This window comes from Tympanuchus pallidicinctus, unplaced genomic scaffold (genome assembly GCF_026119805.1).
Source record: "Tympanuchus pallidicinctus isolate F22 unplaced genomic scaffold, pur_lepc_1.0 scaffold37, whole genome shotgun sequence".
NCBI classification, from domain to species: Eukaryota; Metazoa; Chordata; class Aves; order Galliformes; family Phasianidae; genus Tympanuchus; species Tympanuchus pallidicinctus.
Genome location: NW_026294755.1, coordinates 476 through 273,031, shown reverse-complemented (window position 1 = coordinate 273,031; position 272,556 = coordinate 476). Strand labels below are relative to the sequence as shown.

The window sequence follows — 272,556 nt, the reverse complement described above, 5'->3', positions numbered from 1 at the left end:
GAGAAGCGTGGCGTTACCCATAGCAGGACAAGGGGAAATGGTTTGAAGTTGAGGGAGGGAAGATTGAGGTTGGATGTCAGGGGGAAGTTCTTTGCTATGAGAGTGGTGAGGTGCTGGAACAGCTGCCAGAGAGGCTGTGATGCCCCGTCCATCCATGGAGGTGTTCAAGGCCAGGTTGGATGGGGCCCTGGGCAGCCTGGGCTGGTGTGAAATGGGGAGGTTGGTGGCCCTACGTGTGGCAGGGGGTTGGAGCTTCAGATCCTTGATGTTTCTTCCAACCCTGGTCGTTCTGTGATATCCTTTCTGCAAGAGCCAACCTGATGCTGCATAACTCACAACAGAGCTTCCATGGAAGTTCTTTCTGGGGCTGTTGGATGCCTCTTTGTAAGCACGTCAGCTCAGTGTGAAGAAGAATATTTCCACAAAGTGCTGCAGCGTAGTGTTGCAACTGCAGTTCTGATTGATGTGAAAGGAGAGATCGAAACTCGTTAGGCTGTTGTGAGCAGATCTTTTACAGACTGTTTTGCAATGTGCCGTATGACTCTGAGTTTTTTCCCACCTTGTTTCTCATGAGATTCTCTGACAGATGAATGCTGCTGATGAGAGGTCAGTGCTGCAAGGTTGCAACCACAACTGGCTGGTGGAGGATCTCAGGCACTTCACAGCGAGGGCTACAGCAAACCTGTGCTTTCCAAAAACTGGAGCTCCTCGGCAGCAATAGGGGCACTTGCTTCTGAGACAGAGAAATGTGCATGTGTGTGGGAAGCAAAGGGGAGAGCAGCACTCAGGCCCAGAGTGAAGTGCTCCTTGCAGGCCTGCTGCTGCCGAGGCTCTCCCCGGCCTGCTCTGCTTTCCTGCCTGTGTCACTTCCTTCCCTTGGCTCTCATGGCCCGGCGCTGCAGTGACAGCCCCCACGGCCTGGGGAGGGAGGGGGCTGAGCCCAGGGCCGGTCAGTGCCAGCTGAAATCCACACATCTGGGGGGAATTTCTCAGTGAGAAGAGGAACCTCAAATACGTATCCCAGGTTTCATAGGGATGCTCTGATTTTGCTTCTAAATCTGCAGAGCAAGTCACTTGAGATTTGCTTAAAACAGAACAGCCTTTTGTTACCTTTAACGCTCTGTCATAAAACAGCTCAGTGGCACGTTGTGAAGGGCTCAGAGCTCAGCTTTTCCAAAAATCTGCTTTCCGAACATTAAAACAGATTCTCTTTTGAAAAATCTGACTTGTCGCCCTGGTTCTGCTGGTGGAATAGCAAGCAGCATGGCTGTTGCCGGCAGCAGATGCCAAACACAAAGGTGTTTGCTCTTCTCAAACAACTGCAGCATCGCGCCTTCTATTATCATGCTATATAAAATAGCATCCTGCTTTATAGAGGTTTATAGACTTCCTGTTTTTACCACTCTGCAGATACTTTTACTTCGGGGCTTTTTTTTTTCTTAACCCTATTCCTATTTTGTGCCACTGCAAACACACCGACCTGCTGTGCCCTACAGCAAACCCTGTGTTGGTTGAAATAAACGCGTTGTGCGGATGAAGGTTTTCTCTGTGAGCAGCAGCTCCCCTTTATCGATGGCCTAAAACCCGTAAGTGTAGTTTTTAAAACATGAGAAGCATTTCCTGGACAACATCTTTGCGCACAAAGCAGAGCTGTGTTTCCCAGACCTACTGGAGACGGAGCAGCACAGGGTCCTTCAGTGAGCTTCCAAAATTGCTTATTTTTTATTTGTGGTAACTTTTGCATTGTGTGATTAATGTGATGTTGCTGCAGATACTTCCTCAGAACCAATCTGTGGAAATCCTCTCTTTTGATGGATAGAAAGAAGTATTCGTGCTTGGCAACATTAAATCCATCACAGCATTGTCCTGAATGGAAGCATTTCTTCCTTAGGCAAATCCATATTTTACATTATTTCTTGTTTTTTAACACAAAATCACTCAGTTTCCTACCAAACCAACACAGGGATCAGTTCTGTTGTATATATTGTTAGATGAGGGAGCTGATAGCCCAGTGTGTGGTTACTACCATCACATAAGCTCCACCTGCTGCTGCGTGGCATTGTGTACTGCGTGGTGTAAGATCACAGCCTTTAGCACTTGCCTGCAGGTGAATGGAGCTCCCAGCACTGATGCAGCCCTTGCTGCTCACCAGAGCGTTCTGCTGCTTCCCAGGTGCTGCCACGAAGAGTTTCACATCTCAGAGTTGTGTCAATCCACAAGTGAGCTAGTAAGTAATTCTCTGCACAGCTGAACTACAGCCTGCATCAGGAGGCTGTGGATGCCCCATCCCTGCAGGCATTCAAAGCCAGGCTGGATGTGGCTCTGGGCAGCCTGGGCTGCTGGTTGGTGACCCTGCACATAGCAGGGGGTTGGAACCAGATGAGCACTGTGCTCCTTTTCAACCCAGGCCATTCCATGATGTGATTCTGTGGCATGATTCTATGATAGGATGCAGATAGCTGGTCAGATTCGTGTCCTCTCTACCTGCTTCCTCCAGCAAATGAGAGACTTTGAAAATCAGCCACCAGGAGCACAGCTGGGCTTTGGCACCAAGCACCGACAGCCTGTGAGTGCATCTTAACTGCTGCTCCTTGTTTTGCAGTGAGGTGCCGTGGTGTTTAGATGCAGTTTCTCATTCATAGACTTATTATTTGATTGACTTGATTTCGTGTCATGAGCGTTCAGTTAGAAGCTGTTTTCATAGCTGTTTTGCCTGCCCAAAGGAACACTGACCATCTGCCAAGACAAGCTCTTCTTCATCCTCCTGGTAGCCAGCCAAACCCAAACTGTGCTGTAGTGGAAAACTTGCATCCCTGCTCCTTGCATCCCTGCTCCTTGCATCCCTGCTCCTTGCATCCCTGCTCCTTGCATCCCTGCTCCTTGCATCCCTGCTCTTTGCATCCCTGCTCCTTGCCGTGTGCCTTGGGTGCTGCAGCTCAGCAATTCACCTCTCCATCGGCGTCACAGTTTGTTGTGCGGCCTCTATTGGCTGCCTTGCTCAAAGATTATGCTTAATATCAAACAAGAGGAAGGAATGAGAGTAAACTGGAGATGCTCCAGCGAGGTAAAAGGGGAAACGTTCAGATGTAAGGTTGGAAACAATTTTATATAAAAAAAAAAAGAGCAAACTGTTCTGAGAAGAAAAGGCTGCAGGGAGACCTCATTGCAGCTTCCAGTGCTTGAAGGGAGAGTATAAACAGGAGGGGAATGGCTGTTTGTGGGGGTGGGTAGTGATAGGACAAGGGGGAATGGTTTTAAAGTGAGACAGGGGAGGTTGAGGTTGGATATGAGGAGGAAGTTTTTCCCCCAGAGGGTGGTGAGGCACTGGCACAGGTTGCCCAAGGAGGCTGTGGATGCCCCATCCCTGCAGGCATTCAAGGCCAGGCTGGATGTGGCTCTGGGCAGCCTGGGCTGCTGGTTGGTGACCTGCACACAGCAGGGGGTTGGAACCAGAAGAGCACTGTGCTCCTTTTCAACCCAGGCCATTCTGTGATTCTTTCACAATCTTTTTTTCACGTTTTTCTCCCACAAAGGGTTACTGAGTGCTGAGATGGATCCTAGCAATTATTTCCTTTGGCTGCAGTGCTCTTCAAAAGCAATCTCTTGCCTTGGTTGTGTTACTTACACCCCTGGTATAAGAGACAGTGTAGTTATTGTCCCATCTGGCTTGTCTTGGAAAGCAGAGATTTGGGGGGTAGGGAGGGGTTGGTTTTGTTTTTCCAAGGAACTTCATTGTGCTCTACTTTCCTTTTTTTTAAGAGTTTTATTCTCACTTAACACCTCCTGCGAGTGGGGTGGGAGTTCTTTCCATCCCCATCTCCAGCCAGCCTGCCTGATGCTGCTGTTTTGATGGCGGTGCTCAGTTGTGCTCACGTCAGCATATCTTTGAATTTCCATAACCTGATCGGTTTTGTCTCTTAATAAATGATAGAATGCCTTGTTGAAATCCATAGTAGTCCATAATAGTCTTTTTCTCAGTGATGCTGAGAGCAAATGTGGTGAATGCAAGATCCCAGAATGTGGACTCCAAACCTGCCCCCAAGTGAGCTTCAGCTCTGAGAAGCACAGTGTTGCATTTATTAATTCCTGATACGATCAGAATCTTTGAAACAATGAGTTTGTTTGTTCGTGGTCCCTCGAAGCCCCAGAGCTGAGTAACCCTGGTGTTGAGCTGCTCTGTGTGGAGAGGTTCCAGTGGATGAGCTCACACGCATTGCTTGGATACTGAATGCCTCCAGTTGTTCACCTGGTGTCCCTTCAGTGTGTCAAAGCACTACCAAGCTCTAATGCTATCAAGAAGGCCGGGTTTAAATTAACTAGAAGAGTTTTAATGGGAGTGCAGTCCTGTTTTTTTAATGGTTAAACAATAGCTCTTGCTTTTGGGGGAGGAATAAAGCTGCCTTTCAGGAAAAGCAAAGCAGAGGAGGGTTTGCACTGCCTGGCAGCACGAGGTGAAGGCGCAGTGGAAGTACTTCTGCTCCCTGCAGAGCACTGAGAGGCCTTCTGGGCAGGAGCTGGAGAGAAAATCAGCGTGGTTCTGTTCAGGCTGGAACGGGTTTAGATGTTACCCCCATACACACAGGCCTGTTTTCTTCTTTCTTGCTTTCAAATGTTGGTAGCATTCATTCCTGCGTGCTTTAGAAGCTGCGTACATCCCACATCTGGCACCTTTAAGCGTTGCAAAGATCTAATTTGCTATTCAGACATTGTTTAATTCTGAATCCAGTCTTCTGCATAAAACATAAGCTGCCTTTATGGAGAGACACCCATGAACAAATGCATGAGGTGAAACTGAAGGAACAATTACTGCCGATGAGTCTCCTTACAGAGGAATGCAGGTGCAGGCTGGTCTGCCACTGCTTTTTCCAGTGCCCCACTTTCCAGTGAACGCCTTTCCCCATCCCAGTCAGAGTCCTGAATTGTGAATAAATGTGTAGCCTCAAAATGCTCATTTCAATTCAGACCAGTCAAATTGATGTATGTAAGGACCTCAGAAAGAAAGGAGGAATCTAATGTCTCAAAAATGCCTGCTGTACAAGCGGAGTGACTGGTCCTGTCCCATTAGAACCAGACTTTGCGTGCCAAATTTGATTTATTTCCCTTCTATGCAGCATCGAGTAATACAGGAGGATTGTTTTCAGTAGCTGTTAGAATCATAGAATCATCAAGGTTAAAAAGACTGCTAAGATCACCAAGACCAACCATGGCCCCTCACCACCACACCGCCAACCACGTCCCTCAGTGCCACCTCTACCCTGGCACCCCAAGTGACAAAAAGTGGAATCCCACACACTTCCCATTTGGAAGCTCAACCCAAATGGTGCCACCTCCATTCTCATCTATGCCAAACGGTATTTTTTAGTCATGTAAAACAGATCTGGATTGAATTGCATCACTGAACCCCATTTTTTGTGCCAGAGGTTCAATCCGAGCATCAGAGTCATTTTGCAGCTATTAGCAAGTCTTCCTTTCCCGGGCCTTCATATGCTTTCTGAACAGGCAGTGGCTAATTAAACAAGGTCATCTGTCCAACCTCAGGTGGCAGAGCTGGTGGCATCTCCTGGTTGTGCAGGTTGAATGCTATGTGTCATCCCATGTTGTGCAAGCTTTTATTCTAAAAGCCAAGTCACCCATGTAACGAGCCAGCCTGAAGCAAGAGTCAGGGATGTTTCATGAGCTCAAAGTCACCCCATGCAGCTCTACCCAGGAGACTCAAAGACCTCCCAGTGCCAGCACCTTCAGTTAGAAGACCTCTATGTTGGCATCCACCACAGCTCTGGTGCATTTTGCAATGGAAGAACTCATTGCATTGGTTACATCAGGAATCTTTAGCATCCAAAGTTAATTTTCAGACTGTTGTACACCCTGAAATATCTCTGTGCACGTTTTTTATTTTCCTGCATTTGCAGGGGCCTTGAATTCAGCTTGCTGCATCACGCTCTGGCAGCGTTCTTGGTGATGCGCAGTTTGAATCTGTTCAGTAGACCTTGGAGTTTCATAAGAAGCTTTGAACTTTGGCCCATCAGCTTCTTCTGGGGAAGGACAGAACCATTTCGAGGATATCAGTGCAGAGTTGAACTGAGATATTCTGTTTGTCCAAATTTTCATTTTCTTTCTACTGGCCGTAGTCAGTCACAATGGCAAGCAGGAGTTTGAAGGTAATGGGCTGCACAGTTGGAGGGAAGAGATTCTTACTGGGTTTTCCTTGGCAGAAGCACATCAGACAGCTCTTCCTAAATGACCTGTGATGATGTAGCAAAGCTGTCCAAGTGGAACTGTTTGTTCTGAAGGCATCTTAACAGAACCAGGGTCCTTGGGATGTTTGATTCTGTGATTTGTTCTGATCCTCACCACGTCAGATCGTCTCGTGACATTGGACAAGCGACTTAAAATTGGTCTATTTACTACTTCAGGATCTTTGGTTGTTTGTTTTTTGTATGACTAAATGAAATCGCAGTGTGTTCGCAGAGATCTCTAAAAAAAGAGTTGTCTTTCTGTGAGCCAGCAGAAAACAGGCACAGAAGCATTACAGTTGATGCTCACACAAGCTGCTCACTATTAATATTCCTGTGCCCCACAGACGAACAAGAGGCCTTGAACTCCATCATGAAGGACCTGGTAGCACTCCAGATGAGTCGGCGTCACAGACTGACTGGATTTGATACCATGAAGAATAAAGACACCTCTCACTCCAACAAACAGGTAATAGGATGTTTGATGGGTGCTTGGAATCGGTACCTGGAGGCAGAAGGGACAGAGCAGGCTGACTGGGCCTGCTGACTGCATGCTGCCGTGTGCTTTTAGCATTACAAGTGAACAATCCCTACTCTTGCTCAGGTGTTGCCAGCATGGTAGCTTTGTTCATTTATTTACCTTTGTGGCCTAAGGAAGGTGCAGTTTGGGTGTTTTGCAATGTCTCAGTGTTCCATCTTCCTCCCACGTGCGTTTCTGATGGGTTTTGGTCTGTGTAGATTAGCTAAGAAGTTTAACAAGTGGTTTTCTGGTCTGTGCTGCCTTTTTAATGAAGAGGCTTTTTCTTCTTATTCTTAAAGAAAAAGCACAATGCCAGCAGTCCACCCCTCTTGGGCAGCCCTGCAATAACAAACCAGTGTGCCTCTGCAGTGGAAGAAAAAAAAATTCCGGTAAGAAAGTTTGCTTCTTATTCAATATTAGTGATTGTAAATTAGGAACATGTTCTAAAATTGTGTGTGGCAACCTTTACAGGATTCACTTCAGTAGATGTGAGGGCCAGGAGAGCTTTTCTTTACTGACTGTCGTGATACAGTAGTAGCATGTGGTTCTCCCTGGAGTGAAAATAATGCTTAAACTCAGAGGGAAGCAGAGAACTGAGAGGCAGTAATGATGAAAAGGAAACAAGTATTTCAACTTGTGATTCAACAGAGGGTCACTGCAGGTTAAAGCTGCATAAAGCAATCTGTTGGATAATGAACTAATGTCTCATCTTCACATGAGTCAGACTGCGTACGAATACAGAATGAGGAGCCTGATAAAAGTGAGTCAGACTGAAGTTGATTCAAGAACAGCGAAGGGGATTCTCTGGGAAGCCTGGCTTTAGTTAAGGTGTAATAAATCTTGCCTCTGAAAAAGGAAGCAGCTCTTTACAGGTGTCTGAATAGAGACAGCATCCTCCTCAAAGCTGAGGATTGGCTGGAGTTACCAGATATGTGTCACGTGAAGAGAGAAATGAAAGTAGCCCTTATGTGAGTATGGGGATGCAAAATCTATTTTCCAAATGAAATACTTGTCCCAAGGTAATCCCAAGGCAGCATCAATACTTCAAAGCTTATTTGGATTTATTTTACGTTTCTCTACAAAAAAATGTCTGTTGTAAACTATTACATTTTCTTTCTGGTAGAAAGACAAGGCAGACTAGTCCAGCTCTGGCACTATATGCTGCATATTGTTTGAACGAAATACTTCAATTTCAAATCAACAGCTTCAGTCAGGAAGTGTTTGTCCAGTAGTGTCTTAAAGAATTAAGTTAGCTGCAGTTGGATTCAGGTTAACACGAGAAGCTGACTGTGTCAGTAGACTTACTGTTTCCAGTTACGTACTTATTACAGGCTTAAACTTGCTGGAGCAGGCTGTAAAGTACGTGTCTGTCTCTTCCTTGTGCTTTGTCTGCTCGTAATCTTTTTGTTCAGCTGAGATCTGGGATTTCCTCGAGTGTGCTGGACAAATCCACAGACACAGCAGTACGGAGCCCTTTCCAAGTCATGTTGAAATGTAAATTCAGGGAAGTCTTAAATCAAAATCTGTAATCAGTCCTAATGATGGCACACCACAGAACTGGAATACTAAAACCCCAAACTTGGATTTGTTTTCTTGCTCATCTCTTAGGATAGGTTATGGGAGTCGCTTCAAAGAGCAGTTTGTATGGGGGATAGGTTCCCCATGCTTCCAAAGGAAACACACAGTGCTGGACATTTAACTATTCCAGGTTCTCTCTGAAGTGTAAACACTAAGATCACTTCACATTCCTCTCCTTAGGTCTTAGGAAAGTGAACACGAATGGCCGGTGTGTGATGCTTCTGGAAAGCAAGATCAGGAGATAGATGCCAAATTTTGTCAGTCCCCATGATCACTTTTGTCCCCTTTATTACAGATGACAGGTTTGAAAGGATGCAGTGAGGTGAGGAAGATATTTTAGTTTGTTCAGATAGCAGCAAGTAGAGGAACGGTTTCTGTAGAGCCCTGAAGAGCTTTTAGTGCTGCCTAATCTTGACTAGCAAGAATTTTGTCACTTAGCTGTTTCATAACCTAAAACTCCTCTTGAGGTCAGAAATTTAATCTATAAAATGACTGTCATTTAATTTCATCCAAACAGATCCATTTAGTTCACTTAGACCAGACTACTTCAAATAGTACAGAGGAAGATAATTGAGAGCCTTCCTTCCCAGATAATCCTATTACAGGGGGATCATTCCTCCCTCCAGAAAAGAATGTTTCATCAGTAGTTGACTGGTGGGCATCATTTGCAGCTTTTCATTCCTACGCTGCTGCGGTTTTCCTTTACTGTTCAATTAAAACGACCTGTCTAAAATTTGCTTCATTTTGCTGTCTTTCTTCCCACACCTGAAAAAATGTCCTTGGTAGAGTTGATGTGCAAATTAGGCACCTGCAGGTTCTTGTTGCTCTGAGTGGGGAGCTCGTTTGTCACCATCAGTTACGTACCTGTGGTGCTGCAGGAATGCTGTGTGCTGGCACTAATTGCATAGGTCCCTTTGAACTGCATTCTTGACCACCGGGCCTGCCAGATATTTCCTCTCACTGAAGAGCATTTCCTGGCCACGTTTGTTTTGAAGTTCCTAGATGTGTGATTGCCTATTGTCTGAGGCTTTCACAGATGGCTTCATCCACCCCGATCACACAAATCGTGCAGCAGAAATTATGGAGTCTTACCAGAGCAGATTTTTCCCTTTTATTTTGATCTTTGCGGCCTAAATTGGGATCTGAACGTTGAGCTCCAGAGTTGAAAGTTCAGCAGGTTGACCCTTCCGTGTCATGCAGCATCTTCTGAGTTTGCAGGGAAATGCCCAAGTCGTGCAGTTGTTTTTAACCATCTGCCAGAGAGGAGTGACGTCCCCTTTGCACTCTCAAAGTGACTCTCGGAGGTTTGCTTATTTGTAACATCGCTGAGCCAGGAGCTGAGTTTTAGCAAAAGCAGAGACTGACTGCAGAGTGAAGAATGTCATCTATTCCCTGCATGTGTCTCCTTTCTGCCATGACAAAAAACAACCCACATCTTGAGACTTCACAAAGAAAATGAGCTTCAGTTCAGCTGAATGTGCAGCTGGATGGTATTGCAGGCTTTTGTCACACAGTGTTTGAGATTAATTTTCCTTATCACTAAAATACATCTGTGTCTTCCATAGGACAATGATAAAATTACAATTTAGTTTTTACCCCTTTCCTTCTCTTTCTCCCTTAGCAATTTCTCCATTCCTCATGGTGCTGTGTTCACATCTCATCCTCTTAAGTGTCCGCCATCTACTTCAGCTTCCATGCAGAAAGTGGCCACATTTGCTGTGTTCTGGTTCACCTTCTGAGGAGTCCCTGCCTGCTGCTATCACCTGCTTTGTGTTTGGGCCTTAAAACCATCCTGTGGGCCATTCATTTGCTTTACTTTTTGTTGGTCAGTTTCATTGTGAACTAACCTCTCGTTCTTTCTTTTGTACAGAATGATGTAAGGATAAAGTTTGAATATAATGGGGAAAGACGGTAAGTCTGTCTTCACTTCTTTCCTTGTTTCCTTGTTATTTCCTTTGATATTTGGTTTTGAGATACCTTCTGTTGTCAAAAAAAAAAAAAAATCAGCTAAATTAGCACTTTCTGTGTTTACAATATTGTTTCTAGGGAGTAAAATTCAGCTCTCTGTGGTTGTTCATGAGGTTTTCGTAGTGAAGTACGAAGGGATGTTCCTGATTTAGTGCATCATGTGAAACCTTGGCTGCTAGAAAACGTTTGGAAATGAAACAAAGCAATCAACAGTGTTAATAAGCACTTAAAGCTTTCCCCTCTTGTTCATAGTTTGTTGTTCATGGTCAGCCTTCAGTGTGAAGCATTCTCCTTGATGAGTGCAGTTTGGAGCACGATGCCAGAGCTTGTTAAAGCTCACTGCATTGGAGCAAGCGATGGGGTGCAAATATTATATCAGTGGGAAGATTTAATGATCACCTGGAAATTTCAGAGGTTGGCCTCAAAAAGCCACTGACTTTTTCTCTATTGGAGGAGAGCTTTATCAAATGTGGGTATTTTTCTTGAAACAGGAGAGCAGAGGCGTTTCTCTGTGGGTAAAGCAGACAATAAAGAACAATTTGTAAACTTCTCCTTAAATAATGGAGCATAATGAATTCTGTGGCTTACAGAAAAGAGAAAACAAATCGATGCTCAAGAGGAGAATTTTAAAAGTGCCTCTGCCAGCCCATTGCTCAGCACTGCAGTGATGGAGGCACTGTGTGGCTGCACAGCTCCCCATGCTGCTGTGTTGTGACAAGGCAACTTGGAAACTCGTCACCACTGTCCTGTCATCTTCTGACATCTTCTGTGTCTTCTGCCAGGGCACGTTTAAGATGGCTTAGAGCTCAGGGGAGAAGAAAGCTTTTTCTTCGAGTGATGTTAAAATGAAAAGGTTGATTGTGCATTAGTCTAATTATGCAGCTACGCTTCCCCGAATTCCCCATTCCCAAAGTGGTATGCAGTTACAGACAGCAAGCTTGCACCGAGAATGTAAGTGTGTGTGCTTGGTTTCAGAGGAGCTGCCAGATCTGACCACAAATATTTAAGGTGGTCAGGCAGGAATGGGCTCCTTAAACCCTGCAGTCCAGGATTTTGTGTTAGAAGAGCGCATAGAGTTTTTTAAACTAATAGAATTTGTGGCACCTGAGAACAGCTCTGCTTTTTAATGCCTTGAGTGTAGAATGGAAGCCTTTATAAGGGACTTCAGTCCAGCTGAGAGCTAAATTACGGTGCCAGAGTACTGTAATTTCATGGATGGGTTTCTTACTAATATGTAGAAAATGTTATTGTGGGCTGCTTTTTTAGCAGGGACAATTATTTCTAGATTGCTGGATGTTGTAGGTCTGGTGGCAAGATGAACCCTTCCTGGGCAGGGAAAATCAACTAACACTACAGCTATTTAGAACAAAAGCTGCATGCAGTGCAAGGCTACTGAGTGCTGACAAAGCATGCTGGGCAAATGGAATGCTTAATTTTGGAAATTAAGCATTTTGGAAGGAGATGGCGAGGCAGAAGAGCTTGTAGGCAGAAGAGCTCCAAGGCAGAAGCGCTGACCATCTGGATGTGGTGCATGGACTGATTAATAATAAGGTCCTGAGCATTGGACATCACTGGTTGGCTGAAATGAAGTCTAATGGGTTGTAAGCTGGAGTTACCATTGAATCCTCCAGTTCTTGACCCAGCGTATTTTATTTACTGGGTATTCTTCTAGGAGAGAGAAAATAATCTTTTTCTATGACTGTCAAGGTAGCAACTTTCAGAGCACTTGGCAACTTCCTACAGCAGGACGTTCCAGCAAAATAAGCAGTTTTAGAAGCTTTCCTGGTACTTCATTTTACTACTTAGCCTAAAGCATTATAGTTTTTATTCCTATGTAGGCAAAACAGTAATAAATACCTGGCAAAGAAAGCTCTGCTGCCGTTTTCTGGAAAGCATGCCTGTGCCATGGTGTTCATCAGGGTTTCCTAGGGCAGCTGTGCCTGTTGCCATTGTGGGTTCCTTGAGGCCATTGTAGGTTAGGACACGGAGCCATTCAGCTGGCTAGGAAATGGCTGAGTGTTAGGACTGGGATGTGAGTGGGCTGCGAGGTCTGGGCTGAGAGCAAGCAATCAGAGAATCAGGGAATGAGGGCATTCAGAGGCCTCTGTGTCCTCCTCCCGATGCCTGCTGTCAGGAGCTCAGCGCTGACTTGCTGTGGGAAAGTTTGTTGAAACCTTTCAGTTGGAACACGTTTTGGAAAATACAAGGAAGTGTTTTTAGTTCAGGTATCAGAGTATTTAAATCAAAACATTCCTTTGTTTTTTTGGGCCTTCTGCTGCTTTTATTGCAACTCTCACTAAATTTATTTGCTTGTGTTTACTGCTTGAGGCGGTGTGCTTTAAGCCAACATGCATAGCACGTTTGTATCCTCTTCCATGGAAGAAATGGATTCAGTAAAGGATATTTTTCTCTCCAGGAACAAAGGCATTCTATTACGAAGTTGAATAAATCTGAGATTGAATTCTGTGTTCTGACAAACCAACTGCAAATGCACCTCAGATCGAGAATCAGCGGGATTGGTTTGAATGATTCGGCCATCTAATTTGATTTCATTGTCAGATGCATGTCTGATCTGAGTGGTTTTTTTCTGTTCTTGTTTCAGAATTATCCCTTTTGTCCGTCCCGTGCGCTATGAAGATGTGCAACAGAAAGTGAAAACAGCCTTTGGGCAGCCTCTGGACCTCCACTACCTGAACAATGAGGTACAGAGCATCCTTGTCAGCGTTCAGAACATGCAGCAGGCTCTCTGGGTGATACCTCCTCTTTCCATCCCAGATTCTGTGCTCTTGAGGAAGACGTGCTGGTGCTGACAGAGCATCACATTGGTGTCAGTGTTGTACAGGCATCGTCTCCCTTCTTCCTGCTGGGGTTATTTGGGAGATGCTAATGGGGAGTTTGCATTTGTCTCTGAGGAGCTGGGTAGTTTGTGCAAAGAAGAGGAAGTATTTTAGGATTTCTCACTCATTTCCCTATTTTTTTGTTGTGGTTTTGCCCTTGCATTGTTAGAGACTGCATCCCTAACGAAGGAGATGCCAAACCTTATTCACCAGTAGAAGCTCAACAAAAATAAAAGTGGTTCCTCATTTTTAACAACATCCAAATTTTGGGTCATGAGTGGGGTAAGAACAGAGGGTATCTGAGGAAAATTTCATGGCATTTTCCTGGCAAGTTTTAAATTCACAGAATCACAAGGTTGGAAACGACCTGCAAGATCATCTAGTCCAACCACCCTCCCATTCCTATTAGTACCAGAAGCTACTAAACCATAAATTCCTCTTTAATTCCCCTCTTTCAAAGTCTGAATCTTCCCTACATCAGTCTCTTAGGTGAAACCTAGCTTTCAGTTGATCGTTAGATCTGGATTCATGCATATTCTGAGACTGCTGTCATCAGGGAGGCTGGGGCCTGACTCTGACTTGTTCTTGGATAGCTGCCTAAGGGAAATTTGCACAGGGTCAACCACAGCTCTGATGGTGTGGAAGGAAAGCCCTGAACAAAAAGACATTGGGAGAGTATTGTGATGAAAGCTCAGTCAGAATCCTAGCTTATATTGTGGTTTTATTTTCATTTTTTTATAGTTTCTTTACATTCCTCTTGTGGAAATAGATTCATTTTTGCTGTCCTTTCTAATGTTTCTTTGTTTGTTTGTTTTGCAGCTTTCTATTCCTTTGAAAAACCAAGATGACCTGGATAAAGCAGTAGATCTCTTAGACCGAAGCTCTAATGTGAAAAGCCTTAGAATATTACTGCTTTCTCAGGACAGAAACCATGTAGGTAACACTTCTATGACTGCAACAAAATGAAGGGCTTTACCCTCAAGTCTCTGACAAGCCTTAGCCTTAGCCAACAGGAATTAGTAAGACTGCTTTGCTTCCCAGATATACACATGAATATATTTATTCTCTTTGTTTGTTACCTTTAGGGTTTGTTCTGTGAGTTTTTTTGGGTTGTTGGGTTTTTTTTTTGCTACTTACAGAAGGTGTTTAGGGACTGAAACACTAAAAGGAGATTTTCAAGCTGTAATTATGAAAGACGTTTTATGCAGAGAACCCAATGACTCTATGCAGAAAACTTATAATGAGTCTGGATCATAGAGAGGAGTTGTTTTTTTTTTAGTTTTGATTGATGACACAGTGTCAAAACTGCACATAATTAGCTTGTCTTTAAGAAAGCACAAGTTGTTCTTGATGACAAGCCATTAGCACTTCTATTCTGGATGGGAAGTCTCCTGATGACTTTTTTAGCTCTGTAGCTTACTGCTTTGGATCCAGTCTTACTGTTAGAAACTGAGTTGCTTTTAAGCTCAGGATGGCACATAAGCACCTAAGATGGATTTGGTTGTGTCTTGATTCACTGTCCTGGCTCACAAGGGGCTGTGGCAGTGAGTTTCAATGTGGTTTGCACTTTTCAGCAGCAAAGACCATAACATGAGAAGTAGAGGAGTGAAAGTGTTTAGGTTTATTTGTTTTTTTCTTTTTGGAGTTAATGTCACACAGCATAATGCCAAAGGCTCTGATAACTGAGGTATTTTATTTGCAAATTATTAAATCCTTCTGCACAGTGTGACACAAAACACCACTCTGCCTTGAAAGCTCTGCTGATCGTGGCTTGTTGATCTGGAATGTACAGCTCTGTTCAGGATTGCAGGCTGTCAGCTCAGGCTCTTGGAATCATCACACCTGTAATTCTTAGAGCTGTCAGAAGAATGATTTTTTTTTCATTTTCAACTTTTGAAATTGATAATCCGTGTTGATAGACAAATAAATGTCTCCAGGTGTATTAATAGCAGTTTCCCAAGTGTCTGGGTGCCAGAATCTGGAAGGGGCTGGAGGGGGTGATGCAGTTCTTTGTCCTGTGCCCTTTCCCTGAGCATTTGTAACTGGCTGCTCCAAGGACAATGCTTGGCAAGAAGACCTTTGGTGTGACCTGATGCAGTCAGACTGCTCTGTGTTGTCAGGAAACGCTCTGCAAAAGGTGGCCTCTCCTTTTGGTATTACACAGCACAACAGTTCTTTTACAACCCTCTAAATTTCAGTATCTTAAGGCTGCTAACCAGATTTTACATGATACTGTCTAAACTTTACGTAAGCCACCAAAACTTTCCTACAATAAATGCTCAGCAAGTCTCATCCCTATACCAGCCAGTAGCCTGTGCTGTGCTCATGTCCTTTCATTAGCTGTTTTTTCCCCTTTGGCTCACAGCAGAAACAAACAGTGAAGTCTTCACTAAGTGCCACTGTTTCCCCCTCTCCTCCGACTTCCTTTTCGTCTCTTAGTTGTCTGACAGGAGAGTCCTCCATGTGATAAAGCAAAAGCCCACAAGTCTGAAGGAGGATTCTTGGCTGCATGATCTCATCCCACTGAGAGAGCGGGAAGCATTATTTTTCCTGAAGTACAGGATGCAGATTTTGTTTTGGTTGTGCTTTTTCTTTTTCTGGGGATGGAAAGGTAATGCCCTGACTTTGGCACTAATACGTGTATAAACCATCTTAACTTTACAGCAGTAGCTGTGTGATTTGTACTGAGAGCCTGTGTTTGTGAACATTGTTTATATTAATTTCCTTGTGCCTCTTGCTGTGGCTCACGTGTGCTCTTCCTTTTCTCAAGAAACTCAATCCTTTGTCCTTTCTCTCTGTTTGGAAACTAATGGGAAGAACTGGCTGAGTTGAACACCCAGAGCACTAAAGCCAGACTGTCCACATAAGCAGTGTGACCTGTGCACCATATTCAGCTCCTATGTACTCCTGTACAATGTGCTCACGACAAGAGTTTTTGCAATTTCAATCTGACTCCCTCCTCACTGAGTGCAAAAGGTTTTGCTTTTTGAATGAGCAGCAGTTCAGTGCTTTTTTGATGCGTGGTCTCACATCTCATTTGCCAGTCCTGTTCAAATGACGTGTCTCCTTTCACTGCTCTGTTTTGAATGAAATGAAGGCACCACAGAGAAAGGACCTTTAATTACATGATGTCTGTGTAGGTTCAGGAAAGGACGAAGAAAGCATTCACCTTGGTATCTTCAAACTCTTAAATTGTAGTATTTTTGCTTAGGTCTCTGAGTAGTCACTGCACTTTTAACAATTGTAGGGTACCACGTTGGTGGGTAACTGCTTCTGAAAGTGCAGGATTCCCAATTTATCTATGCTGGCTGAAGAGGCTGGTAGAAATTGTAGGTTCTTCCATGATCTGAGCCCCTTCCCCATTGCTTTGACAGGTAGCTGCTAATGGGAGACAGCACTGAGACTTGTAAGTCCTGTGTTTGGTTTCAGGCTGGAGGATAGTATGCTCTAGCTGTTTGACTCCTGTTTCACAATGCAATTGCAAAGCTTCCTCTTTTGCTGCCTTTCTTGTTTGTGTCCTGTGAAATAATATGAAGTAATAAGCCATCAGGCTCTAGGACTGATTTTCAGCTGCTTTCTTGATACTAAACATAATGATGTTTTTAATCTGTGGCCGGACTGTTTCAGCTTCACGGTGTCGTTTTATTTTGTTTTCATTTTACCCAACAGACCAGTTCTTCTCCCCATTCTGGACTGCCCAAACAAGTCAGGATTAAAACCTCCCAATCTGTGGGGGATGTGAACACACCTTACCAGCAGGCAGAGCCCCGAAGCAGGCACCTTTCTGTCAGTGAGTATTTCTGTCACTTTTTGGGGGGTGAAAATGTTCTTTTGGACAGTAGTATTTACTGTGTAGAGTTGATGAAAACCATGAGAAAATGAAAGGTCATTCTAGGACAAAGCAGTTCATGTTCAAAAGCTCCTAATACATTTGTAATAGAAAGTTTCAGAGTTCCTTGCTAAGCTGTTGAACAGCTGAGGAGCTGTTAAAGGGGATGTGCTAAAGCCAGATTCATTGAGGTTAGGAATTTGGAAAGCTTACGTGAGCCCGTGAAGCTTTTGTATTTAGATTGGCAATTTCACTTCATGAAATCTACATTTGATTTTTCTTTTCTTTTCTTTTTTTTTTTTTTTTTGAACCTGTTCTTGTTCCTGGAATGAAGTGTTTTACTGGGAGCACAGGAATTGCCACTGCTACCCACTGCCAACTTCCTTACCTTCCACTTGTAATTACCACATCTGCAGCACACAGGGCAAATAGGACAGGTGACTGAGACAGCTGCACAGAAGAGAATGAAAAGAGTCAGTAGTATGTAATTCTGTCTCATTTCCTTTGTGCTTGTTAGCTTAGTGAGTTCACATTCAGTGGGAAGGTCCATGTAAGACTCCTGTAATGTAAATCTCACCCTGTAAGTTGACAGGCGTTGTCAGTTCTCTCCGACTGTGTGCATGATTTTGCAGGAAGAACTTTCTGACCATATGTGTGCACCTTGCAGAACACAGGGTGCAGCACGTAGTGCATTGGCTTAGAGCAGCCACGGGCATGCATTTTTATTTCCACTGTTTCTACCTGTGGTAGATTTGGCTGAGCTGCCTGATTTCTCTGTGGTATCTCACTGTGTAACTGTGAAGCACTGTTGAAATCCGTGGTTGAAAGATGCACAAAGCTGCGATGGTTTTCTATGAAAAACTAAAATGCCTGAAGCTCCTGCAACTTCACGGTTTAGAATCATGGTGTGAGACCTCAGTAAGGTGTGAAGGAGCAAAAAGGTGGAGGGCAATAACAGGGATCTGAAGGCTACAGCCTGAGGTGGTAGTGTGTGGAAATGACTTCTGCCTTGGAAGTGAGAAAAGCTGAAATTTGCTGGAAGCAGAAGCAGAGCGTGGTTGCATTTGTTAGAACAGCTATTTTAGGGCCTGTCAGACCCAGTGCTGCAGATGACAGGTGCTGCAAATCACGAGGGCAGTACTGGGAGCTGGGAATCTCAGAGCTGTTTTGTTTCCAAGTTCTACAGCAGCTCCCTCTATGGAGGAGGAGCACTTCAGTTTGATTAACTGTAACCTTCAGGCATGATCTTAACTGGATTTTGGATTGATGTTAGTGAAGCAGTCGTACTGTCAAATAACAAGTGCAGTTAAATTGGAGCCAGCAGGCTCTCTCCATGCTGGTGGCTCTAAATCCAAGTTGGATCCACGCTGCTGTGAGCAATGCGTACTTGAGTGGAAGCTCAGTAGAGAAGGGCTTAAGAACTAAACCAGTCGTTCTCTGTTCTAGACTTGTCTAGCAAGTCTGCTTGCATCTTGTCTAGAGTCTGCCGATCCCCTTTTACACAGTTTACTCTTAGCAAAGCAAATAGAGAAGTGCTGAAATGATCAGAAATACGTCTGAAACTGGTACAGAAAGGCTTTTCCCATCCATTGTAGTCTGATGTTAATCTGCGTTAAAAAGAGCAACATTCCTTGCTCCTATAAGGCAAGCAGTGGTATCCATGCTTGTCTGAACACCACATTTCTTTTTTCAGACAGATTCAGTGCCAGAAGCATTTCATTTTAAAAAATCTTGTTCTTTTGTTGGCATGCTGAGGTATCCAAATAGTGACGCCAAAGATAACAGACCGTACGGAGTGTCTGTCGTGGGTAAATGGTGTGGTAATAAGGGGCCTCTCCTGTGTCCCTGTTGCTCTCTCCTCTTATGCCAGCTAATGGACACTTTCTGATTAGCCTGTCATCAATTAAGAAGGCTTTGGTTTTATTTTCTCAACATTTCGTGGTTCCAGGCTGCTGCCTTAGTATAAAAGATCCAGAAGGGTTCCAGTTCTGTTGGAGGTCTGGTGGTAATTTGGCAGTAGCTCAGCCTTAAGTTAGTTCTTTCTTCCTCCTCTTTTCCTATCTTTAATTTTGGGGAAAGAATGTACTCCTGTTTTCTAGTGTTTCAAACAGAGATAATTCTCTATTCGTAACACATCATGAAATGAAAGCTGAGAGCAGCATTCAGCAGAAACTGTTCGCATGCAGAATATGTATCTGTGTAGTTCCTGTCTTCTCAAGTGGACGGGCCTCGAGCCTGCTGTCACCAATCCGGGGGAAGTAAAGATAAGTTTTATTATGGAAAAAAAAAAAAAGAGAGAGAGAGAGAAAAAATAGTTGCTAAGCATTCTGGCAGCACTTGTGTTTTTTCCACTCGCTTCCTTTGATATACATTGATTTAGTGCCGACTTCCTTTTCCTGCCCAGCAATGGGGGCCTTTCCACAATAGCAGCTGAGCTGCTGCCAGCAGGACGTGGGCTTCCTTCAGCCGTGGCACTGGGTCGGAAGGAGTGAAAGTATGCTCCCATGCCTCAGTGCAGCCACACAGCACACTCTCCTGTTTATCTCCCCCCCAGTTGGTTTGTGCTGCCACGTGAGCCCTGCAGAGCTACTCGGAAAATCAGGTGGCAGCTCGGAGCTGTAGATTGCCTTTTTGCATGCAAACCACCTCGTGCACCCACAGCCTTGGCAGCGTGTTTTTTTCCTTTCATTTTGCCCTCTGAAAGGTGTATGCAAGGTTTGCAGTTTGCTACTGCCAGTGTTTGCCTTCACTCTTTATTATAATAGTTTCTGTTGAAAATATTTTTCTTGGGAGAGTATTTGCTGATCCTTACCCATCTTTCACAGCACCTGAGTACACACACTTAATTAAAGACAGTGTTGTAAAGAGCACAGCTTGAGGGCTGATCTTCAAACTCTGCCTCTGACTTCACGGGTGACCTTGGGTAGGTTGGCTGGACCACAGAGTTTCTTGGAGCTCACATTTGAACTTGGTGGGAGCTGCAGGTGGATACGTTGCTGCAGAAGAGGATTTTATATTCCTTCCTGTTTCTAGTGTGTCATCTTTGAGATCCACAAGGGAAAAACAAGCCCCAGGTGTTACATTTCTCTCACAACAGAATCTCCTTAGGCAGCACCAAAACAGATGAGTAAAATGTTTTTCTCATCTTTGGGCCTCTAAACACACAAAGCGTCCATCTAGCTATCTCATCTGATCAAGGGAAATTGCAGAGTTGATCTCCGTGTGTTCTCACCCAAGTTAGTCATGCTACTTCAATTTCACAGAATAAAACCAATTTTAGGGTTGTTTGCAAAGTTGACAGTCCTCCCATGGGATATTTGAATTTATAGTATCAGTATGATTAGCTCAGCTGATGATGACTGTGAAAGAGAGTTCTGACACTCAAAGTAGATGATGAAGTTATAGCCAGGACAAAAGGCTTGTTGCTCTGACAAGTGATTTGTTTAGTGCATATGGGTGAAGTTCATGCCCCTGTTAGAAAGCCAGGAGTTTCTGAAGTCCTCTGCCTTCCCTGAGGTTCTGAGCTTACGCCTGGAGGGTTGAGCAGAAGAGGTTAGAGATGAGTAACTGCTCTGTTAGGAGCTTCACCAGCAGTTTTCTTGTAGTGTCTTAAATGGTAGCACAAGTGCTCATTCAGTATTTTGTTTTTTTGCATCACACCTCCTGGTTCCACTTCTATCCATACTATTATGCTCACTCCAGAGTTGTTGTAATCATAGCTGCTGTAAGGTGCTGCTCATAGAGGCCCAGCATCAGAGATGAATACTTGGATTTTGTGTACATGCATGCGGCGCCTCATTTCGGTAATCACCAAAGTCAGGCACATCCTTCTTTCTGGCCCAGGTTCCCAGAACACAGGCCGGAGTTCACCACCTCCTGGGTACGTTCCTGAGAGGCAGCAGCGCATCGCTCGGCAGGGTTCCTACACCAGCATCAACAGTGAAGGCGAATTCATCCCCGAAACCAACGAGCAGTGTGTGAGTATGAATGTCAGGGTAAAGAAAAGTAAATCCAGCTGTTGAAGAGTTTGCTGCTGCTCTCTGGTCTCTCTTTTTCACTCCTAGAACATGCAGTAGCTGTTAGCAGCTGCTGTTGTTTCCTTGTTCATTTATCAGTGGATAGTGGGATTGAGTGCATTCTAAGCAAGTTGCACAGAATGGCCAGGGTTGGAAGGGACCTCAAGGATCACGAAGCTCCAACCCCCTGCCACACGCAGGGCCACCAACCTCCCCATTTCATAGCAGCCCAGGCTGCCCAGGGCCCCATCCAACCTGGCCTTGAACACCTCCAGGGATGGACGGGGCATCCACAGCCTCTCTGGCAGCTGTTCCAGCACCTCACCACTCTCATAGCAAAGAACTTCCCCCTGACATCCAACCTCAATCTTCCCTCCCTCAACTTTAAACCATTTTCCCTTGCCCTGCTGTTATCAACCCTTTCACAGAGTTGATTCCCCTCCTGTTTGCAGGCTCCCTTTAGGCACTGCAGGCTGCAATGAGGTCACCCCACAGCCTTCTTTTCTCCAGGCTGAATGAGCCCAGCTCCCTCAGCCTGTCTTTGTATGGAGGTGCTCCAGTCCCCTGATCATCTTTGTGGCTCTTCTGGACCCTCTTCAACAGCTCCCTGTCTTTTTTGTGCTGGAGGCTCCAGACCTGGACACAGTGCTGCAGATGTGGCCTCGTAAGAGCAGAGTAGAGGGTGACAATCACCTCCCTGTCCCTGCTGGCCACCCCTCTGCTGATGGAAAGTTTGCTGGTGACACTAAACTGAGTAGTGCAGTCGATGTAGTAGAAGGAAGGGATGCCATCCAAGGGGACGTGGACAGACTTGAGCAGTTGGCCCACATGAGCCAAATGAATTTCAACAAAGCCAAGTGCAAGGTGTTCTACCTGAGGAAGGGAGGGCTCCAGGAGACCTCAGTGCAGCATTCCAGTACTTAAAGGGAGCTTATAAACAGGAGGGAGAATGACTTTTTACACAGGGAGATAGTGATTCTGCAAAAGGGAGTGGTTTTAAACCCAAAGAGGGAAGATTTAAGTTAGATGTTAGGAAGAATTTTTTTACCCAGAGTGTGAACAGGCACCAGAACAGTTGCTCCAGAAAAGTTGTGGATGTCCCATCCCTAGAGATGTTGATTGGATGGGGCTCTGGTAGTGGCAGCCAGCTCACTGCAGGAGGTTGGAACTAGGTGATTTTTAATGTCCCTCCCAAGCCAAGCCATTCTGTGATTTACCATACATCAGGCTTGTTTTTAGATGTGTGCATTCAGTGCCTTTGTTGAGCTGCCAGCAGCAGTTGTCATGCACATTGGTCATTGTCTCCCCACCTCTGAATGAACCCTGCAGTGTTGGTGGTGTTACACATGTATGCTCAGGTTTCCTATTATCAGGCTCATGTTGACCCTCTTGCATTTGAAACTGCAGTTTCCATTCAGAAAAGTAGGAAGTAAGGCCAAAGGGCAGCTTGCAGGTGGAGACAGCAATGCAGTAGCACCAGCTGAGGCCTTCTGTTCCTGAAGTCACTTGGGATGGAACCCAGCACACTAGTTGATTTACTTTCGTTTTCACAGCAGAGTTCTTTATCACCTAAAGCAAAGCAATGGCTCAAATTTGATACGTGCTTAACGGTTTATGTGGAAGATAGAGGAAAAATGTACATTCTAAATAGCTTCCCTCTTCGATTGGACATCCTCCAGGCAAGCAGTAGTAGACTCTAATCATCATGCACAGGCTCTTTTAGGCATCAGACTGATGTTGCCATGTGATTTTTTTTCTGTTGCAGATGCTTGACCCTTTAAGCAGCGCTGAGAACTCGGTGTCAGGAAGCTGTCAGTCCTTGGACAGGTCAGCAGACAGGTACAAATGTATGGGCTGGTAGGAATTCGTGGGCTTAAAGTCAATATGCCAGTTGTACTTATGCAAAAGTGTGTTTTCCATCTCAAATTTTCTTGGAGAGATCTAGGAAATTATTTCCTACCTACAGCCCAAAATATTTCTTAAAAAGAACTAACTGCATTTCAAGTTGGGTTTATTTTCTGGCAAAAACATAGCCCAGCAAACTGGTGCTTGATTAGCTCTGTGTTATAAATACAGAGTTCTGAAGCGTGCCGTTTGTGTGGAGCCTAGAGTCAGAGAACATCTGGCTTCAAGGTATTTAAATCATTCAGACAAGGCTCTACTTGTTCATTTAAAAAAAAAAAACAACAACCTGTTCTAAGGTTACACAAATATATCATTACATTAAATTCCAGTGTTCTGCAAGATACTGTATTAATTCCAAAGATAAATGGGGAGTCTCTTTGCTGCTGCTGATAGTCTGATGGTTTAGATTTTCTCTTCCTTTCCTTTGCTGTTGCTGCTGCCCATCTCATGCAGGTATTAGGAATAGTGCTGCCTTCGAATATTTAAAGTGTGCATGTGAAAGGATATGAATTTTTAAGTGCTTCACATGTAAAATTAACGATTTGAAATAACCTGAAATTCATAAACTGAAATGTTCTACTTAAGTTTATATATGGGCCCCCCCTAAGAGAAGTGTTCTTTGTCAAAGACCAGTCACTTTCTCAGTCTGGGGAATCTAAAATCCACAGAATTGAATTTCCCCTCCTGCAGTCTTTGATTCTGTGAGGGAAGGAAGGGCCCTCGCAACTGAAGCTGTTGGTGAACAGCCATAGGTCCCATTAGCTTGAATAGCAACTGTGGCTTTCCAGCACGTGTAATTTAGGACTTCTGCAAGTTTTTACGATTTCCCAAGCTGATTCCTGTAGGTAGTGTGTGCCTTTATGTTGAATGCCTGAGGTTTGGTTTTGTATCCATCCACATCCTCCACACAGTTTATCAAGTCACAGAGAAGCAGTTACAGTGTGTGAAGGAAAGAAAAATTCCAGATTGTTTCTTGTTGGGGTGGGTATCATCTGGGGAAGCTGCTGTTTTCCTTTGTGTAGTAGGAAAGGAATCTCGTGTGGGAGCCTAAAAGCTGTATAAGGCTCGCTCCATTTGCACTAGTTTACAAAAGATGCAGATAACGTGGCTCTGGCACAGACTGAGTTTGTGTCATCCCTTAAGAGATGCTAAAGGCCTGCTGCCAAACGAGCAGCCGTAATTAGGCTTGCCTTGAGGAGTCCTGCTAATCAAGGAGTAGCATGAGAGATCAGTATTATCAGCAACATTTGTGGTTATGTTCATCTGCTGCTGGTAGAGAGAAAAGTGAAGTGAAGTTTGCATGACAGGAACTCTTAGCCATCGTGTAAACTCATAGGACAACAGTCCTCATTCTCTGCTGCCCCATGAGCAATGTGCTACAGCCTGTATTCTGTTTCTCTCTTCCTCTTAGTTTTGGATTTAACCTTCCGTGTTGCATGGCTGCAGAAAAAAGCACTGGGTCTCAAACCACAGGCAGAGAACCACTGATAAAGTGGCACAGATTGAACAGAAAGGATGACTTCCCACATTGGGAAACAGTCAGGGGCTCAGCCTGATTTTGTTTTAACATGAAATTATTGCAAGGACTCTGATGTGAGAATCACTGCTACCGATGTGCAAATGTATTAGCTTGTGTTTTCAAGTCCTTGCAGGTTTCTCTGCAGTAGCTAGCAAAACTTACTCTTGCCTTCTTTCTTTAATAGTCCCTCATTTCGGAAGTCACGGATGTCAAGGGCACAAAGCTTTCCTGATAATAGACAGGAGTTCTCAGGTATGTCAGTGTCCAGTATGAAGAGCACTTGATCCAGACATGTTCTGCTGTCTGCTGGCTAGCCTCCAAGTTTGCTGCAATGATAAAAATGGAAGACCGGGGGCTGCGTTGATTAAAAAACTCCGAGCTTATTTGTTTCTTACACCTTCCTAAAAATTCTGCTGCCACAGGAAAATTCTGTCCTTAGAAAAACGGGTTCTTTTTGGAAGAGCCTCACTCCTCTTTTTGCATCGACTTTCAGACCGTGAGAATCAGATCTATGACAAAGCTGGGAAAGGTGGCACCTACCCGCGGCGCTACAACGTCTCCATGCAGCACAAGGACTACAATGACGGTGAGTTGTTTTCAGGCCTTCTGTTCCAGTCTTGAAAAAGAAACTGGAGCAATGGCAGCCTCCAGGGACAAGCACAACACCTAGCTGAAGAGCCTTGGAGTGCCCTGGGCCTTGCAGGTAGTGCTGGAGTTATTGCAACCATGCACGGTGCCACCTTTTCAAAGGGAAGATTTCTTTGTTTACTCTGGGCTTACTGCAGGCACCCAGGCTGATCAGTGAGTGGTGGGGTTGAGCAGTGCTCCAGTGTATTCCTACCTCAGGGATTCATCATGCTTCCTAGTTCACGATGCACATGTGCTTCTCAGTCTTTAAAATGAAGATACCAGCATTGTAGAGTCACATCTCTGCTAATTAGCTTTATGGAAATTAATTTCTCCAGGTTCTATAAGGAGCACAAGTTCTTACAGTCTTTGTCTGCATTTTTTATTTGCAAGTCCAGGCATCTTGTCTAGAAAGCCATTCTGTTTGTGTGGTTGTTAGCAAGCCTTGGTGTTTGTATGGTAGCTTGTAGACCAGATTTTTGCTGTGGAAGGCAAGTTCTGTTTAGGTTGACACGTAAGGCTGCTTGGAAGCAGTACTGCACTGAATGCATTACAAAACATCTCCCTTCTGCTTTGGGGGAGTGGTCCAAAGCAGTGCTGAACATCAGATCCATTAGATTTATGTGTGCTGTCTGATCAGCAGTAGATTCTACTTCATGGGAAAAGAACAAAACTTTTCTTTCTATTATTTCTCTTCGCTGCTTACCTTCTGGCCATTGCTATCCAGTTGTAAGGATGTCATTTAGAGATGTTACTGTTCTCCAGGTCGGCGGACGTTTCCCCGGATACGGCGTCACCAAGGGAATCTTTTCACTTTGGTACCTTCAAGTCGTTCCTTAAGCACCAATGGGGAAAACCTGGGCCTGGCATTGCAGTACCTGGACTCCCGGGGGCGCCTGCGGAGTGCTGACAGTGAAAATGCCCTTGCTGTGCAGGAGAGGAACATTCCCACTAAATGTAAGTGATCACCTTGATGCTGGAGGAAGGCTGCTGGGCCTACGGGCAAGAAAGTCTGCTAGAGATTAACTCCAGATCCAATTTGATCATAGCTGGATTTTTAAGAAGCCATTCCAAACCACACAGTCGTGTGGCTCTGTTTTAAGACCAGTCTGACTCACTTTTGAGAGGCCTTTTATTTTTTCCTCAGTTGAGTTCGTTTAGAAGCTGGTGGTAATCCTTGGTCTAGCAATGTCCAGGAAGGCAAGTACTGCTATTGAAGCTTGTCTAGATCTGCGTAACCAAGCTGTTTTCTGCTACTTCCTACTTTGGTTGTAAGATTTAACAAATCGTATTACAGCTCACAGTAATGTGAGTGTGTAAGAAAGATGTTGGGAGTTTATTGTGCTTGAAATAGTTGTCAGGTAAGAATATGTAGTCTTGCACTGGGAACTGGCCTCTCCTCTAGAAAACACTGGAAATTCAGCTTGGAGATAAAAAGGTGTAAGTTGATTGATCTAGATGGCATGTGGGATTCTTAAAACTGCCAGACAAACTTATTTTCTGAATACATTAACATTTATAGTCAAGCTTGCATATTGCAGTTACTTTACTAGTTAAGGACTGTATTTATTTCACTTGCTCCTTGGTAAAAAGATTTGCTTCTATGTTAATAACATGCCTAAGTTGCTGTCTGGGGATCTTTAAGTTATTAAAAAAAAATAATAGAAGAAAGAAATAGGGCATAAGTCATTACTAATGAACTTGAGCCATTCCGTACAGTAACTTAAAGATCAAAATAAAGACATAAAGCCAGCAGAATAAGCAACACACTAAAACACTGATTGGCAGTAAATCTGATTAAATTAGACATGGCAGAGCTAATCTCTGAGCTCTTCTGCGTTGCCTCACCGTCCAGATGGCTGGTTCCTGTTTTTAGTTTTTACAATTTCTTGTTATATACAAAATAATTGGATGCATTGCACTGCATGTGTCTGGTAGTGCCATTTTCAGTGTTAGTTACAGCAGTGGCCTTTGAATAATATGCTTTGTTATCAAGAGCAGTCTGGAAAACTGGGCTCAAGGCTTTCTGGGTCAGGAGACTGCCACCTGTACAATAAGCTGGGCAGCACAGCAGAGCAAGGCCTGATAATTCCCTGCTGACAGCCTCCTGCTGGGGGTGCTGGAGGTGGCTGCTTTAGGTGGTTCTCTTGTGTATTGTTTAGTCTTAATTGTTCAGCTGGTGATGAAGGTACCTGCACTGTCCTCACATTATGGTTCCTACCGTACCAGATTTTGTAGAGAATTATGACTTGTAATTTTTCTGCTCTAGAGATAGCCTTGCAATAAAATCCTTCATGCAGGAGAAGGGACCTCAGACTAAGCAATAATTGGCCAGGTGCTCATAAAGGATGTCCTTCAAGTTGTCCCAGAAGCTTAACAGCCGTTCTTAGCTGGATGGAATTGATGGGACAAGGCTGATCCAGTTCTTCTCATCTAATGCATGCAGTAACTACAGATCAGGTGTCCGAAGGTCGTGTTTAATTGCTGCTCCATCTCTTAAGATTGTGATGTTGTAGAATCCACCCTGCTGGTGGAATGAAATTTCATATTCGTGCCCATTTAGGGAATAACATAAAATGGTGTGTAGTGTGTTTCTATAAAATGTTTCACCATTTCTTTTTAATGGGACACGGAGGGCCTGGGGATCTGAGTTTGGAGTTCTGCCACTCTGATCCTGGGAGAGTCCCTTTTATGTCCACTTCTTCATCTGCAAAGTACTCACTTCAAGCTCTCTACAGTGGGAACTGATCTTTGAAAAGCTCACCGCTGTCTTCAAACAGCACAGCCAAAAAGAAGAATTGTTACTTCTGCTCCTTTTCAGCTCCAAGCGCTCCCATAAATTGGCGACGAGGAAAACTGCTGGGCCAGGGTGCCTTTGGTCGTGTGTATCTGTGCTACGATGTGGACACGGGCAGAGAGCTGGCAGCTAAGCAGGTCCAGTTTGACCCAGAGAGTCCTGAAACCAGCAAGGTAATTCTCTTTGCAGCTGCTAAACTTTGCTTGCAGACTTTGTAATGTGCCTGTATTTGTCTGTCCTCGAAAGCTGGCATCACCGTTCAGTTTGTGCAAGTGTTTCAAGTCATGTGGAGAGGAATAGGAGTCATTTAAAAATTACTTTTCCGTATTATTAACTTCAGCTTGCAACTAAAATCCATTTTCTGGCTTCGCTTTTGGCTCTCTGTTCACAGCTTTTTGGTTTGATGCCAGGTTACTTGAGGAATACTAGACTGCCCTATGTTCCTGGTTAGACATGGAGTGTGATTGAAAGTAAATCCAGAAAGAGCAGGATTTTTCTCTTTTTTAAATGACAAAGGTGTGTGTGCTTAGAAAACCCGTTTCCTAGCTTATATGCTAGTCCCTGCATCAGTTGTACTAATTACGAGCTGCCTGTTTCCACTACTGAGTTCTCCTTATCCTCAAAATAAACTGAACTGTAAGCTAATAGGAACATAATATGACAATGCAGTAGAAACAGTGGAGATGGGAAAGGGCACCTTGAAATTATACACTAGCAAACAGCTTTTGCACAGTGAATGCAAATGAGTTGGCTGTTGGGTTCTCCTGTAGTGTTTGAACAACATACCCTGTTTCCCTGTGTTAAACAAATCCACTCTGAGTCGAAAGAACTAATCCATGAAGATTTAATTATTCTGGTTTCGTGTGGAATATTGGTGCCAAGAGAAGGCCTCAGTTTGTGCACTGTAAGTTATACATGTCTCTGCTGTAAATCTGTCAGTAAATCTGAGCCAAGGGAGAACAGGCCGGGATATACTTTGAAGGCACTGAAACTCCAGACTTCAAACTATCAGTTGGTCCCATTAAGCTGCTTGCAGCCAGCTCCTTGCTCTTGAAGAGCTGTTTTCTCTCCTGAGGTGAGAGAAGCAATTCTGGCAGCTTTTAGTGACACAAGGCTGGAGAGAGTTAAGTGGGACTAATTTGGGGAAAGCCATCATTCCTTTTTCCATAAATCCTCCTTCTCCAGCACCTTTGATGTACAGCCTGCTCATTCCTTGGATTCAGCACGAACCTGATACTTTTCCTGGGCAACAAACATCTCTGATTCAGTCTGAAATTGTTGGATAGCCTTTTTGCCTTTGCACTATGATACCCTGTTGTCTGTGGCAAGAATAGAGCAGAGAATTAGTTTCATGTGCATGCCTGCAGATTCTTTGAAGTAAATAAGAGGGGAAGCAGTTTCTAAGGTTGATCCAAATAAAATCATCAGCACGAATCAGTGCAGGACAAGGTGAGAAAAGAAATTAGGAGCTCTTAGCAGCCATATTCTAGGTATCTCATGGGTTCAGGTTCATACAGAAAGATTCCTGTCCATTCTGTAATGATCTATTTAGACCTTTTTCATACCTGAAATCAGAGCTCGCTGCCATCAGCTTAGTGCTGAGGACTGAGGTTGTTTCTGTACTGTCCCTGAAGAATGCTTTCTGTCACCTTGCCTAAAGCCATTCAGTAAACAGCTGACAGATTCAAGACAACAAAGAAAGGTTTTTTTCTGGTAGTAAATTCAAAGATGATACTGCCTCTGTTCTATTTCTGCACCACTATTACCAGCTTATTATACAGCAAAGGTTAACATGAAGCACTGGTATTGGTTGCCTTTCCCATGAGCTAGGTGAGCCAATGTCATGCAATAGGCTGCATCACTGTAGCAGTGGTCTCATCCTGCCAGTGACGTGAATGGATTTATTGAGATGAAATATTTCCTGGGGCTGGAATCTTATTTTCTCCTCCAACGTCCGTAGGAAGTGAGTGCTCTGGAGTGTGAAATTCAGCTGCTGAAGAACCTCCAGCACGAACGTATTGTGCAGTATTATGGATGCCTGCGGGATCGAGCAGAGAAGACCTTGACCATCTTCATGGAGTACATGCCAGGGGTGAGAGCTGACACAAAGGCAGATGAGTGATTTTGTTGGTCAGGACGAAAGTTTTGCTTCAACTGTGTGATCCAGTGTGTCTTGTACTTGGAATACATTCTCTTTGTCAATCACTAAAGCCAGTTCTGTCCCTCCAGTGTAAATTCGTTCTGCCAAAGTAATTGAAAGAACTTGAGCCAACTTGTAAATTGGGCTAACTGAATTAGCAAAATCACTGCAGCAAACTAGCATAAAACTGACCCTGCAAAAGGGAAACCTTCAACCTGGATCTGTCTGCTGAACTGATTTGTTGCTTGTATCCACAGACATTTGTACCAACACAGCGAAGGGATGCAGAAAGCACACACACTCCTCAAGATATTTTTGCTGTAACGTCCTTGCTTTTCTCAAAAGGGGTTTCACAGAGCAAGAGGTTCTGAGAGCCTCACAAAAAAAGGCTTTAGAAGGGGCCAGAATTCCTTCATGTGCTGGTTGGGTAGATAACATGCTCTCAGCTCTGGGAATTGGATGGAGACTGCGAGATTTGTGGTATGTCTTTTCTTTACCAGTCTGTTCTGCTTGGTTTTGGCACAGGGGTCAGTGAAGGACCAGCTGAAGGCATATGGTGCTCTCACAGAAAATGTAACTCGGAAATACACTCGCCAGATTCTCGAGGGAGTCTCATACCTTCACAGCAACATGATTGTGCACAGGGACATAAAGGGTGAGATCAGCTGGTGATTTATGGATACGCCACGTGCTAAAGGAACTCAGAAAACGAAACCAAATGTTAAGGATTCGTTATCCTCGTTGGGGCTTCTGAACGTTGCTTTGTATCAGTGTCCATTTGTCTTGTGTCCTGACCAGGCCTTAGGGAAGGGGGTGTTGTGGGCTGGGTGAGGGAAGTTGGGATATTTCCTGCACAGAGCCTGAGAGCAGGGCAGTTGGTGTTTATAGTAAGGAAGACTGCGAGCCTTTAATTCGTTCTTAGGACTGCTCAGCTGCAACTCCTCCTCTTTCTCTGTCTCCTCAGCAAAATGAGGTTAAGTTGCCTCCTAACTTTCACTGCCCTCTTAACACGTTTGTTTCCTTGTGGATTCTCTTCTGATTTCCTTTCTGACCAAAGTACTGTTTCTCAGCTGATAAACATACAATTGCTGCAAGAGCCCTATGCCTTCCCTTGTCAGTCTTGCTTACCTCAGGCTCTTGTGACCTGCTCTGTCTAAGAGACCTCTGTAACCTTCCTTGTAGAGCTTGTGTGATTAGACTTTAGTCTTCCTCTTCCCAGTATAACCTGATGGAGCCAGGCAGTCTCCTTAAGAGTTAATGTCAACACTTGTGGCACACACCACACAATTTTTTTTCTGTGCTCTGGGGGGACAGAAGCATTGCTTGCTGCAAGAAAAATATCTCCTTGTTCCTGCCTATAAATCTTCATTGCCTTCCCTCTAGGGCTGGCAAAGGGAAATGAGCTGCTGATTCATGAATAACACCTTGTATACTGCTCACATGGTGTTCTATACCAAATGATTTTCTACCAATGGATTATTCACTAGTCTACACCTATCTTCTAAAGCAAACTGTTAATTTGTCTCCAGGGTGCAGGATGGAAAGTGTTGTTATTCTGAATTCAGCTCTCCCAGTGGGAAAGTAAAGTGGCAAAGCCATCTCAGAACACAAATTTTACTGGAGAGCAGACGAGTTCACATAGGCATATAGCAGATAATGGCAAAAAAAGAGTTCTTGATCCTATCGCAGCTTTGAAGGAAGGTTTGTTGTGTGTATGTCTCTAAGCCTTAGCTTGTATCCACACGTAAGGTATCCTCTTAGTTTGCTTTTTTTTCCCTCTGCGTTTCATGTTCAGGACCTCTGACCAAGTAAAGTGGAGATTGACTTGTTTATTGTAGGAGTTCAAAGTGGTTTAATTAGATACATCTGCTAAGCATTGCTTTCTGGTCAGCTGGGTATATTCATCAAAGCAGTATCCAAATAAAATCCTTTTCTACACAGCTATGTACTATCTAAGCCATTGGCCTAGGGGCCCTCTATAGTTTGTCTGAACTGTTTACAGGCAGTGTAACAATGACAGTGCTGACTCAGCTCTCGTTTCCCCTCCCCCTTCGCTTCCTTATGTTTTCCCCTGAAGTTTTTCCCATTTGCAGCCATTAACAGTTGGCTTGTCTACAGCCCGAAATAAAGAAATGATGTTTAGCAGGTCACCTGGGGCTTAACAGGGAGAAAGCCTTAGCATGAGCCTGGGTATTTCTGGGTTAGATATCAACTCTGTAGGCTGCAGATCCAACAGCTGGATTGCATGAAAACAGCTGTCTCTATTCTTTTTCTTTTTTTCCTTCTTGTCCAGGAGCCAATATTCTCCGTGACTCTGCTGGGAATGTGAAGCTTGGGGACTTTGGGGCCAGCAAACGGCTGCAGACAATCTGTATGTCTGGAACAGGCATCCGCTCTGTCACTGGCACTCCATATTGGATGAGCCCAGAGGTGATCAGCGGAGAGGGCTATGGAAGAAAAGCAGACGTATGGTGAGGGTTTAACTTTCTGCCCATGGATCCATTTACAACTTTTCTGGACGCTTGCATTCTGTTAACTGTATATCCAAATTCAGATTTTGTCTGGATCGAAAGGGAGAGCAGTTTAAGGTGAACTGGAGCAGTTGGCTTGAACTTAAGGCTAGACCCACTGCAGACTGTGCTTTGCCATGTCAATACACTACTGCTCATTTAATGTGCAGGTAAAATTTTCCATTCATTCCTCCCTCAAGCTGATAGCTAATTCTCTGACTTTCTGGCGTGAGGTTTCCACCCTTCTTATGTCCTTTATGTTGATAAGAGACTGAAGATTGTTTGGGGAGAGTCCATTCATTTTGTTGTAAAATGAGAGGTATGCTTATAACACTGGAAATGAAAGGAATAGAATTTGAGTATGTTGACAAAGCCTGAAAGGAAAGATGCCCAAACCTGGAATAACACACAAGATAGAGGCCAGATCAGAGGTGATCTAAAGTATGCGTGAATGGAAACTGTAGCCCTGCTATTATTGGCATAGCCAGGAAATATCCTCTACCGAAAGGAAAAAGCAAAATGGTCCTGTGTCAAAATGTTAGTTTTGGAGGCCTCAGGAAGGTAAGATTATAAAACCAAGCTAAACGACAGCAGCATAAAGTATGTTTGTGTCTCCACAGTCAAGCAAGGCCTGTCCTGTTTCCCATACAGTCAGTGAATGGAAGCATAGCTGGAAGTTAACTTGTATGCAAAGAGTTAAGCTCTTCAGAGTCTCCCAGTTGGGATTCTTTGGGAGAGAATGGAACACGTGCCCTTCCCCCTGGATTGAGGGAGTTGTGGGTTTCCTTTTGGTGCTGACAGTCCATTCCCATCAAAGAGATGCTGCCGTTGGCTGGGCTCCAGTTCCTACAATCCCAATAATTATTTGGGGGAGTGGGGGGAGGTCAGAATTTTCCAGCGCAGTTTTAGTCCCAGGCTGGAAGCGTACGGCCAGGAGGCTCAAAGACGTAACAAATCCAGCCACCTGGCTTCCCGCCACTGCTGCAGGCCCCTCTCCAATTTTCTTTTTCCTAAACAGCAGAATATGTGAGCTATTTGTTATTGCTGGAGTGACTTGACATGAAAAACATTCCTGCTGTTTGCTGAATATCTTAAAGAAACCGGATCTGCTTAAACGGTATAAATCAGTCTAAACAATAATATATCCCTGCCTGCTCTTGTGCAAACCCCCAGCACTTCAGCACACATGGTTTGCATTTTCTGTACTCTCTTCTAGTAAGTCTTAAATGGCTGGAAATCAGTGTAAAAATTTCACGTTGGATTTTAAATGTTGTCAAAAAGTCATTTCTTGCATATTCATTGGATTTAATTCCTTTCCTCTCTTGTCTTGGCAAGTGATGCAAGTCTGCCTCTGAAAATGTCTTTTCTTTGTATTTCACTTCAAAAGAGGGTTTAGTTTAAAGGCAGAAGCAGCAATCCTGCTTATTTAATGGAGCGATGTGAACAGAACACAGAAGTGGGTGTTCAAGTTCAAGTTGCTTAATCTGTGGCCTTGAGGAAGCAGTTAATCCTTTTTGAGCAAAATACAGTCACTGTTGTACTACAGAAACCCATCTTTCTTGTGAAAGCATTGGTGTCACACTTGCTGCAGAGAGGTGGCCCAGCCACATCCATCCTCACAGTCACATTTTTGCCTTGAGTTACCCTGCAGAGCCCCACTAACTGCACTAGGAGTTTTGCCTTCACACGGTGGTGCAGCTGCTCTGCTGACATTTTTAACCTGCTGCCTTCTGGGTTTACAGCAGTCAGTTTTTGCCTGTCTAGGATGCTTGATTCCTTGTGGAGATGGCAGCTTTCTCACCTGGATGTTCTGAGACAATGCAGTGGAAAGGGATTTTGCTGAAATGGCTCTGTGGGGTCAACCAGCACTGATTCATTCATAAAGGTGGACTTTATTTAGTTCAAAAGTACATTTTCTACCTTGCAACCCAGCAGCAGCATGAGCAGCTCCTGAAATACCATTGAGGTCCAGCAGCACCTTTAGGGGCCTCTCGTGTGCACCCTTACTGTTAGTACAACTGCTTACTGAGAGTGGAGTGAGAGCAAAGGAGAGCTGGACAGATGGCATTTCACAGAGAACCACAGTGGAAACCAGCCTCCCTGTCTCAGCACTTTATTGCTAGCTTGACAGTGGTAAAGGCAGCAAAGTTGGCAGATCTGGCTCAGAATCTATGCACACATGGCACTCTCTGAGCACAAAGCCATTTTATTTCAGAGCAGAGCTGTACCTTGATGTTGGCTGCCTGGAAGTCCTCTCTGAACACTGTGCTTTACTGTATGAGTCGGTTCTCACTTCTTTTTTCCCATCTGCTTTTCCAGGAGCCTCGGTTGTACTGTTGTGGAAATGCTGACAGAGAAACCACCCTGGGCAGAGTACGAAGCCATGGCAGCCATTTTCAAAATTGCCACCCAGCCAACCAACCCCCAGCTCCCTTCCCACATATCAGAACATTGCCGGGACTTCCTAAAGCGAATCTTTGTGGAAGCCAGGCACAGACCCTCTGCTGAAGAGCTGCTCAGACATCAGTTTGCACAGCTCCAGTACTGAATTACCTCCCTTGCTAGCGGCTCCTGCTGGGCTCTCAGTGCTCCATCTGGTGTAGTTGCAACTGCCCATTGTGGTGCTGCGTCTTCAAAATGCCAACTCAGCTGTCCTAGTCCTTTGGGGAAGTTATACCAAGGAACCTAGGGTCTGCCCTTGTGCCTGATACCTTTGTTTGCTGGACTAATGTTTATTCTACCGACAGCTGTCCAAACAGAGCTGCGTTTTGCCCTAGTTACCTTGATGTGAAATTGTAGCTGGCTGCGTGTTTTCTGCGGGCCCAAGAATGGGAATGTAAGAAGTGTCTCGCTGGTTGAACCTAGAAGAAATCTGAACCGGTGTGGGAACTGGAAGAGCTACCCTCTCCATAACAGAAACGTGCTACAGCTTTCAAGATCAGCTTTCTACAAGTGGTTACTCGTGTGGGTCACTGTTTTCCAGACTTCTAGGGCTTTAGAGATATCTGGAGTACATGAATCCAGCAAAAAGCCATGTGTCATTGAGCATGCGCTCGCTATATTATATATTTTTCTTCTTAAGTATTCAGCATCTGAAGGTGTTCAGAAAATATTGATTCAAAAGTATGTGAATAGTGTTATTTTATAATGAAACCATGGATTTGGGGGTGGGGGCGAGGGAGGTCTTTCTAGCTAAATGTCAGGATAATCAGAAATGTTGCAGCAGAATGCAATCACTCTAGAGCCTGAGAAAAGGGCTCTCCCACCGACGTTGGAAAATCCAGAGCTTGATTTCCAAGGCTTGATCTGTCCTAGCATTAAAGCAGTGTTGGTTCGTTTGTGCTCCTGGTTCATCTCCCTGAGGCTGCTGGGTCTGAAGAAAGCCCTGCTGGAAGGGAGTCGTGCAGAGCAGCTTTTTGTTGCACCAATCATTTTGGCTGGTAACATTTTTACTATCCCTTAAACCAAAGATAGTTAACCTGGTGCCTGGGAATTTACTTCAGGAAAAGCTTAGGTGTTCCTTTGGTGGCCCAGCCTAGTGGAAAATTAAGGAAATGGATTGCCTTTTTTCACGTGGAGAATTTGCTGGACAGCAATTTTACTTGTGCACATTAAGTCAGAGTCAAGCTCATCCCCTCACGGTGTGCATTGTGTTCTATATGCATGCAGGTGTTCATTTTAAGGTTCCCATAAAATGTTTTGACCCCATTTAAATAAGCTTTTGTTCAGATTAAGTCAGTGGAACAAAGAGAACGCTTGTAATGCTAGCAGATGTCTGAAACTATCTGACCAAGAGGAGAGTTACAGAGATCCCCATACAGGCATGTTACAAACGGATACATCCAAGCCATTCTGCATTTGTGTGTAGCACACCTCTGGTAACAGAGTTCCTGATGGCTTACTGCCCACAAATCCTGCATTGGGACACCAGTGGTCCTTATTTCACACAGGAGAGCAGCAGCTTTTAAGTGCTGGGGGTTCCTGAGTTAATTAAAAGTGTCCTGCATGAAATAAAACTAAGAGAAGCAAGCAAATTACTTGCTAAAGTATTGCTTCATAGAGCAACACTGAAGGTGTTCTCTTGTATTGGAAACCACTTTCCAAAGGGCCCACATGCTTTTCTCTTCCCCCAAAAAACCTGGAAAGTTGCTTCATGATGCAGCAAAATTAACAGGAATTCATGTTAAGCTCTTGACAGGATAAAGCAAGTTTTAATGTGAGCTTAGGATCCTTGAACACACCACGAATAATAGGATATTGAATTAGAAGAGGGGGAAAAAAAAAAGAAGAAAAAAAAAGCCTGGAAAAGATTTAACAATCTTGTTTTTTTTCTGTGCCAAACTCAGAGCAATATGTAATGGGTGGAAGCAAGTTAGTGTTGGTTTCACTTTCGGGCTCTCCTGCACTGCTACAAGGATGCACTGTTTCAGTTTCAGGCACTTAGGGGGATTTTATTCTCATGAAAGCCCTTGTTCTGTAATTTATTGAGTGAGAGCACTTCTATTGATCTCCTTAGAGCCTGGAACTTGACTCCAAATTGTCCAATGTGTGGCCTGACTTTCGGCCTGCGCTTCACTATTGCTTGCACCAGGGGGAAGTGAGGGCATGACGCTGCTGTTCTGTTCTGGGGAGCATCTGACACCACTTGGCTGCAGTGTAAATGGCTTCAGAGGGATGCCAAGGCCTTCCTGCAGCCTTGACAGGAGTGGTCAGCAGTCCTATGTGGCCCGGTAGCACTCTTCAAGCCTTGCAACTACAAATATACCAAAGATTGGAATCTTTAATTGCCCCCCTTGAACCTGCAGATGCACAGGAGCAATGTCGATCCTTTCCACATAGGCTTCTCTCTTCCCTTGGCTTGTCCTCATCAAACAGAGACCCCCTTCCGTGGTCTTTCCTTGCTGTCCCACACGTTGTGATTTGGGAGAATAGGGCATGAGGAAATGGTGTCACTTTTAATATTTCAAAGCAACGAAATCCTCAGGATCTGTTGTGGCTTTTACCTCATACGCATCATGGAAGGCTGTTCCAGAGCAAAGCAAAGAGCATCACGGACTGATGGGCTCAGTCCTTTCCCTGCCAGAGCTTCTGGTCCTTCCCACCACCTCTGCTGAAATGTGCCTACTCCGTGTATACACTTGTATTCCAGTCTGTATTAATGAAAGCCAATAGCAGTCGTACAGCGACAGAGAACATGGGGTGCCAGCTTGGACTTCTTGTATTCCAGTCCCTGACCCAATGCCACCCGTTCGGCACAGGAACAAGCCAAAGCATTACTTGTGTGTTTGGAGATGCACTTTTATGAATGTAGTTTATATCGCTCTTTTTTAGCTCTTTTTACATCATGTAAACGGTGATGCCTCATACTTTTTTTTTTTTTTTTTTTTAATTTATATCGTAAAAGATCATATTTGGTGATTTTTATATATATCGACTCGACTGTTATGGGGTTGGGGGGAGGATGGGAAATAAATTTGACGCCTTTATGAATTTAAAAAGGAAAAAAAAAGCAGCTGGTTTTGCAGAGAATTCACTGATGGTTTATAACGAGTAGAGCCAAGCCAAAATGCCTTCTTTGTTTCCTCACAGCCATCTTGATTATGGGGAGATCTGGATTCTGATGTCCACTGCTGCACTGAATAACCTTGAGGCTGGCATCTGTCCTGCAGTCTCTTTGTGCAGCCCTGACAGCAAGAAAAATGCAAGCGGACGTAAATGTAATGACAGCCCTGAACTGAGTTACATCTGGCCTCTTGATCCTGGCAGGATTGGGAGAAAATGGGAATAAACTTGTTCAGAGGAGGGTGGCCAGGCTAAAGCAAAATGCTGCGTCCATTCCAAATGTCGCTTTGTGTTTTCAGCTGTTCCTGCCTGGGAGGGAGATGGAGCGACTGCTTTGCATTGATGGGAGGTGCTGCACAAGTGGAGGAGATTCATATTTTTTTTAACCAAATGTATTTTATCAGAGTGCTGCTATCCTGGAACAGCCGAAACTTCGAGCAGGAAAATGTTGGAGGTTCCCATCAGAGAGGAGCTTTGGGAACAGAGGATTTGGCAAACTGTGAGCTTGTCAGGAAGCAAACTGTTGGCATTTTGGTCTTGGCGTGACGATTCTGTGCATTCCAGGTTACTGGCTTCTTCTCCAGTAAAATCTAATATTTGCCTATTCCGATTGCTGCACATTGCAGCAATTTTCACATTTTTGGAGTAATATTCCACAGGACTTGGAGATACTCCAAAGATTTCCCTTTGCCATTAATTACCAAAACAAATTGACCCAGAGGGACGTTGGTACCCACTCAGGTGAGTGGGTATTTCCAAGTGCCAAGAGAGCACAGATAATCTATGAAAGCTGGGCAAGTGTGGGCAAAGCTCAGATATTTAAAGCTCTACAGGGAAAGGACTGGATCAGATCCCCGTGACTGGTGCTCAGGTTAATACTGCTGGGTGGAAAGATTTTATGTATTTGAATATCTGCTGTCCTGTCACCTGTATGCCTGTGGAGCTGGGAGCATTCAATGTTCTGTGGGTTAATGATATTTGGGCTTCAGGTCTTTCAACACCAACCTTATTCAGGAGCAAATTGACCAGCAGCTCTGAATTCCCCAGCTAGGAAAGGCCTAAAGGTGGTTTTGACATGTGGAAAAGGACACAGTTGCCCATCAATGCCTGCCTGACATCAGCTGTGCAGAGCAGGCAGAAGTTGCTGTAACCTGGATTGTGCAGAAGACCTTGAACCAGTATCTATATGTACCGACCGGGGGCTTGCAGTGCAAAGCCAGGCCAATGTATCGTTTTATTTACAATAAAATTATCATTTATATGAAAGCCTTTTCGGTGGCTGTTTGCAGTGCAGCATCCGTTACTTCCTATGCAAGCAGTGCTTCTGGATAAGTAGGTGGGACAGCTAGTTTTAACCAAGGACCTTAACTGAAAGATGAATTCTGTGCTCTCAGGGATGCATTGTTTGGGACAGGTGGAGAAGTGTCCTATTTGGGAAGCGTTGCTCCTTGGGTCAGGTGAGTGTGTCCTCTACAACGCTGCCTCTGGGGAAGGTCACTTCCATCCATTCTCACTCTTCCAAGAGGTAGAATGGCTCTGTCTAGATATTTTTTTTTCACTGCTGTTGTTGTTAGAGTGTAAAAATAGCGGTGTCTTCATTTCACCTTGCAGGAGGGGAGCTGGGCTGCTCTGTTGGCTCTGCACGTGGAGAGTCTGCGGATGGAGAGCAGAAGCTGAGCTTTGGATCGTGCTTTGTGAGTGAGTTCTTCAGTCCAGACGTGGGTCTGTAAATGGTCCTCATTCACCAGTGCCTACAGAGTTGGATTGTCATCAGGCAAAAGGGCAGCAAGACCACGAGGAGATGTTTGCATGATGGTGTTTGCCCTGGCTGGGATGCTTTGCTTCAGTTGGGAGCTCGTGGGAACCCCAGAGAGGTTGCTAAGTGAATAACTGCAGCTCCAACTTGTGAAGCTCAGCCTGCTTGAAAGCATTTATTCCGAATATCTGGAAGCTGTTCCTGAATTGTTTCTCCCTTGGCTGTGTTGTTGGGTCATTTTATAAAGCAAGGACATGGGGAAGTGAGGCCGGTGGGCTTCAGGTAAATGTGAGACACCACGAGCTCTGCTGCCAGAATTGATGCCGTCCAGCAAAAGGGAGCTCTTGCATGGAGTGTGCTGAGGATTTGGGCAGGGTAAGCCTAGCTGTCCTGAAGTAGTGAGGGAATGGGTGCCCACACTTCCAAATATTTTCAGGCTTTATTTTTTTTCCAGCATACTATCTTAGGAAAGGACAGAAATAGCGTTCCTGTAAAGTCAGTCTGCAGTGCTTGCTCAGATACTCATTTTTTCCTGGTACTGTTCTGTGTTTATGAGCTTGGCATGAGTGCCATTGTCACTTGAGCAGTGGATTGAATGCCTTGAGTCCCCTGAGATGCTGGGCCAGAGCCACGACTTTCCCTGCAGTCTCCCTTTCCCAGGTCAGCACGTAGTTTGTTTCTATGTCCACCAAACACAGAAATATTTGTTAATGTTAAATGTGAACAACTAAGAATAAATGGGTTAACAGGCTGATGCAATAGGAACCCCTGCACGTGAAACAAGTACATGTGTGCCTCTTGTGTGCTCTTCCAAAACTGATGAGAAGCAGACAACTGAAGCTGCATCAGAGCCAAAATGTCCTGTGGGACCAGGCACCGCCGTCTGTGCTGATGCTGTGTTGAGGGACATGGTTTAGTGGCAGCTGTTGGCAATAGGTGAACGGTTGGACTGGATGAGCTTTTAGGTCTTTTCCAACCTTGGTGATTCTATGATTCTATGATTCTATCTCCTGCTGCTTCCTGACTTCTCTTTGTGTTACAACCTGAAATTCCCACTTGTGCCACAGGCCAAGTTGAGAAGCTCACGGGCTCTGAAAACTTGTTGCTTTGGGACGCCTTTCCCAAAGCTGAGGCTTTCCCTCTCCTAACTGCTCTGTTGATCAGTTGTGACGTTTACTATAAGGATGAACGTGAGATTTATGCATCAGGGCTGCAGGATGGCCTGTTCACTCCTGGGCTGCCCTCTCAGGAGCAACACGCTCCACAGAAATGCTGTGTTCCATGAGTGCAGTGTGTGGTCCTGCCTTGCATCTTCCCCACGCTGCTTCTTGGGTGGTTTGGAGCAGGGGGTGGGAGAGGAAAGTGCAAACTCGGGTTGGAGGTGGGAATGATCTGCCACAAGGAGTGACCAGTGCACAAAAGGAATGAGCCTAAAAACCTCAACTGCTTTCCCCACTCCCCCCCCCTCTCATCAATGGTGTTATATTTGTAATGTGGCTCAAGGGAAGGTGACTCAAGGTAAGTTTTCTCTTTAAATCCAATGCTGCACAGTTCTGAAGCAAATGTAATTTCAAATCCTCAAAGAGGCTGGTTATATTAGACTGCTGTGGCTATTTCTGTTAGCATTGTAAAGTCTTAACTAGGAACAACGTCTTCTGGATTTTATACCATGTGGGTGTATTGCACGAGATCCAAGAAATGCTGGCACAGTTTGCTGCCCCGTCCTCTGTTCTGCTGGTGTGGAGCTCTGCCTAGTGCTCGTTCTGCATCTTCAGTGCAGGCCCACATCTCTGCAGTGGAGGAGAGGAAATGCAGGTGGCACTGTGGCATCGTGCTACATCTAAGCACAACTTCCGAGCTCCGTGCAGCCTCCCCAGTAGCTGTGATGCTGCAGCCATCTCCCCAGCTCTTCCTCCCCACCCCAAAGGCTGCGGGCTGCCCTCTGAGCCCAGCAGTGCGGACGGTTTCCTCCCCAAATAGCTCCAAACACCCATCCCAACTGCGGGTGCCGCTGCGCGGTGCTGCCGAGCCGCACCAGGGGGAGCACGGAATGCTTCTCCAAGCTGGTGGCTGGCTCCTGGCCGCTCGGAAACTTCCAATAAAAGCTGGGACGGTGTTTGGCAGCTGTGTGTGCTGGGAACCTCCTGTGGTTCTCTTCTTCATGGGTACTTACGCTGTTAAGTCTTACTCCAGCCAGCTGTGGGTCTGAGCATCCCGAATCGCAGGAACTTGAGCATCCGGCACCAGCAGATCGCTGCTGGCAGCCAGAAGGATGGAGGATTCGAAAGGGAATGAGACTCATCCTAAAATCAGCTGGATCTTAGAGAAACATTAGGGGCAAGGAGTGCTTTTGGCCCTTTCTTAATCTTTGCCTTACAAAAACCTCACAGCTGGAGAAGTTTTAAGCTGGGGGTTCTGTTCTGCTTCAGCTTTTGGTATTCGCTGGGAAAGTGTGTGTAGTCACTTGTGCAGAACATCCTTCACACACACCAGGCAGATCAGATAAGCTCAGGGCATTGTTTAAGACATCTTCCCATGCACTCTACCACTAGGGCTTCCCTGTGCACGGAGCCTGGTAGGTTAATCTGGGAAGCAGAGTTTGCCATTAGCAGCTTTGTGTGCTGCGTCCATCCAGGGAGATGCAGCAGTGATAGAAGCATTTCTCCCTGTGTGTGAATTTGATGCTCATCAGGTTCACTTACGTGTCCCCCCCAGACCCCCCTCAAACTGTGGTGTCTGGGTCAGCTTTCTGTTCTCAGAATGAGAAAAGGGGGACTGCAGAAAGCAGCGGTAGAGAAGATACAGATAGACTCTGAAGACCTTGTGCCTCTTGGTATTTCGTGTTCCTTCCATTTCTGCTGCATCAACAACGCCCATATGAAAAGGGGGTATAGGAGAGTAGTAGAGAACAGGGATTGCTTCTGCCATCAGGCGAAATCCCAATTTTCAGTTTTCAGAATGGAAAATTATCTAGGCTAGTTTAAAATCCCTTGCATACTATTTCCCTGCTGTGCAGAACAGAGCAACAGCCTGCCAGTGTGAGAATGGGGAAGTGAAGCCAGCAAGAAACAGGAAGCAAAACTGAGGAGCCTGTTCTCATTTTCTAAGCCAAGGAAAGGACCGGAACCTGATCGGGGTCACAGGGCCCCTCAGCAGAGCAGCACTGTTGTGCTGTGATGAATCTTGCAGGGCCGGGCAGGAAGTGGCCTCTGTTGTGGTGTAAGGAGCCAGCAGACCTGTGTGATGGGCAGGCAGAGCGCTTTGTGAGGCTGGCACTCACAGCTGTGTGTGTGCAGTCCTTGCTGTGATCCCCACACGTGTCTTTAGGAAACCTCGTAACAAACAAGGGGAGATGTGATGTCCAGCAGGAGGGACACTGGGGGTCACCCGTCCCTCTGAGGTCACACAGGTGGACAGCCTGCACCCATCTCTTGTAAATGGAGAGGAAGGTCATCAGAATCACTGTGGATTGAGCAAGGGGAAATCGTGCCTGACCAACCTGGTCACCTTCTGTGATGCCATTGAGCTGCTGGGCAGATGAGGGTTACAGATCACGCGTGTGGAGGAAGGAGGTAAATAATCACTAAAAACAGACCCACCTGGATTCACTGCATTAGGTCTCGTTAGGCTCATTAATTAGTATGGACTCCCCCATCCAAACATCACAGCTCGGCAGCTGGGGCTGATGGAAGCCAGCCCAGCTTGGAGCCATCCCTGCCCGCCTGCTGGGACTGGGCACAGCGATGGCATGAAGGGAAGCGAATGAGCCACAAAGTGCATGCAGGCAAAAGGGCAGACAGAATTCACACGACGGTGAATTGCCTCCAAGGGTGATCCCTGGGCTCTGCGTGGAAGCTGAATTGTGGTCACAGCCGCGGCTCAGAGCTTTGTAGCTCACTGGTGTGCAGTGTGAAATCCTGAGTTTGCTCCCCAAATAACGTCTGTCTCAGCCCCAGCATCGCACGCGCATCCCCAGGAATGGTTCCTCAGTCCTGTGTGGGCTCTTTGTACAGCAATGGATCAGACCTGACCGCTGCTCCCACCTCCCTGTGCCCCTGGAAGCACAGGACAAGAGAGGGAAGGCTTGGAAACCTTGTATTACAAAAATAAAAGAGGTGCAACGCATGGAGCTGCACTCAGCTCCAGCGCAGAACGTACCAATGGAAGGCAAATATAAAAAAGACAGACACTGTTAAACAGTCGCAGGGCAACATCCTTAAGGCTGAACAATCCCAACTGAACTGAGCTGATGTAAACCAAAGACCATCCTTATTCAGAGCCCCAGCAAGGCAGGATTGGTACCGGGAGCTCTGCTCTGACTTACAGGCTGGGTTGGGGCTCTCAAAGCCCTCGGATCTCCTTTCCCACGGCAGCAGGCCTGGAATGTGTGCACAGGGCTGGGATTTCATAGGGGGCAAGCGCTTCTGGTCTGATCTCATCATGGAGAGAGGGCTCTGGGTCTGGGGGCTGCAAGCCACTCACCTCTGCCCCATCCTTACCATCTGTAGGACCCCTCTAGACATCTGTAGGACTCCTCAGAGCCCCAGGAAAAGCTGAGCTGCCTCCCCTTCCCCACTGCTTGGGTCCCCTTTGCTTTACATCAGCTCAGTCAGCGCTGGCTCAGCACTGCTCCGTGCTGTCTGCTGGGCTCCAGGGAAGGGTGGGCCGTGCCCTGCTCATGCCGACTTGGTCCCGCTCTCCACTTCCTTGTGCACCCACAGCTCCTTGTGCTGCTTGCGCCCAAAGCCCTCGTCGTAGTTGCCTTTACTCTTGAAGAGCTGCTGGAAGTGGGGCTTGCAGTAGAATTCCCCGTGGAGTGCCGCGTAGCTGCCCAGGCTGGGAAAGGAGAGGGGTTAGTGGGGCTCAGCAAGGGCTTGGGAGCACAGGGAGAAGGGAGGAAAGAGGAAGGAACGTGTAGATGGCCCTTAGCAGAAAGGGGACGGAGGGTCCTTCCCTGCCCTTCAAGAGGAGGGCTGCAATGGGCAGCTGGGTGAAGAGCCTCCCCACACCCCGTAGCTGCCAGTAAGGATCACAGCAGCACCCAGCACTGCTCACCTGAGCTTGGCGTGGCAGTGCTTGCAGCAGAAGCAGGAGTTGTGGAAGACAAATTTATCCGCCACCAGCCGCTCCATGGGGTAGACGGTTTTCTGGCAGGCAGTGCACATCTCCTTCACTTGGGCCTTCAGGCTGAAGGACTGGGCAAGGGGAAACCAAAGGGAGAGAAGGTGAGGAAAGGGGTTTGGAGATCCTGTGCCCATCCCTGTCCTTCCCACCTCTTCCCACAGCCATCAGGTGCAGGAGAATTGCGGTACCTTGGAGCGCTGCACCGTGCTGCCTCCTGAGTTGCTCTTTGCCTCCTAAGGAGAGAAATTGAAATGGGAGTTAGGGACTGGCAGGTGAGGCACTGAGCTGCGCGTGGCAGCCGACGATGGGCTCTGAAACCTGCAGCAGGAAGGCACAGGGCTTCTCTGGGGTCATGGGCACAGAGCAGCCAGCTCTGCCATTCCGCACTGCTCACCAAAGCTTGGATGTAGCAGCGTGCCACGGCTCTGCTTCTGTGGCAAGGTGTCACAGCACACTGGCTGCTTTTTTAGTGCAGGTAGCACACGAGCACAGACCCCAGGGTCATGCAGCTCTCACCATCTGCAGTCGGTGCTTCCTTTCCTCAACTGCCCGCCAAGGCTCCAGGGCTGACATCAGCCCCTCAGCAAAGCTGAGCAGGGCAGCAGGAAACATCCCTGCCTCAACATCCCTTGGGTCTCTGCAGAGTGGCTGCAGCAGAACCCTCCCTGTGACCTACACTGGCAAACCAGCACATGCTGCCCCGGTTTTATTTTTATTGTTTTGATGTTTTTATTAACAACAGCTCTGTTTTAGCACGAGAGGCTGCTCGTGGTTCCTTCTGGCCAACAAATCATTGGGCTCATCCAACACTCAGGGCTCTGTAGGAGGGCTGGCAGTTTCCCTGTGCTGTTTCTGGGATGCCCCTCCACTGATGCAGCATGCAGTGCTGGCTGCCCCTCACCAGATGTTTTGTCTCCGAGTTCCCCTGTTAGCAGCCAGGCCTGCCCTCGTGCTGCACAGGAAACGCCTGCGCCATCAGCGAGACCGAAAAGCTTCCACAAGTCCCTGCAGACTGTGTGCACGGAGGGGAGAGTGGAGTTCAGGACGTGCTGGGTGCCACTCAGAGCCCACAGCTGTGGGAAGAGCAGATGCAGATTCTGAGGTGCCCAAGCCTCTGCCCTCGGGGGCTCTGAGCAAGTCTCAGTGCACCTTTAGAGGGTCCCCATCAGGCAGTGACCGCACAGCATCACCTCCTGCCTCCCTGCCCTTCCTCTGCTGCAGCTTCAGCTCTGTTTGGGCAGCACAGCCTCGTTTCTGTCCCCAGGGTGAGCTCCCACCTCGTCCTTCCCCAGCATTTCTTCTTTGTATTTTTGGAAACAGTTTGTCTAAGAGACACACAGGAAGCTCTCACTTCACCAAGCTGCCTCTCCAGACGTTTCCCAGCTGCTCTCACCGCCTGAGGTCGAGGACATGATTTTCCTCTCCCTCCCACTTTTGCACAAGGCTGAAGAGAAAGCCAAAGTCAACAGAGCAGCGCAGGCAGAGAGGAGGCTCAGGTTGTGTAAAACCAGTTGCATCCCTCAGCACCAGCAAAGCAACCACAGGTGCTCTGCTGGGGTTGGGGTTCACGAGCTCCTTCCAGGTTCGGTGAGCAGCGCTAAGGAGGATGCTGAGCAGAGCTGCTGCCTCCTATCTGCTCCCAAGGCTGCAGTGCTCTGCTGCTGCTCGTCACTTCTCGGCAGCCTCCTGGCTCCGACCAGGCCCGCTATCTATTTCATGGCTGAGATATCCTCCCTCGGGGAAGGGCCATATCCTGTCCCAGCAGGGGATGTTCTCAAGCCTTTATGTTTTTCCATCTCCGATCGCCCCGATCCTAAGCAGCTCGCATGCTCGCAATTGTGATCACGGAAAGCCATGGAAACCCAAACAAACAGAAAGCAACCCGAGCCGAGCGGGGCGAGCAGCGCTGGATGAGATGCACCACAGCCTGGACAACGTGCTCAGCAATGTGCTCAGCAAACAGCACCTTCTGCTGGAACCTTCCCACCCCCGGGGTCCCGTTGTCCGAGCAGCAGCTGTGCCTTCAGTCACTCTAAAACACCAAGTCCTCTATGCACAGCCTTCGGCCTCTGAGAACAAACTCAACTGGCTCTGGAATTCTCATGCAAACTGCAGGGGATGCGACATACGTGAGATGGGGTTGTGCTGGCGGCTTCCGAGGCCTGGAACATGGTTCTGTCCCCTCCTCGGTGGGTTTAATCCTGAGCTTGGAGTCTGTGGGCTGATGTTTCTGGGGAGGTGTTGAAAGCTCTCCTCTTGCAACACCTGGAAAGGAAATGTCAGTGGGAGCGTGGCCGGTTTCATCACCCCAACCCCACAGCTCTGCAGGAGCTGATGTGTGATACTGGCTTCCTTGTGGGGCACAGGGGTTCCTCGGGGGATCCAAGACTTCCAGGCACGCCAGATCTGGCATAAGGCTCAATGTTAGGAATTGAGGTGGGGACAGCATGCGGCTCTGATGCTTTCCCATACAAAGATATTGGGCTCAGGATGGGAGAGGGACGGGAAGCAAAGTGGCAGCTGCTGTAAGCATCCTCCAAGCCACGCGTGGAAGGCGGTCGGCAGGCGGTAGCAAGCTGTCAGCAGGCAGGTACAGCGTCCAGCCAGAGCTGCTGTCCTGCTGAGGCAGCAAACCCAGAGCCCAGACTGCTGCAGCCACCCAAGGATGGGTGATGCCGGATTTTAGCCTAATTTTAGCCCAGAGAAGCTTTGCTGAACAGAGCGGCTCACAGCTCAGCGGAGCGAGTGACGGAAACTTTGTCTTTTCTCAGGAGCTCACGTTGCCTTTAGGCTGAGCAACCCGTGAGGGTGAGTTTGATGCTTCCCAGCACAGCTTTAATGCAGCACAGAAAAAAAAAAAGTCACTAAAAAAAAACCACCACCTCTTTTGGTAAAAGTCGGATGAAAAGGTACTGACAGATCCTCGGGGTTTTCCCCAACTGTGCTTTACCTTCAAAACACCCATAAAAGGTCAGGGTTGATGAGCCCTGTTTTGCACATGTGAAACAGATGGGGAGCTGAGCTCTTGGTGCAGAGGGAGGAGCGGAGTGGGGACACTGAGCCATGGCTGTGGCCTCTGAGCCCCCCGTGCTGCCCTGGCTGCAAACAGGAGCTCTGCAATGATGGAGATGTGCTGCCAATCCAATCTCCCAGTGACGTTTGCAACCACGATTTGGCTTTGGGGAATTCTTTGATCCCCAGAAAGCCCCAACACCCAGCAGCTGCCATCAGGCTCGAGCTGCTGCAACCAAACACCCCAAATGAGCGACTGCTTTCAGAGTTCAACCACCCGAGCAGCAAAGCCGGGCTTCCAGACCTGAGCTGGGCAGCCCTCGGTGCAGACGCTTCCCAGCCCCAGCTGAGAACACAACTCCAGTTTTACCGAAATCATTTCCCGTCCTCTCTGCGGTCTGTCTGTCATTTCCTGCTCGCCATGATGCAGCGCACGCAGGCAGATGATGCTGGAGGCCATGCAGACACCCCCCCCCCCCCCCGCCACCACCTTCCCCGGTGCAGCACCATCCCTCCCACACCTCCAGGGTCTGCGTGGTGCACAGACCCCATGGGGAACCCAAAGAACCCACAAAGCCCCTCTGGCCCATACCCTGCACGTACCTCCAGCACAGATGCGCAGCCCTTGATCTCCTCACCTCTTTTCACCTCTCGCCGCCCGTCCCTCCAACATCTCTCCACCCCTTCCTCTTCCCCTCACAGCCCATCTTCCTCCCCTACCCCAGCTGCCTCAGTTTCCCCTGTTCCTCCAGCCCCTTCCTCCCCGCGATCCCTGGCTCCCTCTGCTTCTGTTTTTCCCCTTCCCCTCTTTTCCTGCATGCAGCAGCTCCCCAATCCCATTCCCTTCAAGACCATCACAATTATCCCAACCCATATCTTGATGTTCTCCATCCAGACCCACTCTCCATGCACATACCCTTCTGCAGCCCCGTGCCCCGGTCTTTGTTTCAAGAGAGGCCCCTTTGGTCTAGCTGCCCTCCAGACAAGAGTAGATGTTGCTAAACATCCTTCCTGCCCAAGGACAGGGGTAGAAATCTCACAGGGGAAGGGTGTGCTGAAGTGATAAGGGAAACAGAGCACATTAGAGACTGCAGGAGTGTTTCTAAGAGGCTTCCAGCTGCTGTCATCACTGTTTGAAGGAGGCATTGGTCTGCACAGGGGGGATTTGAGCCCAAAGCAGTAAACATGCTTCTGTGTGCAGAGGAACCCCCATGGCACAGGTTTTGCTTAAGGACACATTGCCACACTGATGCCAGGATTGCTAGTGCTGGAACAGCTTGCTGATTTCACGAAGACCACGTGTTACGTCTGTGACAAAGCAAGGAAGCTCCTGGCCTCCATGCTGGATGCTGGCACCACAGCAGCTAGCCCTGATTTCTCCAGACCTCCATTCCTAAGCTCCTTCACCACCTACACAGCCCCGGAAGATGACTGACTATTGACTTCTTATCATACAGCTCAGGATGGGACAAGGACCCCTTCACTCTGCAGCTTCTGCTCTTCCTGCCCTTCCTTGGAGCATCTGATGGCCCTCCAGTGGATCTGGGCTTGAGCCCAAGGAGGTGGAGCAGCCTCTGACAGCAGCTCTGGTGGCTGCAGTGTGGCAGATCTGGATCTCAGTGGCACTGGATTCAGCAGGATGCATTCAGTGCCCAAACCACCAGCTTCAGCCTGGCTCTGGGGGCTTCTTGGTGACCTCAGCAAGCTGTCTTTGATCCAGGACAGTGGGGCTGGAGGTCACCTGCAGGGCACATGCACTTGCTGCCATGGGAATACAGCAGGAGGAGTGCTGCAGCTCTGTCTTTTGGCACTAACCAAGGAGTTCTTTGGGCTGAAGAAGGCAGCATTCAGCCCAGAAGCTGCTCAGTCACAAAACATTTGTCTCACAGCCTCTCACCTGCCTGGCCCTGGGGACAGATGTAAGGACAGGGAAGCATCTGGAGAGGCCCCTTGTGGAAATTCCCCGACTCACAGGAGGATGGCATCTCCCCATAACCATGGCCTGCCTCCAACACACAGCACTGTCCCCTTCTCCTGCTCAGCACCACTGCCCTTTGCTGCCTACCAGCCTCATTTCACTGGGCCCCCAAGCAGCCCACTGCTGGCTGAGAGCCTCTCTGAAAACTGATGATGGTTTTCCGGCACAGGAAAGCAGCGTGACTGCAAAGGGTGAGAGGCCCCTCTCTGCCATATGGTTCCCATTAGCAGCCCTGTGAAGTCAGTGTTTACTGCTGGGATCACTGTGCCATGGCCAGAGGCTTTCCCAAAGACCAAGCACAGTGTGTGTGTGGGGGGGGGGGGGGGAGGGGGAGAAGGATCCAGGCCCCCCCCCTCCATCCCAAGAAGATGCCTTTTCCCCAGCAGCGTGGCATGGCTTCCACTTCTCAGAGGGGCTATCAGGCATCTCCCCCATGAAATTCGGTACTGCTGATGTCCCCGTGACCACATGTAGGCTTAGTGCAAACACCTGCCATGGCCAACCCATGCTGTGAAACAAATCAGCATCAAACAGGCCAGCACCAGGCCAGGAACACAACACCACCAGCACTGCTGCAGCTTCTCAGGAAAAGGGGCAGCAAGCTGCAGCCGTGGGGGGGGCAACAGAGCAAGTGTGGTGGTCAGGGCTCCAGCCTTGGCAGACCTCAGGTCATGGTGGTGATGGGCCGGCAGTTGGATCTGATGGTCTTAGTGGTCTTTTCCAGCCTTAATGATTCCATGATTCTAAGTTGGCTTCAGATCTGGGCTCCTTGCGTGGCTACAGGCCAACACCGGTGTTTGGGACCCAACCCAGGTTCTTGTTGCTGCAATCCAGGACAGAGGGCTCTGGAGGGAACCAGATGGGCCGCTCACGCAGCCCCCACGACCCCACTCGGCCCCACCACGCACAGCTTCCCCTCTCATCCACTTTCCATCCACGTTCCGTGCCGTCTCTTGAAAGGCTGCCAGCGGGCAGGAAATCTGCAGCTGAAATGCTGAGGGATGCTGACAAGGAATAGTTGTGGGGAGGAACAGGGCTGCCTTTGTCAGGGCAACAATGGAGGACCCACACGAGCCAGGGAAGCCCCTGCCCAGCCATTCTGCTCTCCTACCTTCATCCCTGGGAGCACCAGGTCCAGCCATGCCCTGAGGATGCTGCTGGGATCCATCTGTTTTCCAGCAGTGGGAACTGAAGCACAGAGCAGCCCATCCCTTGGACTAAAGCCATGTTTTATGGCATCCATTAAGCATCATGAAGGGAATCTCTGCTCCCTGGGTTCAGCGATCTCGTTCGGAGAGAGTGGACGAATGCACTCCCCTGCTACGTGGGGGAGAGGAGATTCTTTTCCAGGCAGAGAAATCTCTCTCATTAGAGCCAGATGATAGAGCAGGCAGCAACAACAGGTTGGGAGGTTCAGACTGGGCATCAGGCACAAATGCTTCGTAAGAAGGAAGACTTGGAAGCTCTGCAGCATGGTACTAATTAAGTGCAGTACACACGAGCACAGTTATAGCAGTTATGCCCCTTCCACCCCCTTCTCAGTTCTTCCTTAGTCTTAGAAGACTTCCCCCACGTCCTACCCAGAAACTCCACCTCCCAGTTTCCTACCAACATGTTCATCCCTTTACTCTTATTGTGGAATTTTGCTCCCAGTTTGCCTCCCAAAAGTACTCATGGCCTATCAGCTTCCTCTTTTTTGGCCACGAGAAGCCAATCCCTTTAATCTGTTCCTATAGGAGAGGTTCTCCATTCCTACACCAGAGGACGGCTCAGACCTTTGCATCCTGCTTGGACCCCTTCCCTGGCAGCACACAGCGGTGCTGATGCACTCTTCCTCTGTCACCTCTGCACTGATCCCAAATGCTCACTCTCCTGCAGTGCCCTCCGCTCGCTGGCCATATGGAGTGGGCTTTGGGCACACCAGAGGAGTGAGAAATATATTGTGTGTTTAATGATTGCAATAATCCCTTCACCCAGATTTAACGTTTTCCATCCCAGAGCTTTGCTAATAGCTAGGTAAGCACTGCAACGCTCCCAGATGGCAGATGAAAAGATGACTTTAGTGGAAAGCCAAAGGCAGAGATGGGAACAAGGCAGCTGCCTGACAATGGGCTGCAAGAGCTGAGGATGGGCAAAAAGGAAAAGGAAAACCCCTCGCAGCTGGGCTGAAGGGACTGCCTGCAGGCTCACAGACCTGCAGGAGGAAACCACCAATGGAACTCCCTTCCCTAATGAGAAGTCTCATGGGACTTTGGGGGCCAAAAAAAGGCACTTTTGTTGTGAGCCTTAAAGAAAAGAAGATGCACGCAATCACTGTGCACCCCGTGCTGAAGTGGATCCTGACTGCTCAGCTGGGAGTTTGCTTCCTGCGGGACCCCATGGGGAGAAGACAGCAGCACCGAGGCTGTTTCAGACTATACTACATCAGTTACCCTGCCATTATTTTTTAATCAGCATTAATAATGCTGCAGGCATGTTGTCCCTGGCCCTAAATACGCAGCAGCTCAGCTGGGAGAGCCCTCGTGTGATGCTTTCGGTGCACAAAGCCCCATTTCTGAAGCACGCTGCCACACAACTCCAGTGTACCAAAACAGATGCCCAACCCATCAACAGAAACCAGTTGAAAACCAATAAAAACATCATCTATGTGGTATCTTAGCTGGTCCGAGAGATCCTAAGGGATTATAAGGATCAGATCTTCCCTTTACCCAATGGTTACAGCACAGGGCTGCCACCTGGGGCTGATCCCGGCTGTAGTTCTTGGGTGACAACATCTTGGTTTGGTTTTTTTAATCCATTCCTTTTCTCTCTACTGAAAGCAGAGCTGCTTCCCTTTGTGAAGCCCTGAGGGGGTCCCCAGCTGCTCAGGGCTTTGCCAGGGCTGGGGGTGCATTCATATTGGGATCAAATCTCACAGTCATGCAACAGCCTCCTGAGAGGGTGATGGAAAACCTGTAGCTGGAGGGACGTAAAGCTGGATGGGTGCTGGGAGACACAGCATGGAGAGGCAGCAGGCAGCAGCCAAGGCGGGAGGGAGAAGGGGGGGTATAGGGGAGCAGGGATCTAACAGGTTTTCTTCTATCTTTGCTCAATCTGCTCAGCTTAAGCAGATGGATCTGTCCAACCCCACCACACCCCCGAGCACGGGATGCAGCACACAACAAAGAGGGAGTTCAGCACAGCTGGGGAGCCCCAAAATGCTGCACCCCCCCCCCACCAAGCACCGCACTCACAGACCCTATTCACTCCCTTCCCCACTCAGCACCGGGTGCAGATCCCTCTCCTCTTCCTTGCCCTCCCAACAGAATCCCAACCCCAAAAGGCACCCAGTGCCCAGACAGCATCCCCCGCATGCTCCCCCACCCTACAGTCCCTCGACCGAGCCGCTTCCCGAAGCAAAAGTTCCTCTCTGTGGGGTCACGCATGCATTTTTCGGGGGGGAAAAACCCCCACCTGCTGCATGACCCTGGCTGGCAGCGCTGCTCTCGGGGCTCCCCACCTGCAGCCCTGCCTTCTCCCCATCTCCCCCTCTCCCACCCCGCTTTGTTCCCCTCCCCCATTGTTCCCGACAAACCCAAACCCAAACCCAAACCCACCATACCCCCGGGCTCCGCCGCCGAGGAGAAGGACTCAGCCCTCACCGCGCTTGGTCGGTCGGTCGGTCGGTCGGTCGGTCGGTCGGTCGGTCGGTCGGTCGGTCGGTCGCCTCTGTCCCTTCCGCGCTCAGGCGCGCTCCGTGCGCGCTCCCCCCGCCGCCCCGCAGCCCCTTTTATCGCGCGGCCGCCGCGGCGATTGGTTCCTTGCGCGGTGCGGCTCCGAGCGCCGCTCCTTTGTGTGCAGCCGCCTCTCCCTCACTCGGCGGCCCCCCGGCCCCAAAACCGCACCGCCGCCCCCCACTCCCCGCCCCCCCCACCCTTCACCACCCGCCGTGGATGCGGTGCTGAGCTCGAGGCCACGAAGGCAGCGGGCTGCGGATCCCCCCAGGCTCCGCACGGCCGCCCCTCAGCGAACGGAGCGGCGATGGTGGATGGGGTTTTGTTGGGGTCGGGGTTTTGTTGGGGTCGGGGTTTCGCCTGAAGAGGGCGAAGGGCGGCACTGGGCAAGCGGGGGCAGCGGAGCAGGGTCGGGAGCGCGGCCCCGAGCTCCTGTTAGCCGCGTGCGCGCGCAGAGAGCGGCGATCGACCTCGGTGCAACGCATCCTTGCCTGGCGGCGGCGTTCACCAGGAGGGGAGGTGCGGCGTATCGGTGCCGTCGCTGCGTGGCCGTGCAGCACCTGCAGCGTAGAGGCTTCGCTGCAAATGGAAGAAGGAAACTCGCCGGGCCGGGCTGCAGCAGCGCGCCTGGCTTGCGGAGAGCGGCATCCGCACACACGCACACGCAAACATGCGTGCACGCTGACACTCGTGTGCCAGCACTCCCGTGAAAGTGCACGGTGCGTGCATGCCGACGTGCTCGTGCGCCTGGACGCTTGTGTGCTCCACACGCGTGCACGCTCGGCTATGTGCACACGCATGCTCGCGCACTCACGGATGCATGCTGAAGTGCTCGTGCACATGCAAACGCATCCACGCGCGTGCACGTCGGGGGCGCGCTCACGCACACACACTGGTGCACGCGCACCCCAAGCCGTTGCTATGGAGACACGCGAGTTCCCCGGCAGCCCGGCAGCCCCCCGGCAGGGGGAGCGGCTCCTCCTTTCTGCGCCCTCCCCTCCTGCAGGGGGCGCCCTCCCTCGCCCTGCCCCCAGGAGCCGCCGCTCTCCCCGCGGCCCGAGTCCTCCCGGCCAGCAGGGCGCGCTGAGCCGCGCTGAGCCGCTCTAGGGCCGTTCTGTCCGGCGGCGGCGGCGCAAGATGGCGGAGGAAGGCTCGGTGTGCAGCTTCGTCTTCAAGAAACGGGGATTGGCGGCGGGTAGAGGCCGGCGGAAGCGGCCCAGCAGCGACCAGGAGCAGGGTGAGGGCCGTGGGGGCTGCCGGGGGCGGTAGGCGCTGAGGCGGTCCATTACGGTGCCCGAGGGAGGCGAGGGAAGACCTGCTGGCGCCCTGGGCCGTACTGCCCGTCAGCCAGGCCCGGCCCTGGGCCGCTGGGCCGTGTGGGTGAGGGGCGCTGCGGCGGCCGGGCCTCCGTGCCGGGGTGCCGTTCGTTATCCTCCCGCAGAGCCGCGGGGATCCGCTGCCCGCTCTGCCCCGCGGTTCGGCCCCCCTGGCGCCCCTTAAGCCCCGCGCTGTGCCCCGCAGAGAGCAGCGGTGAGGAGGGCAGCACGGTGGTGCGGAAGGAGCGGCGGCGGGAGGCTCCCAACCCAATGATCCAGAAGGTGAGGAGCCCGCGGGGCACTGCGCCGGCCGGGAGCTGCGTGGGGCCCGTTTGTCCCTCACAGCCGCTGTCTGTCTGTCTGTTTGCCCTTCAGACCAGGAGGTGCACGAAGGAGCGGCCCTCGTACGCGCTGAGCAGCAGCGATGAGGATGATCCATCGAAGGAGATCGGAGTCACTTACAGATCAACAAGGTCGGCGGTAAGGACTGAGCACGGGCTGAGGTCGGGGGGCTGGCTGATCCCGTACTCAATAATCTGCTTCTGCAGATGTGCAGTCAGCTCGTCTTGGTTTTGATCTGTAGATGTGTGTCCCTTCCCTCCTAACACACAAGCCTTTTGTGCTAGGTTTATTCTTCTGATGTACTGCATCCTCAGGAGTTCAACTAGGAATTCAGAGGGCTGGAGCACCTCTCCTATGAAGAAGGGTTGAGGAAACTGGGATTGTTTAGCTTGGAGAAGAGAAGGCTGTGGGGAAACCTCATTGTGGAGCATATAAACAGGAGGGGAACGGCTGTTTAAGAGAGTAAATGGTGATAGGATAAGGGGGAATGGCTTTAAACTGAGACAGGGGTGGTTTAGGTTGGATATTAGAAGGAAGTTTTTCCCCCAGAGGGTGGTGAGGCACTGGCACAGGTTGCCCAAGGAGGCTGTGGATGCCCCATCCCTGCAGGCATTCAAGGCCAGGCTGGATGTGGCTCTGGGCAGCCTGGGCTGCTGGTTGGTGACCTGCACACAGCAGGGGGTTGGAACCAGGTGAGCATTGAGGTCCTTTTCAACCCAGGCCATTCTATGATTCTATGAATTAAGGTTGGTCTTTCCCTCTTAGAAGTGGGAATTAAAACCCCAAGGTGCAACTGGAGTCACACAAAGTGTTTGGGAGAAGGAGCACCAGAATCAGATTTGCTCAATTACTGGGGCCATATTTTCAGTTTTATAGCACCTTCCTCCATAAGGTATTCACTTAACATAGAATGTACTCCCATCTTTATTCTTGTGAGTAGTAATAGGGTAAAAGCTTTAGAGGGAGGTCACTGTTTTCTTAGGATTGAGGGATGGGGAAACCTGAGGGCCTTGTTAACAGTTGAAGTGGAGAGAAATCACTATTTTTATGTTTTTGACACAGCTGAAAAAATGTTCTTCCCATTGGGTTTTTCTTAAGCTCTCCTCTTCATCCAGTGAAATTCACTGTACTGTCCATCAGTAAGAATCTCATCGAGATTTGTGTAGAACTAAAAGCAAGTAACAGCATTTACTGTGTTGATGCTTTTTATTCCTCCCCAGATTTGCTTCCTTACTCTCTGTGTCTCCATTTTTTTCTCTGTAAAATGGGAATAGCGTCCAGCTATCCTCAGTCAAAGATGCAAGGTCAGACTGAGGTCTCATTATCACATTAGAGATCAATATGAAGGCTCATGCTGTAATGAGGAAGCCAAGGCAGGGCAGCATGTTCTTAGGAGGAGTGGAGGCTTTTGGTGTGTAAGTTGGATTTGTTTTTAATTTGAGGCTGGTAGTAATTATTCTTCAGTTTCTGTGCAGCTGACAAAACCTAGGAGGAGGTGTCTGTTCACTGTGTTCAAGAGGAACCAAAACCAAATCACTGAATTAAAACTGAGCACAGGCTGCTGGGTTAAAAGTTCAGATGAAACGTGGTGTGTGTGGGCTGGGCGCTTCATGACTGAAGCGTTGAACATGGGAGAGCTGAGATCAGTTTACAGCTAACACAAGATGAAGCTTGAAGGAATAAAGTGGGGACCAGTGTGTCCTGACTTTGCAAGCTAAAACCTGGGAGCAGCCAGTAATTAGCATCCTATCTTCCACAAGCATTAGGCTGGATTCATGCTGGCAGGTGCTAAGAGAAGTTAGAAACTGCTGGAGGGTGAAGCAGGCCGTGCCCAGCACTTGTTCAGTCACTGACCCACCTGATAGCCCAGGGGCTTTCTCTCTTGTACAGCCTTTCTTTCTACTGTTGTCACAAGTTCTTGCTTTTCAGAAACCTGTTGGCCCAGAAGACATGGGGGCCACAGCAGTGTATGAACTGGACACAGAGAAGGATAAAGATGCCCAGGCCATCTTCGAGCGCAGCCAGAAAATCCAGGAGGTCAGTCAGCCTCACCTTCACGAGTTAACGCTGTGCAGGAGGAGTGTGTGTGCTTAACTCATCCCCTTTTGCATGCCAAGAGTTTGAGTCTTTTCTTCCCTGCTAATTTGAGAGGCCAAAATGTTGCCTGTGTAAATGGGGGAACTTCTGGCATTATTGATTTCTTGGTATTAAGGGAGGCATGGCCAGAAAGGGAGATTGGTATTGGAGGGGTAAAAGGTGGTTTGTGACATGAAGCTCTTCTGACCCTTACTTGCCTTTCTTTTTTCTTTTCTAGGAACTGAGAGGAAAAGAAGATGATAAAATTTACCGTGGTATTAACAACTACCAGAAGTATGTGAAGCCCAAAGACACATCAATGGGAAATGCCTCTTCAGGAATGGTCAGGTAGGTTGGGACGAGCCTGGGATGGGGGGAACCACGGAGAATTTCAGGCGTTGTCCCCAAAGGCATTTTTCTGGGGCCGAAATGTTGCTGTTTTTGCCAATTTGTTCCTATCTAATGAGTCCGGTGTCTGGTTTTGGCCGGGCCCCCAGGGCCCTTCTCCACTGCAGTGACACAGCTGGCCTGAGCCTTCTCCCACCCTTTCAGAAAAGGACCCATCCGTGCTCCAGAGCACCTGCGGGCCACGGTGCGGTGGGATTATCAGCCAGACATCTGTAAGGACTACAAAGAAACGGGGTTCTGCGGCTTTGGAGGTGAGTGGGCATTGCCTGCAGGTGAGCACGTGCTGCACCTGATCTGCAGAGGGATCCAACCCAGTTGGGTGACCCCAGGTTTGTGGCACTAAGATGCACAGTTACTGATTCACGGGCAGAGTTTGTGTTTCCTCACCTGAGGTTATGTGGGGGTGGGATTTCCTGGTCCTTATCCCACTTGCCACGTGGGTGAATGCTGGAGCTCTTGCTGTGGCATCCAGAGCGTGATGCTCGTGGCCTGTTGATCCTGTGTGGCCTGCTCGGTCCTGCCCTGGAATGTAGGTGTGTGGAGAAGCAATCGGGTTTCACCTTGTGCTGGCAAATCTCAGGCTGCCCCTGCATGAGGTGACCTGTGAACAGCTGGGCAATGGGGGAAGATTGTTCATCCCCCCTCCTTTGTGCTTTTCAGACAGCTGCAAATTCCTCCACGACCGCTCAGACTACAAACACGGCTGGCAGATAGAACGGGAACTGGATGAAGGCCGCTATGGAGTCAATGGTACAGCACAGCCCCTCTGCTCTCCTGCTCCCTGAGCTAATGGTGCATGAGGCCACAAGGTCCTGCCTTCTCTCATGTGGGAGAGTGAATGTGACTTACAGACTTTGCTGTCTCAAACTGCACAAGCAATGGGTCGATTAGATGGAAGGAATTCCTCATTCCACAAAGCTATGGAACTCCCTGCTGTGGAATTACCTTAGCACCAGTAACCACTGCCAGTGCTGGGCAAATCTGCTGCTTTCAGATTTCCACTGACTGCTACCAGGGAGGACTATTTGCTCTGTCTATACAGAATATAGCAGTCTGTATGAATCCCAGCAGCAAGCAGGGTGGAGCTGGGGAGGTAGATAGAACCATTTCCTGCAGAACAGATGCCCAGGAGCTAGAATGCTTTCATGCCTCGTCTCATCCCTATTTCTCACTCAGAATCCATATCTGTGGCCCAAGGATGCAGCTGAGTGTTGCATATGAACCCCTTTGCAGTTCCAGGAAAGGGGATGTTCTGTGAGTTGGAGTTGAAGAGTTTAATAGCAGCTGTTTTGGAAAGAAATGTGAAAAATTGGAGGATCTGTCTGTTTATAGCAGCAAGTGGGTGTCAGAAAATGTGCTCCTGTGAGGTGAGCAACAAGTACATTGGCTCATTAGACCTAATTATATCTCAATCCCACACATGTTACTGACATCAGCGACACCCAGATGCTAGAATTCTGTTGTTTCCAGCAGAGATTCAATCCCACCTGCTGTACTTTCTCCATGTTCCATATTTCATGCCCCGTGCATCTGCTGGCCTGGCTGCTTCCTCTCTTGATCCAGTCTGGTTAACTTTCTCTTGTGCAGATGAAGAAAACTATGAGGTGAGCAGTGATGAGGAGGATATGCCTTTCAAATGCTTCATCTGCAGAAGTTCCTTCAAGAACCCCGTGGTCACCAAGTAAGTGAGGGAGCCAAACATCTGTGGTGGGTTGAGTCCTCTGGTCAGTCAGCCATTCGCTGTGGTTGCAAACACTGTCATTGCCTACATGCTGGTGGGTGGAGCATGCTTGTTTGCTTCTCTGGGGGGTGGGGAATGCAGGGAGTCTCCTAACTACATCTCAAGCATCTCCTTGAGGGATCTCAAGCCTTTGTTGTCCAAGCACCTTCTAGATTTCCATAGATGCTGCCTGCTGGCATCACCTTGCAGCAGCCACACTGCTGCTGTTCTGACAGGTGCCTGCTACCTCCATGCTTCCTCCAGGGAATACCACAGCCCATCCACTGTAGCACTTGTACCGTGCTGTCTCTGGGAGAGCTGGCTGATGGCTGCGTGCAGACATTCAGCAGCAGTGAAGCAATGCTGAAATAGCTGTTGTGAGTACGGCAGAGAACACAGGGCTGATGCTGCATAGGAAGCTGTGCATCCAGCTTGCTTTTGCATCCCTCAGGGTTCAGTGGTCAATTATTTCTGACTCCTGGATGCAGCAGTTGTATGTGGTGACAGGCACTGCCATCTGTTTCTCCATACAGATGTAGGCATTACTTCTGTGAGAGCTGTGCCCTCCAGCACTATCGCAAATCCCAGCGCTGCTACGTGTGTGACAAGCAGACCAATGGAGTCTTCAACCCAGCAAAAGGTAACAGCCAGCTGTGGGAAAGAGGGCTGCTGATGTATGCTCACAGCTTTTGGCCTGGCTGCAAGTTGGAGCTCACAGGCAGAACTTCTCTCAGTGCCTGGAGGCACCACATCAGGGCCTGGGTGCCTCCACAGGTGTAAAAAGAGCAGCTGTGTTTGCCCAGATGAGGAACGTGGGGAGACTGATTTCTGAGGAGGGTGCTGGGAGTGCAGACAGTAGCTTTTCTGATACCGTTGTTTGCAGGTCAGTAATCCACTGACAGAGCCTGGTGCTGTAGCATCTGAAGCCCCGGGCTCAGCATATGGTGGTACGTCCTGGTTTAGTCTTTGTGTAGGCAAGTGATTTTTGGTAGGTGCTTCAGTTCTTGGAGAGCTGTATTTGCAGGTCTTGGACAGCCAGCTTTGCTGTTGGACATCCCTCAGACCTGGAGTCTCATTGTGCCTCTTCCTGTTTTTCAGAGCTCATGGCAAAATTGGAAAAACACAAAGGGGAGGAGGAAGAGGAGGGGGAGTCAGACCACTCAGACCATGGAGAAGACCCGCAATAGCAGAGCACTGTTTTGTATGGAGCCAAATAAAGTTTTCATGGGAACAAAGCACTGATCACAGCACCCTTGGGCAGCAGCTGCAGCCATTGGTCGCTCCTCCAACCAGGGGTCGTTAAAATGGGGGCACAAGTGGTGCCAGCCTTCATTTGCTGCTCTGTGAAGGTATAGGACAGAAGGGGGGAGCGGAGAGTTGTCCTCTGTGCCAGCAGTGGGACCACACGAGGGCCAGAGGAGGAAGGGGTGGAACTCTGTTCAGTTACTTTTGACAAGGTGTTGCCATTTATTTTACCCCTGCTGTGGCAATTATCCTGCCTGTGTCCTGCCAGTTAGCTCTGGAAGCATAAAAAACGATCCTGAAGTTACAAGGAGTAATCTCTATCCCAAAATTTAAGTCCATAAAATATGATCGTGTCGAATGCAGAAAGCAGGGAGAGAAATGAAAACTAGAAAACTAGTTGCTTGCACCAAGTTCATCTGTCGCTCTGGAAATGCTGTTTGGGAAGTAAGCCAGACTTCTGCAGTTAGTTGTGATTTATTACAGCTCAGAGGAGCATATTCCCTCCTGTCTGTTCTGCTGCCTCTTGGTTTCTGGAAGTCAAGAGCTAAAAGTCACATCAACCAGGGTTTAGAACTTCAGTGGGTGATGTGGAATCATCCCTCGGGGAGGAAGCCAGCAGCTGCAGCACATCCCAAACACAGTCCCCAAGGTTTTATGCTGCCACTGGTACTTTATTATTTTTCCCTTGCTGCAAGTACCAGTAACCATCTCTGGCCAGGCCTGTGGAATGGGGATGAGAATTTTTGCAAGCAAATTTTTGCAGCCCACTTCATAGTGGGCTGGACTGCAAAATGCAATCTCCTAAGTCTGGAATTGAGAAGAGTATAAGCTTGCAAAGCTTGTGGCATCACTGCTGCCATCACTCCTCTGTCACTCTGCAGAAACAGCAGGCTTACAAACTTCAGAAATATTTTATTTGTTTTGGCAAAAAACTAGAGTAACAAACTTTATCTGGGTTCAAGTAGTTTACAAACACAAGAAGGACCTGTTGTCAGCACCACTCTCCCATCAACCACACATACAGGATTGGAGTCTCAGTGCTTCATCTGAAGAATGGAAAGAGCTCCAGCACCCACGGTCCTTGGAAAGGTCAAAGTGAAAGCCTTAAAAACACACCTCCAAAACCAAATGCTGTGGGCTGGGGGAGAGCTGCCACAGCCAGGGATCAAGGGAAGCTGTGTGAAAAGCAAGCAAAGGATTTTTTTCAAATCTGTCATTCATTCAGGGATGATGGTACAGCAATAGTAAGAGAGGGCTTAAGATCATTCTGTACATAACATTCAAAGAGGTGGTGTGAATAAGAGGAGTTGGTGTGAAAATTACTTTTCCTTCATGCCAAGTCACTGAGAACAGGCTGGTATGAATATTTCATGCTAACAGAGGGCTGAGCTGGATGTGCTCTGGGAGGTTAGAAAAGCTGGTACATGCACAGAATTACATGCACTAGAATTTGATGACCCAGGCAGCCACGGGAGGAGAGGTGGGGATGCCATCCGACCTGGAGCTCAGAGCACACAGCATCAGCTGAGAGGAGTCTTAAAAGCTCTCTCCAGAACTGGAGCACAGCTCAGGACTGCAGAGGAACGCCCAGTGCAGTGAATGTGCCCAGGCCAGCATCAGGTCAGCTCCTGTTTCTTGTTTTCCCCATAAAGAAGTGACCAAGCTTAAGAATGCACTCCTTTCCCACCCTCAGTTACCCAGTAACAACACTGTAACGTAAATCTGACTAGCACTAAGAAAATGCCCCAAACTAAGAACTGCTTTCCTCCCCTTCTTAACTCTAAGGCACCCTTTAAAAAAATTACAAAAAAAAAAAAAATAGAGTCATGTAGCCTTCACCTGCAATACAAGGAAGCCACTCGTTTTTAGAAACACAGGGAAAGAGACCATAACTGAACAGATTCACTCCATCCATTGCAGTGTTCTCCTGGTGCTCAGCTGAAAGAACTGGGATATGGGGCACTGCACCAACCAGAACACTCCACAGCTCTGGTCTGTCCGTTTGTTTCCAGGCTTCTTTCCAAGTAAACAGGCAGCTGAAGTTCCTTCCCAAGGACCTGTAAACTCTTCTACGTGTAACATTCATCACCTTTTATGAACAGGAACAATAAATTACAGCGTCCAGAAAGCTCCTCCAGAACCAAATATAGTCTCTGTTTTTCTAGAATTCCCAGTCATCCACATCCAGCTGCTCCAGGTTTGACACCAGCCCAAAAATGCCACTGGGATCCTGGGGCCGAGTTCCTTCAAAGTTAGTGATGGGAGTGACGGGGCGCAGCAGCTCAGGGAGCGCTTCAGAAGCACGGCGCTTGATCTGCGTGGGAAAAAAAGCTCAGCTCTGAAATGCTTCTTCACACAGGAAGGCAGCGAGTAAGACAAGCATCCTCCTGTCTGCACTGAGAGATGCACAACCTGCATCTTGTAACAGCGCTTCGCACGGTCGTTGCTGTAACGCTTGTGTGATTCTGAGGGTAAGAGAAGCTGAAGTGTTACAGGAGAGGGAGCTGCTGGAAGAGCCACATTGTGCTCCCAGAGAACAGTCCTGCCACCTTCCTAGAGAATGCAAGGCTCACTAACCTGCACTGCTGCTAATCACCAAGCTAAATTAATCATTTCAGGTCCCAGAAAATTCAGCAGCTCAAAATTCCCACCCTCAGCTTTGGTGACACTGTAAGGTAATGACTGCAGAAAAGCCACTGTTCTGTACCTGTGCATTAAGTGATCTCCTTACCTGCTTGAAAAAGGGATGATTAAGCAGAGCACCCGCACTTGGCCTGCAGAAGGAAGTTCAAATAAAACAAGAGAAGAAAACGAGTCAGTGCACTTTGACCTTTCAAGATTCAAGATGCCCACGTCGCTCAGTCAGCAGTGCATCATCACAACCCCATCCCACCCATCAGCTCTGGCACCCAGACTCTGTGAAGATTCAACACACCAACCCAGCAGAAAACACGCTCTTAGCAGCTGATGGGGTGCTCTGATGAGCACAAGGGGCAGCAGAAGGACAGGACAGGACCCCCACCCTACTTCCCAAAAGAGGCTGCAAACTGTGGCTATGAACTCTCAAGGAAAGAGCCTCACGACATTAACACTGCTTTTGTTGCACACACTTGATGTGCTGCTCTCCACACAAAGCACATCCTCCCTCACGGTTTTAGAAAAACTGCAAACAACCTTCACTGGTTCTCATCGTTTATTCAGCACAAAAATTGTGCTTGTAGCAGGCTCGTGAAGAGCAGCTTTGGCCTGGCTTTACCTGAAGTCTGGATTCCGCTGAAGGCACTGCGCTACGAAGTTATGGAAGCAGTTGGAGAAGGTCCGGAGATAAGGGTGCAGGGTTGACTCTCCGTTGGCTGCTCTCACATTGCTAACAGCCATGCTCTCACCCAGCCCATAGTTTGCACTTGAACGAGAGGTTTTCATAGTCAGCTCATCAGCAGGAATTGTGGTGGTGTCTAGCAGGCAGGGAACAGTTCCATTCAGCTTTTCCAAGAGCATCTGGAAGCGAAGGATATCAACATCCCACACGCACACAAACAACAATTAAAAATTCTCAGCAGTCAATTAAAATTTCTCATGTCCTCAGCATTTGGATGTTACCATTCTAACCAAAGCCTCAATACAGAAGCACTGCAGTTCTCTAGAAAAAGCAGCAATGAGGGGGGAATTCAGGGACCCTCCTGTCTCCACAACCCAGAGCTGAAATGCAGTTCTGCATGCTGAGATGAAAGAGTGAAAGATGTTCCTTTAAACCTTACCTGAGTGGAAGGCATGTCTTTAAATGGTACATGACCATTTGCCAGCTCACAAGCTGTTATCCCTATGCTGTAGATGTCAGATTTTGCATCATATCCCTGAAGATTCTAGAAGACAAGGCAAATAAAAACTGTAGGCCTGCAATGCAGACAGGCGATGCCCATGATTTGCTGTGTAGAACAAACAGAAACTATTCCAGCAGAAATTAGACAACCCACATATAGGATTGGTCTGTTGTTGTGAGTAGTTTTAAGGTAAAAAGTACAGAGTCAAGATGCTCATCATGAGCAAAAGCAACCCTGTGGCTGTTGGTTTTACTTTTCCCAGAACATACCCTAAAACCTCAGGAAGTTACGCAGAGATAAGATGTATTGCTGAGCATAAGCAGTAGTTGGTTTTTAAACACACCTGCTGCAAGACTTCAGGGCTGAGCCAAGGTAGGACTTTGATGCTGTATTTGGGAAAGTCATGAACGACTTTGAGGCGCTGCCCATGGTTAATCATACTCAGGTTACTTCTCAGACCAGAGAGGTACACCTTCCCATCTACAGAAATGAGGATATGGCTGGCTTTCACACTCCTTAAAAGAACAATAAAGATCAGTCAGGTTCTCTGTCCCCAAAGGTTGACGTTCCTTACAGCACCCCAGGAATGCTGCTAGCATACAAGTATGCCATACAGGATTTGCCTGACCAACTCTGACAGTACACACCATCACAGGACCGACCACTGATAACCCAGGACACTCAGTGTTTAAAATATAGCTTCACAATGAAAAGATAATATCAGAGGAAGGGAAAAATATGCTAAAGGGTGGAAACAGTAACGTAAGGAAGAGATTTTTAAATGATTCAACCTTAACGAGCACTGATAGAAAGACTAAAAGCTTATCAAGAGATTCCTAATGGCCATCCTGAATTCTGTGCAAAACTGCACGCACAAACACCAACAGGACTCAGTTCAGCCACTTTGCACTTCCCCCAAGGAATGTTTCTGTGGCAAGGAGAAATGCAGGACTGGAGGACTCAGGACAAATCTCCCCACACTGTCAGTCTCAATTCAGAGCCTTAGCACGTCTGCCTGCCAACACAGCTGTCCTGACTTCACACAGACACTGGCCTTCAGGGTACAGAGGTAAGTTTGTTTCAGCAACACTGCTATTATTATTATTTTTACCTATGTACATAGCCCATATGGTGGATGTAGTCAAGTGCTTTCAATACTCCTTGGAGAATATATGCAATAGCCAATTCACTCATCCCATCCATAAAATGGGTACAGATTAGATCTTTTGCAGAACCTAAAATGAAACAAAACATCCCTTCATTGGTCAGAATAACGAGGATGTTTCAATAAAGATGCAACACCTCTTAAACTTCATTTTACAGGATATGCTGGTCAGAATAAAAATACACCCTCTTCACTTACCATAGGCCATGAAAGATGTCACTACCCACAGCTCATTGTCAGCTATGAACGTTGCTTTGTATGGCACAATGTTAGGGTGGTTGAAGAGCTTGGAAACATGAAGCTCCCCCTGAACGCAAAGAAGAGATTTTGATTCAATACAGCAAATGCAAAAATATGAATACAGTATTGATAAGCACTGCTCTTATCTTCTGTTCTCTCCTAAACTTACACTACAGCATTAGTAGGTATGTGTTACCTGCAAGAATGTGACCATTTCATTGGTGCAGGCTTCCAGGTTAACTCTTCTGACAGTGACATACTCCCCTGAGGGTTTATACCTGGCCAGGTTTACAACCATCAAGTCTTCAAAGCCTCTGCCTGAAATAAAAGGCATTCAAGCTTCAGTCATATTTCTGGAAGCACGCAGTTCTAAAGAACTCCTCCAATCCTGGGCCCTTAAATAACCTTTATACTCATCTACTCAAATTATTTATGGCCTTGTGAGTGAAAGAAAGTAATTGTTCCATCAGAAGTCAACTCCCTTGGCACATATCCCATTGATCCAGCCAGTAAGTTCACAGAATCACAGAATCACCCGGGTTGGAAGGGACCTCAAGGATCATGTAGTTCCAACCCCCCTGCCTAGCAGGGCCACCAAACATCCACATTCAGATCAGGTTGCCCAGGACCCCGTCCAACCTGGCCTTGAACACGTCCAAGGACGGGGCATCCACAACCTCCCTGGGCAGCCCGTTCCAGGGCCTGACCACTCTGCTTGTAAAGTTAACGTTATCCAGTCTTTCAAGCTCACAACTGAGGCAAAAATGATTCAGCTACAGCCCCTCCAAGGACAGGGACAAGATTCAGGTCCTTCTGCTGACTTTGTACTTCATACTCAGCGCTGTTAATTCACCACCTTCCATTGCAAGCCTTTGGAATAAGCATCACTTATCAAAGTGATTTGAAAATCAAAGAGGAATCGGAGAATCACAGAATTGCAGGGGCTGGAAGGAACATCCAGAGATTATTAAGTCCAACCCCCCTGCAAAGCAGGCTCTCTATTCCAGGTTACACAGAGGAAGTGTTCTAATGGCAAAAAAAGACCAAGCAACTCATCAAGTCAAGGCCAACAGATCTGCAGTTGTTTTTTTCCTCTGTAAAGCAGACCTCCACTCCTCCACCCCAGCAGTAATATTACCTATGATAGTGAGCAACTCGTAACAGCTGCTGTCTGGCAGGAAGTTGCTCATGGTGTCCCTTTTATGGGATGAAGCTATCGACTCGGAGCTCGCCTCATTTGTCTGGGGAGAAAAGATAAAAGATCACGTGCCGATAAAAATCACCTGCTCCTTAAATTGTTGTACACACAATAAAACAACCGAATCAAGAGGAGATAATTTAACTGCTGTTAAAATAACACTGAACAGTTAAATGTCAACTGAAATCCAGGAGATGCCTCATTTCAGAAGGTCCAGACATCTGTGTTTTAAACTGCAAAATGTTCACTCTAAGCTACGATGTCTTCAGAAAGATTTGGACAAGGCCAATTACTGATCCCCTGCACAGTTTAAGCACTGCTCTGTAGTAACTATCTTTCTTTATTTACATCTTGCCTGAGCAAAGGCCATGGAAGCACAGAACATCTCCAGTATGCTGCCCTGTGGCACTCAGCACTCCTGCCTGATGCTGGGGCTTCGGTGCTCGCTGCATTAAGATGAAGCTACTGAGCTGAGTGCAGAAGTGATGAACCAAGTCAGAGAAGGCATGAAGGTCAGCAGGAAAAACAAAGCTCCAAATGAAAGCAAAAATTCAGCTGCAAAGAATTAGTGCTTACAGGAGAAAAACGACCTCACACCACACAGGGAATCAGCACTCTCAAACCTGCCAGCTTTTCTTTGCTACTTCCAATATGAAGCTGCCTGCTTTATTCACACACCTCTTTTCCAGCAGCATTCTGTGCAAGACAAACTGCAAGGCTCTTGCAAGTTCCTCTCTACCTTGCAGCTCCCCTGAATTCCCAAAGTCACAAGCAGTGCATCCTAATAGGGATCTAAATTGATTTGGTGTCTCACAGCAGATTTAGTCGTCCCCATTTCCAGCACATTAACTCCCGCTGACATTTGGAAGCACAGCTCATTTCTTCCACCTCATTCTTCATCAACTGCAAATGCCCTTTATCAGACCTTTCCTTATGGCACACGAAATACAAAGGGCTCGTGCATTTTCCTACAGTGACAGTGAACATTCTTTTATTCCCAACACAGCGATGTGCCCTGCTCTACACTCAGGAAGGGTAAACAGTGCACAAGCACAGGCATCATTTACCATAGATCACCTTTGATTCAGTCTGAGGATTCAGCTCCTGAGCAGCTTTCAGCTGTCCCTAAACGTAGCCTGGGGATAAGCCACAAGTCAGGCTTCCCAACTTCCAGCTTTGCAGCTGATTTCAAAGAACATTTTACCTCTCTGCATCCACCTTCAAAATAAGTGTTAATTTCAGTTATGGGCAAAGGTGAAACTCAGTTTTGTGAACGTGCTGTGATGCAATTTCAGCTCAAACAACTGCAGCACAGCAACTCAGCTGGTGTCTGTTCCAGGGTAACCAACCCCTCCGACCTCAACAGTTCTAAAACCTTCACGGCAGCCACAGCACCACACAGTGCTGCAGCCTGGCTGTGGACACTGAATGGAAAGTTACTGCCTGTCTCAAACCTGTGGTAAAGATTCTTGTTAGTTCTTTCACCGCATCATTAATTATGTCTTCCATCAATTTCACACAGTCCTGTCAGCGTCAAGATTCAACACACAGGCAGATGGAAACCTCTGAAGCAAAAAGGCACCACCAAGGAAGTGAAAGCAGAAGGCTCTGATAGCAGCATCATGGAGCAATGGCAGCAGGTGAAACGCTCAGCAGTATGTAAGTGGTTTGCTTTATTCAAGTCCATTCCAGATAGAGCATAAGCCAACAAAACAGATGCAAAAATTAAACAGGTCTTAATCATGGTTCAGGCTGTTTCAACAGCAATGAAAAAAAAAAAGGAATGTAAACTCTCTTTTTAGAGGTCTTCATCAGAGGTCCTCACTCACCTGTCCTCATGTTAGCAGTGACCAATAGCTGAGAGTTAATGCAAAAGGAGCTCCACCAGAAAATTATCAACATGGGATAAGAGTTGGAAAAAAGGAAAGTTAAACTGAAATGTCACTTATGAAATACTGCAAAAAAAAAAGAAAAACAAAACAAAAAACCACTCCTTGGTGGTTTCACACAGGACAGCTTTTGGTGTATGGTTAAAAGCAAAAGCAGCTGCAAAATGAAGTCACATGTAACTTGCTTTATGGCATGACTTTCATGAATAGACAGCTTTCAGCCTCGTTGATCAGGTTGTAACTGGAAATAAGTTTGATGAAACTGATCTGAGATAACTGCTGTTATAAATGCCACGTGAAAGTGAGCTGTGTGATGCTAGCAAAGATCTGCCTTTGCCAAATCACATTCATCTGAAGCAGAAAGGGGGAACGTTGTTTTTGTTCTGCTGCCTCATCACCTCCTTATTCCTTCATCCCGTCCGGTCCCTTCCCCCCTGTTTGCCTTTCTGTAGAACCATGTGAGGAAAAGAAAGCTTTCATTTAGCTGTAGGAACAAAAATAATCACCAGCACCCCTTCTGTGTCCAAAAATCTGAGTACTTTAACAAAAGCAATACAGATGCTCAGCTCAGTGCTCTCCCAGGATAGCATAAGGTGTGAATCTGCATGACTTTACATGAAACATTCCATGTGTTGTGTATTTTCAGCTTTGTTTGTGCCAGTAAATTACAGATAGTGACACAAAATTAATTAGCAGCAGCCTGAACTGACACAGTTACAATCAAATCACACTTAATTCTTGTTAGTAATTAGCTTGAACTAAAGCAACAGCTGCACACAGATCTACAAACGTGGTGTGAGCAGCAATTCAGAGATATATCTTGCCATAAAATATGTTATTCTCTGAGCACTGCTCATCATGAACGGGGCTGTGTGTCATCAGGGTCTGCAGAACAAAAAGCAAAGGCAAAGTTCTCAGCAGCTCTGTTTGGCTGTATGGTTTTGAGCAGAAATTCCACGTTCACAAATGGCTTCAATTTCTAGGAGGCGAAGCTCTGTGTGTGTGCAGAGAATTGGCTCTGAAGGCGACCACGCAACGGGAGGTCAAGTCAGCTCAGACTGAAAATTACACGTTACTGATGTAACTGCTCTCCAGAGGAAATAAAGGAAATCAAAATCAATGTGTTCAGAAGGGAACGTGGCTCAGAATGACGAAATAATAATAAATGAGGGCTGTTTTCAGAAGTCTTGCAAGCTGACTGCTTCCATTTATTCTGAAACAGTTCAGAGATCAGCATCGCTCAAAATGAGATCTTCATAATCCCAAAACTCAGGTGGGTGGGTGGGGGACCAACCCCCACCACTAATCCAAGAGTGGAAGTTCCAACTTCCAGACCAGTCACCAAGTTTGCAAACCATACACCAAAACCTCCGTGCCAGGGTGAAACCCATCTCCACACTTACGTATAGAGATGAAGGACTAGAACCAAGGTAAAAAGAAAAATGTATATATATCAAACTTCCACAAGGATAATCTCCATGCAATGAACCACAGCACCACAGCCTGCAAACGCCACTTACTTTTCTCCTAGAGTCACCCGGAGGCTGCTCTGGAGTAAAGAAATTCATTGTTCACCAAGTTGTGTTCAACAGACACCCGAACAGAGTTGGAACATAACTGAGTGCACGACCCCACGCGATACTTATTGACACCAACAGCTACAGATATATATTCTTATACAAATAGTTAATTAACAATAAGGCTGCTGCGTTACAAGTAATCAGACAGTTGCACAAGAACGGGAATCAAAGGGATTCAGTAGCGCTGCTGTTTATATTCAACATAAAAGCAAACTGATACTTAAGAAATGACACTGATACTTAGCTTGAATAGAGAACAAATCATCTAATGTTTATTTATTTGAAGCAGAAGCTCAAAGATCTACAGATACATCTTTCCTATACTAAATCACCGACAAAGATTCCTGCATCCTAGCAGAATATTCTGCTTGTTGCACACAAAGCAGACCAGAAACCAACCAGCTCTCCTACAGGCAATGCTGGGGAGCCATCATAACAGTTTCAAATTCATTTTTACTCCATTTACCTTCTCAAACCTCTGTGTTTTACTTTCACCCAAAAGCAGTTAGGCTAAGGAATCCAGATTGCAGTGTCTGCAAACAGAACTGCCATCAAAGTGGAATCGATCTCCAAATGACTTGTTGGGTGTTTGTGGTAACTTTGCATTCCTAGTCAGTCTGAACAACCAGATTTGGTGCTACAACCAGATGTATCCACCTCTTTTACTGCTAGGTAGATATTTTCTCACAAAATAACACGCCTGGAGGCTACAATAAGGCTACAATAAAGCACTTCTAATGAAAGGAAAACTTACCTCCAAATAGTTCGAACTCCCTCAAGCCCTCAACAATGAACTTTTCGGACACCCACCGCTAAGAAAAAAGAAATCCCCCCCAACAATTGGTTACTTCCTTTAGAGACAAACCACTCCCCTTCCCTCCCACACCCCTAAACAAAAGCAGAATCACTTCATAACACACTTCAACTGTTACTGTGTCTGTAACACAGTATGCTATGGACAAGGATTTTCGTTTTGTTTGCCACTAGGATGGCAGGCATGCAGCAAGCACACACGTGTCACTGCATCTCCTGAATGGCATGCACTTGCAATAAAGTTAATGTTAGATTATTCAAACAAGAGCTTTCATACATGCACACAGAGCAAAATAATAAGCATGCTGTGCTCCCTTGTATAAAGATATAAATGTTTGGGTGCAAAAATCAGTGTTCTTATGAAGTGACAACATCTCTGAGCACTTTGGCTACATACTATCTAGGTGCAAAATTAAAACAAGTATCGCAGAAGTGCTGTTCTCTTCCAGAATTCATGCTTAAATGTCAGAGCAAGCATTGTTGGTGCAGAGATACGCTTCTACCATTCTATTTGACTCCATGATTCAAAGAAATGAGGAACAGAGTAGAAAGTGCAGCTTTAGGCTTGCAATGCTGACTGCCAGGTTAGCGTTAAGCAACCACAAACAGCCCCGTGTCAGAACGTGGCAATAAAACAAGGTAAAAATGGATTGTGTCGTTCAATGCAAGCAAAGGCAGTCCTGGAAAGCAGCGCTCCGTGGGTGACGGTGACCGGACATCACACAGCGACCACAGCCGCCGCGCTGTAAGCCGTTAGAAGTGCTTTTCTCACGTGACGCCGATTGTTCGACACTTTAAAACGCGAAATTAACAGCGCCGCCGTTCGGTTTCCCAAATGTTCGGTTCGGAGGGCGCACGGGCGGTGCCGGGCCTTCCCCAGTTCCCCTCGTCCCGAACGCTCCGCACCGCCAGCAGCGGGGTTTTAACGCAGCTTTTAGCGCGGTTCCCGTGACCCCGGGCGCGGTGCTTTCCATACGGCCCCGAGCAGGCCGCGGCCCGGTTTACCGGCTGAGGGGAGCTGGACGCCGTTTAACACTCACCCTAATCCGTTCGGGTTTACTTACAAGAAAAGACATGGACTCCGCGATCGCGCTACCTCACGCAGCTCACGCAATGAACGGCAACCTAAGGGACGAGAACGGCTGGTTCGCCCGGCCTGCTCCCACCCGCCCCTCACGCAGCCCCCGGCCCTCACCTTCTCCTCAGGCTGCGCCCGCCTCGCACCGGTAGAGACGCTGCGTGTGACGTCAGCACGCAACCACGTGACGCAGGACGTCTCGGCGCGCTTCTATGACGTCGCCTCGCAGGCCCGCGCGCGCGCGCACATGAGAAAGGCGGGAAGCGGAGGGCGCCGCCATGTTGGCTCTCCTCAGGGTGTGGTCGAGGTCTTTCAGCACGGTTGCTCCGTAACAGCGCGGAACGGTGCTTTACTCCAAGAGGCAAAGCCTCTATCGGTACCATATCGAACGCTTTGCATTGGCCGCTGGCCCTGGTTCCACACCTACCTCTCACCTGCGGGCTGATTCACATCACTGTCCCCACATCCTTGCTGAGGTAAAGTTAGTTGTAGTGCCTGAAAAAAAACTACTACTCAAACACAAAACATACACTGAGCCCTCCCCAGGGCACCTGAGATTTTGAGGTGCCGTTAGCTGAGAGGAACATAGAGTCCAAAGCAAAGAAGACAGGTGGAGTGTTTCAATGATCCTTTACTCTTCATTAGGTAGTTCACTGAATGTTCAAATTACAAAATTAGCTGCCATGGGACTTGGGGAAAGCTGTCCGCTTCTTCAAGAGAGCACACACCGTATTTCTTTTCAAAGAACCTTTTGAAACACAATCATATTAAATCTTCAAAGCTAAATAGTGCTAAAATTTCACATGATCTACCTTAGTTTTGGTTTTAAATTAACTTTACCAACCATTATAAAATTTCACATATTTGCATGGATCAGGTTACAGACTTTTGCATTTAAATCCATGTGAAGTACCCCCACGCTGGAACAAGAGCTTTAAGCAAGTGTTGTTTCAACAGCAGATCATTCTTATTGCCTAAGAACAAAGTTCGCACAAATCATTGAACAAGAAAATGCAAGACACTGTTTCCCCACAAAACTGTAAGAAGTCTGTTACAGCAACAATGTAATGCCTTCTGACTGGAAGCATTTATAAAATGCAGAGCTCTCTCAGTGAAGTGTTTGCACAAGGGCATTCACTTCCCCCCACTTATACTCAAAAATCTGAAATGACTGCTTATCAGACAAGACGAGACGTCCTCTGGAACGTTTTCACTTCCTTGGGGAAATTGAATTGCAGATACTTCACCGAATCTAGCTTCTTGCTGAAGTGAATTATGCAGCAGCTGCTAAGACCAAGAGAAATGTTCTTGAGGCAAGTTTTTACAGTTAAAATATTCCAGGAAGGCCAGTTGAAGCTGCTCAACTCACCATGCACTCCTAAAGAAACACGACGCCGACATTACAATTTTACATTGTATTAAGGTCGCAGCATTCAAAACCACAAGTAGGAAACGATGCTCACATACTCCATTCCCTGGTATCTAACCACCTATGTTACCTATCATGCTTACAGGTGAACCAGTACCTTATTTGTAAAGAAAAGAAAAATAGTTTCTGTTCTACTGGGCTTAAATCCCTGAAGTATCCATATTGTGTATGGAAGGCTTTAAGTTTTGTGCCTTTAAAAGCTTGATGCAAATAAATGCACAGTAAATGCTTGTTGTGCAGTTTTCTTCCCCTTAATTTAAGAAATCCTCTCTTCCTTCCTAACAGCTAAAACCGAAGTTTAAAACCAAAGCATGTTACCAGCATACATGGACATGTTTACAATCTCACGTTTTTGAAGAATAAATGACAAAGAGCATTCAAGAATATTGCATTTTTTTTTTTCCAAACAAGTAGCAAAAAATTATACCACCTGGAATAAAACTGCTGAGACAAAGCCCTGTACATAAACCTGCAATGTCGCTGTAATACTTAAGTAAGTAACACCAATGCAGGGAACGTTTCCCTTAATGGCCAGTAGTGTTCAAAGAATTGTAGGACTGTGGAGTTAAGGAGGTCTTTGCACCCCGTGAATTCAAATTCTGCAGGTGGCGATGAGACAGGCTTCTCGCAGCGAAGTCACATAGCTTTCACTTTGATTTGCTTCATCTTCATCTGCTTCTTCTCAAGCTTCTTCTGTTCACGCCGCAACGCAGCTTCCTGTAGGAAAGGATACAGAGATCCCAGTGAGCATCAGTGATGTAGTCCAAGAACAAGCTCGCCGTTTCAGAAAAGCAGGACAAAGAAGCAACGTTCAGTACTGTGCTTGGGGTCACATCTCTGACCAGGTAAGCTGGCTCCCCACTGACAGCCTTCACACATTTCAGAAAGTAGGAGAGCATACACTGAAAGTGCATGATGCCCTCCAGCGAAATAAGAACTGAAGTCAGGCACTGTTGCTGGTAATGCCTACAGACAGCCCTGGAGATACTGCAGGAGAAACGTGCCAGCAGTCTGCGACAGTCTGAAAAATCCACCTCACCTCCAGCCGTCGCTGTTTTTCTGGATCCTCCTCATTCATGATTCGCTCCTTCTCTGCTCGTTTCTTCTCCTCTCGACGGGACTGGGCGGCTTCCTGTCTCTGCACGTGAGTCAGTTTAAGGAAGTTCTCCTCCACACGGGCCCTGTTCTTATCAGCTTTCTGCTTACCCTTTTCACAGAGAAAAGCAAAGGCAGTTAACAGAGATCCCCTGTGAGCAGAGTGGTAGTTATACTGGAAAGACAAGACTCCTGCCTTTAAGACTAAGGATCCAATGTTAGCATTTGGAGTTTATATGATTTTACAGAAGGCACAAGGCATACACTTACTTCTCTGTTCAGACGGAACTTCTTTGCTTTGTCAATAGAGTAGATAACCATGCTCATCAGAGGCAGCAAAGACTCCATATCCTTTGGGGAAGTATTGCCTGAACCAGGCACTGAAACAGAGAGTTTCCTGTTAACTCAGAGAGATTGGCAGGATTTTTCTATTGGCTGTAATTTTCTTTATCACACCTCTAATGAAAAAGATATTCTTGTCCACTGCCTTCTATTCACTGGATAATCACTCAGTGACCCTGCTTACATGCAATGAAGGCATTTGTAACATCGTCTTCAACAGGTGAAGAAACTCAAGCATATGACTAGCAGAGAGAAAGCACAGCGCCACGCAGACACACAAACACACAAGCAGTTCTCTTACCATTAAATGTAAACAAAAGTGTCTTTTTAGTTTCGGGCAGTTTTGTAAGCTGACCCTCCCTGGTAGGAAAGAAAAAGTTACTGAAACGAGCGAAGAATAAACATGGGCAAGCAAAATATCTGCCAATGTCAGGGAATCACACAAAGAACCAAGAGACACTTGCAAAGTACACACAAGACTGAAATAAACACATTTAAGTTTCAGATTACCCAGACTCCTGAACTATTTTACTTCAGTTCAGGATTCTAACGCACCAAAGTCAAACCTACATTTCACAGAGCCTTCAAAGCTTAGCCATTTCAGTACAAGACACTGTCTTGACTTATAATTAAATCAATGTACATTCCTTTTTTAGAGGACAGTTTCAAGTTTTGATATGGATCATTTATTCATATACCTGTGAGCAAACCACGCTCTTGCAAAAGCCTCCATGGCAATTATGGTACGATAAATTGCCCACTGCTTGGTAATTGTGAGGCAGCAGTGAAAAGTACCCCAAGACAAGGCTCAGAGAAACAAAACATACTGCATCTCTGTAATTTTGAAACATTAACTGGAACAACAGTACCTAAGCAGGTTTGTTTTGTTTGTTTTTTGTCTTTTAAACTGCAGACTTTGCCCAAACTGAGCCCTCAGATAGCATCTGGATGGACATGTGCTTTTTCAACCACTCCTCCTGCAGCGTTATTTACTCCTGAACTCTTGCCCACCTTCAGTGGGATTACACAATTGTTTTCCATGCAGCTGTGTACGCTGTGTCAGCCAGGTGTTATCTAAGCTTGGGAGCTGCCCAAGCTATAGAGTAACGAGCACACAAAAATAAATATTTAAGGCAATACAACACCTTCAACTTCTGAATTAATGCAGCGTTTGGAAGTACTGGGAGTGTATTTATTCAGCTGTTTCACCTTTGCTCCCAGTTTATGTGCATTCCAGCCAGCAGCACACTGCAGACAAGTTTGTCAGCCTCTACTTTGCTCTTTGTTACAACAGCTACTGGAAGGGGACATCAAGCTTTATACGTACTCTTGCATAAGTTTTGGACCGGAGAACTGGTCCGAGAATTGGACGGACTCGATCTTGTCAGCATAGTGCGTGAGGAAATGTATCATCTGAAAGGGAAACTGGCGTTAGTTCTCCTATCACTGACACCTTCATCCACCTACATGCTGTGTATTGACTTGTCAGGGTGTCCACATATCACTCAGAAAAGGTTTGTGCTTTGCTTGCCACGACAGCACAATTTGAACTATCAGGTTTTTTAGCTATTGCAAGAATGGGCCTCAATGCCTGGAATCAAGATGAGCAATGCAGGAGTTGCTACATATTTAATTCCCACTTGGGATTTGCCATTTCATCTGAGAACAACTTTAACACTGAGGGCTCATGGACAGATTAATGCCCTCCTTTCATCTGGCTTGAACTAACTTGCAAGCTTTGAAAGGAAGTTTCAAGTCCTCAGTTCATAGGTTAGACTAACAGTTGCTACGTAAAAACAAGTGACAGCTGCACCCTTCTTCCAGCCCTTATGGTTCTTTAAGGTCTTGATTGTTCTAGATCTCATTAGGCCCATAAAGTTACCGTGATTTTTAAAGGTGATGAAGGTCAGGATTTTTGAACAGGCTGCAAGTGCCAGGAGCACCAAGGAGTATTTGCATACTTCACCCAAGATTACCTTTGCGTCCATCATTCCCTCTGTGACCTCCCCCATCTCCGACAAGATAGCCAGGGAATCTGGAAGCCCATACTTTGCACCAGACTTGGGTTTATCACTACAGAACTCACTCTAATGCAAACAGAGAACAGAGGAAAAAAAATAACAGTAATACAAGCATGCAAATAGCTTATCACAGCAAACTGTTCAATCTGAACAGGACCCCCAAAAATACCTGATAAGAAACAACAAGAGAATGGATTAATTCAGTCATTCTGCCTGGCTGAGGACATTTTGAGTGTGAAGTACAGCATGCAGTATCAGTGCCTGCAGCCTAAGTCAGTATTTCCCTTCAGTAGCAAGCGCTTCAAGGAAAAATGAAACAACTGTAACACATCCACACCAGATCATCTGAAGTGGATCAATGCATTTGGCCTATTTTGTTCAATACAACAACTAAACTACTGCTATCCTGCCAGCCACACCTCGCTGCTGTTATCTGGGACATTAAGAGAGATTTGTGAATCACTGGTTGTTATTACTGGATTCTTTGCAAGCTTCAAAGCTTGAATACTTGGAAGTACTTGTACCCAGATTAGGTAAAACATGATCCAGAATTTTCCACATCAACAATCACTAATTAAGTTTACTTTTCATTCCTTAACCAAGTCTTTTGTGCAAATTACACAGGGTGAAATGAGACGTGTGTGTATCCTGACAGCATACTCCAACCTCCTCCTAAACGGATGCAAAAAAAATAGGATGCAAGAATTTCTATCTTCTTATTGCAGTGTGAGTGCACATACCAGGTCCTGCATCTCCTTCTGAAGTCGCACCAGTGCTTTCCTCGTTCCGACAGCGAACACGTAGGTGTCCATATCATCATCATTCATCGTTACTTTTATTTGCTGCAGGGCAGAAAGCATTTAGCCTTGATCAGATTCCTCAATGCACTCTGTCTTCACACCACCAGCCAAAAGGAGACCCCCGTCTCCCTTCCTGCTCCTTCGGTGTTTGACTGACATTTTGATTCTTATTTCACAACCACAAAGAACAAAGCACAGGGAAGGCCATACACAGCTGAGATAAAGGCTGTTAATTTAGAATTTCTCAGTGTGTCTGAGGGAAAGGCAGCTTTTAATTTTTTTTGAGCATTCAGTTCAGCATTCCAGTATGATGCTACATCACGACAGTGATTTCAACAGAAGAGCTGTAAGCCTTCTTTGTGGAGCAGACATCCATTGCTCATGAGCATCTGCCCACACCTGAATTCGGTATTTTTAATGGATGTAAGCAAATGCAATTATAGATACATAGAAAAAGTATTCCCAGCTACTGTTATAACAAAGCGTAACTTCTTGGCATTTCTGTGGTTAGAAATTCCCCTCATCTCCGAGAGCAAGGGACAAGGCAAACAATGACTTTACAAATCAGAACATGCATGCCAGTGTGTGCGTTAAAACAGCTCTGTCCTGGTTGACTGAACCAGCACAGGAACAATTATTTCAGACTGTAAAGCCAGATTTTATCAAGATGAGATCTTGAAGCATGACAGACTTTGCAAACTACTCGGTAAAATCCACAGAGACAAAATATGGTCATCACCAGTTTGCATTTTACTGTCAGAAAAGAAACATGAATAACTCTTGCAGATTGTTCCAAGAGATACTGGAGTGTAAGGTGCAGAATACTATGCAAAGATACCCAGCAGTGCACTCGTGGGCTATCAGTACAACAAAAAGCAGCACAGCCACACCAAAGGAAGGCATCCATTCACCACAGCTAATCTGAAGGGCTGAGCACGTACCACTTGGTCACAAGCTGGCCTCATCATGCGTGCAAGAACGTTCAGCAGGTCTTGCCTCTTGAGAAACTAGAAACACAAGATTTTCAACTGAGAATATTGATAGATATACTTAGGACGAAGATCTTCACTGGCAGATAGTAGTGGAAATTAAGGAAAAACAGGGCAGTTTTAAGTCAGTGTTTTTTTACAGAAGAACACAGCTTTGATGAACACTTTGGAAGCCTCTCACATTGCTCAAAAACAGGCCCACATTTTGCATTTGATCGAGTTGCTCAGGGCCTTGTTCTCTCAAATTACGAGCTGAACCAATGTGTGGGCTGTCCATCCCAGTGCAGGATACTGCCTTTGTTAGATTTCACTGAGGCACCTGCTGATCTATTCCTCTGCTTAAGACCCTCTGAACAGCAGCTGGACTCTTCAGCACATACTGTTTATATTTCCTGTTTTCTACACTTCAAGTATTTCCTTTGACCAACGTTAGCGAGCAGAATACAGGACTGTCTGACCAGCTCCCCTTCCCACGTGTGTGTCCAGAACTCTGTCTCAGTCTGAGACAAAGCACAGCTGGGCCCTCTTTCTTGCTCACAATGGAAACCAAAATCTGGCAACAAGCAGTGGGACAAACAAACTCATCCTCACCTTGAGCTGGATGAGCATTCCTTCACAGCACACCCTTCCAGAGCACCACAAGTTATAAATGTGTTCATTTTCTTGATTTAGTTTCCCAGTGCTTGTAGCTTCTTTATTAGTGCCATCATCCCCTAAAGGAAACAAGAGTGAAAAATAACTGCTCACACATTTATACACCAAGTGGTGACAACAGACTTCAGAATCGGTTCTCCTGGACTACTTCAGCCTTGCCACGATGTTTCTGAACCACATACACCACCATGCCATTATCTAAATTCAGCACTGGAAGACTGGCATGCAATTTATCCACATCCAGAGCTGTCATTAGTGCTATCATGCAGCAAGTTGAAAATGCATCCCAGGCACTACAGAACTTACCAACAAGAGCAAAATTGCTTTCCAGCAGCTCCCTGTGAGTACTGAACCACGCGTGAGCCAAACGGTTGTTTTTGTTCTTCCCAATGATGTAATTCATGATATAAGCAAGCAGACCTGTTACCATCAGGATCTCCATGTAATAACTCTCCCAGCTGTTCTGAAGGTGAGCAGGGACCTACAGAAAGTAAACAGGGTTCTTAGTGTTTGTACAACTTTACTGGCATACTGACACACAATTAAGCGATGAAATACCAAATAGAAAGAGAAACAAAACTGATGCTTACATTAACTATTGTTATGGGGTCTTTATTTTTGCCAGGAGATGCATCTGGTTTCTCTTCATAGCCTTCAAACTCCTCATCGTCATAAGGCTCACTCTCAGTGTCACCTTCCTGATGGAAAAAAAGCACAAGCATTCTGAAGATCTGAAGTCTGGCAATCACAGTCTGAAAACATACAGCAAGAAAGCATGGCTCAGAGATACTGCTAGGGAATGCACAGGGATGGAGGTTACCTGTGCATCTGTGTCATCAAAGTCCTCCTGATTCTCATCCTGACCTTCAAGCTCTACAGTGGCTTCTTCCTCATCATCTTCTGTAGTGATGATCCTCTGAGGGGATTCTGTGACTGTGTCTTCATTAACATCTTCAAATTCAGCAAAGTCATTGTCATCGTATTCCATAATGTCATCTCCATCTTCAAATTCATCATACTTGGCCAAAGAAAAACTCCACGGGATGAACAGGACAGCAATGAAAATGTATAAATTCTTCATTTTTGCTGCAAAAAATCCAAAACATTGCATGAAATCCTTATGCTACGAGATACCAATTCTGTTACATTACATCTCCACTAATGTCCAATTTCCACAAACAACTTCAAAGCACTGCTGGGATCAGATGAACAGAAATTAAACTCCTTTGCCTTGCCACCTTCTGTATAAAGAAAGCAAACACTCCTACAAGAAAAGCCTCAGCAAGTCTCAGCAGCTGAGGCAGCAGCAAGTTCACATCTGGCCAAGCTGCTGAGATGAACGAGTTCCAGAAACAGAGATGTGCTGCTATAAAATGTCTCTCCAACAGCATCTCAAAGTCACCGAGTCATTTCAAAGAACACATGCTGTGCAGAGTTGTCATTAATTACAATTGGACACAGTCAGATACGTGCACGTGTTACAGCAGTAAACGTGCTTAATTCATTTACTTCAAGCAGCGGCGCTCCGGTAATTTAAACCACTCATCTGTGATCTTTCTAGATTACATGCCCAGAATCAGGGCATTCCACTGCTATTTCTGTTCAGACACAAAGACATTTTCTTGGACAATCAATGACAAAAAAAAAAGTGGAAAGCAGACGGATATTGTACTAGTCTCCAAAATAACACAACGAATGGGCGCACGAGACTGAAGCTCCCCTGTATCAGCCAGGAACCTGCAGAGATTTCTTAGGGTTCTTTTTGGTGGTTTTGGTTTTCTGCCCTCAGCTTCCTATATCTCCTTGCTTGAACAGCCCCAGGCTCTCAGACTGTGCACTGCCACCAGCTCCGCATCACTGAGGTCCAAACGAAGGCTCTCAGAAGGCAGTGAAAACCCTACTGCAGCATTTATCACAGCAAGGGGTTGAAGCCAGATGATCTTTGAGCTCCTTCTCAACCCAGGCCGTTCTATAATGATTCTATGATCTATGGATCATCAGCTGCAAAAGGCTTGGCAGTAAGATTCCTCCTGCAACCGGATCTGAGTGGGAACTCGCACGTTAACGAGACTGTTCCCTTCAAAGCTCAAAATAGAAACAATCTGTTTCTAAATTGGGCCGGCACTCCTTTGAGCACCACATGCTCACCGCTATGAATGACAAGGACAGCTAAAATCGATTCCTATAACAAAGGCTTTTAGTTGAAGTAAAAACCCAAGCGGAGCACACTCATAAGAACGTAATGCCGTGCCGGAGCGTGTGCTGAGGTTGTTCAAAACAGCCTCCCCCAGCGAAGGACTCGGCTTCCTGCCCAGCAAAGGCCCGGCTCCCTCCAGCCCAGCCCTGCTCTCGGTGCGGCTCGCAACGCCCGGCCGTGGGCCCGCCGGTACCGCAACGGATCACACGTGGATGAGAGCCACGCTGCAAGCAGCCCCTCACTACGCACAGTCCTTCTTCTCTAGCCCTCGCCTCGTTTAAAGCCCCATTCCTCAACCCGAGTGCCCCAGCTCCGCTGTCTTCAGGGCCGAACTGCCTCCTACCGAGGGCACGGCGGATCCGTAACGGAAAGGGACCGAAAGGAAAGCGGAGGCCGAGCCCCGCCGAGCCGCGTTACCTGAGTCACGCGGCGTCGCGCCGCTCAGGCCCTGCCCGCCGCCACGGCCGCAAACGGCGCAACGCTACGTACTTCACGTAGCAGGAACAGAGCATGCGCAGTACACACTACCCCCGAGGCTGCCGGTGGCCCTCCCGTTGCCCGCCCTTCACCTGCGGCTTCACCCGCCTCTAACGCGCATGCTCAGTACGGCGTACTGACGTCAGAGCGCCAAGTACGCATGTACGTCTGAGCTTACGTACGTACGCACGCACGCACATCGGTGCGGCGCTCCATTCCGTCTCCACCCCCCGCCCCGGTAACCGGGGGAGCGGCGGTTGGCGGCTGCTCTGCCCGCGCGGTGAGTGAAGGGTGCTGGGCCGGGCGGGCCGGGCAGTGCGGCGGCTCTTCCTTCTTCTCCCCCGGTATCTGCCCGCGGGCGCTGCGGGACCGAGGCCTGGCGCGGCGTTGCGGGCGGCCTCGGCCCGGCCTGCACAAAGGGCCCCGCGGGCGGGAAGGACCGAGAGCGGTCCGGCGCCGTGTGGAACTGCAGGCAGCAGCGCGGCGCTCCGGGCGTTGCACGCCGGCTGCGGTTCCGGCGGTCCGTGCTGGGGCTCCTGGCGTGCCCTTCCCGGGGCAGGGGGCGCCGAGCCCCGCGTTGCCACACGGTCCCCGCAGCGCCCCATTGCCGTCCTATGGATGGAGTGACCCGCCCGGGAAGTTTTCACGCGGGTGACAGGTCCAACGAATGGTTCTTTAATTTCTGGGTCGGTACAGTGAGGAAGAGTCCCGCAATTCAGACATTGTAACTGAAAAGGTTGCCCGCTGTGCTGTTAGCAGCAGACGCGCATCATGCCATCCGCCCGTGTGTGTGCTGATAGATCTCCTATGGAGCACGCGGGTGGACAAACTGCAGGCATGGAGGGGTAGGGCACCCAGCAGTGCTGTGGGGCAATGAAAAGCAGAGTTTGCCTTGAGGTAAACCCGGTGTTCAGGACTTGAGATTTATCGAGCAAGTCCCGAGCTGCTGAATGTTCTTTACAGGGTGCAGCAGCAGGATTTATCCTCAGATTATTTTAAACTTGTTTCTTTTGTCATTGAGTGATTCCCACTGAAAGTGGGAATTTCCATAATAAGATTCGTGGCTGGTGGGCCATCCCATTCCAACACGCTTGAAAGCAGTGTGGTCAGACTCTTTTTGGCAGCCTTCGAGGTATGACTTACTTGATCATGCAAACAAAGTAATTAAGTTACTTTAAATGGGAAGTGTTGTTTCTCCTGTGTTCCAGGTTCCGGCTTTGAGTTTGTTTGTCTTATAAAAATGAAAACTGTAAAGCAAGCAGGACAAGCAGCATATGTTTAAGTAGTATTTTAGGGACACTGTCTGTTTTTGGAAGGGAATTTGTTTGTTTTACTGTTTTTCAGATTGCAGATGTACTTAAACTTACAAGAAAAGGACACAGGCTAACTCCTTTTTGGGGAGCAGATCAAAGTCATGTCAGTTACAGTTCCCAGGTCTCTTTATCATGAGTACAGTAATCTGCTTTCAAGAAAAATCATGCCAGTAGTCAATACCTGCTTAAAGCAGAAAGGCATTAACTTACCTGTTCTGATTTTAACAGATCTATTGAAGGCATCATGAATTGGAATAAAGGTGGACCTGGTACGAAGAGAGGCTTTGGTTTTGGTGGATTTGCCATAACCCCTGGAAAGAAAGAGGAGCCGAAGCTTTCTCAGCAGTCTCACAGTGCTTTTGGAACAGCCGGTTCTTCTGCTGCGTTTGCGAAATCAGGACCTCCCCAGCTGCCTTCTTTCTACAAAATTGGGTCAAAGCGAGCGAATTTCGATGAAGAAAATGCGTAAGTAGGGTTATTTCTTGCTTTTCTCTGGTTCTGCATTTTAGTCTTTTACTGTTTCCAAAGCAGCGAAAGTATTTGTGGCATGTAGGAGGTTTCGATATTTAGAAGAGCCCGCTCAACTAAATGCTCTAACACAGCAATAACATCACAGAAACCTGAGTTGCTCAGCTGCAGGAAAGCCCCGTGTGTGCTCTGATTTTTATTATCCTTTTCTGCATGGAAAACTTGACTCGGAAACCACGAAAGACAGTGTGTTGCTATGGACTCTGTGCTGACTGGGTGATGTTTGCTACTTCTCAGGTACTTTGAGGATGAAGAGGAGGATAACAGCAATGTTGACTTGCCATACATTCCTGCAGAGAATTCCCCCACTCGCCAGCAGTTTAATTCCAAATCAGCCGACTCTGACAGTGATGATGATCCTCTGGAGGCATTCATGGCTGAAGTGGAGGCAAGACCCAGCTCCTGAAATGTTTATTAACTCTCGTGGCAGTACTTCTCTCCCATCAGAAGCAGCAAATGCCTATCATGGCTTTGGCAGCTGTCTTCAGAACGTCACTTAGCTTTTGTTTTTCCGTGTAAGATGCTGCTAATTAGAACTCAAAGATGAATTAAATGCAGAGGTAGTCGATAGAATTTCCAGTAGCTTATCTACTTGTTTTGGGCATGCTAAGGCTGCACAGCATCTCTGTGCACCTCTGACTGCAACGCTAAGGATTTGTGTTTTTCACAGCTCAAATGGAAATGATTTGGATTTATCCCAAACAGCTCCTTAGCTGCAATTCTTAGCTGGAGTCTGTCAGTGTTTTCCAGAAGAGTGTGGACACTATTTTTTCGACAGCACTGCCACAATGTTGTAATTAAACTTCGAAGTAATTGTTAGGAGAATTTGTTTAGTGTAATAGGATGTGGGATGAGAGAAGGTTTGGTTGAGAAAGTGTTGTCTGTGTGGCGTGGTGATCCACTTATGTAGGAATGACTTTTCCTTCCCATTTGTATCATCTTGTTGTTTTTTTAACGTCTCACAATTTTGTAACCTGTTAGGATCAAGCTGCTCGAGACATGAAGAGGCTGGAGGATAAAGACAAGGAAAAAAAGAATGCTAAGTAAGTTCTTTACTGTAATTCCCATGCCTAACAGTGTCTTGTATGGTGCTGAAAGATTCCAATGCAATTTGTTGATGTTCACTGTTCTGTAGATAACATGAAACAGTACTGCTGTACCGTAGTACTGCAGATACTGGAGGCTCCTCCAGGCTTGTTTTAAGATGTTCCCTGTCAGGTGATGCATTAGGTAATGTCTGACAATTGGGATGCTAAATTTGGAGTTTAAGCAGTTGACATTTTTGCAGCTGATCTATCAGTGTTGACCAAGGTAAATGATGATGCCGTTGATTCTTGATGTAAATGTCAGAAACGTTAGTAGGACTTGCACTGCATGGGGTTGATCAGATTATACGTGGTCCTGAAACAGAACACCGGATCCAAATCACCACCTGGGGATGTTCTGAACCGGATTTGCACTTCCTGGCTCATATTCCTCTTCAGTTATGGGACATCTGGTAGCATCGAGAGCTTAGACCAGGATGGTCTTTGATGTGGCTTCTACTGGGAAGACGGAACCCAAATCTTTCAGTCTCGTTAATAGAAGTAAAAATGAAGGCTTTGCAGGGTCGTTGTTGTGGTTGACACCAAAAGATGAAAAATCCATGGGTTGGGATTATGAATGTTACTGAGCTGTTGGTGTTGTGACTTCCACAAAGTATGGAGCTCAGCACTAAGCAATTGAAAGTATGGAGCTGCGTATGTGGAACACTTGCAGGGAAGTTTTTTTTTTCTCCGCTTGTTTTTCCAGGGGTATTCGAGATGACATTGAAGAGGAAGATGACCAAGTGAGTTCCTATGCAGTCTTTCTATCTTCTTATTTGTTTTTTATCTTCCCTCCCCAAACACATAATGCTAGGTACAAGCACAACTCCGGTGCCATGCTCAGTACCCGGACAATTCAGCAGGAAGCTCTAGTGGGTCCCCTGCTGCCTCCACCCTTCTAGGTGTTCCATTAAAAAAAGAAGAATACTAGGAGACCATTCTTTTCTTTATTGCTTTGAGAAGATTTTTTCAGTCCATTTGAATTTCAGCTTCCTGTACAACAGTTTTTTTGGTGTCTAAGGGTCTCATCAAGTTTGAGATGAGCTGAATCATCTAATATGGAGCACCAGTGGGGAAGCTGTTTGCAGTGAAATTTTGTGTCTGTTGAGGGCAAGGATGAGGCTTTCTGCTCTTTGTTTTCAGCAGGGCTCCAGTTCTGTTTGAGGATTGTAGGCATTGCTGTAACAGAATAATAAGCAAAAAGGAAGCACTTCATTTAAAAAATGCACCTTCCTACCTAATTATAGTTACTAACTACCTCAGTAGTTGTAATAATACAGAGGATGGAAGGCTTGTTGTGCCCATTGGCCTTTGCTACCAATTTGGTGAGTGTAGCCGTGCTCAAGTTGGAGCTAGGGTAACTTCTACCTGCAGACAGCTGCTAAGCAAGTTACTGTATGCATATTCAGATGGCTGAGTGACAGTTGGCCACGTGAATGACAAAGCCAGGTGGGTGTAACATGCCTTTGTAATCGAACTGTGCCTTAAAAATCTGGTCGTAAATCTTTGCCTGAAGGAAGTCCATTGAGGCTGGTGTTTGTGCATGAGAATGGCTTGTTGTGCCGGGGAGCCTAAGTGGGATGCTGAGAGGAGCTGTGAGGATGGCATGTGACAGCTTCTAACTTGGGCTTGTGTCAGAGGACTCCTGAAATAGTTTCTTTCCCATTTGCTGTTGCTTTTCATTTCTGGAGTGTAATTAGGGGAAGAGGAAGAACTTTAGCATAGTTTGTTTATGTAAAAGAGGTAAACCTAGAGTAACATTGTGCTCACTGTGTAGAAACCTACAGCATTTGTGTTTGGTTCGTGTGGAAATAAGACTAAATTCTTGTACTGTTAAAGCCTTACAAGTGGAAGAAGTTCTTAAGCAGGCCTGTAAGAGAAGAAGTTGTTATTTTTGTTTTTTTAAAAAAGCATTCTGTGGTCTAACTGAACATTGTAGTTGTTTTCTTTGTTTCTTCTTGTCCTTTTTCTGGGCATAACTGTTGATATTGATTAGAAGAACCAGTCCTAGTGAATGTTCTGTTTCTCAGTGATGTGTGTGAAAACAAACAGCCATCTAACATCTACCCTGTTTAAGCAACCGTGGTATTTTTGCATCCTGTTGTATGCAATTTTACTGTATGTTTTGCTGCAGGAAGCTTATTTTCGCTACATGGCTGAAAACCCCACTGCTGGTGTGGTGCAAGAAGAGGAAGAGGACAACCTGGAGTATGACAGCGATGGGAATCCAATTGCACCATCCAAAAAAATCATTGATCCTCTTCCACCTATTGACCATTCAGAGGTAGGAGGTTATTTTGCATCCTGCTGTGTCTGTTGTAGGAAGCAGGGGCTGGGAAGTAGAGTGGAACATGCTTCCTTCCAGATGCACCGGTGCTGTCAGGTAGCATTCCACTGCTGTGCCACTCGAGTCGCACTGCAAACCCTTACAATTGCTTCAGATTAAATAAACGTTATTGCAGACAATCAACTTCTTCTCAAACCTTTCTCTCCATAATGAAGATGTAATTATCCCTGCAGATTGAATATCCCCCATTTGAGAAAAATTTCTATGATGAGCACGAAGAGATCACCAGCCTGACCCCACAGCAGGTGGTGGAGTTACGGCACAAGCTGAACCTGCGGGTAAGCATGTCGCAGAGCCTCCTCAGGAGCTTTCTGCCTGCATTCTCTCAAACTGCCTGAACAGTTCTCATTAAAGGGTTTGAATGCCAGGCCTCTTGGACACCTTCAATGCCTTTGATGTAAAGGAGCGTGGCTTTCCTCAGCAGGTCTTGAAAGTTGTCTCCAGTCTTCTCTAATCGGGCGTCCATCATCAGTTGTGTGGGTGCACTTTTGAGAGCCACAGAGCTAAGAACTGAAACTGGAAATGCTATAAGCAAGAATTGAGTATTTTTCCCATTTGAAACGTGTTAGTGTGGTGACTCCTGTGAAGGGAACTGTCTGGGGAGGAAGGAGATCAGTTGTACAAGGAGGTAGATGTGGTTTTTTAGTAACTTGTGTTGATTGACAATTTATGTTTGGTTTTTAATATCTGGAAGCCCTGTTTACACAATGCATATGGAATTTGTGCCAAGTTAAACTGAAGTTTACTTAAAATAAGTTAAAAAAAAAAAAAAAAAACTTATTGAAATAAAGGTACTTCATTCATTTCTGTATTTGTTTTTCCTCTGACTGTTTTCTATGAACACTGTTTCTATTTCTAAGGTCTCCGGTGCTGCTCCTCCAAGACCAGGCAGTAGTTTTGCTCATTTTGGATTTGATGAGCAGCTCATGCATCAAATCAGGAAATCTGAGTATACCCAGCCCACGCCTATACAGTGTCAGGTGAGGATTGTTGCTGCCTAACATCTAAAATACAGCTAATAGAATACGTAGAAAGGTCCTGAGTGCATATGAGGATGCATACAATGCCAGTTTCCAAACTGTCATGGGAAAAAAAAATGTTTTCTTTTTCTAGGAAACGAGCTTTGGGTGTTTTAAATTTCTTTTCTAAAAACTTGAGAGGTCCTCATAGCAGCAGTGGGGAGGAGCTGCATGCTTTGTCACTCAGAATGGTCACTGGAGGGACAGGCTCAGAGAATTCTGGTTTTAGCATCCTTACAGCTGGACAGGAAGCGTTTGTGGCCAGGTAAAAATACATCCTTAGGATGTGGTGCTGGGCCCAAACGCTGGCATTTGCTTTGAGTTTTTGAAACAAGCTAATCTGAATTTGGCAGTAAAGCTGTGCATGCATCCACCATATTGCTGTGAGTCCCTTGTAATGTGCAGTTCTTTTGTTATCTGAGTTCTTTGTGTAATTCCGAGGTAGAATATGGGTTTAAAATATCCTTGTTTTAAGGGTGTTCCAGTTGCCATGAGTGGCAGAGATATGATTGGAATAGCTAAGACTGGAAGTGGGAAAACAGCAGCCTTCATTTGGCCAATGCTGATTCACATCATGGATCAAAAGGAGCTTGAACCAGGAGACGGCCCAATTGCAGTGATTGTGTGCCCGACCAGAGAGCTTTGCCAGCAGGTATGTGTCCAGGGAGCAGGTTTGTGCCCTGCAGTGTTTCTAGAGAAGGCAAAATCCTGTGCAGAAGTTGCCGGAGAACCTCAGTGATCGATTTGCAAGAAATTACCCTGGCCGTGACTGCGGTGTAAGCTCACAGCCCTCGCTTCCACTCCTTTTTGTTGTAGGATCGTGACAAATTTTAAGTCATCGTTAATTTTACACAGAGATCCCAAATTATTCCTAAGTATTGAGAGTTTTGTGGGTCTGTTGCCACAAGCTGTGTGTGTGGAAGGATAGAGCCTGTGGCTTACGTTGCGGTTGGGTGGCTGAATGCATTTCCCCAGTAAGTGGATGGAAGCCGTCCACAAATGTTGGAGCGCTCAGCCCTGTGGATTTCTGAATGATTTCAGGAAGCTTTTAGCTGGAAAGTGGACCTCAGGAGCGGGGCTCTGTTGTAAAGGTAGGTATATTTTCTCAGATCTGTGTGACATGAACTGTGAGGTGTTCTGTTTAAATCCTCAGATCCATTCTGAATGTAAGCGCTTTGGAAAGGCGTACAACCTGCGCTCAGTGGCGGTCTATGGAGGAGGGAGCATGTGGGAGCAAGCCAAAGCCCTCCAGGAGGGGGCAGAGATCGTGGTCTGCACACCTGTGAGTGCCTTTATGCCCACAGTACAATGAAACATTGAAGCAGGAGTGATTTGAATGAGGGCTGTTCTCAAACCACCTCGCTTTTTGCAAAAGCTGGTGAAGAACTTTGTGCAGAACTGATGACTGGGGGAAGTTCTGTCATGGCTGTTTATTGGAGTACTGGGCCAAAAAAGCAGGGCATGAATAACTCCTGCACCAAAAACTTGATGTTTTGATAGGCAGCTCCCAGTTAAAGTGTAATTGAGATGAAGGATGGTCAGTTCTTGGATGTCAGCGCTGCTGCCCTTCCAAAAACTATCCCTAAAATTCAGCTTTGACAGCGTGGTTGATGAGAGATTTAGTTATTTGTTTCTAAGCCTTGAATATTGACATTTACCTCTGGACTGAAGCCCTGAGATGTTTTCTGCTCTGTGTCTCTGGTGAGGTTAAAAGCAGATATGGTGAGGAGAAGAGCACATGAGTTCTGAGGTTGAGCATGTTGACATTTTTTAATATGCTTAAATATTGGCTGTTAATGTTGATTTCCCCACTCTCCCAACAGGGCCGTTTGATTGATCATGTGAAAAAGAAAGCTACAAACCTTCAGAGAGTCACTTACCTCGTGTTTGATGAAGCAGACAGGATGTTTGATATGGGGTTTGGTATGTTTTGGAAGGCAGTGGTCTGTGTTTCTCTGCTCAGTATGACTGTTTATAATTCCTGTGGTGTTGAATGCTGGAAAACACTTAAGGAAAGTATGAACAGTAATACACACAACTATTGAAAGATCTAATATCTGTTGATACAGAGATCTGTGAAACCCAGTTGATAAATTCCAGAGATCCTGATATTATTTTTTTTTATCTTAAAAGTGATGAATATCTTACAGTGAACTCACTTTTCTGCCTTGGTTCTGTGACTGGATCCAGCAGTGTTGTAAGAACTCCCTGCTTTATTGGAACAGGATCAGTCATTCCCATCTGCATGATGTTGGATCACGGGGCAGAGTGAAAATCTGAGGGTGCTTTGGTGCTGCAAAGTGAGGGAGGCACCTGAGATGTGCAGAGTGCACTGCTCAGCTCACATCTTTGCTTAAAGAACTTTTTGCTGAGCTTTTTGTGCAGTAAAGGAACTTCCCTTCTGCAGCAGAGAGCTGGAAAGTCACAGCAAAGTGAAATAGAGAAGAAGCATTCATTGATTCCATTTGTTAAATAAAGTGGTGAAGTTGCACTTTGAGTTATTCTACTCGCTGACAAACAGGCAGCTTTGATTGCAGCACTTTCCTTCTTTTCCAGAATACCAGGTCAGATCCATTGCAAGCCACGTGCGGCCAGACAGACAGAGTGAGTATGAGCATGTTTCAGATTAAACTTCTGGGAGCTGCAGGAGGCTGTGAGGTGGAGGTTCAGAATCCGGAGCAGAGATTGTGTGGCTGTGACAAGAACAGAAAATCCAGCGAGGCTTCTGCAGGACTCTGTGGTGTTACTGTTTGTGGGCTGCTGGGAGAGGCTGCTTGTGAAGTGTGAGCATTTGTAGCCAGGTTGTTCATCCCTCTGTAATCCCCCCGCAGTCTTTGCTCAGAGGAAGGATGATCTGCTGAACCAATATTTGCATGCTTTCACATCCCATGTGCTAAACTGTGGTAAAAGAAGGCTTGCAACATGCCACGTATTATTGACATCTTGTTTCAAATACCATGGAAAGTGTTTCTCCTTCGAGGAGTTCTAATAGTGTGATTTCTGATTTTCCTTACCACTGGTAAGACAGACTGTAGCTTCAGATCCCTGACATAAAACAGCCAGGCAGGTTTCTCACACGTGTGCAGCGTTGTCACAATCGTGGAAGATTAATTTTTCAGGGAATGCAAATCTTGTTTTCTTCCTCCTTTCAGCCCTTTTGTTCAGTGCCACCTTCCGTAAGAAGATTGAGAAGTTGGCCCGAGATATTCTGATCGACCCAATTCGAGTGGTGCAGGGAGACATTGGGGAGGTAACCTCACTTCTGAGCCAGTCACAGAAGGGAATCACACCGTTGTCTGAATTTATGTTAAGCTGCAGCATCAGCTCATAAATTGAGAAGGAAATACTGGATGTTTGGCCAAGAATATTTGGGGTTTTCGTCGTTGTTGTTGTGCTGTTCTTGGTGTTTATTTTGCTGAGCTTTTTGCCAGCACACGTTCTTGTGGTGGGGGGGGGAGTTCCATCATGCAGGGAAACAACATCACTGCAGTGACTGATGTGTTTGCTGTGCTGAAGCAGTGGGCACCTCCTTCTGCTTTGTCTCACAAGGACAAATAAAACAGTGACAGCTTTTGCAGTGGAGGCTTTGAAACTGGTTATAATGCCTTTCAGCTGGTTTATGTGGGAATGTTGATTCTATACTTGCTTGACATAGCAGTTGAACTGCTAGCAGACTTGTTTCTGCAATTGAAGTGGGTGGATGCACGCTCACTGTGAAGAGGCTTTGCACTGTTGCAAAGTTTCACAAGCTGTCTGCTGAACATTCTTTTTTCCACCCATTCTCTGCAGTTTTTGTCCCCATTCCTTACTAAAAAAATGAGTGCAGCCTGGTCTTTCCAGGAAGCTGGTTTTCCTATGCTTTGCCTAAGAAAAGGAGCAGCTTACCTTGTTCAGTCAGTTTCTTTTCTCTGGTCTAAATTACTAGTCTGGGAACTTAGTCCTCACAGGAATTGCCATTCAAATGTGTAGAAACCAAATCTTTCCTGGAAACTTCCCAGTGGAGTTTTTTGCCCCACTGCACATTTGTTATCTCAGTGCACAGGGGGTCTGCTTGTGCCTCCTTTCTTCGTGATGCTCTGGGCAGTCGCAGCACACAGAGCTGCTTTCTCTGACCCCCGTTGGAATACCTTTCGCTGATGATCGCCCCTTCCACCTCAAACCTCGCATCTGAGTTGTAGATATTCCTCTTCATGTCAGTTGGATGCTAAACTGCATCAATGCCAGCGACTGCAGTTGGCCTCTCCAGTTTTTTAAAGTGCAGCTCAGCTCTCCTGCCATTTCTGCATTGTGAACATAAAGTGGTCAGCCATGAAGTGAGCGGGAGGCAGCTGCGACCTCGCTCAGAGCAGACTGTCAGTTCCCTGCTTCTGCTCTCAAAATCACATTAAATTCCTGATTTTTATTCTGCTGTCTGTGTTTGCTGCAGCGCCCTTTGCGTCCTGCATCACTGCTTATTTCTCTCCTTAGGCAAATGAAGACGTTACTCAAATAGTGGAGATTTTCCCCTCTGGTCCCAGCAAGTGGAACTGGCTGACACGGCGCCTTGTGGAGTTCACATCCTCTGGGAGCGTTCTCCTGTTTGTCACCAAGAAGGCCAACGCTGAAGAGCTGGCTAATAACCTCAAGCAGGAGGATCATAACCTGGGGCTCCTTCATGGTGACATGGACCAGAGCGAGAGGAATAAAGTCATTTCAGAGTTCAAGAAAAAGGGGATCCCGATACTGGTGGCTACTGATGTAGCAGGTATGTGGATTGATAAGGAGCTGCAGCTCGGGCAAGTTGTGGATATCAGCAGGAAAGGTGTCACCCCTCAGTGGAAGGCAGCAAGGTTGACTTCTGACCTGCTGCACGGTTTCCCAGATGTTTTCCAGAAGTGCACACTGTTAACAAGGGATTTTATTCTGAAAGCTTCCCGGTGGTGTTAAATATACAGTGACAGAAAGAGAGAGAGAGAAAGGTATTTTAATACACAGAAAGTAAATAAGCTGCTTCTGAAGGAAATAGTTGCTGTTAATCAGCTGACAAATTTACTCATGCTTATATGAAGAGGAGGTGGAAACACTTGGGGCCTTTGTAGAACAGCTCTTGTACCCAGATGTTCAGCTGAACGAAGGATGAATGTCACAGTCCTGTAATAAAGGACCTCTTTCTGTCTTGAAGTAACAGTTATGTGAGCTGATATCTTCCATCTCCAGTCCTGTGAGTCGCTGCACTTAAGATAACAAAGAGTTTCAGCCTACAGAGGATGTCTTAACTGTGATCTGTTGATGTAGAAGCTCTTCCCTAATAGAGCAGAACAATGTGCTGGTATGAATGGCATTGCTTTGAGTCCTTGCGGGGTAAAGATCCTTACCACTGCATTGCTCTTGATTGCAGCTCGTGGGTTGGATATTCCTTCCATTAAGACTGTGATTAATTACGATGTGGCTCGGGACATTGACACCCACACCCACAGGATCGGGCGTACGGGCAGGGCGGGCGAGAAGGGAGTTGCCTACACCCTGCTGACTCCCAAGGACAGCAACTTCGCTGGGGATCTTGTCAGAAATCTGGAAGGTGCTAATCAACATGTTTCCAAAGAGCTGTTGGATCTGGCAATGCAGGTACGAAGCAAAACTCTGTGAGGCAGCTGGCAGAGAAAGCCAGGAGCTTGGAGACTTGTTTTGGGTTCCGTCATTTATCCTCAGTGTTCTTTTGGCAACCTGTGTTGTTTTTAAGCAGGCTTGGTACAGCAGTGGGTTTATTTAATAACTTTAGAAAGAAAGGGAGACATGGAGATGTTGGACTCCAATATGTAACCGACTCTGGTGTCTCATTGCACTCAGATTTTTGCTCTGCATCAGAAGATGCAAGTTAGTTGAAAGCTGAACAAGAAAATGATTACAGGTTAATTCACTGTGTGACCTGGTTGCTGTTTGGCAGTGCTGCCTGACAGACTTGCTATGTACAGGTATGACTGATAGGTCACCACAGTGCTTGGCAGCTCACGAAGGTGCTGCAGGGGAGCAAAGGCTTTTTGGTAATCTCCACATGCAAAGATAAATTAACACACTTCTGACTTCAGCACCAAGAGCTCGGATGCCCAGTGCTGGAAGTAAATGGTCTTTTTCTGACGTACAGAGGCAGCATTTTCAGAAGTGACACAATGTGTGATGCACAGCTCCATAGGCTGCCTGTCAGAAGAGAGGACAGAAGCTGAATGGCTTGGCTTATGGACTGACTTGGGTCTGAAGGAGCTACCAGGCATGATGAGACACAGCTAACCATGATTTAGAGACCTGGCAGTGGGAGCTCAGGTTGGGCTGCTCCTTCCTGGCCGCTGCTTGTTGCAGGAAGTTTCACTGACAAAACTTCATTTCTTCTTAAGCTGCCAATGGGCTCGATCTGTAAAACCCAGGGATGAGTAAATGCAGACCTCTCAAGTGAGCGACATTAGAAATGGCATTTATTCCTGGGTTTAGAAAAAGCAAGCCTCTGAATCTTTAATATAGATAAGAGAGCAGGACATAAAATCAGTTTTCATAAGGAGGATTTGTAGGGAAAGCTTCAGAGCCGTGTGTCAGGACCGTCTGCAGCTTCAGTTCCCACTCGGTGCAGTCTGCCCTGTCCCAGCCCCTTGCCACAGCTGTGTTCTGGATTGGGAAACAGCATGCTTCATCTTTTTTCTTTCAAAATGCTCAAAATTTCCTTTTCTAAGTTTCGTTGCCTGTGTTTCTCAAGCTGCTCATCCCTGTGTTGCTCCCCTTTGCTTTTCTTTTGCCCAGAACCCTTGGTTCCGGAAATCCCGTTTCAAAGGAGGAAAAGGCAAGAAGCTGAATATTGGTGGTGGTGGCTTGGGATATCGTGAGCGTCCTGGCCTGGGATCAGAGAGTTCTGTAAGTAGAAATGCTGAAGAAGTTGTTTACAGTCTTTGGATCTTCTAAACTTTGGGCTGCCTTTCTTCAGTGTAAAAATCATGTAAAAAATTCGCATCAGTTCCACCTCTGCTTCCACAAACTGGCGTAGGTCTGTCTGTCCATCCCAGAGCAGCTCACTGCCAGCGTTTACAGGGACAAACTGCAGACGTGCTGGAACTGCATCGTGCTCACCATTCATCCAGAAACCACAGCTGAAGCCTTGTTCACACTTGGTCCTGCTTGTGACATCTGTGAACACCGCCATCTGATCCCGTTTTGCTGTGCTGTAGGGAGATGGTTAAAATGTGGTCCTAGTGAGTTGCTCAGACCTCCTGCACCTTTGCTTTTCTGTTGCCCTAAAGAACAGAGGGCAGACTGTGCTGCTGCTCAGTGCTCTCTGGAGGTCCACGATCCTTAGTGGGTGCATTCCCTGAGTGCAGAGTGATGATAGGTTTGGGAAACTGTGCAGTGTGATGTCTTTTGTTGGGTAAATCTCTCCAGTTGTCCTCTGTCGTTGTGTTTAGGACCGTGGCAACAACAACAGTGTGATGAGTAACTATGAAGCATACAAGCCATCATCTGGGGCAATGGGAGACAGACTTACAGCAATGAAAGCAGCTTTTCAGGTTGGTTCAATCCACGTTCTAACTCAAGAGGAAAGGAAATGAGGTGGAAAATGTTTCCTACTGATAGTTTGAAACAAATTTTTTCTTCCTTGAAAGTGCAGAAACCCTGTGCTGACTTCAGGGAAATTGAGTTTGGTGGTTGCAGCCACGTCTCATTCACTTGGGGCAGGGAGTCTGGAGTGGAAGAATTAGCATGTAGGCTGACTGAATGTATTTGCACAACATTCATTTGCCAGATTTATTTTGTGTTCTGCTGCCTATTTGCTCTTCTTCCCTTCTGGATCCTGTTACTACATTCGATCCTGTTTGGCTCCCTTAAGTGTAAAAATTAACCCCACAACACAGAAGTCCCCTTGTTTCTGTGGTCAGGCAACAGATGTCTGCTACTAATTCTGTGCTGATAAGCAGGGCAGGAATGTAATCACTCTTTGAAACTCTGTGAAAGGGGAGATAACAGCAGGACAAGGGGAAATGGTTTGAAGTTGAGGGAGGGAAGATTGAGGTTGGATATCAGGGGGAAGTTCTTTGCTATGAGAGCGGTGAGGTGCTGGAACAGCTGCCAGAGAGGCTGTGGATGCCCCGTCCATCCCTGGAGGTGTTTAAGGCCAGGTTGGATGGGGCCCTGGGCAGCCTGGGCTGGTGTGAAATGGGGAGGTTGGTGGCCCTGCGTGTGGCAGGGGGTTGGAGCTTCGTGATCCTTGAGGTCCCTTCCAACCCTGGCCATTCTGTGATTCTGATTCACTCCAAGAATGAGTTTTTGTAGGAACTCTTTCTCCTGGGGACATCCTGAATTCAGGACAGGGTTGTGCCTGCATGCTGGCTGTGTGTTCTGTGGCGCAGCACAGATGCAAACACTTCTTTTTCCTTTCTTTTCTCTCTTTCTGGCAGTCCCAGTATAAGAGCCATTTTGTTGCTGCAAGCTTAAATAACCAAAAGACTGGAAGCTCTGCTGCTGGTGCCAGTGGCTGGACCAGCGCGGGGAGCTTGAACTCAGTACCTACCAGTTCTGCACAACAAAACGCTGCAAACCCCGCCAGCCCCATCGCAGCCACCGCGGCGGCGAAAGGCGTCCCGGGTTTCAGCAGCACCGGGACTCTGAGCAGCGTTCCCACCTTTCCCGGCGTCGGGATGCAGGGCTACAGCAACAACAACGGTGCCAACGGCGGCGCCGCTAATCGGGAAGGCATCGGCAGCGCCGGCGGCGCTCCTCGCGGTGGAGGCGGAGGTGGCGGCGCCGTTCGGGAGCGCTACAGCGACGGCAGGAACAGTCGGCACAGCGAGGCCCCGCGCCGCGGGGAGGGCGGCGGTCGCTACAACGATTCGCAGCATCACGGGGAGGGGGGCGGTCGCTACGGTGACGCCTATCGGCACGGGGAGGGCCGGCACGGGGACAACCATCGCCACGCCGAGAGCCGGCACTTCAGCGACGCGGGAGGTGCCAATCGCAATAACGTTGACGGCAGGAATATCGGCGAAGGGAGGAGCAATGAGAGCAGGAATGGTGAGAACAGGAAGGATGCCAACAGCCGAGACAACAAGACAGATGGTTTTGCTGTCCCAGAGCCCCCGAAACGTAAGAAGAGCCGGTGGGACAGTTAAAAGCTGGTGCTTCACAGCCTGGGATTTCTGCAGGTCTCTTACCCGGAGGATTTCTTGGTAACTGGTTGTTGAGCAGCTGGGGGAGGAGAAGGAAGCTGTGCAAACTCCCCACGCGAGTCTGCGCCGGTACATCTGCAGACATTCACTCTGATGATGTCTATGTGCGATGCTTAGAAAGAAATCATTTTGATAAAGCTACCTGGGTTCTGCTTTTAAACATTCAGCGCTCGAATAACTCAGCTGGATTTAAACAGATCTTGACCAGAAAGAAGCTGTTTCGTGTCCTTACAACAATAAGAAACTGTTTCAGGTTGTCTTTTCTTAACCAGCACACCCGCCTACAAACCAGTCCATCTGTTGATGCTCAGGACCCACCTGTTTAACATTAAACAGCATTAACTTTCAGCAGTTTGTTCACTATGGTGAGTTCTTCTCCAGTTTCTTCTTTTCACCCCCTCTTTTATCCGCAAATAAACTTTGGCTTCCAGATTTGCCCCTTCCTTCTCTCCCTATCACTTAAGAATGTATCAATTTTCCTTGCTTTAGGTGGGATGGAACAAGTTGAGTTTTCTTTCCTTTAATGTCTTATGGAAGCTGTTGAAGGGATCCTTCTCCAGCCCAATTAACCACGACTTCCCAAGTGGGGGTGGAATCCCTGCTTTGTGCTCAGCACAGCAATCCCATTGCCCAGGTGTCCTTTTTTTCCTTGTAAAGAACCTCCTGTTTTCCCAATAGCCTTCATTTGGGTGGAAGCCTGCATAGCAAACGTGTCTGTGCTGTGCCTATGCACCCTCTGTTATGAGAGGGCTGATGGCTTTCTTCAAGGTAAAAACAAAGGGAAGAAAAGAAAGAAATGCGGATCTGCCCCCAGCAATCAGAGCCTGGTGCCCCCATGAAATGAAGCTCAGTGAAGGGCCTTCATTCTGAAATTCAGGGACCTGCTGCTCAGAAGCCTGTAGGGAGAACCTGAAAAGCGACTGATGGAGTGGAACAGCTCAGAGATCCCACGTTGGACGCGTGCAGTTAAAAGTGTAAAATCTTGCTTGCCCGTTTTTAACTCATTGTGTGCATTACCTGTTTTTTAACTCCTTTTTTTGTTTGCGCCATGAAGGTAAGGAGGAGCTCTGGTGTTGAAACGTCAGCGCTCACCTCTGTCTTGTTTCTGCTCACAGAAGTATCAGAACCTGTCAGGTTTTTGTGACGTTGTGAAGTTTTCTTTATCCGCTGTGCGTTTGCTTTCTGCTTGCTTTAGTAAATGTTTTATTACCGAGACAAAACACCTGGCACGTGCTTTTCATTCTCTGCTTTTCCTCGGGCTCTCCTGGCACTGGGATGGAGATCTGTCCTGTTGGAGATCTGACTGCAGCCTTTTCTTTCACCACAAGCAGGTGAGAAAATAATCCCATGCTTTTTCTCGCCGTCTTTTACCTCAAACAATTTGAGAACCACATTTGAGCTCCAGAGCCTTCTGGGGTTTGGGTTCTCCCACTCTGAAGTGGAGAAGTGCAGGGCTCACTGCTTGTCCCAACCTTTCAGAGTCCTGGGGCTGGAAAGAGAACTCAGCAGCGCTGGTGATGTGCCCAGCATTGCAAATGTCCTCAATTCACTTCAAGTTTGCCTCTTCAGGCCCCCTCACAAACAGCTCTGATACAGTTTGTGGAACAGCTTCCACTTGAGTTGTCCCATCGCTTTTTGCACTGGTTTGAACTCTGCGAGACAGCAGAGTTTGTTTAGTAGTCAGTATTGAGATGAGGATGATCTCCTGTGGCAGAGCTCAGGAGCCTTTGTGGATTCCCCTTATCACACTCCCTGTTTATCACAGTTAAAGATTTGAGTTCTAAAACCAAAAGATGGCTCTGTAACCTGGAGCTGCTCCCTGCCCCCTTGGTTTCACGTTGCTGCCTCTGGGAGTTGGCCTGGCTGGAGCTGTGCTGTCTGCCCTTGTTTTAAATGCATCCCTCTGCTGTTTTGATAGGATTACTGAAATTCCTCACCTCTCTCTCAGCTGCCGAGTCAATATTGATCCGTGGCAGAGAGCTATAAATGTCAGCTCACAGGTCCGTGTTGGATGGGTAGCAGGGCTGATCCCTCTTCCACAGAACAAGGTAGCAGTGTGAGCTGCATGCCAGCTACCCTCAAAAAGAGTCTCTCTCCTTGCAGTGGCAGGCTGCGCTTTCTTCTGAAGAGTCAGGAGCACAAACCAGCCGAGCAAATCAACTGCAAGAAGCTCAGGTCTGCCTGTAAAGCACAGCCCTGCTGCTCCGGCACCCCCTGCCCTGTGCTCCGCAGTGGAGCAAGAAGAGCAGGAGGTGATGAAGATGTGCCACCTTCAAGACCCGCTGCCCCTCTGTGCCCTCACAGCCCCTGGCTGCTGCCCCCCCCAGTGATTCCTAATCCTTGTGACTCTCTTTACATCCAAGCTTTTCACTTGGAAAGGTCTACGAATGCACACGCAATTACTCACGTGCTCTCTGTCGCTATCTTTATTATGAAATTACATTGGAACAAGTACATCCCCGCTCCCAACAGTGCTGTAATTCTCTCTCCCACCCATCTCTCTGTGTTCTTAGGAGTGTCTTTTCCCAGCAGTGAGCATTGCCTCGCAGGGGGGGCAGCAGGGAGCTCTGCCCCACGAACGAGCAGGGAGGGCAGAGCTGGGGGCTGTGATGCTGGCTGGGCTTCCAGCCCTTCGCACCCTCAGCTGTCCTGTAAGCGATTGCTGCACACATCCATGGGCACGGGGATGGGGGTGAGGGGGGGGGAGCTGCTCTGCCCCTCTCGTGCCGTACAGCAGGAATTGGGTGCTGAACAGGGGAGTCGGACTTAAAGGGTTCAATCTCATTGGCTCGATTTTGAATGCACTGGAGCTGAAGTCACTTTCCAGACCATCACAATGAGGCACTGAGCCTGGAGGTCTGTTTCCTGTGATGATTCAAGGCTTTGCATGCAGACATCACTTACACCATCACCTGCACGTGGAAGGAAATGAAGTTTTGAACTGCTGCTCGGTTTTAGGCCAGGCAGGTACAAGAGGGAGCAGGAGCACGTGGTTCCTCGGCACGCTGGCTGTGAGGAAAAGGGCAATGGGTTGATTCAGCTGCTATCTCCTGCCCCAGCTCTCCATGCAAGCACAAAAGTTGCCCCAAACACAAAGACCGGTGCAGCTGGGAGATGCGGCGTTGACTTCACAGCATCGTCTCCAGCTCTCTGTTCAGATTCGGGTGATTCTCATCCAGGTCCTTTAAGCCCAAGCTGTTTTCCCCGCAGGTTTTCTGGCTCATCTCCTGCGTCAGATGAGACAAAAGCTCTGCAGCACAGGAGCTGGGGGCGTAGCCTGGCAGGCTGCCGCGGGCAGGGAGAAGCAGCCCCCGGGGCTGTGTGCCCCCCGGCCCTCGCCCTGCCAGGCTCACGCTGAAGCTCGTGGTGCCGTGGGACATCAGCCCAGCATAACAGCAGCTCCCTGCTGCGCTGCTGGCACGCGCCTTCTGCTTGAAGTCCAGCGCCAGGCTTCTCCGAAAATGGGCCTTTTTAATCTCTGCCTGCACCTGTGGGAGAGATCAGAGCTGCTGCTGCTCAGAGCCACCAAAGCGGTCCTCCCTGCCCTTCTCAAATCCGAGTTTTCCCTCTGGTTATCCAGGGGGTGCAGGGAAAGACGCTGCCCCTCGCTTACCTCCCCATTGCAAAAGCAGTAGATAAAAGCCACAAAGAAACCCTGCCAAAAGAGATGGAGGAGTTTTGAGTCCTGAGCTCGGATTCCTGGATGAGCATCGCTGTGCTCGGAGCACCGTTACCTGAGAGGAGTTGAAGAGCATCTCGTAATGCATCTGGATCTGCCACAGGACCCCCGAGACTTCGGTGTAGGGCATGGCCATGAACACCACGTAGTGCACTCCGAAAAGCGGCATCAGCACCAGCGTGGACCTCAGCAGCTTTCTGGGAAGAGAAATCAGGCGCCGAGCTGAGATCTGCCAGCAGCTCTGCTCTTTGTTCACAGCCCTATGGGGAACCGTCCCCAGGAAACGGGCAGAGGATGAGCCAGGCCTGCACTCGCCTGTACTGCTGCCGGGGGTCCAGCTTCCCCGTGTTCGTCTCCCACAGTTTGGAGGCCAGCACCCGCACGATGTTGAGGAAGAGGAAGAAGTTCACCTGCCAACAGCCACCCGCCCGCCTTGGGTTTGTTGCCTGCAGGGACCTGGCCCTGAAAATGGCAGCAAACGGCCCCGGGGTGCTCAGCCCCCTCTTCCCCAGAAAGGATCGTTAATTTCCTACCACCACAGCAGCCAAGATGGGGACCTGGTAAATCCACTTCATGTTCCCTGCACTGAGGTCCCAGCACCTGAAAAGAACGGGGAGGACACACCAAAGAAATGCCTGAAATCCTGGTGGCAGACGATGGCTGCCTGTCCCCCCATCACCATCCCCACCTCCTGTCCTCCCACCTTCCCCTCTTTGCTGTCCCTGAGCGCCTGGCTGGGAGGAGTTTGGGGATTTGGGTAAATCATTTTGGCAGCAGCTATCAATGCATGATGTCAGCCTCCACCTGGCTTCATTCCACAAGCAAGACAAAGATATTACGGGTCTCAACTAGTGGCAGTTTCATGAACAAGCCTTTTGTGTTTGCTGACTCCTCTTGTTCTTTTTGGAAATCTTTTCTGAAGTTCTGGTGCCCACAGATTTCTTGCTAGCATCTGCAACCTGCCTTCCCCTCCCCAAAGAACTGCTGGAGGAGATGGATCTACGTACTGTGTGTCTGCCAGGGAGGCCCTGACGCTGGCCCAGATGGACACAAACACAGCGGGGAGACCTGGAGGGATGGAACACGAGAGGAACACGGCTGAGATTGGTGTTTGCAGCCCAAAACGATTCATGGTTCACGTTCCACTGCCCCCATCGGTGATGCTTGGCTGGTGCCTCAGCTCCTTGCTGGGCTCAGCACCACCAGCCTTGGGTTGGGGTCCAAACTCACCCCAGCCAATGATGATGAGGACCCACAGGTAGTTCTTGTTGGAGAGGAAGGCCATGAAGATCAGGCTGTGCAGGTAGAGACCTTCCACCAGGATCCAGTAGTGGTTGGTGGCCAGGAAGTAGAGGAAGAGCGTCACCACCACCTTGCAGCCAACCTGTGACGTGGGTCAGAGAGGCGCCCACATCAGTTCCTCCCCAGAGCTACAACTCCTCTGGGTTTGTCCAGCACAGGCTGAAGGGCATCAGCACGGGGAGAACACAGCTGTGCTACGGTTGGCCCTTTGTCCCATCCTTCCCAGTGGCATCACCCCACGTAACGCAGTCCGTATCCCCACACTTCCGAGTTCCTAAATCCCCTTTTTCCCCCAATCCTGTCTCTGTGCTCTACCAGGTGGCTGCGTTGGCCCGGCGGGGGGCTCAGCTCTGCCCCCAGGTCCTCCTCCCTCAGCTTCGCCTCGCTGCCCATCGTGGCTGAGTAGAGCACGGCGTCCTTCAGGAAGATGCTCGCTGCCCGGCAGATGAAGGAGGCGAAGAGGTGCATGTGGATGTAGTTGCGAGTGCAGTGCAGGCGCCTATGGAGAAGGGTGTGACATGAGCACAACCCCAGCTGCCCCACAGCTCATTCCACGGGGGCTGCCAGGTGGTGACAGGGGGCCGGACATCAACTCCAAGGTGTCAGCCCCCCAGGAGGCAGATCTGGGTGAGAGTGGATCTTCAACACCTTCAAAAGTGGGGTGTGTTGGTCATGGGGAGCCAATGAGATGTGGCTCCTGGGGGCTTTGGGAACGGCCTGGAGTGGTGGCAGTTGCTCCAGGGGCTGCTGCACGCAGGGCAATGGGGAGGTTTCCTCCCATGGAGACAGGAGCTCAGCTCCTCCTTACTTGAAGTAGGAGAGGATGCAGACGGCCACAATGAGGGAGGCCAAGGAGATGGAGTAGCCAGTGGTGTACATCAAGTGCAGGCGGTCAAACACCTCCTGGAAGAGAAGGGCTCTGCTCCAGACCTCCCACAGCCTGTGTCCCTTCTGCCTCTGGGCTGAGAACACAGGGAGAACTGGGAGTGCTGGGGGGCAGAGGGGGACGTCTGAGCCCTGCTCCCATCCCAGCCCCTTTCCCAGCACCTTCCAGTCACCTTCTCACGGCTCCGGCTCTCGGAGGAGAAGAGCACGGCGCATTCGGTGTAATTGGCCCAGGTCCTGTTGAGGCTGAGGGTCACTTCCCAGGTCCCGTAGGCACTGCAGTACCTGTAGGCACGGCCTGGGGACAGAAGGGGACTCTGAGAGCTGCAGGACTCCCAGCAAACCCAGCAGTGTCCCCAAGGTGATTCCTGAGATGTTGCTCAGCTGCAAGTGCTCACCTTTATGGTTGAAGTCATAGATGTAATCAGGGCATGGCACGGCCACCTCCTGGCTGGGAGAGCCTTTGGGCCAGCAAATGATTCCATCCCATTCTGGGAGGCAGTTGGTGTCTGACGAGGGGGCAAAGGCACTGCATGTCCCAGTGACACAGCATGCATCCCATCCCATCCCATACATCCCATCAAATCCCATGCCTCCAATCCTGTCTGCCTCCCATCCTTATCCATGGCATGCATTCCAACCCCATCCCATCCCCATCCATCACACGCATCCCATCCCCATCCCCATCCCATCCCATCCCCATCCCCATCCCATCCCATCCCATCCCATCCCATCCCATCCCATCCCCATCCCCATCCCCATCCCCATCCCATCCCCATCCCCATCCCCATCCCCATCCCATCCCATCCCCATCCCATCCCATCCCATCCCATCCCCATCCCCACATCAGGACCCTGCAGTCCCTGAGAACTGTGTGTCCCCACATGTCCTGCTGCCATCGGAGGGGACGCAGCCCAGTCCCCCAGGCCCACTGTGTGCAGGACCAGGCACTACCTTTGACCTTCTCCAGCTGAGCTCTGATGTCTCTCTGACATCTTTCTCTGGCTTCCACCAGGAGGTAAATCTGCTCTTCCTTAGTGAGAACGTCGTCAGGGTCCACCTGCCCACAGAGATAGGGGTGAGGAGCCCATCACGGTGGGGCCGCTGCTGTCTGAGGGCAGCTCAGATCTGCTCTACCACCAGAGCAGCTGGGATGGAAGCGAAGGCTGCAGCCCACAGCACTGCACTCTCCTTTGGAGTCACAGGATCACAGAGTCCTGCTTGGGAACACCAAGCACTGCAGGAAGAGCAGAACGACATGGGATGAAATTTGGGGCCAGGATGGGCAAAGCAGCAGCATTGGCAATGGAATGAGCAAAGACATGGGGTTTGCAGAGCACAAAGGTGTGGGGCTGCGTTGTCCCATCAGTGTCCCCCCTGCTGCTGAAAAGCCATCAGTGGGAGCAAGGAGCCATGAGATCCCCAACCAGCACGGGCTGCAATTAGCAATACATAATCAAAGCCAACAGAGCAGAGAGAATGAAGGAGCCGACGCAGACTTACCAGAGCCTGGGCAGAGCCCAGCAGGCAGCAGCAGAGCAGAGCAGCCACGATGCCCACAGACCCCATGGGACGGAGCCAGCGAGGGATGGGAGCCGTGTCCCCAGCAGCCCAGTGCTGCAGGCTATGGGGTGAGCTGAGGTGTGGGGCCAGGTGCAGCATCCTTAGGGAGCGCCTTCCCAAATGCTGTCCCCATGGAGGCGAGGTGTCAGTGGGGCAGTTCTATGGGGATGGAGGCTTGCACAGGGCTGCCATGCTGGGGATTCGCCCCACAGCTTCGCCTGCTCCAATCCAGCGCTGGTGCCCCGCCGGCTTTAAGCTGCTCCTGGAGAGTGCAAACAGTTCCCAGAGGGATGGGGATGGCAGAGGTCTGTTGGCTCAGCCCTAGGTGCTAAAATCCTCTTCGCTCGAGGCGGATTCCTCCTTTCAGATCATCTCTCACTGCCCAGCAGCTCATTTTTCAGCTGTCACACATTTCCCCTCCACCCCAAGCTCCAGCCTGGTTCTGAGGAGCCGAGGGAATGGGAATGCAGCTGGAGGTGGGGAGGCAGAGGGTGCGACACGTGAGCATCTCCGTGCACTGCTCTCCAGCAGTGCTTTAACCCTTCTCCTTCTCTTGGGATCGGGGTTCAGCCCCGCTCCTCCCAGGGCTTCCTGTAGCATCTCACTGCACAGCTGCACACCGTCTGGGCACACGCCAGCATTGGGTCCCACCCCATCCCCATCACTGCAGTCCCTTGTCACCCTACAGGGAAGCCCTGGGGCTGCCCCATTTGGGGATCGTGCCCACACTCACCTCATCCCCACCACCTCACTGGTTTGAACAATTCGCGTCCACCAAATGGCGAAAGGAGGCACAAAACCAGGCTGGATGTGGCTCTGGGCAGCCTGGTCTGGTGGTTGGCAGCCCTGCACACAGCAGGGGGTTGGAAGCAGGTGATCGTTGTGGTCCCTTTCAACCCAGGCCGTTCTGTGATTCTATGATCCTCACCTCTGAGCAGGGTGACGTCGGGACGGGGCCAAAATTCAAAACCTCTGTGCAAAACCCTGGGAACTGCAGGACCCCAAACCATGGCTGGGTGTCTCCGTAAATGGCAAAGCCCCGCACAGGGCAGAGCTGGGGGCCTCCCTGCTGCTGCGTTTTCCAGACAGAGCTCTGGTCCTGACCAGGGGCTGCATGGAGGAGGTCGGGCTTTGCTGGGTTCCTGCAGACAGCAAAAAGAGCAAAGCAGATCCCAGGAGCTGCTGCTGCTTACTCTGACTGAACCAGAGAGGAAAACTGCAGTGGGGTGCAGCTGTAAACCAAGAGGGAGCGGAGCAGAGCTGGCAGCTGCCCCTCGCCCTGGCTCTATTTAGACCCCATCCCAAGTTGCTGTGGGTAGTGGTACGGTTCTTTGGCTCATGGAGGTTATGGGGCTGTTTTGTGGGCTTTTAGAACAGGAGATGGGATAAGATGGCAGGAGTGGTGTCGGGGGGGCTGGTTTGTGGCCAAGGAGCTCCTGCTGAGCAGGGCTGCAGGTGGGGGAGGTCACTGGAGCTCTGTGCTGTGCATGGGCTGGTGGTGATGGAGGGGAGGCACGGGGCCATCAGATTCCCACTGCGTGTGAAAGCTGACCCAGACCTGGAGTTTGCAGTGAGCAAAACACGTTGTTTTCTGCTAAATTGCTTGCTGGATTACACAGAGATCAGGGAGGCAATCACAGTAAGTGACACCCACCAGCCCCATCGTGCAGCCCCTCATCCGTGCTGGCAATCAGCAGATGATGGCACGCAGCAAATTTCCCTCCTTCTGAAGGACCCCCCTGACCCCGCTGGTGGCACAGCCGGCACCGAGCAGCATTCTGCTCTAAGAGGCTGGGTGGGAAAGCTCAAAGTTTAATTTCTGGGGTAGTTTTCTTCCTAATGGGAAGCAGAGGTCAGCATTTGCAGCCCGTCTCCCTGGACCGCGTGCACCTTTCCCTACGCCGTTCATTTTGGGCAGGGATCAGAGGAGCAGAGCAAAGCAGAGGAGCTGCCCAGGTCCCGCTCAGCCCATTGAGGGCACACAAACCTGCAGCTGCATTTTCTGCACTCATGCACGCAACCCAGATCTACGGGTGTCACGGCTCAGCCCCTGCAGGACCTGTTTTCCCCCCCAGCAGTCAGTGCCTGCGTGCTCCGGATGGAGCAATGAGGCCATGCAGCACCCCGGGAGATGCTCCCAACCCCTGCAAATGGTTTTCCCCCCTTTATTTCTGTTACCACGGCTCTCAGAACTGCCATTTCCTCCATGTTCTGATGCCGTACTTGAGGTGATGGGTAAGGATGTCACGCTTTGATCCTTGCGCCGCGTTTCGGAGCTGCTGAGCCCCAGTGGATCCTTTCGGCCCCTTTGCAGGAGTTTCCCAGCTGTCAGAACTATCCGAGAGATTTTATTTACCTCCCTACCACGAAAAATAAAGCCAAGCTGCTTTTGGAAACCTCCCCCCTCCAGGTAGCACCCACAGCAGCACGGTCAGCACCCGATGGGGGCACTCAGGGGGAATGAACCCCCTGAGGGATTTGAGCTTTGAATGCTTGCACCACCAGCTCCTCCAGAGCCGCCGCTTCCTTGCAGGCATCGAGTTTAGGGTTCGGTGGAGGCCCCACGCAGTGCAGGTGCCGGGGGTGCCCACCACGTGGGGAAGCTCCCACGATCCCAAAGCTCACGGGTGAACTCAGAGCATCCAGGGCAGCCCGAGCAGCTTCCCCCAGCGCGGGAGCCGATGACAATGGGCAATTGTCGAGTTGGGGCCCCTCTCGTTTGAGTTTTCTTCCTTTTATAGTAAGTAGCAGCTGCTCCAGCAGCCGGCCTGCCCCTGCGGGGTGAGGACAGGGCTGGGTTTATAACGGAGGCGGCAGCCCCCGCCTCGCATCGCTCCGCCGGGCAGGACTCATCCCAGCGCCATGCCGCTCAAGAAATCCGAGCCCAAGAAGGACGCGGCCAAAGCAGCCGCAGCCCCGGAGGCACCCAAGGAATTCGCCTTCGACCCCAAAAGCGTGAAGGTGAGCACGGGGTGGCGGCGCGGCTCTGGCGACGGGCGACGCGCGGCGGCACGCGGGCGGTGAGAGCGGCGGGGCGGGGAGGGGAGCATCGCCCCGCGGTGATGCTGCGCGGTGCTGAGCTGGGGATGCTGCGCTGATTCCAACGCCCCGCAGCTCCGGGAGCCCACGGCAGCAATAGAAAACATTCCTGCTGCCCGCCGCCTCCATCGTAAGGCGTTTCCCCCCTGCATCGCCTCCTCCGTCTGGCAGCATCTTTTGTGCGAGTCCTCGCATTTTTGCTTTTTTTTGCTGCGATTCCCCAGGATACGGTTCCATTTTGAAGCCCCAGCTGCAGGTCGTTAATAGCGGGCTCGGCACAGGGGCTGCTTAATCCCTGGAAACGGGATTCCAACGCAGCCCCGCAGGCTGAGCATCCTCGCTGCGCTCTGTGCCCGCTGGGCTCTCCATGGGGACCGCGGCTTCGTGAGGAGGGGGGGAACATCCCTGGGCACGGCGCGGCCACGGCCGCCGCCCAGAGCGGGCTGCAGAGCTGGCAGGGGATGCTCGAGGGCCGGGCGCAGCCTTTCGCCCTCCCAGCACCGTCCCCACGCTCTGTTCTCTTCCCCTGACAGATCGAGTTCGCTGCGGAGCAGATCGAAGGTAAGCGCGGGCATCGCCTTCCCCCACAGATGGCGTTCGATGGGGGATTTTTCTGCAGCAGGACGTGGGAAGGAGCACCGGTGGGAGGGGAGGCAGGAGAGGAGGCGGAGGTGACGGGGAGCAGGGCTGCCCGGCTTCGGCTGGGATTGAGGCAGCAGGGTGCAGGGGTGCTGCTCTTTGTTCCCCCTCAGTAAGTCAGGATGCCAGCGGGTGCCCAGGGACCTGCAGGCAGTGGCAGCCCTGCCTGGGTGTCACCTGTAGCGAAAGAAGCATTGTGAGGTCAATGAGAGCACAGGGACACAGAGATCCATCCTGTGAGGACAGATTCAGGGGAATGGTGACGTTCAGCAGGGGACACAAAGGTGCCAAGTAGAAAACGCAAAGGAATTCCCAGCAAACCCAACAAAATATCCAGCAGCCCATCGCGTCTCCATCACCACGTGAAGACAACGACTGCCCAGCGAGCTGCTGCTGAGCATCACCAAGGAGATGGACCAGAACCTGGAACTCATTAACGCCACAACCGTTAAGCTCTCGGTTCTGAGCATCCACATGGACCGGCTGGAAGGGCTGATCACACGCCTGGCCCACTTGGAGGCAGCAGGATGAAATCCAGGAGCGTGCGGAGCATCTGCTGCAGGAAAAGCAAATGCCTGCCTGCTCACGTGGGGCTGCTGGGGAAACGGGCACCAGGCAGCAGGTTTGGAGCCCATGGCTTCACCCAGGCACAGAAGGAATGGGGGGATCTTGAAGAACTGAGTTCTTCACATTTTGTACCTCAACAACAGCGAGGAACCGGAGACGAGGCTCTGAGCAGTGCAGGCACGTGGTTGTTCATGTAGTCAGTGCACAGCCAACATATAGTTAACATATAGCAATGTGTGGTCAGTGCCTGCATTCAATGCAGTGGTAAGTCAGGCAGCTGAAAAGCATCATGAAAGGCAGGAAAGCAATGCCAATCTAGGCTTCCTTCCTCCAGGTAAAAAGCAACGCTCTAAAGGTGATAATTTGAGCTTGGAAATGAACCTCCTGCATCCTTCCGAGCAGGGATGTGGAGATGGTGACCCTACACACCAGCAACATCACACAGTGCCCACCTGGCCGGGTCTGGTGGTGCACATGGGGCGCTGCAGCGTCACTGGGGTGTGGAGGGAGGGTTGGGTGGTCTGTGGGAGGCCTGAGCCACGGAGGGGAAGAGAGGAGGGGATGTTCTGCAATGGGTACAAGCAGCCTGCGGCCGGTGCTGGTGCTCAAGGTGGTGCAGGAAGCCCAGCAGGATTCGCCCATCCAGCTCCTTGGGGGTGGCAAAACCAGCTGGAGGAGCCAAGCGACTTCTTCAAGGAGTCTGCGAGCTTCAGGGCTCACTGCCAGGGCCGGGTGCAGCAGCGATGTGTGCAGAGGGCACCCACCACACGTGCGTCCCTCCCTCTCCTCCCACCCTGCTCCTGGTGGGCTGGGAACGGAGCGGCCACGGCAGGGACAGCTGAGCTCTTCCTCCCCGCAGAGTTCAAGGAAGCCTTCAGCCTGTTTGACCGGACGCCCACGGGAGCCATGCAGATCTCCTACGCGCAGTGCGGCGACGTCCTGAGGGCTCTGGGTCACAACCCCACCAACGCTGAGGTCCTGAAGGTGCTGGGCAAACCCAAACCAGAAGGTGACAGCGTGCTGGGGCTGCGGGGATGGGGTGGGACAACTCTGAGAGCCGCTGAAGGATCCCTGTGTTCCCTGAGCCCGGTGAGATGAAGGAACTGGGAAAGGAGTGACGCAGAGAGGCTTCATTCCTGCATAATTCCTTCCCATCCACACCTGTAGCACGACTGATCCGAGGGACAGGCTGTCCCGGTGGGGATGCTGGCAGGGATACCAGCAGACAGGATCCCGAGTGGTGCAAACCAGCATCATCCAGTTCCAGTGCAGGGACAGTTTGGTGACAGAGGACTGAGCTGCTGGTTTTAATTTTTGGCAGTGCCCAGGTTGTAATGATCCTCTGTATGGATCTTACAGTCCCATCACCTGGGAGCCTTCGCTCCCCGCGCTCAGATGGAAACAAGACCCAAAAAGTCCAAGGAGGTCCTTGGGGGCTGACCTCAGCTTTCTGTCTGACCCCATCTCCTCCTCCACCTTCAGACATGAACACGAAGATGCTGGACTTTGAGACCTTCCTCCCCATCCTGCAGCACTTCACCCGCACCAGGGAGCAGGGCAGCTTCGAGGACTTCGTGGAAGGGCTGCGCGTCTTCGACAAGGAAGGCAACGGCCTGGTGATGGGAGCGGAGCTGCGCCACGTGCTGGTCACGCTGGGTATGGCTGCCTGCGGAGCAGCGCGGCACAGCCAGCCTCCGCGAGCCCTGTTTGGGCAAACGGCCCGGGGTGGTCGGCTGGGTTAGTTAGCGGGCTGGGTTAGTTAGCGGGCTGGGTTAGTTAGTGGGCTGGGTTAGTTAGCGGGCTGGGTTAGTTAGCGGGCTGGGTTAGTTAGTGGGCTGGGTTAGTTAGTCGGCTGGGTTAGTTAGTGGGCTGGGTTAGTTAGTCGGCTGGGTTAGTTAGCCGGCTGGGTTAGTTAGTGGGCTGGGTTAGTTAGCCGGCTGGGTTAGTTAGCCGGCTGGGTTAGTTAGCCGGCTGGGTTAGTTAGTGGGCTGGGTTAGTTAATGGGCTGAGTTAGTTAGCGGGCTGTGTTAGTTAGTGGGCTGGGTTAGTTAGCGGGCTGGGTTAGTTAGTCGGCTGGGTTAGTTAGCGGGCTGGGTTAGTTAGCAGACTGGGTTAGTTAGTCGGCTGGGTTAGTTAGCCGGCTGGGTTAGTTAGCAGACTGGGTTAGTTAGTCGGCTGGGTTAGTTAGCCGGCTGGGTTAGTTAGCGGGCTGGGTTAGTTAGCAGACTGGGTTAGTTAGTCGGCTGGGTTAGTTAGCGGGCTGGGTTAGTTAGCGGGCTGGGTTAGTTAGCAGACTGGGTTAGTTAGTCGGCTGGGTTAGTTAGCGGGCTGGGTTAGTTAGCAGACTGGGTTAGTTAGTCGGCTGGGTTAGTTAGCCGGCTGGGTTAGTTAGTCGGCTGGGTTAGTTAGTTAAGCCATGTTAAGCCATGGCTTCGTGTCAGACCCAAGGGAATCCTGAGCTATCAGCCAACGGTTGCACTTTGGTCCTCCCTCCCCCCCCTCCCACCAGCACTCCCCAGCCCATTGCAGTGCACAACTCCTTTTTAACCCCCGTCTTCAACTCTCTTCTCCTCTTTCTGGTGGCTTTCGGCTGTCTGGAAGAAGGACAGGAGGGTCGCAGCAGGGTGAGAGCCTTCCCCTCACCTCTCCATCCTTCTCTCCAGGGGAGAAGATGACAGAAAGCGAGGTGGAGCAGCTCATGGCAGGACAAGAAGACGCCAACGGCTGCATCAACTACGAAGGTACATCCCAGACACAGCGCTCTGGGGTGCAAAACGTCCTCTGTGAGGACTCAAGTGATCCCCAAGAGGAAGGTGGGGGCCATCTTCCATAGAGAGCTGTGATGGGTCACCCGGGGTGGGAATGTGGTGCTCGTGGCAGTGATGTCCTGAGGACAGCATGTTTCCAAAGGTTTGGGGACTGTTTTATCCCCTCTCCTGGTGCTGGTTTGCTTTAAGCTATCAAAAATAAACAAAGCCAGCATCTTTCGCAGCGGAAGCTAATGGGGAACATTTGGATGCACAGATTGCTTGTGGCTCCAAGGAGGTGAAAATCTGGCACGAAGTCTGGGAACCCCTAAAATTGGAGAGCACTGAGGAAAAGGTTTCTGTCCCCTGTGACCTCAGATAACCAGGGACATGCAGCTGGATTATCTCCAGGAGGGGGGGGGGGTCTCTCACTGGGTGTTTGCACATGAAAGGTGGGAACAGGAGATGTCCAGGTCCTGGCAGAGCACCTCTGCTGCAGCGAGTCCCTTTTGTCCCTGGGTGCCCCCAGCACAGCGTGTCTGAGAGCTCATTTCTCATTTCCTCCCCAGCTTTTGTCAAGCACATCATGTCTGGCTGAGCAGAGGAACTGCAGGTGGGTCACTCGGGGTCTCCCCTGTTTGCTGCAAGGCTGGAAACCCTGCGTGCAGCTGCCAGGGGCAGAAGGCACCAAACCCACAGGCAGCCCTGCAGCACCAGTCCCCCAAGGCTGTTCTGTGGCACTGCATCTGTAGCTCACACCGGTGGAAAGAATGATTGAAAGAATAAAACCTGCTAAATACACACGTTTAACATTTTAAAATCTTTGTTTGTTTGTTTCTCTCTGCAAATCTCTTTAAATATCAGAAGGTTAAAATCGAAGAGGGCTGAAGTCTGAGCTCTGAAGGGCCAGCGCTCATCTCACTTTGCTTTTAATCTGTTTCTCCCCGGCCCCCATTCATAAACGCAGCCACAGAGGTGCTTTGGCTGGCAGCTGCTGCCAGGGAGGTTTAATTCTACACAAAGCTACTTGCATGAAACTATTTGTTTGTTTTTTAATGGCATGGAGTTGTGGTTATGGACATTCTGGGTTCACCTGGGGCTCCTATCGCAATGGTTCACTGTGTTCATCCCTCTCATGCTTTTCTCCCAGGTTCTCGGAGGTGATGGAATCCATCCGAGCCCCACAGACCACAAGATTCCTACATCCATGTCCCCCCTTCCTCCCCAGAGGTCCCCCGAAGGCAGAGGACTTCCACAAGCACACAGCCAGCCTCCACGAACGTGCCCCAGTGGGTTTCAATGGGACAAGTCTGCACCTTGGCTCTAAGCCTTAAATTATTCTTTCCAGTTCTTTCCTGTGCCATTCGCATCATTAAACCTCATTCCATCCTCCCTTATGTGGTCTCTCTGTTTTGACTTTGGGCTGATCATAAAGTGGGGGGGGAGGGGGATCAGGCCCAACAGGCAGAGGAGGCAGGATGCTCTCACAGCATGGGAAGAAAGGGAAAACAGTGGGTTTGGTGGCTTCCAGATAGGAGAGAGGAGCTCAGGCACGGCGTGAGGGTCTTTGCTCATCTCCCTGACTTTGCTGTGGGCTGAGGGTCCTGCAGCTGGGGGAAGGAAGGCTTGGAGAAAAGTGAGCATGAGGTGATGAGCAGCACCACACTCCTGTTTTTGGGACACATCTTAAAACCCTTTGGATCTGTAGCCCATCCGCCCCCACAGCGTGCTGCACTGTGAGCATTCCCTGCAGGCCTAAGCTGAACACTGTGCAGCAAAGAGGGACACGCCAGGCCCTGCTGCTGTTAGCATCCTATAGCCCAGCCAGGACCGTGCTCCCTGCATGGCTTTGGTGCAGCCACTCTGATGCATGAGCAGCATCCTACAAAGCCCAGACAGGCCGAGCTCCCCGGCTGGCTCTGGTGCACACACACTGCAGCCAGGAGCCATTAGGGCTGTGTGTTGTGAGCTGGAAGCTCCCTTCCTACCTGCAAAAATCGTGCTAGCATCCTTAGAAGTGGTGAATAATTCATAAGAGGTAACTCAGCCCTCCCATCAGAAGAGCACCTGGGAGCAGATAATGCTTTGCTTTGTTCCTTATTCCAGTGCCCTCACTCCATGGCTTGGACTGTCAGTTTAAAGCATCTTCCTTCAGCCTGGCTGCTTTCAGCCACCACTCGCTCATTTCTGTACAGTGCCTGAGCAGCAGCTGCTTCCAATTCCCACTGCTTGATATGAATGGTCATAAAAAGCAACACAAGCTGTTTATAGATGCAAGATTAGATTTCTAGCTTCTGTCTGTGGTATTTCTACAGCTTCCACTAGGGAGAATCTGGGCACTTCATGCCTTTAAAGAGCAGTCTGTGATTTAACCTGGCAAAGGACCGTGGTGAAAGGGCACAACAGGGCACCACTTGCTGCACTTTGGGGTCGTGGTGGCCACGACACAGCATTGCTCCCGTTAGAGATGGGAAAGGAGCAGAGAGGCGAAGGATCTGCCCAAACCCACAGAGGAAATGTGCAGCAGGGGCTGGGGGCCCCGCCGGCTGTGATGTTCCTGCCTCAGCAAGTCAGAGGCTGCGCTTCTGCTCCTGCACACAGAGCGCGTTCCAGCCTCCAGCTCCTGTGCAGACAGGAATGACACTGTAAATTAAAAGCAAAGAGGCTCTTGCAGGCAGGCAGGCAGGCAGAGAGCAGTGGAAAAGGACAGGGAGGACTACAGAAGAATGCGAGCGCTGATAACTCGAGCTTCTGCAGCAGCCCCAGGGTACGTCAGCCACGCTGTGCTCTGGGGATCTGCTCTGTCTCTCCAGGGCAATGAGAAGCAGATTCATATTGAGGCAGGTTGGAATGATGTGCTTGGACAGGCACAGCACACACGTCTATCTCTATGTGCCTCTGTGCCCAGCCTCCTGCAGAGAGCTCTGGGTGCTGCGGAGTGGTTTTGGTTGCATGGACATTTACACAAAGCCTCCATTGACCTCAAGCACAGAACTGCGTGGCTACAGGCGACTCTGCAGATCAAGATGTCCCAAGACAAGAGTTCAGGCTGTTGCCCTTTCAGAGTTCAAACACTTCACTGGAAGCCCAGGAGATTCCAAGAAGTAAAAAAAATAACCTCCCACTCTAGGGAGAGCCTGTTGCCATATCTCCTCAGCCTGCGATAAGGCAGAGGTTCATACCAAAGATGGCCTGGGTGTCAGACGGCTGTGTGCAACGGCAGGCAGGCAGAGCTTCCACCCCATGAGCTCTCAGCATGCAGAGGGGCAGAGATTGGGGTAAGGATGATGAAAACACAGCGGGCTCCTTGGAATGCAGCCTCACGCACGCACACTCATGTACGCACGTAGCACCATCACTTACGGAAAGGTTCTGCTGCGTTTGGGGCAAAATCACAGAATCACAGAATTGTAGGGGTTGGAAGGGACCTCCAGAGCTCATCGAGTCCAACCCCCTGCCAAAGCAGTTCCTACAGCAGGTCGCACAGGTCAGCATCCAGGCAGGTCTGGAACATCTCCAGAGAAGGAGACTCCTCCACCTCCATGGGCAGCCTGTTCCAGTGCTCCTCACCTCACTGCACAGCCGTTCCTTCGCACATTGGTGCAGAACTTCCTATGCTGCAGTTTCCGGCCGTTTCCCCTTGTCCTGTCTCCACTCACCACTGAAAGGAGTCCGGCCTCGCCATTCTGCCCCCCACACCTCAGATACTGATAGACCTGGATCAGCTCCCCTCTCAGTCTCCTTTCCTCCAGGCTGAACAGACCCAGTTCACTCAGCCTTTCCCCATAGCAGAGATGCTCCAGGCCCCTCACCATCTTGGTGGCCCTCCGCTGGACTCTTTCCAAGAGATCCCTGTCTGTTTTGTACCGGGGAGCCCAGAACTGGACGCAGAGCTCCAGATGAGGCCTCACAGGGCAGAGCAGAGGGGGAGGATCACCTCCCTCGACCTGCTGGCCACACTCTTTTTAATGCACCCCAGGATGCCATTGGCCCTCTTGGCCACAAGGGCACACTGCTGGCTCATGGCAACCTGTCGTCCACCAGGACACCCAGGTTCCTCTCCACAGAGCTTCCCTCCAGCAGCTCATCCCCCAACCTGTACCGGTGCATGCAATTATTCCTCCCCAGATGCAAGACTCTACACTTGCTATTGTTAAACCCCATCCAGTTTTTTACTGCCCAGCTCTCCAGCTTGTCCAGCATGGCCTTCAGGCTGTCAGCCAATCCTCCCAACTTCATATCATCAGCAAACTTGCTGAGGGTGGCCACCATCCCCTCATCAAGGTCATTGATGAAGATGTTGAACAAGACCGGACCCAGCACCGACCCCTGAGGAACACCGCTGGATACAGGCCTCCAACCAGACTCTGCACCGCCAACGATGACCCTATGCGATGACCTCACTGTCTGGCTCAGGAGTTGAACTCAGTGATCCCTATGGGTCCCTTCCGACTTGGGGTATTCTGTGGTATTCTATGACACTATGAAAGCAAGCCAGATGGGAAGCAGGTGTCCATCCCAGGGACAGCACTGCTGCCTGGCACTGTCATTAGAGGTGAGTGCTGCCAGCCTGCCCTCGCCCTGAAAGCAAACACCTGCAGATCTGCTGGAGCGATAGCGACCTCACAAATGTGCTTTTCAGAAACGCAGAGAACGGTGCACAAAGGGACTGGGGAACAGGCTGAGCCCATTGCTCCACACACGCAGCTTCATTTCAAAGCTTTGGGCGCTGTTAATAGCGATAGGACAAGGGGGAATGGTTTGAAAGTGAGACAGGGGAGGTTTAGGTTGGATATGAGGAGGAAGTTTTTGACATAGAAGGTGGTGAGGCACTGGAACAGGTTGCTCAAGGAGGCTGTGGATGCCCCATCCCTGCAGGCGTTCAAGGCCAGGCTGGATGTGGCTCTGGGCAGCCTGGGCTGCTGGTTGGTGACCTGCACACAGCAGGGGGTTGGAACTGGATGAGCGCTGTGCTCCTTTTCAATCCATTCTGCGATTCTGTGACTTGAGTGCCCCTCAGTCAGCCTGCAGGTGACACCACACCTGCAGCACTCACAGTTGTCACAGGGACACAAATCTGCCCGTTTTTTGCTGCTGTTTTTTGCCCCGCATTGCAGCAGAACCGCCGTGGGTTTTTTATTTTTTGCACCGTGAGGATTTCCAAGGAAAAGCTCTCCATAAAAGCTCCAGCGTTTAAAACTTGACCCAAAAAAATAAACCCAACCCGGTAAGCTTCGGTTAATGATTCGTAGATCGTTACAGAATGACTTTTCAAGGCTTAATGACAGATAACGTGGATGGAATTACCACAGAGGTGTGGGCCAGCACCTCAGCCCTCTGTGGGAGGAGACCAAGGCACCTCAACCACCACCGAGGGACTCAGAGCTTTCCTGACTAGCCCCGAAGTCTCATCTTTTAGGTTTAAAAAAAAAAAAAAAGCGCTATTTTTTATTTCGTATTGACAAAAATGCGTTTCCAGGGCCGCCCGAGACCTCAGGGCCGCCGCCCGCCGCTGTGAGGGGCGGCAACCACCCACCGCCCCTCAGCGCCCGCCCCGCCCCGCCTCAGCGCTCGGCTCTCTCCGGCCGCACTCGGGCGGCTCCGCCGACTGAGGCGCTTCCGTTTGCCTGACGAGAGGGCTTTCCCAGCTGTTTTCCGTCAGCGCTCGGCTCTTTCCGCCCGGCGCTTCGGGTGTTTCCGGCAGCGGCTTCGGCTATTTCCGCCGGCGGCTTCGGGCGGACTCGGCGTTTGGCCCACCTCGTTCCTTCCCTCCCCGCCGCCTGCCCCGGTAACGGTCGCTGCGAGTTTAAATGAGCGGGGGCCGGGCCGCGCCGCGCCGCCGCCGGGACACGCAGTGAGGCGGGGCCGGGTCCGCGGCCGCCCCGCTCCGGGCTCGGCGAGGAGGAGGAGCAGGAGGCGGAGGAGGCCGAGGGGAGCAGGATGACGGTGCTGCAGGAACCCGTCCAGGTACCGACCCCCGGGCGGACGGGCTCGGGCCGCCGCCGCTCTCAGGCCCCGAGGCCCGGTCCTGCTCCGCCCGCTTCGTCGGGCCCTTTCCTGAGGCCGAGGCAGGCCCGCTCCGCTCGGGCCGCTCCCGGGGCGGCTCTCGGCGTCCCTTCCTCGGCGGCGGGGCCCTACGGCAGCTTTCTGGGCCCATTGCGGCTCTGCGTGCCCTCCCGGGTTCCCTCGGCCGCCGCACGGGCCGCCCCGCCGCCCCTTTGGGCTGCCCTGGGCCGGGGCTGGCCGCCCCCCCCGTCGCCCTGCGGGCGGCACGGGGCCGCTCCGCTCCCCCGCAGTTCCCCAGGGAGACCTGTTGAGCCCTTCTCGCTCACCTCTGCGCCGCTGTCTCCTTTCGAAACGTGCTCGGCTCCCGGCTGAGGACGTGCCTCGTTCCCCGGGAGTTGGCGTGGAGAGTTTGTATCTCTGCAACGGGAGAAAAAATAACATAATCGTGTTTTTTTCCTACCCTATTTCACGTCTTGCCTTGATGGGCTTCCTGCTCCTGTTCTCAGTCATCCCATTGCAAAGGCATGATTTACAGAATAGGAGTTGGCTGTCTCTTCCTACTTTTTTCCCTTATGTGCATTACTCTAATTGTGTAATTCTCTGCTAACAGTATAATAATCCCATTCATGTTCTCTTTTTATTTTTAGCTTTTTAACACATTTATTTTTCTCGTTATCTTTGGAGCTGTAAGCGTCTTGGTAGTATAGAGATGATTGTCTATAACAAGCATAGTGAAGAATCTGGCTTGGTGCTTCCTTCAAGGAGAAGAGGATGAAGAGAGGATGCAAGGACTTCTGTGGAAAACCACCACCCTGCTGGCCTGACCTTGCCTGCGTGAGGTGGAGGCAGCGATGGCACTCTGATAGAGCAGGGCCTTGCATTTGTGATGCTGCTGTTCTGTTGCTCTGCTCAGTGAGGAACAACGTGTTGGTAGGAATTATTTGGGCTGTTGGGCACCTCCTCTTCATGGTCTTGCCCATGCACTGCTGCAACCTTTGGATTTCTGCTGTTGCTTTTTTAGCAGCTGGGTATTCTAGGAAAATATGGGGTTATGTTAGAAAAGGAAGCAAGATTGCCTTTCAGAGGGAATGACAGGGAACAATACTTAACGTTTGCACCATTCTGCTAATTAGACTAAGCAAGAGGAAAGTATTGGCTGTTCTGAGAGTTCCCTGGTAGAAATGTGTGGTCAGGACCTGCCTGTTGCTGTTCTCAAGCTTTTATCTGCTTGAAAGTTTTGCTAGGGCTTTGCTTTATTGAATGTACCTATTTAGATTCTTCACGTGCCAAATAACTTTTTAGTCAGCAGTGCTGTTGCTGTTCCCTGCTTGCAGCAATGCTGATAAGTTTAGGATTTGTTACTTGTTGTGGCCTTGGTTGTACTGTTGGTCTTTGAGGTAGGAAAGTTGCCAGTGTGACCATCCAGAGCAGGGTTGGCATTTGGTTCTGCCTGGATCTGCAGTTGCAGGCCCCAGCTCTTTGTGCCACAGCTGTGAGCACTGTGTGCAGAAGCTTTCTGTACCGGCTCACGCTTCTTTTTGCACTGATATTGTGTGTCCAATCACCAGACTCCATTTTGCAGTACACAGCTTGAATGAGGTTAAACTGTGCTTTTGAGTTCCCTTTCTAGCTGGAGTCCATGCATTTATCTCTGATTTTCTATTTATTTGTACTTTTTTGATACTATGCTTCAATAAGTAGGCACTACTTCTCTTTTGTACTGCTGTTGTAACTGTAGAGATGTTCTGTTTGTTGTTTCACCCCCAGCTCCTCAGATGCCTACGAGGCTGATATTGAGGGCAAACTCATTTTTGTTGTCGTGATACACAAAGTCTGACAGATAAATACTAGAAATCTGTTTCTCAGTTGCCTTAAAAGTGTGACATTTTAATTATATAAAACTAATGTCCTAAAAGACATCAAAATGACTGGTTAGATTTCTGTTAGCTTATTCAATCTCTCAGGTATTTTTACTCATTTTATGGAGACAACAGACCACTGTTGTACTTCTTGATGTGGTCAGCTTAAATCTCTTCAGCTCAGATGCAAGGCCTTGTACCTCTTGTGCGTTTGGATGCCTTCCAAGTAGTTCTGAAAAACATCATGGAAACAAAATGAAGGCATTCCTTGGGATTCAGCTTCTCAAGGTGATCATCTGCTGTGACCCCCATGAACGATGCTTGAACTCCACGACTGCTGCCATGGCTGGAAGCATGCAGTACCAATAAGTGTCTGATTACTCGACAGAGTCTCTGTAGCTAGCAAATATAGCAAAGTCTGTCACTGGACACTCTGTCTTCCCCTCTCCTCACCTTGAACAAACGTTAAAATGTGGTAGGAAGTGATTGCTTAGCATGTCAATAGGTTGGAAAGCTTGGGAAGTAATTCCCAAGGCTGTGTAACTGTCAGAAGTGTGGGCTTACCCTGCAAGAGGTTTGGGTTAGATGTGGAGTGATGGTTGGACGGTGCACAGGGTCTTCTGGGTTGAAGGTGAACATGTGAGCTGGCTCTTATTTCCTTGCTTCTGACTCTGCGGATGCTTTGCCGTAGAGCTGTAGCTGGTGTGGTGGTTTTGGAATTCCCTGCTTGCTCTGCATTTATAAATTATGTGTATATTCAGGAGGTTGGATGACCAGAGCCTGGAGATCCACCTCTTCTGGAAGCACGGTAAAACTCCGAAGCACTTGAAGCTTCTCTCCTGTCTGTATTTGTTTGCAGCTCAGAGAAAAGACATGACAGCCGCAGCGCCTCAGCTGCTTTTCTCAGCCCCAGGGAGATGGCTTGAGATGGCTGCTTTGGGTCCTGGTGGGTGCAGTCCGTGTAAAATTTCATCACTACTGCAGAGAGGAAAGTAAGACTGGGTTGTCCTGCCCCAAAGCATTGCAGCATTGAGTAGTTTTTATTGGATAAATGCCCCCAAAGTGTTTCTGCTTCAAACCGCTCTTCTGGTCTGACTTAATTGTGGCACTGTGGTGTGGATGCATTGATCCTCAGCTAGAAAATAACTCAACCACTGCTCGATAAGGACAGTGATGCTCCAGTCCCAGACTTGCTTCCTAAGGGGTCTGGCAGCAAGACTTTGTGGCAGTTTGTGTCAGCTAGGGCTTTGTCTCGTGCTGTGGAAAATCAGTTCTGCACCGGTGTGGTTGATCCCTGCACCTTCCTTCTCCCTCCCCGCCCCCATGGGCAGCACATGTGAGGATCCAGCTGTCAGAATCGTCTGCTGAAGGCACAACTCCAACTCGCACCTTTTTAGTTGCAAAATGACGACTGTTACGTAAGAGGGATTCTGCCAGCTGGCTTTCTGCAGTCAGTGGGACTCTGCTCAGCAAGGCTTGTTCTCTGAGGCGCAGTGTAGCATACCTTGTGTAACATGGCTGTGATTTAGCCAAGAATGGCTTGGGTCCCCTCTCAGCCTTTGGCAACGTCTTCTGGCAACTTGCTCTCGTTTGGGAAGGCAGATAACATTGATTTGATTTTTTTTTTGCCACCACCACCCCCATCCCTTTGTTTTGTGTGTGTGCCCAGACGGTGCTTTTAACTCCAGGACAGCTCTGCTTGGCTAGATTGATCTGAATGCCACTTGTGGCTGGGTGAAGGAAGAGCTGCTTTGGAGAGCAGGAGGAAAAAGGAGACCTTGAGCTGCCTTAACCTGGATTTAGTCTGAAAGATTTTAACACCCTCCTTCTGTTCAGTACTTCTCGTACCACAGCAGTGCGCAGCCTTGGAGCTTTTCAAGGTAAAAGCAGCAATCGCTCATGCAGATGCTGTGGCTGAAGTTATCTGAAGTGCGGAGTGCAACTGGAGAGAAATAACGCCTCTGCATTATAATTTGCAGAGAATTAATTATCTTGACATGGGCTCAAAGTACCTGTTGATTTTAAGTGTACAGCTGGGACCTACTGACCAAGGAGAAAATACCTCTGTGGAGGTGATGTATAAGATATCTAAATAGCGATTGGGAACTCTGCTGTGTGCTGCTCATAAAGATGTGTAGGCTTCCCTGAAGGAGAACTCACACATTTTTTTCACACCCTGAGTTTGTCAAGTTTGTGTTGCAAGAAGTAGCATATGGTCCATGTAACTGTTTGTGATGTTTGGGGTGGGAAATGTGAAATTGGCACTTATATCTCCTGCTGGAGACAGCATTCGTTGTTTCTCTCTGAGAGTTTAATCTTGGTTTTGGATGTCTGTGGTATTGGGATCTAGGTTCTGTTTGTGTTTGCAGTTACATATAAATATAGGAGAAGTATTAGACCACAGAGCCTTGAGTTCATCAGTTGAGCTCTTGTTTGGATCAGTAGTAACAGAACTGCTGCAAAATGGCAGTTTGGCTGTGGGAAGCTGCTTTGCAACTGGAGCTGCAGTCCTGGTCCCAGCCTGCCTTACCTCTGAGAAGCACACAGATCACAGCTGGTAATGATGGAGAAGGACCGAGCCAATGTTATGAGGGATTCTTTTTCCTCTCTACCCCTTTCCTGAAGATATTTTCATTGATCTGAGGAAAATCGGGGTGGTGTAACGAGGCTGATGTACTCCAGCCCTCTCCATCCTCCTGCAGGGCAGCTCTTGCTTTGAGCTCGGCTGATAGCAATGCAGTGCAAGTAATTGTGGCAGCTATTCCAGTGGTGCACAGAGTTTGTGCACCTGTATCTGCATTTAATTTGCATTTCACTGGAGTAATGTCATCCTTAAGGGTTGAACGCTGTCAGCTCCACACACTGAACTTTGGTGTTGGTGAAAAAGGAATATTGGTACCCTCATGCAGGTACTTGTGTTTGACCAAGTCCACGTACACGAGCAAAATGCAGAAGTTAAAAAGCCTTCATGTGGCTGCACAGATCTGTTTGTCCACCTCACTGCACTGCACACATTCCTGTGTGATACCTCAGGCCTCATCAGTGCAGCAAATGGTAAGCAAGGACCCAAAGCAAATGGCAGTGAAAAGCAGTGGGTCACCCCAGCCAACATCTCATCAAGGAGAACACTCAGTGCTTCGTACGCTTAACCAGCAGCAGGCTTGTGTTGACAGCCTGACAGGGCTCCTAGTCCTGCTGCTTTTCAGTTTGTCACACCTCAAGGTGAGATGGTTTAAATGATTTATGCACAATGCATTACATGGGTTAGGCTCCCTTGATTATTTTTTTTTTCTTCCTTAGGCCAAGAGCAGAATGGTGCTGTGCTCAAAGTTGGGGGCTGGCTTTGTTCTTCTTGCTTGTATTATTTGGTGGTCTGCAGAGATCCGTGTTCCCTTAGGCTAAAACTGTAACTGGTTGAGACTTACAGATGGTGTATATGGTAACTGGTGAGAACCAGCTGTGTTCTGAGGTTGGGTTGTGCTACCAGTGCTGAGATGGCTGTCTTGTTTTTAAGCTCCTTGTCACTAACAGTTGAAGTCACAAAAGGCTGCGTGTTTTTCCCTAAACTTTCCTACGACTGGTGAACCAAAGCTGAGCTGCACCTTCTGACAGTAAGAGCTGATGAGTTCTGCATTCTGAAATTTCTCTCTAAATGTAGGCTCTTTGTTTTCTTGTCTTGTAGGCTGCTATATGGCAAGCACTTAACCACTATGCTTACCGCGACGCGGTGTTCCTCGCAGAAAGGTTGTATGCAGAAGGTGAGTACTGCTGTGCTTTGCAGATGTGAACAAGACGTTTCCTCCGTGCTGATTTAAGATTTTGAGCCTCTGGTCCTGTGTTGTCCTGCTCTAGTTGTTATAATAAAGCTTAACTTTCTGCTTAGGAAGAATGTTTCTCAGTTCATTTGGGAAAGCTTAGAATTGGAGAATGGAGTGGGTTGGAAGGGACCTCAGAGATGGCTGACCCCACCACCCTGCCATTGGCAGGATTGCCAATCAAATAGTCTAACAGGAGTGCTTTCTATTTGCATTGTTTGTTGCTGGTTTGTTTGTAAAGCTTCCTTAGAAGTTAAATTCAAAGTGTTCAAAGTGTAACGTCTGCATCAATGCTATGCAGCCTCCGATGGGAGAGATTTTCATGGTCTTGGAAGACCTGCAGTTCTTGAAGTCGTCTTGGAGAGGTGCAGAGTGCATGCCACAAGTTATCCTGATGCTGATAATTCCATTTAGATGCACTGATTGTGTCAGTGTTGTAGCTGGAAGGATTTTGTGGGCGTGAGAAAAGAGCATGGAGGAAAATGGAGACAGGGAGCATTGGAACACGAAATAAACATCTCCTGTGCAATGCTAGGAGTGTGCTGTCAGTTCTAGGATGCCTTATGCACAGCAGCATGAATCCAGGCTTCTCCTCTGTCCTTCAAAGACCAACTTCCTTCTTTTATTGTAGTCTGTTTTCTTCCTTATCTTTTACTCTATGACCTCAGATAAGCTTTTTGCTCTCTGCTTCTTCCTCTTTGATACTGGTATTCAGTTTTCTCTGGTTTGGAAGTTATTGTCCCTTAGGAAACAGGAAAAAAAACACCAATATAATGTTTAACAATCAAATAACAAGCACACATTTAATTTTTTCAGGCTAAGCAAGACTTGAGCTTACACTGTAACCAAATGGTGTAACCTGGTCCATGCTCTGCGTTCATCTCCCCTGAACAAAGCATGTTCTGAGATTCAGGAAGATGCTAGATGGAAAGTAATTGCCAAGCACATAGAAATAGAGTCCACTTTGTAGCAGTATGCTGTCCTATTCTGCTGCTGCAGGATAGCTCTCTTATAGAGATCTTCAGACAGATTTTTTTCGATGGCCAACAGTGCTGAGATGGAGCAGCTTGCTGTCCCTTGATTCAAGCAATCAAACACCCTGCTTCTGGTTACAGTAAGTAATTATGCTGCAGAGTAGAGGTGCTGAGCTCAAACACGCTGCTTCCATAACAGCAGTAGAGTTTTTACCCTCAGAGGAGATTTAAGTTCTGCACTTTGTGTTTGTGGGAACATCTGTGGCTTGGGACTTGCTCGGGACACTTGAAGTGTGTTAAGTTAGTGGATAAAATAATTGATTTAACTTCAATTATCAAAAAGATCTGGAGTTTTTAGCGTAAGATTGAAGAAATGTTGCTCTCCCTTTGGGCCTTCAGTTTCTCTTGTTACTGTCCAGGTGATGACAGACCCTTCAATGGTGTTCAGTGGAGCAGAGGATTTGAGTAAGTTCCCCAAGAGGTTTCTGTGGGCTGCTGCTCCTGATTTTTGTAGAGGATTCTAAGCAAGTACGGAAAGAAACTTCATAACTGTCTCTATCTCAGTGCTGAATTCCATCTGCTTGTTAAGTGAAAAGTGAAGTAATATCAGTTTTTTAATTAATTGGGCACTTGAGAGAGTTGCCTTCGTAGGCCGCCGTTCTTTGACATGGAATGCTTCGTGGCTTAGTGCTGAACAAAGAGCAGGGCTCAACCCCTTGAAAACTGGAAGAGGGAATGAGAAGTGAGGATGGTTCACACAGCCACGGCTTGCTGTTCACAGCACGGCAGGGCTCACTGCTGCCTCGCCAACGTGCGTTCTGGTGTTTTAAGTTTCAGCTGACAATTATACAGTAAGGTTTCAAAGTTACTCGAGGGATTAGCTGCTCTGTCCTTTATGCTGCAAGTGCAAGTACAATCAGCAAGTCTGACCTCAGCCTTTTAAACCTGGATGCCAGCTCCAGCTCTTTGAATAGAGCATTCTCAGGGCAGTACGTAATACAGCTCCGCAATGGAAGAAGTGTGGAAGCAGACATGATTCATCCTAAGCAACTCGAGTTTCTGTCGTAGAAAATGCTATTGTGTCTTGATCGCTCTGGCTTTCTGCTCTGATAGGGATGATTTTGTCCTGAAGCTTGAAGTTCTTTCAGAATTTAGAAACCTGTAACAGGTTTTACAGCTTTAGGAAGAAGATTTAGAGGAGGGTTTGTCCCTATCATGAGACAAAGCATCTGAATGGTAACTTGTAAACCATGATCATGATCAAATAATTATAGGCAGTGGAAAGGACAAAGATTTAATGTTGGAGGTGACTGGTAAGTGGTTTATTTAATGATCATAAAAATCTGTGTAAATCATGTCAAAAGACACAGTCAAATGCTTTTGGAAAGCAGCAGAAGTAACACTGCAGATAGAGAAAGTTCAATCCTGTAATTAGGATTAGATCTATTAGTTAGGCTGCTTAAGCTGAAGTTGGCTTCCTTAGGGAGGCTCTTCCTGCCAGCCATGGTTGTGCCAGTGTTCATGTGCAGCTCAGCTCTTTGCCAAGGGTCCCTGGTGGGTGTTTGCTGCTAACACTCAGAGCCCAAACGTGGTGTGGCCAACAGGTTAAAGCACTTCTGCTCTGCTAGAAGTCACAGCTCTGCTTGGCTTGCTGTCATTTCAACAGCAGCTGGCTAAAGCTTGTTGAAATTGGGTAGCCAGGAGGATCAAAGTTCTCTTACAACAGTAGATGTCGAGTTGGTGTGACTGCAGGACAGCAGCATGTGGAAGCTGGTTACATGCTGACAAATAAATACGCTCCAGTGGGTAATGAATTTCTCTAATGTTACTACTTCCTTTCCTGCATCTGGCTCCTGGCTGCGTTCTGCTCCCACCAGTTCCCTGTATTACAGTGGTAAACGACCAACTGATGGATTTCATTTTATTTCTCTTAGTACATTCAGAAGAAGCACTGTTTTTGCTGGCAACGTGTTACTACCGCTCAGGAAAGGCATATAAAGCATACAGGCTCCTAAAGGGACACAGCTGTACTACTCCACAGTGTAAATACCTGCTTGCAAAATGTTGTGTTGACCTCAGCAAGTAAGTGAACCCTCTGTGTTCTGTTTCAGGGTTACAAATGCATTTTTTTTTTCATTTTAATTTCTCTTTCGTAGCTGTCAGAGCATGTGAACTAGTGATTTATTGGCCCTTCAACTCTGAAGACAATTTTAAGTTCAATTCATGTTGCTTCCAGATAGGAACCTAATGAGCAATTGCAGAAACCTCCAGAAGGTCTTGAATAACCTGCAATGGAGTTTTCAAGGGGAGGGGAGAGAGGATTGGTTGCTGAGGTGGCTCAGGCAGACCAGTCTGAGAAGTGATTGTTTTGCTGTTGTGTTTCTGTGATGCTCTGGCTTATTTCATTAAGTGTTTCCTGTATGGATTTAATGGGCAGGCTGCTTCCCTCAGACTGTAAGCTTGCTCCTGTTACCCAGTTAATGCTGGGGGTGGATGGGGGGAGAGGATGGCAGATAAAAAATCTCTTCTGAAAACAAGCAAACAAAACAGCTGGATTCCATTCCAAAGAATGCTGCATTACCCCCCGCCCCAAGAACAGGATTCACCTTAACGAGGTGTAAGCAGGGAGGTACTTTGCTGCTGCTTGCTGGAATCTAGCAGTAAGAGCACATAAATGAAATGTCCGAGCTACAGCCCCTCCATGATGCCCAGACAGTTTGTTACTGAAGGTGTTTTTGCCTCTGCAGACCTTCAGGGCTGCTGCAGCTCCAGTGTAGCAAACAACGTCTGGCTGAGCTGCAGATGGAGCAAATAAGGAACCAAAGGAGAGAGAAACTTTTGTTCAAGGACCTTTTAATACAGCTGGGTTCTTTGCAAAAGATGGAGTGTTTTGTTTTTTTTCCTACATGACAGCTTGTATTCCATGGTTTGTGGTGTGGGTTTTCTCCCATTTAGAAAGGCCCTCTTTCAATTACCCGAAAGAAAAAGGTTAATTTCTTTAGTGGGTGGTGAAATGTGTCATTTGGTGTGGCGTGATGTGATTGTTTTGGTGGCAGTCAGGATCCTATCTGCAATGTGTAACCAAAACAGGTCTCTTGGAGCAGCTCTTTCTTCTTTGGTGCTTTCTTTAGCAGGCAAATCTTCTGATTTCATAAGAGTAGCAGAGAAGTCTGGTTTTACTGCATTTCTTCTGATATTGTTTTAGCACTCTTGGAGCTACTAGGATACAGGTTTCTTTGCATCTTCTATTGAAAGGGAAATCACATAAGTGCTCTACTTGGGAAGGTCCCCACAGAATAAATTTGAAGCTGATTGTTCTCCTTTGCTTTTACAAAGTCTGGATGTGTACAGCACCACTGAGCTGATTTCAGTTAGGTAGGTGGGATTTCTGGAAGATTCTTCAGAAGTTAACTTAGACTGGCACTTACAGAAATGTGCCTTGTTTTCTTGGGAGAGTGGTCTGCCCTGATGAGAGCATCTACAAATGAATGCAATTTCATGTGAAGGCAGGAGAAGATTGTGAAAGCAACAGAGACATTCAGATGCCAAGTGTGCCGTATCCCAGTGTTGGATCTTATGAAATGAGAGCTTAGAGCCTTACAGCTTGCTTTTCTCAGCTGGGAAACAAAGCCAAGCTGAGTGGTGTTTTAGGTAAAACACCTTCAAAGATGAAGCTCCTGGAATCATAGAATCACAGAATGACCTGGGTTGAAAAAGACCACAGTGCTCATCTGGTTCCAACTCCCTGCTGTGTGCAGGTCACCAACCAGCAGCCCAGGCTGCCCAGAGCCACATCCAGCCTGGCCTTGAATGCCTGCAGGGATGGGGCATCCACAGCCTCCTTGGGCAACCTGTGCCAGTGCCTCACCACCCTCTGGGGGAAAAACTTCCTCCTAATATCCAACCTCAACCTCCCCTGTCTCTCTTTAAAACCATTCCCCCTTGTCCTATCACCGTCCACCCCCACAAACAGCCATTCCCCCTCCTGTTCATACTCTCCATTCAAGTACTGGAAGGCCACCATGAGGTCTCCCTGGAGCTTTCTCTTCTCCAAGCTGAACAATCACAGTTCCCTCAGCTGTTCTTCATAGGAGAGCTGCTCCAGCCCTCTGATCATCTCAGTGAAGGCTGCTTCTCCCTTAGTGCCCAAAACCAGGCTCTTTTGGGGAAGTCATGCTCTATTATGCATTGCTAGTTTTGGAGTGGTATGGGATTTTTCTTTTTCTTTTCCCTAGTGGGGATATTGGGCTCCCAAGTTCTGCATACTCCACATTGCAAGAGGAATCAATTATTTAATGTGAATTTGCAGGAACTATTTTGTACATCGTTTGAAACTTGTGACCACTGACAGTGGATTTCTGTTTTTGTTTGCAGCAGGGTGAAAACACTGGACTGCCAGTGCTGTGAGCCTTGTAACCCCTTTAAACCTCTTGTTTTTTAAAAAGGCTTGCAGAAGGAGAGCAGATCTTATCTGGTGGAGTGTTGAATAAACAGAAAAGCCATGATGACATTGTCACGGAGTTCGGTGACTCTGCGTGCTTTACGCTCTCCTTACTGGGACATGTCTACTGGTAATGCTGCTTTGTTCATTTTGTCTTTCAGAGCCCAGGGTTTGGGTGGTGATAGCCATGGGCTTTTGGTTGTGATCGAATCAATGTCAGCCAAAATAAGTAAAAATTCAGCCAACGCAGGATGTAGAAGTGTCAGTTGTGGGGCCAGGCTGTGCTGCCTGCACGGAAGAATGATAGATGCAGACAGATATGGAAACCATCCAGCTCAGGAATGCAGGCATGGTTTGTCTGCTTCCCAGAACATCTGAGTGCCTGAAAACAGGCTTCCCTCTTGTGTGTTCAACATGTATTTAAGTGCCATGTTCTTACAACTTAAGGTCTGTAATATTCCTAAAGAGAAGCTCTCAAAATCCGTTTCCCAGTGTTACCACTTCAATTTTTCTTAACTGTGAAGAGCTGAAGTTGAAAAGTTCTTGAGCTGAACTTGAAAAGTTTTGATGAGGAAGATTTCTTTGAACTGTTAACAACAACAGCAGCCTTCTAAAAAATGAAAACTTTCAAACCAGGCCAGTGCTGAAGTAATTCCATGGGCTGCCTTAAGCTGCCACCTGTGCACAGCTGTGCCAAGTGCCCCAGTATTGCTCTGTTTCTGTGGCTTGAGGAATGTTGCTGTGACTCTTTAACATGTTTTTGTTTCTCAATTCTTCTCCCGGAGAGCATCTCAAACAAAGGTTCTGTTCTCAAGTTTCCTGATAAACTGTTGCATTCTTTTTGCAGCAAGACAGACCGGCTTGCCAAAGGATCAGAATGTTACCAAAAGAGCCTTAGTTTAAATCCTTTCCTCTGGTCCCCTTTTGAATCGCTGTGTGAAATAGGTAGGTCTGCAGAGCTGACTTCCTAATGAAGATGTTTTCTGCATTTCTGGTTAAGTCCCATTTTCCAATTTGCCATCACTGCACAACATGTATTTTTACTATTTTTACTCCCTGTCCAAAGCTAGTAAGCAAAATGCCAGCAGAATTCTTCAGGAGTGTTTCCATGAGTAATGATGGATTTAAAATGCTTTACCCGTGTTCAGAGCTTCTGCCTCATTCTGTTCTCATGACTGTTAGGTTTTGGGTTTAACAGCACCCCCTGTGTTGGTACCTGCAGTTAGGATACCCTGAGAAACCACACTTGTGGGACTAACTTCAGTTGAATTAAATGAATTAAACTGTCCAGGGTTTTGCAGTGGAAGTGCACTTCTGATTTTTGTGCAAGGGCTTCTAAAAGAACAAAACGAGATGCCCTCTTCCTAAAGTACACTTGTCTCCCCACTCCTTGATTCCTCTTGAATCTTCAGCATGGGAACTGAGGAAGAACTCTATTCAAATCTCCTTCCAATCTTACAGGTGAAAAACCAGACCCCGACCAAACGTTTAAATTAACATCTTTACAGAACTTCAGCAGCTGTCTGCCTAACACTTGCACAACGTTGGTGTCTAATCACAGCATTTCCCACAGACAGCCTGAGACTGTCCTGATGGAAACACCGCAAGACACAATTGTGAGTTTTGCCATCATCACTGTATTCAAGCAGCCCTTCCAGCTTCACTTTAAAATGTGAATTAGAAGCTGTGCTGCGTGGGTAACTAAAAGCTGCCTTTTGTTTTTTTAGGAGTTGAACAGGATCAACCTAGAGTCCTCCAATGCAAAATATTCCTCCTTGAACACAGACTCCTCTATGTCTTACATTGACTCAGCTGTGATTTCACCAGATGCTGTCCCTCTTGGGTCAGGAACTGCCATCTTGTCGAAACAGGCTCAAAATAAACCAAAAACTGGGCGAAGTTTACTGGGAGGACCTGCTGCTTTGAGCCCACTGACTCCAAGGTGAGCCTTCCTAACAGATGGTTGCTACAGTTAGCTGCTCTCCTGTTGGTTTGGGTTGTGTCGTGCAGCACAAGGCTTGCTGATGGTGCATTATGAACAGTGCTGCAGAAGCAGAACAGCTTCAGTGACTCCTCTTGGCCCCAGTGTTCATCTCTTCTGTTATTTAAACAAGCAGCTGGTGTTTCATGTCTAGAATGGGGAAGAGCTCTTGATTCACTGTTTCTTATTGCTGCAGTCACACTGGAAGAGTCTTTATTCCAGAGATGTGTTCTTTAGAACTGATATGAAAAGCTGCTCTTAGAGCTTTCCTGGAAAAGTGTCTCTCTTCTAAAGAACATGTAAATATAAGAATCTTCCTTATATGCTGTTTTAGTTACAGAAACAACTGTTAATACTTGGGTTATCTGATTTTATTACTTGTTTTTGGAGGGAGGTGAAGGAAGTTCTGTGTTCTTATTCCTGAAGTTTAAGAACACAGAAGAGAATAGATCTGAAGGTATCAGGGTTAACCTAAATCACTGCACTGAAGCTGATAATCTGGGTCTGTGCTTTGGCCACAGAATTGGTCTGATTCTATGGCCTAACATTTGGACTTAAACATTTGCTCTTCATTTTGTTCTCAGCTTTGGAATTTTGCCACTAGAAACCCCAAGCCCTGGAGATGGATCCTATTTACAAAACTACACAAACTCCTCTTCTGTAATTGATGTGCCATCCACAGGAGCACCTTCAAAGAAGGTACTTTGTGTTCCAGGATGCAATTGCTGTTCTGTTGGTTACTTTTAAAGGAGAATCCATAATGCAGATTCAAAAAAAAAAGGCAAACACTATAAATGAATGCTTCATTTGGATGTGATGGGCCAGTGATCTCCCTGGCAAAACTCTTTAGACCTTTAAGAAGCATCAGTTGAAATGAAATCTGCAGTAAAATGGTCTGTTTTGAAGTAGTGACGGTTTCACAATTCCCAAAGCCTCAACAAAAAGCTTATTATTTTAAAAACCTTTCTCTTCAGCTGAGCAAATAAGGCAGCAAGGAAGACAGCAACTGTATTTCAAACAGTGTTTGTGCTGCAAGTGTTTTCAACTCATTCTGTCACTTTCTTTTGATAGCAAAACAGATTTTTTCGTTTTCCCAAAGGTCTGTAAAGACAGGGAAGGCTCCCAGTGAGGAATCCTTTCTTCCTGGTAAATCAAGCCTTCCCTCCTGCCCCTAACCACTCATTTATCTGCAGGCTGCCTTGCTGGTGTTGCTTGGCAGGCCTGAGGGGCAACCTGGGCCGTCACTTCTGTCCTCCTGCAGCCCAGCAGGAATGTACAGACAACAGCAGCTGAACTGGGAAGGATTGGAAACTTAAGTGCAAGCTGGACTCTGAAAGCAGTCAGAACTTGAAGTTTTCACTTTGATTTCTTTCTTTACCGTAGGGATCTTCAGAGAGAACTTGAAATAATACTAGGAGCTTCAAGTCAGCTTGCAGACAGTTCCTGAATTCTAGTTTACATCAGATCTGATCAAAATACTGTTGGTGGTCCGTGGGGAGCTGACTGATAGAGTGCTGTTTCATTTGGCTAAATCTTGTCTAGAAGAAACTACAAATTATCTTTTTTTATTCAGGAAGAAATTATCACAGTTGCCATAGTGACAAATGAGAGGTGGGATGTTGATGGCAGTGAAGGAACCGTTTGTTCCTTTCTAAAAACAAAACCTGAGGATACTTGAATGTATTATTAAATTCAGAGGTTGCATGTGCCTTTTTGCTGTAGTACTGCCCTGCATTTGGTCTCAGATGTGCTGTGTGATAGATGCAGGGCTTCAGGAAATCAGGTCCTTCTTGCTCCTTTGTCTCTTTGCTCGATGTGCCACAAGGGCCCCACGATGGGAATTTCACTGCTCTGCAGATGCTTTCTGAGGTGGATCTCTGCTGGTCCCTGAATACAAACACTTAAGTAGCTTAGAATTCTGATGCATGCTTTGCCCAATGTAAATAATTACTTGGCCACTTTCACTTCAAATGGCCAGGTTTGCTAACGCTGTTGTAGCTGTGGCTAGGATGTGCATGACTGAATGGAGGCAGTTTCCTAGGAAACACCTGCGTAAATGAATGAGACATCAGCATTGATCCCAGGGCTCCCTATCTGAGTGGGCAGGCCTGTGTGCTGGCTGCCTCAGCTGTCCTCTGATGACAAGACATTGAGAAGGAAAGGAGGGACAGAACTGGTACAAGTCAGATAATCCATCAGCTGTTGCTGCTTGTGCTGCTGTTGGTCCTGCTTACGGTTTGGTGCCTTAGAAAGCATCTCTTCTGTGTGACCACCAGAGTTGGCTGTTAGTGCCCTGGAGCTCCAGAGAGCTGGAACTTGGGCTTCTGTGAAAGAACAGATCTGTACATCAGACAACTGCTTTCTTTGTGAACCTGTTCCTGAACGCTCAGATTCAGTCACGTTAGGGAACTTGAAATGTGATACTTTTTAATTCCCTTTTCTTCTTGCACAAGCACTTAATGTAGTTTCTTGCCACTAGATGGAGATTTTGTGTCCTCAGATAACGTGGGTGGAGTTTGGGGAAGTTGTTGTATGGGCAAACGTTCAGGCAGAGAATGAGGAATGCTTTGGGTTCTCCTTGCAACTGGGGGGGAGGAAACCTTTGTGGAAATAGTTCTCCTCTGGGCACTGGTCAGTGGGCAGAAGGGATTTGCTTTGCTAGAGCAGAGAATTGAGGTTTCTCAGTGACATCATAACAAACCTGTAGAAACTTCGTGTTATGCAGGCGGTCACCAGAATCAGCCAGGCTGGAACAAAATCAGTCTTCTCCCAGAGTGGGAATAGCCGGGAGGTCACTCCAATCCTCGTTGCACAAACACAGAGCTCTGGTCCACAGACAAGGTAGGAAGAGAAAAATCTCTCTGCTTGCTGTTACCTTTTACATCTTCTTTCTGGAGGATTTAGGGATGGTTTTGTTTGTCCATCCTTTACGGGCTGTCCTGCAGGATTCTGGTTGGGATGAGGAAGTGTCTGTTTTGTTGGGGAGAATGAGCTCAGTGGTTAGAAGACTCCTGTGTGATGGTGGTGTTTGTTTTAAATCTGCTTGGCAGGTAGGAAAATGTCATCCATAGACAGCAAGGTAGACAGGAAGTTTTATGTTGGTGCTGTTAACACAGAACAGGCAGATGGGTTTTTTCCATCCCTTTCCTGTAGGACTGCTTGCACTTCAGTACTTGAGCATTTTTCTTTAAAACAACAGTAAAACAATTTTCTTGTTTCAAAAGAACTGAAGCGAAACCTTCAGCTTTAACGTGCTGTTTGTTTTCAGTACAACACCTCAGGTATTGAGCCCAACAATTGCTGCTCCACCAAACTCACTGCCTCGAAGAAGCTCTCGCCTTTTTACTAGTGATAGCTCCACAACAAAGGTAACAGAATCCACGCTTGTCTTTTTGAGGGGCTTTCCTCACCCATGCCTCTAATAGTTTCCTCATCCGCACATCAATCATAGCAGTTGGTTCCTCATCTCCATCGTGAGCAGAGCTGACATTTCATATCAGGCTCTGTGGAACATGTCTTGGTGCCTTGTTTCTTTTCATTCTCAAGAGTGCTCCACTGGGAGTGGGAAGAAGGTGAACAAAAGCAGAGATGTGTGCTGGGATGACAAGTGCAGCGGTGCTGCTGGCTGCCAACCCAGTTGACAAGAGGCTGTGTTGTGTGGATGTGTTTATTTAAGAAGTGTCTTGGTTGCTTGCTTTGTTCTAAAAGCAAGCTGCACTTTTTTCTTGTCAGTTTCCTGCTCTTTAATCAATGGAGCAGGACTTCAGAGCACAAATGCCTGTGGACTGTGGTTAAATATATGAGAATCTTTGCTGTTAAACACAGCTTTCAATGGAGTTGGAGATGCCTGTAACTAAGTGCAAAAGTGGAGCAGCTGGGCGCTGTTGTGAAGAGGCATAAATACATTCTTACTGTACTTGCAAGTTAATTATGTGAAGTTGAATTAATTTCTTTTACATGTGTAACTTTTTTTTTCTTTTTGCTTGCAGGAAAATAGCAAAAAATTAAAAATGAAGTTTCCACCTAAGATTGCAAACAGGAAAACAAAAAGTAAAACAAATAAGGGAGGGATAACTCAGCCAAACATAAATGATAGCTTGGAAATTACCAAACTGGACTCTTCCATCATTTCAGAAGGGAAAATATCTACTGTTACACCCCAGATCCAGGCTTTTACGCTACAGAAGGCAGCAGCAGGTCTGTTTGAATGCGACCAGACAGGTCGAACTTTGTAGCTCTGTGTTTTTAATGGTGGGATCATAGCATGGTTGTGTAGGAAAGGACCTCAGAGCCCACCCAGATGCAACTCTGCTGTGGGCTGCCTGCCCCCAACAGCAGGGGCAGCTCAGGGCCCATCCATGGCCTTGTGCACCCCCAGGGATGGGAGCCCACAGCTCTGGGCAGCACTGCCAGGGCCTCACCACTCTGGTCAAGAGTTTCCCCCTCACCTCTGCCCTCATTCTCCCCTCTTAGTTTAAAGCCATTCCCCTTTGTCCTAGCACTGTCTGCTGTGTGTGAAGTCGTTCTCCCTCCTGCTTATGAGCTCCCTCTGGTTTAGTGGGTGGGAAAAATTGCTTTAGTTATGTTTCGGTCAACCTGCAGTGATTACCTTTCTGTAATTATCAAGGTGATTGAATTCAGCATGCTCCAGCTAACTTACAGAGAACAGCTGAAATAACAGGATAGAAAAAAGTGACAGTGAGTGAATCTGGTTCTGGTTCTGCTGAGTGTTGAAGATGTTTTCAGGCAGGAACCCTGGAAACACATTCAAAGTATGAGTAATTCAGCTAACTTCCCTCAAAGCTGGGTTTGTTGTCTCTTCTCCCTTGTTATTTCCCGTTTAAGCACAAGCCTTTGTCCAGTTTGACAGAAAATCCTAGACAAACTGTTGAATTCCTCTCTTTTGGCTCCATAAAGTTTCCAGGCAGCAAGCACGTGTCCATGGATACCAGACATGTGGAAACTGAGACCTAAAAAATAAGTTTGAGTTGTTGGTGTAAGTGCAGAAATGCACTTCTCCCCAGCTTCCCCATTTCCGTGTTCCTGAGTGTTCTGTTGCTGGCTTAAGAAGTTGCCAATGCCTGACTCCCATTGCAGTTTGCACTGTTGTGTTGTGAATTAAGAGTGGATAAGCCTGCTTAAGGACTCTTGGAAGATATTCATATGCAAAATTGGGAGCGGTGCCACACTGAAAAGCTTATGGGGATTAGCAGTTTCAAGTAAATAAGGGTTCCAGCAATCTGTTTTCCGTTTTTTACTTATTGTATTTTTCTCCTAGAAGGTTTGATGAGCCTCCTTCGTGACATGGGGAAAGGTTATTTAGCCTTGTGCTCGTACAACTGCAAAGAAGCGATAAATATTCTAAGCCATCTGCCATCTCACCACTACAACACTGGCTGGGTGCTGTGCCAAATCGGGAGAGCTTACTTTGAGCTCGCAGAATACATGCAGGTAGGAGCTGTGTGGTTGGTTTTGAATCTGTGTCTGCAGTCACTCTTTCCTGAAGTTGAGTTTGGCTTCAGACTGCTTTTAAAGCTGAGCTGATTTCCTCTCGTGTCCAGTTGTGGGGTTCTCCCCTTGCCTCTTCACCCTCAGTGGTGCTGATGCAGCTGTTTGTGCTGCAGTGCTGTAAATAATACCACTGAAACAGTTCAGGTTCTAAAACCAGGTGTTCTTCTCCCCACACTTATTAATTAACACAGATCCCATCGATGGCCTGGTTCCCCTTGCAGCCTGGGGAATGGCTGCATTTGTACAGCTGAGGTGATGGCAAGCTGCTTCAGAACAGAAGCAGGCAGCTGAGATGAATCCAGCCGCTCACCTTCCCTCCTCTCTGTTGTCCTGGCAGTTGGTGTGCTTGTTTCCTGCAGGAGTCACAAGCAGGGAGGGCAGCTGGAGTTCTGCCTGGCCCAGCTGTATTGGAGTGTAGTGACCTCCTGTGTTTGGAGGGGAAGATAAAAATACAGCTCTGCATCGTGTGATTGTGTGGCAAAGAACTGTCAGTCTGGACATATGAGGCTTCTAACTTAGATCTGTGTGCACTGCTTGGGTGGGTGGAATCGTAAGTTTGATTTCTCATTTCCTTTCTTAGGCTGAAAGGATATTTTCAGAAGTGAGGAGGATTGAAAACTACAGAGTAGAAGGCATGGAGATCTATTCAACAACGCTGTGGCACCTGCAGAAAGATGTTGCTCTTTCAGTTCTGTCCAAGGATTTAACAGACATGGATAAAAACTCACCAGAGGTACAAAATGCTGTGGTGCTCAGTAAGATGAGCAACAATCAGTGACAGGGACCAGAACCTGGCCTGGAGCTGGATTAGGATTTCATTCTGACGTGAGAACTGTGTGGTGAAAATGGAGAGGGAGGTGCAGGATTGTCTGTCGAACTGATGATGCCTGAAATGGCTGCTTGGCATTAGAATATCAGCTTATATGGGGCAGGTTGAAACCTGCAATCTATTAATTTCTATCATTTGAATTCATATTGGCACTGTTAATCCAGAAAGATCGTGGGTTGATTGTTCCTCCTGGTGCCAGTGTGTGAACACAAGGAATGTCTTTCCTGATACCACCTCTAAGTGCTGTAATTCACTGGCACTTTCATTTCCTGTACTTGGGCAACATCCTTCTGGAAACACTTTTGTGCTGAAGTCCATTGAGCTGCAGTACAGTAGTATAACAGGTAGTATAGCATACACATGGGATGCAAACAGGCTGATATTTTAACGTGTGCCCCAGCACAAGTAATAAGAGTGTGTTGTGTGGAGGGATTACAAATCTGCTCCTAACAGTTGAGAAAACTGTGGAGTCTGGGATTTTCTGCTGGAGAGAAACCTGTTGAGGTCATTCTGTCTTGTACCAGAGGAAGGAAAATCAGTGAAGCAACTGGTCAGGATTGTTCAAACTGTTGTGTTATTTAGAATCCAGTAGGAAGTGATGTGTAACTGCATAAATCAGTGACAGCAGTGCAGGTTGTAAAACAAAACTGTCTGCTAACTTTGGAATGCTGCTTTTGCTAGGCATGGTGTGCTGCAGGGAACTGCTTCAGTTTGCAACGAGAGCATGACATTGCAATCAAGTTCTTCCAGAGAGCCATTCAAGTTGATCCAAACTATGCTTACGCCTACACCCTTCTGGGGCACGAATTTGTGTTAACAGAAGAGCTAGACAAAGCACTGGCTTGTTTTAGGAACGCAATCAGAGTCAATTCTAGACACTATAATGCGTGGTAAGTCTTGCTTTGTCCCCTTCTGCTGTGTGTGATCCTGAGCACCTTTTGGAGAGAAATGAGCTGCAAACGTTGCTGTGAATTTTGGGAGCGTTTTTTGTCACAGAGGCATTTCTTACCCTCAGTGAAATAGTAAATCTGTGCCACTTCTGCCAGTTCGTGTTTGCTGAGGAAAGTTTACTTCAGATGCTCTCTTATTAATGGATTTTTTTCCTTTCTGCAGGTATGGGTTGGGAATGATTTATTACAAGCAGGAAAAATTCAGTCTAGCAGAAATGCATTTCCAGAAAGCACTTGATATCAATCCTCAGAGCTCAGTCTTGCTGTGTCACATCGGAGTCGTAAGTAGATTGCACTCAGCTCTCCTTGTTATCTTCTGATCTGCCTCTGTGCTTCACCTGCAGTCTTCCTGAACTTGAAGTGCAAAACCAAACAAAACAAAGTTCAGAAGACCTGTTGGAGGATCTTATGGCATAAATGAGTCACCGTGGGATTGTGTCAGAAAATAAGTCCTCCTCTCTCCCTCTCCCAGTTGCTTTTAGCCAGTGTGGAAATGGCTGCCAGCTCAACCTGACAGCATAAGCTTGCCTGGGAGAAAGCTTGGTTTAAGACTTGGTAGAAACAGGCTGTCAGGAAATGCAGCAGCACATCTACCAGGCAAATGCATTTTTCTTCTTTCCCCCTTTCAAGGCTTTATTCCTGTTCTGTTACAGGTACAGCACGCACTGAAAAAATCTGAAAAGGCTTTGGATACTCTAAACAAAGCCATTAACATTGACCCCAAGAACCCACTATGCAAATTCCATAGGGCTTCTGTATTGTTTGCAAATGAGAAATACAAGGTAAGATTTGGTGCAGACAACCTTAAATTATCTTTCAGTTGCTGCAGCAGTGAATGGGGATGCAGTCTGCAGCATGAGCAGGAGAGCAGCTAACAAAGCATTTGTTTCAAGAAGTGCCACCTTCACTGAGGGGGAAATGTGAGGTTTTTGTTCATAAAATCTGAAGACAAGTGTTGGGTTTTTTTTTTTTAAGGGTCCTAACAGATGACAGCAGTAAGAACCTGCTGCTAAAGGCTGTATCAGCAATTGAAAAATGGGAGGCCACACAGTTTTGTTGTGATCCCTCTGCTGATTTGTGCCCTGCTTGTGGGTGGGTTGGGTCCTCCCACAGTCTGTCTTTCCAGGGACTCTTGTCCTCTGGTCTGAACTCTGTGGCCAACAGAAGCAAGTCTGGTAGTCTGGCTTCTGAAACCTCCTTCAGGAGTGTGTGCGTACGTGTAGGAGAAACTTCATCTGCAGTGTGTTCTGGAAATTCCTCACTTAAGCAGTTAAATGTAAGAAGGGTTGGGGTGAGGAGTAGGCAAAGTGCCCAGTGGAGTTGTTTTTATAAGTCGAAAGCACAGGATGAATGTGAGCAGGAAAAAGTTAGATGTTAGTGCAGGAGAGTCAATTTGCTCCGTGCCTGTAATTGGGGTATGATGTTCTATAGTCCTAAATGAGAAACTGATGTAACAAATAAGATTGAGCTGCTTTGGGTGAGACCACGCTGCTGTTTGTGGTGCAGTGTGCTGGATGTGAGTTTCAAGGTTCACATCAGCACTGAATTGCAGTTCAGTGATGCAATGCCTGCTTGCACACTGCCAGCTTGTGCTACGTTTTTATTCTTCCTTTTCAGTCTGCTTTACAAGAACTTGAAGAACTGAAACAGATTGTTCCCAAAGAGTCTCTTGTTTACTTCTTAATAGGAAAGGTAGGTGAAGCTTCCCTGTCTTTGGAAGTACCTTGTTTTCCTTCATGGCAGAAACTGCTTGATGAGAAAACTTGATGCCTGTTGCCAAGCTGTTTACATCTGGGACAGTGTTCTAAAATTCACACAGCCTTCAATGAAGCTCGCTGCATGTGATCTCACAGCTCTAACATGTCTGCTTTCAGCCTCAAAAGACTGGAGCAACCTCAGGCTATTTTTATAACCACCCAAGAGGAGAATAACCCAAACTCCTGTTGTCTTTTCTACATCTGTCGACTTGAAAGGATTCGTTTTAGAAAGCAAGGAGTAGATCTTTGTCGAGATCTTACACTGAGAAGAGGAGCAGCAGCTGGCTTTCTGAGCCGGTCTGCCCATCAGTCAGCTGTGCTGCTTATTTGAGCCTTTATTCGAGTTGGACCACACTCAAATTTATTAATGCTTCATCAGAAATGCTGCATAAATGTCTGTGTAAATGTCTTTTACTCCCCCATCAGCAGCCTCAGTGTCTGTTTCAGCTGATGGCCTTCCCAGGGTCACAGAGGCGATGTCCTTCCGTGACAGTTTGGGAAGTGGGAAACCTTGATGAGGCTGTAGGAGCCCCAGAGCTTCAATTACATCTGAGGAGCCACTTCCTCGTGTTCTTGAATCTGCTGGCTGCTAATTTCATTTGATCACTTCATTTAAATTTTGGCACTGCTGTAGAAACACTCGTGCACTTGTTCTACACACTTTTGCTGCTTCCCTTTGGACTCGTATATTAAATATTTGAATCTGCTGCTGCTCAGAAGTGTTACTTGACCGTGCCATACTGTGTTTGTTGTCCAGCCTTTCAAGCAGCAACTTGTCAGCGTAGCATTTCATGCTTTTATTTTAGGTTTATAAAAAGCTGGGTCAGACTCATTTGGCCCTGATGAATTTCTCGTGGGCGATGGATTTAGATCCCAAAGGAGCCAACAACCAAATCAAAGAGGCTATCGATAAACGTTACCTTCCAGACGATGAGGAGCCAATAACTCAAGAAGAGCAGATCAGTGAATGTTATCCCTACGAATCAGGTTGGTGTTTTGCAACCCTCTGTTATTCAGTGAGGTGTTTCCAGTGTGAGGGGTCACCTCCTGCCTGCGGGTAGGGAGAATTGCAGGCTAACAGTCAGAGCTCCAGGGCTTCTTCATTCTCTGTGTGACTGAGGGATCCATGGAGGCTTTGGGAGAGGTTGGATGAGCTGGATGTTGGTTAAAAGGCTTTGACCGTCTGGTAACCATCGAAGGTAAAGTAATGGATGAGTTTTGTTTGAATCACAGCCTGCAGGAAGGGGGGGCGCGGGGTTCTCCCCTCCCTCCAGCCTCTGGTCATCAGCTTGAGCCGCAGCGAAGCGTGGATGGCGCTGTGAAATGGATAGCCATAAATACTGATGTGAAAGAAAACAGAGAATGAAGCTGATAGGCAGCGTGATTATCTCCAAAGGAGGAAAAAAAAAGGAATTCTGAGAAGTTTCTGAAGGAACACTGTGTTGCTGTGTTCCTTGTTGTCAGGGTGCCTGTCCCAGTGATTGCTGATGATGCTGCAGCAGTGGGAGCTCATCCTGCGCTGCGTTTCCTGGGGCACCAGGCTTCTCCCCTTGCTGTGCCTGGTTGCGCTCTGGGCTGAGTGCGTTTCTCGCCAGAAGATGGAGGCAGAGCGCTGGAACTGCGGCGGCAGCCGAGCCAGGAAGCGGCGGGGTGGGGGGTCGGGGTTGATCGGTCCGTTAAACATAACTGGAAGAAAAGGAGCGCGTTGGGACGCTGCTTTAGTGTCCTATGGAATGCATTTTGATCGTGAGTGCAGTGACCGCAGCGCACTGATGTGCGGGGTAACAAGAGAGCAGCCCTTCAGCGGAGGAGGCCGCGAGTTTTTGGACCTCGTGGTCCTGCCTCCTTTCTAAATGCGTTCGTTTGGACTCAGGGTGCTGGCGAGGTCAGTTTATCTCAAGGGAAAAGCTGCACGGCCCTGAAGCGTTTTGGGGGGAAGGGGAGGAGCTCAGTTTCACACTGAGCTGTGCTGAGCTGGCTGTGGAAGAACCGTAGGGAAGCTGTGACCACTTCTGTGTTCTGTTTCCTTTCGAAGTCGGCACAGACGAATCCCAAGAGAGCAGCATGACGGATGCGGACGACACACAGCTCCACGCGGTTGAAAGCGATGAATTCTAACCTCCGAAGGCCAGTCTGTGGGCTCGGCTGTGTGACTGGTACTGTTGTGTTCTCCCCTTCCTTCGCGTCCTGGGTCTTCACATCACTGGGCCGGCGCTGCCGTGGTTCTCCACGTTACACCTCAGACTGCGCAGAACGAATGGCAGCGCAGCGTTTGGCTGCTGCCGAGTCTGACGAGTTGGCTCTTACACTTATGAAAGTGACTGAGGAGGAAATGCTACTTTTGGACTCCCCTTTGCTGGAAAAATATCATGGAAGAGAGACTTGTGGTTTGCTGTAACGAAGCCAGTAGATGTGGGGACAGTACTAATGAAGCAGTGTCTTGTTTTTTTTCCCAGAAATGTGTCTTAGTTTGGTTCTTTCTTGATAAGCAGAGTGCTGAACTTCATTTCCAAGTTCGTTGAGGACAGTGTTGACAAATGCTGTTAAAGACTTTCGCATATTGTAGTGTAACTTAAATGCCAGGGAATGTAAATGACCTTAAAGCTGCGGCGTCTCCAGTGAACAAACAGAGCTCAGTGCTCAGGACTGGGGCTGTCACACAAGTAAGACATCCTGTGTCCCTTTGTGTCCCTGTTAGAGTGCAAACCTGCAGGAGTGGGAACGTAGCAAGAGAATCACAGTGCAGCACCACAGCTTTCACAGAACACCTTCATCTTCTAACCAGGAATTAATTTATTCACCTAGTTCCTAAAATGTTTACTTTGTACTTTAAAGAAATCAGTGATGCATTGCTTTTTTTTTTTTTTTTCCATATATCCCTTGATTTGTTCTTCCTGGTGTGAGAATAAACCTTAATAAAGGGCGAAACCAAGAGGGAAATGTAGGTATGATTAATGTGGAAGCATTGAGCCCTTTCCCTGCAGTGACTGCGTGCTGCTGAGCAAATCCATGGGGCCGACCACGGAAGCCTTAATGCAATCAGAACCTTACAGTCAAATGCATCAGATAATTGCCTCAGACCGTCTCCTTTTTAAACTGTTTTGTAACATGTGGTCCAAGCAGAGTGCAGAAATGTGCAATTTTCTCTTTGTTTTTTTTTTTAAGCTGTTCTTTAAGGTTGTTGCAGTACTTTCTCACTGTAGGAATACAGACCCCTGCCCTCCTCCCACAGGCTGTTTCTGTGAGAAGAAAGCTGTGCCACACTGAGTCCAAAATGATCTTTCTCTGTAGTGTTTTGCAGCAACAATTGGTGCCCTTTATGCAGTGATGATAAAGAAAGTGTATGATAAAAGCAGTTTTAAAGAGCAATTTATGCATAATAAATTGGGAATGATATAAATTTCATAGCAACATCCTTGGTGTCATCAGTCTTGATCTTTTTGTTGCTTCCTTTTCAAGCGTTCTCTCTCCTAGGGGTCGTGTGCTCACCTTCAGAGCTTGTGCATTAAGCCACAGCCTTGCCCTGCACCGTGCCCCATCGCTGCTGAGTCACAGGGACACCTTTATTGTATGAGAAATAACCCACAAGTGCAGCTCACAAATACCTTTGTGCTGTTTGGAAGCAGAGGGAGACAAGCAGAGGGAAGTGAGCTGAGCGCCCCCAGCGCCACTGAGGTCCTGAAATGGGGGCTCTGTGGGGCTCTGTGGGGCTCTGTGGGGCTCTGTGGGGCTCTGTGGGGCTCTGTGGGGCTCTGTGGGGCTCTGTTCTCATTCCCCAGGAGTTCCTTTCCCACACTGAGGTCCACATGAGCTCTGTGGCCATTGCCACCCTCCTTGTCAGGAGGCAGCACCGCTCTGCACAGTGAAGTCATCCTCCTGGTGCCCAACCCATTTGCTAAGCAAAAATAGTGAGTCTCATCCCTCAGAGCTTCCCAGCAGGTGGGTCTTTCTCTGTGTGTGTAAAGAAACACCAGGCTCCCAGAAAGGCACGCTGCTTGTTTGGTTCCCTTTCTGGCCTTGCAGCAGGAGCTGCTGCTATGACTTCCCCAAGAAATGCTGCTTGTTAGCTGGGGACCCGAGGCTTAAGAAGCCAGGGGGCTCCTTCCCTTCTGTGAGCATCGTGAGCCACTGTGCAACGGTCACGAACTCAGCTGGGATGTTGGAGCCTCACTGAAGGTTTAATGCTTACATCTGTCCCCACATTTGCACGTACATCAGATCTTCAAAATGAGGTTTTTTTAAAGGAATCTGAACTGACCATGCTGTTATCTTGCCTTCTAGATAGCGACGTGCAATTAGTGCTTAATTGGTAAGGTGTTGTTATTTGGGGAGGGGAGCAGGGGGTGCTGGGGCAGCCAGGCCTGAGCAACTGTTTTCATGGGAAAGAATTGGGGGATCTGCCACGTCCTTACAGCAAAAATATGGCAAAATGTGAAGTGTGGCCTGTATTACCTGCATTGAAACGATGTGATTTATTTTTTTGTGTGCTTTTTATTTTGAAGACTTGTGCAGCTGTGTTGGGGGCCAGCAGTTTGTTGCTGATATATTTTTGATTAATTAAAAGAGGTGAAAATCCAAGGGAAGGCCTTAGAAGCAGACTCAGCAGTGTTCTGCCCCTGTGGAAACCGCTGCATCCTGCGTTTGTGCTGCAGGGATTCTGCGAGTTGTGTGTGAGCCCTCCCAGCACCAACCTTGGTAAGGGAAGCTGTGAGTGCTGCGGGCTGCAGGAAGGCTCACGGTTTTGCCATCCTTGGCTTAAAGCTGTTGGCACTCAGTCTGTTCTGTCAGCCCCACCTGGCACGTTTCTGCCTTTAGGTGTAGAGGCTGCACCTGAAATTGAGCCCTCGTCCCTTTCATGTTTGCATCTCAGCCCTGCCCTTCACACTTCTGCTCCTGATGCTTTGTGGAGAGAGCTCTCAGTTCCTGCAGGGAGAAGCAGCGTGTGCTGGACTCCCCTTACGCTGCAGCTCCTTCCCCACCTGCACAGCAGCCACGCAGTGCCTCAGGACTGGGCAGAACCTCAGGGCTTCCAGCTGGGGAATCATTTTGGTGCTTAATGAGCTTTGTGCTCTTCGTGCTGGCGCAGTGGATGCTGTTAGTGCCACAGCTGCTCTCTGCCTCCTGCCCCACTGTTGGTGGTGGGGATTTGATTTCAAGAACCCTGGTGGTACAAATAGGGGAGGGCTCAGAAGTGGCCCGCATGTCAGGAAAAGAGCTCCTTCCATCGAAAACATCCCCAAAGGAGCCGCATGTTCCTGTCAGTGGAGAGTGGAGACAGGACAAGGGGAAACGGCCGGAAACTGCAGCATAGGAAGTTCTGCACCAATGTGCGAAGGAACGGCTGTGCAGTGAGGTGAGGAGCACTGGAACAGGCTGCCAGGGAGGTGGTGGAGTCTCCTCTGGAGATGTTCCAGACCTGCCTGGATGCCGACCTGTGCGACCTGCTGTAGGAACTGCTTTGGCAGGGGGTTGGACTCGATGAGCTCTGGAGCTCCCTTCCAACCCCTACAGTTCTGTGATTCTGCCCATCTTCACCTTTAGATGTTCTACCAGTTAAGCTAGAAGAGATATTTAAGAAATCCAGCAGTTCCCAATCGCAGCCGTGGGCAGCAAGAGAAACCTCAGCAATGGGTAAGAAGAGTTTGTCTGCTGCGTTCTGCTCCTGCTCAGTTTCCTCTGAAATTCATTTTGGGCCTTAGAATTGTTGAAGAGCAAGAGCCAGCCTGCTGTGTGTGATACGAAGGGACGTCAGCACCACTGCCAGCATCGCATGCATGGAGCAGCTCAGGACGAGGCAGGAGGAGTCGGGCACAGCCATGGTGATGGGCTCTGAGCTGGGAGTGGGCGACCGGCCTGGGGCAGAGGGTTGGAAGTGGGTGGGCTTTAAGGTCCCTTCCAACACAACCATTTTGTGACCCCACGATTGAAAACATAGGTTCATGAAGTTTGGCTTTACTGAAATCTGACAGCGTTCAAACGAACTGTGAGCGTTCTGATTTTTGGCTCCTGCTGTGTTACTGGAAGTGCAAAGATCCCTGAGAAGCTGCAGTGCTCTGTGTGCAGGGATGGCTGTGCTGGAAATGCCCAACTGCAGCCCAGGGTCTCACCTTGTTCTCCAGCCACAGCGCACAGCGTGTGGCTGAGCTTTTGGCTTTAACTTGTTGATTATGGAGGCTACAGGAGCCTTGGGAACAGAAGCGTGGTGCTGGCTGGGGAGGGCAGAGATACCCAGTGCCCCCTTTGTTCCATGCCTCTTGTCACAACCAGTGCCACTCTCTGTCCCCAACCCCCCTCTGAGCTCATCCTCCACCTCTGCTGTGTCCTGAGGGTGTTGTCCCATAGGATGTGGGTATGGAGTCACCTTATGGGAAACGGCATGGTGCTACCTGTGGGGAATGGATGTGGTGTCACCTACAGGACATGGGCATGGTGTCATCCGTGGGGCACGGACAGGGTGTCCTATGGGACACAAGTATGGTGTCAGCTGAGGGAAATGGTGTCACCTACGGGACATGGGCATGGTGTTACCTGGGAAATGGACGTGGAGTCATCCATGGGGCACGGACATGGTGTCACATAGGGGAGATGGATGTAGTGTCTCCTATTGGACACAGCGAGCCTACAAACAGGGGGGAATGAACTCTGTGAAAGGGTAGATAACTGCAGGATGAGAGGAAATGGTTTGAAGTTGAGGGAGGGAAGATTGAGGTTGGATGTCAGGGGGAAGTTCTTTGCTATGAGAGCGGTGAGGTGCTGGAACAGCTGCCCAGAGAGGCTGTGATGCCCCGTCCATCCCTGGAGGTGTTCAAGGCCAGGTTGGATGGGGCCCTGGGCAGCCTGGGCTGGTGTTAAATGTGGAGGTTGGTGGCCCTGCGTGTGGCAGGGGGTTGGAGCTTCGTGATCCTTGAGGTCCCTTCCAACCCTGGCCATTCTGTGACAGGCACGGTGCTACCACTGGGAAATGGCCGTTGTGTCACCAGAGGGACGTTGGCTGGATGTCTCCTGTTGCACATGGGCTTAGCGTGATTTGTGCCCGATGTCAGCTGTGTGACACCTGCAGGATGCTGGCTTTGTGGCAGCAGTGGGAATACCGTCCCCCGTGCTGGGATTTGGGCATGGCATCACCTGGGTGATACGGGGCTGCTGTCACCCGTGGTGGGACCCCGACTGTCCCTGCGATGGGACACGGGCTCAGTGCCACCCGTGGGATGCAGACACGGGGAACCAAACGTGGTGCCACTGGCCATATGGGGCTCAGTGCCACTGCTGCTACACGGCCGCGATGCCAGCTGCAGCTCATGGCCTGGTGCAGCCCGCGGTGGGACGCGGGGCCTGGCGCCGTGTGCGGGACGCGGCCGCGGCGCTGCCCTGCGGGACACGGGCCCGGAGCGCCCGGTCAGGCCGGACCCGACCTCGTCCCGCCGCGGGGCCCTGCTGTCACCGTGCGCCCGGGGCCGGCCGCACCACGAGCACCGGCCTGCCGTCCCCGGCGGGACGCGGACACGCCGGCACCCGCGTTACGGCCCCGCCGTCCCCACCGTGCCGCGCCCCGCGCCGAGCGGCACCGCCCGACCCCGCGCCCTCCGCGCCCGCCGCCCCGAGCCCCCCGCGGGCCCCCGCCCGGCTCCGGGCCGCCCCTCGGCGAGGGGAAGGCCGGGACCCCCCGGGCCGAGGCCCGCGCCGCCCCGGAGCGCGGAGTCGGGAGGGATGCGGAGCGGGCGGGGGGCGGAGGGGCTCCGGGCGGGGGCGCCCTCGGGGGTCCCGGCCCCCGCGGCGGGGGGCGAGCGGCGGCCCCGCATCAATCACCGCCCGGCCCCGCCCCCTCGGAGCTGATTGACGCGGCGCGGACCAATGGGACGGGCGCATGCCCCGCGCTCAGCCAATGGGGGCGGGGGAGGGCGGAAGGTCCCCACTTCAAGGCTGGTTGAGCGGCGCAGGTAGGTGCGGGCGAGGCGCTGCCGGTGCGGGGCGGCCCGGCCGGGATGGGGGGCGTCGGGACCGGGCTGCCGCGGGCACCGTGGGGAGGGGGGTCCGGCCTCGTCCCGCTGCCGTCCCGCAACTTGGCTGCGGGGAACGGGCCGCGGCAGGGAGGGGAGAACACGGAGGGGGGGGGGCGGGACAGGAGGGGCCGTAGGGCCGGGGGTGGGCGCTGCGCTGCGGGGGGGGGGGGGCGCGGTGTGGGGCGGGGGTCCGCATTGGAGCCTCCATTGCAGCCCTGGGGAGCGCGGGCACGGCGCATCCCGGACCCGTGGGGGGGGCGGGGGATGGAAGGCGGTAGGCGAAGGAGGCCCGGGGGCTGAGGGTCCCCCCGCCCCGCACGGTCACAGCCGGCCGCAGCCGCGATACGGGGCTCGGTGCGGGGCGGGCCCGGGCTGCGGGGTCGGTGCGGGGCCGCCGGGTCCTTTCCGCTGAACGCGGCCGCTTCTCCCCGCAGCTCCCGGATCTCCCAGCGCCTCCTCGCCGCGGTACGTCGGCAACTTGAAGAGCAGAGCTGACGATGGGCCCCGCCGGCATGGGCTGCCAGGTACGGCCGTACCTCCGCGCGGGGTTTGCGGGGGGAGGGGGCGGAGGGACGCGAGCTGAACCCGGGCCGCTGCGGGGCTCCGGGCCGCTTCCAGGTGGGGCTCGAAGCTTCCGAACCCCCGCGAAGATTCGATATGGAACGCTTTGATTCGGTGCTGGGCTGCACGCTGAGCTGCCCGGCAGCCGTGCGGCCGCTTCCCGGTGCCGCCTCCGCGTGCAGCGCGTTGCCCGGGGCTGCCCGCTCCAGGAAAAGGCAGATCCACGCTGCTTCCTCACGGCCTGCATCCCCGCTCACACCGGCAGCTCGTGCTGCTTTGCGTCCTCTCGGCGCCTCTCGGCTTGCTGCTGGTGTGCGTTGCTGATGCCAGGGGCTCTGTGTGCCCCTGTGGGTTGGCTCTCGTGGGTTTGGTTTCTTCCCTTGGAAGCCGAGGGCCTTCATGTGGGTTTTCTCACATGGACGGATCTGCTCACCTCTCTGCCTCTGCAAAGCGACCGTAGTGCTGCTGAGTCTGGAATGGGCAGCCAAGAGGATTTTTTCCACCTAGCTTTGAAAAGTCACAGAATCACAGAATGGCCTGGGTTGCAAAGGAGCACAGTGCTCATCTGGTTCCAACCCCCTGCTGTGTGCAGGTCACCAACCAGCAGCCCAGGCTGCCCAGAGCCACATCCAGCCTGGCCTTGGATGCCTGCAGGGATGGGGCATCCACAGCCTCCTTGGGCAACCTGTGCCAGTGTCTAAAGAAAGTCACCAGTTACCTCATTAGTGTTGTTACAGGGTAAGAACTGCGTCCCAAGCAGCCAAGTAATGTGAATGTGAGTAAAACCTGAAGGGGGGTGCTGGAGGGAAGGAGGCCTTCCTTGCACCATAAACCTGCAAGCCAAAGCAGCCTGACTTCAGGCCGATGATGAAGGGCTGAGTTTAGGGAAATTCTTTTGCCATGGATGAACCAGAAGTGGTTACTCTGTTCTTTCACACTGATATTGCACAAATCTGCTGCGGTATCTGATCTCCCATTGACAACACAACACTGAAGGCTCTTAGTGTGTATATAAAATAACTGTAGGTTGTTGTATGGGCTTCGAAATAAAAGAAGCCTGGAAGCTCCAGGTTTTGGAGGCTGTTGCTGAACTTCTCACAAGTTTACGTTCCTACGGTTCCTGTTCATAGGAAGCCAGCAAGGGGCTCCTTTGGGACCAGTCCTCACTTCCAGCATGCTGCACAGTGAGCTGCTGGCCAAGCAGGGCTCAGCACGTGGCTGCGTGGAGTTTGGTGGCTGCATGGGCTGTTCTGTGGCCTCAGGATGCTGCGTGCCCTGTGAGTTGTGCTGTCAGTGGGTGAGGGGCAGCAACAGCTGGAAGCAGTGCAGGTCTGTGTAGCAAAGCATTGAGGTTCTTACTGTGAGCTGCTTCCCCCAGCAGTGCAGTTGGGGAATGGTGTGCAGGACGGTGACTGCAGTGCCAGAGGAGCTGAGGAACATCCCAGGGAGGGCCTGTGAGGTTGGCTGTGTCTGCTCAGCACTTCTGCTTGGAGGCACTGCAGAGGATCTGGTTGGGCCTTCGTTGCTTTGAATGCACGAGTGCTTTCTGTTCCTGTGCCAGCAGCGTTGGGCCTTTGACCGGCGAGTGTTTAAACACTTCTGTGTCCTGTGCTCCTGGTGCGTGCTCAAACTCTGGCACCTGATCCTGCTGTTGTAGTCTGCAGGCCTTTTTCATCATAGAAGAAAGCAGCTCAGTTGTAGGCTGTAAGTTTTCACGCAGCTCCTCAGAGGGGAGGGAGGGTTTTGGGGGCAGAGGAGCAGGTGTGCTGTGCTGTCTGCTTGTTCCTTCACCTCTCGCAGCGCTGGGAGGAGAGCTGCAAACCCTGCTGTGTTCCCCTCACTGCCTTTCCCCAGCAGCTCTCTGAGCCTTGCTGTGCGAAATATCCTCAATAAGGAGGGCGTGCAGGGGTTTGGCTCTTCCCACTGGTGATATCTGATGTTTCCCTGCATGGCTGAGGGTTTGAAGGCAGGTGGATTTGGCGCAGGCTTGCGAAGCGCTGAGACCTGGGGCTGAAAGACCTGGCTGTGAGCTGCGCCCTGAGCACTTCTGTTCCACAGATAAGTGAGGCCTGAGCATGACCAAAGGAATAAATAATCGAAGATGGAGGTTATTGGCTGTGCTTCAGTCTGGTAAAACTGCTGCAACAGTTGGGGATTAAACTGAATCATAAGCAGCTACCAGGAGCAGGGAATGCTTTCCCCCAGGTCTGCAAATCTAAGCAGCAATAGAAACAGAAATTAATCCTGCTGTTAGCCAAACTGGGAAAGTTTGCATGGAATAAAAAAAGGCTGTAGCATGAATTGCAAATGGGTGCTTAAAACTGGTGTAAATCTTGGTGGTGGCAGAGGGAGAGCTTTCTGGTGGAGCGTCCAGCAGTGTTGGTAGCTGCAGGAAGGCTTGGGAGTGCAGTGCTGGTGCAAGACTGTTCTGTGGAGGCGTTCTGTGAGCCTTCAGTGTGGCGTGGGGTTTCCTTGCTCAGGCTAAAGGGACCTGCATTAAGAACCTGCAAGGGGAAGAAGAGGGGCTGAGCTGCAGTGCAGGCACAGAGCTGGTTCCTCCTGTCCCTGTCCTTCGTGCAGCACACACCGCTCTTGCTGGGGTTCAAAACTCACCCTTGCTCGTTCTTCTGATTCATTTTCTTACATGAAAACTCCCAGATCTGTTTGTCTGTAGCCCAGCGATGCTGGATGTCCCTCCTCAGTGGGAACACAAGTGTGAGTATTGAGATGTGCAAGCACTGCCCCCAGAACTCGCTCACCCTGCGTCTCCTGGCTCTGTGAGATGTGGGTTCCTCGAGGTTCTCACATTTCCCTGCCATTTTTTTTGTTTCATCGTGGCAGGGCAGCAACTTCTGCAGAGCACACTGTCACCTTACTGAAAGACAAATGACATAATGATAGAACTCAGTCTCTGGGGCAGCATATTGCACGCTGCACAAACTGCTGTGGTTTCCATAACTTGCAACCTGCTGCAGGAAACCTCCTTTAGCAGGAGGGTTGGAGCTGGTGATCTGCAGAGGTTCCTTCCAGCCCCTCATGGCTCCTCACAGTGGTTCCTAAGCAAATATCCAAGCGAAGTGATGGGACCTGAGGCTGGCTCTCGCCCCTCTTGTGCACTTTTACGTTTGTCTTTTGAGTGGATCCGAGCCAACGTGATGGTATTGCTGGCAATGTAATGGGGGTGTAAGTGATAGGGGTTACAGCTGAAGGTATAAGTGGATGCTTTGCCATCTGCGAGCTGATAAACCTGGCTATCTGGTCCCCAGCTGGACTAGCAACTGAAATTTGGGGCTCTCTTTTGGGAGTATTCAGCGTGCTGTTCATCTTTGGGAACTACTTCACCGTGTTCCTTAGATGGGTAAAAACAGAGCTTCTCATGAGGGCTGTAAATTAGGCTTTTCTGTGCAGCATGTGTGGGTCTGATGCAACAATGTGGAGCATCTGAGCAGCCTTTGTAGGATGAAACCAAGGTCTTTGTCAGGGACTGAACGGTGAGGTTAGTTACCTTCACTGCATAGTCCTCCATTCCCAGCTCCCGTCCCCATGGCAACCATATAAATACATTTGCACAGACCATAGAAATGCAGCTGCAACAATAATTGACTCAAAATGCCAGATTGCTGTCAATAGCAGTGCGTGTCCCCACTTTCACGGCGATAAATCAGAGCTCCCCAGCACGAGCAGCAATGGAAACGTGACCTCCAGAGGTGGCTCTGCCCCACGAGACTGCAGGGTGAGGACACACAACGCCATTATGAGCCTCGAGTGACTCAACTGAAATCGTTGATGTGGTTTTCAAACCAGTCGTGTTACTTCTTACTCGGCTCTCCTGGGGAGCAGCACGTTCACAGCTGCTTGTTTCGGGCAGGAGAAAACAGCCGTTGGCCTGTGACAAAGAAAATGCAGGTCTGTAGCTCAGGAGCTGCTGGTGGGACAAGAAGGTCTTGCAGCCTCGGTGCTCATTACCTGCGTGTGGCTCCCTTCAAGGGCTTTGCTCTTTTTTTCTGCCCTTTCTGGTCAGCATTTCCAGAATAATCACCAGCTGGGAAGTGCAGGCTGTCACAGCTGAGCGGTGCCTTTGGTGCTGTGACTGGCTGCTTTCCCTAATGCTAAAGAGGGCTGTTAGAAGAGCAGTGAAGGTGGCAGAGGTCTCTTGTTGTCACAGCTTGTCTGGTTTAAAGCTAAATATAGATGAGTTACGGATGAGTCTTGTGCCTTCTGAAGCTGCAGTGGCTGCTGATGTGTGAGATTACTGCTTTTTGTTACAGTGTCTGGTGAAGCTGTAAACCAGGATGTGGAAGAAATGCAGCCGTATCCAGCAGCAGTGTCAGTAGGGGGCTCTTGTTGCTGTGTCTCTTGGCTGCTGCTGCTTTCATGATGTTTACCAAACTGGTCTCGAGTCTTTGCGTGCTCAGAGGTCTCCCTGTATGTGCTCTGGCATATTTGTTAGTGGATGTGGCGTTGTGTGTGTAAAGTATGTGAAGCTGAGAGGTTGTACCTTCAAGGAATTGTGAGGGTTAATAGGTAGAGGTGATGGATGTGTGAGCATGGGGGAAAAAGAAACAATCAGGCGTGAGTTTGTAGCAGCATGGAGAGCTCCTGTGAGCTGCGGTGCTTTGGAAAAAAGGGGGGTCTGCAGAGGGGCTTACAGTCGATGCTGTAAAACACTGAGATCTCCAGATGTAAGTTGGGGCTGCCTGCCAGCGTCAGCTGGGACACCGTGTGGGGTGCAGGACTGTGCTGAGCCCATTGGGGGTGGCTGGGGGAAGCAATGCAGCGCTGTTTCTGAATGGCAAATGAAAACTGGAAGGGCTATAAAAAGATGTGTGGCAGGGGCCAAAGTTGTATTGCTGCACGGAAATTTTTGCTACGTCATCTCCACGTCAGGCTGGCTGATGAAAGCTGTCCCTTCTGAGAGGAAATCCAGATCTGTAGCAGACTGTCAGGCTGGAGATCTCTGCTCCTGGTCAGGCTTTCCTTGGTTAGCAGAATTCTGCAATGCAGCATGAGTAGAAGAGGAGAAACTTTATTGCACAGGAATATTTTGAACTTCTTCCGTATCAGATTGCCAAAGCCTTTCCCTCTTCTAATACGTGGATTCACGTGCTACTACTTGCTTTTCTTTTCAGCTGAACTGAATTCTAGATAGACTTAAAAAAAACCAGAGGTCTTCAATGCCCTTGTGGGGTCTGCTGTCCTGATGCCCTTAAGAGCTGCTCGCACGTGGTGAGGTGAAACTGAAACTGCAAAGCTCACCGGGTGGCAGCTTTTAAGAAGCGATTCCTGGTCCCTTGCTGGGTGTGGGGTTGCTGGTAACACGCTGTGCTGATTCCTTCTAAGCACCGTCTCCTTTCTCACCTAAAGACTCAAACAAGACATGCAGAGGAATTTCTCGAGGTTCTGTGTGGGGTTGCTGAGACAGGAGAACTGGGAAGGAAGGGCAGCGAGGGCAGAGCAGGGTTGTTTGAGGCACGCAAACCAGCACAGCTCTCTGCTGTCCTGAGCCGGGCTGTTTTCCTTGGTATGTGCTGAGCTTTGAGGCTTTGTGTTGCCAGGAAGCAGCGTTTGGCTGGAATTAGAGACAAGATGTGCGGCGTAAGCCAGGTCTGGCTGCAGAGCAGGCCGGTGCCGGCTGTGTTAAACCAGTGCCAGCTCTCAGCAAGCCCGCATCGCACTGCCCGGCGCTGAGCTGCGCTTCAGGCTGTGCTGTACCTGCGCCCTGTGTGGGGAGGCCGAGCTGCACCTCCCGGCAGGGCTGCGTTCCCTGCGGAGGCACGGAGGAGTTCTGAGGTCCGGAGCTCCTCGGGTCGTGTTTGTGTTGGAATTATTCATCCTGCGCTTCGTGTCCGCAGCGCGGCCTACGTTTCCCATCGGCCCCCGCGGCCACGCTTTGTGCCTGCGCGCTCCGCGCAGCGGGAGCTGCGTGCCGAGCGCCCCCTGCCGGCTGGCGGAGCGCGCCGAGCGGCGGCCACCCCGCGGCGGGCGGACAATGGGCGCCGCGCCCCGCCCCCATCCGCACTGCAGCGCCCCCTCCCGCACTGCAGCGCGCGGCGGCGGCTCGGCGGGGCCCCCTGGCTGCGGGCGCGCGGGCGGCGCAGAGCGCGCTGTGACCGCGGGGGGCGCTGCGGTGCGCGCTGCCTCCTCCCCCCCCACCCCCCCGCTCCCTCCCTCCCTCCCTCCGTGCATTCTCCGGTTGAAGGGAGGGGGAGGGCAGAGAAAGCGCCCGGCCGCCATTTTCCGAAGCCGCACCGCCGCCGCCGCGCTCTCCCGGAGCGGGGGGGGAAAGGAAGGAAAGCACCGCAGCGCCCGCACCGCTCGGCGCCGGGTCCGCCCCGCAGCCAGCCCGGCGCGCCCCGAGCCGGGGGTGGGGGGGCCGTGTCGCGTGTCCCCCCCCACCCCCCCACACCCCGCGGCACCGCCGGTTCCCAGCGCGGAGCGCGGCCGCCGCTCTGCGCCCGCACCGAGGGAGCGGGCCGAGCCCATCCCCCCGCCGCCGCCGCCGCCGGGGCGGACCCGAACGGGCGGGCGGGTGGGCGGGGGGGGCGCCGGGGCCGGCGGTGCCCGCGGCGGCTGCGGCACCGCACCGCCCCCCCCTTCGTTGCCGCCGCTGCCGGTTTGCAAACTGCGCCCATTTTGCGCGGGGTCGGCCCGCGCCCGCCGCCCGTCACGTGGTAAGTGCCGCTCCGCGCCCGCGCCGCTGCCCCGCGCCTCCCCCGCCGCTGCCCCTTTGTTAGCGCCGCCGCGCCCCGCCGGCACCCGCGGCCCCGCGCCGCCCCCGCCCCAACTTCACCGCCTCCCCCCCGTTCTCGCATTCCCCCCCCCCCGCGGCTCCGCTCCCCGCACGGTGCCGGGCGCCGCCGTCGGGTAAAGTGCGCGGGGGTCACGGCGGGGGAGGGGGGGGCGGCGGCGGCGGGAGGGTGGGGACGTTGGGGGGGTGGGTGAGGGGGGGTTGTGCTCACGTGGTTACTGGGGGGGTTGGGGGGCATCGGCGTGGGGGGGAGGAGGGGTTCCGGGGGGGCGGTGGGGGGGGTAGGAGAAGTTTGTAAAAGTAAACAGAAAAAAAAAAAAAGGGGGGGGGGGAAGAGGAGAAATTGCATAACCGCGGAGCTTGCAACACGCGCCGTGCGGGACGGGGGGGGGGGCCGGGGGGGTCCGCTGCTGACAGCGGTGCGCGGGGCTCCGCGCTGCTCCGCTCCGGGCGCACAATGGCGACGGGCTGCGGGCTCGGGGCTCGGCCGCGTTCCTCTATTTACTTTCCGGCTGTTTGCCCCCCCACATCCCCCTCCCCCACGTCCCGTCCCCCCCCCCTTTATTGTGATCTTTTTCCCCTTGAATGCGGCCCCGGTAATTCCTCCCCCCGGCGGCGCGGGGCAGCTCTGCGCGGCTGTTTACTTCCATCACGGGATCGGCATCGCCGGCTGTGCGATCCCGAGCGGTTCCCTTTGCGGGGCGGGAGGCATGGGGCCGAAATCCTTGAAAAACAGCGCCGTTCCCTCCTCAGATCCCCCAAAGCAGCGCTATTTCTAACCGCCCCCCCCCAGCCCGGGGCTCTGCGCTTTGCCCCCTCCCCGCTAATCCCGTTTGCGTACAGGTGGAGCACAGCGCGGGCTCCGGGCTCGCACCGCCTGTTATGTAAAACGCACTTGAATGACAAAACTGTAGTTTTCCACGGAGCCGGGCAGGACGTGGGAGGAACTGCAGGGCTGTGCGGTGCTCCGAGCCGGACCGTGCGGTGCTGCGTTACATCACAGAACCCCCCCGGGCAGCGGGAGGTGAGCGCCGGGCTGGGGCACAACGCTGCCTTCCGCCTTCTGCCTTTAAACCACATTTATCCTTTTTATAGCCTTTGTTTTCGCGCTGGAGCTCCCGGTTCTCTCCGCTTCGCTGTCCCCTCCTCCTCCTTCTCCTTAATTTTCCCGTAATTCAGTCTTTAATTGAGGAGGCTGAGGATGGAGCCGGGGCTCCGTGGGCTCACGGTGCGGTTTTGGCGCGGAGGAGCTGCTGTGAGCTGCCGGGCGCGCAGCTGCGCAGGGCTTAATGGAGAGATCTGCTGCAGGAGCAGCGAATTGTGGAGCTCGGCGCTGCTGCCGGAGCCGATTTGTGATGATTGAGCAATGAGGATGACTTGTGTTCCCTCTCCTGAAATGATACGGCGGCGGATGACCACGCAGATGAGGCTGCGTTGCTTTCTGGTGTTTTTATTTTGTGTGTTTTGAAAGGCTGCGTTGGAGTCCCCATCGTCCCCCAGAGCTCATCTGGTAACCGGAGAGCGGCTGAAATCCTGACATCACCAAAACCTGCAGGGGGGGGGGAAAGCGGGGGGGAACCGAGCGGCTCTCCGACCAAAGTCACTTCCTTTTGCCCTGTTTATAACTGTTATTTCTATGAGCACAACTGCCATTATCTCATGGAGGCTCCGAACAAAAGAATGTCTCTGGAGTTTGGGCACTCCACCCTCCTCCTGCTCAGTGCTGCGGCCGCCGCAGCCTCCGAGGGCTCCTCCAGGCAGGGTAGGAGATAAGGCTGAGGGCCGCCAAAGAGAAGGGTGAGGGCTCAGCGGGGGTCAGAACTCTCATAGCGTATCGATGCTGTTGTTTAGCTTTTTCTGATGGATTCTGAGCCAGCTGAGGTATAAATGGGAGCTCAGTTGGGTGGAAGCGGCCCAGGTGGGACTTGGTGCGTGTTGTGTGCTTGGAGCATTGCAGTTCTGCTGCTCGGCGTTGGGCAGCTCAGGTGAGCCGAGCAGCACCGTTGCCTCTGCAGCATTTTGTAACTACCACAGCCCTGCTCAGAACTTCCAGGAATACAACGTCTGTCTGGAAGGAGAAACAGAAATGGTGTGGAATCGCCGCCTGGTTTTCCCACCATGCAAGGGGCGCCTCTGAGGATGCAGCTTTCCGTAACAAATAGTTTACAGGGGATGGAGGCTTTCTGCTGCTTCTCATCTGGGCGCAGAGCTGTCACGCTGTGAGTGCTGCTGCTCCAGCACTGCAGTAAACATAATGCCATTAAACCCTGTGCCTTCCTGGGCCCGGGTTCAGCTGTGGGTAAATCCACGAGCGAGTTGGGAAACAGATGCCTCGTTTCCCTTGTTGCTGATGGCTGCTCACCTCTTGTTTCCAGATGGAGAAATGGGCTGCGCTCGTGGCCACGAGGGCTTTGTTTTGGGAGTGGCTGTCAGCACCGTTTGAGTTTTGGGGTGGAACGGTGCAGTTTGGCTGATGAAATGGAGAGGTAACTGCATCTGAAGGGAGGGATGCGGAGTTGCATTCAGCACAGGCAGGCCGTGGTGCCTGGTGGTGTTCAGGCTTCTACAAACTTTGCAAAGTAGAAAGCCGGGGTGTTTTTTGAAAATCCCAACTATTTAAAAAGAGAGAAAAAAGTTCAATTGAAATCTATGGCATTCAGAGCTCGTTTGTGTGTATTTTTTGACCTCGGAGACGTGAGCAGAAGGACCTTAGAGAGACTTCCCATCTGCAGCTCTATCCAACCTCGCAGTCTCCGCTCTGAGATCTTTCTGACTTCCTGCTGAGGGCTGCAGTGATGGGAGGAGCTGTGTAGGCTGCCTTGCCCTGAATGAGAAGCAGCAAACGCTTGGGGCTGTACTTGTGCCCCATAAGAAGGAACTTGTGCTGTGTGTCAGCAGCATCTCCAGCAAGCAGCTCCATTCAGGGCTTCGTAGCATCTCAGTTTCGCTGCTGCACGGTGGTCCTTGCAGGCAGTTCTGTGCCCTGAGATCTGGGCAGCAATGAAAGCTGAGACCTGCGGCGAAGCATCCCAGAGAACTCCATCTGAAATGAGGTGTTTGTGGAGGCTGCCCTGCCAGTTTGGGCTGATGGAGCACCTGGAGGTGCTCAGAGCCTGGGACTGGTGCTGGTCTTGCAGGGTTGGGGCACAGCAGGGCCACTGGCCAGTGTGGCCATGGAGTTTTGGTAAGAACATTTGCCTGCCTTTGAGTAAAGGTGCCTGGAATAGCAGCCGGCGAATGGAAGTGCATCTTTAAAATGAAGAGGCAATTGTGTTTTTTTGTTTAACTTGCTCTCAGAGCCCTGAGTTCAGGTTTTCATATTTCCTGGGCAGTCTGCCCAGATTACACGAAAGAAAAACAAAATCTCTCTGATACCAGCTGTGGGGGGAGACCCAGATTTCATAATTAAAGCTTGTTTTTGGTCTTTGGGAGTGCTGTCACACTGCTGCTTTCTGCAGACGTCCCATTATTTTCTTATACCGTGCTGCTGTTTATTTGACTGTAGCAGGCAACTTTGCTTGGAAGCACAACTCAAAAGCAGTGAGTGTTTTATCTCCAGGTGCTTTATTTACCTGCTGAAGCTGTTCTTGCTTGTGATTATTTGACTTTCCAGGCTTCTGATTGGGGAGATGGCAGCCAACCTTGCTTTGTGGCTTTTGCTTTTTTTTGTTTTCTTTATGACATCAGACGGATGAAACCTTTTCTGCCTCCAATTATGCAATCGATGGGTTTTATTTCTATCCAATAAGGTTTGGATGTAATGCATCATTGGAGGAAGAAACTTTGGGTCACTTTTTGAAGTCGCCAGAAAACCCCGCAGCTTTTGTGGGCCAGCAAGGGAAAAGCAGCAGCTTCTAGTTTGGTCTGGAGGGCTTTTGATTGGGAGCAAGGGCTGCAGAAGAGGACGGTAGGTGCTGATGTCTCATGGATGCACATTTTAGACGCAGGAGATGTTTCTGTGCATGGGGTGTCAGCTTGGGTTGTTGGGTCCCTGCGTTTCTGTGGGCTCAGATGGCATCTTCCAGTGTCAGAATGAGGTGTAGTGAGGGTTTTATTCCCTTTCCTTCTCCCCATTCCTGGCACAAGGCGCAGGAACAGGAGGTGTTGCTCAGTGGCTTTGGATGGAGACGTGGGGATCTCTCGGTGGGAGCAGTCCCAGCACTGTTGGGCACTTGATGAAACCAGCCTGGAATTTCACATACGGACGTCAGGGGTTGAAACTCGATGGGGAATTCAGCTCTGCAGAAATCCAGGGGACGCAGCTCCAGGAGGAGGCAGACGCCGCTGCTGCTGTGGGCCATGGGGGGAGCGCAGCCCACGGGCTGCAGGCTGGGGGTTTCCTGCCTGCACGGAGGTCCCCAGTGCTGCTGTTCCCATTGCTGGCGGCTCTCCTGGTCTCCCTGTGAGCCTCCTGTGCCCAGTCCTTTCTCCTGAAACTCCTCTCACAGAGAACAACAACTTCCCACGTTCTCTCCAGGCCCGCGTCCCGAGGGTTTGCGCACCGTCAAAGCCGGTTCTCCTTTTGGGGCTTAGCTCTAAAACCAAGTTCCAGAAGCAGATGGTCTCTAAGTCGGTGTGTCAGAGGAGGGCTGTTGTGGGGCATCGTGACCTGGTGGCTGCTGGGGAGGGCAGTGTGACTGTGTGTGAGGACCAGCCCTCCTCCTGCCTCTCCAAACGGCCCAGCATTGCCTCTGTGCTTTGCTCTGCTTGCAGAGGGTGATGGTGGGAAACACAGCATCAGTGGAGGTGAAGGTGATGTGGCTCTGTGGCTGAGGACAGCTGTCCCAGGGCTCTGCTCCCTCGGTGGCCGTGTGGGGCTCCTGAGGAAGCGAGGGCAGCCAGGCGAGCTGCCATTCCCCTGCTTCGAGCTGCTTGCTGGAGCCTTTCATCTTCCCTCGGTTAATTAATGCTAACTGCTTTGGCAGTGCTCTAGTTTTAAATGAAAAATAATAATGATAAAATAAAAACTCAGTGATGCGCTGGTGGATTTTGGGGGATGTTGTGGTGAGCTCCAGCTGCCCCATTTCTGGGGGGATGTGTGCAGTGGGACCGGAGGCTTCTGCTGCAGGACCCACAGTGGTCCCAATTCTCGCCCCTGGGGTGGGGGGTGCAGGGAAAGGGACCTGCAGGGTGGGCTCACCAGTCCTGTTGGAGGCCCAGGGCACACAGGAGGTTCAGAACAGTCAGGTTGTTCTTAGAATGATGGTCAGAACTCTTGGAAAGCTCTCCGAGTCCCCCAGGCTGTGTCCACACCAATGACCTGTTCCTCTGTTCCTTCTCCCTGTGCCCACCTCCCCTCAGTCCTCAATGGAAATTCCTGGTGCTTTGAATGGGGGATTTAATAGCAAACGCCTCACTCTGCTGATATCCTTTCCCCCAAAGCCTGGTCCCAAATGATCGTTAGTGTTTCTTCCAAGGTCTGTTGGTAATTCAGTGCTGCCTAGCGCACAGTTTCCAAGGACTTCAGTGAAACGAATATACACGCAGTGCCTTTTGGAGGTCATCTTTCAGCTACCAGAACAAAAACTTACTAAGGGAGCCTTTCCAGGCTTCGGAATTACAAATGCTGTCCACAACACAGCGAGTGCAGGGAGGACTGCGCTGCCTTAGTGGGAGGGCTTTCTTTTTAAAGCGGCTTGCTCACCCAGAGGAAGAGGCAGCACGAAAGTTTTGCCTTCCGTTTTCTACTTCTCTTAATGCAGCTGAAGTTGATGACCTACAAATTCGCTCCGGAGCGCTTTTCAGACTCAGTGAAGTGGCTGTGCTGGGGAGGATGGCTGTGCTGTGCACCAGGCAGGGTTGCCGTGCTGTTTGGCTGTGGGTGTTTCCTAAGCCGCTCTCCCTATCTTGCCTTGTCATGGTGGCAAAGAGCAACCATCCAGGACCTTCCTTTGCAGGGCAGGGCGACGTGGAAGCGACACTCCCAGCGTGTGTGCTTTGGTAGGACGCTGAAGTGGGGAAGTCCTTTATTCTGCTGCTCTTTTTTTCCCTCCTGTCCCAAGGGCGTTTTAGCTACAAGTGGAAAGTTCCCTGCAGGTTCCTCTTTGCTTTCTGCTCTGATGAGTTACTGCCATTCTTTATTTATGGGCCCAAGTGACGGTGTAAAAAGTATTTTCAGTGCAATGGCTGTTAAATTTTTAAGGTATGCAGTGTTCTTGTTCAGAGAGGGTAAGGTGTGTTGATGGCCAAGCAGGCAAGGTTCTGTTGGAAGGGGCTTCAAGGCCTCATCTACACCTGGCATCTCTGTTGCTGTTACAAAAGCTTCAGATCGTTGTTTATCAGTTCCTCTGAGCGTATCCTTTCTCCCCCATCTTCTCTGCCTGTGTCACGTATCGGTGGGCTGGGCAGCTGGAAGAGGTCTGAGATGTGGACCTGGTGAGTCTTAGCAGCGTATCTGCAAGTGATTTCATCTCTGCTGGTCTTTCTTTGGGAGACAGAGCCAGGTTTGTGTGATGGAGAATTGGGCTTCTCTTGAGTTGCTCAGATCTGACTTGAGAGCAGCGTTCAGATCCCACTTGCAGGAGGACAGTGCCCATCTCCCAAGATTTGGAGGCCCGAGAGGAGGAGGATGGAGAGGGCAGAGAAGCGGATTGGGATTTAAGCGTGGTTCTGTTGGCTGGCTTAGGTACCTGCTGACTCTGGGGAGCAGCCCTGGTGCAGCCGAATGAGGCCCAAACCAAACCTAACTGCTAAGTTTTGCTCATTCACCATCTTTAAACTTTAGGTAGCCCTCACTTATCCTATAAAATGCTGTGTTAATTTGGTCATTGGGGTGCGTTAATGAGCAGCTACAACAAGCTTATGCAAATTTATGTGAAGTTAGAGGATTGGCATATCAGGCAAGGCATCAGTGCAGTTCCTTATTGTTAAATTGACATTGGAATAGCTTGTGGAAGTACTGCTCAACTTCTGCAGCACAAGGAGAATGAAGGGAGTGCTGTACTGACAGAAAAGCCTGTCCTGTGGGTGATGTGAATGCTGTTTGAGCAGAAACAAGAAGGCATTTAAGGGGCTGTCACTCCTTGGTGACAAAGAAAGTAGGTAAATGACCAGGAACTTGCTGTCCAAAGGAAAAAAAAATTGGAGTGTATGTGAATGAAGTGTCTTTGGTCGTTTTTCGTAACTGATTTGATGCCTTTCTGTTATGGTCAGTGCAGAACTGCTCTGTCATGGTGTGAGTTAATCTTTATCCACCCCTTTTGAAAGAGAAATAGGAACAGCTAACACTGGAAATCACCTGGCCTGCTCGGAAATGAACTTCTGGGAAAGTAGGCTTCATGCACACCGGGGAGCTGAGTTCCCTGACATCCTTCAGTGGGTTTGCCAGAGGATGTGGAGTTGTGGGGTTTCTTTAGCCGCTGGGAGTTGGAGCAGATGGAGTTTTGTTCCCTTCAAGGCCTTTCTCTCATGTGTTGCGATTCTCGTTTCTCACTGCTTCCACCTGAGTTGGCAGCAGTCGTAGTGAGGAGTGTTATGCAGACGTAACGCAAGGATTTTAAAGCAGCTGGTGAGCTGTGCAACGGGCGATGGACTGTGGTACTGGGGTGGAACCGGTCCTGAAGGCCTGGAAGGATGTGGGGCTGCTCAGTGGCTGCTCCGGGGGATCCTTGGAACCCCGGTGCCACTTCTGTGTTCGCCTGCCTGGTGGCTCTGCTGGGTGCAGGGCTGCTGGTGGCACGGGGAGGATGCGCTGCACGTGGGAGCATGGGGTCAGCGTATCTCGTTGCTATTGCATTGCTTGCCGTGCTGAGTGCGGAGCTTAACCTTCTCTTTCTCCATCCCTTTCCGCAGGCTGTCCTCGGGAGAGGCAGTGGGAGGCAGTGGAGCTGGCCTCGGCACCGGGAGAGGCTGGACTTCCCGTCTCTCTGTGCTGAATGGCTGCGATGGCGCCCGCTCTCACTGACGCAGCAGCTGAAGCTCACCACATCCGATTCAAGCTGGCTCCCCCGTCCTCCACCTTGTCGCCTGGCAGTGCCGAGAGCAACGGCAACGCCAACAACATCCTCCTGGCTGCCAACGGCACCAAAAGGAAAGCCATTGCTCCGGAGGATCCCAGTTTAGATTTCCGAAACAACCCCACGAAGGAAGAGCTGGGCAAGCTGCAGCCACTAGTGGCCTCTTATCTCTGCTCGGATGTAACATCTGTCTCTTCAAAAGAGCCTCTGAAGCTGCAAGGAGTCTTCAACAAGCAGACAGTCCTTAAATCTCACTCTCTCTTATCTCAGTCCTTCTTGAAAACGAGTGATCTGTTGGGGAGGCAACCGGTGTTGGAATTTACTTTGGAGAATCTAAAAACAATGAGTACTAATAGCCAGCCACCTCTCCCACAAGCGCCTGTGAACGGCTTGGCCAAGAAATTGGCCAAAAGTACCAATTCAGACCATGAAAACTCTAGTGCTCTGAACGGTGGGAAGTGTGCTTCTCCTGCTGCTGCCCTCCAGGGCGTTGACTATAATGCAGGAGGTTCTGAATTGGGGGACTTGAAGGCCGGGTTGACCAATTGCACTCTTCCACACAGAAGCCTTGATGCGGAACGCACGACTCCTTTTAGCAATAATAGCACTGCAAACAAATCTTCCCTTAATTCCACGGAGCAGCAGCAGGTGCTGGAGGGTGGCAGTGGAGAGACGAGGTTGCCTGGGGTTGGCAGTCACTCGGAATTTGGGAGCGGTAAGTTGGAGGAGCAGAAACCTTCTCTGTCGGCCGGCCATCACAGCGCCCTCGACTCCGAGATGAGGACGAGGGCATTGCTGAGAAGGCAGGCAGACATTGAGAACCGAGCTCGAAGGCTGCAGAAACGTTTGCAGGTGGTGCAGGCGAAGCAGGTGGAGAGACACATCCAGCAGCAGTTGGGCGGCTTCTTGGAGAAAACTCTGAGCAAGCTTCCGACTTTGGACCCTGTGAGGCATCGCAGCCAACTGATGTTGACCAGAAAAGCAGAAGCAGCTTTGAGGAAAGCTGCGAGTGAGACAGTTACTTCGGAAGGCCTGAGCAGCTTCTTGAAGAGCGATTCGATATCGGAAGAACTGGAGAGATTCACAGCCAGTGGCATGGCCAACTTGAGATCCAGCGAGCAGGCGTTCGACTCGGATGTCACTGACAGCAGCTCAGGAGGCGAGTCTGACGTCGAGGAGGAGGAACTGACCAAAGCAGATCCAGAGCAGCCCCACATACCTCTGTGAGTAGCAGTCGTGCTTTGCTTCCTTCTGGCAGAGTGAGCTGAGAGGTGGCAGGTAGAAAACCTGGGTGTTACAGGGATGTGTTTCGATTGAAGCAGGAAAGGTTAAAACTGGCGCGGTGTGACTTGTGGCTGCTCCCTAGTTCAGCTCTGAGGATGTTCTTCATGCCCCCAGTTGTGTTCTAGCAGAGCAGTCCTGGACACGCTGCCTGCAGCAGCTGGAGCAGCAGACCCAAAATGCTGTAAGCAGTTGTGTCTGGTTGCTTGCTGGTGCATTGGACCTGTCCCCTGAAACCTTTGTCTCTTCACAGTGGGAACCTTTGTTGCAAACCAAAGCAGAGTTCTGTTTTGTTTTGTGTTTTGTTCAACTGGTTGGGGGAGAGAAAAGTCTCTGCAAGGGTTTGGTCTGGTGGAATTGTGAAGTGAGTGTGGCATCTTCATTTCTGAGAGGTTACTGGTGGGAACCTTCTTATTTGTGAGTGGCATTAAATGCTGACAGCAGCCTAATGTGGTGTTAACTGGATGCTGTTTGCATAAGTATTAGCTGTGAGTTTGTGTGTGTGGAGGAGGGAAATCATCATCAAGGAGAGAGGCCTTGACAGGTCAAGGAACAGGAGAAATTCTTCCAAAGAAAAGCATTTTTCCCTGGGAGAGCTTATCAAAGTTGTCAGAGCAGATCTCTGCAAAGGCCGTGCTCTGTTTCGGCTGTGTGAAATGCTGCTTGCAGCTGTGCTCAGCCTGTGGAGAATGGCTGCCACTGACTGTAAGCTCTGCAGCCCAAATGGGCCTCTCTGGAACGGGGCCTTATTGGCACCCCCCCCATTGGGGGTTTGCTCAGATCTCTATGGAGGATTGGATGCATTCTGATACCTGTTGTCCAAAGCGATGCTTGTGCTTGGTCTGTACTGTGACAAATTCTACTGAGTGATGCAGTGTGTGCTCACTACCTTGAGCATCTCCCCAAAAACCCACTCACGTGGATGAATGCTGATCAACATGATGCATATTACAGCTCTCAAATACTGAATTCTAGCTAAACTTCATTTTGGGTTGTTAGCAATTCATCTGGGATGAATTTCTGTATGGCTTGGGCTTGTGTGTGCTGGTTGGACGTAGGGGCACTCTGCCCTCGTGCTGTTGGAGATGAGTTCAGTAGTGTTACTCCTGCTTTGTAATGCCTGCAAGCTGTTGGGATTAGTAGCAAAATGGAGTTTATTACTACTGCAGTTACTAGAGGCAGCATTTGACAAAGTTCTGTGTCCAAGATAATATTAAATTTCCTATATTATGGGCTCGTGTGTTGTCTAGCAAAGTGAAATTTCCTTGCCACTCATCCTAATCCCAAGTGGAAGCGTGGTATTCAGAGACATGATGCGTGAAATCCTGTGCTGACTTCTCTGCCCTCTGTGTTAGTCATGCCTGTGCGTTCCCCAGCCCTCTTTAAAAGCCAAAGATTTTAAAGCCAATAAAGAGTGCTCCTTCTGCTGTGTGCGGTGTCACAAGCTGCTGTGTGTGCCTGCTGGCACCCAGGGCAGGCCCCCCAACCTCCTTCCAAGTTGGTGCCCGTGGGTGTTCAGCATTTGCCTTTGCAGCGTCGACTGTTGGCACGAGCGCTTTGACGTTGGGTCTCGGGAGCCCCGGTGCTCTTGGGGCTCGATGCACATTTGTGCTTGTGACTGGAACTCGTGGAGTCAGCCCTGGGAGCTGGTGCATCCCAGCACATCTAAATAGCCTTCTTCTCAATCAGTCGTATGAGCTGGGAGACAGGAAGGGGAAAGGCTGACTTTTCCACTGGGAAGCTGCCTTGGGCAGCTCCTGGGATGTACAGAAGCATTGTTCCACGTTTGTGGGAGTGCAGAAAGCCAAGCCTTGTTGCAGGGATGCTCGAACGCAGCTGGATTTTGCAGCTAGCTGAATTTCCTTATTAGAGGGAAGACTTTTTTGATTGTGTTTATTCATAGTTCCAATAGCAGGCAGTATATCTGGATGGTGCCTAAAAACTTCTGCCTCATCCCTTGGTTCTGTTCCTGGCTGCTCCTTCCTTCCCCCAGGAAACTGGTTGGCTTGGAGCTCCCTAGGCAGAGCAGTGCTGTGAGTGCTGCCCTGCAGCCTGCTTGCAATAAGTGACTGCATTTCCTGTGGGATCCAAGTAGAAGCATGCAAAAGAAACAAAGACCTGTTTACATCAAGCTTAGATAAGAGCTGACCTTTGAGTTTTTCTGGCACGGTGGCATTCCAGAAACGGCATCTGGTCAAGGACAGACGTGAAGCATTTGTCCTGCTGTGTCCTGCCTGCTCCTGCCCGTGGAGCAGGGATTGCATCCTTCCAGCAGAACTCAGGAGGTCCTTTGGAGCGCTCCCAGAGCTGCTGCCTGGGAAGGTGCTGTCACTGAGGCAGATAACCAGGCCGTCGTGTAATGCATAAACAAAGCAGGGAGGTATTCGTTACACCTTTTTTGGGAAGCCCTGCCAGCCCTGGGCTTGGTTTAATAAGGCACTCTGGAGTCTCACGCAGCTAATGCAGAAAGAAAGGGCGTGCAGGTTGGGTTGCTTCACAGTGCATTTACACTGAGGTGGATGGGGACCACCGCACGGTTTCATTTGCTCCCGGATTAATGATCCACAACCACGTGTGTCCGTAGCAGCTGCCTTCCTCAGGCTGGTTTCTTTGTGTTGCATTTGGCTGTGGATGAGTTTCATCAGAACTCTGCAGCTATTTCTGGCTGATGAGTTACCTGCGTCAGGCAGCCCTGTGCTCATCAGCTGGGAAGCGATCGGTGAGTTACCCTTGCAATCTCCAACCTGGGGCTGAGATTCACAGAAAATATTCCTGAAGGATGGAAGGAAGTCCTGGATGGGAGCTTCACTTATTTAGTTCAGACCTCTCACCTGGCGGTTGCATCAAGCTGCCTGGGGCGAGCTGAGGGCTTCACTGACCAATTGCCAGCAGCTCTGCAGGCTCAGGCAGTGCCCTGGGTGCAGCCTGGTGGTTGCAGTGCCTGCAGTCAGGATGCTGGAGCAGGGCTTTGTAATTATCCCGTGTCATAGTGGGAAATCCGAGCGCCTTCTGCACTGCAGTGTTGCAGTGAATCACTGCACGGCTGGTGTGCTGGCTCCTCCCTGTGCTGCCTGGCTGGGCTTGGAGGTAAGGAAGGAGTTTTGCTCCTGGGCATGGCACCCATTGGTGGCTGTGACCGGTGCATCAGTTGGCTGAGCAATCAGAATTCTGAAATTCTGGTTTTTCTCCCTTCCTTTTGTTTTCCACGTGTGAGTGAGACAAGGTGGCCCCTATGGCCAGGCCTGTAAATAACACCTCTGTGAGAGTGGCAGGGGGCAGATCCTGTGCTGCACACTGAGGAAGCTTTCCCTGTGGATCACCGACGTGTTCTGCTCTCATTTACTTTACTGCTCTCATTACAGTTGTCAGTTCATCTCTTCATGACATTTTGTCACTTCCTGGCTCGTGCTGACGTGGTGTGTTTCTTATCCTTGATTTCCAGCTGTGTTTGTAGGTCCTGGCTTCAGCACTGCTCCTCACCCATTTGTGAGCATCTCTGTGTCAGACCTGAATTGCTTGCAATCCCTTCTGCTCAGCAGCGCCGTTGGTTGGGGTGATGCCCCTCAAACGACTTTCACCTGGGGAGGGGGGGAGAGAGCGAGCAAATCCTGAGCTGTGCTTGCTTTGCATGTGAAAGCAGAAGAGCAGAGAGCAGTTCATTGTTCAAAAGCGCTTAATCAGGTATCCAGAGTAAGTAGGACACTCTGCCAGTCCCTGTTGCTTTTAAGAAAAGAGGGCACACGAGAACACTGCTTGGAAAGGATGGTAAGGAAAAATGAGTGTTGTTTCTCGTAGAAATCACGGCTGTGCGCACCTTGTAGAGGTGCAGGGGATGCTGAGCTGCTTGACTTTATCCCAGCTTGGTCCCTGCCGTATGCAGGGTTTGGGTGTCTGCTCAGTGCTCACGTTGCTGCCCGCAGAGCTCATTATGGTAGTGCTGGCTTCCATCCTAAGGGGAGTTTGATGCCTTGGGTTAAATATATCTTTCTGGGCTGAAGTTGTGTCAGAGGGGGAGGTCATAAGCAGAGGGTGCTGGGCTCAGGGGTGGAATGCAGCAGAGCAGCTTCCTTGCAGCATTCTGAGTGCACTGGAGGCATGCTGACCTGCAGGTGCTGCCTGGAGCTCCAGCAGCAATCCTTTGGGGTCTGGCACTACCTGCACGCTTTGTCTCTGCAACCCTGACCCAGCGGGGCAGCGAGGAGGAGTGGGCTCTCCCTCAGATGTGGGTGATGCGTCGGACGGGTTTGAATAAATATTTGTGGACTTTTCATTGGAATAAATCCATCGTGGCATCTGAAGGAGCAGAACAATGTTTGTGAATGCGGACTGGTGTTACAGGACTGGCGTGGCAGCTTGTCTGCTTTCCCAGAGCCTCCTGTGAAGCTGCAGTTAGCATTTGAGCGAGGGGCAGGGGCCCTGTTTGGAGCTGATCTCAACTGCTGAGCTCTGAAGCACCCGTCTGGGGGATGGAGAGCCGACCTGGGTTGTGTTGCACCACAGCTGTAAGCGCAGAGATGCGTTTCTGTCCTCTCTGAAGCCGATCCAAGATGAAAAGTGGCAGCACCTGGCATGAAAAAGTGGAGGAACGGTAAACGTGGGCTTCCTTAAAGAGACCGCAGAGGTGAGCTTTGCAGATGTGCTGCTTCTCCCTGCAAGACTTTGGCTTTCATTATGCAGCAGCGTTGGCTTCTTTCCCCCTCCTTTGTTCTCCCTTCCAGCAGCTCCTTCCAGCCTGGGAAAGCATTTCTCTTTCTTGCCCCCCCCCTCCCCCAACTTTTCCACCCTGGCTGAGAGCATCTCCTTCCCAAGGCTTGGAGAGCTGCGTGGCTCTGCTGGGCCATCCTTGGAGACAGAGCTTAGACCAGATGGAACTTCAGCACCAACCCGGCTCTGACTTGTTGTGTTTCTGAATGAAGGGACAGACAGACAGACAGACAGACACGTGCCTTTGCCCGTTTGTGGTCTTAGTGGTTAGCGATTCAGCCAGGAGGCAGAAGCAAGCTGCCGTTGGGTCAGTTGGAGTTGCCTGTCTGGGTCCTGTGCTTGTGCTGGTTCCGTTCTCCAGCCTGAGCTGCAGTTCTGTGCCTTCGCACGACTTTCTGATGTGCTGCTGGGCATCGATGGGATCGAACTGTTTTGCTTGAGTAACATCCAGCTCTTCTTTCCGCCCTGACCTTCTCTGTGGTGAGGTTGCCTTTTGGACGAGCTATTTACAGGAGATACCTGGCACAGGCTTCACGTGGCCGCCCAGCACCGCGGGGCTGCCCTGCTTCAAGAGCGTTCATTTCAACTGGGGCAGTTGCAGAGCCGTGCAAGTGCTGAGAGCTTCCATCTGCTGTTGGCCTGTCTCAGGCTGCTGCAAACAGCCGTGTGTGCATTGAGAGCAGCCCTGCTGGGCAGCATTGAGAGCAGCCGTGCTGTGCAGCGTGCTGCAGCAGCTCGTGGCGCTGCTGTGCCTGGGGGGGGGGGGAGGTGGAGGGTGGCTGCATTGAGGCTCGGGAGCTGCCAGGTGAGCACCTTGGCAGATGGCTGCGTGCTTTCCCTCATGTGCAACCATGATGTGGGAGCTGCAATACGAGATGTTCCCTGTGATAATGGTGGCGGAGTTCGGCCGGCGCGCCTCGTGACGCCGCTGCTGGAGTGGATTAATTGGTGCTGTCTTATGAATGGCAGAGCGTGCTCTGTCCTCAAGCACTCCACTCTGTAACATATTTGATCTGCTTTAGAGCTCCAGCTCTGTTAGATGCATGCATCCCCGCAGACTTTGAGCTCTCACGCTTGCACAGAGGACGTCCCTGCAGTTGCAGCACCAAACAGTGCTGTTGGAGCTCTCAGTGTCACTTCACTTCTTGCAGAGCCTCCCAGCACGCTGGGCACACGCTGGGGTTGCCTTGGGAGATGTAACTTCATTGGGCTGCTCGTTTAACGAAACGTTCTGTGTCTTAAAGCAGTGCAGAATCACTGATGCCACAGCAGTGACTTATTGGGCTCAAAATGTTTGGTCACCAAATTAAAAGAGAGGAATAAGGAGCACTGAGGTATCCCTGATGCAGCAGAGCTGTAGGCTTGCATGTGTGACGTTTATTTTGCAGTTTCCATAGTAACACACAATGACGTAGAAAATGTTGCAGGACTTTATTTGTATGAGGCAGGACTTTATTAATGGAGGACTGTGAACCTGGGGGGGGGTGGAAGCCCATTGTTGTGCTGTCATTCACTGTCCAAGGCTGGGCTGAACGTATCTCACATGTGCTTTTTCACCCCAGCCTGCTTGCAGCTGGAGCTTGCTTCCGTCTCTAAGGATACTGGGTTAAATATTTGGAGCTGCCACCCCCGTTGTGTTGGTGGGGTTTTCTGTGAGTTGAGCTGGATTAGAGCTGGGATGGCTCCATTTGGGTGTCTTTGCAGCAGAGGAGCTCATAGGGCTTTACAGGCACTCAGCAGTTAGTGCATTCCCTGGTGGCTGCTATTTAATGACCAATATTGAGCTTTTGCTGCTTCGGGGCTGATGATGTTACACTGCATTACCAAATCCAGTCCACTCTGGAGCAAGAAGCAAGGTCAGGTTTTTTTCTGCTCATTTGTTTTTAGGGGAGAGTTTATAGAAGCCTCAAAAATGGATTCTTGGAGAAAAGAAAGGCCTCAAAGAGGGGAATTTGTGCGTGTGTGCCTAATGAACGTGGGTTTGAGTTGTGTGGTCGCTGCCCAGCTGGGGGTGGAGGGCAGCAAAGGGTTTGGGTGACCTTGCAGGTAAATCGCCTGTAGGAACCCAGCAAGAAATTGCTGGAGTCCAGATTAGCTTAAACATCAATGCATGAACGTCTCACTTCCGTGTGTCTTATCTTTGGCTCTCTGTTATCAAGTTAGTTATTTAATCTTTCAACTGCGTTAGGTATTAAGTCCTCCGAGGCAATGCCTTGTGACGGGAAAGCTGCTGCTGGCCAGGTGGCACGCTGTCCTCTTCTGTCCCTATCAGCAGCTCCCTGCTTTAGTTCTGCCCATTTAGTCCCTTGCAAAGCAGCAGCTCTTTGTGCTGGGATGCTGCAGGAGCTGCTGGCATGCACGTGCCTCTGGGAGCTGCTTCTCGCTGTGCCATGCGAGTAAAGGCACCTTGCGTTGCAGGAAGGGATCAAATATTACAGTGTCAATGCTTTGCATCCTGGTAGCGTTTTCTTTCTTCCCCCCCTCCCCCCCCCCCCCCCCCTTCTCTCCTATTTGTATCTGGGTGGCTGAAGCCCTGTGGCTCTGTGACCCACAGCAACTGGCCTTGGGAGTGCTGGAGGAGGTGAGTGCGTGCCAGGTGGGTGCTGCAGCTGCATTGGCCACAGGTGCCTTTCCTGCACCTGCTGAAAGGGAGCAGTGCAGCTTCTGTGCAGCCCAAGCTGCGATGTGCTGCAGCCCCCTTCCATCCCCTCTGTGCAGAGCTTCTCCTGCCCCACTGCTCCACCTGCCCGCATGCTGTGGTCTGGGTGCCAGGGGATGGCTGCTGGGCTGTAGGTTTCTGTTTTTTGGAACAAAGTGAGCCAGAATAATGGAAAGTGTGAGGTGGCAGTTGCTGAGGACCCAGGCTGAGCTCTTGCTGTGCTGTTGGGGGCAGCTGTGTGTCCCACCGTGCCATGTTCTGCCATGGTAGCGTGGCTTCAGTGCAAATCATAGCTGTGCTCAGTGTGTGGGGTGGTGGCAGATGTGGGGAGGCCAAGGCTCTGTGTGCTTCCAGCTCTGCTACAGCTTGCATCTCACCGGCCAGGAGGAGAAGATTCCTTTTGAGCAACTACTGCCATTTCTAGGCTGGGACAGTAGCACGAATAAAAACCACAACGGTGAAGTCTGCCTATTTTTGTGTGAATCGGAGCCCTGCTCCATGTGACTGCTGCTATTCCAGTGCTGGCTATTTCAGAAAACCAAGACAATCAGCCTTCTGTGGGGCTGAGCTCTGAATGCAGAACGCTTGCAGGGCTGTTGCTCCACGTACGACGTTTTGTGGCGCTGCCTTTTCACCGTGTCCGACTGGAACAAGGGAAGGATTCTGTGCTCCTGCCCTGTCGTGGGCTGCTCTCCTGTCGTGTGCAGCTGATCCTGAATGCCAGAGGGAAGGTGCAGTTTGTGCTGACACAGCAAAAAATAACTTGAAGCAACGGCAGCATCGCTGGGAGGGCTTGCGAGGCTTCAACCGCTTCTATTTCAAGGCAGATAAATCTGATGCAGATTAGTCCTAATTGTCATCACCTGAGTATCATCATTTGACTTTGTGCTGTCAGCATGGGTCAGAGCCTTGCCTTTCAGATGAAATAACTCAACCTGAGGTGTAGGCAGCGGCGTAGAGAAGATCCTCCCTGTGCTGATTCATGTTGTGCCCGAGGGCAGCGCTCCTATGCAGCCTCTGGGTCACCCCCTCCCACCCAAAGCACCTTAACTCCTTGTGGCTTAAACCTGCTTTCATTCAGTCATGCTTGTGGAAAATCTTAACTGAAAGCTTTGGTTGCAGACTCATGTATTAGATCTTAAACTGCTTCACACAGCGTGTAACTTTGCTTTCTTTACAGCTGCTTTTTCAGTGTGCACGAGCAGATCTCTGAGCCTTTAGAGGGTGAAGTTCCATCTGTGTCCAGCTGTGGTGGTGATGAACGCCTTCACCCTTTGCTGGGAATGCTGCCTCTGTCCTGCAGCCCCTCCTGCATTAGAATCATAGAATCACCAAGGTTGAAAAAGACCCACGAGGTTCACCCGGTCCAACCATCCACCTGTCACCAATAGCTCTCACTAAACCACGTCCCTGAGCACAACCCAAACATTCCTTGAACCATTAGCTGTCCTCCTGCACGAGCATCCCCATCTCCTGTGTGTAAGGTGTATCGCTGCTGCTAATTCTCCTTGTTTTGGCTGTTGGAGCGGTGTTTATTTTCAAAACAGTGTCCTCTGGAGGAGCAGAGAGCTCTCATGACCCATCTGAGTTGTCATGGCACAGCACTGCCTTGTCCCTGTGCGTGTGCTGCGACCAGGTGTGCATCAGTTATGTTAAGTGCCTGAAACCCAACGCTGCTGGGCTGGGTACAGGTAAGCCCTGATGGGATTAGCTGCTCTGCAGATGGAGCTGCTTGTTTTGCCTGCTGTGAAGTGAAGGTGAGCTCTGGGACAAAGGCACTCCGTGATAAACCTTAAGGAGAAGCGACTTGATTCACGTCTTCTGGTGGCCATATGGAGAAAAAAAAACTGCTCAGAAACCCCAGTAGTTCTCAGCAGAATGCTGTATGAATTCTCCCCTCCCCGAGGGCAGGAGCTCTGGGTTTGCTGCGCTGGCTGCACTGCGCTCCGCTCCCTGCTCCCATCCTTTGCATGGCACAGCGTGGATCTGAGAGCTTCTGCCCTCAGTGGTGCAGCTCCCAGATCAGGTAGGGGACGAGGGAGACCTGCTGGCACACAGTGCAGATTTCAGGATGAATCCCCAGCACTTGGAGCTGTGATGCTTGCACAAGACGTCAGCGCTGTCGTAGCAATGACGAAGCAGACCCTGCTAATGAGAAGCTAGCTGCTGCTCTGTTACTGGGGGAATCTGCCATAGGAATCCTCTTTATTGTTGTGCTCTGATGTTGTGGCATCCCTCAGACCCGCTTTCATCTCGCTCTCATCTGCCTGCTCACAGCCAGCTGCACCCGGAGCTGTGTTAAGGGTTTGCTGTATGGAATTTGAAGCGTTTTCCCCTCCCTTTGGAGCTTGCTGGGGGGATGTTTTCTGCTCTGAGGGCTCTGTTGGAGGCATTGGAGTTCCCAGCAAGTCAGAGTAGTGCTGGTTGGAGCCGGGGGATTTTGGTCCAACAGGAAATACAGGGATGTGTCTGTGCCTGTCCCACTGCCCTTGAGAACTGCTGACCTGGTGCAAATGGAGCATTAATGGAAGTATTGGAGCTCCCCGTGTCTCGCTTCGTTTCTGAGAGTTACTTGTCCAGAAACATCTCTTATTTACGTAGCTGATGCTTGCCTGGACAAAGGAGGTGCTGAGAATTGGTGGTTTTGTCCTTAGTGGGGCTTACATCGTGGCTTTTCACAGCAGTGCCACAGCCCTCAGGGACTGCTTGCATCCCTTTGCGGCCCGTATGGGGCTGAGAGTTGAGCAGCAGCTCCTCCTGCCTCCAAAGGGAACATAAAGAGAGCAAGGAGTGATCACAGATTTTTGTAATTGCCTGTTAGCTCAGTGCTGGCTGGGCTCAGTTTGAGAGTCCTGGCATCGGGCACAAGAGATCGCATGGTGATTTTAAAGGGGAAGTTTCCCTCTGTGCTGAGATCTGTCTCACTGGGGTGGAACATTGCGGGCGGTCCCAGCTGTGTGTGCTGAGCAGCAATGCTGGAGCACTGCGTGGCAGCCCATGGGAAGATGCCTTGTCCCTCCCAAAGCTGGAAACCCTCTGGGTCTGGGGGAGGGAGAGCACAGAACAGTTTAGCCGTTCATCCCACGTGGCCCTTTGGACCCTTGGAGGCGATGCAGCAATCGACTCGCAGTGGATTGCTCTTTGTTTCTGATACAATTACTTTTGTGTTGGCTTCTGTTGTGAAACGCTTGGCTTCAGAGCTCTTGAATGCGTTTGAAAACTTAACCATGTGTTTCAGGCTTTCTTCTGCCATGTCTGACTAACATCAGAGTGGGTCAGAAGAGCACTGTCCTAAAGCAGTGGGGCTCAGGACCAGCCCTGACCTCCCCACCATCACCACTGGTCCCACTCATGCCATGGCCATCAGTCACAGCGCTGTGGGCGGCAGGTTGTAGAATCATATCAATCATAGGATCGTAGAATGGGTTGAAAAGGAGCACAGTGCTCATCCAGTTCCAACCTCCTGCTGTGTGCAGGTCGCCAACCAGCAGCCCAGGCTGCCCAGAGCCACATCCAGCCTGGCCTTGAATGCCTGCAGGGATGGGGCATCCACAGCCTCCTTGGGCAACCTGTGCCAGTGCAATCTCAGTGGAGTGAGGATCTGTGTTCTGTTGTTGTTTTTTGCATGAATGTCTCCAAGTCTTCTTGAGCATTGAGATATGGATGATGGTGGTATTGTAAGCTGTTTCTGTTTGCTGCCTTTGCTTGTCATTGCATGACTGAATGCTGTCACTGCTCAGGTTGTTCACTCTTGTCCTGGCTTCCAGACACGTGAATGCAATGTATTGCTTGTGCATGTAAATAAAGAAAGGAATGTATGGCCTTCTTTTCTGTCAGAAGGTGGAACTCGTGGGGAGAAGTGTCTGTAACCCCATTCACTGCCCCTCTAAAGAACCTCTCCCCCTCAGGTGGAGCTGATGGTTTTCGGAGCAGCTGAGGAGGGCTGTGGTTGTGGTGGGAGCTCTGCCTCTCGTACTGCTCTCAGTGCTGCCAATCCAGGCAGCTGCTAAAAATACCCCATCTTCCAGAAGAATCTCTTCTTGCAAATCGGAGCCTGATATTAAATAACGTTCCGTTGATGGCCTGGGATCTAAATTAAAGAAGCAGGCCAATAAAGAAGGCTAAAAGTTGAGGTGTGAGTGCATGCGTCGCTCCTGCTCGTCCTGCAGCCCTTGCATGGGGTGCAGCAGTCAGACGTGAGAGCAGCCTTTGTCTCACTGCAGAAGCATCGACTGAACCGAATTGAAGGCACCAGGCGAGGGCTGTCCAAGGGAAACAGGTTTCTGGTGGAGCAGCCAACAGTTTGTGCCCTTCTGCCCCTACCTGGGTGGGGGTATGGATATGCAGAGTGCCCAGGGAGGCTGTGAGCAGTAGGGGTGACGTGGCAGGACGATGACTTCTGCTTTGTTCTGTTCTTTAAGGCATTATGGATCATGGGGAACCACCTTCTGGCCTGCAGCAATTCTGTTCTTAGTATGTTCACCACAGTCCTTGTTCCTGGGGTTTCTCCTTCCACCCTGGGCTCTTTGTCTGCTGGTCTGAATGAAGGTGGAGCAGAAGAGCATCCCGTTCCTTCTGAAAACCAGGAGCAGGGCTGGCAGCTCATTGCTTTGCTTTCTCACTGGCTGCCCAGACACGGAGGAAAGCATCTCACACTCACTGAGAGGAGCAGTGAATCCTTGTGTTTAAAAGAGAGTGAATGAATACTTTTTTTTTTCCTTTTTTTTTTTCGTCCATGAAGCATCAAAAGAATTTGTCTGTTCTTTTGCCGGGTTGTGTTAATCATTAACAGCTTAATGAGTTGAAGTGCAGGACCATGTAGGTGTGTAAACAGAGCAGCAAATAGCTGAGACACGGAGGGATGGTTCAGGGTCAGGAATAGGGTGCAGGAAGCGGAGTCCCAGAGAGATGCAGTCACCAGGAGGAGACCTGAAGGCTCTCCTAATTACATTAAGATGTAACTTCATAAAAGCAGGTTTGGGGGAGGGCAGGTAGTGAGCTGCACAGACAGGCAGGTTTGAGAGTTGGATTGTGAGATCTTTGCATGCATGGACTGCTGCTCACAGTGCAGACATCAGGAATACCTCTTTGCATCGGAAATTGGGTCTTGTTCTTTCTCCATACATTTATTGCACAAGGAGGGAAATTACAATGGAATTCCCGTGGCTGCTTTTGTGCTTCAGAATGTGCACAAAGTAGGAAGCGGGATAGTTAGTGGGGTAGGTTTCATGCATGCTGGTTGTGGCTGGTGTTCAGTCCTGCTCTTAGGGCTGCCCTTGGGCGCTGCTCTGTGTTTGGTGTTTGGGGTGGGCGCTTTGTGGCTGCTGGTCAGAAGATGGAACCCATTAATCCCATGCATTGTCTTGCTGTCTGACTTGTCCTTTCCATTCCTGCAGCACTGTGCTGGATCTCGTAGCTCCAATTGTGGGAGCTCTTTGCCTTGCTTTTGACGAGCAAGCACTGCTCCATCTGAGCTCTGTGCAGCGAAAGCACGGAGTGGTTTTATGAGCAGCTTTTAAAGATGAAGCCTGTCAATAAGCAGAAGACAGCCCGTAAGCTTTGCTTCAAGTGGAATTAAGGGGTTGAGAACTCGTATCCAACCAAGCTGACTGCAGAGCCAGCTTGTCTGGGAGTGCGTTCCTGCTGCAGAATAGAGAGCTTGCAGTTCTTTTGTAAGTTCTGGATGTAAATCATGAGTTCTTTGTCTTCTTATGAAGGTCAGAGGAGCCTGGAGCTCTGTGCTGGGGATCCCGAAGAGGAAAGCTTCCCACAAATCACTAACTGCTGTCCTTTCCTCTCCTTAGACCTTACCCTCCTTTCCCCCACCTCCAGAGGCTCTGAGATGTCGTGGCTCTGTGCTTTGAGCCAGGAGGATGCATTGCTTCTGCCTTAAGCAGCTCGAGCTGCACTTGGGATCAGAGTGCCAATGGCCCAGACTTGGGGCTGAGGCTGAGCAGGAGGGCTTGGCACTGGTTTACTTGCAGATATTTCTTGTTTGAAGTAAAGCAGATGTTGGTAACTCTTGACCAAAGCTCGACATTTTGTCTTTTCCGTGGAGAAATAAAGGGGAAAACACTGCTCTGTCTAGAAAACAAAGCTGAAAATCCTCTTGTGTCTTCCCTCGGGGACACGAGTATCTGTGCTGACTGTATGACGGTGTTTATATCAAGCTGAGGAAGAGCAGGAGGCTGTTTGGCTCACAACAAAGCGAGCGTGGTGGCGCTGGGCTGGGCGCAGTGTTGCTGTTCTCCCAGCCCCGTGGCACCGCCTGCGGTTCCGTGGGCCCACGCGGCCGCCTCTGCTGTGCTGGTGGGAGCTCACCCAGTAACAGGTGTCTCTGAAAGCATGTGCTGCTATTTGCTGCTGTTTGCTGCTATTGGCTGCCTGCTGGTGAGGAACAGTGTTCCTTTGTTTGGAGAGAAGGGAAGCCGGCCAAGCTCAGCGCTGCTGCACGCGGTGCCTCGCTGCTCAGAAGTCACGGGCTTCCTAAAGTAACATCACCTGAACTGCAGCTTTCATCTTCCTTTCTGTGATCACTGAGGCACGTCCTGGTTGGGAATGCGTTCTTCTAAAGTTCTGTCTGCTTTGTGAATCTCTCTTGGATCCTTTTCTCGTAGCAGGAGGAGGGAAGAACTTGGGTTTGGGTTTGCTCTGGTGCCCTGTAACAACGCACAGTCTCACTGTTGCTCTTCTTGGCCTCAGCTGCCACCTCTGCCAAATAGCTGTGCTCTGACTTTGGGTGGAAAAGTCATTTGGAGTCTGAACCTCTCTTTGATTGCTGGGAGATGTTAATGGAATCTGTCAGAGCTGGAGTTGATGCAGCTGCTGCACGGATGGATGTGCTGTGCGAACTGATGGTTCACCCATGGCTTTGCTGGGAACCACTGGATCTGGTGCCATCAGTCATTGCAGCACAGCAGGGTTTTGTGTGCGTGGGAATCCGGGGGAGGAGGCGGTCAGCTGGGAGGTGTTTATTGCAGGGCCTTGCAGGCAGAGTTCTTGGAAGGTGTAACAAAACATTGGGCCCCTCTCTCGAGGTTGAGTTTCCACGTGGGGGTTTGTGTGTGTTGTGTCTCCTCTCCATCTCCTGGTTTTTTTTTCCCAACCAGGATGTGCTGCTGCTGGAATTCAGTGCCAACCCGTGTAGTTCTGACAGCCCTTCATTCCTAGAGCCCAAACCTGTAAGGAATTGGCAGCACAGAGCATGTTGTCTGACTGGTGGTAGCTGATCCTCGTCCAGTTACCCTGCAGACAGTGTCCTCAAAAAGGCAAAAATAGATGTAAGAAACCAACAAAGCACGTGGGGAGGAAAGAGGCGACTGATGTGCTGCAGAGGGGAAGCTTAATGGGAGCTTTCTCATCTTATAAGACCACTGAGGATCCACGTGGGAAAGAGACTGTGATATTTGTGTCCTCAGCTTCCCAGGGGCTGTTTTGGAGCACACTGCTTGTATGGTGAGCACCTGAATTAACGTCCTGCTCTTCGTACAGAGCTGTTGTGTCCTTCTCCAGAGCCACCCTTTCCTCCTGCTCAGGAAAATTAGTGTTAGCTTGTCAGTAACTCATGCAGCTGTTGTTTATAGCCTCATTGACTGCTTTTTTTTTGTTGTGATTGCAAATATTTGAACATCCTCCTTGTGCTCATCAGGCTGAGGATGCTGCCCTCCGTTAGTAGCCAAGGCCTGAATTGCAAACTCTGCATTCAGCCGTGTGAAATTTTTGCTGTGAGGTTACCAGAAACCTGTGCTGTGTGCTTGGAGGTGTGCGTTGGGTTGGGTTGGGTGCAGGCAGGAGGCAGGGCTGGATGTCAGGTTGCACTGCTGCCCTGCTCTGTCAGTCAGCATTCAGCTGCAGGAGGGAGCAGGCAGCTCTGTCCCATGCAGTGGAATTTCAGGGGCTGGCAGTTGGCACGGCAGCGTGCAGATAGTGCTGCTTTCTGCTGTTAAATAGAATCCATCACTTGAACAGGTTAATAAACAAAACCATCGGGCACTTGCACACAGCTGTTGCCTCTGGTCTCCCTGGCACCCACAGGTCCTCATGGTGGATCTCCAACTCCACTGTTCTGACTTTCTCAGGGTCCTCCTGTGCCCCAAACCCCCGGGCACTGCCTGAAGGTGGGTTTGTCTGGGAGCTGGGAGGTGTTCAGACAGCTGTGCAGTCCATGGAGTGCCCCCTTGGCTAGGCTTAAGAGACTGTTTTCTGCTTATATTGATGTGCTCCAGCAAAGCTAGCACATCACTCCTTAGCATGTATAATACACAATGGATGGAGCACGAGAGCTGAAGCATGGAGAGGTCCCTGGGTGCTGTCCCTGCACTGTGGTGCAGGTAGTTCTGCCTGTGGCAGATGGTGATTGATGGAGTTCAGTAAGAAACTTTCCCCCTGGTATTGCATTCTGTATTCAGATGTTCACCTGACGAGTGTTGGAAGTGTGTTACAGGGATTCCATGTCTTACTCAGTGTGTTCTCTTCAGGTTTGTGCTCTGACCGCTGTGCTGTTAGACCAGGGTGAGCTGCAGGTTGGTGACATCCATGCTGGAGCTCAGTAGGTGCTGTGTGCATTGCAGGGTGCATTCAGCAGTGCCTCCTGCACAGCACAGCGGCGCCCAGGGGCTGCAGCACGGAGCTCCAGAGCCCTGCTGCCCCACCAGCTGCTTGGCTCTGCGGTCACCATTAGTCAGCAGACAGCCCTGTGCAGCTGGCTGCCGTGGGGCTGCATGGCCGGGGCTTGGCTCTGCTTGCAGTAAGGATGAAGCAAGGCGAGGCAGCACTGCCACACTGCAGCTGTCATTAAAGAAACGCCTTTCCTGCTTTATTAAAAAGCAAAAAGCTTGCCTTCCAACTTCTATTCCCCTCCTACCCTCCTGGCTTGGCGAGCCGTTTGTCCCTCCTGGCGCTTTCTGCCTCCTCCATCCATGCCCTGGGATGGCAGTGCTGCTTTCCTCCCCATCACAAATGCAGTGCAGCAGTGGGAGCTGCCGGTGGGTGCGTGGCTCAGCCCTGCGTGGGCAGCACAGCTCAAGGATGGGAATCGCAGCAGAGATGTGACAGTCACAGCCCAGCCAGGCTGCTGCTTGTTATGAGGAAGGGAAATGCCAAGTCCTAGGGATGCTGTCTTCACTTTGCCTTGTGATGCGCTACAAGATCAGAGGGAAGATAAGCTTTTGATTAAAGAATCATTTCTAGTTCAGAATTTCCATTAAAAAAGCTTGTTCAGGTGCAGGTGGTGGGAGCTGAGCTTAGATGTTCTGTTGCAGCAAACCTTGGCACTGTGGTTCCTATGAAGCTGCTTGGCAAAGCTTGCAAGCTTCCAGAGATCTCGTCTGAACCTCACCCTGAAACGTATCAATATTAAGTACTAACATTAATGTATAGCACGTACTATTTTGGTTACAGCTTTCAGAGCTTGTGAGGCATTTCTCCTCCATTTCTTATGGTTGGAGTGTGTCAGTATGGAGAGTGGAGAAACTCCATAGGCTGAAAAGTTCTTTGAGATCCTACAAGAAAAGTTGGGCTCTCCTCTGCTTTTGAGGACGTTCCGCCACGCAAAGGTTTTATTATTTACCCCATTTTGGGGTCAGAAACTGGGCTGTACAGATCTCTGCACCACGCCTACAAAAAGCAGATATTCGTGCGCTGCAAAAGCAGATATTGGCTGTGCACTGCCAAGCAGAAAGACAAATTCCAAGCAATGCGCTCTGGAAAGGATCCAGGCATTTTAATTTGTGTGTGTGTAATTCTAGTCTCTCTGCCGGAGCCAAGTCTGCTCTCCTTAGACTTGCTGATAGAGCTGAGCACATGCAGTGTTTGTGCAGTGCTCTCAAGATGCGAACACTGACTAACCTGGGAGCTGAGCTTGGACTTGCCTGCAGTGAGCACTGAGTTGGGACTGGGGGCAGGGTGGGCAGGGGCCGCTGTGAGCAGTGCTGCTGTACCCCAAAGTACTGCTGGGCAGAGCAGGGCTGCCCTGTGGGGCTCTGCGTGCTGCCATTGCTGGGATGCACAGCCCTGTGTCCCGTAGTCTCAGTGCTTTTGCTCGTGGGGCATTGTTGCTTCCTTTAGTTCCCTTAGCAGAGCAGGTGGCCTTATTCTTCAGTGCCTTGGCAGGTTTCCTCTTTAGCCTTATTTTAGAGAGCTGAAAGAGGAAGAGGGCAGAGGGTGCGTTCTGAAGCCTTGTTTGCTGCATGCTGTATTCCTGAGCCTGGAATAGTTCCTCCACAATCCTCAGCTGTTTTGAAGCCGTTGTGGTTCCTCGGTCTCAAAGTGGGGAACTTCGTGCTATAATAGAAGGCTGCAAACAGGAGAAGCATTGAGACAGAGAAAGGAGGCTCCAAAGCTTTATTCTCCCAGTGAGCAGATGCGGGAAAGATGCACTGCTGCAATGAGATGATGCTTCTCCTGCTTTCATGTTTGTTTTCAGTAATAACAGCTGAAAACGGGTACAGCCTGTTCTTTTCCTGCTATGTGATATGATGACAGACTTAATTTTTATTTAGTAATAACTGATACATTTAGTTTTTTTTTAATACACTCACAAAGGCTGTTGGTTGGTTCACAGCCCGGGCAGCAGCAGCACAGCTGGGTGCTCGTGCCACTGGCCCTGGTGCAGAGAGGCCCAAGGCAGCTTGCAGTGATGCCAGGCAAGCGTTGGGTGCTTGGATCAAGCAAACTGGAACTGAGAATGAATGGGGTTCTGTGGCATGTTCACTTTTGCAGCATATGTGTGGTTGCTGCCTCCTGAGCAGATGTTGGGGGTTGTCTTCTGCTTCAGGAGAGGAGAAGGGGAAGGAGGGGTCTGCAAACAGAGCTGTGGGACCCCAAGCTTGGGGTCTGCCCAGCTGTGCCCCAGGCAAGGTGAGTGACCTCCCCCTCTGCTGCTGCTTTTGTTTGTTCTGCCCTTTAAAATCACCGTGTGCTGCATTTCCAGTATGTTTACTCTTAGGAAAGTTCAGGTTATGTCATCTCCTTCCTCTCCCGGGGGATATCCTGTGAAAGAGACAACTGCCCCGAGAAGCACTTCCCAGCAAAGCTGTGCTCCTGAAGGTGTTTCCCAGCAGGAGCCTGAACTCACTGCTTGCTGCTGGTGGGGCTGTGCTGGTGGAAACCTGGTTCCATGGGAGCGTGTGCGAGTCCCAGCTGCACGCTGGCTGTAGGGAGAGAGCAGCAGCGTTGGCTGTGTGACTGCTGGTGCTCTGGGGCTGTGTTCACATCAGCTGTGGGGCACTGAGGAAGCAGATTGTCCTGTGAGTTGCAGCTGGGCTGCGTTCGGCTGTTTGCCCCTTGGACTCATTTTGTTGTGGCTGCGGGGATGGGAGGATGAGCGCAGCTGTGGTGCAGCACCAGGGATGCTTATTACAAGCGGCTGCAGGAGGAGATGGTTTTCCACATCTTCTGGTTGCATGTAGCAGTTCTGTGTCAGACACCTGCAGCTTGCAGGACCTCGCACTCTGGTGATGCTCCCATCTGCTTTGCTGGGGTGCTGATTTCAGCAGCAAATCTTCCTCACCTCGGTGGATGGGATGGGTGGGGGGTGATGCAGCACTGAGCTCTGCGCCTTTGGAGGTGGAATTTCGGGGAAACTAAGGTGAAATCCTTGGATTAAAGCCTCCGTGGTGGAGCTGATTCCATGGAGTGACCCAAACCCTTGGCTCAGTCTCCCAGGAATATCAGAGCTGGCACAGCCAAATGTTATGAGCACTATGGGAAGAGAGCGTGGAGAAATGGGTCAGCAGCACTTATTTTCCCCGTATCCTTACATCACAAGGCCTGATGGATCACCGGTGTATGAAGAGCAGAACTCAGCATAGAGGTGCTGAGTGGTCCGTTTACCTGTTTGTGTCACCAGGGCTCCACACAAATAAATCCCAGTGCCGTAATTCCAGCCTGCACTCCTTTGTTTCTGCTAAATACGGACAGAAGCGTGCTCTGTTCTCACTTGCTGCTCGTGCAGTAAGCCATCTTGCTGTCAGTGAAGCCTTACTACTTTTTGTTCCTTCAATCAAGTTTAATTTAGCTTCTCGTTTCTGCAGAGATTACTCAAAGTGCCTCCTGTTCCTGTTCTCCCCTTTCCGTTGCTGATCAGCTGGGATGTGCTTTGTCTGCTGCCAGCCTGAACCGTTCTGATGTCTTAGCAAGGGTTACCTTCAAACAATTAAATATTAAGAAGATCACATATATATTTTTTAACATGTGGAGCTCTAGACTTGGAAGAACAGGAGGAGAAATAGCTGAAATAGTGCAGTGGGGTTGCAGCTGTGCTGTGCTTGGCGCTGCGGTGGCGAAGGGGTGGGTTTGGGTTATGGCAGGAGCTGGGATTCCTGCAGTGCAGGCAGGTCGTGGCCGTCTGGATTTGCACAAAGGTTGTGTGGACACCAGTGGGAGTTCTGGAGGTGGGGGGAGTGTGCCCAGAATTAAGGCTGTCCTTTGGTCTGTCATTAGAAGTGTTCGGGCTCCATTCCATTTTAATGTTGACCCCTCTGACCTGGAGATTCTGGGAGCTGACTTGATGATCTTTAAGATCTTTTCCAACCTGAGCAATTCTATGCTTTTGTGTGGGCTTTGTTTTTTTTCTCCCTCGTTTTATTCCCCAGCATAATGGAAAAGGGACTTTGTTGCTTCACTTCATGTCAGCACCATTGCGCAGGAGGGCGAAACCAAACAGGGATTTCATGGAGGAGTTCCTTGGTTGCTTCTCTCCTGGGTTAGATGCCCTCTCCCTCTTGCCTCTCTTCTCTCACAGCCATCTGCCTTTCATCTGCTTCCTTGTGTCTCTGACCTATTTAAGAAATGCGTTTGCACAACCCTTTATGCAGTGGTGGAGTCCAAGCGTTTGAATTTTGACCAAACTGATTTCCTCCTTGTGGAGTTTGCCCAGCCCACGAGCCGCCCATCAGGACCAGCAGGTGCCTCCGCTCCTCTGTAACGAGTGAGATTGGTTAAACCAGAGAATTTTCCAGCAGCATCAAGGCAGGAAGCAAGGATTGGCCACAGGGCAGGCTGGAGGGTGATGGTTGGGTTGCAGCCTTCATTTGGTGACACTGGAATTCCACGAAGAGGAACTTGATTTCCAAAGCAGTGGACAGTGACTCCTTTGTCCCAGCAATGCCTGTGCAGAAGGGAGCACTGAGGGCTGTCACCAGGCCAGGTTCCTGATCCCACACCTGTTGGCCCTGTGCTATTCTCACATCAGGATTAGGGATGTGCTGCAGCTGCTCTTGGCTCTGGTTTTGCTCTGGAAGCACAAAGCTTTGAGCTCGCACCACTGTGATGAATGCGACTGGGGCTGCTTGGCCATCGTTGTGCTCATCTGCGCGGGGCCAGCGGTGCTCCCATATCTCCCTGTAAGTGTTCCTGGTAAATGGGGAGCCTCACACCCTGCTCAGCTTCCACCAAGCATCTCTGGTGAGAGCATTTCCGAGCTCCAGCCATCTCATGCCTTGTCTGAACCGTTGGGAAACACTTCATGTGATCAGGGCTTGGTGGTGCTGCATGCATAGGGAGAAATGCGGTGTGGTTGGATTTGCTCTGAAAGGCATAGGGGATCTTTGTGCCTTCTGCTAGAGGTGGCAAAGGGGAGGAATGTGGGAGAGGGGTGCAGCACTTTGTGTCCCGTTGGCAGTGGGGGTCGAGCTGTCCTGCTGCTTGGGATCTGGGTGAAGCATCCCCAGGCACTTCCTTCCCAATTGCTTTTTCACTTTTCCCCATGGTGGAACATTGTGCTGGCAGATGTTGGCTGTGAGGGGAGGATTTAGGGAGCTCTCTGAACTTCTTCATCCCCGTTATATGGGACCTTTTAGCAAGAGGGAATTTGGGTCACTGAACTCCTGGCCTGGTGTTGGTGCATGAGCTGCGGGGTCACAGCGGGATGAGAGCTGTTGTGAGGGGGAAGAAGTACTTAAAAATAGTTGAAAAATAAAAATTAAATGAAGAGAACTGCATGCAGGCTGCCGTACATCGGATCACATGCTTTTGTTTTAATGCCAAACCAACACAAATCCCAGACACGAGCTGTCCCCCGTGGGCTGTTCCAGGGGGTGCTGCTGCTGCCTCCCCCCTCTTCCTCGCTCTCCAGAACTGAAATGAAAGCCACAAACTCCCTTCTCAACCTCAGTTTCTTCTTGTGTGCGTGTGTGTAATGCACACATCTTGTTCCAGCACAGGATTGGGCACGAATTGGGAGCCCTCACATCGCTTTGTTCCTTGCTGCTGGCGGCTCTGCCTGGGTTGTGTGCTTGGTCCTGAGCCCAAGGAGCAATTCTGGCATGGGCTAAATTAATTAAAAGAAAGGAAGGTACCAAACTGATGGTTATGGTGGAATTCAGGCTGTGATATTAACTGCAGCTGCCTCTAAAGCAACTTTCTGTCTGTGCTGACGGATACCTGGTGAGTAACAGCTATCAGAATGGTGAGTGCAATTCTGCTGATGGTATGGATGAGGAAAAGATGTCGGAAGTGCAGCTGGGATCAAAAGGCAAAATTGTGATGGAGCAGAGGGTCGGTGGGTCTGGGGCTGTGTCCCCACATGGGTATCACTGTGTGCAGTGCCACTTCTCACCCTTCTTTTTCTCTTCCTTGCTTTTTCACCCGGCCAGTTGGGGGTTTCCTGCTTGGGCCTCAATTCCATCTCTTCTTCTTTATCGTTCACTTCTCTGACTTTGTGAGCTGCTGCCTTTTGGCTTTGTGCACTTGGACTCTGCTCTGTGCTCTTTACCATGTGGACCCCTGCCCCAGTGTGCCCAGGGAGCTGCTCACCCTGGTACCAACACTGGGGATGTAATTAGGTCACAAACAGAAGGAGTGACGTCTAATGAGATGGGAGGTTTGTACTTTACTCTGTGTAAATGGAGGAGTGGTTTGTGATGTGAGCACTCAGGGTGGGGGGGTGGGGGAGTGAGCAGCGCCCTGTGGAGGACGGGGCAAAAAACGAGCAGCGTTTGGTGGGATATTGCCAATATTGGTGCCCTATGGGTGAGTTCTCCAGCAGTTCAGTTTTAAAAGGGCGTTTGGAACACTTTAGAATCACATCATTTATTTCTGGGCTGTTTGGAGCAATCTGGAATGAAAGTTAAAGGTTTGCACGTGCAGACGGGGATGCGCGCGTGTGCTTGAAATAAACTCCTGTCCTAAACTCCTGTCATACACCAACAGATGGTTTGGCTTTTTGTTGGGCCGTGTTACGTTAGGAAAAGCTGTGGCAGAGCTGGGAGGAATGGAAGTGGTTCTGGGGGTGGGGGTTGGGGCTGTTCTGGGGTCCCTCATCACCTGGCTGTGTAGGGTCTGGGCAGAAGCATGGAGGAATGGTGCTGGTAGGAACACGGTGTGTCCTTGAGAGCCTCTGGGCTCAGTAACTCACCCTGCTCACCTCAACCTGCTGGGAGCAGAGGGGCTCCCCTGAGTGTGCAGAGACCTAAAGGAGAATTCACATCTGAAAGCTGAATTTGGGATGCTGATGGAGAGCTGCGATGCTGCGGGATGGGAACCAGGTGCTGTGTGAGCTGTTTGTGCATCCCAACCTGCTTCCAGCCTGCAATGTCAGGGCAGTCCGTGCAAACCCTGGCCTTGTTCTGCAGAGGGATTTGCAGCTTGGATGGCATGCATAGGAATTGCACCGTTTGTCAGCACCGCCAGCCCTCGGCCCTGCAAAAAAGAGCTCTGCAGGCTCATTCAGACTGCTTCCTTCCCTCCTCCAAGGCCTGTGTGCTCTCCCAGGGTTTGAATTACCCCGTACTCTTTTCAGGAAAATAAATAGGGTATCTGTAAGTTTCAACATTAAGGCCTTTGTCAACCCGCAGCGAGCAGCACGGGCCTCCTGTGGATAAAACTATGTTCGGGGGGAGGTCCTTGCTGTACAGTGCATTGAGTCCTGGTGAAGGATGGATGCTCAGCGGCGCTGGGACTGAAGCCCTCTGTCCTGGGGACAGGTGGAGTGGAAGCAATGAGTCAATGAGTCTTTCCTTGACTCCCTGCACTGAGCTGCCTGAGCTGAGCGTGTTTTGCCCTTGTAGCACAGGGCAGCGTGCACCAGAGTGCAGAGGGGAGGATGGTGAGTGCTGCTGCTCTGCGTGCAGCCCTCAGCTTGCTTGCCATGTGCTGCACTCGGTGCTCCTTGCACAGACAAGGCTGGCAGCGATGCTCCATGCAGGCTGAAATATTGGTTCTTAAGCTGTGCTTTGTGGGAAGGTGCAGAGCGACCTGCAGGTTCATTGAGCGTGCTCCTCGGTGGGAAAAGCCGTGTAAAGGAGCCAGGAGTGGCCGAGAGATTTGGGGATGTGGACTTTTTGGTGGCACAGAAAATGGGGCACGTGCTAGCAGGGGGATGTGGCCGATCACAGGGAGATGAGATGGGGTGTTCCCTGAGAAGCCCTCGTTAGTGGCGTTCATTAGTGGCTGCTTGCTCTGCAGGAAGGCTCTTGGACCTGGCTGGAGCTCCGTCCTTCCTTGGAAAGCCACAATGCTCTTTGTGTGCCCCCCGATGTGTTCCTTCAGCCCTTTGGAGCATCTGCAGCGGAAGGGCTTTAATGCAGCCGAACAATGCGGGCTGAGCCTTTCTTCTCCTAATGGGAATCAAATGGGATTTTCACAGCTGGAGCGTGCTGCTCGGGGCAGCTCCGTTACAGCCGGGAGCTCCTCATCCCCGCTCCCTCTGCCCAACAGCAGCACCTGCCCCTGTGCTCAGACCAAACCCTCTGCCATGAAACTTTGCTGCAGGATCCAATTGCTCGTTCCTCGGCTCTTCTGCTCCCAGCGCTGGTTGCTGCCCCGCTCCCTGCCTGACGCCGAGCACAGCCTGACCCCCGTTGGCCTTCTGGCGTCCTCCCCCCCTTTTCTTTCTGTTTCTCTCTGCACTTCTTCACGCTGCCGTACCCATCAGCATTCCTTCAGCCAGGATTGCTTTTCTCCTCTCTCAGATACAGGGCATGCAGGCCGTACTGCTCCTGCTCTGTGCGCCCAGAGAGGGAACTCCTGGCATGGGACCAAGGGAAATAGCACGTCTGCCCCTTCCCTGGGCTAAATGACCTTCAGATGTAACATTGATGGGCAGCTTTGTCCTCGCTCTGCGTGTTTTAGACCAAGGAGGCCACTTTTGGGTGCAGGGAGCCCTGCTTGCACCCTCTGGAGCTGTGCACGTCCCCATCTCCTCTCACTAAACCCCTCTGCTGACCATTCCACCACACCTGCCCCATCTTGGCTCTATTTTGTGCTGATTCCAGCTTGTGCTTTGGCTGGGAATCCTTCTTTCCTTCTACCTGTTTTCCTGTTTTGTTTTGATGTCAACGTGCAGCTCCAAATAATTCTTTTTTTTCTTTTTTTTTTCTTTTTTTTCTCCCAATTCTGGCCTTTGTGCCGAATCAAAAAGCCTGCTGGCTGTGCTGGGCAGTAAGAGAGGAGTGGAAGCGCTTCTGAAGAATGGGTTTTTGTGCTTCGTTCCGTGAGGCTCAGAGCTGTGTTAGGATCACAGAATGGTTTGGGTCGGAAGGGTTCTTAAGATCATCTAGTTCAACCCCCTGCTGTAGGCAGGGACACCATCCAGCCTGGCCCTGAATGCTTCCAAGGAGGGGCATCCACAGCCTTGTTAGGGTTGTATATTTTGAGGCTTGTTTGCCAAACCCTCTCCTTTCTCTCCTGGTGCCCCGATGGACGCATAAGGAGAGGAGGACAGCTCAGGAGCATGGAAATTTCCCACTCTTGGGGGCAGATCCTGCAGCAGCATCAGCGCTTCTCCCGAATCTCGTTTTGCCATTGGGCTGCAGAATGTGTGGAGCTGAACACAGCCAGTCCCTCGGGGCAGGACTGAGCCCTTTGGTCTTATGGCTGCCTAGTGGAAAGGGAAGAGCTGGGAGCTGTGTGTGCTGGGACTCATTGCTTCCCTGGGCGCTGGCACCGAGCGCCGTGCACGGGGTGATGTCCCAGAGCATCATTCCATCCATTCTGCCTTAAGTAAACTTGTGAACAATGAGAAGCACGTCCCAAATAAGTCCTGTTCTGATGCTGTACCCTGTGACTGTCGTTCACCAACCAGAGCCGCCGTCCTGGGCTGGCAATAATTGAACAGAGTTTCTGTCTTACGGAATATTGATTTACTGCGGAGCGTAAAAATATGCGGTGCTCAGCAGAAGGGCCTCACCAATTGTTATGCTCCAGGAACTGCCGCTGCTCAGGAATGTGAAATAAATTTTCCCTTGTAACAATGGCTTCCATTTGCATAAGGCTGCGTTCCCCTCCCCGCAGGGCCGGTGCCACCAGCAGAAGGACTCGGCGCTGCCCCATTTGCACACGCACAAAGGGCTCTGCTGTGGGGTGACGCTTTGCTCCTCGCCCTGAGTGTCTGCTCAGCTGGGTGTTCGGTGGGAGAATTCAAGGCTCCTTTTTTCTCTTGTGAGGAGATGCTTGCGTTGAATGGAGTCGCAATCTTTGCCGTTTCGGGAGCTCGGAGATGCAGGAGGATGGGTTGGGTGCTGGTTGTGCATGGGGTGCTGGCTGTGTCCTCTGCAGTGTGCAGAGCTGTGCCCCGCTGCTCTGCTTGCCATAGGGAGCTGGTTGACAAGGGTACGGTGCTGCTGCCACATCCTGCTGTCTGAGGGAAGAGGCACGACGTACATCTAGATAGACAGCGGTTGTGTTTTCCTGTGCAGTTCAGCCCAGCTGGGGAGGTGGCACTTGTAAGCAAAGCAGCAGCGCTCAGGAAGGGCTGTGCTCAGCAAAAAGGAGCACGCGTTCTTGGAAGAAGTTTGTTGTGAACTGAGCTGTGTTTCATGTGAAGGTTGGTACAATAAGGACGTGTTAAACTACCAGTGAGCTTCCCATTGCAGCCAGAGCAGGCAGTGCCTTGCTCATGAGCTCAGCAGCAGGTGATGTCGTATGGAGGTGATGGTTGTTTTTATAGTTCACCCAATGGCTTCCATCACAGAGCCCGTTACAATTCGGGCTATTTCTGGGGTTTTTCTTGGTGGGAAATTAGCGCTTTGTGTCTTCTAGAGGTGGCAGGTGGAGATGGGTGAAAGCTCAGCCGGAGTGGAGGTTACACTCCTGTGTCTGTGCTGGGAGGGTGCCCTCCTCGGCAGGCATTTGGGGGTGGCACGAGGACAGGACTGCTGAACATCAGGAAACACTTTGATGATGTGTTGGCATGGGCTGCCCAGGGGGTGGGGGGTGGAGGGGTCCCATCTCTGCAGGCGTTCCAAAGCCGTGGGGATGTGGCACTGAGGGTCCGTGGGCACGGTGGGGTTGGACACGGGGGTCTGTCTGAGAGGTCATTCCCAGCCTTGATGGTTCTGTGGCTGTTCAGTTCTCCTTCCCTTGGCATCAGGATCCTTGCCCACCAGCAGAGCTGAGCCCAGCCTGGGTTCCATCCTTGCTGGCACACTGGGGGAGCAGCAGAGATGCTGTTGTGTTGGCAGAACATGTGGACCCTCCTTGGGAATGGATTCTGGAATCCCACCGAGCCTTCTGCCAATGGCTTCAGTGAGGAGAGGAGAGGGGAGGGGAGGGGAAGGGAAGGGAAGGGAAGGGAAGGCTCCAGGAGACTTCACTGTGGCCTTCCAGTACTTGAAGGCAGCGTATAAACAGGAGGGGAACGGCTGTTCTTGAGGGTGGATGGTGATAGGACAAGGGGGAATGGTTTTAAAGTGAGACAGGGGAGGTTTAGGTTGGATATTAGGAGGAAGTTTTTCCCCCAGAGGGTGGTGAGGCACTGGCACAGGTTGCCCAAGGAGGCTGTGGATGCCCCATCCCTGCAGGCATTCAAGGCCAGGCTGGATGTGGCTCTGGGCAGCCTGGGCTGCTGGTTGGTGACCTGCACACAGCAGAGGGTTGGAACTGGATGAGTGCTGTGCTCCTTTGCAACCCAGGCCATTCTATCATTCTGTGAGTATCTCAGGGGCTGCATCCAGCTCTGACCCCAGGCCCCCAGCGGAGCTCTGCACTGCCGTCCCCAGGCCCTGGATGAGCAGTGCCATATCTTGCCCTCAGGGCCCACACTTCCCATTGGGAGGGCTGGGAGCAGCCAGCACGTGGCAGTGACTCAGCACCACCAGCACTGTGCTGAGTCACTGCACACCACTGCTGGCTCTGGGAGGTGCTGAGCTCTGAGATGGGACCAGAACATCTCATCTTCAGCACACAGCCAGCCATCCGGAGGGACAGCGTGCTGGGGATGCTCTGCTGGGGATGCTGTGCTTTCAGGTGCTGCATTCTCTGTGGCTCAGAACCAAAATGAGAAGCACCCGTGGGTGATGTGCAGGGGGTTCCTCCGAATCGCAGCTGAACAAAGCAGTGATGATTTTCAGTTTCCTGAGCTGAGCGCAGTGTTTGTCCCGTTGGTGTGGACATCCTGCACGGGGCATTCCATTTTAAAGGATGACTTCAAGGGATGATTTGGTGCTTAATTTTCCAAGAAACACTTTTTCTGCTAGGAAGGGATTTAGGGAGAAAAAGCACCACAGGAGAGCGGCATGGGGCAGAGGTTTGGCTTGGAGCCCTGCTCTGGAGCACGAGCTGCAGTGGCAGTGCTGCTGCCTGCAGCACAAGAGCTCTGGGTTCTGCCATTGTGACCACAGGCTGTGCAGCCCTGTCCCAGCATCATCCCTGTGCAGGAGTTCAGGCATCATGTAGTGACTTGCCTAGGCCACTTGGCCTCTTTTTTCCTCTCTTTTTTTCTTTTTTTTTCCTTTTTAATGAGCAGTGATGCCAAAACAAACCTTTCATATCCTGAGCGATGGCTGCTGTGCAGGCTTTGCACGGCTGCTGCTCACAGGGAGGGCATTGAGCTGCGCTTGGAGCATTGCAAACCACACGTGGCCCTGAGCAGCGTGGGGCATGGCTGGGTGCAGGGATGGGTTGGATGGAACGGAGCAGCACTGTGCACAGAGGAGCCCATCAGCATCTGTGGGTTCCATCCGCAGGGTGGGGGCAGCTCAACTGAATGAACCGTTCATGTTGGCTCCTTGGCAGGCAGCGGTGTTGTCATCAGCTAACGAGATTGTTCTCCAGAGCTCGTGGGGTTTCTCTTCCTCTCTTGGAGCCGTCATAGGAGAGAAAAAGAAGGCTGCAGGGTGACCTCATTGCAGCCTGCAGTGCCTAAAGGGAGCCTACAAACAGGAGGGGAATCAACTCTTGGAAAGGGGAGACAGCAGGACAAGGGGAAATGGTTTGAAGTTGAGGGAGGGCAGATTGAGGTTGGATGTCAGGGGGAAGTTCTTTACTATGAGAGCGGTGAGGTGCTGGAACAGCTGCCAGAGAGGCTGTGATGCCCCGTCCATCCCTGGAGGTGTTCAAGGCCAGGTTGGATGGGGCCCTGGGCAGCCTGGGCTGGTGTGAAATGTGGAGGTTGGTGGCCCTGCGTGTGGCAGGGGGTTGGAGCTTCAGATCCTTGAGGTCCCTTCCAACCCTGGCCATTCTGTGATGCTGTGAAAGCTTTGGGCAATTTAACTCTGCCCACAGAGCTCACAGTGTGCAGCAGAGCAGGGGGTTGCAAACAGCAGCTGAGCTGGGTGTGTTGCCTTCAGCAGCTGAAGATGGGGAGAATTGGAAAAGTTGGATTTGTGTCATCTGAATTGCACGTGAGCGGAGCGCATGGCTTTTTATCCACCTTCTCCCGGTGAGCTTTGGAGATATTGGCAGTGTTTCACCTCGCTGTCAGGACTGACATTGGAACATCTCAAAAAGCAAGGAGAAAAAGAGGATGGGAAACCACTGCTTCAAATAAGAGTTGGTGTAATTGTGAGATTTCTGTTGGCATCTTGTTAGAGAGCAGTCGTTGTGCCTGCATGGACACGAAGCGGTGCGTTGTGTTCGTGCTGCCAGCCTTTGCCCCGGGGCTGCTGCCCGGTGGTAGGTAACACACGTGCAGAATTAATATGGATAATTGGCCCTTTAATAGAGCTGAGTGTCATATTTGAAACTGCTTTTGTGGTCTGTTGCATCCTCGCTGGGATCTCAGGTGGCCGTGGGAGCCCAGTCCTGACGTGCCTCATTTGCTTGCTGCTGGTGCAGCAAGGTTTGGGCTTGGACTGTGGGTTCCCACAGTCGTGTAGGGATGATCCCTGCTGATCTTCACCCTGCAGCCTTGTTTGAGTGCATCAGCTTGGTTTAAGCTCATATAGGTGGCAGCCGTGTTCCGGAGTGCTTATCTACACAGAGCTTGCACAGCCCTGCAGCACCCGGCTGCTGAGCATGCAGGACCCAGCGCGGCTCACACTGCTGGAATGCACGGACTGAGGTGCTGCTGTGTTCACAGCAGGGCTCTGTGTACGTTACCTGTTCAAAGGATAACTCCATCAGAGCACACACCCCTTCCTGAAGCAGCCAGAACTCACCTGGGGTTCAGTCCCTCCCCATGCTGCAGCGGGCTGCTGTGCTCAGAAGGCAGTGCTTTGAATGCTTTGTGCATTGGGAAGGACTCAGACCCATCCCAAGGACGGGCACTGATGTCACGTGGGAGTTTTTTTTCCCCCCTGCCTTTCTCCGATCGTATTTAACTGCTGCTCTTCCTCCTGTGCTGCATGCACCATCCGGGCACGTGCTGTGACCCCAGCAGGGCAGGTGCTGCCAGCTCAGCAGGTGGGATCAACCCTTCCATCAGCATCATTTGGAAGTCTGCGATGCTTAAAAAGAAGGGATCAGCTTCCCCTGCCCTGGCAGCAGTTGTGGGGCTGCAGTTCCGCTTTGCAAAGTGTTTGGAGAGAGATGAAAATGAAAGGTTTCACACTTTTATTTGTATGATCCAAATGAGTGCTGTTTAACAGAGTGGGCTGGTGCTGTTCAACACACTCAGGTGCTCTGTAAGCTGGCAAAGGGAAGCAAAGGGAAGGCAGAGGTTTGGGAGCTCTCAGCAGCTTTCTGCCTTCCTGCTGCACTGTTCTTGGTCCCCACAGAGCAATGGAAAGGCTGCAGAGCTCTGGTGTAGCGTCCAAAGCTTGGGGAGGACTGATGTTGAGTTTGACCTGCGGCTGGTGGAGTCGAATTGCCTTCAGCTTGTGCAACAGGAGTATGGAAGAAGTCAATTCCTGGAGAAATAATGTGCTCTGGAAAGGCTTGTGCTGAGCCAAGCGCAGCAGGGGGCTCTTCATATGGTGAAATATGCCAGAGAGAAGAGCTCAGGCTGGTGGAGGTCTTACTGAGGCTGGGGAAGCCTGCAGGCTGCTGCAGCGATTGCTTATGGTGGTGGAAATGTGCCTTCATCTGCTGGCACCAAACTGGAGGTGCTGTGCAGGGCACGGGCAGTGGGAATCAGTGGCTTCTGCTTGCACCATGCAGGCGCCGTGCTCTGCATCAGAACCGCTGCAGGGGGATGAGAGGAGGAGAAAAGGGAATTGTTTTGTTCCTGAGTTCTGAGGTGCTGTGCAGTGCTGCATTTGCACGTGCGCGCTGCTGCTGCTGCCTGTGTTGTGGTCTGTGCTTCCTGGGTAGTCTGAGCACTTGTCCAACAAATCAGATGCTCAGGTTGTGTTTCTGTAATACAAGGCTTTCTAATGCAGGAGAGCAGAGCTGTGGATTTACACACACATTACTCTTTGTGTTCCCATCTGCCCTGCAGTTTGGTGACAGTTTGGTGAGGTGCTGTTGTAACAGCTGACCATAAAATGCCATGGTGTGATGCACACAACAGCAAAAGCACATTTATGTTCCTGCTGGGCCACGTTTGGTGCTTGCAGCAGAGAGAAAGCAGGTAGGAAGTCAGCTGAGGGCTGCAGTGTGTGGGTTCCCCGGGCACCCACATGTTTGTGTGCTCTCACCTTCACTTCTCAGCCATGCAGATCAGAGGAGCAGCTCACTCTGTCATATCTGATGGTTTTTCCCAGCTTCTTTGTTTGCTGGGTCAAGCCACCTGATGCAGAAATGATTTGCTGCTGCTTGCTTTCCTTTGCAACAGCTCCTTGCAGGGCGACAGCTTTTGCAAGGCACTGTGAGCTCTCCAAACATGGGTGCCTTGTGAAGCTCACCCCAGTGTGGCCACGCGCTCTGTGCTGGTGTCGGGCTGTATTTCGTGACCAGTGGCTCCTTACAAACATGGTGCAGTTTGGGAAGGAGGGCAGAGGGGTTTTGTTCCCTTCAGAACCTGCAGAAGTGGGTCTGGCTGCAGCCAGGTGGGACCAGAGCTGCTGGTTCAGCTGAGCGTGGAGTAAAACCTTAACGCTCGCATAGGCAGAACTTCAATCATTGGGTACCCAAAGTTGTTTTCCTGTTGCTCTGCAGAGGCATGGCTTCTACAGCACGTCTGTGGCCGGGCTGGTAGTCATTAGCAGTGGCTAGATGGTATCAGTCGTGCCATTCGCCGTGTCGCTTTTGATCTGGCTGTCAGTTCTGCTCGGTTTTCTGTGGGCTGTGTAATTAAAGTCACACTCGGAATCATCCCCCCCTTCCCCTGTCTGTTTTTCCAGGAGACGAAGGGCAGAGTGGAGATGGGCAGCAGACCGTGCAGCCATCGTCAGTCGCTGGAATTGGCTCCAAGCCCACGTCTCAGACCTGGAGTACCGAATCCGGCAGCAGACGGATATTTACAAGCAGATCAGAGCCAATAAGGTGAGCACTGTTGGGATCCGGGGGGTTCTGCCCTTTCTGCCTCTGATGGTTCTCTTCCCATGCAGTGGGGAAGCTGCATGCAAAGCACCACGTGTTTCATGCCCTGCCTGCAGCTCAAGCAGGGTACTGCACAGCTGTGGGTGGCGGGGAGGCTGTTGGGCATGGGCTGAGTGCAGTCCTGTTCCACGGTGACACAAAGAGCAGCTCCTCAATTAAAAGCTTCTCTCTGGGTGCCGAACAGGAATTGCTTTTGCGTGTGTGCTGCACTCCTCCATCGCTCCACTCTTTCTTTCTCTTTGGGAATACCTGAAGATGGGGCTGAGGAACAGCTCGATGAGAGACCTGGGGAGGGAATGGGGCTGTGGAGGAAGCCATCTGCGGATGCTGTCTGATGGCACAGGCTTAAAGCTGAAACAGTGAAAAAAAAAGACTACAAGTGCTGACCTTTATGGCAGGAATTTTGTTTTCAAACTTGCTCTCAGAGTGGGGGAGAGCAGAGAAGGGATGAGGCAGGAATGGTTATCAGGACTTGTTCAGGCGTGCATGTCTGAATGTCAGCCCTCGGAGGGAGGAATGCTGAGGTTGTGGCAGGCAGGATCCTGGTGCTGCATCCATTTACAGACCCTCAGGAATTCAGTCCAGCAGGCTCCCTCCCTAAGATTTATGGTGTTCTGGTGATGGCTGCAGTGGGAAGAAGGGCACAGGCAGGGGAGGAAGGCTGTGGGCCTTTATGCAGCTATGTAGAAGAACAGGTTAAATGGTGAGTGAGGACTGTAAAGAGCAGAGGGGAGAGCATGGCTGTCTGGGTGGAATACAGCATCAGGAGGAGAGAAGGCAGCCTGTGGGAAGCGGGTGTGACATCCATGAATGACCCAGCATCAGAAAGATCCTTCCACCTTGCAGATCCTGCAGGGTGGTTGGGAAGCACAAAACCCCAAATGGCTCAGAATTTATTTGCTAAAAGTTAAGGAGTGGCAGAAAGGAGCAAACTCAGCTGATGAAGGAGGAGATGCGATGCTTTCAGCAGGTCTACATGTGTTGCATGTTTCATCTAAGGTTGCAGTCTCTTGGTTTGAAGGGAGAAGATGACAGTGCTGTGTCAAAGTTAAAAGGTACATCAGATTTCAGATGCTCGGGATCTGGCAGTGGCTGTCCTGCCTGAAAGCAAACAGCAGCAAACAGCCACCATCCTGGCAGGGCTGCAGATCACCTCTTCATCGTGCTGCTGGCATTGAGCTCAAGGGTGCTTGGAAGGTGTGCTCTGGTTTTGTCAGTGGGGTAAGACATGCAGCAGGTAGAGAAGGCGAGAGCATGAATACACACTTCAGTAGTGCAAAGGACCTTTTGGAATGGGCTTCAGTTCCAGCTGTATGAGGGCAGTCGTTGAAGAATGAGGAGACAGGTTGGTTTCTTCATCAACAGAACTCAGCTTTGGTTTCTTTGGCCGAATATAAGGAGGTTAAAATACAGCCTCTGGAGGTGTTCAGAGTCACAGGAGCGCTGATAGCAGAGAGATGTGCTGCAGCTTCCTTGCTTTCTGTTCTGTGTTCAGACCCAGTTCCTCGCTGTCCATGCAGGGTGGCTGAGCTGTGCTGGCTCTGGGAGCAGCACTGGGATGCAGTGGTTTTCCTAGGGGCACTTTTCGGGTGTTTAATTCATCTTAGGCTTCCAGCCTCCCTCATCTCCTGAACACCCTTCTTGGATCTTGGAAAACTACAGGAAACAGTCATTCTGTTTATCCAGAAGCTGGCTGCTTGCTCGTTGCTGGTTGGAGGCCACGTACAGTTGTATTTAGTTTATGAATGATCTGTTTTTAAAGCAGTTATCTCTGGAGGATGAGCTACCAGCATTTTACTGGAAAAGCCACAGATCTCTTGTATGGAAGATGGTGTGAAGGCATGGGATGATCCTTACGGGAGGTGGGATTGGTCCCATCCATGGTTTTGATCAACCATTGCGTGCAGGACTTTGGTTTTGTGGCCTACAGGTTCTCCCAGCTGCACACTGCATGCTGCCTCGTTATGGTGCAGCTCAGATCAGGTGCAGTTATCATGGTTTTGTTATACTTTGTGTTGCTGAGAGAGGAAATAGTCCAAGCTTCACTTGGAGTGAAGCGCAGACAGGACACAGTGTGTTAACCCAGACAATCAGTGCTCTGCCACCAGGCTTTGCCCCACCAGCTTTACAGCTTTGTTTATCAGCACTTATTTTCTTTCTTACTCAATTTTCTGTGTATGACTTTGAAAAATCTGCCCCGAGTTACGATTCTGACCGGGTGATTTTTGGCACCTGCTCAACCTGCTTTGCTCGGAGCTGCAGCAGGTTGCACTGCGCGCTGTTCCAGCAGCCTCTTCCCTCTTCCCTCTCTGGTGGCCCTGCTAGGCAGGGGGGTTGGAACTACATGATCCTTGAGGTCCCTTCCAACCCGGGTGATTCTGTGATTCTGTGATTCTCTCTTTGTTACAGCAAAGCATTGCTCTGCTCTGCTGGGGCTCCAAGAGGAGAGCAACAGAGCAGGGAAGGATGGGATGCTGCGGCTGCCCAGGGTGGCCCTTCTGCCCGTGGCAGCAGTGGGTGCTCGTGGGCTGCAATGTGTGAGCTGGCTTCAGCTGCCTCCGAGTTCAGCTTCGGTGTCAGGGAACTCCGGGCAGCGAGGGATTCGGTTTGGCATCACGTCTGAAGAATGCTGTGGCAATGCAGGCCTCTCTGCGCTGTGGTTTTCCTGTTTGTTTTCTTCCCAAGGCCGATGGATGCGCCGTTGCCCTGCTGGGTCCGAAGGAGCCGCATTTAATCCACGCTCTGTTCCATCTCTTCCAGGGGCTGATTGTCCTCGGTGAAGCAGCACCCCCTGACCCCGCAGCGGATGATGCATCCCGTCCTGTTAGCGCTGATGTGAAGCCGGAGCCCGGCGCAGAGCGGCTGGTGAGTGCAGCAGTGCGTGGAGCGCGGCCCTCCTACCCCCTCCCCAATGGGATTTGTCCTTTGGGAATGCCAACCCGCTGCTCTCCCCTCCCGGTTTACTTTGGGGTTAATAAATGATACGGTTTAAACACCTTTTAGCACGGAGTTCCTTGGGGTACCTTTGTAATATGCATTAGCATTTTACGAAGCTTAAAAATCCTAACTAATCCTTTCCCTCCAGCAAAAGCACCTCAAACTGAGAGCAGCACAATTAGCAAGTGCTTCTGAAGATGTGACTATTAATATCTGCCTGAGCTTTCCCCCTTAGAAAGGGAACTAATGATTTCAGTGAGATGCTCTGGAAGCGATGCCGAGCGCCAGGTATTTATTATTTAATGCAGAAATGTAGGGCACGGAGCAGAGGCGGTTCGGGATGGCTGTGATTACTTTTGATCCTGAGGGACACACGGATGTACTACAGCAGAGGGCTCTGAAGCCATGGTGTGGGATGGGGGGCACAGACCAGGATGCTGCTGGCCTTTCTGGGCCTTTCTGGGCACACTGCTGGCTCACGTGCAGCCAACACCCCCAGGTCCTTTTTCTCCGTGCAGCTTTCCAGTCGCTCTGCCCCAAACCTGCAGCCCTGGATGGGCTTGGAGATCCCTTCCAACCCAGTCATTCCGTGATTCTGCGCTCAGAATTCAGTGCAGATGATACAGAGAGAAAGCTTAACTGAAAACATCCGTATTATCGAACTTGGAGTGTTTTCTCCTCTCCCTGAGCAGCCTGTCAGGAGCGATAATAGCAAATACTGTGAGCTCTGTGATTCGCAGTGGACCACAAGGGGTTATTCCAAGTGAGTGTAATAAAACATCTCCTCGCCTGACGTGGCTTCGAGATGCGTGTTTGGAGCCGAGGTCTTTAATTAGCAGATTAGCTCAGCCCAAACCTCTCGGCGTGGTGCAGAGCAGGAGGGTTTCATGCAGGACTGGGATCAGAGCAGAGCCACGGGGCTGGCACAGCATTACGCAGCGTCTGCCTTCGAGCTGAGATGTCCGTCTGTCACCCCCCTCCTCCCCATCCATGCTTTAACCCCAAAAGCTCTCAGTGAATAATAAGCAGCTGCTGGGACAGCGTGCTCCGATCCTCTGCAGGAATAGCTTGCACCAAGGCATTGGCTGCTGCTGGGAGCTGACCTGTACCTAGGCTGATAACGGGGATGAATAATCAAATTGCAGGGTTAGGAGGAAAATTTCCGTTCTTATCTAAGTCAGGATGTTTATCTGATGGCACTGGTCTGTTTTCAACCTGGAAACGTGCAGATGGAAGAGCTGTGTCCCTTCTGGCTTTGTCCCTACGCATTCTGGACGCTTGCCATACACTTGGGCATCATCTCTGTATGTATAGGATAGAAAATGTCTATGAATTTGGTGCATAGGAGAGAACGGGCTTCTTGGCCACTGCTGTCTGGTTTTGCTGCTCACAGCCATCTTGCTGCTGTTGCTTATTTCCTGCTTGCTCCTTTTTCTCATCCCTTTCCCTGGGACAGAGGCTCTTCAGACAGATTTTTATTACTACAGCCCCAGTGCTGCACAGCTCCCATCTCTTGCAGGTCTTGGGAGCAGCACAAAAGAGAGTCTTGGAATGGCTGAGCTGGAAGGGACCTTAAAGATGGTGTGGTTCCAAGCCTTGCCTTGGGCTGGGCTGCCAAATCACAGAACACCCCAAATTGGAAGGGACCCATAAAGGATCATGGAGTCCAACTCTTAATAAATAGCTGCTGAGCAGTAAGGAGCAGCGTGTGTGCAGAGCCAGCACAGTTACTGTCAAGTAGGTAGAAGTAGCTGGTGCTTGGCACCTTCTTCGAGCTGCTTCTGCCTTGCTGTACGTCTCCTCCTGAAGCAAACCTCCACTTCTCCCTGCTGTGCACGTGGCTGCCTGCTCTGCATCAGGCTGGAGGTGTGAGCAGAGCAGCTGCCCTCGGGCACCCATCCCTGGGGGGCTGTGCCTGGTCAGTCTTGCTCATAGGGGTGGGGTGTTGAGTCACAGCCTCGATCTGCTCACAGCCCAGAGACCATTCCTGTTGCATTAGGCTATCTCTCAGGCTGGAAAGCTGCTTATCGTTTTGGAACTCTTCCCGCTGCTTAGAATGAGTTTCTTCTGTTGTTTTTAAGCTGGGAGAGGTCTGCAGGGCAGAATAAGGGGAGGCAGTGCCTCCTGTCCCATTCCCAGCCCTTCGCCTTCGGGTCTCATCCTCTCCTGAAAAGCTCCTTTGGCCGATGGGAGTCTGGGCTGTGTGTGCTGGGGCTCTGGTCGGTGTGCAGGATGTGGCTGAGGGTCCTGGGAGGAATTAATGCTGCTGGCAGTGAGGGGCAAGGCTTTGCAGAGCGTGTCAGGAGATGCCTGCTCTCTGCTTTGGGAGATGTGGGAGGTGAATAATATTTTTGCCTGAAGATGGAAATGACATGAAGCAGTTCTTGTTGTCTGTTCATTGCTGCTCTCGCTAGTGGGGAGAAGCACCAGAAATTTTTAGTGACAGGTAAGAGATGCTGATGCAGTGTCTTGGTAGGATGTTGCCATGCTCCAGGGGTTTTTGTCTGCAGTAGGTGAAGATCTGAGCCTGCGTTTCTGGGCACATGGGGGGCATTGCTGGGGTGGAGTCACAACAGCCCACCTGGAGGCGTAGTGCTGTGGGTGCTCTGTGCTCCTGGACTCAAATCAGCCAGAAGCCCATGGCTCTCCCACGCGCCCCAGGTGTCCTGAAGGCTTTGGTGGCCTCCAGGCTTGGAAGCAGAAGAGCTCAGACTGGAGCACCCTGGTGGTTGGAGCTCTGCCCTGTGAGCTGCAGAGCTCAGCTCTTGGAGTCACCCTGCTCCATAGGAGCCCCCCATTCAGGTACACCCCGACGTGGTGCGATAGGACCGGCCTGGGATGGTGCTGATAAAGGGATCGATGCTTTCCAGCCCCTCTGCTGCATGTTCCTATCTCAAAAAAAAACCCAACAACCCAGAGGCCGCTCTGGATGAGAAGTTCCTCCTTTAAGGCCTTTCCTGGAGGAGAGAATAAACACCACGTTTCCAAAGAGCTGATGAGTCACACGGTGCCCTCCCACCCCGTGCCTCCAGCAGAGGCTGTGGGTGCTGCCTGGGGCTCACCAGCCCTCAGCCAGAGGGCACAGCTCAGCCTGCAGCTGCAGGCACGGGGCTCCCAGTTGTGCCCAGGGCAGCCCAACGGCCTTGCATCCAGACAGGTGAAACCTCTTATTACTAGAAGCACAGGAAAGCCTGCAGAGTTCCTCAGACAGGCAGCGGGCAGAAGTTCCCTGCTGTCACAGTGGGCTCTTCGCTGGCTGAGTCAGGTCCCTGCTATGCTGGCTGCAACCCTGCGCTGCCGTAGCTCAGTGCCTGTCCTTCTTTGAGCTGAAGAGCCATCGCAGGGGATGTGTTAATAGAAGAGGGGCTGATGTTGCTGGGAAGGAGCGCAGGGTGAGCAGGGGGCTGGTCAGACGTGGGGATTGATAAGTCAGTCCTTTTCTTTTGTCTGTTTTTTATTAGGCACTTGAAATGCACCACCGCCCTTTGCGTGCGCAAAGGGGGAAACCCAGCTAGAGAGAGACTGGCAGAGAGTGCAGGAAGTGCTGCAAGAAAAAATGACGTTTAACCCTGGGGGAGGGGAGGAGAGTGTCTGAGAGCAAAAGGAGCTGCACAGAGGTGCCCGGGGCAGCAGCTTGCTGCACTGTGCTGGCACCAGCTCCATGAGAGCAGCGATGCTACAGGCAGGGCTGCAAAGCCAGCATCTGCTGACAAGCAGTGAGGCAGCCCCCTGCTTCCCCTGCTGCTGCGAGTGGGGCTTCTGCCTTGCTCAGTATTTCAGTGCTGCAGTCGTGCAGGAGCTGCTGCTCATTGAGGTCAGGAGGGTTTGTCTGCTTTTCACACCCCAGGCAGAAGGAGAGGTGTGTGTCTTGCGCTTTGTTCCTACTTGCTTTCTTCAGACAACAAGGTGTTTCCAGCATCAGACAGTTCTGGTTTTATGGAGTTGGCCTCTTCAGGCCCTAAAGCCACAGCCTGTGTGCATTCTAATTGGGAAGATCTTGAGAAGTGCTGCTCGGGCTGTGTGTGCACAGGTATTTGGTTAAAGCACAAACTCAGTTCTGCAGGCCTGTTCCCCTCGCCCCCCACCTTCCCTGCAGCACTGATTGGGGCTGCAGCACAATTGTCAGCCCTGGGAAGCAACCCATGAGCTGTGCAGGTGGTGAGGAGCTTTTCTTTTTGCACTGAGTCCTGCAGTGAGCCTTCCTGCTCTGCAGTGGTTGCCCAAGGGGAGTTGTTCCTCACGTTGGGAGTGCTGTCGTGCACCCGTCCTCCTGCTGGAGCTGCTCCCTCCTGTGTCCTTACCTCTCTGTCTCTTATTGCACACCATCTTCTGGAGCCTTGTCTCAGAGTTGTGCAAGGAAGCCTGAGCAACAGTGCAGAATCCTCAGCTGGAAACTGGAATAAGAAAACTGTGGCTGTTTTGGATTTCCACAAATGAATCTATCATCTCTCTCCTCCTTCCCTAGAGCGTTCCTGGATCCCAGCCCTTGGACAGCTTGGGTCTTTCTGCTGCAAGTACTCCTGAGTCCCATCCCACCAAGCCCTGTGGAGCACCAAGACCCGTCAATGGAGTCATCAACACGTAAGCTGCTTCCCCAGTGCAGATAGAGCTCCATTTTTAGGGCTGCAACCCAAGCCTGTAATGTGCTGTTAGTAACTGGGTGGGTGATGGTATGAATGGTTTCTTTTTTGGAAATAAAGTAATAATTCAGTAGTGAATCGTGCTTGGAAGCAGTGTTGGAGGAGATCTCTTGCTTGAGGTTTTGTGCAGCATTGTTTTTCTGAAAATGGAATTGAACAGAGCTGTGTTTACATGGACAGGCCCTGCAGGCAGTGAGCATGTTCAAAACTGTTTCTTTATGGGTATTTTTAATACATTTGCAAATGGTGTGATCCAGAGATTAGAGCCCTGCTTGCAGGTATTCTGCAGAAAGATCTGCAAACCATTGGCCTGCTTTTCTGGAGGTACAGAGGACCCCACATCCCATCGATTCCATTGGGAACGAGGTTCTCTGCGTTGTTTCTCCAGGTTGCCTTTGCTAAGAAACTCTCAAGGGGCAGGAATACAAACAAGCAAAAGCAATTCTCCTGTGCTGGAGGTGACGTCAGGGTTGAACCATGTGGTGCTTGGAGGTTCTGGCAGTGGCTGCAGAAACGCATGCAGTGCACCTTGGGCAGGACGGTGCAGTGTGGGCACACTGAAATACCTGCTCATGCCTACAGCTGGAGCACTGCAGGCCGTGGCACAGCCCTCTGTGTGCCTGTAGCCTTTCAATGACAGGGCGTCAGGCCACGGGGCTTTGAATGTTTTGCATTTCCAGATGTGAAACCCTTGTAAAATAGGCATGGAAAGGCTCTGTGGATGTGGAGTTGTGCTGGTATTTAGTTGGTGGCGTCATGCATCGGTGCCACAGCAGGGCAGGGATGCTGCATGTGGGCAGCAAGGGGAAGGTTAGCATTGCACTGGGAGGTGTTGGGGGGGTGGTTCCCAAGTGTTGATCAGAAGTTTGCATCTCAGCTTAAGGCTTCGGTCTCAGCTTAAGGCTTGACCCTGCCTGCAGCACCGGGCAGTGATGCTCTCCTCCTTGTTCTCTTCAGTCTTCAGCCTGGCCTGGCAGAACACGCTCAGGGAGATGGCCAGGAAGCTGAGGAGCTCTTGCATAAAAAGCAGAGAATGAATGTGGTCCCTTCAGCTTCAGATGGGACGTGTGTGGCCGCCCGCACGCGCCCGGTGCTCAGCTGTAAGAAGCGACGGCTGGTCCGACCCAGCAGCATCATGCCCCTGTCCAAAAAGGTGAGTCTGCTCCCTTGTGCTTTTCTCTGCTTTGCTCCTCCTCGTAGCACCAGCTCTGCACCAGAGGAGCTCCACAGCCGATCGCTGGTCCGTTCTGCTTTGCACGAGGAGATCTCCCTTCTTTGGGAGTGTTTGTGGTCACAGCGAGGGGAGGAGGAGCAGCCCAGCGGGGCTCGAGGGGCTGTGGGAGAAGTAAAGGAGAAACAAAGAAGCTCTTAATTGGCTGAAGGTTTCTGTTAGCTGCCATCAGCGCTGGATTCTGACACGGGGTTTTCTTTTCAGAATCCAGCTGTTCTAAGGTAAGCTCCAGGCCAGGTGGTTCAGCCTGGTAAAATGGGAGCAGCTGAGTGAGTGAAGCAGTGAACAGTCAGGTGTAGGAAACAGTACAGGAATGAACAGGGGCCCATTATTAACGTGTTACTTTGTGCTCCTCCCCATCTTCCCCTGCCCATACGCAGAATTCAGTTCAGCAGAAACGGAGTTTATTCTCTGAGCATCCTATGTGAGGACAAAGCGTGCTTCATCCTTCTTAACTTCCTTTAGGAGTGCCATAAGCTGTCAGTTGGAGAATAGATGCTCTGAAATCGAGGCAATAAGGACGGGTTTTTTTGTGCGTGCAGCTCTTAGGATTGCAGAACCAAGGATGGCACAAATCCACTTACTTGTATTTCAGTCAGAAGTGTTTCAAGTCAAACTTAATTACCACAAAGTTTCAGGGTTTCTCGCTCTGTGGGGGATAGGGTTTAAAGAAGCTCAGAAGGAAGCATTCTGCTGAGCAAAACAGATTCTTGGCCAGCTGAGTTGGCTTAAAAGTGGGAATAATCAGTTCACTGGGGGTATTTCTGTGCTTTTACCCTCACTGAGCAGTGCTTGGTTCATCTTCCATCACTTCTCTCATTCCAGCTCTCTCCTCCAAGCTGCTTGCAGCCCTTCCCAGTTGTACTGCTATTTGCTAAGGCTTTAGGATATTATCTCTTCCATCATTCCAGTCATTAGTGGAAATTATCTGAATAATACCAGACTCAACAGACTTCACAGGATCTGATCTGACGGATCCTTTCATTTCAGTGGGGCTTCATCGGTTGCTGGCTGTTTCACATCCAGTTGTGCATCTGCACCACCGTGGCTTTATGTAGAGGAGGTTTATGTGAAGTCTGTGGATCTGTGAACTGAAGGTCCCTCCTGGTTCAGGGACCAAGACTGAAAACCTCTCCTCCTCACTCCATGAGGACGTCCCTGAAGGTGTCAGCTCTTGGCACGGTGGTGGTTCCCTGGCTTGTCTGAACTAGAAGAAGGTGTTTTTCCTCTCTGACAACAGAATCGTGCTGTCTCATGGTTTTATAAATGAGGTTTTCAGCCTAGATAAACACTTTTAATCAAATCTGGGAGATGCTGTGTGCGGGCAGGTAGTTGTTCTCAGCTGTGTGTATGCGAGCTCCAGACTGAATCAACAGGTTTGCTGCAAGGTGTTACAGAGAATCAGGGCTGATTGGACGGGGCAGCGTGCAGAAAGAGCCCCGTGAGATGCTGAGGATCTCTGTCCCCCTGCCCAGGTCCATCGGAACAGCCTGGCTCGGTGCAGCTGTGACGTGAGCCCCTCGTGTGCTCTGTGTGGTGCCCGCAGCTCCGCGCCGCTGGACATGCAGTACGACGCGCCGCTGCTGGAGCGCCTGTCCCAGCTGGACTCCTGCATCCACCCCGTTCTGTCCTTCCCAGATGGTGAGCACGGCAAAGCAGGGCTGTGGGGAGGGATGGAGGGGGGGGGGGTCACACTGGGCGCTGCCCTGGGGCTGTGTGGGGTGTGAGGAGCCGTGCAGCCTTCGTCCCGAGGTGCTGGGTGCAGTGAAGACCAAGCTCTTCGTCTGCACCTGGTTTTAGGAGCAGAGCATTTATTGCAGCAGAAGGCAGAGCGTTGGCTGGGGCCTGAGAGTCCGTGCTGGGACCGGTGTGAGTGTCATAGAGCCATAGGATAACCTGAGCTGGGTGGGACCATAAGGATCCTTGCATCCAACTCCGTCACCGTCCAAACGTCAGACCGTGGTGATCGGTGCTCACAGACCTCAGCAGAGCTTTTTTACCTGCATGAAACCACTTGTGGACTGGTGGAAGTTGCAGGACGTTTCTTTGACCTTGTTTGGTGTTGTCCATGATCTGGGGTGGCTCAGAGGGTACAGGAGGAAGGGATGTTCCCATTAGGCTGCTGCTGCTCTGACCAAAACCTATTGGCTGCGTGAGCTGCTATCCACCCATCGTCGTTTCCCTCCGACCGCAGCAAACAGGAGTGCAGATGAAGAGTGGGCGCTCTTGCAGGAGAGCTGGGATGTCAGTAGGCCAGGGCAGAGGTTTCCCTGGGGCAGGGGATGGCTGCTGGGAGGGGTGGAGTTCTGCTGTTTGTGCTTGGGTTGGGTTAAAGCCTTGGGCCCATGTGCACAGATGGAAAATCCAGCTCTGCACAGACTTTGTGCAGCAGTGCACGGCGTGGCTGGGAGCAGGCTTTAGCCCTCTTCCAAAGCTCTCTGTCCCCTCTCTCTTCTCCTTTTCCTGCTTGCTGTGATCTCTAGCTGGGAGTTTGGGGATGATGTAATAACCTTGGTGGAAGGATGTGAGCTGTGCTGGGCTCGGTGCTGTTGCCATCTGCCGGCCCTTGGAAGCTCTGCACCGTGGCTGTGACCATCGCAAGGGCAGCACAGTTTGTTTGCCTTTTGCCTTTGTGTTTTCACCTCCTTTCAGCCTGGCCCGTCCTTCCACAGACGTGTCAGGGAATGAACTTCCAGGAAAAGGCAGGAGATGAGCTGTGTTCTCCTTGGTGCCATCCTCAGGGACTGCTCTGAGCCCTCCCTCCCCACTGGGATCTGTCCCTGCAGATCATCAGTGCTTGAAGAACTGCTCTCACACTTTGCTGCCCAAATGGTTGGGGCTCAGTGAGAGCTTTAACACCACAGTCTTCTAAACCCTGCTGCCCTGGCTTTTTGCTGAGCATCAGGTTCCCCTGTCAGTGACCGCAGCCTGCAGCCCTGTTTGCCTGTCCTGGGCCTTTTCGGCCTCTGGAATGGGTGGGAAAGGATTCCCATCTCAGCTGCTGAGACTGCCAGCAGGGCTCCCATCCCTTCATGCTGCCCTCTGAGGTCAGACAAGTCCTCAGGCAAAGCTTGCAGTTCCAAATGCCACAGCAGCTCCGAATTGCGCTGCTGGCCCCTCTGCAGGGCTGGCAGCTCAGCTCCTGGTGTGGGCTCTGGTTCCTCTCTGCTCAGGGTCGCTTCAGAGTCCCTGCGAAAACACCGTGTGAGATCTGGGGGACGGACAGTGCTGCTGGGGGAGTTTGCTGGAGCAGCTGATGGTTTTTAGAGCTGACAGCATAGCCTGTCTTCACAAGAAAAGCATCAAGTAACCCCACTGGTGTTCTGCCCTTCAGCCGAGGTCAGGAGAGCACATTTGTGTGGGATTGAGGTGGAACAAAGCTTGAGGAACATGGGCCAAAGGAGCGTGTGCCCCTCTGCAGTGTGCAGCGTGGTCTGAAAAGGCAGCATGGGCAGGGCTGAGCGCTCTTGGGTGCAGCTGGGAGCCTGGGAGCACACTGGGGGGACTGTGCTTCCATGGGCCCTGAAGTGTGCTTGTTTGGAGCACCCTTGGTTCCATGGCAGATGCCCTGCCAGGCAGATGAATTTCACACTTGGCTTCTGGCCTGACCCGAAATGGAGGAGTTAAGCTGAATGTCTCTTTTCCAGTCTGTGCTCCTGTAGGTTTGATGAGCTGAGATATCCTAGTGCCTTGGAAGTCAGATCACAGATAGCAGAATGGAGTCACGTGCCTTTTATTCTCCTGCCAGCATATACCTGGGTGTGAATTGTGTGTTACTGTGCTTCTCTCAAAGAGCTTCAGGTTGGAAATGCTGGATCCTCACACAGCAGCTTCTTCAGAATCACAGAACGGCCAGGGTTGGAAGGGACCTCAAGGATCTGAAGCTCCAACCCCCTGCCACACGCAGGGCCACCGACCTCCACATTTCACACCAGCCCAGGCTGCCCAGGGCCCCATCCAACCTGGCCTTGAACACCTCCAGGGATGGACGGGGCATCACAGCCTCTCTGGCAGCTGTTCCAGCACCTCACCGCTCTCATAGCAAAGAACTTCCCCCTGACATCCAACCTCAATCTTCTCTCCCTCAACTTCAAGCCATTTCCTCTCATCCTGCAGTTATCTCCCATTCTGAACGCATAGGCAAACCTGGCTGCGCAACGACAGCCCTCTGTTTTTTGGGGCAGTTCTTGCTGGGGGTTGGGAGGTGATGATGGAGCCGCAGCTTCCTGGTGCACCTGGATTCATGCATTGCATTTGCTTTCCTCCGCAGACGTGCCGACCAGCCTGCACTTCCAGAGCATGTTGAAATCCCAGTGGCAGAACAAACCCTACGAGAAAATGAAAGCTCCCAAAAAGCTCTCGCTGAAGCACAGAGCCCCCATGCCCACCAGCAGCCTGACCGACCCAGCTCGCAAGGACCGCCACAAGCTGGTGAACTCCTTCTTCACCGCAGCCAGTAAGTTCCCCCAGCCCTGCCGTGTGCAGAGTTGCTCCCCTGCTGTTGGTAACCCCAAAGCAGTGCGATCCGGGAGGAGAGAGGAGGATGGAGAGCCTTCAAGTGGAGCCTTGGGGGCCGAAGGGGTTTGTGTGCAGCCGGTCCCGGCTGCGGGACCCCCTTTGCCCAGTGCCAGGCCGTGCCCACGCAGAGCTCTGCCCGTTGGTGCCGCAGCATCGCAGCGCCGGCGCCTTCTGTGCCTGCAGAAAGAGAGGTGAAAACAGGCGTTTCATGGCTCTTTCTCTGTTCCCCTCCTCAGAGCGCTCACAGCACAAAACCCAGGCAGACAAGGCGCACAGGCTGCCTTTAGACGATTTTATGGCCGTGTCCAAGGCCGAGGGAGCGCCTGAGCGCTCGCTTGTCCAGCCTCCCGCCCATGACAAAAAGCGATTGCGCGACTGCTCATCTGAGAGGAGTGAAGGTAGGCTCCCACGGCCAGGGCTCTCGGGGGGAGCTTGGGCTTTGCTGCTCATCAGCCTCTCTCCCCCTCGGAGGAGAGGGAACGCACTGCTTGTGGGCCTCCTCACCGCCTGTGTGCTCCGACTGCTGCTCCCTGCAGGCCCTGAGAGCCGTCTGCAGTCAGAAAACGCTTCTCTTTCCTGCAGGGTGCACCTCAGCATTGGCCATTTCTGGCAGAGATGGTCCTTTTCTCCCCTCCTTCCTGCCCCCCACCCTTTTGTTTTTTAATGCTAACGTGCCTCTTTGTTTTTTCCTCCCTTCCCCACGCAGTGCTGAAGCATCATGCGGACGTCGGTGGCCCGAGCTACTTGGCAGCAGCTGCGACCCACGCACCTCACAGCCCCATAGCACGGCAGCTGTCCGCCTCCTCGGAGGGCTCTGCTCCCACCAGCACGAGCTCCCAGGGCACCTCCAGCACGGCTGTAAGTATTGGTGTCTGTCTGGAGAGCTGCTGAGCTCAGCTCTGTGCTCCCCAGCCTCTGGAGCTGAGGACTCGGTGTTGCCTTGCTGGTAGTGGAGTTGTTGGCTCTCCGTCTGCTCTGGCTTCGGGTCTGCCGTGCTCCTGGCTGTGCACAGAGCTGACAGGTTTGCTGTCAGTTCAGTAAGTGCTGGTAAATGGTCCTGTTCCCAGTAGTCCGCTGGCTTTGCTCCACGTCCGGATTTTGGTTACTGAATTTGTCAGGGGATGCCAGGAAACGGAGTAGAAGAGCTGAGCACCGGCAGTGTAGAGCTGCTGACACAACAACAGCTCCTGCTCTGGGATTCTTCCCCTTCCTGGCCTTTTCTCCATGTGCTGGGCTGTAAATCGGGCTGAGGATGGGACTCAGCTGTCATTGTACCTGTTGTTCAGCAGTTGCTTGGCTCATACTGTGTGCTGAGACAAGCTCAGCCTCCCAGAAAGGATGACAGCATTTGGAACCTTTGTGGAGCTGTGTCTGAAAGCCACCAGCAAGCAGGGCCCAGCTCCCTCCTGCTCTGTTCAGCTCTGAACTGTGTGTCCTAGGAAAGTTCCTGGCCTCTGTGTGGCGCAGCCCATGCTGGGGATGCAGGGTTTGGGGACACAGAGCACAAGATGTGCCTCGGCCCTTGCTCTGAGCTCCAGGCTGCCACCTCCAGCCGGGTTCTTTCCCAGAACATTTTGCTGTTGCATCATCAGCTGTGTTGTCAGTGAGGTGGGTTGTAAGGCTCAGAGGGGCTGAGACTCCAACCAGCAGCAGCAGCTTCCGTGGAATGAGCCAGGTGTTCTGCAGACAAGGACGCTCCTCCTCAGCAGCCAAAGCATGTCAAGATGAAATCTGTTCGTGCTTCCTGCACTTGATCTTCCTTTCTGCTCCTTTTGCCACTCTTCCCTGTGCCCGTCCTGAACAGCAGGGTTACAGCGTGGTGCTGGGCAGCATCGCTGGCAGCTCCTTTCCTGGATGCTGGTTTTTAGCACCTGGCTTCTTCCAGCCCCAGAAGCCAGCTGTGCTGAGGTGTGGGCGTTGTGCACAGGGCTGTCAGGCAGGGCAAGGTTTGGGTCTGGTTTTGGTGGTTTTGCAGAACCTCCCAACGTGCACAGCTTTGCTGCAACTTTGGGGATTCCTTTGGGGAGGTGGAGGGAGCTGCTTTGAGCTGAGAGGCGTTTGCATGAGGAGCTGCAGCTTCCTGCACTGTGACTCGCTGTGCTTTTGCATTTTGCCTGCGGCTGCCCAGCAGGTTTTGCTCAGAAATGATGGTCCCTATTGCATGCTGCCAGTTCTACCAAAGCCAATACAATTCCAATTGGGAAAGCTGAGCAACGTCCCATCACATAGTGCAGGTTGAGCTTGGGGTGTAATGCAGGAACACGGCTGTTCTGGGACATGAAAGCACCAGTTAAGGTTTCGGAAGGGGAGAAGCCCTGCAGGAGCTTCCCACTGTCAGCTCCAGCCATGGGGACAGCAGTGGTGGGCTGAGAGCCTGCAGCATCCCGTGTCTGTGCTGCAGTGCTGCTCTCGTGGCTCAGTGGAGGTTTGGGGACAGACAGGCAGGAGAGCACCCAGCTTCAACCCAGATGGATAAGCTGAGTGTGCAGCTTATTTCTGGCTTGGAAAACCTGTCCTGGTTAAAGTGGCTGCGGATGGAAGCTGTTAGGTTCTAGAGCAGCTGTCACAAGCCGAGATGAGCTGCTGCTCCCAGCCCTGTGCTGACCCAGTCGGAGCTGTGCTGAGGGTCCCACTGCCATTTCACACGGGGAACTGAGCTCTGTGGGGCTCTTGGGGCTCTTCTCTCCCCTTTCAGAGCTGTTCCCATGGGGGAGGCCTTCCAGCAGGCAGTAGTGAACTCAGTTCCAGCCCAGATCTCTTGATCCTTTGTCAGTGGCTTACCATAGCAAAGCCTCCGACCCTTTCTCATGTTGTTCTTGTCTTCCCGTTGCAGCAGCCGAGGAGGAGGAGAGGAGAAAGTTCATTTGATATTAACAACATTGTCATCCCGATGTCTGTCGCCGCCACAACTCGCGTGGAGAAGCTGCAGTACAAGGAGATCCTGACACCCAGGTCTGTGCCCAGCTTTGGCTCGGGGCTCTGCTCCAGGGGCTGCAGCTGTTGGGGAGGAATGGGACTCTGGGAGCCTCCCAGCCCTCACGCTGAAGCAGGCTTTGGGAGTGAGATGGCTCTGATGGCACCGTGGGGGGGTTGGGGGACAGATGTGGCTGTGTGGCTGAACGCCCAGCCTGCGTGTGTTGCTTGTTGTGATTTCCTCCAACGATGGGGCTGCGCTGTGACCGACTGCACTCTGATGTTGTGTTTGCAGCTGGCGTGAGGTGGACATCGGCGCCCTGAAAGTCAGCCCTGATGAAGACAACGAGGAGGTGAGAGCTGCCCTGTTTCCCATTGAGGTGATGCTGGGTTTGGAGGCAGTGGGGGAAGCACCCTCTGGACATCACCGATTCATTTTACTGGACAAACTGCACACAGTCGTGCGTTCGACGTGAAAAGCCCCCGCCTGAGCCCTGTGCCATTGCTCCCACAGATCGAGGACTTGTCTGATTCGGCCTTTGCTGCTCGGCACAGCAAGTGTGAGGAGATGGAGCGAGCCCGGTGGCTTTGGAGCACGAGTGTGCCCCCACAGCGGCGGGGCAGCAGGTACAGCAGCACGGCTCTGCTTCTGTCCATTACCCACGGGTCCTTCCTTTCCTCCCATCACTCAGCGCTGAGTTCTGCTGCAGTGTCTTCTCACGAGTGGGTGTCTAAAGCAGCGCGCGTTTCAGCTGTCCTCATCTGACAGAGCTGTGTGATGAGATTCGCTCTTTTCAGTTTGGTTTCTGATGCCTTGGTTTGGATCTGCTGTGCTCTTGCTGATGGCTTGCATGCAGCCACGCAGCGCTCTTCTCACTGCAGCTGTGGTTGCAGCAGGGTGCCTCTGTCTGGTTGTGCTGCAGTGCAGGCAGGGCTGAAGTTCACATTGGCTCTGGCTGTGGTGTGAGTGCTTCCAGGGCTGGAGGCTCCCTGCCCCGCGGTGTGCAGAGCCCTGGCAGGAGGTCTGGCCCTGCCATCTGCTTTCCACGCAGCTCCCACCTTCACCTCGGGCAGAAGAGCTCCTCCTGCTTCCCCCAGCCGTCCCAGTAGCTCCCGGTGACTCCTCCTTGGCCACCAGTGTGTTCCCAGTCTGGGTCCCCAGCAGGGATGGAGCTGTAGGCGCTGCTGCTTCTCAGCCCTGCCTGGGCCGCGTGGAGCTGCTGAGCTCAGCTTCTCCTCTGCAGTGCTGTAGCAGATCTGAGCATCTCGTGGTCTTTTGCCCTACGGAACCAAACGGATTTCTTTTATTCCTGGAGCAGCTTCTCGCTGCACCTTGGCGCTGTTTCCATGTTGCAGCTCTTTGCTTAGCACAGCTCAGCCCGGTTTCTGTGAACATTTTAGCCCAGGTGGATTTTGGAATGCAATCCTTAGCAGTCCTCGATGGCTGCTTGCAGCTGGAATTGCCTTGAAAAGATGCGTGCAGACATGGGTGTGACTTCAGTGCTTCTTTATGGCTCTCTTCTCATGGCTTACATCTGAAGCCTGGCGCTTTGCGGCGCTCCTCCCCCCGCAGCTGTCGGTGCTTCTGTGTCACTGCTTCCCTCCGTTGGCTCTCAGTGTCACACGGAGGGGCTGATTTCACACTGTGGTGTCACAGCCGCTCCTGGCGGTGCTGGTGGTGTGGATGTTGGGATGCATTTCCTCTGGGGAGCTGCAGGATGGATGTGGGCTCAGGGGGGTTTCAGTGTGAGCTGTGCTCCTGCACTGTGTGCACTGTGCCAGCCTTCAGGCGCAACTGGGGGGGGGCGTTGGGGGGGGACACAGTGATCTGGGGTAATGGAGCAGAGCCGAACCTCGTGTCCGTTTCTCCCTCAGGTCCTACAGATCGACGGACGGACGGACAACCCCCCAGCTGGGGACCCCCTCCACCCCCCAGCCAGCATCCCCAGACGTGGGCAGCTTCCATTCCCACTCGGAGCCGTCCCACACCCACTCCCCGCGCAGCCCCATCAGCCCCGAACTGCTCTCGGCTCCCCTCACTCCCCTGTCCCGCGATTCCCTGCGGCTCCTGCCCAGCGAGGACACGCGCTGCTCCACTCCCGAGGCTCTGGACGAGCAGGTGGGTGCGGGCAGGGGGCTGAGGGCAGGGGGCTGCGGGCAGGGGGCTGAAGGCTGAGGGCAGGGAGCTGCAGGCAGGGGGCTGAGGGCAGGGGGCTGAGGGCAGGGGGCTGCAGGCAGGGGCTGAGGGCAGGGGGCTGCAGGCAGGGGCTGAGGGCAGGGGGCTGAAGGCTGAGGGCAGGGGGCTGCGGGCAGGGGGCTGAGGGCAGGGAGCTGAAGGCTGAGGGCAGGGGGCTGCAGGCAGGGGGCTGAAGGCTGAGGGCAGGGGGCTGAGGGCAGGGGGCTGAAGGCTGAGGGCAGGGGGCTGTAGGCAGGGGGCTGAAGGCTGAGGGCAGGGGGCTGCAGGCAGGGGGCTGAAGGCTGAGGGCAGGGGGCTGAAGGCTGAGGGCAGGGGGCTGAGGGCAGGGGGCTGAAGGCTGAGGGCAGGGGGCTGCGGGCAGGGGGCTGAGGGCAGGGAGCTGAAGGCTGAGGGCAGGGGGCTGCAGGCAGGGGGCTGAAGGCTGAGGGCAGGGGTCTGAGGGCAGGGGGCTGAAGGCTGAGGGCAGGGGGCTGAAGGCTGAGGGCAGGGGGCTGCAGGCAGGGGGCTGAGGGCAGAGCTGTGCAGCAGAGCCGCCCCGAGGATCCCTGCAGCCCCGCTGTCTTTTCCCTTCAGGCCGTGCTGCCCTGGGAGCGGCGCTGCTTCCCCCTGTCGTACGACCCCAGGACGGAGTGTGAGGACCAATGCGACCCCCAGGACCGGTCGTCGCGCTGCACCCGGCGCACGTCGGGCAGCAAATCCTCCCGGGACGCCGATGGCACTTCTGCTTCACCCACCCTGACGGGCATCAAGAGCCGCCCCCCCCCGGCAACCCCCCCTCCTTCCTCCTCCTCCTCCTCCTCTGCAGCAGCAGCGGTTCAGCGGCCGGCGCACAGATAGAGACGTACGGGGAGACACGAGCAAAACCAACACACAGAACTAAAACTCTTGGCATTAAAGCTTCCAAAATCTGCGTTTGATATTCAAACATCCTGCCGGGAATTTTCACAGTTTTTAGTGAATTTAAGGAGTTTAGAAACTGGTTTTTTTTTTTTTGGTTTTTTTTTTTGTTTTGTTTTGTTTTGTTTTTGTTTTTTCGTTGTTTTTTCTTTTTTTTTTTTTTGGTTTTTTTTGTTTTGTTTTTTCTCCATGTTTCCTTGTCACACCAAGGAGCCCCCCTGCGTTCCTCCCAGCGGAGTGAAGCCTGGGGAGGGGAGCAGCCCCTCCATCCCCCCCCCCCATCCCTCCCCTCCCCTTGTAGGTGCACAAGCACAGAGCGCAGGCGATAGCAGAGGCTGGGATGATTTCTGAAGCAGAAGGGTCTCCTCCCCTTAACCTGCAGCCCCTCTGTGAGCCGTTGGAGTGAAGTGAGGGATGGGAAGTCTCTGGATTCGGCAGCTCCCCGTCCCCACATGGGGGGCTGTGCTGCTGCTCCCCCCTGCAGGGCGCAGTGTCCCAATGAGGGACCCCCACCGCCCCCCTCAGCCCATCTCCTTCCTTCTTGGGGCAGCAGAGCAGCCCCGGGTGGGGGAAAGGGAAGGAAGGGGCTGCGTGTGGGGCTGCGTGTGGGGCTGGAGCTGGGCTTGGGGTTGAGAGGGCATCTCCCACAGCGCTGGGAGCAGCAGCTCCCCACCGGGGGGCAGCGCCGGGCTGCGCGGCCCCACAGCGCTGCGGCATTCAGGTGGGGCCGGGGGGCGCTCAGGAGCGCAGCGGATCCTTGGGGTTTCGGTCGTAGGAAAGGGGAAAAAGGAGGAGGGATGGGAGGGAGGGGAGGGATGGGGAGGTGAGAGCAGCGCTGAGCCCCCCTGCAGGTGTGGGGCTGGGGAACCCATCGATGCCCCCCATAAAACGCTTCTCTCTGTGCCCCTCGTGTCGCTGCCGCGCCGCCCCCTTCTGTAGAACCGCGGCACCAAAAAATAATAATAATAAAAAAAAAATAATAAAAAAAAAATCCCCCAAAAAATAAAAAAATCCCCCAAAAAAGGAAAAAAAAAAAAAAAAAAAAAACAGAAAATTACAGCTTTTTTTTTTTTTTTCTTCCCTTTTTTTTTTTTTTTTTCTTTTTTCTTTTTCTTTTTTTTTTTGTAATCGTCAAGAACCGAATTGTAGCTCTGCTGCTTCACCGGGGGGGGGGGGGGGGGGGGGGGGGGGGGTTGTGATGCTCAGCGTCCCCGAATGCTTTGGGTTCTGTTCTGAAGGATTTTTGTCAGCGTTTCTTTAAGGAAAAAAAAAAAACCAAACCACACCAAATCAGCAACAAAACGGCGCTCCGTTCCCCCCCCCCCCCCCCCCTCTTTAAATGCTTTTCTATTTATGAGGTTGAAAATTCCAAACGACCCCTTTTAGCGTTATAAAAACCACAGGAAAAAGGAAAAAAAAAAAAAAAAAAAAAAAAAGGAAAAAAAAGAGAAAAAAAAAAACAAAACCACCTCCCAAAACGTCGTATTTTGTAAATATTTTCTTTTCCTGCTTTGAGCTGTTGTCATGTCCTTGTTCTATAGAGAAACAAAATGCTTTTCTTTCCGAGAAGCTGATCTTTGTTCATGTCTCGATTCTGTTGGCGAAGCACAGAGATGTGCTTATAAAAAAAAAAAAAAAAATTAAAAAAAATTAAAAAAAAATCGGAAAAAAAAAAAAAAAGAAAAAATCAATTAAAACAGAAATATCCTCCGCAAAGAGAGCGTCTGTGTTGGGGGGGGGGGGTGGCGCAGAGGGCAGCAGAGGCGGCTTTGCTCAGTCGTGGGGTTTTGGTTTTTATTATTTCCAAATTCACTTTTACGGCAACAGTGGAAACGAGTTGTTGGACACGAGGACACCATGGACACCATGGACACCATGGACACCATGGACACGCACAGACAGGCAGCTAAGCTAGGATGGTACACCGAGATCAGACCTCCCCCCCCCCCCCACAGCCCCCCCTCCTCCCCACCCTGAGGCTCCCGCTGTGGTTTGGACCCTCATCGGCCCCGTCGGATGTGGGGAGGGAAAGGGGGGAAGGCGGGGGGCTGCGGGACCCCCCTCCCCCCAGCTGAGGGCGGTGGGGGCTGCGGGGGCTCTGGCTGCTCGTGTTCCAGCACCGCTGTCACCCCTCTGTGCTGCGCCCCACGAATGGGAGCCCCCAGCCCTCAGCCCAACGCCACGCAGCCCCCCTTCCCAACCCGGGTCCCAATGTGGCTCCAGCAGCACCCAGGAAAGGGGGGCGAGGACTCCATCCGGCACCTCGGCCCGAGCATCCCCAGCACCCCAGTGCCCCTCCTGGGAGCTCACAGCCCTCAGTGCAGCCCTATGGGTGCCCCCTCCCCTGCCAGCAGCCGTTCATAGGGGTGCGGGGGGGGGAAGGGCGGTGCGGAGCTGCTCCAGCAGCACCTGGGTCTCTTTGGTTGGTGAAGGAGTGGGCACGGGGTGGGGGAAGGAGGGGAGAAGGGGAGGGGGGCAGCACTGCCCCAAACCCCCATTGGCACGGGAACAACGGCAGTGAAGGAACAAAGGGGCTCTGCGTGGTGCTGGGGGCAGGAGAGGCACACAGTGCCATGGGGTGCCATGGGGTGCTATGGGTTGCCATGGGGTACCACAGGGTACTATGGGGTGCCACAGGGTGCCATGGGGTACCATAGGGTGCCATGGGGTGCCATGGGGTACCATGGGGTACTATGAGGTGCCACAGGGTGCCCTGGGGTGCCATAGGGTGCCATGGGGTGCTATGGGTTGCCATGGGGTACCATAGAGTGCCATGGGGTGCCACGGGGTGCCATGGGGTGCCATAGGGTACTATGAGGTGCCATAGGGTGCCATGGGGTGCTATGGGTTGCCATGGGGTACCATAGAGTGCCACGGGGTGCCATAGGGTACTATGAGGTGCCATAGGGTGCCCTGGGGTGCCATAGGGTGCCATGGGGTGCTATGGGGTACCATAGGGTACTATGAGGTGCCATAGGGTGCCCTGGGGTGCCACAGGGTGCCATGGGGTGCTATGGGGTGCCATGGGGTGCTGCAGCCCAGGAGGGCACCGCGCTCAGCGCTGGGATGGCCACCACCACCACCGCCATTGCACCTTCCTCTCCTCCTCCTCCTCCTCCTCCTGCTGCCACCACACGAGCGCAGCAGAGCCGCGGAGCTGCCGCTTCTGTGAGCTCTGAGCTGACCTTGCAAAGGAAGGAAAAACAAAACAAAACAACAAAAAGCCATCGCAACCCCCAGGTGTTGCCGCTGCGCCCACCTCCGGGCGCCGTCCCCGACATGCGGTGCAGCGCCAACCACTCACTGACAGCATCATTAAACACATGCTCGTTTATGAAAACAACCACCCTGGCACGGTCCAAGCATATACAGACAAATCTACTCTACGACACGAGGGGCTGCCGAGGGAAAAGGGGGAAAAGCCTCGAATTGATCAATCATCCGCTGGGCGCAGCCACGGAGGGGAACCCCCTGCTGCCCTGCCGGGGATGCCTGGCGGTTCTTAGTTTGCTTCGAACATCTCGGCTCTCAGAGGTGAAAACAAAAGGTTTCTTCTGAATCAGCAGGCAAATGGAAGGGGGGGGGGGAGGGGGGGGGTCCCAGGCAGAGCAGTGGGGCTCTGCAGAGCGGGGTTCTGCTCTGCCTGCTGCCCTGCAGGGATGGGGGGAGGGGGGGTGGGACGGGGGGGAGAGGAGGTTCTGTACCTCAAAGTGTCACTGATTGTGAAGTCCTGGAGCTAGAGCTGAATGAACAGTAAAAGCAGGTTAAATCATTAACCGAGTAGGGGATGGGGAAGCAGCTGTAAAAGGAACAGAGGAAGAAGGCCAGATTATTATTATTCGTGTTTCTTTTTTTTCTTTTTTTTTTTTTTTGCTTTGTTTGTATTTTTCCCCCCTCATCTTCTCTCTCTCTCTCTCTCTCCCACGGTGATGCTGTGCCCCATCACAAGCCCTGCTTGGCCAGCGAGGCGGACACTTCGTCGGCTAACGTGGCGAGCTGGGGGGAGTCCACCATGTTGATGCTGCCGGTGGAGGAGACGTTGCTGAGGCGGCGCGGAGAGGCGTCTCCAGAGATGGTGGGGGATTTGTAGACGATTTCGGCGCCGTGGTCGGTCTTGGCTTTGGCGTTCTCACGGAAAGTCAGCTTATGAGTCTCGATCTGCAACGAGAGCGGAGCCCCGTCAGGTGGGGAGGGGGGGGGGGTCCCACAGGGGCTGCGTTACCTGCGGGCATCAGCCGGGCTGTGGGGGAGGAGGTGGCTGAGAGGCGGCATTGCGCTGCTCCACGCAGCCTCGGCCTCGGCCCCCCGCGTTTGTAGGAATGGCAGCACGCCTGGGATGCTGCAGCTCCATCCCAAGGCACCACCACGGCTCCTCCTGCAGCCCAGCTGGGGGTCGTGGAGCTGGGACGCCCGCACGGCACGCAGCTGCCCTTCCCTCCGGCTTCCAGGGCTGGGGAGAGGAAGCGGACTGGGTTTGCTACTTACTGGTGCCCTCCCCAGCTGAATGTGGGGCTGGGGGCTGCCTCTCCGGGGGGGTGGGTGGCTCCAGCACCAGGGCCTGGAGCCCAGCGGGGTCTGGGCTCGGGGTCCGAGCAGCCTGGCACCGGCTCTTGTCTTCCTTGCCTTTCTCTCTCTACAGGTGAAGAAACCCAACCCAAGGCGGCGGGGTGCAAAAAACGCATCAGCAATTAAAAAACAAAAAAAAAAAAACACAAAACAAAAACCAACGAGATCCGATAAACGTCAACCAGCAGGAAAAAGATTTAAAAAAAAGAAAAAGAAAAAAAAAAAAAAAGTAAGGAAAAGAAATAGAAAATAAGGGAGAAAAAAGAAGATCTGGAAACCCAGCGTTGTGAGAATAAAAATGACGAGAAGCACAGGGCAGTCTGATGCGTGGAGCAGTGAGAGAAGGGTAAGGAAGGCAGCGATCCGGAGCAGGGGAAGAGCTGAAACAGAGCTGACCCCTCCTGGTGAGAAAAGAGTGCTTGGAGAGAGCAGCAAGAGGAGAAGCACTTTTCCCTTTGGGAATTCAACCCTGTGCGCTGCGTCCCCAGGCCGCAGCCCCAGCCCCGTGCTGAGCCCTGCTGGCACTCAGGGCGATGCAGCACGGCGCCACCCAGCCTTGGATTCCCATTTCCACCTCCCCACACCACTGAGCTTCGCTGGGGAGGCTGAGGCACAGAGCTCAGCATCCTGCAGCGATGGATGCTGATTAAAGCTCAGCCCAATGCTCCACTTTCTAATTAAAGCTCAGCCCAGTGTTCCACTTTCACTGGAGAGCAGCCCTTGCGCCAGCTTTGCGCTGCGCCACCGGCACCACATGGCATGAAAGCAGATGCTGACAGCAGCATCCCGTACAGCGAAAGCTGGAGACACAAACCTCTCCAGAGAACAGCAGGAAAAGCAGGAAACCACAGCAGAGGGCATCACCCACATTCACACTCATCCAGGCGGGCCTGGAGATGCACAGAGCGCAGCTTCACAGCCCCAACAGCCCAGGGTCGATCTGTGCAGCCCTCAGCTCCGCACAGGGGGGAGCTCAGGAGGATGGGGGTACAAAGCATCCCCCCCCACCCAGGATGTGGGCAGCAATGCCAGCAGTGGGGCACAGCGCTGCCTGGAGAGCAGAGGGGTGCTGGAGAGGAGGCTGAAGCTGAGCCCGGTGAGCAGCACCTTCCCTGAGCCCACTCCTATGGCTCTTTGCTTGCCCCCCCCTCCAAGGCTCACACGCACACAGGACAGCAGCCCTGCCCTGCTTTACCTTTTTATTTCCTCCTCCGGGAACGTGGCTGATGTTATCTAAGGACCCGATTTTAGATTGCACCTTATCTTTGAAGTCCAGTTTCTCAGATTTCACCTCCACTTGGCCACCACCTGCGAGAGGAGAGCAGCGCAGGGGTCAGAGCCAAGCAAACAGCTCCCCTGCAGCGATGTGCTGCCATGAGCCCCCCAACCCCCCCCCCCCCGACCCCAAAATCCCCCCATCCCAGCCGTGCAGATGTTGGTACCTGGTTTGTGATGGATGTTGCCCAGGGAACCGCATTTGGACGTCACGTGGCTCAGGTCCACCGGCTTGTAAACGATTTGAACCTGCCCACGTGGGAGAGAGGAGAAGGAGGTGAGAGAAAGGGGGGAGGGGGGGGGGGGGGGCACAACACGGCAGCACCTGATCTGGATTGGAGGGAAAGGAGCAGCTCGCACCCCAGGAGGATTAATGAGATAAATGAAACGGTCATGAGAGATGGGAGGTCATTAATGCCCGTGTGCAGGAGCCTCTCTGATCACATCAGCATGCATGAGACCGCCTCTCCGCAGAGGGGGGGAAGGAGAGGCAAATTTAAAGTGCTTTAAGTGAGAAAGTGGAGTGGTAATTAATTAAGATTTGCATACACATCATCCGAAAGGAGGAGATATACCAGAGAGAAAAAAAAACGTAAAAAATAAATACCTTTTCTGGTGTAAAACATAAAGCTTATGTCCACAAAAACTGAAAGAACAGAAATGATCAATGTGCACAGAACTTTGATACAAGAGTGACCAAAAAAACACGCATTTCTGAAAAAAGAACAACAACAACAACAACAACAAGGCTGTCATGGAGCTACAAAGGGTCAAAAAATAAAGAGACATCAAGTCTAAAAGATCCGGTGGGAGTTCATAGCATGGCACCTAAGCGGGAGTTGGAGCACACAGAAGCACGAGGGCACCTCCTGGCGTTGCTGCAGCCCGGACGCGCAGCCCCAGGCGCACAAACGCAGGCGGCGCACGGGGGCTCAGGGGGATGCGGGCAGTTTTACGCCACGCTGGAGAACAGGGAGGGCTGAGAGCCTCGGGGCGGGCAAAGCAGGGCACACACAGCAGCGACACCGGGACAGAGGGGACAGAATGTGGCTGCATCCCCAGCGCCCGCCCTGCGCCCTGGGACTGGGCTCGCACCCCCAGGAACCGGGCAGCCCCGGGAGCTGCAGGGCAGCGGGTGCTGCTCTCTGTGTGCCTGCTGAGCAGCCCCTCCATCGGCCCTCACGGCTGGAGCTTCGTCGCCTCCCTGCAGCGCCGGGAGCAGCGCCCCGTGCTGCCTGGAACGCCCTGCGTGCACCAAACCTCGCGTCGGCCCCGTGCCCGGCAGCCCATCCTGACCCTCAGAGCCACAGGTGGCAGCGGGGCTGTGCACACAGCATCGCCCCCCAGCTCCGCTCCGCGGCCAGGGAAAGGTGTGGGAGCGCAGCATCCCGGGGCGTGGGGCTGAAACAGCCCGCGAGCAGCAAGGCCCGGTGCCAGCAGGCGCTGCAGGGCTCGAGGGCTGAGCCTGGACCTGCAGTAAGGCTGGATGTCAAACACGTGGGTCAGCCCCACCTCTGATGGCCAGACACACCGACAGGACATCGCACGGAGAGTGGGGACAGAAGGAAGGGGACAACAGCAACCGCAGGGGCTGAGAGCACACGGCAGGGACAGACGTGAAGACAGGGATGGGGAGAGGTCACACGGAATGCACTGAGCAGGAGGAGAGCCGGGCTCTTCAAAGGCACAAACAGGAGCTGGGAGGACAGAGCTGTGCCCTTCTAACCCCAGTGTGCCCCGCTGCAGGACCCGGCTGTGAGAGACCTCCCATGTCCACAGCAAGAGACCCATCGCTGAGTCCTTCCTGCTCTCCTTCCGGCTCAGTGTTTTTACAGACAAGACTCACTGAACTCTTTGTTATCCTGCTGGGGAGCAGAGCTTCAACAAGGAAGGCAAACAGGCACAGAGTTGTTTGCCTGGGAAATCAGTGCCAGAGACCCGGGGATCCCATCTCAGCATCAGCAATGCGTAGGTCAGCTTCTGCCTAAAGCATCGCTGTGTCAGAGCACTGCCATGAGAAAGGCACTGAGCCCAGGTTCTGTATCTGCCCCCAAGTTCTGTATCTGCCCCCAGGTTCTGTATCTGCCCCCAGGTTCTGTATCTGCCCCCAAGTTCTGTATCTGCCCCCAGGTTCTGTATCTGCCCCCAGGTTCTGTATCTGCCCCCAGGTTGCTGTCTTTGCCTTGGAGCAGCGTGGCTATGCAGGCAGTCACTGCTGACTGTGCTGCAGAGGATTAAGGCACAGCTGCATTGCACCCCAGTGGCTTCTTGTTGCCCCCCAGTCAGAGGAGCCCCACGGCACAGGATGATGATCTCTACCTTAAAATGCAGGGCATTCTTCGCCTGCTGCAGCTTTCAGTGCCTGCTCAGTGTGTGCTGAGCTCTGCTGCCAGCACGACGATGCGTGGCACACATCAGCTCCTGGCCTAACAGCGCAGCAGGCAGCGCAGCCAGGGCAGGGCTTGGGTTTAAGACATGGCAAAAGCAGCAGGGAACGTGTCTCACAGAGGCCTGACCTCTGCAGAGCAGCTCCTCTGGTGTGCGAATAAACGTGGAATTACATCAGATTTAAGACCAAGGTGGCAAACCCAGTTACATCCTTTATGTGCCGAGCCCTCTGCGATGCTCCGTTTCTCAGGGAGGGCATCCAGAGATCAAAAACAGCACAGAGGAAACCCATGGGGAACATCCGAGGGCACCAGGAGGCTTCCACAGATGGACACAGAGCGGGCACAGCCCCAGGGTTGCACTGTTTGGGGTCTCAGTGATGCTCCTCCCTTTGCCCACCACCATTCCCAGACCCAAACTCTGCCTCCAGAGCAGACGGTGCAAAATCCACCAACCCTGCAGAGCCCCTCCAGCTTTCTGGCACAGCACCTGGAAGCTGAGCGTGGTTACAGGTCAGGGAATGGCTGGAAATGCCCACGTTCCAATCCGTTTGCTCAGTATCACCTCAGGCTCAGCCCCCACGGGCACCAACACACACAGTGGACACGAGGAGAAGCTTGATATTCACATGGATCATACTTGCCTGATGGGAAAGGCCAGGAACCTCGCTTCTACGTGCTGTGCAGGGCCACGAGCACCTCAGCAGTACAGTAAGCAACGAGGGCTGCATTTGCTTTTACATCTATCACTGACTGCACTGTGTGCAGGGGCCCGAGCCTCGCAGGCAGCACAAAGCCTCAGGTTAAGAGATGTTTTGTTACAGACACGGTTTGCACGCGGCTCAGTTAGCTCTGCCCACGTCAGGCACGGAAAAGGACTCGTTAGGGCTCCTCTACCCACGTCTTCTGGGTTAATGGGTTAACAGACAGCACGTCACCAATTGCTATCTGACAGCAGCGCTGCTGCAAATAGCATTGGTGCTTGGTGTTATACAACATGCCACTACGGGGGGGATCACAGCGCGCTCAAAGTGTGAAGGTACTCACACTGCCTCCTCCCGGGATGTGTTTGATATTATCCTTTGAGCCACACCTGGATTGAACGCTGCTAAAGTCCAACTTCTGATTAACAATCTGCACCTTTGGTAGCCAGAAAAGAGTCATTGCATGTCACCAATTGCTATCTGACGGCACGGGAGCTGCAGATAGCATTGGTGGTTCAGCGTACACAACATGCCACTTATCATTAAGAACCATTACAGTGCATTGAAAGTGTGAAGGTACTCACACTGCCTCCTCCTGGGATGTGTTTGATATTATCCTTTGAGCCACACTTGGATTGAACGCTGCTAAAGTCCAGCTTCTTATTAATAATCTGCACCTTTGGTAGCCAGAAAAGAGTGTGAGAAACAACATGATCATCTGCAGCTTGACCATGCGAAATATCACCAACGCCAGGAGCCTGCCTGCCAGGGCCAAGAGCAAAGGAGGACCTCTGGCTTGCTGCTCCAGGGTTGGAAGCTGAAGATGGAGGTGGGTGAGCTCTAGATTGAGCTGGATGAGATCTGCCTAGCAAGGCAGCCCTGGTTTCCATGCCAGAAACACCAGCAAGGAAGCCAGCTGCCCGTCTGCTTCCACTGAACAGAAGGGGGGACAGCAGACATGCTGGAAAGCACTGCTGCTCTGAGACAGCGCCTGCAGAGCTGCACCACCGGGGTGGGCTGGGAGGAAGGATGGGGTCGAGAGACCCCCCCTGCTCAGCTCTGTGCCAGCACACACAGCTCTGCCCGGCCTCGGGGTCCAGCAGCTCCAAGTGAAGCCACGGGCTGCAGCAGAGCGGCGGTGTGCCCAGCACGAGGAGCTCAGCGTGGGGTTGGGCTCCAACTCCTGCAGATGCAGAGGGAAGGAGCCGCTGTGCCCGGGATGCAGTGCCAGGACTGCAGTTTTTGTAACCCGTGTGCAGGTGGGATGGAAGCACGGCCCCAACCGAGCCCTGGGGCGGCTGCCGGCCCGCACCGCTCACACCACCTCCAGAGGGAGAGATGCTGTAATCCTGGAGCCACGTGCCGTGCTAACTTCGCTCCCACCCCAAAGCCCGTCTGCAAGAACCCGCTGCAAGGGCAGCTCTGCTGAACGACCCCATGCACCATCCCACGGCTGAACGCAGCGCCTGCTCCCTCCCCTGCGTGGACCGGATTGAATGAAGACCTGAACCAAAGGCAAACACCAGCGGGGGCACACAGTGCCTCAGCTCCCTCTGAAGAAAGGCCACCAGAAGCACAACGCTCCCCAGAGGGAAGGAGGCACAGCACCCTGCAGGAGAGCGCTGCACCCGCAGCCTCTGCATGACCAGATCCCCACCGTGGTGAGGTGGCACCCTGGGCACCCAACCTTCCCATTTCAGCAAGTGCTGCCCGCTGCTGCCAGCAGAGCTTGCTGCACCACGGCTCTCCAGCACCAGGAGCATCACAGCTGCCACAGCCCTCCAGCATTGCTTTTCAAGTTCACAGCAATTAATTCTGCAAATCGAGGCACGGTTTGGCCTGTCTGGGTTTCGCGAAGGCAGCGAACCAACAACCAGAGTGGCGCTCAGACAGCGCAGAGCTGCTGGCGAGGAGCAGCCCTTTGCAGTGCAGCACAAACCAGACGTGCAGAGAGAAATGGAAAAGCACCAGTGCAGCTGAGGGTGGTGAAAAGGAGCCACCCCAAAGCCTTCCCCACACCGAAGTCACACGCTCAGAGCCAGCGGCTTGCACACAGCAGCATGCACCACGCCTGGAGGTTTCTCACGGCTCTGTTGCACGATGGCTGCAGACGAGGCAGCGATGCTCTGCTGGGCAGGCAAGCACACACACAGTGAGCCCAGCTGTGCTCACTGCCACACGTGCAGCTCTGTCACTCCATATCTGTGTGACAGCCACCAGCTGCCCTCAGGCCTCCTGCCGTGCAGTGAGGGGCATCCCATAAAAGCCTCAGGACGCATCCACACAGCACAGAGGCACAGAGCACTGCACTGCTGCAGCTGTGTGGCTGCATTCTGCTGCTCTGGAGCAGTGGGGATGCACCACTCTTCACCCAGCTCAGGCTCCCTTTGCAGAATTCTCCTCTGCAGAGCTTGCAAAATCCACCCTATTTCCCAAGCACTCAAAGCACACAGCTCTCTTTGCTGCCCTCTCAGAAAAGCACTGGTGGTCCTCAAACTGACGCCGCCACCAGATGTGGCTGTGCCACGCTGCTCCACCGCAGCAACCGCAGCTGGCTGCAGAATGCAATGCAAAACCCCACCAGCCAAAGTGGATCCCGAAACCCCAACCTGCTCAGCTTCTGCACTGCTTCTCTCATCAGTTCCAAAACTGAACCTACTTGCAACACCAGCAGATCCAGCTCAGTCCCAGCAGGACTGGGGTCACCTCAGAGCTGGTAGCAGCAGGAGGACCCCAGCAGGATCCCAGTCCTTGCACTGGTTGTGTTTTGAGAACAGCCCAGCACGCCCAAAGCTCTCTGCCCTGCCACGAGGCTGCAATTCCCTCCGCATGGGTTGCCTGGGGTCCCTGCAGGAGGCCACCATCCTCTCACAGAAGTGACTGCTCCAGATCACACAGCAGCATTCAGAAACACAGCCCTGATCCTGGGACTCCTTAGGGCTGCAGGTCCCAACTCTCCCTCTAAAGCTCTCCCTAACAGGACACCACAAGGCAGCATCACCCCCAGCAGCCACTGCAGGCCAGGCCACCCCACGGCCACGAGCAGCCCTCCCCGTGGTTCAGCTGCACTAAGCCAGGCAATTTCAGGACAACTGAAAGCCAAGCAGCCCGAAAAACCTCCAACACTGGACATCAAGCTGCCCAACAGCCGAAGCCCAGCTGCCCAGAGCCGTGCCTGCAGCCCCAGCTGGGTGCTGCCGCTCCGGGTCGGGGCTCAGCCCCTCGGCCCCCCCCATCCCCGCACAGAGCAGAGCCCAGCTTTACCTTGCCACCTCCAGGTTGGTGCTTCAGGTTTTCGGTGGAGCCGATTTTGGATTTGACGTTTTTCAGGTCGGGCATCGGAGCCGCCGAGGGCTGCACGCGGCTCTTGGCAGACGCGGGCGATTTGGGAGGCGTGCGAACCACAGCCACCTTCTTGGGCTCCCTGGCTGGTGGGGTGGGCAGAGAAGGAGTGCGGGAACGGCTGCCTGGAGTCCCGGGGGAGCCGGGACTGCTGTAACCGCTTCTGTCTCCAGACTTGGGCTGCTCACCTGGAGAAGGCAGGCAGACGCAGCGAGGTGAGCGCAGGGCGAGCGCAAGGCACGCAGACCTGCCTGCCTGCTGGGGGTGGCCTGCAGCTCCCACAGCCCCCCGTCAGCTCCCGCCAGGAGGGGACAGACACCCATCGGGTGCTGGAGCCAAAGCTGAGGTCGAAAGCAGCCTCCCAGCAGCTCCAAAGAAAGGAGTTCTTTATTGTCTGGATGACTGCTAAGGTGCCCCAGCCCGACATCAGCACGCATGAAAAACTACAAACAAAAGGCACTGAGAGGAACCCGCTTCTCCTCTTTGGGGTTTGGAAGCGTTTTCACCGCCTTGTTTTGCATAATTGAATAAAGCTCAGATCACTGAGCAGCTCAGAACCGTCCCCACCTTAACAAATAAAAGAAGATCCTTAAACATCACCTTTCTCAGACTTCGCTGCTGCAGGGGGTGGCTTTTTCTGCTCCTTTCTGCCTGTTTAATGAATGAGAGAGGTGCTTAATAAGGACGGAAACTTCATTGATGGAAGGATTTAACGCAGCTCTGATAAGTATGAAAAAATGCACATATTCAGAAAATGCACCGCTGAAATGGAAATCCCCAATGCTGGGCGCTTCCTGGGCTTTGCTCCTGGGAATTACGGGCTATAATCTCCATTCCTGCAATCGAAGAATGGATCCTCGCACCCCCGGGTCTTTGGGAAACATCGTCAAGAGAAAAGGCAGAGATGGATTAAAACAAAAAGAAATGAAGCTGGTTAAACCTTCCAAATTGGAGGAAATCCCAGCGGGACGAAGCGAGCGCCACCTCCTCCCTGCTGTGTTACCAACAGAGCACGTAAAGCAGCAGCACCACCCTGACGGTGCAAAGCTCCCTGCCCCACAGCCCCGCACGGAGGCACAGCCCCACACTTACCAGAGCCAGGAGGGGTCTTGGGGGCCGTGGGGGTTTTGGCTGGGATGCGGGTGGCGTTGCTGGAGTTCCTCTGTGCCTGCCCGGCTGCAGAGCGCGGCGTGGCCGGCTTGGTGCCACCCCTCATCTCCTGGCCCTGCAGGGACACAAAGGCAAAAGGTTCCATTTCTTTCCCTTTTTTCTTTTTTTTTTTCCCCCTCTTGTTTTGCTGTCCCGATGGGAAATAAACCCGCTCTTTGATTGCACAACAGAGGCTCCATCCACGAGGCAGAGCCAGACCCCAAACACAGACATTTCCTTTGTCCTCCCTCCCGTAGGCACCCATACAGCATCTGCAAGGGTGTGTAAACAGCAGCGTGCCATCTACTGCCTGGGGATCCTGCAGAAAAGCCCTCCCAGGTCTATAAACCAACGCGTCTGCTTTCAAGCTGTGCTCTGATGCTGCTCTGTGTCACAAAGCTGAAAACGTGCAGCGGGGATCTTAAGAGCTGATGGGTCCCAGGGCTGCAGGGAACCATCACAGCCAAACCGCATCCTCTTATCCAGAGCTGCAGCCTCTGCTCTCTCCCTCAGCACAGCTGTATCTGTGTGACTGAGCGCCACCGAGGGAGAAACCCCCCAGCAGAACGAGCCACAGAAGTGTGTGATTTTCACATCCACCTGGCAGACAGCTCTGCACACGACCAATGCAGCTGCCGTGTTCTACACACCCATAAAATGCAGCTTAAAGCTGCAAAGAGCATGAAAGAACACAAAGGGACCCAGAAACGTTTCAGAGAGACCAGGTAACCCCTGCAGCACGTGAGATGCTCTAAACTGCAGAACAAGGGGCCGTGAGACTGACACAGCCGCTCCAAAAACTGCCGTGCAGAGAAGCACATCCCACAGCACTGTGGATGCCCCATCCCTGCAGGCGTTCGAGGCCAGGCTGGATGTGGCTCTGGGCAGCCTGGGCTGCTGGTTGGTGATGTGCACACAGCACAGGGGTTGGAACTGAATGATCATCGTGGTCCTTTGCAACCCAGGCCATGCTGTCATTCTGTGACCCCCCTCTCTGAGTGACACGCGGTGCTTCAGCCCAGCAAGCGCTGCCAGCACTGCCTCATGCTGTTCTCCAAGGCAGCTTTGCCTCTCTCACATCCCATTTCCTTACCTTGGCCTTTGTTTCATGCATTCCTGTACTGGCAGGTCGGGGTGTGACTCGTTTAGAGGTGGATGCAGGGCTGGAGGGAGATTTCGGAGGGGCTGTGCTAGAGGAGGTGTGTCGGTGGGGAGGGATGGAGGCTCTATCGCTTGGGGGTTTGGCAGTGGAAGGTGAGGATTTCTTACACATGGAAAGAAAATAAAATCGGAACAACAAAACCAAAATCAGTATGGGAGGGGAACAAAAGGGATAACCAACATTACATAGGATTAGAGGGTGCAATGTGGAAGCAGACTTGAAAAAGGCAGTGGAGAGGTTCTGCCCTCTGCAGCACAGAGCTGGGTGAGGGCTGTGGGCCCTGGGGCACTGCTGGCATCCTAAGGCTCCACCAGCAGAGCTGTGAGACACCCAACAACAGCCTGGAGTTTGCTTCTGCATCAGTTTGCCCCACCAAAGCCACTCTTCTGCTTTCTGACTGAGAATATCACATAGAACCACCCATACAAAGCCACCATCTGCATTCTAGATTTGATTGCACCATCCAAACCAGGGCACGGGGAGAGGAAAACAAAAAACAGGGCCGAAGAATGGAGGGTAATGGCAAGGACTCCTAAAGCAGGAGTCAGGAATGCGCACAGCCCACGTGGGCAGGTGGGGATCACCTCTGGTTCTCCTCCTTTGCTTACCTTCGGTTTCTTTTCATCAGTTTCAGCCCCTTCCTTGTCTTTGCTATCAATACGAGCTGACAAACGGAAAGACACAGTTACACTTTGAGGGATGGGTGAAATGCACAGCTGACAGTGCCTGAGCTACAGTAACATGCATGCTGAGCTGCTGCTACGCCTTCCCTCTAGCTGAGATCAGATGCTGCTCTTAAAAACGCGAGAAAACCCCCCATTTCTTGGCAAAACACATCTAAGCACTTTCCTCCTGGGTTAACAGATGACCCTGTGCACAAGCAACATCAGTCACTGCTGGAGCATCGGACACACGCCAGGTCTGCGTGAGCCCGTCTGCACACATTTGCACTCAGTTCCAGCAGCCCTGGTTCAGTTCAGGATAGAACTGCCCTCTCTGAGCCCAGTGTGAGTCTGTTTAATAAAACCTGTGTGGTTCTAACAGTCAGGTATGTGCACACTGAAACCAAAGGATGCCCCGACCGACCGGCACCAGGGAGCCCAAGGTCTGTCTGAAATCCCTTCTCCAGTGTGTTAACTTTGCAGTTTACTTCCCATCCCTCCTGACACCACATCCCAGCAGTGCGCCCTCCATCTGGCTCAGGCTCTGCAGGCTCTTAACGCTGAGCCACTCTCCTGTTTGATTCACATCAAGCACACGGTGGCCCTCGCAATATTTCAGGCCGCAGTACTAATGAGGTGAGAAGCTGAGAGGAAGAAACGTTGGTACTGTCAGGCACTCATTACAAAGGTCCTGCTTTGAGCCCTCAGCTCATTCCTTCCTAATCTGGGACGAAAAGCTTCTGATCTTCACCCCAGTGTTCGGGAACCCAATGGTCAGCCCATGTGTGATGCCACGAATGCAGCACTGATGCCTCTGACCCGACCCCAACAGCCCCAGAGCTGCTGCAGAGACTACAAAGTGCCTCAGCCTTTGAAGGAAAAAGCCCGTTAATGAATTAATTAAAGAAATTCCTTCTGTTGAGTCAGAAACTGGGTGACCCTGGGCAAGGCAGCCCCAGCCCACGATTGGTTTCAGGCTCTGATGACAGCGACAGCAAGCCATGCTGATGCCCTGCAGCACGTGTGCAAAGCTTTCTGATGCCTTCTCAGGTAGTAAACAATAAGAAATGTGTGATGAGCTTTGGCTCCGAGGGGAAAAGCTCCATCAGCAATTTCCTCATTGACCCCATGCAGCAAAGAGCGCGTTTCTCTCTGCTGCAAACCAGAGAGGAGGGGAGGGGTGAGCAGGATTTCCAGGTTAATGGAAGCAGCCATGCCAGGTTTGGGGACGTGGCAGTGGGGTGAAAGGCAGAGCTCCTCCCCAGGCCAGCCCTGACAGCACCAAGTGGGACACAACACCAAGTGGGACACAACACCAAGTGGGACACAACATGGCAGGAGACCAGCAGGTTTTGCTGTGCGTCCTGCAGCACCATTTGCACTTCTGCACTGAGCAGATTCCTCTGAGATGTTCCTGGCTCCCTGGAAACTGGGAAGCAGCTCCTTCTTGGAGAAGGAAGAGGTCTAAGAGCTGCTCTGCCAGCAGGGATGCTCATGCTTTGAAGGAAGAGCTCAACCCTTCACTGCGGACAGCCAGAACTGAGACCTGCTGCACAAACAGCACCCAGGGCTCTGACTGCCCAGGTGCTCACAGAGGAGGATTTCCAGCCCAGACACTCGCACAGCGCTGTGCCCAAGAGCCTCCACACACAGAGCACCCTGCAGAACACAGAACACAGCCATTGCATCAGAGCACCCGCAGATCCAGAGCTGGGATCAAAGCACGATGCTGTGTAAGAGCCTCAGCTGTGCTCTGCGAGGGACCCACGTGGGACTTTTCCCTCGGTCTGAACTGCCACCTCCCTTATGTTTTTCCCTCCTCCCTCCTCTCTAGGAAAGCTGATCCAAAGACTTATTGGACTGGATAGTGGACACATGCAAACCAGGTGGCAGCGCCCCATTGGGACAAGCTGCAGCGTGCTGGGTTAGCCCCAATCCAACATGCCACAACACCCAGCCAGAATCTGTCTTCGCTGGGAAGCTGCCAGGTGTGAGTAAAGGAGCCCAAAGATCCAAAGGAATTTTAACTAAAAAAAGAAAAAAAAAAAAAGGAAAGCGTGATTGGGAACCCGCCAGCACCATGCAAGGGATGCAAAACCAAAGCATGGGGGTCTGGCAACGATGCCGAGACATCCAAGATTAAAGGAGGGAGAGGGGGAAGCAGCAGAGCTTTGTAGATCAGTTCACAGCAAAGGTCCAGGCCATGTCCCAAGCACTGCAATTCAGGAGGAGGCAGCAAGCTGAAGTGCTGCTTCAAGCAGCCTCGTGGTGAGCAATGCACCAGCAGTGTGAGCTCCAGGCAGGCAAACGCTGCACACACCTTTCAGGAGAGGAACTCGACTGACTGCTTTATCTGCAGCACCAGGCTTCTTCTTGGGCGTCCTGCACCCTTCTGCACCCAGCTCTGCCTCTTCCACGGCAGCATCGCTGTCTTCCCTGCCATCCTTTAACCCAACGGGGGGTTTGGCTGCTTCCTTTAAGGGTCCAGCATCCCCTCCTGCCCCTTCTGTTTGGGTCTCAGAAGGCTCAGACGAGGTGACATCTGCGTATGACTCTTCCCCCTGCAACTGCTGTCTCTCCTCTTCTGCTTTCCGTGCTTCAGATTCAACAAGGAGCGCCTCTGTCTCTGTGTCTCTCAGGACATCTCTGGACTCGCTTTCTTCTTCAAGAGCTTCTTTGGTTGCTTCAGGGCCTGGAGGAACACGCTGTCCCACCAGGCCAAGCAAATCCTGCCGAGAAGCTTCATCCTCATCTCTTTCCCATCTGCTGGCACCTTCTTTTAGCGGGGCTCCAGCATATAACGGAGCTGGCCCAGCTGCAGTGCGGGAGGCATCAGTGCCACCCGCTCCTGCCAGCCCCACGGCGCACACATCACCCAGCTCTTTTCCCATTGCTGAATCCACACCAATGCCTTCTCTGCCCCCACGATCCCACAGCTCACTGCTGTCCTCAGCTGGCCGGACATCTTGGTACATATCCAGGGGTATCGGGATAGTGACCTCGATCCTGGTGGGAGCTGTGGCTGCAGGCTTTGTTTCTTGTTGCAGAAGAGGCTCCTGAGGACCAGCAGCCAGCTGCTCCACGGGCTGGCTGCCCCTTTTCATCACACCTCCCACGTGCTCCTTAAGGCCAGGCTGCAGCTTTGGAGAGCTGGGCTCCCCTGGAGCTGAAGACGCAGAGTGTGAAGCGCGGGCAAACAGTGAGCACAAGCACAGATAGGTGGTCAGTCACATCATGTAGAAGAGAAACTTGGGATCTGTACTATTAATAAGAGCTGCCCCATTCAGCAGACACAGAGCGGCTTTTTAAAGGAACTCTGACCTCCATGGGAACTGGGAAGGGGGTCGGGGGCAGCGGGGGGGTGGGAAGACAGAGCACTGCCTGGACCCCAGAGCAGAGGCGGCTGAAGTGTCCCCGTGTGCCATGCCTGCTGGGCTGGCTTCAGAGGTATTCAGAAATCAGCAACACATCCAGCTTCCCAACCACCTCCAGCTCATTCCTGGTTCTAATGAGCCCGGGGAACAGCACTCCTCTGCCTGCTCCCTTATTGCCAGTGTCCTGAACAGCAGAGCCCTGGTGGGAAGGACTGTCAGTAAACTGTGGCTGTAACTACACAGCAGCTCTGGACTGTGTCCCACTCAGCCTAATTAGTGTTCCAGCACTGCTGCCATCGTTTGGGCAGAGGAGAAAGAGTGACATTTAAAACCCAAAACATACGGTCACAGAAACACAGATCTTATTTTTTTTTAGGGTAAAGGAGACAATTATTTTCCATTGCTGATCTCAAGCATGACACAGAGCTTGGCAATTTCACGCCACAGTGCTGCATTAAGCCAGATATTCTGGTTGAACTGAAGCTCTTCTGCTCAAAACTCTTCCAACTGAAGCAGGGATGTGCTGAGCAATGGAGAGCTCACCCTGAACCCTGGGGAACTACTCGAAGCCCTCTGCCCCCATAAGGATGTGCACATCCATCCTGCAGGGCTGCCCGCAGGCCTGAGTGCTGCACAGGGAGAGCTGGCAGAACACCAGCAGGGCAAATCTGAACTGAAAGATGCTGAGACTCCAAAGGCATCCTAACATGCTCTGCCTTCACCGCAGAGATCATTTCTGCAAATCCCACAACACAAGAAATGAAAGCGGGCAGTTATGAGATACCCACAACTGTGGGCATGCATCAATAATCACATCAAATCATCAGAGCTCATCATCGTTACAGAGCAGCAGCACTGCTAGAAGTCCGTTTTGGAGATGTAACCATTTATGTCAGAAGCCAGAAATGCCATCTATTGGTTCTCTCAGAGCTGCAGTGAGCTGCACGTCCCCAGAGCTGACAGCTGAAAGATCCCAGGACAGGACAGAAAGCTCTCATTAAAGATCTGGTGAGAAATAGCAGCTACCACCAGACTGAAACAGACAGACAGCAGGGATAACTCACCCCATCCTGCTAACAACCTTGACTTCCTTTTAAGTAGCATCACTATTTTGAATGCAGAAGAGCTGCTGGCTTGAGAACCACCAGCCAGGCATCAAATGCTTTATTTTCATTGCAGGGAGCAGAGTGTGTGTAGCTGTGCTGAGTGTGAAAAGCAAAGACCTCAATTCACTCTGAGCTGAGAAAGCAAAGAGCTGCGCGCTTCCTGCAAAGGCAGGGATGGCTGCAAACAGCAGTCAGAAGAGGAGAGACTGCAGGAGCAGCCTGAGGAACCTGAACAGAAAACCTCCTTACCAAATGGGCTTTAACTGCCCTTCTAACTAGCACACAAAACCAGTGCTGTCACATACAAACGTGAGCAGGACGGCTGTGTTGAAGTGACTGCCCACCTTGCCTAGCATTGGCAGACGCCCCTGGAGACTGGGATGCAAAAAGAGCCCACCCTAAAAGAGACACAGTAGTTAAGAGTCAGGTAATTCACGTGGGACGTGCAGGGCCCCAGGCTGACCCTACAATGCAATGCTCAGCAGTGCCTCCTGGCTAACTGCACCACCCTGGCTCTGTTTATGGCCTTTTCTAGCCTGGAGGATGCTCTGTTTTGCCACTGGACAAACAAGCATCGGTGCTTCAGCCACCTGAGAGAGAGAACCGATGAATGAAGAGCTGCCTGAAATGGGTGCGCTGGGACATTCAAAGTGTGTGTGATCTGCCTGCCAGCAATGGGGAGAGCTGCTGTACAACTGCCCACGGGGAGCAAAGCAGTTGCATTACAGAAGAAAACTCCCAAGCCCCCCAGGAGCAGCAACCAGACCCCAGCAACAGCAGTCTGACCAACCTTGAGCAGCATCTCCTGCAGCGTGGTCCTCCAGGCTGGGGGTGGCTCCTATGCCCGCCTCTTCAGCTGGTCCCAGTTCAGAAGGAGAATGGAAAAAACATCATCAGAACACGAGAATTAAGTTTAAGCACTCTTCTGGAGAATGCCTTTACCTCCTTGCTGATTCTGCCCATCGCGGCTGTGTTACGAGCAGGGCAGTATCAGAAAGGCAATCAAGCTGTGTTAATGCTGGGTCCCATTAGATTTATCCGACAGCTGCTGTACCAACGTGTTTCATCAGCTGGCAAGTCAGCACAAGCTCCTTCAGACAGACATGCAGAAACCTGAGCACTGAGCACGGAAATCTGGGGATTTACGTTTCCTCTTCTACTCCTGCCAAGCTGGCAGCATTCGTATCCATGTCTCTTACCTGAGCTCTACCTCATCCGTGTCTTCTCTCCAGCTGACTGTCATGAGCTCTTCCTGGGCTATTTGCTGCCAGCTAACCTGGCTGTGTAACAAACCCAGTGCTTGCAGGGTGTGGGCTTGTGTTAGCGTTTGGGTGCTGGCAGAAGCCCATTCTACCACACTGCCTTTCCCAAAACCTGCCTGATGCTCCCAGGAGAACCCAGCAGCCACCACACAGGGACCACGTGCTCACAGCCACACCTGACTGTCCGAGGAGCTCCTGCCCCGCTCTGCACGGCTCTGCTGCACATCAATCCCTTCTAACTCTGAAAGACCCCCATTCCACCCTGCAAAAGCAGGCCCAGGTGCAGAGGTCCTGAAGGAGCCACTTGGCTTCCTCTGCACGATCTCCAAAACGTGCTGGCAGCCCGAGAAGTGCTGCAGTGGTCTGGATTCCACCTGCCTCTCCAAAGACAACTGTGTGGGCTGAGAGAGAATGCCCGGGAGAGGAGCAGCGAGGTGCTGCAGAGATGGGCAGGCTCTGCAGGAAAGCACTTTGCCTGGAGACGTGAGGCAAAGCCACCACGGAGAGAAAGACTGGCAGATGAGGAGCTGAGGAAGAGAGAAGAAAAGGCTGCGAGTGTCCCCCAGGCTGGGGAAGGCAAGAGGACAGCAGTAAGCAAGGAATTGCATCAGAAGAAGGAAGCAAGCACGAGGAGTGAAGCACGCCTGCCAAAGGTTCTGCAGCATTACTGCTCAGCACCAACCAGTCCAGCTCTCTGCTCTATCTGTATCAAGAGATGAAGCTGCACCTCGGTCTCCCTCACCTGTGGTTCCTTCTGGGATCTCCCCGTGCTGATCCTCTTGGTCTCCTTCCTCTACTAAAGGTGCTGTGGCATCTGAAAAACAATGCAGCTTTCACACAGCCAGCAAGTGGCAAAACCCTGGGGAGGTCAGGATGCTCCCAAGGCTGGTTTTGCTCAGAGCAGCACCCATCTCCCTCCCTTGAGCCAGCGCTTGTGGAGGGAGACAAGCGAGCAGGACGCAGCAAAGCTGGTCCTTGGGGACACAGTGAGCTGCCCCCACAGCAAGCACACATCTCTCATGTAGCTGCATGAGATCACTGTCAGCCTCCATCTCCAGCAGGGCAGGGCTGGAACTGCTCAATATCTCCATCCTTTTTAATTTTAGATACATTTTGCAAGCCAATGCCTTTACCCGAAGCCACCAAGAGGCAGCTACTTGGGATTAAAGCAGCCAGAGAAACAGTGCAGTTCATCAAAACAACAGGCAAGTCTCTAGATTACTTCCAAACTAGATTTCTTCCAGTGAAGCAGCACAGAAATGCCCTGACCTGACCCACAGGACTTCTGCATCAACTCGAAGCTGTACATACAGACTCCATCCATCTCACCATTGCAGCACAAATCGTGCTGTGTGAATGAACATATCGGTACAGAGGGAACACAAAAAGAGCTCCACCTGACTCCGACACAGAGCAGGATGGGCAGGCAGTATTCTGATGGTGCACAGTGATGCAAACCTGCGGGCGATGTGGGACTGCTCCTGGCTGCACTGAGCTAACTGGACCCTGAGGTCACTGTGTGAGAAGGAAACAACCTGCAAGAGACTTGCTGAGCTCCAAGCACCACCTCGCATCGCCATCTCCGGCCTTCCGACCCACTCTCCATCTTTAAAGCCAATCCTCTCATTCTGCTGAGTGAAAACCTCACTTGTGATGAGCCTAACGAAGAGCTCTCATCCAAGAAAGCCCAGCAGAACGTGGCACGAGGCTCTCGGCAAGGTTTAGCACGACCCCAACCATCACGGTTTCAAAGCAGTAAGACAAAGAGCTCCCACCTTCTGTAGTTGGGGTGCTCTTAGCGTCAGAGGTTTCAGAAACAGGCTCATCCGATCCGTCATCGACTGGAATCTGAAGGGGATAGCCTGGAAAACAAATACTTAGAGCAGGTCCTTGGCGATGAGTTACAAACCTCTAACGGCCCAGGTCCACTGGAGAGCATAAAACCCCTGAACTGATAAGCAAGCAAAGCGTGAAAATGCCAACCAAAAGCACCGGTGCCATCGCCAAAAAGAACAAGCAGGAGCCAAAAGAAAAACCCAGGGAAGCACACAGCAGAGAATGGCAGAAGCAGGAAAGGAGATCTCAGCAACAGAAAGCAGGGAAGATGTACGTCTGAGTCACTGCTGTCCCCTCTGCCATTTCTAGAGCCATCAGACTCTCTCCCAGAGCTGCTGCTGAGCGCTCCCATGATGTATTTATTCATTCTCCTCGCTGCAAACCAGCAAGTCTTTGTGCAGTGCACAAGGCACAACGCCAGGCTGGGGCCAAAGTCATCTTTTGGAAGAGTACAGCAAAAAGCACAAGTCTCTTCTTTGCAAAGAGGCTGACCAAATGAAACAATACAACGAAAGCTGGAGAAAATGACTCGGAAAAGAAGCTTCAAACTAATAAAAGTGAAATCCCTGTGATGTGCAAAGATGAGGCTACGAGCTGAGAGAAGCCATCAGCCTGAAATGCATCACACGACCCACGATGAATGGATGCCATGGATTCTCTCCTCGGCTGAGATAACCCACTGGTCTGGTTTGGTGGAAGCTGTGTCCAAAGCCCTTCAAGAAAATAAAATCAAGATGGTGTTTATATGAATCATAGCCAAGAGTGAGTCCCACCAAGTGTGCTGGGGCTGTGTGGGTTTCCAAGCTCAACTGTGCAGCGTGGTGGGATGAGAAAGGAAAGGCTTCTGGAGAAATGCAGGTCTGAAATGTGGGATAAAAGACTCTTGCATGGCTCCCAGAACTCTCTGCTCAGCCTTGTGCAGGTGAGAAAAGCAGGCAGCAAGCAGCATCCTCGAGCTGTGTCTCAAAACAAAAGCAGTGCTGTGTTTTAATAGCAAACTGAGGAGTGAACACAAAAGCATGGACGTGCCGAGCTGCAGCAGTAAGATCAGAACTGCTCGAGACAGCATGGGATCTGTGCTCTGCTAGGCAACCATCACACAGCAGCATCCTCCTTCATTCAGGAGCATCAGAGCACCCTGTGGGCCACCCAATGCTTACTGCCTGCAGCAAGCTGCTATGCAGGAACCTTCCATACACACACACACACACAGCATCTCCTCCTGGCTGCCCCCAGGGCTCTGCTCCCCCTGCCTGGGTCGCTCTTGTCCCCTGCACTGTCTCCTCCTGGAGGTGCTCACCTGAGGGGACGTGCTGCCTCTCCTGGTCCTCCACCACAGTGACATCCTGGTGTGGTTCTGCCATCTTGCAGCCAAGTTACCTGAAGGAGGAAACAAAAGCAATCAGTATCAGGCAAATCCTGGAGCCTTGTTGGCGTGTTCCATGTTCAGCCACAGCAAGAAGGGAGCTGCTTTGTCTGCTTTTCCTGATGAGCCCCCAAATCCCACCGCTGCGTACAGGGAAGCTCAGGATGCACACTGCCTACTGGGTTTTGCAGCTGTGCAGAAACACTCCCCAGAGCATCCGGTGCCCCCAGATCCACCAGGAGCACCCATGAGCAGAGGGCAGTGCAAAATGCTCACACACCAAACCAGGACCTCCGAGGGCTTTCCCAAGTGCTAAAGGAAATGAACCCAACAGCAAACACAGCCTGCAGGCGCCGTGCCTCTCCTTATTCTCCACGCCGATTGGACAGACGTGGATTTTAGTTGACTTCCTAATAGCTGATATAATTACAGCCCCTGGCAGTGATTAATAACGGGCTATTAGTGTAACTGTGTGCTTGCCATGACCGTCAGGAGCAAATGGATGCAGCAGTGAGGCTCAGGTCACCGCAAGCAAGGAAGCAAACTCACGTGGTTTTGTTTGCTGGCAATAAATTAACGGGATATATGGAATTAAGAGAAGCTCAAATGCCAGTAACCAGATCTCCTGCCCAGCTTTTTTAAGCCTTAGGAAGATGACTGGACCGTTTCATCTCTGCCTTTGACAGCCACAAAGCTCTGACAGAACTGCACCAAGGAAGCGTGAGAACTTGCCACCAAAGGAAGTCACTCACAAAAGCAAAGGTATGAAGTAAGAAGGAAGGAGGTGACAACTTTTGGTCAAAACCTTGGGGGGGTGGGAGGCTGCCCACCAAAACAGAAATCCCTATGGGCATCTGGCTGCCCTCCTCCCAGGGCTCCAATGATCACATGGATGATATCCTGGTCTCATTTGGCTCCACTGTGGTGCTGTTTACAAGGGTGGTTAGCACTGAAATACAGAAATGTGATGTTAGTTGAGCGTATGGAGCATAAAAGCAAGTTGAGCATGAAATACGTGAGTGTGAATGTGCTGCCTGGAGTGCAGAAGGTACAGGAGCGAGCTTTCTATCCCAAAGGCAGACCTGGGATACACAGCAGTTTCCCCACGTGCCGCCCTGTCTGTCAGCAGGAAAATGCAGACAGCAGAAGCCATCCTGAGCCCTTTCCCTTCTGCTGGTTTCTAAAAGCCTTCCCAGCCCAGCCCAGCTCACCACACACCCACAGGCACTCACGAACCTTTATTCCAAGCTGCTGACCCAGAGGCAGAGCATCCACTCATCTGAGTGCTGCCTTAAATGATGCTCACTTCTTCCTCACGTTGCCTCCTCTCCTGCCTCCCCCAGTCCAGTTTTTGGATAAGAGCAATCAGAGCCTCTCCCAGTTTGCCTGGACAGTTGCATTTTGTGCTTTCCTGCCTCTGGACAAGAATTTCCTGGGCCACCATCCAGAGAGGACTGCTGGCTCCACATCCAGCTCACATTCCCAGCCTGGGGCTCAGCTGCCCGTTCTGGGCACAGCGTTCAGCTCAGCTCAAGATGTTCCACTGCTCCTCCCAGCTCAGCATTTAGCATCGCTGCAGCCCTGGCACGGCAGCAGCCAGCAGTGATTCAGCAAAGGCCACGGAGCTGCACGCCTGCAGTGCCAGCTCTCACTCTGCTCACTGCTGGTGCTGCTGGCTTTTTGACACCAGGAAACATTGGGGTGGTTGTCAGAGAACTGGCTGGTCTCGCCGTCGCTCTGCAAAAAGGCCTTTAATGCTGTTCTGCTCACAGCTGGGCACAGGCAGCCCCGCTCCCACTGAGCTCCACGCATGGCAGGAGCTGCAGGAGCGAGGATGGGCTCGGGAGGATACAGCCATTAATGTTTCAGAGATGAGAGAAGAGCTGCCTGTTGTGTCAGAAGGAAAAAGGCATCGCCTGAAGGCGCAAAGAACCAAGGGATAAAGCACCCAGACCTCCCCCGAGAGCTGCAGGGTGCAGACATGCATCCGTTCGGACAGCAGGACTTTGGGGAGCAGCAGTGTCTCCCATGGGGCTGGACGGCCTCGTGCCGTGCCTGCAGGGCAGCAGGAGGGAAAGAGGCTCCCCCTGCAAGGGCTGAGATTGAGAACCATTACAAGGCAGATGAAACTTCAGCACAACAGAGAGGTAAATAAATGACACCAAGCGGTCCGGGGGGGGAGGCCAAGCGAGCCAGCAGCGCCATTATCTCTTAGCTGCAAAGCTCTCCCAGCTGGGTTTGAAACACACAGCCCATATCATCATGCAGTCATATTCACCACCATAAAGACGTTTTACGCCTCTCTGATGGATGCTGGAGTCCATTCTTTCTCATCCGCGGCAGCTAAAAGCACTCCTGACAGCAACTCGGAACCTGGGGGTGATGCACACAATTCTGGGACAGATCCGTCCTGCTGGAACCACCAAGCAAAACTGAAGGGCTCAGCCACAAAGCACTTCTTATTGCGGGGGGGAAAGTCCCAGCTCTGCTGTGGGTTTTTTGCTCTATGAAGGATTCACGAGGCAATGAAAGTTAAAGCTTATTAAAACTGCTTATTTTAAAGAAAGATGGTCTGAAAATTGCACATCTGAGCAACTGTGAATTACAAACAACGTCTGAGATGACGCTCCTTCTGCTCCTCAAGTGGAGGAGGAGGAAATCCCTCCTGGGGGAAAACAGCAAGAAGGGGAAAAGATGTTCCAAAAACCTGTAGGAACAGCCGTGCCTCGAAGCAACGGTTTGGGAATGAGTAACTCCACCAAGGAGAGCCACAGAGATAAACCAGCAGCACGCCCTGCGTGAGATAAAGCACAGAGCCCTGCTACGAGCCTTATCCCTGCCAGCACAACCATCCCCACCAAACAGGGACCCTATCTAAGAAGCAGCAGCCCAGCGTGGTCTTAACAGCCCCTCCAGCCCCACGCTTCCCATGGGGGCACAGCTCTCACTGCCACATATCTGAGCTCAGCCCACCAGCACCATTTACCCAGGCGTGCAGCCCAGCCGGGTCCCTCGGCCAAAACCCAAGGGATGAGTTGAACCACGGCCGTCCCCGCACTGAAGGCACCTTCTCTGCTATGGGCATCAGTGCTAAGAGGAGCAGCCCAGGCTTGGAGCTGCTTCCCAGTGATGCAGGAAACACAGCAGCACTGGGAGTCGAGCAGCGCTGTCCCAGTGCCACACTGGTGTGCTCGGGATGGAGTGACACACAGCACAGCTCAGGGGACCAGGAGTGACTCTCACTGCACCTCAATGGCATTTCGTGGCTCAGCCTGAGCCAGCACGCTCCCTGCAGGTTTCTGCTGTGCAAAGTGTCAGCAGCAAGATGACAAAACAGCTGCAGAAGACACTGCCACCCCAAAGAGCCCAAAGTCTGCAGGACCACAGGGAGGAGTCTGAAGGGAGATGAAGCGAGCCCTTAGAGCTGCAGGCATCACTGAGCTGTGGTCAGGGAGCGAGCTGACAGCTTTCGAAACCCAGAAGATATTCAAAGAGGAAAAAGAGTAATTTTCATCACACAGAGGACGGCGAAGCTCTGGCACTGCTGGGATGCTCCATCCCTGGAGATGCCCACAGTCATGGATGGGCCCTGAGCTGCTGGGGGGCACCCAGCCCACGGCAAGGGGTTGGAACTGGGTGGGCTTTAAGGTCCCTTCCAACCCAGCCATTCTGCCATCCATTCTATGAAATATTTAAGGTCACAGGTTAGAGCACACCGAAGCCCTGTTTGTAGGAACTTCTCTCATCCAGCAGCACATTTTCTTGCTTGGTGCCCCTAAGAGCCAAACCCAGAACCCAAGGCTGCAGGATCTGGTGCCGAAGTCCCTGCAGGGCCATCAGGTCGTGTCACCACCCAGCACAACAGCTTGCAGAGCCCTCATTCTGCTGCTGCAGCCAAACTCCTGCAAGCCACACGCTGTGCTCCTCCCCTGAGAAGGCTGAGGTCCCAAATGAAGCCTCCAAACTCTTCACGCCTCGGTGCGAGGATTCCCTGCAATGACAGGTAAGTAAAAGCAGGACTGAAAACAACGTACCCTACTGACAGCAGCCTGGAGGCTCAGAGGAGGAAAGCAGATGCTGGGGATCACACAGCTGTGCCTCAGCTCAGTCCTCTGTCTGTGACAGATGACATCACAAAGGAGCAGCACCAAAACGCTTCTGGTGCCAGGGGCTGAGCTGCCCTGCGAGCTGTGTGCAGCCCCAGAAGCAGCCCAGCGCCAGCTCACCCTGCCAGCTCTGCACAGATATGGGGCTGCAGCCCACAGCACAGCTGCTGGGATCACGAGCCTGGGAGCTGATGCCTCGATTCACACGGGCTACAAATCCCCAAATAAACCATAGATTGGGGGCTGCTATGGGCCACGCGTTGGGAGGAAAACAGAGGGAGCAGGAATTTCTGCAGTGCTTGGAGAGATGCAGGCTGTGTTTGCACGCTTTGGTGCACATCCCTGGGTGCAGCCGAGCAGCTCCAGCTCTCCCAGCAAGCACAAAGGGGAGCAGCTGCATCCCAGCTCCTGCTCAGCTCCTTCCTTCTCCATTATTTCACCTGCAAGGGTGGCAAACACCCACGTTACTTGAAAAGGAAAGCAACAAACATGAGCGTTACCACTGAAAGGTGATCAAACACAAACAGGATTCTTTTTCTTCTTCATTTGAGTTACTCAATTAAAACGGAGTGGCAGCCCCGTGAAAGAGCATCAGCCTGAAAGGCTCTTCATAATTCATAAGCGGCTTCCTTCTCATCTCCTCCGTGCACTTTGTGCTTCCGAGGAGCTGACATGAAGGAATTTGGACAGTGATGCACAAGCACTGCCTCACAGGGAGCGAGATGAGAAACCACAGCAAGGCAGGAGCGAGGAAACTTCCTTCATGTTCAAAGCCAAACTCTTCTCAGAAGAGCAGGAGGGAGCTGCACAAGGGATCGTTTCACAGATGCTTTTTGTTCCTTGTTGCTCACCTTTAACCCGTGCTACTGAGTCCTTGGAGGCCTGGAACACCTTTCCTGGGTTACCAAGACCAGGCAATGAATGCTCCACAGCGGCAGCTCTGGAAAGGAGATGCAAAGGGAGGGCCATAGCACTGAGGGCAAATCCTAAGCAATGAGAGGTCACGATTCTTTACGAAACAGCATTAAAAAGGAATAGCAAAGTTGGGTCTGAAGACACAAGAATGGTCAGTGCGTATCCCTTACAAACCCAACTGTCCCAGCTCAGAGCACTGCACGCCCTCACCAGCTGGCTCAGGTCGCCAGGGCACGCTTGCTGCAAGAGAAAAGCCAAGGGATGCTCACGTGCTGGCAAGTTCCTCAGCACTGCTGAGAATTAAACAGAATTTGCCATCCCAAATCAGCTTAGGGCAGCTCAGCAGCTGCCTCCTCACTGGGTGGCCATTAGGAGGGCAGATTATCCGAGCCCACCCTGAGCAGTGAGAGCAGCCGCTCCCGGGGGACAGCAGTGCTTCTGCCTGCCCCAACAGCACAGCCCTGCAAACTGGAACCTGCAGGGAACTGCAAGCAGCGTTTGCATTACAGGAATATTAAGGCTACGCCTTGCATCAATTGCCTCACAAAAACCACGCACCAACCCACTGCTTTGCTGCCGTCCTTCCCACATCTTTCACCCCCTCCTACCTCTCTTCTTCCCCAGCTGACCAAGCAGAATGCAATGCCCTGCAGCCCTTCCTCTGTGCACAGCCAGGAGGAGCACAGGGTGAGCACAGCACAGCCAGGTGTTGGAGCTGCACAGCACCGCCATGCAGAGCTCAGGCCGTCCCCAAACCCACTGACTGCAGCCAGCTTAAAGCTCCGGTCAGAGGGGCTTAAAAAGCAGCAATAAAGGAAGCAACAGGAGTTTTGGAGCCTGCCCTATCTGCTTCGTGAGGTGGAGGAAGGGAAGCCTCTTTAGCAGAGATTTACTGGGCTACCTTTGGATTTCTTCCCTGCCCCCTGCTAGACTATCTTGCCGTCGTGCCTTTCAGAGCTATGAGATGGTCTATGGGCAGATAAACTCTTCCTCCACCAAAATCCTTTCTTGGGAAGCCTTTAAGCAGTTGAACATGTAGAGCGGATCAAAGAGAAGGCAGAAAATCTTATTTAGCAGCTAATTCTCTTTGACTCTTCCCATCCCCGCTCAGCCAAACCTGCTGGAAATCAGAGCATCTCCTGCAGGCTTCAAGGCGGGCTCACAACATTCCGTCTGAGAACAAGGAACAGGGGCAGCCCCAAATTTCCCCTGCACTGCCCTTCTGAGGCCCTGCTGTGAGCAGAGGTGTGGTTTGGAGGGGCTGCACGTGGCAGATGAGCAAAGGAACCCATGAGCTCACACGCAGGAGGAGATGGTGGCTCAGACATCAGACCAGTGTGTTTTGTCACCAATGCATCACGTGTGCCATCCTGCGCTGTGCCACCGTGTGACAACAATGCTGAGCCCACAACAGCGTGGCCTTAGATTGCTTTCCAGCTATGGGAGAAAAGAAACACCGGGGTGTGCATGGATGGGGAGAGGGAGAACAGGAAAGAGCAGCTCTAGGAGTTAAGACAGTCAGTGGCACGGCAGCGTTCTGCCTCCATCAGCAGTCCCCTTTACATTGGTGGGCAAATCACACTGTGGGGAGGAGGAGAACACTTTTCTGAGAGACTGCACTGCCTGAAGGAAAACGTGCATCCAGCCATGCATCCAGCCATGCATCCAGTCATGCATCCAGCCATGCATCCAGCCATCCCACGCATCCAGCCATGCATCCAGTCATGCATCCAGCCATCCCATGCATCCAGCCATGCATCCAGCCATGCATCCAGCCATGCATCCAGCCATCCCATGCATCCAGCCATCCCATGCATCCAGCCAGTCATGCATCCAGCCCTTAACTGCCAGCTGCTGCACGCTGCTCCATGGCTCACATGGAGCAATTGAAATGCATCTCCCAAGACAGGAAGCCATGTAAGATCCCTGCCACACTGCAGCCAGTGGCACAAGGAGCCTGGCAGGGCTCATCTGCTCGGCGATGTTTGCAGGACGGTTAGCACAGCCAGTGGTTTCTCACCGTTATCACAATCCTCCTCCTTAATATGAGGTTAGAAGCAAACTGACAGCGTTTATTTCACGCACCAGCAAGCACCACAACACATCGCAGGGCACAGAACAGACCATGGCTCACTCCCTTTCCTGCATGTGAGAGGGCACTGAGCAGTCTCACCTCTCCTGGGCAGAGCTGCAGCACAAGCCAGCCCATCCAAGGGGTGATGCACACCCCCAGGCTGGCTGGGTTAAGGTATTCCTGGCCATTGAGCAAACAGCTCTGCTCTCACCTCCACATGAGCTCTCCTGGAGCACCGTCTCCATCTTAGTGCTTTGCAGCACAGCCATGTGCTGTAGGACCCAGCAGAGACGACTGCTAATTTGGTTTCTGTAGTGGCACGCATACAGCAGCATCCATTTGCTGTAGCCACAGGCTCAGAGAGACGTCTGAAGCCTGGTGCAGGGTGGAGCACAGCCCTGAGCCATCCAACAGCACGCAGACCATCAGCACTGAGCTCACGTTAGATGTTCTGCATTTAAGCGGGGGAAAAATAGAAGCAACGGTAAGAAGGGAAGCCAGGATTCCCCGCGGCGCTCAGCCACCTCCCTTCCTTTCTCCGCTGCTGCAATGCACAGAGCCCTCAGGGACACAGGCTGCCTTTGGAAGAGCTCCACGCTGCACTGTGCAGGAGCTGCTCGCACCAGCTGGCCTCAAAGCCAGCAGGGAACATCCTGCACGGCAGCTCCCTGCCCCACTGCATGCTGAGCTGACGGCGCCGCTGCCTTCGGTGCTGGGCTGCAGCAACGCTGACCCTGAGCGCAGGGGAGCGGTGCACAGCCAGAAGCCCCACGGCTTAATGAGACAGGACTGCGCTCACCTGTCGGTGTGTTTGGAGCTCTGGCTACACGTGGATGCCTCCTACCCCAGCCACAACACAGCCCAGCAACTCAGTGCCACGGATCGTGCATCATCTCACCCTGGAGATGCAAAGGGAAGCAGGGGAGCAGCACCAGCTGCACCCGCAGCCCCTTCCTGCAGCCCTGCTGCTGTGGCACAAGGAACGCGTTTGTCGCTTACTTTGATCTCAGCCCCTTCTCTTCCTTTGATTTCACAGCGCTGACAGAACAGCCTATGCAGGAGCTCTCTGAATAATCAAGCTGCCACGGTAATGAAGACATTAAATACAAAAGATGCTCCGTGACACAGCTCCAGCCTATCAGTGTGAACGATCCTTGTCAGAGCAGACAGGACAGAAGCAGGAAGGTGCTGTGGACGCGCACCGTAGATTTTCTGAGGGCAAAAGAAACATTCAAACAATCTTGGGCTGGGTCTCCGTTTCTGAAGTTATTTTGAGCTATTTCAACACATGGCTAGAAATTAAAACGATGACAGCAGCACCATCTGCTCCAGCTACTGCCACGGCACCATGGCTGGCATCGCTCTGCAGTGACAGAAAGCTCATCCTAGGGAAGAAGCCGAGGAGAGCCTTCCTGGGAGCACGGCCGTACAGCAGCAGGGCTGCAAGGATTCACGATGCAGATGTGGCTTCCAGCAGAGAGGTTCCTGCTACAGCTCCAGGGGCAAAAATGAGGCTGGGAGGGCGTCAGGGCTGTTTGGTTACATCACAGTGAGGAGCCCGGGGCGAGCAAGCAGCTGACACATGCAGGAGCACCCAAAAAACCACAGGTTTCCTTGGCTGTGGTCTCCACAGCTCCTGTGCCTCACAACCCCACTCCACTGCCAGCCACTCGACATCCAAACCTTTGGCCCCATAACGTCCAGTTCCAGCATCCCAAAGAGAACTGCACCAGGGCAGCCCCTTTAAATAAAAGGGAAACAAAATCACGCAGCCTTCACACATTGCTGTCTTACCCTGGATAGAAGAAAGAAACTCGACAGCCCTCAGCCTTCGCAGGCTCTCCAGGGACTCATCCCCACCCCAAAATCCACAGTCAGGCAGCAACCTGCCTTGCCTCCATTCTACCTTTATCATAATTGTGACACAATTATTTCCCTTCCCAGCCCGAAGGATGAGCAAGTTTAAAGATCAGAATCCTTTACATCCTCACTGCCGTGAGCTGGAGGCCCACTGTGTGCCCACCTCCCTTTCCACAGGGATGAACTGCCAGGATTGTCCACATTTAAGGCTGCCCCAAGCTGAGGAATTTGGGCTCAATCTCCCCCAGCACGTCTGTTAAAAATAAATGAGGTGCAATCAATCTGCTCCGGGGTTTTATCCCCTTTCAGCTCTAAATGCAGCACTGCTGTCACACGTATGATATGTGTGAAGGACAGCCTGCTTCAGAGCCTCACTTCTTGCCTAAAATAATATTGCTCCTGGTCTCTGGTTACAAGGGATCCATTCATGCTCTGTAAGGTCACAGCCTGACTCTGATCACTAACACAAAGGCTGGAAGGAACGAGGCTGCCCGAATTGCAGCCCTGCCGCTTCCTATCGCAGCACATTGAGCGCAGAGCATCAGAAAGGCTCTGGCCACACCTAGAGCCACCAGCAGCTTTGTCAGCCTCACCGAGGCAGGGAGCAGCTGCAGGAAGATGCTGGCGCTGCTCTCGTGCTCAGACCAAGGCAAAGCCGCTGCAACCCCACAGCCTTCCCCATCTATCACACCCAGGCTGCTCCAGTGAGGGCAGGCAAGGCACTTTTTAACCAAGCCCCAACACTGCTACAGCCACAGCCCCAAATATTCCCACTAAGAACCTCAAACAAGCACCGAGAGGCTCCTGGATGCTGATAGAGCACACAGACCCAGGGAGTCAAACCCCTCCATGAGCAAGAATAACTGAGGAAATGCGTTCCGGAGCCAAGCAGGGACCTCAGACAACCGTGACAATAAACCCTATTATTAGGCACAATAAAAGCACTGACATATTTGGGAGATTAAGCATTAAGAAGTGGCTTTCACATTACACAGTATTCGTAACTCCCTTCCTCTCGTAGCCCGGAGGGAAGGGAGGAGGTAATTCAGCTAGCATGGAATGAGGAAAAAGGCAAAATGCATGCAAAGCAGGCTGCAAAGCCTTCAGCCAGCAAGGGTGCACTGACAACAGCTTGACAGCAGTGCAGATGCAGCTCTGAGGCAGCGATCCTGCATGCCCAGCACAGCTCCTGCACTGCACAGCATGGGCTGGGTCTGTCCGTGAGGTCTGAAACAGGAACAGGGAAGATGGCTGGGGAAGGAGGCAAAGGGACAGCATGCATGTATGTTGCTGGAGGGTTCACTTGATCCCCAGCAGCAGCATTTACCACTTCCGTGTGCCCACCAGGCTTCCCATTGCCACGCCATACAAAACCAAGGGAAAGCATGGAGTTCTCTGCCTAACTTGGAGATATCTGCCCGTTGGTAAAAGCCACTGCTGCAAACCCCTGCAGGCAGCACCTGCAATCTGTCATGCAGCAGGTGAAAGCCATGTCAAGAAGTAACTTCACAGCACCCAACTCACTGGGGTAAATAACCCTGAATTCCAAGTCAGGATGAGCAGAAAGTGAACCACAAAAGGCAGTTCTGCCTTTGGATAAATCCCAGCCCTGGGCTCACTCACACTGCGTGACACAGCTGTGCAATCCAGCTCCATCACAGCCCTCAACCCACAAAGGTAACCACGGCCCAGCAGCGCTCATCCCATCGTGTGCAGGATTTGCAGAGGAAGGGTAATGAAACACTCAGCACCTGCCCAGGGCAGTCAGCACTTTGCATTGAGTCAGCACTGAGAACGGAACCCGAGCCCTACCTGCAGCTCTGCATCGTTTTCTTTGCTTCTGACCACCCCACAGTGAGGTCAGTTTGCAGAGAAAAGGTGTGTTTTTACAGCAAAGGCTCCTCCTGCCAGCTGCAATGAAACACAGCCCTGAGCTGCAGGGGATGCAAAGCTACAGATGGAGCTCTGGGCAGCTTTCCCTGCTGGGATACCTGCGCTGCTGGAGAGCCCCTTCCTGCACCCTCCTCCCCCCAAATCGCTCTGACTTCATGCTGACTGCACCGTGCACAACTCGCCTTCAGTTCTGCAAACCAGCACAGGGCCATTCTGCCATCAGAAGCTCAGCACAGCCATACAGATGTGCTGCCCATCACCTCAAGGCCTCCAGGGGCCCCCAGACCCACAGCTATTGCACCTCCGGGCAATGGGGATCAAGGGAGAGGCGAGGAGGTTCATCCCTCCTCAGCCTCCAGCTGACTTCATTTCACCTCCCTGGCCCTCTTCTCACCCCCCATTCCACATCCATCTCATCGCATCCCTGCTGAGAGCTCACGCTGTCCCAGTGCTCAGCATCCCCAGTGAATCACATCACAGCACGTGAGGAATCTCTTCCCCATCGCTTTGCTCGCTGCCTGACATTTCCACTTGGCCAGATGTGCTCAGCTGACAACGTGCACAGCTGGCCAGATGTGTTCTGCACCAGGGAGCTCTCAGGAAGGAGCATTCGAGAGAAAGAAGGAGCAGAGCTGACACACCTTCACAGCAGAGCCGTGCCAGTGCAGCCAGGATCTCAGCCAAGCTCAGATCAGACACGAGGAGAAATGCAGGAAAGAACCTCACCGCCCTGAACACCCCCAACTTCTCCGTTCTCAGCTTCAGAAGTGCATCCCCAGCGCTTCTTTGCAATGAAGACAGTGCCATGCAAACAGACCTGCAGGCCAGCGTGAACACGCGCAGTGCTGAGCTGGACCCCGATTCGAGGCTCACAGAAGAGGCTTCCTTACATCTGAGCAGCTCGAGGGATTTCACTTTGCAGCTGGTGACTTCAGCAGTGATGAAATCCATCCGAAATTCCAGCAGGTGCTTCCAGGCATCCAGCCCAGGCCAGGAGCCGCTGGGAGCCACGCAGCAAAGGGCTCCCCAGCACCGAGCAGAGCTTCAAGGCACACACATCACCCAAAGCCATGAACACGGGTGGTTTTGTCACCCTCTGCTAAGTGCTGAGGCTCTTCCATGAACAGCAGAGCTCGCTGCAGAACCTCAGCTGCCCCTTCAGAGCACAGCTGTGGCTACAGGCCCGCCAGCACAGCACCCACAGCAGCCCAGTGGGCGGCTCTCGGTCTCATTCGACTTGCAAAGGAAATCCACTCGAGCCCAAAGGCACAAACATCTCTTCCAACCTCCAGGATGTTTTCTGCAGGCACTTGCAGCCAGAAGCAGCTCACAACCAGCAGATCTCAGCGCGAAACAAAGCTCCAGCTCCACACGGAGGCCCCTCCTGCCACGTTCCATCCCTCAAGATCCCTCTGCTCATCTCGAAAAGGAGCACACGAGGTTTCCTGAAGGGCCACGGTGCTCCAACCCCCAAACCCCAAGGCTGTCTGCAAAAGACCGCTTGGGATGGAGGGCTGCACAGAACAGACAGCGCAGGTCAGTGAGGCACAGCAGGCTGCCTGCCACGGATCCCAGAGCTCCATGCAGCACCGCTGGGAGATGAACGGGGGCATCCCTGCATTGCTCTGCGTGGATTAGCAATCCAGCTCCTGTGACCGCTGCAGTTTCCTCCCTTTCTTTTCTGTCTCCACGGGCAGGCAGGGCCCTGCCAGCAACCTGCATGTTGGTGCTGCAGGGCTGTGCCTGCAAACCCCAGGGACAGAGCCAGCATGCCTTGAGCCCAAACACCACGGTTAACCTGGGGGGGGAGAGGAGGGACTGCTGGAGGGGCAGAAAAACCTAGAAAGCCACGTAGATGGCATTGCAATGCAATGAAGAGATCCATTGGGAGCTGCTGCCTTTCTCCCGGGACATCAGCAGTGCTTCTGGCAGCAGGGAAGGTGCTGAGCCCAGCGCTCCCATCCACCTGGCTGAGGAGCAGGCACACAAGGCAAAGCAAACTGGGAAATACTGGGCAAAGCAAACTGGGAAACACTGGGAGCTGGGCAGCAGCCAGCGCCCTGATTCTTTCTCGACCAATTCATCAAGTGTCAGAATGCTGTTAGGTTGCTACAGAGAAATTAGCAGCCCTCCCAACAGCCAAGCCTCAGTGGCGCAGAGGGTTGGCAGAATACCTTCGTTCTGCTCAGCACAAACCCAAAGCTTTCCTCAAGCTTCACAATAGCAATCCTGTTGGGAAACAAGGGAACAGCCATCCTGGGCACCTCCCTGCAGACGCTGCTCCCTGATCCAATTCTCAGCACACTGCAAACCCAAAGGGATGCGTATGGAAGGCTGAACACTGCAGCACAAGGGTCTCTAGCAGTGATGCCAGGCACACACCCTGGTGCAGCTGGAAGCATTGGGGCAGTTTGGTACCCCTGTGCTGAGGGGCACAGGCTGCCACGAGAAATGGCAGAGGTTCCATCTCCAAAGCATTTAAAATGTGGCTTTCTGCTCTCGTTCCTGGCTGGCCACATCCCAAACGGGAGAGGATGAGGATGCAACAGGCATGGTGGAATAGAGGGTGCTCTGAAAGGAGGCAGAGGAGCACCAGAGGACAGCCACCTTACAGCTGCATCAGGTGTCCCTAAGCGCATCCAGCATCAGCATGGAAAAGGCAGCATTTTCATCCTGGGAGGAGTGCTCTCCTGGACAGCAGAGCACAGATCTGCTGCCCCGTGGGTTTCAGGAAGGAAAATAAGGAAAGCTGCAGCACTGCTGCTCAGGACAGCAAGAAATCCATCCGCTCGTCCCACCTGGGTGATGCTGGAACCGTGGTTTGTTCAGCACAGAGGGCACAGAACGGAACAACAAGGCTGCCTCGGTCCACAGGAGGAAACAATGTAGCGGAGGAAGCCTAAATTAGCATCATAATTACTTCAAGCAGTATTTTAAAAGGGTGAGCAACGAGGGAGGGAGAGACAAAAGCCCACACGTGTGCAGAGCCAAGCCCATACTCCAGGCTCGCAGCCCCAACGCTGCATTTGTCACCTGCAGCCCCTCCTGGGGAGCTCCAGAGGGGCACACGCGAGTCCTGCCGCTTCTGCCTTCATCCCAGCTAATCCCAGCTGATGAAGAAGAACAAAAGTCCCCATCTGATCCGCGGTGCCACCTGCCCTCCTGGCACAGCTCCCCCCGCCCAGCCCACCTCCCACCTTTGCATGCGATGGCACTTTTGCAACGACTGCACCTTGCAGCTGCTGCTGAGCAGCGACAGCAGGGCTGGACCAGCAGCTCTCAGGGAGGAGCAGCCTTCATTTCCAGGCTTTCTACCGCAGCAAGCACGCCCTGCACTTTCACTCATTAACACAGGCAGGTCTGATTTAGCCCAGGTTTCCCAGGGCTCAACGCCTGCTCGCTCTGCTGCACGAAACCACGACAGTCCTACAGCACTGGAGGTCTCTCATTCTAAGCTCTGCTTTCGAGACCGATCCGCCCTAAAATCCAATCCTGCAGCACTCGGGCCTGATGGAGGACAGCCCCAAAGCAAACCCCACCTGCATCTCCATCCCAGAGCCTTCACCTCCAAAGGCACGCAGAGGGAAGCAGCCAAGCATCCTTTGCACGCCATCAGAGCCACGAGAAAAGCCAATGCTTTGACCAGGTGTGAATTACCTCCCCGGGAACCTGCAGCTGGGTCAGCCCACAGCTCGCTTTGCTCCCCGGCATAAAGCAGAAGCATCTCAAGAACCGAAGGGATGAACAAAGCGTAACTGGGTTGGGTTATTTCTCGTCCCTAAAGGAAATGCATTTTCATGCTGCTCTCCTTCGGGAAGGTGGGAGCGGTTCTGATGGAGCATAAAGGGAAAAAAAAATCGAACAGCAAAAGGGAAACGCCTTCAGCATTCCGAATGGGGTTAAAAAAAAGGAAAAAGAAAAAAAAAAAAGGGGGGGGGGGATGAAAAACCTTCGGTGGGTATCAGAGGATATCCATGGATGGGCATCCATAGGATGGATGTGGGCGGGGATGGGGCGCCGGACCCCCACCCGGATTACCCAAAATGGGTCCATTTTTCGGGTTTTTTGTCTTTTTTTTTTCCTTTTTCCCCTTCATTTCAACGCAGCCCACCTCCCCATCTCGGCACAGCGCGGCTGCAGAAGATGGCAGCGGGGCGGGGGGGGGGAGGAAGGAAGGAAAAAGCGCAGCCCCCCCTCCCCGTGCCGCAGCCCCCAGCCCCACCTGCCGCAAAGAAAACGACCAAAAACGACCAAAAGAAAAAAAAGAAAAAGCCGATACCCCCCACGAGGGCAGCGCGCACCTGCAGCCGCAACGCCCCCCCCTCAACCGTTAGCGGCTGTCACATCGCGACACGACCGGGGGGTGCTCTAAAGCTGCTTTAGGTGATGGCCATCCCACCCCCCCCACCCGCTGCCCATCCTATAGCGGGGTATCCCCCCCCCCCCAGTTCCTACTTGCCGCTGTTTTGCTGTCCGCACCGGAGCTGCACGGTGAAGTGACAGCGGCGGGGGGCGGGTCGGGAGGGGAGGGGGCGCGCGCGAGCTCCGGAACCTTCGCCGAGCCGGCGGGGGGGGGGGAGGTGAGGTATAGTGCGCATGCGCCACACTGCCGGTGCGCTCCCCCCTCCTTCGGTCCCAGCGCGGAGCTGGCCGGTGAGGTGTGCGCATGCGCGGTGCTGGGCGGTGTGTGTGAGGGCGGGGCCGAGCGCGCGCTCCCGCAGACAAAAGGCGGCCGCCGCTGCCGTCGCCTTTTGTCTGCGGGAGCGCGCGCGCGTGGCCCCGCCCAGCAGGGAGCGCTCGCGCGCTGCCCCACAGCCGCCATTTTGTTGCCTTCCCCACATCTCCCACCTTTTGCTCTCCTTCCCTCCCTGAAGTCCACACGTTCCTATGAGGAACGCTTCCAAGGCCTGAGGTTGCTGCTCCCCTCACACAACAACCCCAGGCAACCCTACAGGCTTGGGGAGGAGTTCCCTGATGGAAAGGGACCTTGGTGTGCTGATGGCTGAATGTGAGGCCGATGGCGTCCTGCCTTGGATCAGGGATGGTGAGCAGGACTGTAGGAGTCATCCTGCCCCGTTCTTGGCACTGGTGAGGCCTCACCTGGAGTTGTGTGTTCAGTTTTGGGCAGCTCAGAACAGCAAGGAATGGAGGTGCTGGAGCAGGTCGAAAGGAGGGCAACAAGGCTGTGAAGGGCTTGGAGAATATGGCCTATGAGGAGAGGTTGAAGCAACTGGGGCTGTTTGGCCTGGGGAAGAGGAGGCTGAGGGGAGAAATGTCTGAAAGGTGACTGCAGTGAGATTGGGTTGGTCTCTTCTCACTGGTGACGGGATGAGGGGAAATGGCCTCAAGTTGCACCAGGGGAAGGTTTAGGTTGGATGTCAGGAAAAAACTTCTTTACAGTGTGAAGCACTGGAATGGGCTGCCCAGGGGGGTGGTGGAGTCAGCATCCCCGGATGTGTTCACAAAGCACCTGGATGTGCTGCTCAGGGCCGTGGGTTAGCAGAGGGTTGTGGGTTGGGGGAGTATGGAGAGGTTGCAGTTGGACTTGAGGGTCTTTAAGGTCTTTTCCAACCTGAGCAATTCTATGATTCTACATCCCTCTAATTGGATTTAGTGGAGAAACTGCAGGATCTCCTGTTGGGCTTGGCTTCAATCTGTTTGTTTTCTTCTTTCCAGGAAGCATTCTGCTGTACATGAGGGCCAAAAGCACCCCCAAGTGCATCTAGAGCCAAGGAGCAGCTCTGTTCTGCCTGGTTTTGAACTGTTTTAGAAGTTCTGCTGCAAGTTGGTCAGAGAATTTTTCCAGGGTTAGCAAACCTGTGGAAGCAACCTCCCTGCTTTGTGGCTTGTAAGATGGATACTCCTGTATCTGTCCTTGTGGCTCGGCGCAAGCAGCTCCAGCCCAATTCTGGAGCAGCAGCTCTTCCTACAGGCAGCACAGACACAGCAGGAGCACTGACTGCGGATCAGCTGAGCACCCTCTGATGGTGCTGTTCCTTCCTCCAAAGGGGGATAAAAGCTCATCTTTGCTGAACTGTCTCAGGTTGCCCGGCACTGGGAGCCTTCAGCATTCAGGAAACCACAGGCCAAGTATTTACAGTCCTTGTGATGCTCAGGTACTGCCTCCCTTTCCGCAGCCTGGCCATTTGAAAGATCTGCTGGCAAAGGCTGGTCAGTAATGAAGTGTCTGCTGATGGAGCACAGCACAGCCAGCCTGCAGCAAGCAGCAGAAACGGAAGGATCCATGTTAGAGGGGCAACAAGTGGGAAAGGGCTCTGCTTGCTGCAAACCCACCTTGATGTGCGACCCTCTGTGCAGCAAGGTGCTCACACTGCACCGTGCCTGGGGCAGGAGCACAGCGATCCTCCCCTTCAGCACCATGAGGAGAGAGTGAAGCAATGCTGTTCAAGCTGGATGGATGGAGGATGCTGCTGCAGCAATAGAATGCTACAGAACAGCTGGAGCAGCCCAAGTCCCGAAGTGCAGCTGAGCTCCCATGTGGCAGGAGCACACAGTGACAGACCTTACCCTGGCTGTGGGACTGGAGAGGAGCACCCTGCAGACAGATTTATTACCTGTAAGTACAGCAGCCTGACAGCTGGAGTGGGCTTTAATTACTGCAGAGAGCTCTTCTGGGCACTTCTTGTTCATACAGTCTGTTTGCTCGTGGAAGAAAGGGGACCTGAGAATCAATCTTACAGTTGAACTCAGTCCAGGCTCACTCTCACATACATTCCTTTAGGTCCATGGTGCTACCAGCTAGAGACCAGACAATTTTTAACATCGAATTACAAAGGTATCCTTTAAGAAGGAAAGCAGCAAGTTTATATTCCACTCTGCTTCCCCATTCATAAGGTGGGGCTCCATTTCCCCGTTTTATAACTTGTTTCACCACTGCAGCCGGGTTTTCCTGGAAGGTGCTACAGAAGGTGAAACAGTTTCTGAGGTCCGGCCGCAGCGCCAGCTGACCTGCAGAGCTGCAGCTGTGGGATGAATTCTGGGTTACAGTGGTTTTAAGCCTGACCTCCCCAGAGCCTTATCTGTCTGCAAGCTGCTTCATTTCAGTCACTTAATTCAGATTAAGGATGGCTTTTGCAAAACCATAATGATCCTAGTTGAAATAAATACTCAAATTCTGCGCTAGCTTGATTCCATTACCCTGCCACGCAGATCCCTTTTGCAAGCCGGCCATTAAACTTCACCTACAAAAGGAAACAGCCCAATGGTTTGCAAAATGCTTTCCAGCAAGGGGATGGCATTGATCTCTCCCAGCCCATTGCGGGCGCGATGGCAGAGCACACAGAAAGCCTTCCTGCAGCACAACCGGCTGCGCTGCGTCAGCCCTGCGCGCCGTGAAGCTTCTCCTCGGAGATGGCAGAGCAGGGCTGGGTGCTGCACAGCGGTTTCCCAGCCCTGCTTGCAGGCTGTCAGGAGCAGCAGGAGAGCAGCATTCCTGCTCTGAGCAGACCGGGCTCACGCCAGCCTTACCCAGCAGCTCAGCCTCTGCGTGCGAGCAGCTCAGGAGGGGATTAGAGCTCAGCTGGCTCCGTCCCCCACAAGTTGGGACCAAACGCGCAGATTTACGGCTGGGGCTCAGGGCCCCCCAGTTAGCTTTATTTCTTCTCACCGCAGCACGGCCCTGCAGCCCCTCGAGGGCCAGGATGGGGATCAGACGCACAGGGTGTGGGCAGGCAGCAGGCTGTGACTCAGCACAAAAAGCCAGCCGGATCCTCGGGGCTGAAGGAGGGGAAAGCAGCCCGCAGAGCCCTGCCGAGCTGAGATTAAGGCCTCGTGCCCCCACCCCAGCTGGGAAAAGATTATTCCTTTTTTCTCCTCCTCCAGCAGTGTGGGAGGCACGCAGAGCCCAGCACCTACAAACAGAAGATAAGACGCAGTGCCTCTAAGATTATTATTATTATTATTTGTAATTAATCATTGTTCTGTTTCTAAATTCCACTCGAGAGCTTTCCGGATCATTGAAATGCTGTGCTCCAGAGGCTGAGCTACCGGTCAGGAAGTTCCAGGATGCGCTGCCTCGTTATGCGACCTTGTGGGAATTGGGATTGCTTCACATCCTCACTTCGGAGGGTCGGGACTCGCTTTAATTGATTTTAACTGATATCAGGGCAGGAAATGCCTGCAAAGTTCTCACTGCTGTCCGTGTCTGTACCCGAGCCCCACTTGCTCCTGTGCAGAGTGCTGGGCTCTGCAGCGCCTGTCCCCTTCTTGCCACAGGATGGCACTCGCAGGGGAGCAGAGATGCGCACAGACACCGGCACAGCCTCAACTCTGAGGTCGAGGCAGGGGAGACTCGAGCCCTGCTGCAGCAATCTCAGTGACACCGTTGCGCTGCTTCTCACACGCACAGCGATGGAGGAGCCTGCACCGCAGGAGGACACACGGCTGCAGAACCCTGCCCTGGTCCTGGTTCTGCTGTGCAGGACGCACGCTGGCAGCCTGCAGGGCTGGGCAGGGCCAGGTCAGAGCCCGTCCCACCGGGGCAGGGCAGGCTGGGGGCCCGAGGGGCTTCAACAGCCGCCTGCTGCCACTGCAGCTGCAGGCAGCACCTCCTGAAGCAGGGAGCCTGCAGCTCTGCGCCCATCCCCTGTGTCAGGGCAGAACCAAAAGCATCCTTCTGAGATGAAAAGGCCAGCAGGAACAGAGCCGTGCCGAAGAGCTCACTTCGTGTTCCCTCTCCTTGGGAAACAGCAGCACGTTCAGTGCAGCACAAAGAATATTACTGTGCAGTGATATTATTATAATAATTATTATAATAGTGCACAGAGAGGATCTCAGCCTCTCATGCAAACCCCCATCCCCTCACAGAGCAGGAGAGGCAACAAGGAGGGCTCCTGTTACCTGCAGGTGCCTTGGGGGCCTCGCTTCTAAGCCCAGCAGCACGTTTTTAGCTGCATTTTCCTTTGCGAGGCCAGAGGAGGGACTGAGGAGCCTCCTCCTCACGTCAGCTGCTTGTAAGGGGAAGACCAGCAGCTGAAGGCCTCAGCCGCTCCTCTCCCTCTCATCTTCAGCCCCAGAAGGAGGTTGGGCTGTGTGAGAGCACCCACAACAGCCGGCTGGCTGCACTCTGCTTGTCCCCCAGCTGCAGGATGGCCGCACAGGCTCTAACTGGAGCAGTGCCTCCCGAGGTGCTGCCCTGCCCCCGGGGCAACATTCTTTTGCTCGGGCAAACCTCCAATCCCTGCCACCTGCACCCAGCGCTGCGTGCACACAGACGGGAGCACCGCTGCTGCTCACCCAACAGCGCGAGCGTTGCGAGCCCCGCGCCCACCTTGACAGCGCCGGAACTGTGAGTGTGCCAGCCCAGCGCTTAAGGGTGCGGGTGTGCAAGGCGTGCTTCTGCCAGCGCCGCGAGCGTGGAGCCGTGCGTCCCTGCCAGCACCACCAGCGTGCGGAGCCCTTCCCGGCTCAGCCGCCCCACTGCCGCCCGCAGCCCCCCACGTGCCCGTGTCCTCCAGCCCGGCAGGGGGCGCTGCGTGCCGCAGGGCGCATGCGCGAGGCCGTGGCTGCGGGGCGGAAGCGGCGCGGGGCGGCGTAGAGCAGCGCGCGGCGCCCATGGGGCTCCTTAAAGGCGCCGCCACCAGCGGCCCTTCCGGTGCTGGGGGACGGCAGCGCCGCTTGGGGCCGGCATGAGCAGGTGGGGGCGGTCCCGGAACACCCCTCCGCGGCCCCTTTTGGGGTCCCGGCTGCCTCATTTTCCCCGTGGTGGTGGGAGAGACGAGGGGAAGTCAAGGTTTTGGTGGGGGTGGGGGAAGTGCGAGCACCGGGAGGGGGGGAAGAGTGCTGGGGGGGGCAAAAGTGGGGGGGTTGCGTGGGGAGTGCTTAGCCCGAAGGTGGGCAAAACTTGGGGGCGGGGGGGTCAGAGGGGCGTGGCGGGGCTGGGAGCTCTCACGTTGAGGGGGGGAGGGGGAGGGTGGTGGAGCCCCCCCGTGTCACCTCCAGCTGCGCGCCCCCGAGTGAGATGCTGCCCCTGGGATCCTCCCGTGTCCCTGGGGTTCAGTGGCGGCTCTTCGGGCCCTGCAGGCTGTTGTCCCTTGCCTTAATTGCCGGCCTTCGTTGTCCTCACGTCTTACTGCAGTGCTGGCAGTAGGGTGCCCCACAGCAGCACGTCTGTGTTCCCCCGGCTGCTCACGGAGCCCCGCAGCTGCTCCTCATCCTCTTAGCTGTGGGTTGTGGGGCTGGCAGTGCCCAGCACCGCGTTTCCCCCACTCCCATTACCCCTGGAGGGAAGGGCCCTGCTGGCACAGCACAGCACCGTTCCCTGCCCCAGCCCTTTCCACCAGCCTGCTGTGCTGACCTTGCAGAACTGCTGAGTCAGATGGCAAAGGCAATTTGGACTTTATTTTTTTAAGCTCTGTTCTGTGTCGAATTGTGCCTGGAAATCTGTCTGCTGCTCGAGTGCGTTCTGGCTGGCAGAACTCTGCTGCCTGTCCCCTGCTGAGATCCCTGCTGAGCCCCTGGCTGCAGACCCCATAGCAAAGGGTGCGCTGCGCCCAGCTCTGCCCTCACTGACACTTTGCACCTCCAAGTCCTTTGCTGAGCTCTTCCTGCACCCCACGCCTCCTGGGCTGCACCGAGCTGGGGCCAGGAGGGGGCCACAGCGTTCTGCTCTTTGCACTTTGTTCCGTCCCTTAACGTCCCCTCCTGGGAGGACGCAGCACCTCCTCCCCTCGGGCCCTCAGCCAGCAGCTACTGCTGTTATCGGGGCCCGGTGGCCCCAGGAGGGTCCCCCCTGATTACAGGGTGCAGGCAGCAAGGAGGGGGCCGCCCTCCCTGTGCGGTGCTGATAGCACGGCTGGGGTGCAGCACGGGGGTGCTCCAGACAGACCCCCAGCCCCAAGATGGGCACTTACTGGGCTGGGGGCGTGGGTGAAGCCCCCTGAGCATGCTCTGTTACAGGAGGGCAGTACCATGGCTGAGAAGACATCGCCGGGCCCCAGCGGGGCCATCACACCCCTGCAGCAGATGTTGGCCTCTGGGACAGGTGCCATCCTCACCTCCCTCTTTGGTGAGGCCTCGGGAAGGTGGGGGGGGGGGGAGGAGGACACATAACTCTGGGTTATGGCTGATGGTGGGGGGGCGGCAGCTAACAGAGTGGTGCTGTTGCAGTGACACCCCTGGATGTGGTGAAGATCAGACTGCAGGCCCAGAGGACGCCCTTCTCCAAAGGTACCTCCGTGGGGACTGGCATCCCCAAGCAGTGCTGGGCTGGGGGTGGCAGCAGTGGGGCAGGCGGATGCCATGCGCACCTCTGTCCCAGTTCAGGGCTGGGTGGAAGCTCGGTGTGCTCCAGGGCACCTCTCCATCTTCCTCCCTCCGCTGCTGGTGTCTGTGCTGTGTGACCACCCCACACCTCCTGGCCAACCCCCCCCCGGGCTCTGCGTGGCCCCGTGCTGGGTGCAGGGACACAGGACAGCGGTCCCACGAGGGTGGCGCATCCCCAGTGCCATCGCTCAGCCTGTCCCTGTTGTGTTTCAGCGTGGTTGGTGCGATCGGTGCCCCAGGGCTCACAGCATGCCACATGTGAGTACGTGGGGGTTAAAGATCCCCCTGGCTCCAGCTTGCTTCTCTGCTGGCGTCGTCGCCAGGGACATCCTGGACCCGAGCCTTTCCCTTGCTTGGTCCCACTGAGTGTGCTGATGGTGCCTGGGTGCTGCTGGTGGGGCAGGATGCTTGCAGGCAACGGGGAATCGCCTTGCTGTCTCCCCCAGCCCTGCTGTGATGCACGAGGCTTCAGTGCTGTCCTGGGAGATGTGATGGCCTGGAGGCGGGCAGAGGGATGCGTCCAGGCTGGGGTCGGTCTGGCGGTGACGCTGTCTCGTCTTCCACTCTCTCAGGGAAGTGTTTCCTCTACTGCAACGGGCTCATGGATCATCTGTACGTCTGTCAGAATGGCAACAGCTGCACTGCCTGGTACAAGACCCCCACCTGCTTCAACGGCACGCTGGTAGGGGCTGCAGGGACTGCCTGTCCCGGGGTGGGGGCCCAGAGGTGCCCTTGGCCCCGTCCAACCCTTCTGCGTGCATCCCCACAGGATGCCTTTGTGAAGATCACACGCCACGAGGGCATCAGGTCCCTGTGGAGCGGGCTCCCCCCAACGCTGTGAGTATGGATCTGGGCGGTGGGACCCCCGCTCTGTGCCCCCACCCCGGGCCGCCCTCATCCCCCATCTCCTCGCAGGGTGATGGCTGTGCCAGCCACCGTCATCTATTTCACCACCTACGACCAGCTGCGGGACTGCCTGCACGCCCGCACCGGGAGCCGGGGCCCCCACATCCCGCTGCTGGCGGGGGCCCTCGCTCGGCGTGAGTAGCACGGCGCCTCACAGCCCCCCCTCTGCTCCCGCTGCACGGCTCTGACCTCTGCTTTCCCCCCCCTGCAGTGGGTGCTGTGACGTTGATCAGCCCCTTGGAGCTGATCCGCACCAAGATGCAATCCCGACAGCTCAGCTACCGCGAGCTGCGCGTCTGCATCCAGTCGGCGGTGGCTCAGGATGGCTGGCTGTCCCTGTGGAGGGGATGGGGGCCCACGGTGCTGCGGGACGTCCCCTTCTCCGGTATGGCTGTGGGACGGGGAGTGGGGACACGGGGTGGCGCCCCGCGGTCTCGGTGCAGCGCCGGCATTTCTCTCCTCCCAGCTCTCTACTGGTTCAACTACGAGCTGGTGCGGGAGTGGCTGTGCAGGCAAACCCGGCTGGATGAGGCCACCTTCATGGTCAGCTTTGTGTCCGGGGCCATCTCTGGGACGGTGAGTGGGGGGGCTTGGGGGCTGCAGCCCCCCGGGGCGGACAAGAGAAGCGGGATGGCACGCACTGCCCTGCCTGCTTGCTGCAGGTGGCCGCCGTGCTGACGCTGCCCTTCGATGTGGTGAAGACCCAGCGGCAGATCCAGCTGGGAGACAGCGAGCTGCACCCAGGTGAGGGGGCTTCTCGCTGTGCAGCAGGTGTTGGGGCTCTGGGCATCCCCTAAACCCCCTCCTCTCTCCTTGCAGCTGCAGCCTCCAAGCCTTCGTCCACCTGGCTGCTCCTGCAGCGCATCCGTGCTGAGTCTGGCACGCGGGGGCTGTTTGCAGGTAGGGCTTTAACACGCGCTCCCCTTCTTGCCCCGGTTTGGGGTTTGTGGGCATGGGGCTGACAGTGCTGTCCTTGCAGGCTTCCTGCCCCGTGTCATTAAGGTGGCACCCGCCTGTGCCATCATGATCAGCACCTACGAGTTTGGCAAAACCTTCTTCCAGAAGCTGAACCAGGAGCGGCGGCTGCGGGGGCTGTGAGCTGGGAGCTGTGCTCCATGGAGCAGGGCCGGTGCCAGCCCTGCTGCTGGCCCAAGTGCCTTCCCACGGCGCCCTCCACGGCCTGGACGTGGCTCACAGCGTGGACACAGCCGGGGGGGGACCGCCTCCATCGTGCCCTGCTGGGGGCATTGGTGCCCGCTGTGATGCTGTGGGGATGCAGCCCTGCGTGGCCGTGCCTGTGCTCACCTCCTGCATTGGACAGACGCTGCTGCTGGACTCAGGCTGGCTGCTCCCAGCCTCCTTGAGGGCAGGAGCCGGGGCTCCAAGCTGGACCAAACCCTGGGGGCTGCTCCGTGTGCCTGAGCCCCGCTTTGTGCCCTTCCTCATTACGCACAGCCTCCCCTGTAGCCCTGCATGACGTGGGGACTCACCACAGCTCTGCCTCCGGACCTTTCCTCCTCCTCAGGACCTCCCCGGCCCCCAGTTGCCCTGGGTTTGGACCCTGTGTGGGGACAGACCTCCCTGCTGCTCCGTGGGGCCAGGCTTGGATCTGTGACCTGACCCTTCACCACGAGGGTCTGCCCTGTGTGGGAGCTGCCCTCCTTCCACCTTGGGGGGGCAGTTTCTCTCATTAAATAAAACTAAAGGTCTCCTAGGGTGTGGAGTCCTCCCCATCCTCCGGAGAGAGGAGAGCGATGCTCACCTGCAGCCAGGCTCCCAGGGGCCGTGGTTGGCAGCCCCCAGCTGTGCTGTGCTATAGGGAGCTGCCAGCTGGGGCGCCCTGCAGTCCCCCATCACGTCTGGGGGGCGCTTTGCTCTTTTCCTTCACCCCCCTTGGCTGGCTGCAAGCAGAGCCCAGCTCCTATCGCTGCGTTTATTGATTCCTTTTGCACCAACAAGGCAAGATGAGGTTGAATCCAAACCCAAAGGGAGAAGGGGGCGGGAGGGGAGCGGGTTCCTATCAGTTTCGGGGATGGTGTTGCAGGAGAAGCAGTCGGGTCCCACGGGTGCTGAGGAGGGGGTGTTTGACCCCAGACCCCTCCTCTGCACCCAGCAGCGTTCTCCAGGGTTCCCCGTGCCGCACAGTTCATCACCCCCTGCCCAGCTCGGTGGATATGGGGGCGTTCGCGTCCCATCCCCGTCCCGACGGCTCTGCGTCCTTCATCCTGCGTCGGTCCCAGCAAGGAGGGGATGAGGTTCAGTCCTCCGCGGCGCTGCCGGACGGGGGGGCCGGGGGTCTCAGCTGGGGCTGCGGGTGGGGCTGGCTTCGTTGCTGTCGCTCACCAGGCACTCGTTGGATTTGAGGCTGGCCAGGGACTTGCAGCTGGGCAGCGAGGCCAGGGAGCCGCAGAGCCCCAGCATGGAGGGCGTGGGGTCCTTCCCTGCGGGGACAGAGCGCGTGGCGGGGGCTGCGAAGGGGATGGGGCCGGACCGGGGGGGGGTGGGGACCCGACGGCTGAGTGGGAAGCAGCCCTAGAGTGGGGGGGAGGGGGGGACCTGTGGTTGGGGACCCCGTGCAGCACCCCATGGGGGGGTCTTACCCAAGGGCCCCCAGGGCTCGCCTTCGCGCTTGCCCTCGCCCAGGCGCTGGGAGTCGGAGCTGAGGCTGTTCTCGGCCGACAGCTGGTCGGTGCTCACGAAGCTGTGCCTGCGGAGGGACGGCGCTCAGTTCCCTCCCCCCCCGGGGCCGATAGGGTGCGGGTCGGCGGCTCTGTCCCCTTCCCCCTCCCCCTCCGTTACCTCCTGTACAGCTTGCTGTCCGAGCCGCTCTCGTTGCCGTTGAGCGTCCCCAGCGATGGCCACTGGTTCACCAAAGGTGTCACCATCTCCTTGGAGAGCTGCGCCAGCTGGGGGTTCTCACATGGGATCAGCCCCGTCCTGTGGCACACATGGGGGGGGGAACGGTGAGCGAGGGGGGCCCACAACCCATCGTGCCCCACGGGTGAATGGGGGGACAGTGTGTCCTATAGGGCACACGGAGCACTGAGGACTCCCAGGGCACGTGGAGCAGTTGGCACCCATCACCCACAGCAGTGTGGGATGGGGATGAGATGGGGATGGGATGGGATGGGATGGGATGGGATGGGATGGGATGGGATGGGATGGGATGGGGATGGGATGGGATGGGATGGGATGGGGATGGAATGGGATGGGATGGGATGGGATGGGATGGGATGGGATGGGGATGGGATGGGATGGGATGGGATGGGATGGGATGGAATGGGATGGGATGGGATGGGATGGAGATGGAGATGGGATGGGATGGGATGGGGATGGGATGGGATGGGATGGGATGGGATGGGATGGGATGGGATGGGGATAGGATGGGATGGGATGGGATGGGATGGGATGGAGATGGAGATGGGATGGGATGGGATGGGATGGGATGGAGATGGAGATGGGATGGGATAGGAATGGGGATGGGAATGGGATGGGATGGGGATGGGATGGGATGGAATGGAAAGGAATGGAATGGAATGGAATGGAATGGGACCCCACTCACAGCTGCTCCTGCAGCTCCAGGATGACGCCCTCCAGCTCCTTCTTCTCCAGCTGGTTCTGCACCACCGCCTCCTCCAGCCGCAGCTTCAGCCGCTTGTTCTCCGCCTCCAGGTCCTTCAGCTGCGACTCCCGCAGCCGCACCAACTCCTCCAGGTACCCCTGCAGGCCACCATCAGCAGTGCCACCCAGTGTGGGGTGATGGGGACAGGGCTGGCTCAGCATCCTCCCGGGTGCCACAGGGATGTGGGCAGCAGCGAGCCGTGCACGGGGTGCTCAGGGCTGCAGCATCCCATAAGGATCGGTACCCAGGAAGCCCCATCCCAAGGACCACCAGAATATGGGATGCTCAAAGCTGGAGCATCCCATGAGGATTGACATGCAGGCGGCCTCGTCCCAAGGACCAGTAGGATCCAGGAGACAGGATGCTGAGAGCTGGAGCATCCCATAAAGGTTGGTGCCCAGGTGGCCCCGTCCCAGATACCATCAGGACATGGAATGTTCAGAGTGGGAGCATCCTATGAGGGTCAGCACCCAGCTGGCCTCCCTCCAGATACCACTGGAACGCAGGAGGCAGAACAGGATGCTGAGGACTGGAGCATCCCATAAGGGTCCCTATCCAGGTTGCCCCATCCCAAGCACCACTAGGAAGTGGGATGCCCAAAGCTGGAAGATCGGCCCGCAGGTGGCTCCATCTCAAGCACCAGCAGGATCCAGGAGACAGGACAGGATGCTGAGAGCTGGAGATCCCATCAGGGTTGGTACCCAGGTGGCTCCATCCCGGATACCAGCAGGACACGGGATGTTCAGAGTAAGAATTGAGACCCAGGCGATCTCATCCCAAGGACCAACGGGATCCGGGAAGCAGCACGGGATGCTGAGATCTGCAGCACCCCCCCATGGGGGTCACCACCCGCTGCCCCCCACCCCGGTACCTTTTGGGCGTAAACGATGCGGAACTTCTGCTCCATCTTGCGCCACTTGTTGTACCAGCTGTCCTCGTCGGTGACCAGCGGCAGGTAGGGGTGCTCAGGCGAGCTGTCCTCACTGGTGCTGCTCCCCATGCTGCCCCGCTCCTCCTCCTCGCTCAGGTAGTCGTAGCTGGGGGGAGGCACGGGGGGCTCAGCGGCTGCGAGGGCCCAGCGGTGGGCAGAGGGGCTGCGCGTACCTCTGTGTGAACTTCAGGTACGGCGTGTAGTCGATGACCGCCGGCACCTTGCCGTCCATCACCTCGCCCTTCAGGCAGAAGCTGGGGGGGTGGGGAGAAGGGGATGAGCAGGGGGGTGAGCGGGGGGGAGCACTGGGGGGGCACGGTGGGCACCTGCCCGCATCCCACCTGAAGTCGATGGCGCCGAGCCCGATGAGCATCCCGACCAGCAGCGTGGATTCCTCCCGCAGCATGATGGCCCCGTCGTCATAGAACCGCCTGCGGGGTGTGCGGGGATGGGGTGGGCACCCATGGGTGGGGGGGGGGGATGGGAAGGTGAGGGGGGGGGGGAGGAGGGATCGCAGCTCACCTGGTGGTCCGTGAGTCCCGCAGTGCCGTGGTGATGTAGTCCGAAATGCGCTTCTCCATCAGCGCCACGCGGATCCACGCCCGGCCCTGCAGTGGGGCTCACAGTGCTGTGCCACCTCCATCCCGCCCCATGGCAGCGCCGTGCCTCGTCCCCCTGTGCCACGGGAGCCCCATCCCACCCCCCGTGGAACCCTGCCTGGGAATGGTGTGGCTGTGCTTGGGCTGCGGGGTGGGGGTGAGATGGGGGGACGGGGATGGGGAGAAAGAGAGGATGGGAATGGGAATTGGGGACAGGGAGAGGGCTGGGTATGGCGATGGGGAGGGGGGTGGGGACGTGGATGGGGATGAGGGTGGCAATAGGGGAGAGGATGGGAACAAGGTTGGAAACATGGACGGGGCTGAGGATGGCAATGGGGGTGGAGGATGGGGACATGGATGGGGAGAAAATGAAGATGGAAAAGGGATGCGGACAGGGATAGGGATGGGGATGGAGATGAAGGCAGAGGGAGGACGGGAATGGGGCAGGGGATACGGATGGCGTTTGGGATGGAAATAGGGTGGGAAGATGGGAACAAGGAGGGGATGGGAGGGGCAGTGGATGGGGATGGAGTGGTCAGTGGGGTGGGATGGGGGTGAAGCTGGAGGGAGGATGGGAACAGAGACAGAGACAGGGGATAAGGAGGGGGCTGTGGGCCAGGGCTGGCAGCGTCCTGGATGGCAGTGGGGCCAGGGATGGGAGCTGGGAGTGGGGATGGAATGGGGGCGGCTCAGGGCCGGGGATGGAGGGGCTCCCCCTGACCTTGGCCCTGGAGGTGCTGATGTTCTCCATGCTCTCGATGCTGCTGACGCAGTTGTTGGGCACCTTGCTGCAGGCCAGGCGGATGTAATCCCAGAAGCCACGCTGCCCATCTGAGCTGAACCAGCTGACGGGGCCTGGGGACGGCGCTGGGAGCTCGTGTCCCCATCTGGGACATGGGGGGACAGGAAGGGGATGGAGGGGGGGGGGGGGGGGGGGGACGGGGAGGCCCCCGCCGTACCTTTGAAGCGGTGGCTGAGGATCTGCTCGAGGATGGCGGCGAAGTTGACAAACTCCTCGGAGGAGTCGTCGATGGGCTCAGCTGTGTGCTTCTCCAGCAGCGTCTTCACCGAGAACCTGGGGGGACACGGGGCCACGGGGCTGGAGGGGACGCGTCCCCGCTTTGCGTCCCCCGTGCCACGTCCCCACACAGCACCCTCGCCGTGTGTCCCCATGGTGTGACGTGCGTCCGACTGCTGTGTTCTCATCCTAAGTCCCTGTGCTGTGTCCCCACGGCACGTCCTCGTGGTGTATCCCTACTGTGTGTCCCTATGGCGCGGCCCCACAGCGTGACCCCATCGTGTGTCCCCACGGTGCGACCCCATGGTGCGTCCTCACACTGCATCCTCCTGCTTTGTCCTCATCCTGTGTCCCCATGGCACGTCCCTAGAGCAAGCCCCCATGGTGTGACCCCACCGTATGCCCCCACGCCGTGTCCCTACAACATGTCCCTACAGCGTGACCCCCCCACACCGTGTCCCCATGGCGCCTTCCCAACGCGCGTCCCCCCCCTCACGTCCCCACACCTTGTCCCCATTTCACACCCCTTGTACACGGGGACGCTTCTCCAGCCATCCCTGCCCCAGCCCAACCCTGCAGGACTCCGGGCTCTGCCCTCTGTCCCCACGTCCCCGGGGGACCCCACAGGGCGTCCGCCGCTGCCCCTCATTGCGCACGGCCCGGAAGGGCGAACAAAGGCCCCTTTCCTCCCGGCCGTGCGGGCGGTGATGGTTTTCCCTTCCGCCGCTGGCCAGGGCGATGCTGAGGGAAAAAGCCCAGCGCAGGCTGAGGTGGACCTGAGGAGGCTGGAGATGTGGGGGGGGGGGGGGATGGGGAGCACCTGGAGGGGCACGGCAGTGAGGGTGGGGGGCTGTCAGATGGGGGTGACCTATATAACAGATAAGAGGTGCACAAGTCCCTGCCGCTCGGTGGAGGGGCACCAGGAAGTGCAGGCGGGGAGATGGGGGCGCAGTGACCCCAACCTGCTGCCCCCCACGGCGCAGCTGGGGGCCACGCTGTGCTCACAGCCACTACTGGGGGCTGGGGGGGCATCCCCGCACTGCGGGGGGGGGTAGAGAACAGCAGAGCCCCCCCCAGACCCCATCCCCGCATCCCGGTCCAGCCGGCGTCGCCATGGCAACCCGCATCCTCCATCCCGCATCCCGCTGCCCTCCTCCCCCAGCCCGCCGGGCTCAAGGCCTGACGTCACTTCCTCAGCCCCACACCCACCGAGTGGGGGGGCGGGGGGGGGGTCCCAGCCGCCCCCCCCCAACCTCGAATCCCCCACAAGGGCCTCCCCCCACATCCCCCTCCCCTCCAGCTGCTCCCCATCTCCCCATGGCCGCCCCCAGCACCCCCAGAACCTTCTTTCCCCACGCTGTTTTGCAGCCCTGGACCCCCCCTCATTTCTCCCCCCCCCCGAGCCTTTGGCCCTCACTGTGTGTATCTATGTGTGCGCCCCCCCCCGCCCCACAAGCACCCCCACCTTTCCCCATCGGCATCCTCCCCGCCGCATCCCCAACCCCCACGTTTCATTCTTCACCCCCAAATCAACACAAGTAACCCCCCATCCACCCCCCACATCCCCTCTCAGCTCAAAGGGCCACAACGGCGCACATTCCACCCCCCCTCCATCCCCCACCCCCACCGACCACCTCCCCTCTCCCCATCTCCTCCTCCCCGGAGCCCCTTCCCCCCACATCTGTGCATTTTTCCTATATTTTCCGCCCCCCCCCCCTCCCCCCCCAACCTGCACACGGTGATGAGGTTTCTCCTCTCCACGGCGATGTTTCTGGAGGACGCTTTCTTGGAGGAGAGCCCCAGAGCCATGGCAGCCCGCACGCAGCCCGCTGCCATCCGCCGCGGGGCGAAGGCGTTGGGGCCCACGGCCACGCGCGGTGCCCCCCCCCGCCCCCCCCCGGCCCCCTCCTCCTACCCCCGCGTCGCTGCGGGTTGGGGCCTCCCGCTCCCGGAATCAGCCCCGCAGGGATGGGGATGGAGGGGGGGGGGTGGGGGGCGAGGTGCATTTTGGGGGAGCGTCACCCCCCCCCCATTCCTCCCCCCCCCGCAGCATCGCTGTCTGAGCATCGCTCCCCCCCCCCCCCCCCCCCACCGCGATGCTGAGCGCCTTCTGGGAGCAGCGCTGCCCCGTCGCCCCCCCCCCCCATGAGCACCAATCCCCCCCCCGACGGTGCTCGCTCTGCCGGCCGTCCCCCCCCATTGCCCCCCCCCCACCATCATCCCCCCCCACACCCCCCATAACCATCACCCCCATAACCATCACCCCCCCCATAGCCATCACCCCCCCATAACCATCACCCCCCATAACCATCACCCCCCATAGCCATCACCCCCCCATAACCATCATCCCCCATAACCATCACCCCCCATAACCATCACCCCCCCATAACCATCACCCCCCCATAACCATCACCCCCCCATAACCATCCCCCCCCATAACCATCACCCCCCCATAGCCATCACCCCCCCATAACCATCACCCCCCCCATAACCATCACCCTCCCATAACCATCACCCCCCCATAACCATCACCCCCCCTAACCATCATCCCCCCCCATAACCATCACCCCCCATAGCCATCACCCCCCCATAACGATCACCCCCCCCCATAGCCATCACCCCCCCACAGATGCCCCCCCCTCATAGACCCCCATGAACGCTGTCCCTTATGACAATGCATCCCCCATAGCCATCACCCCCCATTCCCCCCATAATCATCCCCCCTCATAACGTTCACCCCCCATTCCCCCCCTATAACCCCACCCCCCCATACCCATCACCCCCCCATAATCATCCCCCCTCAT

At 51.8% G+C, this 272,556-nt stretch overlaps 13 protein-coding genes across 55 annotated transcripts in view; 7 read left to right on the top strand and 6 right to left on the bottom strand.

The window, feature by feature from the left end:
- The window catches only part of MAP3K3 (mitogen-activated protein kinase kinase kinase 3), a 42,013-nt gene extending 2,706 nt beyond the window's left edge, over nt 1-39,307 (top strand). The window contains exons 3-18 of one of the 2 annotated variants that reach the window (XM_052699498.1): nt 6,581-6,702; nt 7,053-7,142; nt 10,202-10,242; nt 12,902-13,001; nt 13,956-14,069; nt 16,806-16,926; nt 20,809-20,942; nt 22,747-22,820; nt 24,590-24,657; nt 24,899-24,991; nt 25,798-25,989; nt 27,854-28,002; nt 29,790-29,921; nt 30,495-30,624; nt 32,263-32,440; nt 34,799-39,307. In XM_052699498.1, the coding sequence (XP_052555458.1) occupies nt 6,581-6,702; nt 7,053-7,142; nt 10,202-10,242; nt 12,902-13,001; nt 13,956-14,069; nt 16,806-16,926; nt 20,809-20,942; nt 22,747-22,820; nt 24,590-24,657; nt 24,899-24,991; nt 25,798-25,989; nt 27,854-28,002; nt 29,790-29,921; nt 30,495-30,624; nt 32,263-32,440; nt 34,799-35,027 (1,967 nt within the window). In that variant the 3' untranslated portion in view covers nt 35,028-39,307. The remainder of the gene's footprint in view (nt 1-6,580; nt 6,703-7,052; nt 7,143-10,201; nt 10,243-12,901; nt 13,002-13,955; nt 14,070-16,805; nt 16,927-20,808; nt 20,943-22,746; nt 22,821-24,589; nt 24,658-24,898; nt 24,992-25,797; nt 25,990-27,853; nt 28,003-29,789; nt 29,922-30,494; nt 30,625-32,262; nt 32,441-34,798) is intronic. The other variant, XM_052699499.1, reaches the window with a different exon arrangement.
- Nucleotides 39,308-43,875: 4,568 nt separating this feature from the next.
- Nucleotides 43,876-48,627, bottom strand: LIMD2 (LIM domain containing 2). Its single transcript, XM_052699522.1, has 5 exons — nt 48,537-48,627; nt 47,051-47,186; nt 45,110-45,154; nt 44,853-44,992; nt 43,876-44,633 (listed from the first exon to the last, which is right to left on the bottom strand). Exons 2-5 carry the CDS (start codon nt 47,090-47,092, stop codon nt 44,474-44,476), a joined length of 387 nt encoding a protein of 128 aa, XP_052555482.1. The 5' UTR covers nt 47,093-47,186; nt 48,537-48,627; the 3' UTR covers nt 43,876-44,473.
- Nucleotides 48,628-54,720: 6,093 nt separating this feature from the next.
- On the top strand, nt 54,721-60,721 carry RNF113A (ring finger protein 113A). 2 transcript variants are annotated; one of them, XM_052699517.1, is made up of 10 exons: nt 54,721-54,861; nt 55,146-55,222; nt 55,316-55,420; nt 57,212-57,319; nt 57,597-57,706; nt 57,911-58,017; nt 58,427-58,516; nt 59,354-59,447; nt 60,020-60,126; nt 60,585-60,721. In XM_052699517.1, exons 1-10 carry the CDS (start codon nt 54,762-54,764, stop codon nt 60,671-60,673), a joined length of 987 nt encoding a protein of 328 aa, XP_052555477.1. In that variant the 5' UTR covers nt 54,721-54,761; the 3' UTR covers nt 60,674-60,721. The 2 variants fall into 2 exon arrangements, with proteins under 2 accessions (XP_052555477.1, XP_052555478.1); XM_052699518.1 differs by lacking the exon at nt 60,585-60,721 and adding an exon at nt 60,370-60,501.
- Nucleotides 60,722-61,623: 902 nt separating this feature from the next.
- STRADA (STE20 related adaptor alpha) lies at nt 61,624-72,718 on the bottom strand. 6 transcript variants are annotated; one of them, XM_052699506.1, is made up of 13 exons: nt 72,633-72,718; nt 72,478-72,562; nt 71,379-71,436; nt 70,565-70,593; nt 67,096-67,198; nt 66,154-66,275; nt 65,916-66,024; nt 65,664-65,787; nt 64,896-65,067; nt 64,490-64,594; nt 63,988-64,229; nt 63,463-63,505; nt 61,624-63,045 (listed from the first exon to the last, which is right to left on the bottom strand). In XM_052699506.1, exons 2-13 carry the CDS (start codon nt 72,511-72,513, stop codon nt 62,893-62,895), a joined length of 1,296 nt encoding a protein of 431 aa, XP_052555466.1. In that variant the 5' UTR covers nt 72,514-72,562; nt 72,633-72,718; the 3' UTR covers nt 61,624-62,892. The 6 variants fall into 6 exon arrangements, with proteins under 6 accessions (XP_052555466.1, XP_052555467.1, XP_052555468.1 ...); XM_052699507.1 differs by having other exon boundaries at nt 72,502-72,562; XM_052699508.1 differs by lacking the exons at nt 70,565-70,593; nt 71,379-71,436 and having other exon boundaries at nt 72,502-72,562.
- Nucleotides 72,719-73,128: 410 nt separating this feature from the next.
- Nucleotides 73,129-82,581, bottom strand: CCDC47 (coiled-coil domain containing 47). 2 transcript variants are annotated; one of them, XM_052699503.1, is made up of 13 exons: nt 82,460-82,581; nt 80,666-80,931; nt 80,436-80,543; nt 80,152-80,326; nt 79,783-79,904; nt 79,144-79,209; nt 78,143-78,244; nt 77,358-77,468; nt 76,709-76,794; nt 75,683-75,741; nt 75,310-75,419; nt 74,984-75,151; nt 73,129-74,661 (listed from the first exon to the last, which is right to left on the bottom strand). In XM_052699503.1, the coding sequence occupies exons 2-13, from the start codon at nt 80,924-80,926 to the stop codon at nt 74,581-74,583; spliced, it is 1,449 nt and encodes a 482-aa protein (XP_052555463.1). In that variant the 5' UTR covers nt 80,927-80,931; nt 82,460-82,581; the 3' UTR covers nt 73,129-74,580. The 2 variants fall into 2 exon arrangements, with proteins under 2 accessions (XP_052555463.1, XP_052555464.1); XM_052699504.1 differs by having other exon boundaries at nt 82,386-82,474.
- Nucleotides 82,582-82,680: 99 nt separating this feature from the next.
- Nucleotides 82,681-98,338, top strand: DDX42 (DEAD-box helicase 42). 3 transcript variants are annotated; one of them, XM_052699478.1, is made up of 18 exons: nt 82,681-82,799; nt 84,061-84,297; nt 84,598-84,748; nt 85,342-85,403; nt 86,152-86,188; nt 87,580-87,729; nt 87,966-88,070; nt 88,653-88,772; nt 89,287-89,463; nt 89,965-90,093; nt 90,635-90,734; nt 91,368-91,415; nt 91,964-92,061; nt 93,279-93,555; nt 94,189-94,415; nt 95,577-95,687; nt 96,233-96,334; nt 97,223-98,338. In XM_052699478.1, exons 2-18 carry the CDS (start codon nt 84,077-84,079, stop codon nt 97,931-97,933), a joined length of 2,826 nt encoding a protein of 941 aa, XP_052555438.1. In that variant the 5' UTR covers nt 82,681-82,799; nt 84,061-84,076; the 3' UTR covers nt 97,934-98,338. The 3 variants fall into 3 exon arrangements, with proteins under 3 accessions (XP_052555438.1, XP_052555437.1, XP_052555439.1); XM_052699477.1 differs by lacking the exon at nt 82,681-82,799 and adding an exon at nt 83,857-83,953; XM_052699479.1 differs by lacking the exons at nt 82,681-82,799; nt 84,061-84,297; nt 84,598-84,748 and having other exon boundaries at nt 85,340-85,403; nt 85,771-86,188.
- Nucleotides 98,339-101,069: 2,731 nt separating this feature from the next.
- On the bottom strand, nt 101,070-105,425 carry LOC128088832 (parathyroid hormone/parathyroid hormone-related peptide receptor-like). Its single transcript, XM_052699686.1, has 13 exons — nt 105,360-105,425; nt 104,811-104,916; nt 104,255-104,365; nt 104,030-104,154; nt 103,780-103,874; nt 103,287-103,470; nt 102,900-103,053; nt 102,677-102,737; nt 102,203-102,269; nt 101,981-102,079; nt 101,725-101,862; nt 101,604-101,645; nt 101,070-101,478 (listed from the first exon to the last, which is right to left on the bottom strand). The coding sequence occupies exons 1-13, from the start codon at nt 105,423-105,425 to the stop codon at nt 101,119-101,121; spliced, it is 1,608 nt and encodes a 535-aa protein (XP_052555646.1). The 3' UTR covers nt 101,070-101,118.
- Nucleotides 105,426-108,215: 2,790 nt separating this feature from the next.
- On the top strand, nt 108,216-113,808 carry MYL4 (myosin light chain 4). Its single transcript, XM_052699521.1, has 7 exons — nt 108,216-108,380; nt 108,992-109,019; nt 110,524-110,673; nt 111,147-111,320; nt 112,328-112,405; nt 112,981-113,024; nt 113,562-113,808. The coding sequence occupies exons 1-6, from the start codon at nt 108,282-108,284 to the stop codon at nt 113,007-113,009; spliced, it is 558 nt and encodes a 185-aa protein (XP_052555481.1). The 5' UTR covers nt 108,216-108,281; the 3' UTR covers nt 113,010-113,024; nt 113,562-113,808.
- A 4,349-nt stretch (nt 113,809-118,157) lies between these two features.
- Nucleotides 118,158-143,947, top strand: CDC27 (cell division cycle 27). 6 transcript variants are annotated; one of them, XM_052699482.1, is made up of 19 exons: nt 118,163-118,378; nt 123,959-124,034; nt 127,000-127,147; nt 129,511-129,636; nt 130,354-130,451; nt 130,968-131,122; nt 131,234-131,448; nt 132,072-132,186; nt 134,195-134,328; nt 134,756-134,855; nt 135,477-135,684; nt 136,769-136,938; nt 137,579-137,731; nt 138,509-138,717; nt 138,941-139,058; nt 139,431-139,559; nt 140,395-140,469; nt 141,341-141,521; nt 142,570-143,947. In XM_052699482.1, exons 1-19 carry the CDS (start codon nt 118,352-118,354, stop codon nt 142,650-142,652), a joined length of 2,520 nt encoding a protein of 839 aa, XP_052555442.1. In that variant the 5' UTR covers nt 118,163-118,351; the 3' UTR covers nt 142,653-143,947. The 6 variants fall into 6 exon arrangements, with proteins under 6 accessions (XP_052555446.1, XP_052555445.1, XP_052555442.1 ...); XM_052699481.1 differs by having other exon boundaries at nt 118,164-118,378; nt 136,766-136,938; XM_052699484.1 differs by having other exon boundaries at nt 118,166-118,378; nt 134,213-134,328.
- A 4,982-nt stretch (nt 143,948-148,929) lies between these two features.
- Nucleotides 148,930-217,365, top strand: KANSL1 (KAT8 regulatory NSL complex subunit 1). Of its 5 annotated transcripts, none has more exons than XM_052699472.1 (15): nt 148,930-149,058; nt 163,635-165,021; nt 196,823-196,964; nt 199,782-199,886; nt 204,424-204,539; nt 205,556-205,751; nt 207,305-207,470; nt 210,100-210,285; nt 210,584-210,745; nt 211,054-211,205; nt 213,181-213,299; nt 213,556-213,613; nt 213,775-213,887; nt 215,136-215,379; nt 216,031-217,365. In XM_052699472.1, the coding sequence occupies exons 2-15, from the start codon at nt 163,718-163,720 to the stop codon at nt 216,292-216,294; spliced, it is 3,327 nt and encodes a 1,108-aa protein (XP_052555432.1). In that variant the 5' UTR covers nt 148,930-149,058; nt 163,635-163,717; the 3' UTR covers nt 216,295-217,365. The 5 variants fall into 5 exon arrangements, with proteins under 5 accessions (XP_052555432.1, XP_052555434.1, XP_052555431.1 ...); XM_052699474.1 differs by lacking the exon at nt 148,930-149,058 and adding an exon at nt 155,638-155,766 and having other exon boundaries at nt 213,184-213,299; XM_052699471.1 differs by lacking the exon at nt 148,930-149,058 and adding an exon at nt 155,638-155,766.
- Nucleotides 217,366-220,173: 2,808 nt separating this feature from the next.
- Nucleotides 220,174-255,950, bottom strand: MAPT (microtubule associated protein tau). Of its 20 annotated transcripts, XM_052699575.1 has the most exons (17): nt 255,849-255,950; nt 240,480-240,559; nt 239,119-239,205; nt 238,086-238,157; nt 236,872-236,937; nt 233,922-234,767; nt 231,548-231,603; nt 230,871-231,041; nt 229,721-229,853; nt 229,229-229,279; nt 228,551-228,816; nt 225,871-225,963; nt 225,630-225,722; nt 222,363-222,444; nt 222,116-222,228; nt 220,840-220,987; nt 220,374-220,512 (listed from the first exon to the last, which is right to left on the bottom strand). In XM_052699575.1, the coding sequence occupies exons 2-17, from the start codon at nt 240,541-240,543 to the stop codon at nt 220,499-220,501; spliced, it is 2,355 nt and encodes a 784-aa protein (XP_052555535.1). In that variant the 5' UTR covers nt 240,544-240,559; nt 255,849-255,950; the 3' UTR covers nt 220,374-220,498. The 20 variants fall into 20 exon arrangements, 16 of the variants coding, with proteins under 16 accessions (XP_052555534.1, XP_052555537.1, XP_052555536.1 ...); XM_052699574.1 differs by lacking the exon at nt 220,840-220,987 and having other exon boundaries at nt 220,174-220,512; XM_052699577.1 differs by lacking the exon at nt 220,840-220,987 and having other exon boundaries at nt 220,174-220,512; nt 228,551-228,714.
- Nucleotides 255,951-260,906: 4,956 nt separating this feature from the next.
- Nucleotides 260,907-265,296, top strand: SLC25A39 (solute carrier family 25 member 39). 4 transcript variants are annotated; one of them, XM_052699653.1, is made up of 12 exons: nt 260,907-261,048; nt 262,311-262,419; nt 262,521-262,580; nt 262,890-262,934; nt 263,249-263,358; nt 263,446-263,513; nt 263,592-263,716; nt 263,794-263,967; nt 264,049-264,158; nt 264,245-264,326; nt 264,402-264,482; nt 264,562-265,296. In XM_052699653.1, the coding sequence occupies exons 2-12, from the start codon at nt 262,323-262,325 to the stop codon at nt 264,678-264,680; spliced, it is 1,071 nt and encodes a 356-aa protein (XP_052555613.1). In that variant the 5' UTR covers nt 260,907-261,048; nt 262,311-262,322; the 3' UTR covers nt 264,681-265,296. The 4 variants fall into 4 exon arrangements, with proteins under 4 accessions (XP_052555613.1, XP_052555616.1, XP_052555615.1 ...); XM_052699655.1 differs by having other exon boundaries at nt 260,925-261,048; nt 262,287-262,419; XM_052699654.1 differs by lacking the exon at nt 260,907-261,048 and adding an exon at nt 261,122-261,144.
- Nucleotides 265,297-265,501: 205 nt separating this feature from the next.
- On the bottom strand, nt 265,502-271,634 carry RUNDC3A (RUN domain containing 3A). Of its 2 annotated transcripts, none has more exons than XM_052699651.1 (11): nt 271,482-271,634; nt 269,694-269,809; nt 269,456-269,601; nt 268,658-268,743; nt 268,477-268,566; nt 268,309-268,389; nt 268,076-268,241; nt 267,145-267,302; nt 266,382-266,519; nt 266,183-266,289; nt 265,502-266,023 (listed from the first exon to the last, which is right to left on the bottom strand). In XM_052699651.1, the coding sequence occupies exons 1-11, from the start codon at nt 271,586-271,588 to the stop codon at nt 265,881-265,883; spliced, it is 1,338 nt and encodes a 445-aa protein (XP_052555611.1). In that variant the 5' UTR covers nt 271,589-271,634; the 3' UTR covers nt 265,502-265,880. The 2 variants fall into 2 exon arrangements, with proteins under 2 accessions (XP_052555611.1, XP_052555612.1); XM_052699652.1 differs by having other exon boundaries at nt 269,456-269,589.
- Nucleotides 271,635-272,556: the final 922 nt, after the last annotated feature.

Bases quoted from the DNA above. Each gene is read 5' to 3' on its own strand.
- LIMD2 (XM_052699522.1), bottom strand. From the start codon at position 47,092: ATGTTCCAGGCCTCGGAAGCCGCCAGCACAACCCCATCTCAC. The intron at 45,155-47,050 runs GTATGTCGCATC...TTCTCTCCTTAG, and splicing joins CCAGCACAACCCCATCTCAC to GAGGCAAAGAGCAACTCAGG. The intron at 44,993-45,109 runs GTACCGCAATTC...CCCCTTGCCCAG, and splicing joins GCACGGTGCAGCGCTCCAAG to TCCTTCAGCCTGAAGGCCCA.
- RNF113A (XM_052699517.1), top strand. From the start codon at position 54,762: ATGGCGGAGGAAGGCTCGGTGTGCAGCTTCGTCTTCAAGAAACGGGGA. The intron at 55,223-55,315 runs GTGAGGAGCCCG...TTTGCCCTTCAG, and splicing joins CCAACCCAATGATCCAGAAG to ACCAGGAGGTGCACGAAGGA. The intron at 58,517-59,353 runs GTACAGCACAGC...TCTCTTGTGCAG, and splicing joins AGGCCGCTATGGAGTCAATG to ATGAAGAAAACTATGAGGTG.
- STRADA (XM_052699506.1), bottom strand. From the start codon at position 72,513: ATGTCTTTTCTTGTAAGTAAACCCGAACGGATTAGG. The intron at 66,025-66,153 runs GTAACACATACC...CTTTGCGTTCAG, and splicing joins AAATGGTCACATTCTTGCAG to GGGGAGCTTCATGTTTCCAA. The intron at 65,788-65,915 runs GTAAGTGAAGAG...GTTTCATTTTAG, and splicing joins GACATCTTTCATGGCCTATG to GTTCTGCAAAAGATCTAATC.
- CCDC47 (XM_052699503.1), bottom strand. From the start codon at position 80,926: ATGAAGAATTTATACATTTTCATTGCTGTCCTGTTCATCCCGTGGAGT. The intron at 80,327-80,435 runs GTAAGCATCAGT...TACTTTCTGTAG, and splicing joins ACCCCATAACAATAGTTAAT to GTCCCTGCTCACCTTCAGAA. The intron at 79,905-80,151 runs GTAAGTTCTGTA...TGTTTCCTTTAG, and splicing joins AAGCAATTTTGCTCTTGTTG to GGGATGATGGCACTAATAAA.
- DDX42 (XM_052699477.1), top strand. From the start codon at position 83,934: ATGTCAGTTACAGTTCCCAG. The intron at 93,556-94,188 runs GTATGTGGATTG...TCTTGATTGCAG, and splicing joins GGTGGCTACTGATGTAGCAG to CTCGTGGGTTGGATATTCCT. The intron at 95,688-96,232 runs GTAAGTAGAAAT...CGTTGTGTTTAG, and splicing joins GCCTGGGATCAGAGAGTTCT to GACCGTGGCAACAACAACAG.
- LOC128088832 (XM_052699686.1), bottom strand. From the start codon at position 105,425: ATGGGGTCTGTGGGCATCGTGGCTGCTCTGCTCTGCTGCTGCCTGCTG. The intron at 104,917-105,359 runs GTAAGTCTGCGT...CTCTGTGGGCAG, and splicing joins TGGGCTCTGCCCAGGCTCTG to GTGGACCCTGACGACGTTCT. The intron at 102,270-102,676 runs GTACGTAGATCC...CGTTCTTTTCAG, and splicing joins GCCTCCCTGGCAGACACACA to GTGCTGGGACCTCAGTGCAG.
- MYL4 (XM_052699521.1), top strand. From the start codon at position 108,282: ATGCCGCTCAAGAAATCCGAGCCCAAGAAGGACGCGGCCAAAGCAGCC. The intron at 108,381-108,991 runs GTGAGCACGGGG...TTCCCCTGACAG, and splicing joins TCGACCCCAAAAGCGTGAAG to ATCGAGTTCGCTGCGGAGCA. The intron at 111,321-112,327 runs GTATGGCTGCCT...CCTTCTCTCCAG, and splicing joins CCACGTGCTGGTCACGCTGG to GGGAGAAGATGACAGAAAGC.
- CDC27 (XM_052699481.1), top strand. From the start codon at position 118,352: ATGACGGTGCTGCAGGAACCCGTCCAG. The intron at 135,685-136,765 runs GTCTGTTTGAAT...TTTTTCTCCTAG, and splicing joins GCTACAGAAGGCAGCAGCAG to AAGGTTTGATGAGCCTCCTT. The intron at 141,522-142,569 runs GTTGGTGTTTTG...TTCCTTTCGAAG, and splicing joins ATGTTATCCCTACGAATCAG to TCGGCACAGACGAATCCCAA.
- KANSL1 (XM_052699472.1), top strand. From the start codon at position 163,718: ATGGCTGCGATGGCGCCCGCTCTCACTGACGCAGCAGCTGAAGCTCAC. The intron at 211,206-213,180 runs GTAAGTATTGGT...TTCCCGTTGCAG, and splicing joins AGGGCACCTCCAGCACGGCT to CAGCCGAGGAGGAGGAGAGG. The intron at 213,300-213,555 runs GTCTGTGCCCAG...TTGTGTTTGCAG, and splicing joins AAGGAGATCCTGACACCCAG to CTGGCGTGAGGTGGACATCG.
- MAPT (XM_052699574.1), bottom strand. From the start codon at position 240,543: ATGGCAGAACCACACCAGGATGTCACTGTGGTGGAGGACCAGGAGAGG. The intron at 231,604-233,921 runs GTGTGTGCAGCG...TCCGTTTGTCAG, and splicing joins TCGAGTTCCTCTCCTGAAAG to CTCGTATTGATAGCAAAGAC. The intron at 231,042-231,547 runs GTAAGCAAAGGA...TCCATGTGTAAG, and splicing joins CTGATGAAAAGAAACCGAAG to AAATCCTCACCTTCCACTGC.
- SLC25A39 (XM_052699653.1), top strand. From the start codon at position 262,323: ATGGCTGAGAAGACATCGCCGGGCCCCAGCGGGGCCATCACACCCCTG. The intron at 263,968-264,048 runs GTATGGCTGTGG...CTCTCCTCCCAG, and splicing joins GCGGGACGTCCCCTTCTCCG to CTCTCTACTGGTTCAACTAC. The intron at 264,327-264,401 runs GTGAGGGGGCTT...CTCTCCTTGCAG, and splicing joins AGACAGCGAGCTGCACCCAG to CTGCAGCCTCCAAGCCTTCG.
- RUNDC3A (XM_052699651.1), bottom strand. From the start codon at position 271,588: ATGGCAGCGGGCTGCGTGCGGGCTGCCATGGCTCTGGGGCTCTCCTCC. The intron at 268,567-268,657 runs GTGAGCTGCGAT...CACACCCCGCAG, and splicing joins CGGGACTCACGGACCACCAG to GCGGTTCTATGACGACGGGG. The intron at 268,390-268,476 runs GTGGGATGCGGG...CCACCCCCCCAG, and splicing joins CTCGGCGCCATCGACTTCAG to CTTCTGCCTGAAGGGCGAGG.